Genomic DNA, 288,358 nt, shown 5'->3' with positions numbered 1-288,358 from the left:
TGCATATATTGTTTCAAACCAGATTTGACACCAGTAGGTGTTCACCAGGGTCTAGCAATCACAGAGGTCGGTGAAAGTGTCTGCTCAATGGCGCAGATTAAGGGCACTCTAGAACCAAGGTTAGGTGACACAGGAGGGTGATTCAAGATACACAGGTGGTGTGACAGCAGCGCAAGACTGTCATCTTATCCTGGGTAGGAGGTTCCGTACCACCAACCTGAAGCGTGCCATGTGACAAAACCAGTAAATATGTTTAAGGATGGCATAGATGCCAGTCAGGAGTGGTTTGTCAAAGGTATTAAACCCATTGGATAATGGCAAGTACAGGAAGACTCCCTGCTTAAGTCCCATATTCCATGGCGGGATAGTCACCAATTGGCACTGGGAAAATTGGATTCTATTAGTTCGTTGGTAATATACACACAACTCCGTTGTCACGTGGGGTATGTAGTCCCACTCGGAAGTGTAGAATGCACAATAACTGCACATGGCATTAGTTTGAGTGTGACAGGTGCAACAATTTGATCCCTGCCTAAGTAAACAGGAAATTCTTAGGGTCAGATGCACAACATACAACTGTTTCAATCCAGCCTCACGGAAGGAAGTCTGTTAGCAGAGGTGTAGAACGGGACGTCTTGCGCCAGGGTGCGGTCGTTGTATGGGCGACACAGCAGATAGTCTGCTGTCAGACGAGGGGGCTTGCGGGCTAGGAGGCCAGGCAATGTAGCAGAAACATGCTAAGGACCCCCCCCCCACTAGACTGCCTGAGATTGTGAGTGCAGTGGGATTTTGCAATGGTACAGGTATTTTCCCACCCATACAGGGGCAGGGTGCATTGCAGTAACCTGTGTAGAGCGGGGGGCAAGACCTATGGAGCATCAAGGCTGGTTAGAAGGTATGTGGGTTCTGTGATCGAGCTTTAGTTAAGCAAGCCTGGTAGGTGGCGTAAGTTGTCACCCCATAGGGTTGCGGTGTCTACGGTAGCGTGCGCTATGCGAACAGCTTGTTCGCCATGGTTTAGTAACCGCAAAGGTTTGTGCACATGTCTGGTCAACCCCAACAAAGTAGGTGCACTCTGCTCCCAGGGCAGGTTGCGGGCTGCTGCAGTGATGCATGACATGCCCCGTCCTCATAGCCAGAGTATATAGGCTGGTTTTTGAAGCGGTCTTCCTAGCAAGTGTGCTGCTGTCCATAATTGGGGAAACAAGCGTTAGGGAGCTCAAAATGCTAGAAGGGCTGCAACTACTGGTTGCAGGAGGTGGGAGCCACATCAGCTTGCAGGGTGACGCCACATCAGCTTGCAGGGTGACATAGCAATGTTTAAGAGAGCTCCCTCCTGGGAAGCCATCACCGTCTTGCAGGGCAAGTGAGGCACTGGTACATCCCGAGAGAAGGATAACCCGCTCCATGCGCATGTCGCGGAGTAAGGGGCTTTGGCTTCAGCAGGCATGGGCTACGCCTGTCTTGGCACGGGGCCAAGTCTAATGAAGCAGTGGAGCATTCTCGAAAAGGGTGAATAGTGCTATGCGCAAGTTCAGACTTAAGAGGTTTTGGGTTTATCAGACATGAGCTGATCCAAATGAAGGTGAGGCTATTTTGATGCTGATGAGGTTCACTTGTCACAGGTTGTAAGGGACCTGATCCTCTTGGACATGCAGGAGAGACTGGAAGAAGCCGGTTGCAAGCGAGTTAAGTGCTGTTTGGTGGTGGGGGGCTCAGTAGGCGACGGGTGCCGCCTCCAGAACTGTGGCGGAGTTCCAGGGCGATCTGGAAGCAGTCTGGGTACAGAAGGATACCTCTGCAAGAGCACAATAAGGGTGCCAGATCAAATTCCAGGAGCCTCAGGGAAGGGCCCTGGAACAATGACGTTGGCGCCCCGTTAGTCCTTCGTGCGGTTGTGGGTCTGAACAACCGGGGGCTTGCCTTGCTATGCTCCGCCCTGAAAGGGGCGTGAGTAATAAGGATCAATGTGTCACGTGATCAAGTAAGGGGATCACCCCTATAAGGGTAGCGCTGATTGGGTTTCCACAGTGCTTGGCTCATCAGGTGTGGTACAAAAGTGGGGTGGTGATGGACTGAGCATCTGAATCAATCAAACACTCATACCCAGTCAAAAGATCTGGGTTTAATCCATCACCATTCTTTAGCCCACTCTGCCACCCCAGTTCAGACATGGCTATATGCAAATCAGTCTGACCCTGTGCCTCATGGGAACAGTCCAGCCCGAACTGCCAAGCCATGTCTTCCCTGGACCGGAAACAAGCTTCCGAGGACCGGTTTTTGGTATTCCAGCCGTCTTCAGCCCGGCTTGCTTGAATCCAGTGGCAAAGTGAGCAAGGGACTCACCTCTGAGCATACCCTGCCACACTTATGGCGGCCAAAAGCGGCACAAAAGGGGGGTGGTGATGGACTGAGCATCTGAATCAATCAAACACTCACACCCAGTCAAAAGATCTGGGTTTAATCCATCACCGTTCTTTAGCCCACTCTACCCCAGTTCAGACATGGCTATATGCAAATCAGTCTGACCCTGTGCGTCATGGGAACAGTCCAGCCGGAACTGCCAAGCCATGTCTTCCCTGGACCGGAAACAAGCTTCCGAGGACCAGTTTCTGGTATTCCATCAGGTGGGCAGGGTAGCATAGGTTAGTACGGCTACCTCCCCTTGGATCGCCCATAAGATAACCCACCATAATTTGCATACTGTTATATGTAATAAACATGCAGCCATATTTTCTCCAAACAAAAAATTTGTGTGGTGTATTTATTTATGAATGCCTTTTCTATGTTGGTGCGGGTGGGGATCATCCTGGGCCGATAATGGAACTATGCGCCGGCCCGCGGCCCCCTCAGGGGGCCACCTCAGAGGGCAGCCACCCTTAGTTCCATTTTAGGCACCTCCCCATTCGCTTCTGGGACTCCAGCAGGAGTCCCCTTACAGGGTGCGCTGGACACGTCATGTCCAGCGCGCCGGGGGATGGGGAGGGGTACTTAGGCCTCCCCCGCCATTGTTGGGCCTCTTTGCTGCCCGACGCGCCGTCTCCCACCCTACCGCGTACCCGGCTTGGGGCAGGCAAGGGAAGTTATAGGATGTTGTAATGTTTTCTTTGTTGTTGCAGGCGGAGTTACAGGGCGATCTGGAAGCAGTCTGGATACAGAAGGATACCTCTGCAAGAGCACAGTAAGGGTGCCAGAGCCAAATCCCAGGAGCCCCAGTCGAGGGTCCTGGAACAATGACTTTGGCAACCCGTTAGTCCTTCGGGCGGATGTGGGCCTGAACAACCGGGGGCTTGCCTTGCTACGCTCCTCCCTGAAAGGGGCGTGAGTAATAGGGGACCAATGTGTCACGTGATCCAATAAGGGGATAACCCCTATAAGGGTAGCGCTGATTGGGTTTCCACAGTGCTTGGCTTATCAGGCGGGCAGGGTAGCATAGGTTAGTACGGCTACCTGCCCTTGGATCGCCCGTAAGATAACCCACCATAATTTGCATACTTTTGTATGTAATAAACCTACAGCCATATTTTCTCCAAACAAAAAAGTTGTCTGGTGTATTTATTTATGCAAGCCTTTTCTATGTTGGTGCGGGTGGGGATCATCCTGCGCCGATAATGGAACTATGTATGTAGTCGATAGGGGCGTTGCTACAGGCTACTGTGATGTTGGGTGTTCATATGTTCATGCTACATTACGTGTAGGGGCAAGGGGGCATGCAGATTCATGTGATGGGTTTTCATAGATTGATGTTGGTGCTGTGTGTAGGGATAAAAGAAGGCCTGTTTGCATTTTTGTTTTCACACATTGTACTGCCATATTCTTCCTGATTGCCCAGAACTCAGTGGAATGTAGGCATCCAGTTCGTTCACCTCTCAAATCATTTTTGATCGCATGTCTGTGCGGCTATAAGGCTTATAAGGTCCCAAAGGCGAGACCTATTGGCTATGCCAATGCTTGTTTAGAAAGGGAGTGTTAGGAGTCAGTTCTTCCTGTCAGAGGATCCCCTATCAGCAGAAAGGTATAGTGACTACAGTGTCCCACCCATGTTCCCACAAACCGTAGACACATACAAAAGGAGATATTTGAATATGTATGGTTATTTATCAGGCATTTTTCATTTACAAATCATATGTATCTCAATGATGATAATTATGATAATTTGAGAAGTCATTACAAAAATCAGAGCAATTGCCAGAAAAGACCCAAACATATTTCATCATACACCCCTACTCTGATAGTCTAATCCATACCTAATTTGCATATATATATATATACTTCTAGCTATATTATTATTTGTCTGTAGTGGATTATGGTATACTAACTAAATTCTACTATGCTAAATCATACCGGTTTCTTTGCATAACTGTTGAAGCTGTTAGATCTGTAGCAGGATATCGGCGCTAGCATTCTTTTATACTTCAGTTTCCAATCCTTCCCAATGGAGACGGGAGGGGGCACAAGCATGCAGCTCTGATCTTGATACTTTGAAACACTGACAATGTCCCTTTTCCAGAAGTGTACAGAAAACAAGCACATGTAATTATTTCTGGTTCCTTTCAACTCAGACCTATGCAAGGCAGGGTGGCTTTGTGGCTGTAATCATACACTCAGCAGATTTCAAAGTGTGGAGTGTTCCCAGCTCTCTTTAAACTTACTAATTCCAAAAGGCAGTTCTGAATAAAATATGGTGATCAAGCACACATGTGCTATAATTACCCCAGTTTGTTAGCTGTTAGATGTATGACTATCTGGTCACAAAATTCTGGTCGCAAATTGCGACCAGTAAAGACTTTTATGAACTATCCTATGTACTTATAGGTTGGTTTTTAAAAAGACAACTTGTAGTAGGTCACAACCAAACCTGCTTCAAGTTTAATAATGAGGTAGGTCGCAAATTGTGACTGACTATAACTGGAGGTCATTACATGGATGGTGGCCTGCTGTGGTCAGCAGACCACTGTGTCTGTGATTGCCTTTCATTAGATAAACGTTTTTTTTAAATACAGCCACTTTTCACTGTAGGGAAAAGGACTGCATTTAAAAAGCAAAGCTGACTTCTTTTTTTTACATTCAAAACGGGGAACGGGTCTCTAGGAGACCCCTTCCCTTTTGCAAATGCAGTTCTACCTAACCCCCTTTGGGGTGTTGGTAAAGTAACAATAAAGTTCTTGTTTCGTTAGATACATGTATTTGGAAGGGACGCCTTCAGCACACCCCAGATACCGAATTTGTATCCATTTGCAATCCTATTTTAGGAGTTGGAAACACTTTTCCAACTCCTAAAAACGGGATTAATCCATAAGAAAAAGCATTTAAACGGTCGCAAACAGCCAGTTGGAGCACTGACGGCCATTAAAAAGCGTAGTAAATCTGGATCTAAGCTTGTCACATGCATACTCTAAGGAATTAGTGCATTCCTGTTGTAATTCAATCTGGCTTGGCTTGTATGCAACATTATATCAGGAAAGCCCTGCCACTCAGCACTTACCTCTACCTCATCTGATTGGATGCTCACATTAGCGGCATATCAGGTATAAGGGGACCCAAGGGCTGCTTTGATGGCACTTGTCTTGGTCACACATCTCCTGTAGTTCCCAGAGGCACAGGCTGCATGGCTTCTTTTTGGCTTCAGTGCCACATACAACCTGTGGTAAAGCACTGACATTGGGCTGTAAGGCACTGGATTGCCATTTTGGCAGCAGCCCTTAGGCTTGAATGGCCTCCGAGTTTTCAACCAAGGGCCAGGACAGTAGAGCAGTGTCACGGAAACAGTCGGTTGTCAAAGAAATCTGTGCTCACACCAATTTGAAATCTGAAAATATGTATTAAAAAAAAAGAATAAAAGTCTGAATCACAGAACCGGGTAAAAATGGGATCCCCAGGCCCCGCGCGTGCATAAAGCTAAAGCACGCAAGTAGAGAATGAAAATGTATATGTTTTAATACATAACGCTCCAATGGCTATCATGTGATGAGAACTGAAACAAAATAACTGCAGAGATGTAGAACTGTTATGTGATTGTCTGTGCTGCATCCCAAGGAGAAAAGGAGAGGATCGACATCCCTATTTGTAGAGGGATGGGGACTCCTCTGGATGTAGGTGACTTGAGGCAGTGTCAAGCATGCAGAGAGTCTGTATAGAGAAGTACAAATGGCCTCCATTCCCGCTTCTCCTTCCGTAAACCTATCTGATTCAGCACTGCAGTGGACACTGCTTGTTCAGCACTGGTTCACAAGTTCACGCCTGGGCCTCCATCAAGGTCATTCAGCCCGACAGTGGTGCAAGGCCATGCTGTCAATACACTGCTATATAATAAATCTCAGTTAAAGTTAAAAATAACATGAAATAGTTTGGGAAATTCGTGCATGACCGACCATTCCAATTACTTTGGACATTTAATAGCTGTGTCCTGCACAGGTCCATTGAAACTAAAAATACAACCGTGCTAATACGCTGCGGCGTAGCATGAGTTGCGAGCGCCCGGGGTAAGGCAAGTATCCTTCCACTTTTCTTTTAAAAATTTGCATGCCTAAAAATGCCCCTAAGTATTCTGCGCCCAGGACAACCGCCCCTGTGGCCCCGCCCAAGCTACACCAATACGTCTGGTACTGTTCCACAAAAAGTTCAATCGCACTGCTGAGAGCTGCTAATACAGACTTTACACTGATATCAGCACTGCTGAGAAGGTGCTGTTCTACTTAAAGTATAGCAGAGAGTTGCTGATACTGTTCCGTTAATGGGCCAATAGTCATAGAAATAAGTGCTGATACTGTTCCATTAATATTTTAGCAGTCTTGCATTGCAGTGTTGTCCTATTAATGGTCTGTCAGTCACACAGAGAAGTGCTGCCACAGTTCAAACTTAGAGCACCGCTGACACTGTCCCAATAATGATCTGGCCGGCAAACAAGCTTGCTGAAACTGTCCTAATAATCACCTGGAAGACACAGATGGAAATGCTTTTGATCTGGCAGCCACGGAAAGAATTGTTGCTACTGTGCCACTACATTTATGATAATCCTGAGGAGAAAAACGGACTCTGTCCCCTTAAAGATGTTGACAGTCCTGCAAAGAAGTGCAGGTACTGCCCAACACTGATATAGTGAGTCAGCGGGACGTTGATGCGGATTCATTTTATTGTTCATTCCCTGTATGGCAGCAATAGTGAAAAGAGTTGCAGGACTAAAAACATATGTGTGCGTTGTAACATAGCTATAATTCGGCCTTTGTCCTGATACATGTGGCAGGCCATAGGCTTGGGTTGACCACTCAAAGATCTTGGTATTCCTTCTCTGGACAAGAGCTTCTGGGCAAAGGACAGTGTTAAATGCACAGCTCGGAAGCGGGAAAAGACTGATTCAGCAGTTTTGGTTGTGGCGGGCAAGTCATTCCTCTCAATGGATCAAGTTTGCCTTTTTCTTTTGATCAGTTTTATTTAGCAATTGATGAAGCATTTGAGTCTGTAGTCCTCAACCCACTGAAAATTCGGTTTACTAACACACATCCAGCTAACTGCATTTTTCCTTTCTGAGCCGAGCTTCAGGTAGAACCGTTATATAGTAGCTCTAAGGATGCTCGGAATTGCCAACATTTTTTGCAGGGAGCAGTTTTCTGACAAAACTTCTCCAGTTCCTTGTTGTCAGCTTCTTAGTAACTTTGAGCAGTCTATGGCTGAAGGTTTTTCCTGTCTGTTATGCATAATTTCCTACAGTAGTTCCCAGTTTATGCGACCAAAGCTTATTTCTTTCAGTCTAAGATGACTAACATTCGTGTATCAGTTCAGTCACATGGTGTGGACTCGAAGGTACTGGATCAGGCTTTACCATCTTCCTACTTTTGTGATTTCCTCTCTATAACTTTAGGTCTTTTTTTCCTGCCTATTTAATTGGATTCTGGCTCGTTTCGCGGTTTGGATTCTTGGCACTGCTTTGTTACATATTAATAACTAATCTTTTCAGGAAGGTGAGAGTTCTGATAGCTCCGATGTTTCTCATGCATTAAATGAGGGAATCCTAAGTATCACCAATCCATCGACTTTTACCTGATCTGCCTGCTTCTAGAATCTACTAATATGATGGAGACGGTGGTTGTCTGGCAGTAACATGGCTTCTTTAAGAATAGAGGCAGCATAGATGACAAGGCAAGATTTAACCCCATCGTGGGGGCCGATCTCTTGACTTTACTGCATTAGATGATTTTATGCTCGTGACAGATGGCCACCATGTCTCCAACCTGATTCTTTTAGACATGTCAATGAACAGTTTGGTTAATTATTTCCCGTGCGGCGTAGTGAGCGATTCAGTTCTTGACTAGATAGACTCAAGTTGTGACCCTTTTCACCCTATTAAATGTACCCCTTGAATACTTAGTGGTGATGGCCACTGTTGGTGACAGATTAGATTGAGGCAAAGACATTAACTTCACATCTCAAAGAATTTGCTTCATGATGCATTACAGATGACCCAGAATGCATCAGACAGTTTCCTGCCATTGCACACAATTTTAGCCATGTCTCTCCGTTGTTGGAGGCCAGCAATGGTTCCCCATTGCAGAACATATTAATTTGTGAGTGCATTGCGTTGTGCACAAGTCTCTGCCTTACATCCCAATTTATGCTTCACCCTGGCTCTTGCACTCTAGGGCTGTTTGCTAAAGTGTGATATATATGCCCAGATTTCACAGGTGACAGCTGGATGTCCAATTCCTCACCATCCTGGAATTTTGGTTTTTTGAACTTAGCACCACTTTTAACCATGTGGCTTTTGGAAAGAGAATGAAAAAGTAACCTTCTCTAACAATCATTAATCTGGTGGGTACCTGTCTGATACGGGGCATATGGGACGTGGAGTGTCTGAATGCTTTAAAAGTGTCCAAGTAGGTCAAGTACAGCCGTATACTTTTAGTGGGTTAGGTACAGCATTTCTCAATAAAACCATATTGAGAAGTATTAGTAATAGGCCACCAAAATTGCAGCGGCTATGCTTAGAAGTGTTGGTAATGTAGTATGAAAAGTACCAAACATGATGAAATGAACCATTGTTAACAGAGGGGGATATGATGGGTCATTGCTGTTTATTTCACATAGGCGATCTATTAGCTGCCCTGCCTCATAACACTTACACATCCTCTTGTTAATGCTTCTCTCCTCCCGGAACAAATAATTCTAGAGTCATTACAAGTCCATTTCTGGTTTGATGCTCAAATCACAAAAGCGAACAGCTTCTCATGCCTTTGCACATTCGAACAGGCCATGTCTTCTGTCATGAGCTGTGTGATTCTATGCAACACCCTTCCAACTGCTGCTTAACAGCCCTGACGGATGCGTTGCTGCCTCTTTCTGATACCCGATTATTCTGGGCAATTTCCCTGTTCATTTCACTGTATATATAAAGTCTGTTTTCTAATTACGTGGTATTGCTTTCCAATAATGAGACACTAAACATTATGGGCATGGGGAGGGATCTGAAAACTCTGGGAGGATTGGCTCATATTTATGGAACACCTGCAGACCAGAATGTCTTGAACCATGGGTTGGGGCTGGCCGGGATGCCATTTTCTTTGGGAAAGTTACATGGCCCCGTTTGAGCTACAGGGAAGGCTGTGCATGTCCTGGCACGAGCTTGGGCAGGGCTTATCCGCATGCACTGTTGCTGGTTATTTGCCCGTGGGAGGGGGAGGTTAGGATTTGTTCCTTTGTACATTTCTATATGTGTTTTACAGCATTGAATGGTTAGCCAGGTACTGCATGGCAGGGGGCTGGGGGGCGCTGCAGCGGACTACCACCATGACAGTGGGGACTAAGTTTATGAACTGGAATGTAAGGGGGCTCGGCACATGCACGAAGCGCTACAGGGTTCTCACATTTCTTAGGAGATACCGCGTATCCGTGGCATGCCTCCAGGAATGCACCTAGACTACGCCGGTGCACAGAGCCTGACCAGGAAATGGAGGGGGCAGATCTTTCATTCCTCATACTCCACATTTGCGAGGGGAGTGCTTGTGTGGGTGGCATCAAAGACTCCGTTTTCATTGACCCACATGGAGGCTGATGTTAATGGAAGATACATTTCGCTTAGAGCTAAGATAGAGGGGCGAGACATAGTCATATTGAACATTTAAGCGCCTAATATAGATGATCCCGATTTCTACCAATCCTTTCAGGAGGTGTTGACGTCAGCATTTCGCATTCCAATCCTTTGGGTGGGAGACTTTAATTGTGTTCTGGATCCAGAGCTGGATAGACACCTTACACGTTGGGGTACAAAGCCTAGAATGACGGAGAAACTCCGGGAGATAATAGGAAACTTAGGCACTCAGGACATACGGAGAATCAAACACCCCACCCAAAAGCTATACACTTGTTTCTCCCCAACACACAACACATTTAGTAGACTCAATAAAGTCCTGCTTCCAACCCCAGACTCTGATCTAGATATGGAGGTAACCCATCAGGCCGTTTTCTATCCGATCACTCACCGGTTGCCTGTGTGGTCCATTGGAGACTTCCTGAGGATCTCCCAAGGGTGTGGCGACTGCAGTCAGACATACTTGAGGACGCAGTTGGTAGGCAGCATGTAGAGGGGGAACTGGGGACGTATATGGCAATTAATTGGGAAGGAGCGGATGTAACCAAAGCTACAAAGTGGGAGGCTTAGAATGCAGTGGTGAAGGGAGCTTGCCTCAGCCTGACCCCTGGGGTCAGTCGCCAATTACAGCGAGAATTAGAGGTAGAGGGTCGGCCTTAACCAAGGTTCAGACCTAGAGCCGTGGGGCTTCCGATGACACGACACGTGAATGGGAACTTCGGAAACGCGTTCGCGACATATGGAACAGATTTGACAAATACACACTGACTCAGTACCCACAGCGCCTACACAGGGAGGGAGACAAGTCGGGACGTCTGCTGGCTTGGATCCTCCGTAGAGAACACACCCGGCCCCAATGGCAGCGCTGTGAGGTCCCAGTGGCGAAATGGTACACTCCAGAGCTGCTATCCTGCAGGAACTGCAGCGCCATCTGCAGATTGTGAGCACCGCGGATCCAGTGATTAAAGCAGACTCCTATGCTTTATACTTGCAAAACACGCATCTAACACTGTTCCTCACACAAGCCAAGGAAGAACTTGAGGCTCCCCTTGCAGTGGAAGAGATGCAGACCGCCCTACATATGCTCCCGACCTCTAAAACACAGGGGGGCGCTGGATTTCCCCCTAAATTTTATAGGGCCTAGTCTAGCATGCTAACTCAGCCACTCTTACAAGTATGTCAGAAGGCCTTTGATAAAGGGGCCCTCCTTCCTACCATGAGGGAGGATGAAATAGCCATGATTCCATATCGGGCGGGGATAGTTCCGAACCCTCTTCTTATTGCCCTAGCACCATGCTCAACACTGACGCGAAAATACTAAGTAAGCTCCTTGCTTCCTGTTTGGGCCCCCAGATGCCACGCCTCGTCTATGAGGATCAATTCGGCTTCATTCCAGGCCGTAACACTGCAATGAACCTGCGTTCTTTAAAGCCTGTCATGCCGGAAGTGAAACATCGGGATGAGGAGATGGTGCTTGTATCGATAGACCTATCTAAGGTGTTTGATACCGTTGACTGGGGGTATCTTTTTCAGGTTCTCCAGACTGTAGGGTTCGGGCCCGGTTTTGCCATTGGGTCAAAATACTGTACAAAGAGCCCAGGGTGCGGGTTAGATTGGGAGGGGCATGCTCTGAGGAATGGACACTGGGACGGGGAACCCATCAGGGGTGCCCGCTCTCGCCCCTCCTCTTTGCCTAGGCTATTGAGCCACTGGCGAGCCGAATTAGAGCTGAGATGGAACAATGGGGTATCTGAGGGGGGAACACGACTCACATCGTCTCTCTATATGCGGATGACTCTCTTTTTTATCTGACACACACATGATATGAGGAGGGGGGACTTGAGGCTCCTCGCTTTAAGTTATATTACTTTGCGGCCCAGCTCCAGCACACGGCCCGCTGGATGGGAGAAGGAGACAACTGGGAAAAGCGGCTATTAGCTGGACGTGTAGACCCGGATGACCTAACGGTGCATTGATGAAGGGAAGGGCAGCCGATGGGGATTTACTGCACCTGGTGCGTCACACTGCGGCTATTTGGCAGAAATTTGTAGAGAAGGATATGAGACATACGCCTTTCCACAGAGAGCTACCCATCTGGATATTGGCCCCGCTTAGGGACATGAACACTCATATGTCTTTTCAGGCCTGGAGGGAGGGCGGCATGTGAGGTTCTCGAGGGTCTATATCCCAATTAGACGTTCTTAAAATTTGAGCAAGCATGTGAGAGTTTTACACTTGGGCAGGGTCCCTTCCTTCAATACAGCTATGGGCGCAGGTCGTGGAAAGGGTACGAACGAGCACGGGTCTACCCATCTGAGAAGAACCAATCCAATGATTGTTTGCCCTTGTATGCAAACCTAAAAAACGAAAAATAGCGTACAAACTGTTACAGCTCATGGTGGTTCTGGTGGATGGAACAAAGAGGCCTGGATATCCCCACATAGATACAAGATGTTAGGGAATGGGCCCTAGCCAAAGAAACCCACATGAAGTTAACTCGCAAAGATGATAACTTACAGGCAGACCTCATGGAGTGACGCCAATTGTGTGGTGCGACCCTCAACCCAGGAGGGAAAGAAGGTGATCAGAGTGATTCAACATCATACGGAGGGTAAGACCGAGATGGAGCGGACTCGGGGGATTAAGTGTAATGAATGCCCCCTGTTATTTACAGTGCACTAAAGTGATGTACATAATGTGTTTCTCATGGTTGACTATAATACAGCTCAATCTGAAACGTTGCCCTGTTTGCTTCTGGGGTCATGCACAAGATGCCAATGTACTATTGTATGCTGTAATGTTGGTTGTTAAAATAAGCAAAAAGCACAATAATAAAAAGTTTTTAAAAATAAAGTCTGTTTTCTGCCTTTGCAATTTTCTGTCCAATTTACTGCCCACTAACAAACCCTCCCTCCCAGCTATTTGCCTACATTTTCTTACAACTGCTAGCCTTTTGTGGAATGTCAGAATATTTTAATTTGCTATGTTTTTTTGATACCCCAAGAATTCTGAATTGGCCTATAATTTTGGAATTCTGTTAGATAATATATGAACTGTTTAGAATGTGGTTAGGTTGGGTCACAGGACTAAATAAAAATATCTATCTTGTTTCTACCCACCGACCAGTGCACTTTATTTATTAGGTGCAATAAATAGTGTCTATTCTGTGAGTTATAAGACATTATGAACCAAAATCTTTGAGGCACGATAAACACCCCACACTTTTCCCCTGCTAAATTTCGGCAGGCTTTACCTATCTAAATTTAATGAAGGGGTAGGCATCTAACACACCTAGTGATCACTGGGGGCCAGGAGCAGCTGGTGTTGGGGAAAAGAGGCGAGCGGGAGACAAATATAAATATTTTTTAAAAGAACGTACCTGCCGCCCACCAGCATTGCATCACACTCTTTTGCTCCCCCGCTTTAGTCAGGCACAAGCTCCCAGCCTGCCCTGCAGTCAATCCTGGAGCTAATCTCATGCATAAGAGCAGTTTCAGGATTGGCCTGAGCGCCAATGAATTGCGCTCCAGGACAGACTTGGAGCCTGTGCCTTCTCTCTCCAACCCCATCAATGCAGCTGGGGTTGGAGAGAGCGTCGCTGTGCATGTGAGTTTGGCCAGCCTCATATGGCCGGCCAAATCCACATGCTCAGTGAAGTCAGTGCCCACCACTCCCCCTCTAGCCTGTCACCACCCTGGCCCGCCCCCAAGAATCAGCCCAAGAAAAATAAAATGATAATAAAACAGGTTTTAAATCCGCTTTATTATCGTTTTGACTTTTTTTTAAGTGCTGGCAGGGTGGTGGTGGGGTGGGGGGGGGGGGGTGGGCTCTCCTCTGCCATAGTGAAGGAGCCGCCCTGCTGGGGATGCTTAAATACTATCCAACTCAGAATTCTGACCCCTGTACAAATAGGAATTAGCGCAGGGGTCGGAAAACCCAGACCCACTCATAATCAGGGTCTTTGTCTGGTCTATATTAACACCTTAGCTGCGGCTGGAATTCCGCGCCGGTGCTGGGAGCCGTCATGAGCACCGAAGGGGTTAAAGCACATTCATCAAACCAGTAGTCTCCCCATTATTACAGCTTTCCTCAATCAATCTGAACCAGCATCACCTCTTTCAATGGATATGCAGAATAATTTAAACAGCATTTTGCCTGAGGGATGTCCTCCAGGTCTTTTGAACTGGTTTCATTGCTTAATTTGTGCATTGTCTGATGAAACAATGTCAACATAAATATGGGCAAAAAAATATTGAGTACACAAATGTCGACTTAACATACTTTGCATTGTAAGTCAAAAAGATCAACAAGAAAAACAGAGAAGACTGCAATAGAATGAAAAAATAGGTAAATATATCAAATGTTATATATTAAAGACTACATAACTTTAAACATGTATTAACTTTCAAAATATTACGATTGAAAAAATATACACATTATATATGAATATGACCTTTATTGTACAGAACTTTAAAAAGCCATTGCAACTTATACAATATAAAATACGACACAATACTAAAACCAATATAAAAACCAGTAAACACAGTACAATAGTTCATAGTTGTAGGGCAGTTCATCTTGAGGCTTCCCAAATATATGAGGCAGCTCCTCCATAAATTATTTGAATGTCCAATTTATAGCACAAGGCAAGGGATAGTTTATACTGGAAAATGTTCAAAAGAACTGAAGAGCAGCAGTAGGTGCCTTTGCGTAAGGACAGAGATTTATGAAAAATATCATGAGGAAAAGTCTGTTCACTCTCTTCAGCAGCACACGGAAGATTTAGAAAACAGGAACAGGAGGAACAATCTTCGTATTTACGGATTACCTGAATCCCTGGAGAGTGATGATCCCGTAACTTTTTTCACTTCCTTTCTCCCAAAACAGTTGGATATGCCTCCTTCTACTTCTCTTAGCATCCAAAGAGCTCACAGACTTGGTTCCCGGTCATCTACTTCATCGAAACCACGTGGAGTCATTATCCTATCCTTGAAATATACTGACTTACTATCTGTCCTTTCTGCAGCGAGAACCAAGCGCCAAATCTCCTGGAACGGTCAGAGAGTATTTATTTCTCAGGATGTCTCCAATGTTACTGCAAATCAAAGAAAATAATTCTTGACTCTTCGTGCTCCTTTGAGATCGCTTGGCGGCAGATACGGTTTGTTTCACCCATGCACTTTCAAGGTTACTCATAAGAATCGTACTTGGACTTTTTTGGATTCAAACGAGCTTAAGAATTTCATTCATATTCAGTCTAACAGCAGCATGGATACCTCTACTCCTCCTACTGGCTGATCGAGATTGATGTTTGCATCTGTATTGCTTCTTTTATCTGTTCGCAGTTGTCCTGTTAACGTTTCTTATCAAATTTAGTATAAGACATTTTTGAATGTTTTGTTATATATGTCTATTTGCTGTTTCTATTGTATTGCTTTTTCCTAATGATGTTTTGGTCTTTTTCTTATTTGTCTTCAGATATCCTGACGCATTGTTTGTATCACTTGATCCCTTACATTGAACGGCTCCTATCCCTTGACTCCCTATTTGTATCCCGGTGCGGTTAGACTTCTGTTCTTCGGGTGGTTCCTCTCCTCTTTATGAGTGCCATCACTACCCCATCTCTCCTTTTGTTTTTCCCCTTCAGGTATGTTTCCTTCAGTCATCCTTTGGATATGTACTGTCTTTTCTTTCTCTTAATTTTTTTTCCCCTTGTTCTTTACCCTCCATTTGCTATTCTTCAATCATTTACTTTTCCTGATGTTGTTTGCATTTCTCTTTTCGGCTTTACACTGTGTTTATCCTTTATTACACTTTTTGATGTTATTATATTTTTCTTGTTTGCAAATTTAGAGTTATCTCGTGGAATATAAAAGGTTTTGTTAACCCCATTAAGCGGCAGAGAGTACTTTCTCATGTATCCTCCTATACCCCTGATATTGTTCTTTTACAGGAGACTCACCTTAAAGATCTTAAATCTCTTAAGTTAAAAAGAAGTTGGGTGGGTACTGTCCTATTTTCTCCCTCTTCCAATAAACGAAATGGAGTTGCTATTCTAATACATAAAAAATTGAAATGTAGGGTATTATTAGAAGAAAAAGATTCAGATGGACAATGGATTTTGGTTAAGTTATTGAATAATTCTGTATCTCTAACTGCATTTAATATCTATGGTCCTACTCAACCTAATTGTTTGTTTTGGCCTTTAATCACAAGCAAGTGTATGCAACACAAGGATGATCTCTTTCTTCTAGGAGGGGATTGCAATCAGATTATAGATCCTTTCCTAGATCGCAAATCCTCTGTACGTTTCATCCCCCACAAACCCCACAAGCAATTTTGAATACTATACTTCAAATACATTATTCTTGGAGACTCACGCATCCAGACACTTTGGACTATTCCTTTTTCTCACACCCTCATGCATCTTCCTCTAGATTAGATTGAATATTTTTACTCTCTCCTTCTTGTGTATTTCAATATTGTTTTACAGTTTCTCTTTATTATGATGTTATACATATCTCATACAGTTTTTGGTTATCACGTGTATTATGTTTTCCTTTGCCGCTCCCCTTTATAGCGTTGTTTTGTTGCAATATATTTCCCCCTATTCCCTCCCTCTTCTCTCTGCATTCCCCACTTCAAAATACCATAAAATGCTTTTAGTTCCCTAACTTGACATTAGCAATATTGTAACTCTTATTTGACTTTTATGATTTATGTTCACCTTGCTGATGTCCATTGTTATCATTATTATTCTGAATAAAACTTTTCAAACACAAAAAAGATATTCAAAACAATAACAAATAACAAAATAAAAATAAACAAAAATATTACAAAGAGATAAAAAATGACATTTAACTTTTATAATTAAAACAAAAAATAAAAAAATCAGATAAAAAATACTACTTGGAGTGTTTAAATCCACCACTCCCACCCCAACCTAATTAACAGTAGAGTGAGTGTTGGAGGGTTCCAGTTTACTATTGCCACTGATTTTGACAACAGTAGGGAAAGTGTAGGATATTGGAAGGGTCAGGTTTACTATTTCCACTTCAGTCTTAGCTACTTGAGGAAAGTACTGGACTTTGTAGGGGTCAACTTTACTATTGGCATGTCTACATTTCTTAAATAAAACATTTCACTTCAGAAAAAAATGAAAATGCTTAAAATATATTTAAAGTAATAAATACATTCATTAAATCTAAAACATATAAATGTAATACAAATTATTTTTATATAATAAATAAAATAAACATTCTTGAAAAACATATTTACAATATTTTCAATTAAACACTTCCCACCATAGTACCTTAAAATGAACACTGAAAAATAATTAAAAGTAATGGAAAATGTAAATGATTTAATTATTATTACAATACAATAAACACAATTAAAAAATAAAATGCAATAACAATGAATTATAATTAAATATTACATTAATCAACCAGTTAATTAACAAAAATAAATCAACAAATTAAAATAATGTACATCATTTTCAATGATATAATTAAATTAGATAAAAAAGTGAATTATACATCAAAAATACTATTTGTCATATTAAAAACCATTCCCCTCTATTTGACTACAAACCAAACCACCCACAACTAAATGAAAATGTGTAATTCAATTGAAAAAAAATTACATTTTATATAAACTATTACAAAATATAGTAAAACATATCAAACACAATTATTACAATACTAATAATGTATAATACTAAAATAACAGTTATCAAATAAATTTAATTGATATATGCAATCATATAAAAAATATGAGATACAACTTTATATTTTTACCTTTTATATTCTACCCCACAACATTCTTTTTTTGGGCGGGGGGAGAATCTTATTATTACTGTTGCATCCTATTTATTTATTTTATAGGTTTTATAGAGCACTAGCTAGACCCTAAGGCATCAGAGAACTATACAGAATCGAGAGCAAGGCAATAATCCTGTCACTGAGCATGTGACGCGCAACAATCTTAGATTCAAGTACACACAAAATATATACACAGGAAAAAATTGTTAGGCAATGCAGGTGGAATACACAAAATATATACACTGAAAATGGTTAGGGCATGAGGGTGAGGACCAGAGATTGAACGACCCACTTGAAATCATCTGAGGGAAAGAATGATTTGATTTCTTTTAGGTGTTTTAGTGTGTAAAGCGCTCCTTTGACTGAGTTTTTAATGTGAACCTTCATTGACACGTTTTTTGTCCAGGGTGAAGCCTAAGGATTTAGCCGAGATGGATAGAGTGAGAGAACAATTTAGAGCCTTCAGGTCACCGATCCAGTCTTGGGAGGTGGTTACTTTTGTGGAGAACAGAATACCTTCTGTTTTGATTGGTTTTAATTTTAGATGGTTGGAGTTAAACCAAGATTGTATCTTACTCAGTGTCTTACTCAATGTGACGTTGAGATGTAGGATGTCTGTGGGTGATTTGATTTTGTAGTAGAGTTGAGTGTCTTCTGCATAGAGGTGATATTTGATCCCTGCTTGTTTCAGGATGGTAGTAAGGGGTTCCATGAAGAGATTGAAAAGTGAAGGGGAGAGAACTGAGCCCTGGGGGACACCAAGAGTGACAGGTGTGGGTTTCGAGAGACAAGACTTGATTCTTATTTATTGTGACTGGTGTTGTAGGTAAGATGTTAACCATTTTAAAACTGTGCCATTGATACCGGATCGGATCATGAGTGATTCTAGTAAGGCAGGGTATTAATAGAATCAAAAGACACTGATAAGTCAAGTAGAATACGTAGGCATGCATCTCCTACGTCTAAGGATCTATTGATGTCATCTGCAATATTGAGCATGGCAGCTTCTGTGCTACAGCCTTTCTTGAACCCTGATGGAAGGATTCAAGTAGGTTGGATTCCCCTATATGCAGATTGCGTAGTTGTAAGATGCATTTTTCCACAGTTTTGGCTAGGAACAGGAGGTTGGAGAGAGGTCTATGGTTGTTGAGATCATTTGGGTTTGCCCTGGGATTTTTGAGAATGTGTGTGATTTGACCTAGTTGGAGGAAATCTGGTATACAACCTGAGGCAAGAGAAGTATTGATGATTTGTTTCCAACATGGGGCAATGATGTGGTTTAGGTTCTGTACTATTTTTGCAGGGAGGGAGTCTTTGATGGGAGAAGTGGGCTTTAATTTCACAATAATATTGAAGAATTCTAGTTCTGACATGGGTTTGAAGTCCAACCAATTGGCGCTGTTTTTCAATTGGGTGTTAAAAAGGTTGCAGTTTTTTCCATTTTGGGCCATTTGATCATTGATATGATCAGGTGGTGGGACAACCATGGGGTGGGGGGGGGGGCTTCAGAGAGGATAGTTAGTAGGGGAGGAAGGGTTGAGACTTGAAGGAAGGAGTGCTCAGTTTTAGCAATTTTGTCCATGAAGAAGCTGGCAATTTTTTTACATTGTTCATTAGAGGCTAATATTTCGTGTGGGGAGGAAGACGTAGTTTGTCTTTGGACAATGTTATAGAGTTCCCTGGGCCTCTTCTTTGCATTGTCAAGTTGGGTGCAAAAGAAGGAGACTTTTTTCTGAAAATGACCTTCTTGTATGCCAACCGTGCCGTTCTGAGTAGATGTAATGATGAGGGGTTTTGTCTCCATGTCCTTTCTGCTTGACTGAGGTGTCTTCTTTCATTGTTAAGGTCTGAGTTAAACCAAGATTTAGATTGGATTGATTTTAGTTGTTTTAATTTGAGCAGTGCAACTTGGTGAGAACTTCTGTTACAGCAGTGTAGAAGTGGGCAGTGAGATCATTTACGTTATGAGTGGGAAGGAGACGTAGTTGTTCATGAATCTTGGCATCTAGATCCGTAATTGGGACTTGCTTGAGGTTTCTGGTCCACTGCTTAGGTTTATTTGTTAAGTCTGAGTTTGGTTTGAGGATGGTATCAATATTGAACAGTATAAGATGGTGGTCTGACCAGTCAATTGGTAAGATGGCACTGAGGACCAGTTCATTATTGGTCATAATCGCGTCTAGTGCAGCGCCTTTGATGTGGGTTGGTACATTGCAGAGTTGTTTTAAGTCGTTCATTTCAAGAAGGTTTATGAGGGGCCTGACTGTGGAGTCTTCTGCGTTGTTCCAATGAATGTTAAAGTCGCCCAAAAACATGTCCTCTGTGTCAGTTAAGGAGAACCGAGTTAGTAGGTCAGATAACTCTTCTGCAAAGAGGGTGGGATCACCAGGATGGTGGTAGGTGGTGTGTAGTTTGATAGGCGGGGAGCCTTTATCTTTAAGTTCAACGCTGAGGTATTCAAAAGTCGAGTATTCTGCGTTATTTAATATGGAAAGATGAATTTCAGCTTTGTGGATTTTGGCTGGACCTCCACCTGTTCTTTCAAGTCTGTCATATCTAATGATGGAGTAACCAAGAGGTGTAAGCAGGTCAAGTATGGTGGGAGAGTGGTCATTGAGCCAAGCATCTCTGATATCAATTGCCTCACCGAGTAAGGTTTCAGCGATATCTGTAGTGTGTTGTACAGCCGATCTACAGTTGACGAGCATGCAAGATAAAGGGCAGGGATTATCCTTAGCAGATTGTAGAGTCTGAATGATGGTGAATTGAGCAGGAGGTCTGGGTGAATTCATAATTACAGGGGTTCTATTTATGCCCTCTATTACTGAGATTGTGGAGAGAGTATTGTGAACCATGGTCTGGGTCTTGGGGAGGTAAGATTCGCTGAGAGCATCCACTTCCTGTGCGGATAAGGGGCAGTAAGAATGATGGGGCATGTAGGCCAGCTTGCACAGTGAAGTGGAGGGCTAGGGGATGCATTGAAAGGTTGTCAGAGAACCTGTGTGCCTGTGTGTGGAGACAGTTTCTGACTCTTGTAAGTGAGAGAGCTGGTAAGGATGGCCTGATATGAGCGATCCTGTCTAAGATGCGCTAAGTCAGCTGCAAGAGAGTCGAGTTTAAGCTCCATTCGGTTCAGAATCTGTGTGAGAGTGTTATAGGAGCATCCTGCATTGAGAATGGGGTGACAAGCAGCAAGTCCTGCTTAAGAGGGAGCAGAGATTGCTACGCTATGGGGGTGACCTGTGCTGTTAGGACAAGGATTGAAGACAGTCTGGGTGAGATGCATAAGGTTTACCTTGGAGGGGGGTGCATCAGCTGAGAATTTAGGTGATGATGACCTAAGGTTGGGGCCTGTATCACTAGGCTTGCAGTGGACATCATATGGATTAGTTACAGTGAGCTTGTAGGTAAGGGTGGGAGCAGGTGAAGACCTTCCGGTGGGCAATTGCTGCAGTGAGTGTTGGAGGGGGTGTCAAGGTTGCTGGTATTGTCCGGGGGTGTCCCAGAGTTGGATACATTGAAAGTGGGAGGATACGTGGCCAGACCTGTGTGTAGCCGATCAGAGAGCGCTAAGCTATAGGGGATGAACGGTGTCAATGGGCCTCAAATTGTCAATAGTCTGTGCAAGCAGAGTAGGGTTATCATTAGAAGGAAGCGGGACATCTGCATCTCACCACAGATGGACCACAGTCTATACGCTCCCTGTCTTCAGGCCCGAGGTAACTCTGCGTGTGGTCTATTCACCACACAGCCCTAAAGACAAGGATGGTTCTCCTCACACCGTCGGCCCCAGAATCTCTGGAATGGTGCCAATTTGGTCTTGTGGGTGTATAATATTCGTAGCTGGTCCTCCAACCACCGGTAAATCATGGATTATGATGGACTGTGAGGGATAATGTAACTGGCTGCTGCAGAGCTAGATCAGTGTGCAGCCATCTTGGCTGACGTTTGGACACACCTCTGCCCCACGATATTCTTGACATCACAATATTTTTGACACAATACTTGTGTTTTGCAATATTTTTTGCAGGACATTTTGTCAGAATACCAGTTTGTGCTGGTAGTTGGCACCAGCATTCATTTTTAGGGACTAATTCTAATGTTTCATTATTAGACGTTGACCCAGAGAGAGAATGGAAGAAAAGGGAGAAAGAATAATTAAAGACTAGATCGGAAACCAGTGACAAGGGAGGAAGGCACAGATGAAAAAGAACCTGTAAGAGTGACAAGAGAGAGAGAGATAGAGGGAATGCAAGTGTGGGGTGGTTGAAGAGAGGCACAAGGTGGAATCAAGACAAGGCAGTCTTGTAGTTTGCATCCCTGTCTTCAGGTAGCACCAGTTGTGAGCTTGGAAGAAAAAACACGGGCCCGCACTTATTTAACAAATTAAACACAATACATTTTATTTTAACAATAGGGTCTGCATGGTACATACCTATGTCTCTTTGTGAGTAGCTTTCTATGATGACTGTGTAATGCATACATTATTACTATGGTTACACTATTCCAGTTAGGCATATGTTTAGTTCAACAAACTGGCTGAGAGCTAATATGGCTGCCGAGTAGGAGCCCTATCAAGGAGCTCCCTGGTTGGGGTTTACCAAACGGTAACTTTACCACTGTTTACCTGCACATCTGACCTCCATCCGACGCCTATCACATTACATAGCAACGGATTTTCAATAGACTCATCTCCGAAAAGATCCTTACTGCAGAGGCGATATCAGAGGATCCAACGTGCCCTCTCCTCGTCCTTCTCGCCCATCTTCACCGACTGCCGTGCCGTCGAGCCGGATTTAGGGTGAGCTCCAGAATGCTGAGATCTTCTATTGCCTCGAACAGCAGTGTCGGGACACCCTTGGTTGAGCCAGTGAAACGGGGATGTGGCCCTTCTCATGCCGACTGGAGTGGGGATGTTCTCTGCGACACTGACGCTTATTCCCTGTCCTGGCGCCTCCTAACCAGCGCCGAGCCTGCCTCACTGCTCCCCTCCTGGACTAGTCAAGCCTGACTATGAATGAACTAGGGTTGGGGCGACCTCCTGACTTTTGAGATTTCTGCATTGCCGCTATTAAGACCGGTCCCCCTCACTCCTGGTACTGGCCGTTCAAACAGTGACGGGGTGCCACCCCGGCCTTTTGAAACCAAGGACGTACCTCCAGGATCTACGGACAGCTTCATCCCGATATTCCAGGTATCAAGTTCCTCACACTGGACTGGAGTGTCTTGAAGTCCTCACCCCTCCACTCTAACCCAGAATCCGAGGTGACCTCCTGCCAGCTAGACCTGCGGAATCTTCTGGCCTAAGTTTCCAAGCTGTGGTCTCTCTCCGGGTTCCCTCTACGAGCAGCTGCTAAAGCTCCTTCCTCCCAACGTGACCTCCTGGACCCGTGGCTGTTTCGCCCTTCCTGCCTGTCAGGTCGTCTGTGGAGCTCGCCCACCCCCAGCACAACACATTGGGTGAGGTTGACCGGCAGTCTCAACTCCCGTTGGGAACCGATACTCCCCTCCCTTGACTGCCTCCTCTGCTGCTGGCTTGGGGTGCGCAGCCGACGCCTTCCCAGGACCCCCACTGATGCTACTGATCTTTGGCCGGGCCTCCCTGCGGCCCCCTGATCTGCCAAGCTTGGTAACCTCTCTGGCTGCAATCTGAAACCAAAACCGCTTCCACCGGACCTCCCGCGGTCTCTACCTCCTGATTGTCCGCTGGTTCCTCTGGTCCCGTTTGGCCCCAGTCTGCTTTGTGGCCATTTTGTGGAGGGGCCTGCTTCCCGAGATGGCGAGATGACCTAAGATGGCAGTGGAAGGATAGAGTATTGCCCAATGTTGCGCCATAAGATTGCATGCAACGTGCCTGCCTTTGGCTTTCTCGCGATTAAGCGCCCCCTGCCAGGCTCACCTGGAATGGCGGATCACTGGCCCCTCATGTGAGACTGAACATCCAGGCAATGGACCAGACCCTCGGCCCACTGATGCGGCTCTGAGCCCCCGCCCTCGCTGTGTGCATCGAGACTCAAGGACGCCATAGTGCCCACTGGGGGACCTGACACCTGCTCCCACCTCGCCAATCCTCCACCAAACTTTCTGTAAGCCTCCTTTCACTGGAAGCTCACTGGGCTGGACTCACGCCATTTAACCTAACCTGAAGACAGCATCAATCCCACTAATAATCCGGACCTGTGGGCTAAACAGGAACGCTGATACATCCTTGCCACCAAGACTACCAGCCTATGCTAATATCTTTGCAATATATACTGTCATTTCTTCTGATCACTGCCTAACCACTCCCATAGTGTTGCTACAGACTTCCTAATGATGGTTTGGGCCCTTCATGCTCTTTGTATTGTTGCTCATTGTGGTTTTACCCCTATTGCTCTCTATTTGTGGCCACCATCCCAACTAGTTTTTCACTATATCCTCAATGTCTCTTTCTGTCCCTCTCTGAATTTACCATTTCTCCCCCTCTTTGCTCTGATCCCTCTTCCTTCCCCTACTCCTACCTATTACTACACTCGTCCAGGTTCTCCAAAATGTGTAAAGACTGATTTACCACCTAACACATGACCTCTACTTATGGCTTCTCCTCCTTTCAACTCTAGCCTCTCACTCCTTTTCCATAAAGCGGCCCCCCTCCCCCCTTGTAGTTCCTACTCTACTCATTCACTTTAACCCTGCCACTATTCTGACCCCCACATCTCCCAACGCCTTGCACCAAGTCTTACACCCTCCCACTTTTCCCCCACCCCTAGCCTCCTCAATCCAACCACCATGCCACCCCTCACACACACCCTCACTACAGCAGAATTCAGAATCAATCCACAGGACTCATCCATTACTAGACATGGCCCGAACTCTTGGTCCATCCTCCACCCACCCAATCTCTCCAAAAACGCTAAAAGAAACTTCAAACACAAACTGCTTATTGGTCACCATGAAACCCTATTTGTTGATAACTACCGTAGTTTCTCCTCCATAATAAAAACAAACTAATTTTTTTACTCCAAACGCCCCTCGAAATGGAAGAACATTATTCTCCACCACCTCCCCATCACTAAATCATGTAAAGTCCCATATGGCTTTAAATTGTCCACCTCCCCCTCCTATACTTTCCCCAGCAAAATAGACATCTCCATCTTCAAATCAGGTAACATCCTAATCCAAGCCTCAGAAAATCACCTCACCATCTTTGAGCAACACTTCAGCACATTGTCTTACCTACTATCCACCCCACCTCCTAACACTGCAACCTCCTAAACGACTGACGCCTCCTCACCCTCCCCTTCCTTGCCTCCAATCTCTCTCCTTATAGGCATCAATACTACGTGTGATGACTCTCTAATCCAATCCTCCAATCTCCCCCCCTCGCTGGCAACCCCCCTCATCTGTACACCTCACCAGCATGCCCAATCTCCCAAACCCTTTCTCTCTCTAATGACCCCCCTCCCACCACTAGACACACTCCCCTCCCTCACTCCCGCCTTCCAGCACTCTCCTCCCGACTCTCCTATTATTCAACCACCTGTACCAATTTTACCTTCTTCAAACTGCATTCCCCCCAGACAAGATGTTATTAGCCAGGATGTTATTTCCCCTCGCCCGTCAAGATCTCTCACCACCTCAGAACACGGACAATAACTTTATGCCCTCCCCTCCCGACGATGTGGACTCCCCCTTGTCCAACAACCTGGGAAGGCCTCCCCATCGCCCCCAAGACCTCCCAACCCATAGACTCCACAGACTGCTCTTCCTGGAAAATTCAAAGGCTAATCTAACATCGAAAGCTATCTTCTGACCCGATCGTCTGAACTCTCCCAGCTCAGAAAAGATCTTTCCTTGTTGTCTAAACTCTCTCAACTGAGGAAAGATTTTAACTCTCTCTCCTCTGAAATCCTCCTAAACCGGGCGGATTCCCCAAATGTAGATGCACAAAGCACCTCAAATCTTCAGCAATGGAGAACCTTCCCTTGTTGAACTGTTCCCATCGACCCCCCTGTGCCTCAAGCCATCTCTCCCCTTCAGACCTCCTCGACCTTTGTAACTCCTACCTCCCTAAATATCCAATTAACCCTCCCACCCCGACTCTACCATCCCTGTGATCCTGGGGACAAGCAGAATCCCTTATTCCCCCGTCTCCCCTAGACCCCAACTCAACTCACCACTATCCATACGTGCCCCCCACCCATAAACAACCCGAAACCCCTCACATGCATGCTGGTCAACTGCCGCTCAGCTGCCCAGCATGCAACGGAAATAGCTGAAACCATTCTCAGCGAAGACATTGACATTGCCTTCCTGACGGAAACTCAAGACCCAAGCTATACCTATCCTTGACCTACTCATCCCTTCCAGTTACTCCTTACTCAGGAAAGATACACCTGAGAGAATTTGAGGTGGTCTAGCTATCATCTTCAAAAACGAACTTCAACTCTCGCTTGTCAAGAACTCCGACCCTACCATCTTTGAATACCTCAGTGCAGAACTCAAAATCCAGGGCACGCCACCCATTCGCCTACACAATATCTATCATCCTCCTGGTGAATCCCTCCCCTTCGCAGAGGAACTTTCCGGCCTACTCACCCAGTGCTCTCTTTCAAACTCTAAAAACTCTTCCTTGGAGATTTTAACCTCCACTGGAATGATATCAAAGAGCCTGCTAGTAACCTCCTCATGAATCCTCTGGAGATTAGTGACTTTAAACAAATGTGTCACTCTCCAATCCACACTTCTCTTAATGCCATCAGAACAAATAATGATTTAACCTCCCTCTCCTACATCGTCCCCATCGACTGGTCAGACCATCACCTCAACCTCTTCTCGATCACCATCAAGCCATCAAACATAAGAAATTGACCAGAAATCTTCATCTTGTCCCCCCTGGCGAACTTCAAATAAAATTCAAAGCCCAATTCCTTCTCACCACCTCTCTCAAAATGTGGACGCCTCCACCGAAAATTACAACAAATCAGTTACCGAGGTCCTAGACCAAGTGGCTCTCAAGATGGAAGCCAGGTGAGGAGCTCCTGCCTGGAGCTCCTCCGACTGGGAACTGACTCTGGCACTTGCCCCGGGTCCCTCTCCCTCTCCTACCTCCTATTCCACAGTGGATCTTGTGCCTGCACTCCAGTGCCTTCCTCTCCCCCTAAAGTTCTCTGCCTGGCCTGTTATACTGCCTCTGAGTGTCCAGAGGGAGCGCCCATGGAGCCTTTGCCATCATGGCCGCTGGCTCGGCGGTGAAGCCTCACTACTGGGGAGTTTGAGTGGGCGACTCTTCCCCCTCTGGTTGCCACCCTCCTCTGGGATTTGTCCTCTTGGTCCGCGCACTCTGGGTGCCATCAAGTTTGATGGGCCGATGGTGAATGCAGAAATGACGACGCCGATGGATTCCCAGGTTGCGAGATCCGACGACCTGATATGGCTGAGTGGGTCATTCTAAAAATAGAGGGATCTAGTGGCTTGTTGGAGCCCCTGATTGTTTTGACGAGGATTGGATTTGTGAGTTTATGGCTGGCCACACACTCGACGAGGTACTTGCACCTATTTCACATCTTTTTGGGGGCTTTTGTGGTGCGTGTTTCGGGAGTGCTGCCTGATTCTATAATAGCCGCCACACGCATTACGCTGAGCTTCTTTTACAAGCCCCGCGCCTCGATTGTATGCCAGCAAAGTGGTGACCAAGCGTAAAAAGTGTTGGTTGTGGGTGAGGAAAAGGGATTTCAACGGGGTTAGCTGTGGACTCGTGTAGACCCCCAAAGGAGCTGTGCCTGACTCTAAAATGGCAGCAAATTTAGACGAAGCGATTGGCTTTATCTACTCAATCTGCTTTAGCATCTTCGTAAGAGCGCGAGTATTGAGGGGAGCATCACCTGCATTTCATGAAGTGCGCTCATTGTGTACACTGCATAGCATCGTTTTTTTGTCCTCACGCTGAGCTTATAAGGCGCCAGTTCAAGGGCCTCCCCCCCAGACTCGACCTCTCATTCTGCCCTCTGCGGACCCTGCCCGGAATGACCCGCGACGCCTTCACTTCGTCTACTGCTCTCCCCCCCTCCCCAGTTCAAAGATGGCTGCCTAAGTGGTCCCTTTCGACCTGTACTACTACTCGGGGACTAAATCTGGACTTCGAACCAAACTGGAGTCATAGCCTCCTTCTGGCCTACCCTTCTAGTCACTGAACCTGCGAACGTCCGTGGAGACCTTACTTTTTGTCCGAAGACGGTGGAGCTACATGATAGCTGTAGAGGAGATGGGCTGCGGACTTCACCTCTGCCTTCACCTACCCACCCGGACTTTGGGCAGACTCTCCATCGCCTCCCCGTTGTTCTCTCCCTCCCACCCCTTGACCATATCCATCCACCTCTACTCTCCTTTTACCCCGTTTGCTTCGCTCTTTTGTTTTCCCACAGAGACCTAACGTTCTGGCCGTTGCTTGGTGGAGCTACCTGATGGCTAAAGAGGAGATGGGCTTTGGACTTCCCCCTCTGCAGTCACCTACCCAGCGGTCTTCGGGCAGATATTCCTTTGTCTCCCTATCCTATCTTTCCCTACCCCACCTTCCCTGACCCCTTACCCTTCTTCGCATCCATGCTCTTGAAATTTTTTCTAACAACTGATGTTACCCGATTTTAATGTACTGTGTAATTTTGTGGAATCTTATGTAAAGCGCTCTGATAGCTTCGGGTCTAGCCAGCGCTATATAAAACTCTTTAAATAAAGTGGCCCCTCCCAAAATGAAAGCCCAAAGAAACATACCTTCCAAATCCTGGTTCAACTCGGATCTCAATAATGAAAGACACTCTCTTAGACAGTCTGAAAGGACCTGGAGGCAGTACCCATCCCCCTCCCACCTAGCCCTCCTCCGATCCGCTAGGTCCAATTACAAACAACACATCCTCAATGAAAAGGCCTCCTTCTTCCGCATGCAACTTGATACGGCCAAAAATAGACCCAGAGAAATACTCAGCATCGTCAAAAATCAAACATCCTCTGCCCCTCAAAAGCTGATGGCCACAAATGTGAAATGTGAAGAAATTGCTAATTTCTTCTCTGATAAAATCACTAAAATAGATCAATCCTTCCTCTTAAGCCCTTCTCCACCAATTCACTACTTCCTTATGGCATTTCTCCTGAATTTAATCTTCCCCAGGTCCCTTCTCGTCCCTCATTCGTTTCCCTCCCACCTGAGCCCAACTCCTTTACCCCCCAGCAACTAAACAACAATGCCACCTGGCATAATTTTCACCCTGTCACAGAACACGAAGTCTATAATATCATCTTTAAGCTTAAACCATCCTCTCACACCCAAGACCGCATGCCTTCTAAACTTGTCCAAGACCTTAAGCATATCATCGCCCCACTCTGGACCACCATTATAAAATCATCTCTGACCTCAGGGTGTGTTCCCGCCTCACCCCAATTGGGTCAAATCACACCCATACCCAAAAACCCCAACGCAGATCCCAACGACCCCAATAACCTCCGTCCTTTCTCTAACCTCCTTCTTCTCTTCAAAGCCCTTGAAAAATGCACCCAATTGGATAATCACAAACACTTTTGACTTATTTGACCCGCTGCAATCCGGCTTCAGAAAAGGATGCAGCACAGAATCGGCCATACTCAACGTAGGGGACGATATTCATCACTCACTTGACAATGGCGAAGCTTGCCTACTCATTCTCCTTGACCTTTACGCTGCTTTCGATACTTTTAACCACACTGCATTACTTAACACTCTTAAAGCCCGTTCTGGCCTCAATGGCCATGTCCTCAGCTAGTTCACCTCCTTTCTCCAACATAGAACCCAACAAATCAAAATCGAGAACTGCCTTTCTAACCCCACTCCTATCCCCCTTGGTGTCCCACAGGGATCCATTATCTCCCCTGCTCTCTTTAACCTATTCATGGAACCTCTCACCCTCATTCTCAAACAAGCTGGAATCAACTACCACCTATATGCTGACGATGCTCAACTCTACTATAAGATTAAATCCCACTCTGATGTGCTACACCTCAATGACACCCTAACAAATATGCAATCGTGGTTCCACTATAATCATCTCAAACTCAACCCTAAAAAAACGGAAATCATTCTCTTCTCCTCTAAAAACAACCCACTCCCCATACAAAACTGAATATCTGACCTTAATGCCCTCAACTGCTCTCTCACCAACTCCAATTCAGTTAAATCTCTAGGCATCACTATTAACAATAATCTTTCCTTTACCGACTACATAAAAACCACAGCCAAAGGAGCACTCTTCACTCTCTGTCAACTGAAAAAAATCAAAACCTTCATCCCGATAGATGACTTAAAAACTGTTGTCCAATCGCTGGTCCTGTCAAGAATAGACTATGGTGCTATCCTCGCTGGAACTCCCAAAGTCCATCTTGCACCACTCAAATCTGTACTGAACCTAGCTGCTAGATTTATCTCTGACTATAAACATTTCGACCACATCTCCCCTGCACTTAAAACCCTTATCTTCCCATGAGCTGGGAAAGAAGAGGTGTGTGCCCACATCTTTTTAGGTAGAAATAAACAAGCCCACATCATCGGGTGTGATAGAACCGGCAGATAAGAGAATATACAGGCTAGCTGCAGCGAGCTGGAGGCCAGGGAGGTATGGCACAGGCTGGCCCAAAGATATTGTTCAGATTTCCCAATATTTATCTGTGACATATCGACACGCATTTGTCAATATTATTAACTGTAGTAGAGGCCCTGAAGAAGATGGATATTAATTATTAGATCCATCGAAACGTACGTCGGCCAAGAGTGTTTGAAACCCCAGAATTCAGCACAGTACAAGAGGAAGGCAATTACCACCTCTTGATCTGTTCATCTGTGTCTGATACGTGGTTCAGGGGGTTTGTTTGATTGATGAGGTGAGAATGTGGTATGACTGTGGAACCTTTATTGAATGGGACATGTTTGAAGAGGATTGCATTTGTTGTATGTGACTCACTAAGTGTAAACATTTATATATAGATGTAAAGAATAATGATCATGTAGTGTAGTTCCTATATTCCCAAAAGGCTCTGCGCATTGGAATAATATACCCTGCAGCTTAGACGTAGGACTGAAGTCGACTAGGTCTCTGCCGAATATATTAGACTTAATTGTGAGTGCCAGCTAGCTCAGAGGCCACTAGAAACTTTCTCGAATAAACAAGAAGGGATTAGCTTCTGACAACCATATAACATGACAACTTTGTTTCACCATAATGAAACGTATCTCTAGAGTCGCGCAAACAATAGACGGCTATTTCACTCAGTCAGATGTGCATGCCTCGTTTCACCAGAGTTGCTTAGAAATAGAGAGACGGGCGTTTTCAATAAAAGTATTTATTGAACAGTCTTATTTCTTAAGCATAAGAAATACACTGCTACAATTGAAATGCTAGTTAAGAAGTACACTGCATATAATACGAATAGTATTATAAAATAGTACTGTAAAAGCATTATATGGTTTCTGAGCCATATACATAAAATACATAGAATGCATAAAATACATACAGTGATAAAAAATAGTGGCTAAACGTACTCAACTGGTGCTTCTAACGTATGCCTACCCCACTGTACTTAACCTAAGCCTAGTACGAGGGAGGTGTAAGTGAGGAGTAACTTAAGTTTTAGTATTTCTCTGCCAAGAATCTGTTCAAAAATTCTCTAGGGATCTAATCAGCTCCGTACCTTGGTTTTAGAATGATCGAGGTCTTGTATCTCTCTCTCGGGACTCGATCTCCCAGCAACCCGCAAGGGTAGCCTGGAAACACTGGAGCTGGATTTCTCGGCAGGAGAAAAGACAGCGTCTTTTCAGTGTGTCAGTTAGAGGGTCGACTTTCTTCAGCACTTGCATCAGCAGGGCGTCGGGCAAGTAGTTAGTCGATCTTCTCCAGAACCACTGTGTGTTTGACTGGGCAAATGTAGGCATATTTATACCCCTGAAGGTGCCGAGTCTGCCGTAAGATTGGACATAATATCGTCACTAGTGCCTTAGTTCCTTGAAAACTCCTGGATTTCTTGGATAAATCAGTATTCAAGCAGGGGGAGGTTCCTGACTGCAGAGGGCGGGTTTTACCACGAAATATATGTGGATTCTTGGAGTTTAGTGGAAGTAGCCGTGCCCGATTAGGGCTGCGCCGGCTATAACTAAATAAGGCAATGATTCTTTATGCCTATATATGGACTGGATGGTTTATACCTATATATGGGCATGAATCGGGAAAAGTTACACTAGGGTCCTAGATTCCCACATAACACCCACTCCACGAATGTTAAGTTCAATAATACATAAGCACTGAACATATTTCAAAGCAAAGTGTTTACAATCCCACCCCAAAATACAAAAATGCATTTGCGAATATGCTTGTTTGCATGAAGGGAGTATACATCATGTAAAAATCATAGGCATCATGAAATCAAATATAAACTATGAGCATATATCTTCACATTATATAAAATGAAAGTACAGTCAATAATCGATACCTGAGATCAATCCCATAGCATAATTGTCTAACTATCTTTGTAATCGAGGTTGAAGCCAAATATTGTTCATTAGGAAGTACAAACATGAAATCCTGTTCTCTAAGAATAGTTCTACTTTAAGCAGATTACTCTGTGCCAAAGTTCTATTTTGAAAAAAGTTCAAATTAGTTGAATCTTTTGAAAAAATGAAGGCCGAATTACAGATTTCAGGGAACGCTATATGAAATAATCAAAAACTATTCTCAGGAGAGTCAGTAGAGTCGGGAGAAAACATCATATTGTCAAGGCTCGCAAAGAAACCATCCACTGTATTAGGTGAAAGTGGAACGACATCAGTCAGCAGATCAAAAGGGCAGAAGTGGGGATCATTGCGGTCAGAGTTTGATGCGTTAGCAATGTCCGTAGTAGATGGCACCTGTATGCCTGTAACTCCTCGCATCTCACCTCCAGTTAGACTTGCTGGTGAGACCTCAATGAATGCCGTCATCAGAATAGGCAGCCATTGGGGGTAACACGATGCATGAGCCGTTACAGGACCTAGCAAAGCGTCGACATCCGATGGCAGTACTGATGGAAGTGTAAGACAAATGTCCAACACGCATTCCTGTCTGCAAAGCAGGCATCGAAGAACAGGTAAGATGCAATCTTGCCAGATTGGTCTGAACGAAAGAAACCAGGTCGGGTTCAGATCTCTTAAACGAGCCAAGCCAAGAATCTGTGAAATCCTTTCACAATATCTCATTGCAAGGAGGCATTGTTCCATGGTAGTTTTGGTGTTGCTGGTGACTGGACTTGCCATATCGGAGCAGAAGGAATAAAAATAGAATTCCTGCTACTAGTCCCAAGATGAGAGGCAGGCCGCCGAACACAGAGTGCACGAAATTAGGAAAAATGCTGAGGATTGCTTCAAATGATGTTAACAGTCCCGAAAAAATTGTCTTAAATAAATGTGCAATGCCATTGGTATCAGACATGTTTAAGATTTGGCTTAACATTTCTGGGAAATGCACTGGGCAGTTTGTTGATAATAATGCATGTATCTCTGCAGAAGACCTTGCTACTTGCACAGCATACGTTTCTCTAGACGAGGACAGTGGCACATTTTTTTGTAAAAGAATGGCTTTCATTCTGCTTAAAGTATCAATTTGTATAGAAGAAATATTCAGTGAAGGCCATAAAGCCGTCTCCCTTTCTGTCTCTGTTTTTGGATACAATACTTGCATACAACAAGTGACCGTGGACGACACAGTTACGAGATCACTTTTTACTGGCAACATGCCACAACAGCTGTGATCATTCAACATAACGTAACTGCCATTGGATATCTGCCTGAAAACCGGTATTATCGTAGGAGAGGGTGAAGCGTGCAGGTGGCATGAAAGGTTATTTGCAGAACCATCACAAGCTCCATGCAAATTAACTTCATCGCACAGAAGTGTACCACTTAGTGACTTTTTGCAATTATTGCCATTTAGGAAAACTTCATGTCCCCTATTCCTACACTTGTGTGTATATGGTAAAACCCAGGTCGACTTAATGTATTCTTTACCCAACCTTTCATACAGGCCCGCTGGTATATGCTATAGACAATACTGAAACTGGAATGTCGTGACTGAAATTGAAATGGAGCCATGAATTATCCACTCAATCACAGGCTTCTCAGAAACTGTTAATTGTAATCTTTCGAGTTTTTCAATGCTCAGCACCGTATAGTCTGCTCCTCTTTGTGCCAAAGAGATTTGTTTATCTGTAAGGTTAAATACAGCAAACAATGACGTTGTATTGATAGGATGCCATGGCACATAGCCAGAATGCAGATTTTGCAACGCCCGGCCTAACAGCATGATAGAATGCAATTGAGACTGACCATGTTGTAACTTTAGTAAGTCTTCTTCTATGATGTCTATAGCAGATGACACAATGCTGTCCATAGAATATATTCTGGAGGACAGAGTCGTTAACCCATTGTCCACTACAGAAAGTGCTTTCTCCAAATTAATACGATCAATTTCCCGTATTTTTTCTGCAGTTTCTATTCGCGTCACTTTCCAAGCTTCGTTGTAAGCCGCATATATACCGGCGTATATGAAACATTTTTGCCATGGCTTGTGAGGTCCCATTAAGAAATCTTGCAAATCATTGCTTTCTTTAAGTAAAGACAAGTGTTGTTTTATTTCTGGAAGTGTAGATTTCTGAAGCCATTCAAGGCCAAGCTTCCCTACACTATAAGTAGTTACCATCCCTGGAAGTTATCTCTGGGAATATCTTGGATCTGGCCTATTCCATTTGAATCCTTGTGATTTGTTCAGGAATCTTTCATGACAGTTATTAGTGTCTGTTTGCCAGATTAGCCACTTTTTCCAGTTAGGATCAGTTCTGTTCTGTTTTAATATATAAGTTACATCTACCTCCTCATCCGAATCGTTATTACTGTCAGGTGCAGGTTTTGGTAAAGACGGTTTATTTAAATCTTTTATCTTAGCTATGCCAAGACAAGAGGTTTGTCGAACAGTGTCATTCAAAAACAAAATTTGTTCTGGTATAATGCAAGCTCTGAATAGTGCTTCTAAACCTTGTACCTGCCAATCTTTCGTGCCCCAGACAGTTTTTGTCTCTATGTTGTCTTTCCAGTAGTCAAACCCTAAAGTAGGCAGTTGAGCATAACATTTTGCAGAATACATTTGTTTAGTATTGGTCAACATTGTTTTCATACCTGTGTTATTTATATTTTTAAAATAAAACATTTCTGGATTTGTAACATTAAACCCTGTGAAGTATGGAAATTTTTCAAAAAATTTCTCGAACTGCCTTTTGGCGGTGTTGGACAATGTTCCCATTGATTGTAATAAAACACATTTCTAGGGCTGCAGATCTGTGCAAATAATGATGACCATAATGATTAAAACAATACACTTGTTCATAATCCGATGACCCTTCTAAGTAGTCATGTTCTGTAAATTTAGCTGATAATTCCAAACTTTTCATCATGTTGTTAATAGTCTCAAAGTCCCTATCATCAGAAAATTCACTGGGTGCGGAAGCTTCAGAAGCTCAACCGGACCATAGATGCCATAATCAGTTCTGTCCCATGCTATACCACCAGGTATTGGAACAGCTGTGATGTTCACTGCTGACGGTCCTCTTTTTTCACAATGAGATGATTTGTAAGGTTTCAGGACCAAGTTGATTTTCTTACTTGCTGTGTCCATAGTACTGTATTTTCCATCAATAATTCTTCCCAAGCTCAATACCAGCAAGAGCCAGAGCAGGAGGAAAAGTACACCCAACCCAATCCAAAATTCCACCCATGGTGAAACCAGATATGTTTTTTCTAGTAGATGAAGGAGTTCTGTTACTTTTTCCTTGAGAGTTTTGTTTGCTGGCTCATCTTCAGGTTCACTGGGATCCTCAGAAAAGTTATCGAAGTTGATAAAGTAGCCAGAAGCAGTTCTGTCATTTGTTGGGATTGCATCAGGATTACTTGAAATCACTGGAGCTGTCTCTTTCTTTGTCATATTTGTATACTCAGATGGTACATCATTGTTCAGAGGTGTTTCTTGACACACCGTTATTTGGGTTTCCAGAGGTACAAGTTCCATGGCTTTGTTGTACAGTCCTTCTTTTTTTAATGTTGGTTTATCAAAAGTGATAAGACTTTCAGTGTGAACCTCTTGGATTGTTGCAAGGTTTGGTCGTCTGCTACTTCTCGGGAGACCACTGGGCCTACTACTTATTATTGGCCACATGATTGTGGTTTGACCAGGTTGATAGATACAACTCTGTTCTCCCTTTTACCAGCAAGGGGCAGTAGTACTACTTATCTTGTTCCTTGGACGGCCAAAATAGGTACTGCTTTTCTGTAAGAAGGCCCAAATTCCTTCTTCACCGCAATTTTCTCCCTGACCAGATCCCCAATCTTTGGAATCCAGACAGGCCTTGCTGGGACAGGTGTTTTTTCTTCCGTGGGCGTTTGCTTCTGTATGGTATTACTCAGACTTCTTCTTGTTTCATTTAAGTCCTGTAAAACAGTCAAACGATCTTTGACATCAAAGGGTTTTTGTTTCACCACTGAAGTCTGACTATTGAGGTCTTCGATTATCATTCTAGTACCAAACATTAATTCATACGGAGTGACTCCACCCAGAGAATTTCTTGGCAGATTATTAAGACTATGTTGGACACTTGTTAGATGTTTGACCCACCCATCACCCGAACCTAATACCTTAGCTGTTATGGATTGCTTTATGTCACGGTTTTTTCTTTCCACTACCGCATTACCCTCAGGATGGAAGGGACTAGAATACCGCAATGCAATGCCCAAGCTAGCCATGGCCTCCTTGTAAGCTTGAGAGCTAAATGCAGGACCCTGGTCAGAATGTAGCGTGCCAATTGCGTATGTGCCGATAAAGACTCGCGAATCCTTTATAACAGTTCTGGCGTCAGCCAAGCGCTGGGGCCACATCCAAATAAATCTTGTGCAGGAGTCCACTGCGACCATGATATATTTATAGCTACCATACCTTTGTAAGGGACTGCAGTGGTCCAGGTAAACACACGCTAGTGGTTTATCTGAAATCAGGAGGGGCGTCTCTGCAGGACGTTTCACTGTTGACACTTTTATTTTCTGGCAAATTTCACATTCTAGAACATAGTTTCTAGTTCGTTTCCTCATGCGTGGCCACCAATATCTTTGTTTTAATAACGACACTGTGGCGGAAATACCTGCGTGTGAAGATGCCAGTACCTCATGTGCTGCTAAGATCAGTCCTAACCTATGTTCCATGTTTGGAATTGCCCTATTCTCCACTCCAGGGATTCGACTAAAAGGAACATTATTCGCATCAGTCATATATGAGTACTTTATTGGAAAGCCTTTCGGGAGTGTCTTACCACTGTCTTTAACTGAAGCACTGACAGCTTGCATTATTTTGCTGTCTATTTTTGTTCTTGACCGAGTAATCGCAGCTACGGAAGCCATTTGCACAGCTGCCTTTGCGGCTTCATCAGCCAATGAATTCCCTGCAATGTGAACGCCATCACGCTGATGACTCAGTGTATAAATCACATGAGTCTTTTGTAGTTTTTTCTGTAAAAGAACTACAAAATCGTTTTATGCTTAATTGTGCAACCTTTCGCGTCTTTGAGACCATTTTGAACTCAGTTCTGTAGATACTCATTGTAAGATTGAACGCAGTAATATGAATCGCACACTATTAGTGTGGGGAATTCGCGATCAGTATTTTCAAGCGCCATCTTGAAAGCCTGTAGTCCAGCTCGCTGAGCTGTACAGTCTCCGAGTGATTGAGTTTTTGTGAACATAGGTCTAAATTTACCTTCGCGACAACGACCTTTAACGATCGCGCATGCAGCACTATAGGCTTGTTTACCCCCAATTGCGGGCTGTGCTGATCAGTCTGTATATATTATACATCTGTAATGTTCTAGAGGCAGAATTTCAGTTGGCATAGGACATTCGTATTCGTATTGTAGGAATTCTTGTGTCTTTAAATTAGGGTCAAAAACATATTCAACGTCTGTCGCAGCAAGAGAATTAACCCATTGTATCCTTCTTGGATGTAAAGCCTTAGCATTACGAATGCTTGCCTTTGTTACTGCCTCTAAGGCAGGTACAGGTGTAACGATCAATATGCGTTTACCCTGCGCCAGAGTTCTTTCTTTTGCTACTGCAGTTTGAACTGTTGTCAGAATTTTTTCTGTTGAAGTGAACTTCATTTCTGCTTGTGTGTACAAGTGTGATTTGAATGCAATTGGTACCTTTTCTCCTTCATTAAAGGTCAGGTATGTGAATCCGCATCTCCCTGCGATGACCCGGATCACGAGATTGCGCACATTATTGCGTGTATCTAATTTTGTTTTAGTTAACATGTCTGTTTGTACTGAACGTAAAATTTCTGTATGTGTTTGAGTCCAATTAGTTTGTTTGAAATCAGGTTTGATTAGTTCGTAGAGTGGTTTAACCCTTTCTGCGTAGTTTAGAACATAAGTTCTGTCAAAATTCAGGAAACCTAGAATTGACTGTATGTTTTTCAGCATTTTTGGAGGTTGGAGCAGCGCACATTTCTCTAGGAAGTTTGCTGCCAGGCTTTTGCCTTCACTTGATAACTCGTATCCCAAGAATAAGACGTTGAGGTGGGCAATTCGTGATTTCTTAAAATTGAATTAGTACCCTTCAGAAGCAAACCCAAGTATTATGGTGTTTACTCTTTTCAAGTGCCTGTCCAAATCGTCATCTGTAAGATAGATGTCATCGACATATGATAATGCCTCATCATCATACATTTGTAGTATTTCTTCTACTCTGGCTTAAAATAACCCCGGACTATTCTTAAATCCTTGGGTAGTTGGCAAAATTGCCGTTGTGACCCCAAGATTGAGAAAGCGGTAAATGCCTGCTTTCTGGTGCAATGTTTTGACAGAGAAACCCATTTGAAATGTCTAATGTGGTTTTATATTTTTTGCGCACAATGTTATTCATTAGTGCTTTACTATGTGAATTTTGTACTGCAAATGTTTTGCAACAAGAGTTCAGGTGTCTGTAATCCAAAACTAGACAATATGTATTGTCTGGTTTGGAGACAGGGAACAAAGGATTGTTCATAGATGAAGTGCATGTTTCAATCACCCCTTGATATTCAAGTTGATCTAAGATCTCCCTGACTTGTTTTTTAGCTTCTTGCTTGACTGGATACTGCCTTTGAGCAATAGGTTGATTTTTTAACTGGATTTTGTGATGAGGAGAGTCCACATCCCATCTTACATGATTTTTATATAATGCAGGGGCTTGGGCCACTGCCCATTTCCTGGCATATGTATATTTTTTATGAATTGGAATTTGATTTGAGAAGGCTGGCATAATTATCTCTTCGCCGTGTGGGCACTCCCTAACAACTGCAGGTGGCCAGTCTTTTTCAGCTAGAAGTATGTCATAACCCTTGGAAAGCTTGTCCCAGAAGAGAGCTTTTATTTTTCTAGTTATGTCCCTCTCCATCCGGAGTCTTACTTCTTATAACTTGTGGGGTACACTAACCCTGGTGTCTGCGTCCAGATGATCCTTCAGGATCCTGCGAACTATGGTTACTTCTGCTGCGCTGTCTAGCATTGTCTGAGCCCATTCCCCGTTCTTGAGTTGTCTCCTCAGAATCCTCGGCATGTCTGACCTTTATGCTTGCTACCTTCTTTTTCGAAAATTGAGCTTTTTTACTTTGGTGAACGGGTTCTTTGTCTTTGGACTTGACGCGTTCTTCTTTGTTTTCTGATCCTCCTCTTCTTTCCGATTTCTGCGAGGAAGTCTGAAAAGATCGAGAGGGACGTGTGTCATTATCTTGATATCTATCAGGTTTTCTTAAAGTATCCCTATTTCTAAGGTTTTATCTTTTTTCAGAGGGTTCCCATTGGGGAGATCTACCTCCTCGTTGAGATCTTCCTCTGGACTGAGAGTGTTTCTCTTTAGGAGGTGTCTGTTTAGTGTTCTCCTACTTCTTTTTAGGAGTAGTGAGATTATTTTTACTAAAAGTTTTTTCTGGATTCTCTGTTAGTTGTGGTTTTAGTGGTTTCCCACCCAAACTATCTCTACCTAGTTCTTCATAGGATTTTTCAATAAGTCTGGCAAGCTCATAAGATTGTTCAGTAATGTCTGTTTCTTTTAATTTCTGGCGGATTGCCACGGATGCTGCTTCTCCTCTAATGTTGGCTAATAGTATAGCCGAGACCTGTTTGAAATCTTTCAGTAATTTCATACCTAGATTTAAGGCCCGTTCTGAACCGTATTCATTTTGAATCTGTCTTAGAACGTCTGGTATTACCACCATGGACGGAACACCATGTGTTTTAGTGTAGATTGAAGCAAAGACTGTACCCCAAGTGTCACAGTCCTCTATGTGTGGTGCAATCCCCATAGGTAAACAGATTGTCAGAATCCTGTGTTTCTCATGAGGTGTGCTATCAGGAAATACTGCCTCTATTTGAGTAATTTTTTGAGCTAACCAGAACGGAATCTGTTCTCGTTTCGCTGGTAGTTTACCAATGACTGACTGTATAGCCTGTGGTGTGATTTTATTTGTGTTCCCCTGGTGAGTGGTGTGCTGTGGAATTCTTACAGCTGGTTGGACTGTTAATGTCCGCATGACACATTGAACCAATTGTCTATGTATTTTAATTAATTGTTTTAGCTGAGCTAATAATTCTACATCTAACATCCTTTCAATGTCTGGATGAGGTGTATAGCTGGCTAGTACCCGCCATGTAGCTCCTGGTCTACCTAGTAGACCGAGCTTGGTAGTGTGATTTTAATGTTTTAGGGCGCCTTTAAACCAGAGCTGATGCTCTTGGTAAGTTAATGAAATTTCAATGTCCTCGAAAGGAACGTATTCCTCTGTGTTGGACTCCTGCCCAACCCACACACTGCAGGAATGAGGAATAGTCCAGTCCCCTTCCCCGACTCACCAGCCACTCACTGAATGATACACATGAGTAAGCTGCTGACCCAGAAAAGAGGGTGGAAATCAAAAGGCAACCAAACCTTCCACCCTTGTAACGTGCCTTAAAAAGGAACACCCGCCTCCTTCTTCTGCACCTGCAAAAAGGGGAACACAAAGTACACCCTACGGTAATTATTCAGTCCCCAGTCCTTCTTCTGCTACATAAGACCATTATCCAAGCATATCATGTCACATACACTTACCGGAAGATTGAGCAGGCTTAGCTTCAAGGAGTTTGTCAGTCACTGTTAACCTAAGATAACTTCTCTTAGGCGTCTTACTTAATAGACTGTACGTTTCAGTAAGGGTGTATGGTTTGGTCAATTGAGGGATATGCAGGGTAAAAAACACACCACTTGTACAGGCATGTAAAAAACCCCTGTCTAACGGGTACTTTGAAATGGGGCTAGGAATCGGCGGGGACGCGTTTTCTCATCCGCTCGGTCTTACTCGAGAGTAAACAAACCCAGCCGGGTTTGTCTCGCGGAATGGACGAAAACGTCACTTCCGCGTATAATGAGGCGGACGGGTAGCGCTCTAGCAACAAAATATCGCGTCTCCGCGCTCACGCAACCGTGTAATTCACCGCGTCTCCGAATCGGGAGAGCAGCGAAACGGGCAACTAACAAACAGGGGCCCCTGAATGTTGTCGTAGTTGCACCAAACGGTCCAAGCCTAGAAAAAGGGAGGGGGGCGGGAAACTAAACCTAAAGGACACTAACTGACTTCTAACTATAAGGAGACCTCGCTAAGGAAAGGGGCGGGCAGGTAAGGGGAATACTACAAACAAGGTACTAGGACAAGGAATGAAGCAAGGATAAGGGAATAAAGTGAAATAAACTGGAAAATCTTCAAGTCTTTACACGAGCCCGTGAAAAGACAGCAGCAGTCAACAGGAAACACAGGAGCCAGGATGCAGGAACCCACAGGTAGCAATAACAAGCATTGACATAAGGGTAGGACTCCTTTTTATACTACCGGTGTGTCATGTGATGGTTTTGGGCATGGTCAGCAAAGGAGGACTGGGGACCAGGACCTAACACTCTGGAGGTTTCTCTGCTTTGTAGTAGTGGAACTCTTGTGTTCCCGCATTTGCTGCTGGAAACTGAATCCATGAATAGAATACCTCTGTCTGCCGATATTCATGTGCCTCTATGACAAAGATTACTCTGCCACCTTTTGATGATACTCCATTATTTATGAGTATGTAAGTTATACTTTTTCCTACATTTACCGGGAGCAGTATAGCATCCGTGTCATTTTCTATGATAGCAGCGTCATCTAAAGCTGCTTGAGCTGCTGCTGCAGCTCTCTCTAATTCGGTATCACTAGCTGGCATTTTAGTCGGCTTAGAGTTTGCAGAATAAGTTTCAAGGAAACAAGGATTAGGTGCACAATATTTTGGAACACTGCATCCTTCAACATTGAACAACCCAAAAACTAATACATAGGATTTCTCGCCCTACTCAGTTCTGGCGGATATTATCCTTTCACCCACTCTAGACGTCTTTTGGAGTTTTTACGGGAAAAAGGTGTCTGTGTGAAAAGCACGACTGAGTTACTCTAGTATCTAGCGTTAAATTATCGCCTTACCAAACATTGGGCGCCATGTAGTGTAGTTCCTATATTCCCAATAGGCTCTGCGCATTGGAATAATATACCCTGCAGCTTAGACGTAGGACTGAAGTTGACTAGGTCTCTGCCGAATATATTAGACTTAATTGTGAGTGCCAGCTAGCTCGGAGGTCACTAGAAACTTTCTCGAATAAACAAGAAGGGATTAGCTTCTGACAGCCATATAACATGACAACTTTGTTTCCCCAGAATGAAACGTATCTCTAGAGTCACGGAAACAATAGACGGCTATTTCACTCAGTCAGATGTGCATGCTTCGTTTCACCAATGTTGCTTAGAAATAGAGAGACGGGCATTTTCAATAAAAGTATTTATTGAACAGTCTTATTTCTTAAGCATAAGAAATGCACTGCTACAATTGAAATGCTAGTTAAGAAGTACACTGCATATAATATGAATAGTATTATAAAATAGTACTGTAAAATCATTATATGGTTTCTGAGCCATATACATAAAATACATAGAATGCATAAAATACATACAGTGATCAAAATAGTGGCTAAAAGTACTCAACTGGTGCTTCTAACGTATGCCTACCACAGTGTACCTAACCTAAGCCTAGTACGAGGGAGGAGTAAGTGAGGAGTAGTATAAGTTTTAGTATTTCTCTGCCAAGAATCTGTTCAAGAATTCTCTAGGGATCTAATCAGCTCCGTACCTTGGTTTTAGAATGATAGAGGTCTTGTATCTCTCTCTCGGGACTCAATCTCCCAGCAACCCGCAAGGGTAGCCTGGAAACACTGGAGCTGGATTTCTCGGCAGGAGAAAAGACAGCGTCTTTTCAGTGCGTCAGTTGGAGGGTCGGCTTCCTTCAGCACTTGCATTAGCAGGGCGTCGGGCAAGTAGTTAGTCGATCTGCTCCGGAACCACCGTGTGTTTGGGCAAATGTAGGCATATTTATACCCCTGAAGGTGCAGAGTCTGACGTAAGATTGGACATAATATCGTCACTAGTGCCTTAGTTCCTTGAAACCTCCCGGATTTCTTGGATAAATCAGTATTCAAGCAGGGGAAGGTTCCTGACTGCTGAGGGCTGGTTTTACCACAAAATCAATGTGGATTCTCGGAGTTTAGTGGAAGTAGCCTTGCCGTATTAGGGCTGCGCCGGCTATAACTAAATAAGGCAATGATTCTTTATGTCTATATACGGACTGGATGGTTTATACCTAAATATGGGCATGAATCGGGAAAAGTTACACTAGGGTCCTAGATTCCCACATAACAATCATTAGGATGAGATGACAAGATAGAATGGTTTGATTACACCTACTGAGAACTGTATAACTATGCAATAATGTATTTGAAAATATTTATATAAATAATGTCATGTTGAAAGAGATATAAATGTATTTCTTTTTTTGTAACTAATATATATAAATAAAACTTTATTAATAAAAAAAGGAACAAAAGAATTGAAATGTGTTGAGAGAATTTTTGCTTTCAGCCCTCGACTCTCAAAGTAACAGTGAGAGTATACTAGTAAAGTAATAAAGGTCAGGTGGGAGATTGTCCTTGCGACTATATTTAGTTTTGTGTTTTCCCCTTGCTCCCAGACCTTCTTTTTATAAGGGGGTGCCTTTTTTCCTAATATTCACACACAAAGCCCTTCAGCAAAACACCCCACGTTACCACTCAAACAAGCTCCACAAAGCGGGCTGCACTCGACCAACAAGGAGCACCAACTCCCTCATTCTTATCCCCCTCTGCTAAAAAAGAAATGAACACAAGTTCGCTCCTTCTCTGGAAACGCTCCATCCGTATGGAACTCCCTGCCTAAAGAACCACGCTGCAACCCCTCCTACATAAAAAAAAAAAATCAAATGGTTTCTCCTCAACAAATACTGGGGTCAATAATACCCTCCTCTGACACTGTATCCTACTCTGCGCCCCACCAGGCTCCCCCCTTGCCATCCAACTCTCTCACCCCCTCACTCTCCCTCCTAACTACCCTCCCTCACACAACTGCCTTCCCTCCCCCTAGCAACCCCTCCTCGCCCCCACCTTTACCTATGACATCTAACCTACCGCACGGTTTCCCCCTACTCTCCCATCCCCCACTCCCCTAATCTACCACCACTCTAATCTCCCACTCTCCTTATCCCCCTACTTTATCTCACCCTGCCCACCTCCACGCACCCACCCGAACCTAACTACTCGCCACCCACGTGAGCTTATTATTTGACCTTTGTAAATAACATTTATATTTATCTGCCTTCCTTATATTGGCTCTTATTGCAATGCTTTTGACCAAATGTATTGATTATTGTACCTCCTCATACTTCTGTAAATCGCTCAGATACCCCTGGGTCTAGCCAGCGCTATATAAAACCTTTTAAATAAATAAATAAACAAGGTTGAACCGAGCACGACCCTTGTCTACCAGCTACATTTGTCCTGGTCGCAGCTATTGATGCAAATGTCTGAACGTAATTATTATAACTGCAACTTGATGTAACCTTCTATCATGCTACTGTTATAAAGTGCACTGATGCCTTGGGGCCATGTCCACGCTATATAAAATTGCAAACACAAAAAAAGGTTCTATGTGTGTAATGTAGAGGATTGTTGAAAGGAACATGGGCTAAAACAATCCCACAGACGATTACATCCTCCACTGAAATACACTCTACCTCTCTGCTCACCTCATTCAAGACAGTTTGAAGGGTCCATTATGGTTGCTGAATCTTAATTATCAACTACACAAAATCCTTTCATTCTCATAAACTCTACCACTGTAAATATGTATATGCGAGGCATTTGTTTCTATTCTCAGGTCTGTTAAACATTCATTACCAAACAATCACATACATTTCTCCTCTGTAAGTTTTCATCATGACTTATAACTCATGTTGTGCCATGTAACTGCTGCAATGTGCAGAATTTCATGTGGAAATGCTTTATTGTTGCGATTTAAAAAAAAATTATAATAAAGTAATGCAAACCTACAATGGGTACAGCGAAAACCTCTAGTGTGTTTTTTTAGCCAAATATTGTGTATATTCAACAGCTGAACATCTACATGTTTATGCGTCCATGTTTATGCTACCTCCTAAATATAGAAACATCCAACCCAGTACTCACTGGAAGATGCGTGTATCTCTAACCTGTCCCTGGAGTCCTCCGGAAGGGAGTCCGTTGGCACTACCAGTCACTTCACTACTGTAGCCTGCAATACACTTTAGCCTCTTTGATGCTTCTTCATAGGGACCATCGCAACAGGATCTTTCATGAAAGGGGCCCCTTTTAGTCAGCTCTTCCCAGGTGCGAATGCCGTGCACTCATTGGCTCGAAATCTAATATCACTAAGGGGAGGAATCTAAGGTTCTTTCTAAAGGTTGTGTGGAACAGTGTGTGGTATCTACCCCATCCAGTAAACACCAATACCTCTGGGGGCGCGGAGGCATATACTGGGTGTGGTAAACATCTCCTTTTTCAAGTTTACAACTTGAAAATGAGTCATAACATGAAGGTTTGATATGTAGCAGATCGTAATCTGCATGGTTAGCCTAGTTCCAGGGCCTTCCACCACAATAAACTTCAGCAGGTTTGACCTGCCAAAACATGTCAGAAGAAACAGTGAGGGTGCGAGAATGATCACACAGCTTGCAATTCTGATTCCTTAAAATGATGGCCTATAAGCTAGGGCCCATGTTTGGTCCTGAATAAAAGGATACCAAGGCCCCCATTGTGGAAAGCAGCCTGATATAGTTTACTTTTCCTCTTAAAGATGCTCACATGGTCCAGTGTGTTGTTTCTGCACAAATGGTCCCGGTTAACCCCCCACATTACACACTTTTTAGAGGATAAAGATGGAGTTTAAATCACTGACTTTCAAAGTATACATCAACATGAGACTACCAAACAAATACTACCTACAACCCACAGCCTGCCCACGATTTACACACAACATACATCCACATGGTGCAATGTATGCATCCTCATTTTGCCAATGACTTAAATACACCTACGATGCGACACCTGCTACCCATAGCCTAACCTGTGATTTATACACAAACACCACATGACGCGTGCAACTCTCAATCTGCCCACATATTGCTCAGTTTGACATGAAAAAACCCAAAAACTAGCCTGTTCAAGACTTGCAGTATAAAATCAGCACATCCAAAACTGGATATGAGGTGAAGATACACATGAAACCAGTCAGTGGCTTAGACTGACTTAACAGTAAGAACAAACGTCACGGGAGCCCCAGAAAAGCATTAGAAATACGTCCATGCACTTCCCCAGCATGCATTACACTAAGACACTATAGACACAGACGGCAGACACAAGATACACAGCATACAAGACAGGACATGACAGTGCACTCGTCTATAACAATAAACAAATACCTGTGTGGCTTTGTTTGCCCAAAATCCATAAAATCTTAGCTAGCCACAGGTAGTCCTATAGTTGCATCCGTCAACTCCTCGTAATAATCTTTTTCGTAAAACATTATTCTTTTGAACTTATGACGGGGATCAAATAGACACACCTGAGCAAAAAAATGGGCGCTTGTTTTTAAAGTAGAGGATTTAAATGAAGTTCTGACACAATCAATGTTATTCTTAGGTTATGTTAGGATATTGTTTGTTTTGTCACCATTTTATAGGGAAGATCCCTGTACCAAGGACAGTTAGTATTGTCTATCTACTCAACATGAGTGTACACTATTCTGGAAATATTACTACAATGTGCCAGAAAAAAAACCCTTTCTCTTCACAGTGAGGTGTGTGTTCTCTAATGTCTTGCTGTCCACAACAAACCACTGTTTGTATCTAAAAACCTAGAGTTTCAGGGTAGCAATCAACTCAACATGTCCAACGATGTCTGCCCTCAATCAGACAGTACATCCACCCACAATTAAACAGATGAAATAATGAAAAAATGTGTGGTGGAAAGGAAGGCACCTCACGGGCGAACAACCCTCGGGGAACTTGGCAGATGTTACCAATTCTATGCCCCTTTCTCATCATTGGTTGCCATTCAAATTCCAAAAGAAATGAGTGTACAAAACACAGAAAATGTACAACACAAAAGCAAAGATGCGTGCAAAGAGGTGCTAGACAGAAAGCTTACAACAATAGCTCAATGGTGTGACCAACATATAAGAGTGATATAAAATCATCAGACACACTCACTATATATCTTTATTATTCGTATTAGTGTGTACTGGTGAATTAAAACGGCTGGTAGCTTAATAGTGCATACCACTACCTGATACCGACATGTTTCACTGCCCCAATGCTTTTGGCAGATTCATCAGGGTATTAATACTCGGTCACTGCACCGATTTTGGACATCTCTTTTTGGACACCTGAATCAGCCCTGTCCTCTCATACCGGCTGATCAAGCACCGTCCACCTTTTTTTTCCCGTGTCGATTAATGCATCAATCGTACACATTTGTAGCCAGGACCTTAAATCATCCCAGGAAGTTAGTTCCTGGGATGATTTAAGGTCCTTGTACATCCAACAAGGACAGAGACTGTCAGTTGATTCCTTCGTGTTCTACTGCAACTTTCCATAGTGTTCTAAAGAACAACTAGAGCGCTAACAGCCCTACTTATTACAAAGGTATGGCACACCTGAAGCCATCTTGATTGGAATAAAGTGGTAACTCTTAAACATTTAATTTAAAAAGGAACAAAATGAGGGGGTATATTTTGCCATAGAAAGTATGATTAGTGCTGCAGAAAGAAAAATTAGGGCACATTTTGAGTGACTTCTCAAATCCTCTTCTATTTCATTAAAACATTCTGACATGCAGTCTCCTAAGATGGCCACCAGAGACAAAAGAGCCCAAATGTAGCGCAAATATCACCCAGATGTAGCCCAAGTATAGCCCAATGACAGAATGTCCCAGAGTGTTCTAAAGAACAACTAGAGCGCTAACAGTCTTACTTATGACAAAAGTATGGCACACCAGAAGCCATCTTGATTGGAATGAAGTGGTAAGTCTGAAAACATTTAATATAAAAAGGAACCAAATGAGGGGGTTCATTTTGCCATAGAAAGTATGATTAGTGCTTCAGAAAGAAACATGCACTTTGAATACCAGCAGCAGATTTCCCTGGTGAGCAGTAGCTTTACTACAGTGATCTAATGAGCAACTAGAGTGCTAACATTCAGAATTTATGGCAAATGTGTTGCACATCTGAATGCCTTCTTGATGGAACCAAAGTAAACAAGCATTGAAAATGCAATAGATCTCGCCCTCGTTTAAGTTAAAGCCATTCTGTTTGTAATGAGGTGGCTTTTTAGCTTTGCTTTTATTAGTGTTTTTCAAACTTTCATGTAAATAACATGCATATGTATGCATATATGTATATGTATGCATGCATATATATTTGTATTTATATCGATATGCAGATTATATATGTTTATGTATGTATGTATGTATATATATATATATATACACATACATATATATAAATGCATATGCATATATATGCATATATATGTGTGTATGTGTGCGTGTAGAGAGAGGTAGAGAGGCAGAGGTAGAGAGGTAGAGACTAGTAGAGAGAGAAGTAGAGAGAGGTAGAGTGGGTAATAGAGAGTAGAGAGTGAGTAGTAGAGTGAATAGTAGAGTGAGTAGTAGAGAGTGAGTAGTAAAGAGTGAGTAGTAGAGAGTAAGTAGTAGAGTGAGTAGTAGAGAGTAGTAGAGAGTAGTAGAGAGTGAGTAGTAGAGAGTGAGTGGCAGAGAGAGAATAGTAGAGAGTGAGTAGTAGAGAGTGAGTAGTAGAGAGTAGTAGAGAGTGAGTAGTAGAGAGTGAGTAGTAGAGTGAGTAGTAAAGAGTGAGTAGTAGAGAGTGAGTAGTAGAGAGTAGAGAGAAGTAGAGTGAGTAGTAGAGAGTAGTAGATAGTGAGTAGTAGGGAGTGAGTAGTAGAGCGAGATTTATAGAGAATGAGTAGTAGAGAGTGAGTATTAGAGAGTAGTGGAGTAGTAGAGAGTGAGTAGTAGAGAGTGGTGGAGAATATTCCAAAGTTTGGCACAACACCACTTGCACAACAAGTCCAATCAAATCATATCACTTAGAGTCCTTATTGAAGCGCTGAATCTTGGTGTATATTGAAATGCTTTTATTTTCCTTAAGTTTATGTACCACAGCCAGCCGACGCGTTTCGTTCTGTACAACAGAACTTCTTCAGGACGTTCTTAATTATTTCCTTCAAGTTATGTCGGGATCCTGTTGTCATATAACTAGATATTTCTTCCAAATGTTAGACGAGTCATAAGTACATTCTTATTCAAAGTGACTAGGCATCAATTTTACCCACACAATTCGGGCAGACTTGAGTAATTTATAGCATCCTCAAAGTCAGTCTTTCAAAAATTCCAAAGTATAGGACATAATAATCCAAATCCAAATGTTTCTCAAGAAAAGTCATTTTCAATCGTTCGGAATATCAGCGTTTAGGCAGATATGACCCACGAACACGGTTTATGACTTTTCTTGAGAAACATTTGGATTTGGATTATCATGTCCTATACTTTGGAATTTTTTAAAGACTGACTTTGAGGATGCTATAAATTACTCAAGTCCATGGATGCTGCTGGGAACGCCCCTAGCAACACCCATTGCACGCCCCTTTAACGCAGGACACTGCGATAAAGGGTACTTATATTTATCAGGCAGAATTACACCACAAAAAGAGGCTTAGTCCTGCCTGATAAATATCACTCAGTCTTCTGCGCCACGGGAACGTCACAAAAAGTGACGTTCCGGAGGCGCAAGGGGCTCGTAAATAAGGCCCCATAGGTTTCACACTTGTTATAGTTAGGAATTAGCATTTAAAAAACCTTTGAAATTCAGTGAAAAAACCATAGGTTTCACACCAGTTATAGTTAGCTGGACATTTTACTCACACAAAACCATTGAAATTCCCCCATTATAGTTAGTTGTACTCACTATAACTCGCACGCCCGCAATCCACTGCTGATGATGTCACATATTACATCATTCATGACATGGTCAGTGACATCACTGATGACATCTCAAATGACATCACCGATGACATCATCCAGTGAATGTGGTTTGCTTTGATATTTAAATATGTATTATAAATACATTACTTTGCATTGAAGAATTAGTGGATATATAAATATAAATGTGTGGATGGTGGATTTAGTAACAGTGCCATTGATTGTTTCCTTGACTAATTTGTAGAGTCTCACTATATATATTGTGTAGTTGCTAAACTGTGTGAAAGTCTTTATTGCTTTGTCTTAATTGCTATGTTACAGACTATATTTGTTATTGGTTTCTTAACTGAGTATTTGTACGGGTAAATGAATGTCTATGTGATTTGGTGGGGGGGTGTGATTGCCAAAACATGTGTGAATAGTTCATTCAGTAGGTATATGAGGTTAAGACTACATGTTATAACAGTTGTTTCAGTGAGTGTATATGTTTATGGGTGTGGTGGTGATGAAATATTTCTCTCAATGGTACATCTCCATTAAACTTGAGAAAAAGGTAGTGTATGTGACAGTTATATCTAATTAAGTGTGCCTAAGACCTAGTGATTGTATGAGCCACTATATGGATAACTGTATACTTGTAATAGTGATTTTATAACACACTAAGTGTGAGTTACTATCTATATAAATAGATGAAGTGGTGTTTGTATAAGTGTGTAGGTGAGTAAATGTAAGTATAATCAATTTTTTACATAAGTCAGAAGGATGTCTTTATAAGTGAATACAGTGTGTGCTGGTGTGTAATGTTGAAATAGGGGTATAAGTATATTTGATAGTGTTCTGTTGATTATTCACTGCATATAACACTGAATCTATAGGTAAGTGATTAGATGTGTGTATAGTTCTATGAATAACTGAGTGGGTGTTTAGAAATTTCTATTGGTGTGTCAATGGTTTCAAATATGGCACTTTCTATTTTACAGTGAGTGATGAAAGATTATACTGGTGTGTGATAAGGTGTATTTGATTGTCACGTGGATGATGTCATCAGCGATGTCATTTGAGATGTCATCAGTGATGTCACTGACCATGTCATGAATGATGTAATATGTGACATTGATGGAGCAAGGATGCGCACGTTACGCGACTTGCTTGAATTCAAAACCCTTGCATAACGTTTAACGTAATAACCAACTTGTTTCGTTTATTAATCTTGCACTTTTACACTACACGCGGGTGTCCCAGAGACGCTTGCCTATGTGTTTACTAATCCTAACTAAGCTTGCCGTTAATATGGTCGCTGCTATGCGGGATTCCAGTCTGCGCATGCGTCGGTCATACCCATGTGATGTGACGCACTCGTAGTTCTGGAGGGATTTTTCGCACATGCGCAGTACTGCTAAATATGGCCGCTTTGTTCTAACATGCTCTTCGCTTGCCACCGCTGCTTTTGCTCAGATGTTTCGTTATATATTATATAGATATTATAAAGTAAGGGGTGTAGTGAAGCCAATCATGGTATACAGTGTATTCATTCTTTCCTGTGTTTCTAAATTGTTTTCGCTTACTTTTCATGTAACATTCTCCGGGGGCCTGGGAGAGAGGTGCTACTCCATCTTGGAAGCCCAAGTGTCACCAATCACGTGATGGGGGACAAGAGAGTCTTGCAGCAGTGGAACTCAGCCAGCTGGCTGCCGAAGCTGAGATGCTCCTGGGAATCGACCTGCGCCCCAGCGAGAAGACTCAAATGCATACCTACACTTGTAACATTGTAATATTTGTACTCTGTACGCTATTGTTTCTGTATTCCTATGCCATGGGAACTGGAATGTAAGGGGTGGGTTTAAGAAATTGAATATTAATTATGGGAACACCAAATTCTAGGTGGTGACAATGACCTAACCACCTCTCTTGTCCAATCCGAAGTTGGGGATCCTTTCACTTGCAACATTGGTGGGTGGTCTACTGACCCGAAAACAGTATAACTGGCCTAGGTTTAGCTAGAGAAATTGTCCAACTTGTCCGAGTAGCTGACCTGTCACTGACCCTACGAACTCTATAGGTGATTGATACAGAGAGCTGCGGAGCACTTTGTCCGTAATTTCCACAAACCTAGTCTGGGGTGGAGAAACCTTTAAGTGCTGGCGGAGCACTTTGCTGGGAAATTCGAAAACCCAATTGGGGTTATTGGCAGATTCCTTGCAGAGAGGGCGTAGCGCAGGCGTTGCATCCGAAGCTGCAGGTGTTGGTCGTACCCTTAGAAGAGCCCAGTCCTGATCCATATCCCGGGGTGATCCTGTCCTGACTGTCCATGAGCTGTACCTGCTCGTCTGCTGGCATTCCAAATCCTTGAGGGTCCTTTCACGCCTTTCCTAACTGACCCGTGGCCAGGGTTAGTCCTCATTCTGTCCTAGGTAAATATAAATATATGTGGGTGTTTGTTTATCTATATCTTTCTCTCCTATTTTCCTTAATAAAGCAATCTTGCCTATGTGAATTATCTCTGACATTTTAACTCTAATGAAAGTATTTTTTTAGCTTGTTCCTTATCTTCCACTTACCCTTACTCAAACACTGAATTGTTTGCATATTTAGTATATTCCACTGTTACCCTCCCTATAGAAATTGGATGCATATTAAGTATCGTTTTTCTAAATCTTTCAGTATATTTCAATTGGCATTGAGTAGAATGTTCCCTTGTTCTTACCCAACCTTTAGTAACGTAATACAAATCTGTTAGATTAAATCAGCGTGTTCCTTTTTTTTTCCCCTCTCCTTTATATTATTGAATGTTAGATGATCCTCACATTAATTCATAGTAATACTATTTTTCTAATCTTGGTCATAGATGTTTTGATCTGTGTAAATTTCATTCTCATGGCATACGAAGACTTTTGATAATTTAGATAAAGCTTTTAAAACTTCTTGCGTTTGTGGTTATTACACGGTATAAACAAAATAAATGTATATGGTATTGGAGTTATCTGCTTGAATCTCAATCTTAGCTCCTGGTCCATTGTGATCATAGGTACCTGTTTTCGAGGATTGGTAAGTCAGGTACACGGAAATATACAGAAAGGAAAATCCCGAATTACTGATACCGGTGTGTAGGTTACCTGATTTATGGAAATAGTGATAAACATGTATTGGGCCCAGTAGTGTATATTTGATAAAGAAGGATCGGGTGACCTGCGCGCTCTATCAGTAATTTTCTGGTAGCAAGATGATGGTTAGGACTAGTTGAGACAGGTAGATAGGTTAATTGTTGATAAACCGTGAAAATTTAAAATGTGCTGCTAAAAATAATTTTTCCCTTAAGATCGATCGACTACAAAATAATTGGTTTGAAATGTTATGAAATGTTTAAATTGTTTTTATGAAATGCTGCTATATTAAATGTTTATTAACAAATTGTTAGTGATTGTTATATGTTGTCTGGAAATTCCCCGGGGATAGAATAGCGGGTGGTGAGTAGAATCCACTCCGCAGAGAGGTCACTGGCTGTGAGGAAAATTAGTGCATGGTTAGGCAGAACTGGAAGCGCTAATTAGGGTTTTCTGAATGAACAGTTGAATAAATGGTAGCAACGAGTCCGCTAATGAAACTTCAGGTGTGATATTACCTAGTAAGGGTCACACGAGGAAGGAGTAATAGGTTCATCGGAGCTTGAATGATAGCAAAGGAGTTCACTGGTGAAACTTTAGACTTAGTATATATCCCGGAAAGAGTGGATGAGTCAAAAGAAGTAACAGGTTCTCTAATGCTTGTATGAAGGGTAGGCAGAAGGGTCTATCCGTAGTGTAAGAAAAGTAGACAGAAGAGGTTTACTTGCAGTGAAACAAAGCGTTCTTTATAGACACTCGAGTACAGTGGCGAATGTTATACGTTGTTAACTAAATTGAGCACTTGCACTTTAAGAAAAATTCAAAGTTTCCATTACCTTGTGAAGGAGGGAGTCGGTCGCGAAGCTGCGCTGATGTCACTCCGTGCCGCGCTGGTATTGGTTGAAACAGCGGGCGTGTAACGAAGCTGGTATTGTAAAGGAGGGGTGAGTGCCGGAGCGTGAGACCGCGTCTCGCGAAAAAAGCCGCGCACCCATTGGTCGAGAATATTTGTAATCCCTGTGTTGAATGGTTATTGAAAAGTTATAAGACGCGCTAGCATTGGAAGGGGATTTGTAAACAAAAAGACGTAGTTAAACCACAGAACTTCTGGTTACGCAGTCTATGTGGTATCCTGAATTCTTACCTGATCCACAACATTTAGGTTTTCGCAAGGATCAGATGCTAAGAGGCAGACCTTACAATATGTACGGGAGCAAGAGGAAAATGTCATTTGCTGACAAAAACAAAAATTATTTCAAGAAAGACAAGCCCATTAAAACTAGAGAAGGTGTAATCATTCCACCACCTAATACCCCCGCATCATTTATGATGTTTGATAAAGGTTATCATACCTGCGTATGGTTGGAGAATTGGGTAAAGTATACCCAGTAAGATGGAATCTTAGCATTTCCCCTAGATGGTACCTTTATTAGTAGAATTCTGTTTAATTTGAGGACCCGAATGAATGACTTACATCCCAGACCAAGATTGACTTAATATGAGGCTTTAGAAGAATGGGAGATTGAGGCTTTAGAGCGAGACAGACCCAGAATGGATAAAGGAGTGAGCAAATGGTACCCAAAATTGCAGCGAGAAGCCAAAGAGAAAAAAATGAAACAGTGGAGACAGAATATGATGGTTGAGGGACTATTTCCGGTATTTGGGGTAGACGAACCTGTAGGAGGAAAAAGAACAGAGAAAACCCGACACTTAATGGCTATGGGTGATTCAGAAGATGAATACCTGGAGGATTTATTTATGAAAAATCCACCCCCTTATGATGAGGATTCAAGGTCTTTGAGCTCGAAAAACCCGTTCTTCAGACGTCCTAGAAGCAGAAGGGCCAGTGAAACAGATACAGTAGGACTAGGTAATAAGCAAACTAGTAAAGACGGATTTTGTAGACCTGATACCACTGTCCCAAATTATAAGCCATTTGGTGAGGAAAGATCAGCCATGACAGTCCCAACTGCCCCGAGTCTGTATCCTCCTTTAGTTCCGCAAGTATTAAATGACACTTCCAGTGACAGGGTTTTACACGAACGAGAAAAGGAAGCCTTAATTAAACAGCGAAATGAACTACCCTCTTTAATATCTTCACCGCGGATCTGGACAATAGCATTGCGGAGATTGAAAGCGACCCCCCCCCAAGCTAGCTCAGCACAAAATAAGGAGTATTGCAGTACGCCAATGATATCGTTCTGTGCAGCCAGACCCCCTTGGGATTACAACGCTCCATCACAAGGCTGTATGAATTTACCCGTACGCACGGGCTGCAACTTAATTACAAAAAAACTAAAATCGTCTGCTTTGCATCACGGCCAGGGCGGCAAAAATTCAAATGGCACATTGAGGGAAATATGATAGAACAAAGCCCCTCTTACAAGTACCTGGGAGTACTGGTCGACGCAAGATGGACTTTAAAAGATCAACTACTGCACAGAAAAGCTCAGGCCAATAAACTACGCTTTGCTTTAAATCTACTAAAAACAAAACTGAATTGTCCTTCCAATTTACATCTGTTGAAGGTGATCGCAGCAAAATTTTTGCCATCGATCACGTACGGCTCAGAACTATTCAGAGGCAAAGACGCAAACTTCCTGAATCTCCAACAGTCAGTGCTGTTCAAACACATCTTCCAAATTCCGAAGTTCGCCACACAAGCGCAAGTACGCCTTGAATTTGGGCTATTAAATCAGCACCAAGCCAGACAAGCGGCAATAGTAAAAATGTGCTGGAAATTAAGAGCAGCTCAAGAGGACACGCTGATGGGTCTCTGCTGGACTGAAACAAATAAACAAACAAAAGGAAAAGACGCATGGATAACAAAACTTGAAGAAGGTCTGTCAAAACTTAATATGCAAGAGGCCTGGAACATCGGTCACACCTTTGCGACCTTCAAAAAATCAGCCAATGGTGCGGCAAAACTAGAATCCTGGATCACTGACAAAGCTGCACTAGCAAAGAAAAAACACGGCTGGATGGTATTTGAAACATATGAGAGGTGTGCTCCGCAACCATACTTAGTTAACCACATTACACCATCTACACAACAGATGCTCCTACGAGTACGGCTGGGAACTTACATCTCAAAAGACCAGACCCCTGCATGGAAGCAAACGTGGCCAACACCACTCTGCAGACTCTGTGGTCATGCAGAAGAAACTTTGATTCATCTTCTGTGCATTTGCCCAACCCTCAAAACCCTGAGACGTTACTATCTCTTGCATATATTCCGCTCATTTCAAGTTAGAACATGTCGGCCGGCAGTTATGCTATCACTGAACAGCCAGCAGCTGCAGACAGCCTGTAGGGCCAGCAGATTTCTTCAGAAGGCGAGCCTCCTAATAATGCAAACTGAAAAAATTGTATAAAATCAAAGGATTAAGGATTACAAAAGACGCTGATCTCTACCTTATATAGATTTCTCATGGATGCTGCCCATGAACCTAAAATGCCAGGGCAAAGATGATGGGAACAAGAACTTGGGTGAGAAAAGATGTCCAAGGAATGGAGAAGGTTGTTTGACAGAGCCCACACTTTTGCTTCATAAATAAGATATTGACCTGCTCGAATCGCACCTAGGGAAAAAATGTCAAAAGGAGCCCCTCAACCAGTGACAAATGTTGGAGGGGGTGTGAACCTACAGAATCTTACATCTATGGCATGGTCCAAGGCTGGAGAGATATTGGGATGAGATCATAGGAGAATTAAATAGAGGATTCTAAACAAGGTTTCCAAGAGACCCCAGTGTTCTATTATTGGATGCATGTTTCCTTCAAAAAGATCACCAAAATCACTAGAGGCAAGCAACTGGCCATGGTGATGGTGGCTGGAATACAATCCATCCCCACTCTTTCCACATGGTTAGCTACATTATGGGACACTCTGGCACAGGAGAAGATAGCCTTAGCAACAGAGAACAATCTAAAACCATATGGGGTGGATTGAAAGCTATTTGTACAAATCCTAACCCATGAATTCCAAGAGCTTTCCAGAACCGATACCTTTTTCAATTAGATTCAACCCAGAGGAATTATCCCAGCTATTGCCAAGATAAGCACCATAGTGCCACGACTTCGACTTTCAAACAAGGTTACCTCTCATAAACTATATGACAAAAATGCAACCCTCAGCAGCCAATGCATTATTGACAACACAATCATGGAAGAGGCAATGATTGGTAGGCTGGGGTTGGGCACAATTGAAATGTGCTGTTTTATATCTGTATCTCTATTACATGCTCCTCGCTGACCAGAGGGTTGTATGTGATGGTGTGTTTTATATACAAAATAAAAAATAGTTGAACATAGAATCAGATGGTATTTCTTTTCCTGTGCAGCAGGCTGGGACAACCTTATAGCTCTGGGCAGATTCTCTCCTTCAAAATGTCAGACGATCTAGTAAGCTGGGCCTTGATCTTCCAGGCACATTCAATCACTTTTCCAAGAAGGTACAGTCCAGCTCCTCTCAGAGGCAAGTAAGAGTTCAGCAGCAAGGTAGCTCCGCAGACGTCTTTGCCTTATGCCTAGCCCACAGAGAGAGGGGAAAATGTGCCAGAGTTCCACCCCTGGTTTTTGTGGTATCTTTCCAACTGTATGGGTGCACACATCCTCTGTGAGAAATCAAATACAGAACAAAGTGCTTGCAGAAGAGGTAGTACTTATTCTTCTCAGGTGGCAAATACTGGACAATCAGGGAGGCTGCACCTTTCAAATGTCTTGTTGGGCCACCAATCTGAGAGGGGCAGGTTCCTAGGGTGACATCCCCGTGGAGTGGGCATGCTGCTCTGAATGGGTTTGGCTGGCACAAGTTGCTGTGGAAGGGCTTCTGTCTGGCGGGCTAACTGTAAGATATGTGCTAGCTACCTACCAAATGCATCAGGGATATCTAGTCCCAGGGAGGGGACATGATATTGTTCAGAAAAACAAATGCCAGCCCTGTGCAATAGCTATCACCATATTCAGGAGAACACAAATGTGGAAACCAATGGACTTCAGATACACAGAATAGTAAAAAGAACCCAACATCCCCTTCATAGTACCACCAATGGATCTGCCAGTTTGTAAAGTTTGTTGTCAGGCGCTAATGCAAAGAGCATCCAGAAATTATACTAAAGCAGGACATCATAGCTGTCCAAAGCCATGCAGAGAACTTCTGTCAGAAAAGCATGTAGTGCTGTGGTTTATTACTGGACAGACAGAACCTTAATGCCTTAACAGTTTACACATTTGTGTGGGTCAGTCTAACCCTGGCAACTTGCAACCAGGCAGTTGTTGTACATCTCAGGCTTCAATCATTTGAGTACTAGGCTGCAGACCTATCCAATGTACTAAGCAGAGAATGTTTTTCTACTTGGTTTAAGCATTGGACTCTAAATGAAACCCGGCCAGAGATCTCAGAAGACTTTCATTACTATTGCATCTGACGTTTCTGGACTTCGGCTATCCTTATGCTTGGAAATCAGATTATGTGGTCCTCTTTTAGCACATAGCATATTGCACTGAATTTGCTTTGTTTTCTGGGGAACTACAGGACTTTGTCAGGGATCCTCCTCCTCTGGTGGTCAGTCTCTTGCTAAGGATTCGAATGGCCATATGTCATTCAGGGAAACCTTTGTGTTATGTGAGGAACATTGGAATGCTTTGAGGGTAGGACAGACCACAGAATTATCAGAATTCCAGCCTGGAAAACACCCCTGAGGGGAACACACTCCCTTTTTAGGTCTCGTTCGAGACCTATTGCTATGAAGTTGGGCCTCAAGGGACATTGAACTGGCCACGAGCGCAGATTGCACATCGTGGACGCGCACGTCCAGCCCCCCCCCAGCCGTTCACATCTTTCTCCACATTCACAGCCTCTCACAATCACGCGAGCGATCACGCGCGCGCGCACACACACACACACACACACTGCATACACACACGCCCACACACACATGCAGGCACACACACACGCAGGCACACACACACACACACACACACACACACACACACACACACACACACACACACACACACAGACACACACACACACACACACACACACACACACACACACACACACACACACACACACACACACACACACACACACACACACACACACACACACACACACACACACACACACACACACACACACACACACACACACACACACACACACACACACACACACACACACACACACACACACACACACACACACACACACACACACACACACACACACACACACTCCCCACCACTTACTGGGCTCTTTTGTCGTTGGCTCCTTCATTCCGTCACATCACCGGATTTCTCTCCTCCTGCTGTCTCCCGGGAACGCCAGCACTCCCGGGATCCCTGCTTTCTTCTGGGCTCTCCACTACCCACACCCCTCTGCCTCCAAGGTGCCCGCTCCGGACGAGCTACATCACCGCGAGCCTGGCTCAGAGGCGGGGCATCTCCCGGAACCTCGCAGGTTCAAAAGAACTTTCCTGCCTATCAAAGCGGAGCCCGCCTGCGTTCGTAATATACGCGCGCGTGCTTGTTGCTGTGCGTTGAATTGGAAGGAGGCTTCCAGAAGAGTTTTTTCGAGGGGGTGGAGACATTTGGCAGCGGAGCTGTGGCCTTAAACTGGTTTTGCATTGCGCCGTGTTTTGGGCTGTTAAACGTCCATCTACGACAATTTGTACATGCATGGATTTGAAGATTCGGAGGCAGTAAGCAATAAGCAATTTCTGAGATTAGATTTTCTGTGGATCTTTTGTGCGGGTGTAACGGAGGGGGGGGGGGGAGCTAAAAGAGAGAGAGCATTGTTGAACGTAGCCGTCTGATGAGGAATGCAGTTCAGGCACCAGCGCTAATCAGCCAATAATAGCATAATATCGTGTCCGGATTAAAATGAAGCGTGGGCCTTTCCATGTAAGACCGTCCGTGCACCCCATCGTTTACGGCATACATGCTGCACTTCCGTTCTCATGAGGTGCACGCTCAACGTGCAAGTAGTTTATAGCTGATAGCTGACCTGTATTTAATATTCATCAAATCCTCGGTGCCTGTATTCACAATTACATTTTCTTAGCTTACGCAGGATGTGGTACACTAAAAAACCCATGCATGAATAGTGTTGTGTGCACAAATGATGTATAAACCCATGCATGTATAGTGCTGTGTGTTAAAATGATGTGTATCCCATGCATGCATTGAGCGGTGTGCTTAAATGATCTAATGTAAACAATGGTTCTCTGTTGAGTAGATAACTGCAAGTTTGGGGCAGAATCGGGTATTCGCCTTAAGTAGGACACATGTTTTTGAGCATGGTTTTTAAAATACTGCATTCGAGAATGTCGAGTAAACTGCATACAACCACATGCACCTTAGGGGCAACAATGTATGTATTGCAGTGCTTGTGAAATGGTTTAAAAGGAACCTTTCAACCCCCTCAGTAGTGCGATAAGTGCGCTGGGAGCAGGACGCGGAGAGAGCTGGTGCCACCCTGCCCCTTTATTCGGCACTTTACATAACATGGAGGTGATGCCACCTGAACTACCCAGTGAGGTGTGTTCACTGGGCAGTAGTGAACACACCTCACTGGGCAACGCCGGCTCGTTCCTAATGCCAGGGAGCCCGAGTTAATGCCATCTGTACCGCTCTTAAATTAAAGGCCATTACAGTGCAGCACATCTGCTTATTTGTATGTCAGTACAGACGTGAAACTAGCGGGGTGGGCACAGGCGCTGTGCCACCTACAACTGGCAGCGTGCACACAACAGGCACCAACTTTGATACTGACATAGGAGCTTGTGTGGTTGGCACTCTATGGCCCCGCTGCATCTTACGTGTGGGGTTATATAAATTGGGTGCACGTGGGAATAGGGGAGCCTGCACCAAGCGGTGGGTGCAGCGTGAGGCGGCCCTGGTGCGGAGCGGGTGGAAGGATGCTGGTGCCTGTGGCGGAATCGGCGCGAGCGCTCACGTGTCGTTTCAAGTGCAGAATTTCAACCAGCCCCCTCGTTTCTTTAGTCAGTGGTAAAGGGAGGGAAGGAGAAGCAATGGGGTGGGAGTGGGCGGGGGTGGAGTGGGAGGGGGGTGGGGGGCGAGGCTGACGTTTTGAGATCCCCAGGTTGGGATTCAAGGCCCTGCCAAGGTCCGTATATTGAAGGCGGGCAAACTCCATGTACATGGGGGGGTCATTCTAAATAAGGGAGGTGGATCGAGTCTCACGAGAACTGTGTAACAACCGCAACCCCAGTAGGAACGAGCTTGTTCAGGATTGTAATCATTATTCTAGAAGGATAGTTGATTTAAATAAACTATTAATAAACATTAGAGGAATATTTTCTCTCCTTTCGAGCTTGTATTTTTTCCCAGCCATGACTTTTTCACTTAACACAGACTATTTTATATGCTAAACGTAAATAGAATTCTTAGAATAGCATTGTAAGACTTTGGCTATCGCAAACTAAAGCAGAATTCGGCTGTGAATAATTGCCATGAGGATAAGAGTTACTCTAATGTAACGTTTAGCACAAAGTCCCGAAATTATCCACCAATAGGCCACTGAATTAGTCAGGCTTGTTGCCAAGTGTTTTTTGTATAGTCTGGTGGTGTAACTGGTTTAGTTTCCTGTTTCTTCTCAGTGTTGTATGTAGTTGACAATTTGTCTATTATGGAGGTTGCTGATAAAATATGCTTTCAAGTTACATTTTTTTAGCAGAATAGTGAAAGTCGTAAAACAGAAGTGTTTTGGGGAGAGACCTCAGTAGAAACATAGATTCACTCGAGGAAAGGCAAACCCTTACTAACATTTGTATCCCTTCGGGGATACCAAGGGAAATCCCTCGTTCTTTAAAAGCGCACTCCTAGAATGAGCCAGCAGAATCTGCAGCGCTGACCGAAGGGGAAAGAGTTGGGAGTTTCATTAGGAATATAGCATTATTTTCATTCAGAAGTGAAATTAGTAAATGTAAATAAGTTCCTTGCTAGTAGTGGATGCAACGTAGTATATCAATCACATTGCAAACCATATAGAAAAGTAGAAACACTAGTAATGCAAAAAAATCAGTAAGCTTAAGGCCTCTATTTAAAATTAAAATAGTATACTCAAATTAATTAGCATATTTGCCAGGCTCGATGTGTCCGACTGATCCTATTTCCTTATTTTACTTTCTGTGATCATTTGAACGTAGCTGCTGATAGTTAAAAAAATAAATTAAAAAAAGACTGTTGCTGCTGCTCCTTCCGTAGTGCATTTGACCTATGGATTTTTGAGGAAAGCCATGTTAAACTCACTAGGAGTACATTATTGTGAACACCCTACTTACTTTTAAAATATGAGGAGTTCAAGCTGAGCATTGAGCCGAAAGGAAGCTGCCTAATAAAAGCTTTAAATAGTGTAGTCCTGGACAAAGGAGGAGCTTAAATATACATGCTTCTTTCTTCAAGAGGGCATGAGGTTGGGTAGTTAAACTCTAAATAATATATTCTTTTTATATATATATCCTATTTCCATCCTCTCTTTGTAGAGTTAGAGATCAGAAAACGGGAGGATGAGTACAGATGTTCAAGTAAGTAGCCTCTCCGGATGTCCTCTTTTGAAGCGCCCCTGTCCTTTGGTGGTGGTAGGCACACTTAGTTTTGAATCAAAACAGAATGCATGAAGGACTGGTAATGTGTAGGCACATCTGCAAGCAGCGGTAGCAAAGTATAAAACAGTAACTCATTTACAGAAATGGCCTTGGCGCCAGTGATCTAATAATGCAAATGAAAGTCAGTAAACTGAAGAGTAAAAATGTACGGTTTGAAAATAGCCAGGAATCCACCTGACTGTTCTTCTGAACTACTGTAAAATGTGTACGTTTTCTTGACAATTCTAAAAACTGCCTCAGTGACAGAATAAAAACACGGAGAACACACATTGTATTGAGAAGTCGAGTAGATATAGTGTGTATATTATGACTATCTACACAACTCTCAATCAGCTACTTCCACCTAGCAGTGTTTGCATGGGAACACTCCACAGAGAAATTACTGTAGGAAGTTTAAAGTCTAGCGGTTTTTGGCGTTCATGGTCAGGTCTTGAAGACCCCGAGGTGGAGAGAGGAATTTTATTCTGGTTTCCGTGTTTAGCGTCTGAAAACTGGTCGCCTGAATCTTGCATTACAGTTTGTTCAAGGCCACTTCCCTTTGTTGGTTTCGCCTGGGCGATACTGAGCCAACATATATCAGTCCTATAGAAACAACGACTATATAACCTATTGGTAGATGGAAATGACATTGTAAACCCGGGGTAAAAGTATTACAATTGTGTAAATTGTTTTCACGTTTGCATGACGATCCTGGTCAACCGGGTTTGCAGGTGTGAGTACTTAAGAAAACCAGTTAAAGGAATTTAGCAGTTGCAGTTTTTTATATTCTGTGGCATTTTTTTTATTATTGTTATAGGAGATATGTTTGTCGAGCATGACACAAGAAAATCTTACCACTGCCCACAAAAGCAGAGTTAAATGTTTTGGTACTTAGGGGAATTTGACTATTTTATGATAGCTATGTTGATACACACACTTTTTGAAGTGATCTACATGCCCCTCATAGGATACAAGTTCCATCAGGGCTAACTCTACTTTTCAATTTTTGGAGCTGGTGATGTGAGCATAATTGCTTTGGATAATTACAACTTATTCCAGTGCTGTAGTACTACAGAGTGCCACACTATTGTTAACAAAACGAGTTAATAATTTTAGAATATGTGTTCGCTGTAATTAGTATGAAATCTATAACACCTCAGTTGAAAACCTAGAAATCTGAGGTTTATGACAGTTTCACTGAACAGCAGGCCCATCTAGTTTGGCTACTGCATCACAAACTTGTTTTAAATAGTTAGTTACTTGCCAGGTTTTCCAAAAGATGGGGCTGCACTAATAGATTTGGTTTTGTAAATGTAGGTAAAGCACTTAAAAAGACTGGTTTACACAGACCTTCAATACAGCGAACAATGTGCTGTTTTATTGGTTCTTTTATTGTATGATTTTGCATGTTGCTGTCATCCTACCGTAATTCTATTGTATTTTTTAATTACCGTATATTTACTTCACAATTGCTGTTTTTTTGGTGTATGTTCATTTAGTAATCGTTAGTAATTTACCCTACTGCACTTGTACCCATTGATATGTTCTCTTGAAATTTAGCTGCTGTCAAACTCTCAGGATGTTGTTTCTTAGAACAAAGTGTGTGCATGTAGAAAACCTCTCACTTCATTCATGGCCGATTTTCTTCTGACCCCTACGCATATATTTAGCTCTTTATATTTACCTAATCGTTATCTAGCTTACTGTATACCTCCTCCGCTCCCCCCCCCCCCTTCCGCTGGTTTTTTAGCAGCGATTTTGCCTGCACCTGTTTTATCAGTTTTCCTGTACACAACAGATTAGAAGGAAAAGACAAAACCGAAGATGTACTAAAGCATGACCAGATAAAACTCTATTTGTCCTGGCAGCGTCTGGTGCTTAATTGATATGTCTGCTGCTGGTTGAAGTGGCCACCTTTAAGGAGTAGAAGAGAAAATATGCTTTTTCGGTGCTTTTCTGCTTTGAAAAGCTTGTGCTGCAGGGTGGTGGGCTGTATTCCTGGGATCATCATGAAAACCCTTATTGTTAAATAGGAGGAAATAAAATCATTTGCAGGCAAATTACAGAGGAAAGGAGTGGGCTCAGGGAGATCTCGACCTTTTTAGGTCTTGCCTAGGTAGCGCGCATGCGCAATCTCTCAAGACATGCTGTATCTACTGTATGGGTATTCTTTCACTTCCCCGGCCTTCAGTTGACATGGCATGTCAGAGCGTGTGGTTTAAATGCCTCTTGAGTACAGAGCCGCTACTATTCTACTGGGCCTCTATGCTGAAATCAGAAACGTGTGGGAAACTTGCGGCCGACCATCTGCACCTGCCCCCAATCCTGCAATTGTCTAGGGATGCGGGCTGCCCATGAAGCAATAGCCTGTCCCAAGCAGAGCAAGAGTTACTAGAACATACGAGGAAATACCAGCTGCCTTCAGCCATGAGCTGTGCAACTGTTATATACCAGGTTTATGGTCCATCCCAGCCATATTTTGCACCAGCCTAATGCCCATACCACCAGGTATGCAAATCCCCTTTCTTTATGCATAGATGCCAACATTTGATGAGTTTAACTTCTCATTTGCATTAACCTTCATTTGAGAGCTTGAATCGATAGTAGTAATCCCCAAAAAGGCAAAGCTTTCCACACAGTTCCAGGCCACACTTTTCAACACCACACATTTCCAATCCATACCACATAATTCAACACAAAACCAGATAATTCAACTCAACAACACAATGTCACAACACACCACATACATCCAATCCACAACACACAATTCCACTACATGCCACAAAATTAAACAGCACACTACATAATTGAACTCCACTACATACCACTCCACAAAATACCATTCCACTTAATTACACTACATAACACACAATCGCAGTCCACATAATTCCAGTACAATTAATACCATGTAATTACCAGCCACATAATTCCACATCACACCATGCCACATAATTCCACTACACAAATCCAATCCACTTCTATCACTCCACAACACGCAATTCCAAGCCACACAATTCCACAAATAACTAATCCAACCCACATAATTCCACAGCACATACATACACTCCATAACACATGGGTAAAAATAAAACATTGCCATTTGCAATGCCAAATGCTCTAACACAAACAAATGTGAGACCGATTGCATTGAAAATGCTTGTTAAGGATAGATATTAATATAAATTGCTCCCCTACCAACAAAAACCTCCTCAAGATGGTCAGACTCACTGTGAACACAATAGGTGAGACTATATACACTTTTTACATGGCTGGTTTTAGCTCACGCCATCTTCACCAAGACTCATGCACAAGCCACAAGTTGTGAATGTGGCAGAAAAGAGAACACAGAATATATCTGAAAAGAAATTACTCTTTATTCTTGGGCAGACATGGTTTGCAGAGTTACTGCCAGGCTGTGCGGAGTTGGACTACGTTGTCTGGAAATAGGAAGATGTCCCAATAATCCAGTTCTTCCAGAAGGTTGGTAGTGATGGGATTGCGTCAACCACACGGCAGGTGCAGCTGTAAATGTGAATGTCTCAGTTCCAAACTACCCAAGGGGAACCCTGCATCTAGGACAGTCCGCCTCAGGCTCCATGCCTGCTGACCGCTCTCTGCGACAGTTTTTCTCAGGGTGTCTTTGTATATCCGTGTGCCACTATTATAAAGGGTTACATTAGTGTTTCTCACAGGAGTGCAAGGTGGCATCAATGTCAGTGTGTAACTCAACCTATGTATACATCTATATCCTTAATAGTTTTGGTGGTTCTCCTCTGGTGTTGATAAGTGGTTTGTGCTGTTTTTGTTTTCACTATGTGCCAAAAGGATCTCTGGCTGTTTATTTTGTCATGTTGCACTACATAAACACACTTACACTTATGTGCACCAGTTGTGCGACTCACCAAGTAATATCTCTCTGTGTGGAACTGTGTGCTTTTGAGTCTGACAAGGTGTGTCTGTGTCCCAGAGCTTGTCATTCAATCAATGAGTTTATCTGTATGCTTAGCTGTACGCTCTTCTAGGATCTCTAGGACACGTCTGTGGTTGGGCGACTTGCAAGAAAACATGAGGTGCTTGTTTTTCTAACTACAACTGTGCTTCCATGGATGCCATGTAGCTACTTTCATTTTATTATGTCCTGTTCTCATCATATCTGTGAACACAGTTTTTATGAGTAACATTGATACTCAAAAAAGCCATGGTTGAGTTCTTGGGTTCCGTTGTAGGTGCCTGTGAAAGAAGCCATAGGTGCTGACGGCAGAGGGGAGGGACCTACAGCGTGAAGGGCTTAGTAGCAGCACATGGGCTCACGGTGCAGGCTCAAATCTTAAAAGTCCTGGCTAAATACAATTTGGAGCCAGTTTTGGGATACTAACTTCAAGCTACCATATTGTATTTTCTATTATTCAGTCCGAAAACCGGGTTGTTGTTAGACTTTTAAAGCGTACGCAAGCTCTTACTCAAACATCACCGTAGTCTGCTGATAAATCAACAAACTGGTCTGCAATGTATCAATGACTATTCACTTCTATACCTTGGTATATGTTGCACCATATTGTTAGGTAAAAGCAGTTTTATTACCTAGTTTATAGTGGACCTGTCAGCCGCTTGATGTGAAATTGTGGGTCAGAAAACATCCCATTGAGCTGCAACAATTATGTCAGAAGATCAGATGCATTTTAAGAGTTGTACCTGATACAGGGTCAAATCAAGTGGTGTAACTTGCTGTGGCTCCAGATCACAACATCAAGGCAGGGGGGGGGGGGTCAGAGCAAAGTGTTCCTGAGTCAGGCATGCATGTGAGTGTGTCCCCTATGCTGAATCACTCTATAAAACAAGCTTAGACAAAGTCAGTAGGTCTTGCATTGGCTGCCAGCCTTTTTACTTTACCAATGTTTGTTTAGTAATGTTTTTGTAACATGTTATTGTTGGGGTACTGAAGGCCCCAGCCAGTATATCAAAAAAAAAAAAAAGGAAAAATATTTTTTGAATGCAAAACCCAGAAAGTAGTTCCTGGCACCAAAGAGGATTTCTTTGTATGAGAATGCGCTACTTGTAAAAGAGCAAAGTGTCGTCACTCACAATGAAGTGAACCAGTGACTGAAGTGGACGGACCCATTATCTGTATAAAGTAGTAGTTGGAAGAAAAATGCAAATGCCACAACAGCTGACCAAAGGATGAAGAGGGCTAGCTGAAAACACCTATCAGTGAGAACATTGCACATATATAATTTTACTAAAATCAAAAAGGTATCGGTGAACGCCAGGCCCAAAAATAAAATTGTTACAGATTAAAAAAAGAAAAAAACGCCAGTGAGTTATACCTCAAAGGAGATAGGTAAGGGATGCCCTCACACAAGGACCACAGGACGAAGACCAAAGGCTTGTCTCTAGTACCAATAACATGGCACAGACTGATCAGGGATCATACAGTTGTCAGGGAAGCCAGTACTCCACTGCTGTAGTTTTGTCTTCTCCAGTCTCACGGGTGCTATGTTTTTCCTGCCGTCACATAGGAACACACTCAGAGCGGGAGTTATACAGTCTATAGATATGTAGTTTAAATTTCATATGTAATAACTACCTATGGTTCCAAATTGCGTTTTTTCTGTTGTCTAGTTTCATGAAAAAATGGTGAATAATACGCTTGGATATGGAAGTGCTCACACTGTGTTATAGAAGAAATGAGTGAGTAAATAAAATGGTCGGGAGGCACAATTTCGTTATATATGTATTATCTAATACTCCATCTAGGAATATTGTGTGGCCTGGTCACTAGGTAACACTGGTCACATTTGCCTCACTGGGTTTGTGTGAGTGCACTTATCCAGAGTAATCTTTTCTTTAGAAAAGTGAATTTGTGAATGGATAGGTCTATAAAAAATTTTACCAAATGTAATCAAGTTTGTGTTTTTAAGTTAGTGTCAGCTAGAGAGTGTAACAATATCATACGTTTAAATCTCCTTTTATTTTCTATCCGTGTCTGTTTGTATAATATCTCAGTGAACCTTACTGACAGTTCTTGTGTTCCTATGTTTCGATGTGCTTGGAAATGGTTGGTCTGTGCAATTTCAACTTAAAGTTCCTTTGTGTGAGTATGTTTACCTCTATTGCAGCTATTTGTGTTAGATTATTATGTATCAGTGTTTTTGACTTCAATGTTATGAGTGTTCACATGTGTGAGTCTTTGAGTTAATGTACTTTATTGTAGTTGGGAGTTTGTGAGGCTGTGGTGTTTTTCTGGTGGCTTAGAGAGTGCTTCTTATGGCATGTTCAGAGGTAGGAATATAGAGTGGTTTGGCATAGAGTGCAATTGAGTGTGTGTTGTGAAATTCTGTCGTTTGCAGTGTGTTTTTGTTTCTCTGGATGCATTAGTGACTTTGGTCCTGATTTATAACTTAGCACATGGTTTACTCCGTCACAAATATACCATCCCCCGAAAACATTAATCCCATTATATCCTATTGCCCTTTGTCTTAGTATTAAGCATGTGTTACTATAGGTTTCTTCTTAAGAGTATTTTTTACTGTTAAAACAAGTATCTGTATTTTCCCCTGTATACGCACAGCTTTGTGTATGCACATATGCTCGTCACTGAGTTTTTTTTAGATCCGGTTTAACAGCAAAGTGTGTAAGACATATTCCTGCCATTTCTTTAAAATAAATTATGTATACATTGACTGGGTTTTGGTTCCACCCAGATGACCATTAGTCTTACGCTTGTGCTACTGGCTCTCTAGAGTGCTGCATTGAGATACATGAAGTTCTATTTTACATCCGAAAAATACTCTCAACCATCACCCATTCAATTATTTACCTCAATTAATTGTTTTTAACTGCAGCAGACTTGTTTTAGTGTTTTTGTCAAGTGTGTGACATTACCACCACTACATTTACTACCATGACTACTAATACCACCACCAGCTTTACCCTACCAACATTACAGCCATCACCATTATTATCACCACTATTACCACAATTATTATCACCATCACTAACACATTATTTGTGTATGCCTGTTTGCATGCTTTACTGCCTCTTTTTGGCTTTGCTGATGCTTGTTTGTTGGTGTTTGTACTCCTTTTATTGTAGAAGTGTTTCTCTGGTTTGTCTTTATGCCTGTGAGTGTGTCTATTTCCATTGATGTGTGTCTATGGGTATGTGTTTGTGGGTGCTGGGGAGTTTGAACAGCCAGTAAGTATTTTTTTCTGGGCTGCTTGACACCCGGCGATCTTCAGTAGAGCGCACCCAGTCTTATGTCCGGGTTCCTCCACTCCCTTGGTGTTATTTAGACCCCTTTGAGTACAGAGTGCTTTATCAAGTTCCAGGGGGCCCAGCTACAAATCCGCTGTTAAAAAGTCCTGTCTGGAATCCCTCAGAGTCCTCAGCGTCCTAGCACCTTCACGAGACCACTGGCTGATGATCCCAGTCCACGCTTGCGGCTCTCCAACCAGCCACCGTCACTCCTGGGCTGATGCTATCCAGGAGGCCCCTCTGTCTTTCTCTTCCTGGTGGGGGTGATTTCTGGTACAGTACTCGTATGCTCCAGGTGTAGACCCTCAGATCAGCTTCCCGGGCATGTACGGCCGTCCCCAGAGTGTGAGGTCGTCAAACTGACAGATGGCAAAGCTCTGCAAGAGAAATGCGTACGGCAGGTGAGTTACAGCAATGCGATAGCTCGGGTACAGATGAAGGGGCACTGCTGCATGGGATCTGATAGTAAGGGGCACAGAATGAAGTGGGTAAGTGTCTGAAGGAAGGTGCACTGTCCAGACTCTAATCCTAGAGGGCAAAGAATGAAGTGGGTGAGTGTCTGAAGGAGGGGCACTGCCCAAACTCTACTCCTAGAGGGCACTGAATGAAGTGGACGAGTGTCTGAAGGAGGGGACACTGTCCAGACTCTACTTCTAGAGGGCACAGAATGAAGTCTGAAGGAGGGGCCCTGCCCGACGCTAATCCTAGAGGGCAAAGAATGAAGTGGGTGAGTGACTGAGGGAGAGAGCAATGTCCAAACTCTACTCCTAGTGGGCACAGAATGAAGTGGGTGAGTGTCTGAACGAGGGGCACTGCCCAGACTCTAATCCTAGAGGGCAAATAATGAAGTGGGTGACAGTATGAAGGAGGGGCACTGCCCACACTCGAATCCTAGAGGGCACAGAATGAAGTGGGCGAGTGTCTGAAGGAGGGTACACTGTTCAGACTCTACTACTAGAAGGCACAGAAATAAGTGGGTGACTGTCTGAAGGAGGGGCACTGCCCTGACTCTAATCCTAGAGGGCAAAGAAGGAAGTGGGTGAGTGTCTGAAGGAGAGGGGAATGTCCAAACTCTACTCCTAGTGGGCACAGAATGAAGTGGGTGAGTGTCTGAACGAGGGGCAATGCCCAGACTCTAATCCTAGAGGGCAAAGAATGAAGTGGGTGACCGTATGAAGTAGGGGCACTGCCCACACTAGAATCCTAGTGGGTACAGAATAAAGCAGGTGACTGTTTGAAGGAGGGATCACTGCCCAGACGCTACAACTAGAGGGCAGAGGAGGAAGTGAGTGACTGTCTGAAGGGGGGGCACTGGCCAGGCACCGCTACTAGGGGGATTGGACTGAAGCAGTAATCATGGGCTCGACCCTGATATGTGGTGGAAAGGTTGGCTCTTTCGGTTGCCTAGGCACAAGGGCATACAATAAAGGGAAATAAATGACCTGATGTCAGATAATTGACAATTAAGGGCAGGCACTACCATGCTCTGATATCAGGCTAAGATAATTAGTCTGTTACTAACAATACTCTGATAACAAGGTGCAGCAATTAAAAGGATTGCCATTCCCATGCAAAGACATCTGGAAGTACTGAACAAATGTGATGGAATCGCCACGCTGCTCCCACAAAGCACGGAATAAAGTGTCTGGCAAAGAATATTCTTTGTCAGAGAGCAAAGAAAGACGCCACCAGCAATTCACGTGCACAGATGCTAGAACACATGGGTTGGAGAGGTGGGCACTTCTGAGACTCAAACCATGGGGGATACGAAATATGGAACAGATACTTCCAACTAGCAGATACCATGGAGCAAAGGATGAAAAGAGTGCTAGTACGCTGCATGCTCTAGCAGTTGAAAACATGATGCCCATGCCATAAAAGAGCAGAAGGGTTGGTGGTACCATTCTCTAACACTATAGGGGCGATCGGGTGCATATTGAAGCTCTGACCCTGCCCACAGTCTGATGCGAGGGTGAATGAATGAAAGGGACAGCATGGCCATCAATCATTAACTCGGGCAAACAATGTTGCTTTCACTGTCCTCACCACGTGGCACAGTAAAAAGGACCAGGCAGTGTCACAGAATTAAGGGTATGACATTATCAGTGGCCTAACGCCATTATTACAAAATTAGGCTCTACCACTCTCCATCTTCAGATAGTAGGGCCCACAGAAAGAAGGATTTGGTACAATTCATAACTCGATGCCAGTGGCCACAAATTAGAGGGGCTTTGTACAGCCTTTCTTGTGACACTCAAATTTTTGAGTTTTGCAAAAGCCTCTCACCAGGCGACTTGAATCAGCGAGGTCCTGTGGGGTCTCACCCTCCATGTTGGGTAACAGACGGTCTGCCCCAGCCTGGCACAACATGTTCCAGATGCTTATATTAAGCCTGCCTGCTGCAAGATGCAGTGGGGTGCAGCCATTGTACATGATGGGGTCCACCTCAGCCCCGTGATCCAGGAGAACGGCGACCAGGTTGGCATCACCCATTTCTACAGCCAGGTGGAGCGCAGTTCGACCACACGTTCGGTCCTGGGGTAAAGACAAGAGACGTTAGCAAGAAGATGGGGGGAAAATAGTGCCCCTTTCCTTCTTATCACCCGAAGGAGCCCATTATATTCCCATTAACTTCAAGATCCTTTTCTCCTTCTCAACCTCCCTGGAGAGGCTCTCCTTCTGATCAAACACTAAGAGGCACTTTACCTCCCCATAACCCTTGAACCTTTCTCCTTCCCATCATCCTCTTTGATTACTCCCCTTTCCATCATCAGCAAGATTACTCTCTGCTCCCTACCAACCTTTGTAAAGCAGATCATTTAAATCTCTCCGGATATGACTCTGCCAATAGGAATGAAAAATAACAACCTAGGACATTTAGCGATGCAGATCACATGTAAATTGGACACGATCTTTTATATCGTGTCCAATTTACATGTGATCTGCATCGCTAAATGTCCTAGGTTGTTATTTTTCATTCTTGTATATTTCCCTGGCCTAGGAATTGTAAGATTCATTAATTCAGGGGGTCCTTGATACATATACATATGACTCTGCCAATCACAATTCGAAAAAATCTCCATCATCACCATCTTTTCTGGATATACCTTTCTCTTTCCCACTCTCTCCTGAGAAAACTCTCTTTTACCTCACATACTGAGAGGCCTCTGCGGGAAACATCCTGTACGACGCAACATTTACCACGCAGTGCCTTTACAACGCAGGTTTTTCAACGCAAGTCATTACAACGAATTGTGCTGGGGGGGCTGTAGGGTAGGTAATAGTTTAATTTACTATGCAACACCTTCCCTACTATCCACGGGGACTGGAGTTGGAATAGTAAATTAAACTATTCACTATCCAGCACCCCCCAACGCAAGTCATTGTAACTACTTGCGTTGAAAAACCTGCGTTGTAAAGGCATGTGTGGTAAAGCATGCGTTGTAACATCGTACATCCTCCATCTGCTGTGTATGGCATCTATTTCAATCCTCGCAACAAAAAAACAATCGCATCTACCCAGCACACATATACATCTCGCCACTCCCCACTGTTCTCTTAGAGATTAACTCTTAAGAGACTTTCACAGTTTACATTGTTCACTTTTCCCACGTATAGACACCCTGCTTTTCTCAAAATCACCATGATTTCAGCAGCACTCTTAACTCCCTCAGCCCGACCAGCAGGTGTCACTGTAAAAGTGTTGACTGCAGCCCCGGTACCAGGCATAACTGTAACAGCAACGTTACATGCTTTGTTCAGCAGGTGTCACTTTAACACCAGCACCCCTAGCTACATCCAGCAGGTCTAGTTGTTTAAAGAGTATATCACTCCCCACAGCATATGTCACTGTGATAACAATATTACCATACTATAACAGATGAATACCCAGTTGTAGCCACTAGTCATCATTATAAGAGCAGTACTCCTAGTTAGGTAACCCGGTATCACTGTATAAGCACGCAACAGTAGCACAGCAATCACTGGCCGACAGATGTCGCTGCCAGAGCAGCATGTGGCTCGCCATCGACAGGGCGTATTATTTCAGAACCCCTTTCAGCCCTGGCCATCACATGTAAATACACCATTAGTGTCTCTTCCGCTTTTTTTTTTACTAACAAAGTCCTGTCTCACCTGGGCGTTGATGTCAGCCCCCAGGGCGAGCAAGTACTGCAGGATTCCCCAGTGCTGGTGCAGAACTGCCTGGTGCAAGCATGTCAGGCCTGAAAAACAAAACAAGTTATTTAGAACCTCCTCAGTCACCAATGATCAAAACTTGGCATAAGCGTTAAGGGGAGGAGTAGAAGGGAAATATCCCAGTCTGTAACAGCTACCCTTCTGAGATTCACAACCTGGAGCACTCCCTTCCATCCTGGAGGTCAGTGGAACACACTTCCACCATATTTTTAAATGTCTTCACAGTGTGGCAAAGATATGCTCTTTAATAATAATCAACATCCTATATAGAGTTGGAAGAATTCTATAAAGTTGTTCGCCAATCAGAGAATCTGAATCACTATTTAAATAAAAATGTAATACCCACTGATATCTGTGAATTGGCGATGTGGGTTGGGCAGCAATAGTGTCTGGGTAGAAAATAATTGCTATATGTATGTAATATCCTCATCGTGTGAAGTAACAAAGGACCCCCTGATAACGGATTGAATTCCTGGGTCAGGGCATAGAACAAATGTGAAAAAAAAGTACCCAGGCAAATTTCCTGAACCAACTGACACATGAAGAAATAAATCAGTACATAGTTAAAGAAAGATACTGCACCATTGCATGTACATATAAAGATACAAATTTAATAACATGATATTGAATAAAATTGATTCTTAATTATACAAAAAAAGATAAAAAAGATTAGTGGCATATAACAATATGCATATCTTCAATCAGATGAATAGTTCATTGGGTATAAAAGACAGATGGTTTCCTGTTTTTTGTCGACGCGTTTCGACACTGATGTGCCTTCCTCAGGACTGTACCATCACACTGTAAAAAGATTTTAAAATTGATTTTACAAATATTGTATTACTATGTACATAGCAATTAGTGCCTAGATTTTTCTAACATGTGCTCATAGTTGGTTTTTTCCATCATTGATAATACCGACTTTTAACATATCCTAAACAATTTAATACATCTGCCCAAAAGACGAGTACAGTGCGTTAAAAAAGGACTCATTATAACAAATGTTATCTAACTAAAGACACCATACTGGTCATTTATATCTATTCATAGTATCGTGTATATAGCCAGTGTCACACTCTAAACAGCAAGAACAGATAAAGAAAGAAAGAAGGAAAACGATGCACAAATGGCATAGATATATGGCTTACTAAGATAGAGAGAGCATGGAAGGTCTAGATATATGGCCCCTTTCAGATATGAAGATAAGGACCTAACTTTAGGTGTTGCACACTATTCTATATAGAGAATGTTATTTCTGACAAGTTGATATATGGTGTAGCAATATATAGCATTGCTATGAGGGTGAGGTTGCACTGTATTTCACCTATTTTCTTATTGCTATTCTATTTTGGACATAGTTGTGGCATTTATAATTTAAGAGAAGAGCTTACCTATTATAAGCAAGCGAACATATTTGATGCGATGAAAACAGTACTCAAAATGCCATCTAGGTCAGTATGCGGATTGATGGAGAACCTGCATAGTAAAAACATTATTGCTTTAATGTGCGTTTTTTGATTGAGCCAGTTTAGGTAGGGGATCTTCTAATTGCAGGAGCATTTACCTGATTATTAACCGGTGCTTAGACTTGATAGAATACTTAGAAAAATAGCTCGAATAATTTCATTCATATACTGGGCTGCTTCTATTCGCCTCGCTGGGACAAACAAAAATGGTCTGATTACTTGCATGGTAATGATATTTTGTTCTAATACGAAGGTGGAATACATAGTAGACGGCAATATTCTTTCATGAAAACAGCCATTTTTTCGCTTCCTGCCCCTCTATTTATGTATATGTTTTTTACCTAGCTGGGACAAACAAGAATGGTCTGATTTTTGGCACAATAATAATGTTTTGTGCCAATAAAAAGGGTGAAGTAAATAGTAGGTAGCAATATTCTTTGATAAAGACAACCATTTTTTGCTTCCCTGCCCTATATTTATATGTTTGCTTATTTAGGTAAGCTATTCTATTCTCTATGCTGCTTATTACTAAATACTTGTAAACGTGTGTATCTACATATCGATATCACGCTTATTTTCTCTATTAAATTTGTATCGCTCTGAGTTCTGTATTAGTCTTACCCCGTATTTGCAGGTGGTTCTCATGCGCTTTGATTTCTAAGCCGTGTGTATAATTACACTGTATGTCTGGTTATTGGTCGCGCATCTGTAATGAGTTTGAAGTGAACATTAACCATCGGCTCTTACATATGTAGTGCGCTTTAACATAACGAGCATGACTGTCATATTTACCTATTAGTGGTTCGATATACTTTGCTGGCGACTTCCGATAGTAATGTTTAGGTAATAGTTTCAGAGGTTAAAGCAGTGTGGCGGTTCTTATCGTCTACAAAAATAAGACAGCATTCAATGTGTCCTGTTAATCATGATATTACTCTAACGTTATAACTAAATAGTTTTAAAGGCTTCATTTAGATTTTCGTAACCATTTATTTACCAGAAAAAGGGTTTTCACCATCACAATCCCGTTTCGGTAATTACTGCTAGATGTCACACAGGTCGGGCAGTCTGAAACATAACATGTTGACACTAGCGTTATTTATTGTCTATTTTCCAATATCAAGCGCATGTGGCGACATCTGCACTACATTAGGAAGGGGGCTAGGTTTACTCTTACCTGCGTTATTACTCGCTTGCACGGACCGTGCACCACGGCGTTTTCACGTTTTCTGTCACTTCGGCAAAGAGTTTGTTTTGCCGATTTCTATTGGTCTTTATACCGTGCCAGTCTATTGGTCTTTTTACGTACCACTGCGTTTTTAAAGGGAAAGGGCCTATATTTACTGGTTTTGTCAATATATTGTGCTTGCCCAATGTATCACCTTACCGTTTATTTCATAATTGTATCCTTGGTTAAATTGTATTCCAATTTGTAATTTAAATTTGCCTCGTTTTTTAAATTCATACAATTATAAGAACTTGAAACTAACATTACTATCGGAAGTCGCCAGCAAAGTATATCGAACCACTAATAGGTAAATATGACAGTCATGCTCGTTATGTTAAAGCGCACTACATATGTAAGAGCCGATGGTTAATGTTCACTTCAAACTCATTACAGATGCGCGACCAATAACCAGACATACAGTGTAATTATACACACGGCTTAGAAATCAAAGCGCATGAGAACCACCTGCAAATACGGGGTAAGACTAATACAGAACTCAGAGCGATACAAATTTAATAGAGAAAATAAGCGTGATATCGATATGTAGATACACATGTTTACAAGTATTTAGTAATAAGCAGCATAGAGAATAGAATAGCTTACCTAAATAAGCAAACATATAAATATAGGGCAGGGAAGCAAAAAATGGTTGTCTTTATCAAAGAATATTGCTACCTACTATTTACTTCACCCTTTTTATTGGCACAAAACATTATTATTGTGCCAAAAATCAGACCATTCTTGTTTGTCCCAGCAAGGTAAAAAACATATACATAAATAGAGGGGCAGGAAGCGAAAAAATGGCTGTTTTCATGAAAGAATATTGCCGTCTACTATGTATTCCACCTTCGTATTAGAACAAAATATCATTACCATGCAAGTAATCAGACCATTTTTGTTTGTCCCAGCGAGGCGAATAGAAGCAGCCCAGTATATGAATGAAATTATTCGAGCTATTTTTCTAAGTATTCTATCAAGTCTAAGCACCGGTTAATAATCAGGTAAATGCTCCTGCAATTAGAAGATCCCCTACCTAAACTGGCTCAATCAAAAAACGCACATTAAAGCAATAATGTTTTTACTATGCAGGTTCTCCATCAATCCGCATACTGACCTAGATGGCATTTTGATTACTGTTTTCATCGCATCAAATATGTTCGCTTGCTTATAATAGGTAAGCTCTTCTCTTAAATTATAAATGCCACAACTATGTCCAAAATAGAATAGCAATAAGAAAATAGGTGAAATACAGTGCAACCTCACCCTCATAGCAATGCTATATATTGCTACACCATATATCAACTTGTCAGAAATAACATTCTCTATATAGAATAGTGTGCAACACCTAAAGTTAGGTCCTTATCTTCATATCTGAAAGGGGCCATATATCTAGACCTTCCATGCTCTCTCTATCTTAGTAAGCCATATATCTATGCCATTTGTGCATCGTTTTCCTTCTTTCTTTCTTTCTTTATCTGTTCTTACTGTTTAGAGTGTGACATTGGCTATATACACGATACTATGAATAGATATAAATGACCAGTATGGTGTCTTTAGTTAGATAACATTTGTTATAATGAGTCCTTTTTTAACGCACTGTACTCGTCTTTTGGGCAGATGTATTAAATTGTTTAGGATATGTTAAAAGTCGGTATTATCAATGATGGAAAAAACCAACTATGAGCACATGTTAGAAAAATCTAGGCACTAATTGCTATGTACATAGTAATACAATATTTGTAAAATCAATTTTAAAATCTTTTTACAGTGTGATGGTACAGTCCTGAGGAAGGCACATAAGTGTCGAAACGCGTCGACAAAAAACAGGAAACCATCTGTCTTTTATACCCAATGAACTATTCATCTGATTGAAGATATGCATATTGTTATATGCCACTAATCTTTTTTATCTTTTTTTGTATAATTAAGAATCAATTTTATTCAATATCATGTTATTAAATTTGTATCTTTATATGTACATGCAATGGTGCAGTATCTTTCTTTAAATATGTACTGATTTATTTCTTCATGTGTCAGTTGGTTCAGGAAATTTGCCTGGGTACTTTTTTCTCACATTTGTAATATCCTCATCTACAGGAAAGGATCTTTTTTATAGTCATATGGTTAGAATTGAATACTAAGCAGTAACCAAACAGAAAGCAGGAAAAATCAGGATTTTAATAGCTAATAAAAAACATTAAATGGTTGCATTCCTTTCAGGGAGATCAGAATTTAAGGAAAAACTATTTTAGAAGGCATGTTTGGATTTCCATGTGGCTGTCCTGCAGATCTAAATTATGTAAATGTTTCCAAAAAGCACTGCTACTATAGCCCTAATCCTGTTAGAATAAGGTTTCTTGGTAAAGAACTATGTGACATTTTGTTACAAAATCAACTCGGATCTTGTATGCTTACCTAATAATTGCCATATATTATGTGCTCTGCGAGGCACAATGTCACCATGAGTCTCTATGGTCTTTTTACATATTCACGTAAGTGTGGAGCACTAGCATGAGACATAGGGTCAGGAACATGCAAAAACATGACAAATTGCTCAGCAGGCTATCAATTAGCCGAAAAAGATAATCATTCATGAACTCCGTTTAGAAATAAAAATAACTAAGGGCTACCCGATAACCCTTTATTTTGGGTGTCCCTGCTATGGTTAAAAAGTAAATATGAAGATGCTTTTGGGTATAAATCGCCATCCATCTTTATTGTTGTCAACATGTTTCAGCCGTTTCCCAGAGTCCTCTATGGATACCCAGCTTTCATTAGGACAAAGTTTACCCCAAACCTTTTCTTACTGTCCTATCCCAATTAGTCGAGTGTACTCATAGGAATTAGGAAGAATTTTTATATTTAAGGCATGAATGATTACTTAGCATGGAACACACAGGCACCTGCCAGAGCCTGCAAATCACATAAAAACACGCTTAGTGTAATCAACACTCCAAAAATGACCTTCAACACCTTGTTGTGTCTCTTTCAAACAAAGAGGAGTCAGGTAATGCAGTCAGTACAAACAAACAATCACACCACACAGTGCCTGTAAAATAACAAAGAGGGTGGCACACAGATACTTAAAAAAAGTATAAAATAGCGATAATCTTTCGTTCTAAGTATGTCTCACTCTACGTTTATAGAGATAAAATCTTTCAGGCATGGGCAGTTATATGCCTCTGTTGTCGCACACTGTGAAGTAAATAAGGGAAGAAATAGATTTGTCAGGTGTTTTATCATATGGGAAATGTGTCTCTGTCCCTCCATACACCTCAAAACACTTCAATTTACTTCATCAAGGGTGCTGTGTCCTCTTACCAGCTACATCGGTCGTACCGATTCCGCGAGGTGGGGGTTTGAGTTTTTTAAGATCAGCTTCAGATCCATCTGGTAGATTGGCTATTACAGAGTGTCAATGAACAAGTGGGAAAAAATGTACTGTCTCTTCAATCTATGGCAACGTCACAGATGATCCAACACTGTTACAGTTCCTATCTAACAAATTAGCACACTGGCCTGTTCCTATGATCATGTGTGGGGATATTAACATCAATCTCCCACCAATTTGGCTTTCGGAACTAACATTTAAATATTAAGGCCAGAAACCTAGAACATATAAGGCCTTGGTGGAACTCTGTCATGTTCACCGGCTGGTAGATTGTTGGGAGATGAAAACACCGCAAAACCATGGATATACTTTTTTTTCCCACCCCTATCGCAAACTGGCTGGATTGGATTATATGTTCATCTCCAATGTAATTCTATCCAAATGCTCTATAAATAGGCTGCCGAGGGTTTTTTCAGACCATAATCCTCTGCTTATGAGTTTTGATATTGACATTATTAAATCTGATCGCAGTAACTGGACCTTTGAAAGAGCTCTGCTAGCCAACGATAAATATTGTACTCATATGGATCAATGGATCCCAGAATTTTTAGGTTTCAACATGGGTAGCGCCCCGCTAGAGGTGGTATGGGACTCATTAAAGGCAGGGATAAGGGGGGAAACCCTCAGATTTTCTATCCAAAATAACAAAAAAGCCAAACAAAACTTAAAAGATCTAGAGGAGAATTTGGCCAGGAAAGAAGAAGATCTAATTAGACTACTTCAAGGGGGGAACAACATTGAAGAGGCAATTAGAGATGTAGCGATAGCAAAAAACTTAATATCTGAAATATTCACTCGTAAAGCAATCCTCAAAGCTACAGCAAATAGGGAAAAAATCTATGAATGGAGTGAACAGGTAGGGCACCAATTAACTATTAGTGTAAGAGAACAAAATTCTAAAAATATGATCAAAGCTATAAGAGACCCTGTTCTCGGCCTAACTCATGATACAAACGATATTAGGGATGCCTTTAGGAGATATTATGCAGAGCTTTATTCTGAAACAGATATTAAACAAGATAAAATCGATGAGTATCTCATTTCGGAAATAAGGACCTGCCTATCCAAGGCAGATGAGGGAATTCTCGCTGAAACTCCAGACTGGATAGAAATTTTACTATCCATATGCAGTCTTCCATCTGGCAAGGCATCAGGGCTAGACGGTATTCCTGTGGAATTTTATGTCAGATTCAGTAGCTCACTCAAAGACATCCTAACCCAGTTGTTTACCCAGGTCTTCATGAATGGAAATCCTCCGGCTTCTTGGGCATGTGCAAAAATTATAGTTTTCCCACAAAAAAATAAAGATCCGACAGAACTAGGCACATACCGTCCTATTACCCTAATTAACAACGATTCTAAAATATATTCCAAACTGTTAGCAAGCAGATTGGCACCTTTAATTCATAAAATTTTATCCGCTAGACAACAGGGGTTCATCCCTGGAAGATCAACCACAGATCACGTCCAGAGGGTGATAACTCTCTTTGACATTGCCGAGGTAGCAGGAGACCCTATGGGTCTAATTTTGTTAGATGCTGAAAAAGCATTCGACAGGGTCTCCTGGCAATATTTATGGTCGGTCATGGCAAAGAGTGGGATCGGGGATCATTTTATTCAAGCAGTACAGAAAATGTATATCGCTCCCGAAGCGGTCGTTGTGATCAATGGGGTCACCTCGGACATCATCAAAGTGACTAGAGGTACAAGACAAGGGTGTCCTTGTTCTCCCCTACTCTTCGCCATGTACATCGATCCCTTTATCGCAAAGCTAGAAATGAATCCGTCCATACTACCCATTAAGACATCGAATGATGAAATTAAAACTCTAGCCTTCGCAGATGATATTGCGATTGTTACATCTGATCCAATTACAACAGCTAGGATAATGGAGGAAGAAGCTAAAAGGTTCGGGGAGATTTCGGGATACAAATTAAATCAAACTAAAACCCAGATTGTAATAAATAATAACATCAGTGTGGACGATGCAAGAGTTACTGATAATGCATTATATCTCGGCGTTAATATTACATCCGATCTGAATAAACTAGTGACCCTGAACCTAGACCCTTTAGTGAAACAGACAAATAAAACCTTATCGAGACTTCACAACCTGCATTTAACAATAATCGGAAGATGCAATCTCATTAAAATGGTTTTTCTGCCCAAATTTTTGTACTTCTTCCGGGCAATCTGTCTTAACTTTGACCTATCACTTTTTAATGAAATAGATAATATGCTATCTCGCTTCGTTTGGGGCTATGGAAAAACACGAAGAGCCTATAAACATATCACACACTCAAGGGATAGAGGTGGCCTAGTCCTCCCTAATTTCAAATTCTATTGGTGGGCTACAACCATCAAATACAGTAGTTTACTGTTAATCCCCAAACAAGACTCAACGTCCACTTGTCCGGCTCCAACTCCACAGGAACTAATCTTGGGTAATAACGCCAATAACCACCTTTGGAAACTACCCTATGAATGCCATCTAAAAAAAGAACGATTTAAAACACTCAAGGATATTTACACAGTTTGGAACATGGTTCGGAAACATCTGGCGATAGGCAGGTTTTCATTTTATACTCCGATAGAAAACAATACCAATCTGCCTGAAATTTTTTTGGATTCCTGTATGCGGCGATGGGTTAGTTTAGAAATCTCGCAACTCGGCTCATTTTACGATTCCACTGGTTTTTGTTCATTTGAATCGTTAAAAAATAAATATGGACTGAATTCGCATGATTTTTTAAAGTTTTTACAATCAAGAGACTTTATTCTCAAAAAGGGGGGACCCAATGGTTGCTTTAAGAAAATCCCCACAGTTAACACTGTGGTCAGCTCGGCCAGGGTAAAAATTGGAGACATTTATAAAGACCTAATTGCTGTACTACCAGACGATGGTGATAAACATGCAAATAATTAGCAAAATAGGATCAATATTACAGAGGATCTAGCCCACAAAGCACTCGAACTATCCAGCTCTATTCTAATGTCCACCAAGCTACAAGCTCAGTTCTACAGTTCAGTTCTTGGCTTTACAATCAGTAATTTGTTATTACAAGCAGTAATTTGTTATGTTTCTGTTCTTTACATCTTTCTTTCTCAGCTACGGGTCAGAAAGCGCTGGGACACTCCTTGGAGTAGCCGTGCGCTATATAAGTTACCCCATTAACATAACATTAACATACAAAACTTTTTTCGACCTTTATTATACACCCGAAAAAATTTCAAAATGGGGGGAGGGGAAGGGGACTCTCTGCCCCAGATGCAATAGACCTAAAGCCGATCTGATACATATGCTGGCTACATGTCATACTTTAGATAATATTAAACGAGAAATCTCCAACTTCCTATCTGAAATATTTGAAGTCAATATAGAGATCAGCACAGCAGAAATCATGTTAGGGGTAGATTGAGTTACCAGACCTATTGCCATGCAGGAACTCATATATATTGCTATGGCAGTCTTAATAATCTGTTTGACTTCCGCATGGCTGGATCAATATCCACCCACATTTCAACAGTGGCGGATGCTACATATAATCTTGAAATTGCCATTTATAGCCGGAAAGGTATCAAGAAAAAAATAAAGGGGTGAAAAATGTGGGACCCAGTTAGATTATGGCTAGTGAGCCCAGCATAGATCAATAATGTAACCGAGATGTATTGAGTTCTTTAGGAATGTAACAATGTGTTTTTTTTTTTACATATTCTTCTTATTCTTTGAAGCCTGTATTTTCCTATTTTTCTTTATAATTTTTTATTCTTTAACTGCTAATTTTCAAATTTCAAATTGTTACCTGTACCGGGAGGAGGGGTTTGAGGGGGGGGAGGGCGGGGTAAAAAAAAAAAAAAAAGAAATGTGTACTACAGTTTAATGTTTCATTTTGCTTGTTCTATTATGATTATCTATACTACTATTATAAAGTAAGAACTGGGAACCTTTGAGGCGGGTAAACTCGGGAACCACAGCGCCAATCCAAACACCCAATACATCATTGGAATTGGCAGGGTGTGCAGAGTGACATAGGCTATATACCCCAAAAAAATATACCTTCTTTAAAAAATATACTTACAAAAAAAAGTAGTCCCTTCGAAGTAGCGCCGGCCGTGTGCACTAATGTGCTGACATCATCAGGAGTGCGGGGAGGAGTGGTGAACAGCTTGAAGTTTTGCAGACTGGAGCGGGCTGGAAGGAGCGGTAAAATGGAGGATAGCGGGGAGGAGCGGTGAACAGCGGTGACTGGAGCGGCTGAGGTACGTCAAACGGAGGAGCGGTAAACTTTGGGGGAGGACCGGTAAAATTTGTCGGACTGTAAGCCTCATTGCCTTTGCAGACTGGAGCGGGCTGGGAGGAGCGGTAAACTGGAGCGGTGGACAGGATAGCGGGGAGGAGAGGTGAACAGCGGTGACTGGAGCGGGCTTTAATCCTCATTGCCACCGAACGCCCGCGGTGGGCTGAGGAGGTGCTTAGGGGCCCTTGGATTGTGGAGCGCGGGGAGGAAAGTTAAACTTTGGAGCGCAGGGAGGAGCACTACGCTGTAAGCCTGATTGCTCCCGGACAACGTCGGGGCGGGCTGCTAGTATATTTATAATCTACTAAAGAAATCAATCAATGTATTTACAGGTAAACTGCAGCGTGTACCCTGAATTATGTTGTGCTTCATTGCTGGCAGAGGATATGAACATATCGAATTGTCCCGATAAGCAATACATAGACATGCTTTGTCAACTTTCCTAATTTTCAAAGCCAATCAATGATATACTCCTCATCCCTAAATTGTTGTGAAGCGCATCTGCATGCAGTGGTGCATGTGGGAATCGATACATGCAGGCAGCCATCCTTACTAAAGGTTTTTATTCCAGAGGCCTTGGTAGAAACCTGCATCCACTGATATAAACTCTGCCAAGGATCACCTCTAGGAAAGCTCCAGGAGGTCACTGTACATTGCTAGAAACTATGGTGCAAAGCATCAATCCATCATTTTCACTATAATGGCAGCCGCGCCACTTCCTTTAGACACGACTCGTCTGAGGAAAGGTGCGCGGCCGACATTAAAGTGTAAATGCAGCCTGGGGGGAATCCCATACGCCAAACTCGTAATCAGGCCCTTAGCCTTTCTTTACAGTGGTATTTTCAAAGAACAAGGGAAACCCAAAAGGAATGCCACTAGGGTCCTTGGGCAGTAGTATATTTTACAGAACAGAGGACCCTAGTAATTAGAGATCAAAGGAATGATAGACATATACTGGATAGTATATATGACTTCTGTCCAGCCGGACAGAGTTTTTTATTTTTCAATTTTTCAGGTTAAGAGTGTAAGTATAATATTTATACAAAAGTGGGCACAACCTGTGACCCACAAAGGACAAGACAAAACATATGACAAAACAATTATGTAAAAGCCTTCGCCGGTAAGATTACACTGGGAATTAAAATATTGGAGCTGTGCTCGTGTTCTCGGCGATTCGAAAATCCATAACAGGATTATAGTTCGGGCATTGCTTGATAGCAGGACAGGTGGGTTCTGGCGGGGAAGCGATCCCCGGCGAAGGCGATGTGAGTAATCTCTCACACGCGGGTACATTTTGACAGATAGCTTTTGGCTCTCACAGCTATTAACCACGCATGAAAGTCCGAGTACCCCCAGGAATGCTATTATGCACAGTTAAGGGGTAATGAAATTGTAAAAAACTCTCAAGACAAACTTGACACACCAGTTTTTGTCCTGATGATGATGCATGTATTTAGGAATTGCATCGAAACGCCGTCGACCTTATTGCACCATATATTTGTTTGAATTTACGTATTTTGTAAAACAATGGGTTGCTATGATTTAATTCCAGTCTGTAAAACGGATTAATAGTACAGACCGCTTTTGTGCGCTTTTACATAATTGTTTTGTCATATGTTTTGTCTTGTCCTTTGTGGGTCACAGGTTGTGCCCACTTTTGTATAAATATTATACTTACACTCTTAACCTGAAAAATTGAAAAATAAAAAACTCTGTCCGGCTGGACAGAAGTCATATATACTATCCAGTATATGTCTATCATTTCTTTACAGTGGTGGCCATTTTGGTCAGCTAGTGCTTTCATACAGAGGTCCAAGGTTCAGGCCTATGGGGCCTACTTCTATCACACAGCAGGGTTTCATTGCACAACATGAGCACTGAAGGCAAGCCAGTTTGCATCTGTTCTAGCCTAGACTGCGGACAGGCTTTTCTGCTTGTTACCTGTTTAACCAGTGGTGGCTCCTCTGCTATGGCGGAAGAGCATGACCCCATTGCTTTTAAGAAGTGCGAAGAAGAAACTTAACCAGTCATGCTCACTATCCCCATTCTCTATGCAGGCCTCATTACAGCCTGCTTGAAGAACAAGCCCAGGCCCCCATTCCCTGGTTTAGCGTCAAACCAGGATGCTCAAAACCAATCACAACACTGCACTGCAACGTTGTGATTGGTCAGGTGAGCCTGGGTGCTTACCAATTACTACGCTGCATTGCAGCATTGTGATTGCTCAGTGGGGTCTGCTTCCTGTTCCTTGAGTTCCACAAGGAGAGCAGGAGCAGGGACGCGAGACCTGGTGCAAAGGTAAGTTTACTTTTGTTGTAATGTTTTATTTTTATATTCATAACCCTCTTGCTTGACCGGGACGCCCCGGCCCGCCACCCGAGAGCTATGCCGGCCACCACTGTGTTTTACACATGGTAAAACCATTTCCTCATTATAGCTGTGAGCATGTTTATATTTTATTCTCACCACTTATGCTTTGGGGCAAGATACTAGGCAACATCTAGCCGAGCTAGGACTTTATCTGAAGGAAACACCTTTCCTTATTTCCGACTCCACTCTATTTTAAATCTCATTTACATGTAGGTTTTATCCATGCCTGCTTGAATTTGTCTATGCAAAACCATGTCGTCATTCATGATCTGATAGTTGAGTTGAATTTCTACATTTTATGCATCACATAGACATGGCTTCACAATGGGTTACCTCAAATTTTAAATGAAATGATACCTTTAAATTTCTCACAGACCACAGAAATTGGGCAGTGACCTGGCATTTATTTACAAAAGCACATTAAATATACTAAATTGTTTCTTAACATCCGCCCCTTCAACACACATTGAGGTCCAGACGCAATAGACCTACTAGCACCCTTACTCTTAGACATCGACGTTACATCATCTAATATAATCGTGCTAAGAGATTTGAATTCACTTTAAAAGTCAATTGCATCCACTCAGGTATATATTTAATGAGCTTTGGGACTCTTCAAAACCAGAGTAGAATTATCTCCAACCCACGTTCACATTTTATGGGGCATGTACTAGATATAACTTGTTTAAGTTCTTGTTTATTTATTTATCTCTCCTGTCCTTCCCATCCCCCAGATGGATCATTTTCTTATTTCTTTTATTCGTAGACTTCAAGCGAAGCATAAATGGATTGTTGGTCAGACTTGACAACCAAAGCCACATACCTGGAGTGACTTCAGCAGAAGCTCCAGACCTTCATCTCCCTGCTGAATTTGAGGACACTGAGGCTGATCCTCTGATCAAGCTGGATGTTTATTACCACTAGCTTAGCTCTGCTTTGTATTCAAGGACTCCTATTAAAGGAGAGCTAAAACGCCTTGTGTGTCCGTATTTGGTACACTAGGAGACTTGGGGATCATCATGACCTATGCGGCATGGAACATGGTTAGCAATATATTTAAAATCTCATCATTAAATCAGCACAGCTGAAACTGAACTATATTTACACGCGAACAATACCCAAAACTAAAACACATTTGCATTCTTGGTGTATTATTTCTGTTCCAAACGTGTCTGCAGTATTTTTTTTAATATTAGAAAATCAAGAGACTCGCCGCTGTATCTATTTTACAGAGGCCTAAGATGCTAAATGTCACTTAATAGTTGGTCACTTAATATTGTGTACATTTATATAATGTGTTCTCAAAGAATTTTGTGGAAGTGGCAGTAATTATGTCACGATGATTTCATGTTTTAGCTGATAGATATGATAGAAACTATGTCACAGTATTTTTATTACGAGAATGTAATTACTTTTAGTAATGATTTTTATCAACCATACAAATAAAGGGAATTGAATCGAACACTTCATTAACAATAGATGTGCTGTTACAGACTGTATGCCCCTACATGGACCTTCCTATCAGAACCCTCATTCACATGGGACACATTCCGATAATAGCAGCTAAGCATAACAGTATGTTCTGTTTTCTGGCAAGCACTTACTTTCTGAAACTTGTGAGTGAGAGTAAATCTACTGACTCAGAGTTTTTAAAGATCTGCTATAGGTTGGAACCCGTTGCTAATGCTTCTCTATGTTATGGAAAGGTACCTGAGCACCTTAACGTTGTGTGCTTTTGTAACACTGCTACTGTAAAAAAAAAAAACATCGTTGTATCCTGTCAGCCTATCAAATTACTGCCTAATTTCACAGTTGGCTTATATTACAAAATTGTTGGAAAAAACTTTTCATTAATTATTGGCTTTTTTTTAAACCAACAACCTACTACTGCATCCTGTGTAAGTAGGCTTTGGGCCATGCGGTAATACAGAAACAGTGGCCGTCTCTGTGCTTGATAACTTATGCCGACGTGCCCACAATTACATTCCTGCAGCACTGAAGTTGCTGGCTCTATCAGCAGCCTAGAATAATGTAAACTCCTTGATTCTTTTATATAGTTTCAAGGATCTCGGTGTTGAAGATCATGCATGTGAATGGCTCTGTAACTTTCTTCACAGGTTATTTCCATAACCCCTCTCAGGCGTGCATGTTCCCCTGTCCTACTTGGACATACAATGCATCGTCGCCTTCATGCCAAACATTCAGGGGACAAAGGTTCGTGGTGCATAAAGGCAGCAGTTTATTACAAAACATGGATTATACATCTTGCAACTTACTGGTTGGCCATTTGCGACCCACGTTTGCTCATTACATATTACATTTATCCCTCTGAATATCGTCCACTGGTTTTACCTCCATTTCTGGCTGATAGCACTCCTCTGCATGATGGCTTTTTTGCAGGTGTCTCGGGTTCTGTGGGTTCTAGGTTTACCCTGCTACCGACCTTGTTGGCGGCCATCAGACCCAGCCCGGGCTGCAAGGGCTGTTCCACTTCTCTGGACCCTTGCTGGCCTCTCGCCTGCTCTCCATGTCCCTGCCATGTGGCATCCCAAGGACAATGTCTGAGCAGCTCTTCTATTCTGACTGACATTGTGTGCTGTCAGCTGCTCCCCCATTTCCCTGCCATGAGGCATCCCAAGGACACTCTCTGAGGAGCTCTTCTACCTAGATTACTATCTTCTCTGGTTCCACTTTTTTGCCACCTCTGCCACCCTGCCATCAGTTTACCGATCAGTGAAAGCTCCCCCTTCTGCCTGTTCAGAAGAAACCCAGCTGTTCCAGGACCCCAACTCTGTTAAGTACTAACATGTAGCTGGCCACCACCGTCAAGTGTACCCCATCTTCTAAGTGGTAATGTGAGGTTGATCAGCCCATGCTGCATTAAACCCCAGTCGTTGGCCCTACATATCTTTGCCATGGCGATATTCAATTTTACAAAAACAACAGTTGATGGACAGAATGCAGAACAATGTCATACATTCACCCCAGTACAGAGATCTGGGCCTAAATCCATCGCTTTTTTTGCACTCCACACCATCCCAGCTCAGACATGGCCATATGCAAATCAGCCTTGACCCTGTGCCTCAAGGGAACAGATGGCTGATAGCCAGAAACTGGTCCTAGGATGCTTGATTCCGGTCCAGGAAAGACATGGCTTGGCAGTTCGGGCTGGACTGTTCCCATGAAGCACAGCGTCAAGGCTGATTTGCATATGGCCATGTCTGAACTGGGGTGGTGTGGAGTTCAAAGAAACAATGGATTTAGGCCCAGATCTCTGTACTGGGGTGAATGTATGACATTGTTCTGCATTCTGTCCATCAACTGTTGTTTTTGCATTTGTCACCCCGAGTGGGATGGGTATGCTCAGACGTGAGTCCCATGCTCTGTAGACTGGAGACTGGAGTCAAGCTATCCTGGCTGAAGATGGCTGATAGCCATAAACCGGTACTAGGATGCTTGTTTCCGGTCCAGGAAAGACATGGCTTGGCAGTTTTTGCTGGACTGTTCCCATGAGGCACAAGGTCAAGGCTGATTTGCATATGGCCATGTCTGATCTGGGGTGGTGTGGAGTGCAAAAAACGATGGATTTAGGCCCAGATCTCTGTACTGGGGTGAATGTATGACATTGTTCTGCATTCTGTCCATCAACTGTTGTTTTTGCGATATTCAATTTTACGCCTTGACCTGTCGACTACCACCTGGTCATCTGCCCCTCTCCATACCCTGCAGGCTATTAACTCAGACTATATTCTGCTGGGCCGCTAGCCCCGCTGTCATTGCCCCTAGCAACTCTCTCCTCCCCATGCTTGCCCGATCGCTTCCCTCTAAGTGACTAACCTTGGCGTCCGGCACTTTGCCAAGTAGCAGTGTCTCCTGCACAGCGGGGAGCAACTACTCCCCTCTCCTGCCTGAACACCCCAACGGTGTCACCACCGTGTTCTGTAGGGAGATCCCCCTGAAATCTTTCTGCGCCACCGCCCACTGTTTCGCCCATGTGCTGTAGGAATGTACCAGGAACAACGCCTCGGGCTGACCCCCCCATTGGACCCGCTGGGAGACAGACATAGTTCAGATCCTGGCGGGCGGATGTATACTTTGAAAGAGCCCGACGCCCACAGGCCAAGTTTCTTAATCTGCTCGGCATTGAGCCCCAAATGGGCTGTGGTGGTTGCCGCCCCTATGCGACCTGAGTGCAACCCAAACCCTCAGGGAGGGAGCCCAGCCTTTTCCAAGGCCCTCCTCATTACCACTGTGGATTTAAAGCAGCTGAGGTATGACCGATCCCTGTGTGCGAACACTGGCCAAGAGGTTTCCTTGTCACATATACTCCTGCATGAGGCTTAGTGGGCAGCACACCCTGTCCTCTACGCAGTCGATCCTTGTGTGCTTCCCTCTGCCCTCCAGGACTGTCTTTGACGGTCTTAGGTACACTATCAGGTACCTGTTCCTCCATATATGTCCTCTGTGTATAAACATGCTGTACACAGTGTCCCCATTGGCTGTAGCCCCCAGTTCGCTGATCCTCTGAGCCCGGACGAAAGCTGGGGCAAAAGCTGCTCTGTGCAACACCATCTTGTGGTGCCCTGCACATATCCCTGGTACTGGTAGTGTGCCCATTACTCCTAACCGAGGCCCTGGGTTGCAGCCGACCCCAGCCTTTCATTGCTGTCCCACAGTAAAATTACTGCGTTGTGTCCTAATTGCCCCACAATAATCAATCATATGCGTGCGTTTATCAGTGTATAAGTAACGTTACATAAGACGTATGACTACAAGGTAGTAGTCAAAAGCCATCCGTGATGATAGGCAGTATAGTTTCAGAAGACATTAACTCAGAGGTTAAATGTAACACCATGGTTAGGGGTTCTCCTACCCATAAGAATATATATCCAACTGAACCCTTTTGCAACATTAGAAGAACAAATGCTCTCTTTTGTATGGCGTTATTGCTGTTTTACAGCTTGCAGTGTTGCCAAATACTTTACACATTGCTCCTAAGTTAAGCCTAACTTCTTTGTGCCAAGCTACCTGAGGGTTAACCAAAGTTTCATTTCTTATCGAAGACCTGACCTCACATCCCCTAGCAAGATTCATGGGCCTTACCAACATGTTATGGTTATTCTTTTGGTTTTTACTGGACTTCAGCGCACTGTGCGCAGCACACAGCTGTGTTTTGCGCATCAATACAAAATGTCATCACATAGCTTATACGAGATCCCTTTAACCTTCTCAGGGACAAGGAACTGGGAAGAAAGAAGCTGAGACTAAAGAAGTAACTAACCAAGGCAGCTTAGTGATTTGAGCACCCCCTTAGCCTCTCTTCCGAAGACCATGGGCGTAAATTCAACCACAGCTAACTATGCACAATCATCTCTGCGGGCTTTGCGGTTTGTGAGCGGTACACCATAATTGGTCAATAGTATTAATTGGAAGCAAGGGTTCATGTAGGAAGGCCAAAGCTCTGTAGTCCGGTATCTTTTGGCTGCTACAGACGAGGCTCCAGTCTGTTTTTGCACCATTTTGCCAACACAGAGTGGATGCAGCCTTGAAATAGACATGCTGCATAAGAGATTTATGATATTTTGGTAAACTGCACCCCCTTTCACTCCTTCTGTGCGCAGCGCATGCCAGGCATGTTATACTGATGCACTACTAGTCTTGTTACTATTATTTTATTAGTTTTTTAAACCTTGTTCCTCTGGGGTACCGTAACTTGATTTGACATGCCTGCCAGTCATGCCAGTTTAAATCATTGATCTATGCATCCCTCAGTTTGGTAGCTAGCTTCACCGGTTGGAGCGAGAAAAACGAGCCCAAGAGATTATATATCAGGATATTAAATGTCGCCCCATCCCTATTTATAGCTCTGGGGTGTTGCCAATCTTAAATGTCACCTTGTAGCGGTGTGATGGTTGGTAGCTGTGTGGGCACAACAATTGACAGTGGCTATAGGTGGTGCACGCTGTGCTGGCCTCTTGGCAAGCGCCCTGGCCCTTTCCCTTCACATGAGTCTAGGGTGTCCGTGCACCTTAAACCGCGCACATTCTTACCCTGAGACAATCGACTTGTGTTTAAAACATTGCATAGGTAATGTTACCCAAGACAGGCGACACCAAAGTATCGTAGTTACAAGCCATCCATCCTGCCGGCCAGTATAGTTTCAGGGTAATTGCTCTAAAGAAGCAGTAGCTCATAACAACAAGCATTTTCAAAGCAATAGGTCTCGCATTTACTTAAGCTATTGGCATTGTAAATGACAATGTCTTACATTTTAAAAACCAAAACATAAATACAAGTAATTGTCTTTACAATGCCAATAGCTAAAACTCACGTAAATACGAGACCTATTGCATTGCAAATGCTTGTTATTAATATGTAATTGCAAGTAAGCCTGCAGCTTACGTGGCGAGACTGCTTAATGGTACATGCACTACGCCATGTTTTCTCTTTCCCTGGAGTACATTTTTAAATACTTAGAAAAGATGTACTTGTGACACCTGGAAAAACAGAAGGCGGCCCTACATTCAGTTTTAACCCCAGACCTTGAACACATTTTTGGAAAAGTCTGCAGAGCCTCGATGGCACAGCAGGTTCTTCAATCATCCCAGTGATATGTCCCTCTTGCAGCCCTGCCCTAGTAGCATGCAGGGGTGCCTCTGAGGTGTCTGCATTCTTTTACATTATAAATGGAATGGAGGAGCTGCCGCACAGAAGAAGCCCTTCAAAATCAACATTATAAACATGTTTTTACACAGAGATGCCAATAAGGAAGCATGCAAACACCTACAAGGAAGCTACTCTGACCTGAAGGAGCCAGTGAGCGGCCCAGAACCAGGAAAGCCTCACAGTTTTAGTGAGGCATAGCCAGGTGAGCATTGGTCTGACTGAGCCAAGGGTCACTCTATACTGGGATCAGTCATAACCACGGAAAGTGAGCTTTGTATGCACTTGTCGTTCACAATCTGCTCTCTGCACTTTCATTCTCACACTCACAGGCCGTTGTCGCTGAAACTCAAAGGGCTGGGTGGTCAAAACTGTCTAATCAAATGTTTGTCTAGCCCTCTGTGGTGTTTTCCACATTAAAATAAATAGGATGCAGTATAAAGAAGACACGCTGGATTTTATTAAACCTCATCCACAACCTGCCTGAAGTCAACTGACACGTTGGAATCTCACAATTACAATTTTAAAAGGAACTCTACGTAAGTACATTCTCAGTTCTCTTATTACTATTTGCATGAAACCAATGCTTTGAGAAACACATTATCACACCCTCCAAAACCAGCTCTTAATGCCCTGGCATAACAATTGAGTGTAGCACTGTCTGAACACATGCAGGTCATCAGAGATCATTTCCTGTGCAAGGCGCGCTTCGCATCTGTCCGTGCAGGCCACATGTTTCTGTATTCCGCACCACAGCCATCGAATTCTGTTCGTACTGCCTGGCAATGCGGATTCACTCCTGGTATGGGACAGCTTGTGGAAACCCTGTCATCAGCAGCATGGTGGCCCCACACGTGCGTGGCTCTCTCGGTGCAAACCACAACAGCTGGACAGGTCTGTCTTCATCACCGAATGACTTCTGTGTCACATTGTCCTCAAGTGACTATGGCGGAGGCACTGTCTTTTAACACAGTGTGGGTTAAGTTAATCTATTCTCCATCCGCCTGCTGGTCCGGCTGGAAATATACCAGTTTCAGCTCTATTTTTTTTTACAAAACCCATAATAAATATAGTGCCCTGGATTTTTTTGATTGTTCCGTGTGGCATGATCGGAATAGATTTGTGTCTTGGAGCAAACACGGCATTATGGACGGCACAGAATTCTTTACATATGGTCGCCAGGGGTAAAAATACAAATAACCACCCTGTGAATGACCCAATATTGGAAGAGATGCAAGCAGCCTAAGCAGTACAGATGAGGTATGCACCAACACTAAATGATGAACTGTGACCCTGCTGCCCGTTCAGAGAAGCAGAGCGAAGAGGGCGATGAAATCCAAGGGCGCGCTGAAGGGCTGCTTTTCCACAAGAAAAGACCTGGCCTTAGGACTAGCTCGGTGAGGCCCACGCGCTCACCTCAGGAGCCTGGTGTGGCTTATAAAAGTGTGAACGGCACACAAGCACGGGGTGGCGGGAAAGCATGGGAGGGGTTGGGGCATGGTGAAATACTCCACCTGCCTTAACGCTTCAGGCTGCTGTTTGTCTGACCATCGCACGTTAAAACAAGGCATAGTCTGCAGCCAAGGTGTATTTAGATCTTCGTAGTTTCTCTCTGAGGCTTACAGTCTGATCTTTTATGTAGTTGATATTTATAGAGCACACCATCTGCCATTAACAGAGCCTCATAGCGCTGCTGCTGTTCAGAGATGCTTCAGCATACAAGCGTGGGGTTTCCATTACAGACGGGGATCTGAGAATCCAAGTCACCTGTGAAGTTTTTGTGCTCTGGTCCAACTTTGTTTCAGTAGCGGTGTCATGTTCCATGAGCTGTGTAGCCAACGGGGGGAGGGAAAGTGAAAGTGCGCGATGCGCGCACTGTGCCGCCGGTTTCTCTGCTGAAGGGAGACAGAGGAGGCACGCGCGGACATCCGATGTGCACGCGTACGGAGTGCACATCTGTCCGCACGTGCCACCTCCTGTCTCCCTTCCAGCACCAAAGCGGCAGCAATAGTCTCGCTAGCGAAACAGCGCATGCGCTGCGTTCGTAGCGAGGCCTAAAAACGTAGCATCATGGTTGGGTATTCTCTCGATCATAGGAGATGAATCCTATCACATTGACCCTCCTTTGCAATTTTAAGCCACGGCCTGTGTAGATCAAAATACTCTAAACCATACATGCAGTTGCATTCAGCTCTTTGGCGACAGGTAAAAGATCGCTGCTCTGAGACTTCAACCTATAACTGCGAGACACACCGAGGATCCTCCTGAAAAAACAACAGCCCACTGACCTATTTATCTTTGCAATTCGCCTTCGCAGTGGGCATAGTAACCATCTGCACTGCCTGCGATGAGCTAAAACAACCTTCAAAATTCGGGTCTACCTCCAGCATAGCTGCCAAGGTTTCAGATTGCTATGTGTGACACTTTCATAAATTCAGTGTAAATATGAGTGACATTTCAACGACTATGAGTGACACTCGCCAGCAAGTTTACCTAGACTGAATAAATGCTACAAATAACCAAGTGTTAACTGTATCCAATCCCGGTGTGGAGCGCATTTACTACCTGCCTGTGCATTAGCTAGTACTGTGCACAACATGAAAATAGCCTAGCATTTAGAGTTTGAGCCTCTGCCTCGAGCCTGCACTCAGCAATGCTACAAAGTGTGCTGATGTCCTATTCATCAGTGGCTATCCTTCAGTATGTGAATGACCAATCATGACTCTACCTGAAACTATCCACGTCACATGATTATCAAATTATTGTCAACTTATTATAAACGTATTGTCTTACCATCATCAAGGTATGCATGTCACTTGGCTGCTGATGAAACCCTGAACATCTTCAGAGGCGGTAGACTAGGCTCCGATAACTAACTAGTTCTGGCCTTGCGCTTTTGGGTTTTCCATTGCAGGCAGCAACTTTGGTGTGCAAGGCTGGCTGTAGGCAGGCAGGCTCAGGCCGCAAGCCACCGTTGGACGGGGCAATTCGGTTTGTGGGCCCGAGAGATGAGGCCTGGACTCCGATGGGGCAGGGTTAGAGATGGGAAAGTTCACCCCATCACTGCCTGAGCAGCCATGTATGGACTTTGGGTGGGACACTCCTACCTTGGTCAAACCACAAAAGGTTTCTGAAGTCGCTCCTCGTGTGCTCTGGGGAGCCTGAGAAATCCCTAAAGGATTTCAAAACTTAAGAACCTGGAGACATGGCTAGCAGCCGTTGAGAATGGCCGCTGCTTGAGTAAGCTCCCGCTTTCCAGCCATCTATCCTGCTCTATCCTGTGCCATCCACGAGGTAAACTACACTATGACGGCCGTGATTCGTTCCCGGCCCCCCTAGAGAAATTCGGAGACATCAGCGGAGTGTGGGCTGGCTCGTATCGTTCTGTATGATGCCTCGACCTGAGTGGTAATGGCGGCTCCCTAGCGCAGAGTGGAGGACAGGGTAGCCTCCCCGGCAGGAAGTTGAGCGCTCCGAGGGGAATCGAGGGAGGCCCCTTACGCTGGGGGTGGATCGGCAGAGCCTCCGATAGCGACTGAGGAAAGCAACGACCTACACCGAGGCCTGTGGCGAAGATTCCTGGTGGGTGCCGCGACTAACAGAGGCCCGGCTTCAGGGCCTGGAACTCCTGCTGCGCCGCAACAGTCGAGAACCTAAGTATCGTGAGGACCTGACTAGGCGGCTCGAACGCCTTGGCTGCCGCGACCGAGGATGGAGGCCCACTGGAGAGAAAGAGCGGCGAGGCCCACCTGGCGCCAGACTGGTTGCAGCAGGCTTAAATTGAGGCCCTGGCTTACGGCCTAGACGGGAGAAATATACTGGCGTGGGCGCTAGAGCAGGGGCACTAACTGTTGAGGCGATTATCGTGATAGTGAACACGGGGCGCCCAGAAACGACGGGTGAGTGGAATCCGGTGATGAACTACCGGCTGGCGACCCTAAGTGAGCACAGTTCGGCAACCCTGCCGCGCACGAGGCCTTGTGAGCCAGCTGAAGTGGTGGAGGAGGGGCATCCATGACTGATTCCTAGGCCTGAGCGCACAGTTGAGGTCCTGACTGGATGGCCCTCTGCCCAGCTATTCTGACTTGAGTGGGCCTTATAGAAGTGACCTAACGTATGGAGTAGGCAAACAGCGCTACGCAGCAGTCTCTCTGGGGCAGACGCCGGGAGTAAAAGCCCGGACAAGAGGCGGAAGCTGATGGCAACGAGGGGCGCCTGAGGCCGGAGGTGATTAGCCCTGACGACCCCCTACAACCGTACTGCACATGCGCAGTGGGTCACTGCTATCTCCTGCGGGGTCACAATACTGGTAACGCATGTACTGTATGACAGATTTTGAAATGGGGCGCAGTGACTCCTGAAACTTCCCCAACTGATCACGGACAGGTTGGTGCTGTGGGAGCTGAAACTGGGGGCCAGAGGGGCGCTCCGAACCCGGGTTGGGCTGTCGGAAAGAAGCGCTGACAGCTCCAGCCTGTAGGGGATGTTGTAATAGAGTGACACAAAACAAGTGTGGAGACACCTCCTGAAGAGAGCTGGCGCTGGACAATACACCATACCGACGAAAGTTGCGACGAGTGTAGACTGGATAATCTGTGTTTTTGGGCCATGGTAGTCAGACGATGACTCCAGAAGGGATACACACAAACTTAGCCACTCTCACCAATGATTTGCGGCTAATCTTCCTGTGCTGCCCCGTGTGCTCACCTGGTGGGTCATTTACTAGCGCATATCCATGGCGTCAGGAGGGAAGGGACCTAAGGCGAATGCCGAAAAGCAGCTGGACAAATTTGCATGGTCCAAAGCGGGAGAAAAAGGTGATTCGTAGCAGGCGGAGAAAGATGGAGAAGCTGCTGCCTCTAAACAAGGACCGGAACCAACCCTACACAATGTCATGGTGGCTATTAACGGAGTACGTGCTTCAGTGGACTCGGCCACGGTGGAGGTCTCTCTAATCAGGGCAGACTTCCAGGAGATGGTTGAGAAAGTCAAGGAGCTCAAGATAGTCACCGGCGCCCTACAGACAGACAAGTCGGAACTTCAAACGCAGATGCTCAAAATGCAGAAGCAGCAGGAGAGGATGTCTTAGCAGCTCGATGATTATGAAGGCCGGGTCCACCTTAATAACATCCGTATCTTAGGGGTTCCGGAAAGACCGAAGGGGCCGGCTGCAGACTTATATGTAGAGGACCTCATCACGAAGCACCTAAAGCCTAAGACTCTGTCCAGCTACTTTTCCATTGAAAGAGCCCACAGAGTACCAGGAGACAGGCCGAAACCGGGAGCACCACCGAGGCCCCTTATTGCTCGAATGTTCAATTATCGAGATAGGGACATTATCCTGCAGACAGCGAGATCCAATCCCCCGCTGAAAATAGATAACTACGAGGTGGCTTTCTTTCCTGATTTCACGGCCAAGGTCCAAGCCAAACATTGCAGCTTTCAGGCGGTGTAGAGGGAACTGTGAGACCGGGAGGTGAAGTACCCGGTGCTCTTTCCTGCCAGGCTGAGGGTGGAGTCGGGTGGCAAATCGTGTTTTTTTGAATCACCAGAGGCATTCTGGGACTGGATGGAAGGATGGAGCACAGTGGGAAGTCAAAGACGAGATTGCTCTGGAAGGACTAGCCAACACAGAGGTATCCGTGTGGACACTGCACAGAATGGCCCAGCGGAGAAAGACGGTCATTCGACGGAGCAGGAGTGATGACCCTTGGCTTTACTTATCTGGAGCCGGCGCCCAACTGAAAGCGCAAGTAGGGGGGAAATGGGTTAGGGGTTGTTATACCCATCAGTGCGAGACTTACAAAAGGGAACTTAATGCAAGGTTTAGGACTTATGGGTTTAAATAATGTGATCTGAATGGGACAAGACAATACGAACAGTGGATGGCTAAAATACAAGTTAATTGTGAGGTGTGCAGGCAGGGATGGGAGTTGAACACCCGTGCATTTTCAGCATTTCAGGGGCGTAGAGAGGCACTCTGCCATGTTTGGGAGTTGGTAGTTCTAAATCCACGGGCATGGGGGCAGGGAGGGGGGAGGAGGTTGCGGGTTTAGGTGTAGAGGGGTGTTTGACGGTGCATTGTTCTATGGACAGGGGTGAAGGGAGAGGGTAGGGAGCCAGAGGGTCTGAAATTTGGGGATGTTTCTTTTCTGACTGTTTTATTGGTAGGCACTGTGATACTGTGATTCGACAGCGTAACATAGCCATATTGAAAACTGGACAGCAAATGTTCAGTGAGCAGGTTCAAGCTTTTTCCCAATTTGCGATAATCCGAGTACTGGTAAATTGTGTAAGCATGGCTTTGGGGGGGAGGGGGGGGGGGGGGGGGGGGAATAGGGATCGAACACTCTCAATAATGACCTGGAATGTCAATGGTGTCGGCGATAACATTAAACAAGGGATAGTGCAACAGTACCTAAAAAGACATTACCCTGAAGTGGTCTTGCTGCAAGAAACACATCTCGTGGGCCAGAAATCCAAGGCCCTCACTAGGTGGGGATACAAACTTCTAGTACATCCAGACTACACCACGTGCTCAAGGGGGACGGCCGTATTGGTAAAGAAAAGTACGCCCCTTACTGTTCATAAGACATGGGCGGATACGAGGGGCGCTTCGCAGGGGCAGAGGCCCAGTGGGATGGAAGAGACATCAACATACTCTCAGTGTATTTACTGCCCGCTCTGGGCAAGGCGGCACTGGAGGACCTGGGACGTAGGCTGGCGGGACTCCAAGAGGGAACACTAAACATGGAGGGAGACTACAACATGACATTAGATGACACTATTGATCGCCACCCACCGAAGTCTAGAGAGGTCTAATGACCTTATGGCTGATTTTGCTGGGGCACTGGGTTTAACAGATGTAGGTTGGGCGCTTCAACCGACTGGCAAATTATTCACGTATTTCTCTAATGTCCACCGTAGTTAATAACATATTGATTACTTCCTCACACACCTGTCCTCGATAGGTAACTGCGCCCAGTATAAAGTTCTACCCAGAGGCATATCGGACCATTCCCCAGTCTGGATGGAATATACGCACTGGAAACGACAGGCGCGCACCACTATTGTTCTTAACCCATGGCTCCTGCACATACCGGATATCAGGGAAGAAATTTGCACACAGAGAACTATTTTACTGAAAATGTGGGCTCGGTCGACTCTGCACAAATAATCTGGGAAGCATACAAGGTGTTTCTTAAGGGGCAAGCTCTGTCATTAAAGATGGGATATATCACCAAAAAACGTGAACTCCTGGTCAAGGTGGAGTCTGACCTCCTCAAGCTGGAGCGGGAGCATTTCCAAGATCCCTCATCAGACACGAGCCATAGACTTCTACTGAAGCAAGATGAGTACAGGATAAAAACCAGGGAACATATGGTGGCTAAATACCGTGCCACCCAGCACAGACTCTATGAACTAGGGGATAGGGCTGGCAGGACACTGGCGTGGTTAGAAAGACGAGAGCAGGGATCCAGATGGGTCCAGAAACTGACTACACCGGGGGTGAAACAGTGGTACATCCACAAGAAATAGCGGAGAAGTTTGCTGATCACTTTGAACAGGTGTACTCCCCCTCTACACACTACACGGCTGAGGACTCCCGTCACCTCCTCCGAGACAGTGACGTGCTGGGCCTCTCGGATGTGGAACGGGAGACCCTGGAGGCAGACTTTTCGAACAAACAAATAAGCAAGGCCTTGGGACAGATTAAGTCTGGGAAGGCGATGGGGCCTAATGGCTTTCCAGTAGAGTTTCTGAAGGCCACTGCCTCACTGATTTGCCACACTTGAGAGCCATGTATGAAGAGAGCCTAGAAGGGGGTAGGCTACGAGTAGATCAGCGACTAGCCAACATTGTAGTCATCCACAAGCAGGGTAAACCAGCAGATAATTGTGGTTCCTATAGGCCAATCTCGCTGATTAACGTGGAAGCAAAGGTGTTGACAAAAGTCCTGGCGAATAGATTGGTGACAGTTATTACATCACTGGTCCACCCGGACCTATCTGGATTTATGCCAGGTAGGAATACAGCCCTCAATATACGGCGACTGCACAATGTGATGGCTCGTAGGAAATATCTTGAAGAGGACGTGGCGGTGCTATCTCTCGACGCCTCAATGGCATTCGATTCCATTGAATGGCAGTATCTGTTCGAGATCCTAGAAAAGGTGAGATTAGGCCCTAAATTCATAGCATGGGTAAATCTTCTATGTACTGGTGTGTTGGGACAGGTGAGGGTTAACATCTATACATCCCGCACATTCGAGTTACGAAGAGGTACTAGGCAGGGATGCCCGCTTCCCCCACTGATATTCTCTCTTATGCTGAAGCCTCTTGAGGCCTGGGTGCGCAGGGACGTGATGGTGCAAGGGTTGCGCTGGGCGGCTGGCGTGGAAGATCGTATATCCTTGTATGAAGATGACATACTGTTGTATCTAGCTTTCCCGTACAAATCGATCAGAGTAGTGCTAGCCATATTCACGAATTTTGGCAAATATTCTGGATACGCGATCAACTGGCACAAGTCCGTACTGTTCATGTTGAGTGGCCAAGTCCCCCGACTTCCGGCACACTGCACTATAGCGGTGGCGACGGAGGGGTTTCGCTATTTGGGGATCTTTGTCACATCAGACCCAGATTGTTTTTAGAGCTCCAATCTGGCCCCCCTTTGGTCAGGTTACTAGCAGATGTGAAGCACTGGAGGTCTCTGCCTTTATCACTGGTGGGGCGCGCAGCACTCTTTAAGGTGCCTGCCCTCCCTCGCTTTCTTTATATACAACATAACTATCCACACAGAGTCCCAGTCTTCTATTTTAGAGAAGTTGAAGGTGAGATTCGAACGCTGCTGTGGGATGGGAAATTGACAAAAGGCTGGTACGACGGATGAGGTTCCGTGACAATTGTAAGTGGTGTTTTCGACTCGCACGAATATGGTCGAGTCTGGTATCTACGAACCGCAAATGACGAGTTTAGTAAGTGTGCGCAGTTTCGTTGTGCTAACTTAAACCGTTCGTTTGTTACGTGGGTTTTTCATCTGTACCCACGGGTTCCATCTTAGATACAGCATCCATTTTGTCTCTTGCCCTCAAGTAGCCAGCGAACGGACGTTGTCCGCTTCGCGACCCTGGGGCTCCCAAGATATTTGCGGAAGACACATGTCCTTTGTAAGTGTCTTTATGATGAGGGGGATGATACTGTAAGGCAGATGGCCCCGCTTGAGGCTCATCTCGCCGTGCCGGTTTATTGTCTCAGCCGTGCATCTCATTAGGCACGTCCCTTTGATGCCTGTAGCTCGTGTTTCCCGATACCTCCCCTTTTACACCCTTTCCAATCTCCCCACTGTTTCCATCTTCCTCCACACCTGTTCTTGTTCCTTCTTCGATCTGTTTTACTGCTGATTGGAATGTATTAATGGTGGGAAGATGGGTTTTTACAGTTGGGAACCACCAAATGTTTCCGCACTTATATTCCGGACCTTGTATGTATCAAAGTGACCAAAGCGACCCCTCTCGGGGATAATTGTGGGAACTGGGTCGTAAACCTTTGTGTACCATGTAAACCTATGGGAAAATCGTGTATAAAAGGAGCGATCCACAGAACCAATTTGAAGCAGTCTCCCCGAACTACACTCGTTGTACTTCCTGTGACTTCTGTGTTTCCCTGCAGTAAATAAACCTTGAATCTTTGACGCCGAAGGAAGTGTCCCGTGTCTCTGTCATTCGTACGCCGGAGCAGGTTACCCACGAAGGTTTCAGGTGTTGTCCCCTGGCACCGCTGGGTCTTAAAGAACCCAGTCCTTCAGTTGGCGCCCAACGTGGGGCTGCATCAGTGGTACCGGTCCAAGCCCGACGATCGTGAGGAACTTCGTGTGAAATCTCCGAGGGAAGGTGCACTCCGCTTCATCGATCCTGTTGTCGAAACAAGTGGCCCGAAGACTTTTCCCGTGAAGATTCCCGCCTCCTGACGGCTGCGACGGACTGCTGCCCTGACTGTAGACCTGTTTTGGCGCCTGGCGTAGACCTTGGTGGAGCGAGACAATTGACGGGCCTTCCTGGTGACGCCATCGATCTTTGAGTTAAGTATTTGTGGGTCGCTCCCAGAGTTCTTGGTTGTGGTTGCTTAGTGGTTGCATGGTTCCATTGCATTTGTGGTTCTTGGTACTTTGTTGTGTTGTTTGACGACTGCAGCCGCCAAAACCGAGGGTTTTTGCTTTTTGCAGGGACTTGGTAAATCCCGTAACCCTTGACGTTTGTGAAACTCGGCTAGTGTGCAAGATGCCTGGTCGCAGTACTTTGTTTAGTTGTTTCAGACGTTGTGGTGCGGATTCCCGACTGGAGGACTCGTGTCCGATACCTCCGGTTGGAACTCCGACTTATGAACTGTACAGCAAACACGGGCTAGGCCCGATTACTTTTAATGATTATTGGATTTGCTATACTAAGAAGGACGGTGTCCTTAGTTGGCCACCTCATGGTAGCTTTGAGACCCCGATCTTAGATAACCTAGAGGCTAAATTGTTCGAGAAAAAGTCAAGGCCGGCCATGTTTGACGCCTTTCCGTTGTGGCGTAAAGAAGCCCGACAGAAAGAAATCAGACAGACTAAACGAAATCAAAGAGATGGTGTTGCTGCCATTGTGAAGAAAGCAGAGCAATTTCAGCGTGACAAGGAGGTTAAGGAAAAGGAAGTGTTTGATAGGCTACAGCGTATGACTATAGATAAATGCTATCCTGCTTTGCCTACGGAGTCGGAAAAGAAGGAAGAAATAGTTCAGGATCCCTTAATGTCTTATCTTATGAAGTCGCCACCTCCGTATGTACAGGGTGCCGCGGTTCCTGTGGCCCCCCTGTACCTGTTCTCCCACCTATTCTTCCTCCGCCTATTCCTCAACCTGCACCCGTTCTTCCGACTGTTCCTGCTCCTTTGCCTGTTGCTATCCCTACTGCTCCTCCGCTTCCACATACTCCTGCTCCCGCTACTGCTCCTGCTCTGTTAACTCCTGCTGTTGCTTCTGTCTCTACTCCTTCGCTTGTTAGTCCTGTGTGTTATACTTCTCCCTCTACTCGTAGTCGTACTTCTCCTCTTGCGGCTAGCTTCTTTCATTCTCTCGGACCTGTTCTTGGGTCCGCTGGTTCAGATGGTCCTCAGAGACGTAGCCAGCTTCCTGGTAACAGGGAACGTGCTTCGCTATATAATATGGCGATGGGTTGGATGACACATCCTCTTAGAAATCCACCACGTAGTGTACTTGATACGTTTTGCCAATTCAATGAACCGACACAAAGATTCGTGTTCGAAGAAATGTGTAAGGTCCTTCGTGATCAGATATCGGCTGATGCACCTGACGAGGTGCTGACCGCTTTGTCTGATTTACAGCTTCAATTCTCGAATGGACTGATAGTGGATACCAACGTTCGACGTGCTGTTGAGCGGTTGCTATCTTTCCGTCCCACTCCTATACCTCAAGCCCTGTTTGTTGAAGATGTTGAAAGACAGCCAGATGAGTCTGGTCAATTTCCCATGCGTGAAGTTCCACCAGTGTGGATGCCAGGCGACGCTACTGCTGCTCCACCGATCTTGCCGCATTTCCAGAGAGTATGGATACATCTCCCATGGAAACGATCAGAAGTGTTGCAGGTGAAACAATCCTTGCCGGACCCTCGCAAAAATCCTGCAGGGTATTATAAAGAATTATCGCAGCTCGTAGACGCTACGGTAATGAATCTAGCCGATATTGACATGCTGTTCGGTAATGTTGTACCGCAACCGGTATGGGCTAAGATTCGGCACGAAGATCACGCGAACGAATTAGGTGGCGATTGGGCTGCTCTTACTGCGGCCGATACGCGACAAGTTGGTGGGGCTAAGCCTGAACAGCTCATTACTGCTCTCCCTCGGAGAATAATTACGCTAATGAAAACTCTTATGCCAGCTATGAGGGTGAATTGGGACAAATTGTCAGCTTGTAGACAGAAGAAGGACGAGAGTGTCTCCGACTTCTTTACGAGATTCGAGGAGGCATTCATTGATCATAGTGGTCAGGATATGAGCACTGAGGGTGGTCAACGGTTGTTTGTGGACAAATTTGTCTCCAACTTATTGCCTGATTTGAGCAATAAATTGAAAAACTCTGAAAGTGCGTGGGCCGTTTCTACCTCGGCTCAGATATTGGCTACGGCACAGTATTATGAGAACAGAGAAAAAGAAGAGAACGACCGCGCCGATAAGAAGACGAAAGAACTTAAAACTAAAGTGTTGTTACAGCAGGCCTATCCCCCGCGTTCGAATCAGAATGCTTTGCAACAAAATAGATCGCAGCCACAATCGAATCGATCACAATCCCGAAATGACTCCTCTTCCCAAAGATCTTCGTTGGGGTACAATCAATGTGCCTATTGTAGACAGGAGGGTCATTTAAAATTCAATTGTCCTGCTCTAAACGATCGTAATAACGGTAATTCATCTAGAGGAGGTCGTGGTGGTTCACAGCAGACATCACGCGGTAGGGGTCGTGGTGCTCAGAAAGACCGTTCAGATAACTCATCAAATTCCGATAATTGTTTTGATCAACGTGGATCATCGCAAGGACGATCTGCTCAGTACAATGTAGACGATTATTACGTCGATCAGGGAACTGACGACAGTAATTACTAGGACAGCCATAGACAAGGAGAGGGAGTGGTATCAGTTCCGGTTGATCAGAGAGGGCCTTACGTCGCAGTTGCTACATCGGGCGTCGTTGAGCCTTTTCTGTTGGACACTGGTGCAGCGAAAAGTTCCATTATGCATTCGAAACTCCCTGGCGCACCTTTGTCTGGCTTAACAAATGTTTCCGTTGGATTCTCTGGCGCCCCTGTTAGCAATCCAGTTTCGCGCCCTTTGCCCCTTACAATTGGGCCTCGTGAGCTAGAAGCTCCGTTGATTTTGACTACGGGTTGTGGTGAAAATCTTTTGGGTCTGGATTTGCTAAAACGTTTGTATGCAACCCTGTATTGTTCTCCTGTGGGTGTAAAGCTTACTTTAGGAGAGAGGGTTGTCTCTCCTATGTACTTGTCTCTCGATAAGCTTCCACCGGAATTGAGTTCTCTTCCTGCATCTTTGTGGGCAACAGGTCCCAATGACGTGGGCCTGCTTGACATCTCCCCTTATGTTGTTCAGTTGAAATCTAATGTACGGTTGCCACGTATTCCCCAGTATCGTATCTCTCTTGATGGTGAACGAGCATTGTTAGCGATCATTTATGATTTGATCGAGAAAGACGTAATTGAAGAAACACGGGGAAACGTGTGCAACAGTCCTGTACTGCCCATTCTAAAACGTACTGATCCTTCGAAACCACCTGTTTATCGTTTTGTTATCGATTTACGGGAGGTGAATAAAATTGTGATTCCTCAATTCCCTGTTGTGCCTGACATCACGGCGTTACTGACTCTGATTCCAGCTTCTGCATCGTGGTTTTCGGTGATCGATTTGAAGAATGCGTTCTTCAGCATTCCCATTGCAGAAGAGAGCAGAGACCTTTTCGGTTTCTCTCTTGGTGGACGCAGCTTCCGGTTCAAACGCGCTCCTCAGGGCTACTGTGAAAGTCCATCGATTTACAGTCAAGCCTTGAAGGGTCAACTGGATGCGTTCATGTTGCCGGCTGGTGCGGCCTTAATCCAATATGTCGACGACTTATTGGTAGCTGCAGATACTCAGGACATTTGCAAAATTGCTACGGTGTCGTTGCTGCAACATCTCTGCGATTTACATCACAAGGTGTCACCTTCTAAACTCCAATATTGTTGTCAAGAAGTCACCTATCTAGGTCACTTATTGTCAAAGGAGGGAAGACGGTTGACCCCAGAGAGAATTGCAGCGATTGAGCGAATGGCTGTGCCAACAACCCAAAGAGATGTGCGTGCCTTTCTAGGTATCACGTCGTACTGCAGGCAATGGATTCCAAATTTTTCATTGCTAGCGAAACCATTGGTAGCTCTCACGTGCAAGGATGTTTCAACTCCTTTACCATGGACGGAAGAATGTCAGAAAAGTTTTTCTGAATTGCGTGATTCATTGTGTTCGGCTCCTGTGTTAGGTACTCCTGACTACAGTAAGCCGTTTACATTATATGTTCACGAGAGGGAAGGTTGTGCTTTAAGTGTCTTAACGCAACCTTTTGGTGGTAAGCAACGTCCATGTGCATATTTTTCCTCGACCTTGGACCCGGTAGCTAGAGCATTGCCGAGTTGTTTGAGAGCAACAGCGGCAGCTGCGGTGTCCATCCGACAATCAGCAGGATTGGTCATGGATAATATGCTTACGGTGATGGTTCCGCATGCAGTCGACACTCTTTTGAATCGTACAAAAACTCAGCACTTGACGAGTGCGAGATTGTCTGGGTACGAATTGACGCTGTTGGCAAGCCACATTCAGATAAAACGTTGTAATGTCCTGAACCCGGCGACTTTGTTACCAATTAGCTCAGAGTCAGATGAAATAGCAGCCCATGACTGTTATTTGAGAACGGAAGAGGAAACAAAAGGTCGAGTGGACCTTAAAAACACTCCTTTGGAAGATCCAGATGGAACGCTGTATGTGGATGGTTCATGTTTTAAACTGCCAAATGGCGATGTGACTACTGCGTATGCTGTTGTAACGTTGAATACTGTTGTTGAGGCTGCAAGATTAAATCAGAATTCTGCCCAAGCTGCAGAACTGATCGCCCTCACTAGAGCGTGTGTGTTAGCAAAAGGGAAACGTGTGAATGTGTTTACCGACAGCCAATATGCTTTTGGCGTCGCCCATAGCTTTGGACGGTTGTGGAGAGAAAGAGGTTTTATGACATCGCATGGTACGAAGATTCAGCATGGTCAGCTTGTGAATGATCTTTTAGAGGCACTTACGTTGCCTAAGCAAGTAGCGATTGTTAAATGTAGTGCGCATCGTAAGGTGACGGATGATGTTGGTCGTGGTAATGCGTTTGCGGATGAGACTGCTAAGGAGACTGCCCGGAACCTTAGTACTCGAATGTATGTGACGAGTTCGGTTAGGTGGCCTACCGAATCGAGTATGTGTGAGGACACTATAGAGAGTGTGAAAGCAATTCAGAATGAGGCCACTGAGACTGAAAAGACGAAGTGGAAAGAAAGTATGGGAAAGTTGGATGCAAATGGTTGTTGGGTTGATTTGTCGGAACATAAGAGATGGATGTTACCGGATGCGTATGTGCTGGCTGTTGTGACAATGGCACATGGGTTAGCACATATTAGCGTGAAAGGTATTTGTAGGTTGTTGTCTCCTGTGTGGAAGAATGATGGTATCACGAAATGTGCTGAACGATTGGTTAAGAATTGTATGGTATGTATGTTGTACAATCCTGGTAAGGGAACCCCAACTCCTCCTGGTAGTTTTGCTCCCCCTTCATGTCCCTTTGAGGTGATCCAACTAGACTTCATCCATATGGAGAGATGCAATAACTTGAAGTACGTTTTAGTTGTGGTTTGCGCATTCTCCCGATGGATTGAAGCCTATCCCCTCAAGGACAACACTGCTTTGTCCACTGCGAAAATCCTACTGAAGGAATATTTTCCTCGGTATGGAATGCCTCGGATTGTATGGTCGGATAACGGAAGTGAGTTTGTGGGGAGTGTGATGAAGAGTGTATGTAAGGGCCTTGGAATTAATCAAAAATTCCACAGCGCCAATCATCCCCAGTCAGCTGGTTTGGTTGAAGGGTACAATGGCACCCTTAAACTGAAGTTAGCAAAGATTCAGGCTACGACTGGTCTCTCGTGGCCTGACGCTTTACCCTTAGCATTACTGTCAACCAGGGCAACCGTACACTCCCGAGTAGGGCTCAGTCCCTATGAAATAGTGTTCGGTCGTCCTGCAAATGTTTGGGGGGTCCCTAGGCCGGGTGTGTTCTGTGATCTTGAGTACCCAATGTTGATTGATTATCTTCATGACTTGACTGCTAAACTGAGGTTAATTCACCAACAGGTTTACGAAGCATTGCCGACGCAGACGGAGGGTCCAGGCCACCAGCTCCAGCCCGGAGACTGGGTGGTGACGCCCAATTTTATGCGCAAGAAGAATTTGGAGCCCAGATTCACTGGACCCTACCAGGTCCTCCTTGCCACGAGAACTGCTGTTCGTCTAGAGGGTCGGAAAAACTGGGTGCATGCCACCCATACGAAAAAAGTCCCTATTCCGTTGCCGGCAGACTCGTGGGTGAGGAGAGGCATTGCATCAACTGAAACCGAAGGATTGCCGGCGTTTGTACCTTTCAGCGACGCACAACCTGTCGGAGAATCCTCAGTGCAGCAGAAAGACACTGTTGAACATTTGTCATCTAAAGACTCAAGACCAGAACATTCAACTGATCAACAGGACGCTGTCTCTTCAACGGATCCTTTGTTTGAAGAACAGACACGTCCTGGGAAAACCCGATACTTTTTGCGATCCAGCACTAAAGACTAATAAAAGATCCTGTTTTGTCCCTTGACAATTGCATTATCCCGTTTTCCACGATCAGTTTTGAACACCCGTACCATTGTAATTATTCTTGTATATATACATTGAGTTTCGTTCCTCATATTTTTGCTTCCACAGCTGAGAAACATTTTGCATACACATAATTGTGAATAAAGGCCGTAGGGCCGCGCTTGTACTTCCTTCTGGTTAGTAGGTCTTAACACTAGGTTAAAGACCGTCGGTTCCTGGGAACTCCTAGGGATTGACTACTGCTACACAGAACGAAGTGCGTCAAGAAACGTTGCGGACGGTCGTAGGGGATGGCATTTTCAAAGCTGATGGACTTGGAAGAAGCTCAGGCGCAAAGGTTCAAGTTGCAACAACTTAGTCGTACCAAATGTTTTATGTTTCAAATTTTCGTATTGCTTTTGACTGTTTCTGCATTATTGGCGGGTGGGGTGTATTACATGATGTCTTGTTTCTTATCTCCTGCCATACCTACTCCTACCCCTGACCCTAAACTTACCACCGTTGCATCTCCCCATTCTTTTCATATCTTACCCGAACACGAGCAGGCTAGACGTGCAGAATTCCGCAACAATTCCTTTATTCAGCTCCTTCACCAGCACCAGTTAGTGGTTAACACTACTAATTGTTGGGTGTGTGGGTTGATGCCACATACCACGGATAAGGGAATTCCATATCTGGTGTTACCGTATAGTTCCCAAGGGTCTGCTCGAGCATTTCAAACAATGTTTCGAAGCGCACTAGATTCTCACCCCAGTCGAGAGCCACGTTCTCCCTACCTTGGCCCTGGCTCGTACTATAAGCCTTTGTCTATAGCGATAGAAGACTTAGATAGAGATATCTATGAGCCGTCGCTCATTCCAGTGGAAGAGGTACAAGCCTATAGGGTCCTGAGTAAGGTCGAGTACAGTGCGCTCACGAGTGATAAACAGCTTAAAAGCTCGCCTCCGATATGGGTCGTACCCCACATTGGTAATTTTTGTTTAATGGGTCGTGGCCGAAGATCGAAAGCCCGACTTGGAGAGAGTGCTTGCACTGAAAATTACATGCTGCCGATGATCTCGTCCCCTGTGTTTCTAGCTGCCAAGGGTACCTACTTTGTCTGTCATGATCGTGCGTATGCATGGTTGCCCTCTGACTTTATGGGCTCATGCTTTATCGCAAACTTGTTGCCTCCGACGTTCACTGTAGATGCAGATTATCACAAGACTAGAGTTGTGAGAGGCGTAATTAGCGAAGAGGATACTGCCGGTCAAGAGGCAGGAGACTTTTTCAAGGGTTTCCTCCCGTTTTGGGGACCTATGGTTAATAGTAGGAACCTGAGACAGTTGACTCGAGTGGTAGAATCGACAGCTAATATTACTGCCAGTGCCCTTGGTAATCTCACCACAGAACTTCAGGCGGATAGACTTATGACGTTACAAAACCGTATGGTTTTAGACGTGATCTTAGCAGATCGAGGTGGGGTATGTAAGGTGATCCATTCGAGCTGCTGTATTTTCATTCCTGATAACGCTCCGACTGTCTATCAAGCCATCTCAAAGTTGCATAAGATCTCTGAATCCATACACGTGGATGTAGGGGATTGGACGCTACTTGGGTGGTTTTGGGGCCTGATGTCGACCTGGGGTTGGAAGATTCTGATGATTATCGGAGTTGTTGTGGCGTTCCTGTTCACGTGTTGCCTTTGTGTGCAGTGCGGTCCTGCCTTATGTGGCCTCTGTGCTACAGCGTGTATGAGACAGCCGCCTGTTACCAATGGAACTCGGTTGGACAGAGCTATGCTACAGCAACATCTAGATGGTCTGATGAATATCGAGTATGATTCCGACTAGTGCTTGCCTACATGAGGGCAAAAGGAGCGTCTGAGGTTCTGTGACAATTGTAAGTGGTGTTTTCGACTCGCACGAATATGGTCGAGTCTGGTATCTACGAACCGCAAATGACGAGTTTAGTAAGTGTGCGCAGTTTCGTTGTGCTAACTTAAACCGTTCGTTTGTTACGTGGGTTTTTCATCTGTACCCACGGGTTCCATCTTAGATACGGCATCCATTTTGTCTCTTGCCCTCAAGTAGCCAGCGAACGGACGTTGTCCGCTTCGCGACCCTGGGGCTCCCAAGATATTTGCGGAAGACACATGTCCTTTGTAAGTGTCTTTATGATGAGGGGGATGATACTGTAAGGCAGATGGCCCCGCTTGAGGCTCATCTCGCCGTGCCGGTTTATTGTCTCAGCCGTGCATCTCATTAGGCACGTCCCTTTGATGCCTGTAGCTCGTGTTTCCCGATACCTCCCCTTTTACACCCTTTCCAATCTCCCCACTGTTTCCATCTTCCTCCACACCTGTTCTTGTTCCTTCTTCGATCTGTTTTACTGCTGATTGGAATGTATTAATGGTGGGAAGATGGGTTTTTACAGTTGGGAACCACCAAATGTTTCCGCACTTATATTCCGGACCTTGTATGTATCAAAGTGACCAAAGCGACCCCTCTCGGGGATAATTGTGGGAACTGGGTCGTAAACCTTTGTGTACCATGTAAACCTATGGGAAAATCGTGTATAAAAGGAGCGATCCACAGAACCAATTTGAAGCAGTCTCCCCGAACTACACTCGTTGTACTTCCTGTGACTTCTGTGTTTCCCTGCAGTAAATAAACCTTGAATCTTTGACGCCGAAGGAAGTGTCCCGTGTCTCTGTCATTCGTACGCCGGAGCAGGTTACCCACGAAGGTTTCAGGTGTTGTCCCCTGGCACCGCTGGGTCTTAAAGAACCCAGTCCTTCACGGAGGCATAGCACTCCCTGACCTACGGCGCTACTACTGGGCCGCACAATTGGTGACAGTTAACCACTGGATATATTACCCTTCGGATGACCCAGCATATAATCTGAATCGTTACCAAACTGACCGCTCCAGATATCTGGGGGCCCTGTACACTACTGATATGAAAAATAGGGGGAGGTTCTTCGGACCTACCCAACATACATTAGAAATTTGGCGTATAGTTAATTCCCGGTTGGGGTGGATGGGCGTCCTCTCGCAGGCTACACCGCTGTGGTTCACCCAGAAGCTTGACATGCTGTGCTATCAGCCCAGGTTTGATAAGTGGGCCCTCATTGGAATCTCAGTGGTGAAAGACCTGGTTAAGAAGGGAGCAATACTTACATTCGGTGACCTTCAGAGGCAATATCATCTGGCGCACTGAGAAATATACAGGTATTTGGGGATTCGACATGCAGTGCAGGCGGCGTTCCCATCTCTCAAAGATATACCACAATCGTCACCACTGGAAGACCGTTTACTAGAAGGGCCCCTCAGTTCAAAGGCAAAGTCTCTAACTTATAAGAAGTTGAGTAATATCCTACCGGACACTTTCCAAAGCTCAGGGAGCGGTGGCAAGACTTAGGTCCTATAGATGATGAGGACTGGCAACCGGCTTTTATATCCCCTCGAGAGGCGGCGATCACACAGAAATTCAGGCTGATTCAGCTTAGGATACTCCACTGATCATACCTCACAGGGAAAGTTTTGGCGAGAATAGGAGCTAGACCGGACGACCTTTGTATGAAGGGGTGTGGACAACAGGCTACATTTTATCATACCTTTTGGAGTTGCCCAAAGATACGTGCCCTATGGGAGGGAGCCTCAGACCACATGCAAACAGCCTTAGGAAAGGACATAGTATTAAAACCACAATTGGGACTGTTGAACATATGGGAGGCAACTGATCTCACGGAAGTTGAACAGCAATTTACAACAGTGGGGTACACGTTGGTGAAACACGAGCTGGCTAGGGGATGGAGGAGTGAGCCCACCACTCGTCACCCTGTGGGCTACAGAAATGGATAGATGCATGCTGGCAGAGAACGAGGTTTTTCTGGCTCAGGGGTGCCCCAAGAAATGGGATAGGAAGTGGTCACATGGGAATAAATATAGAGTGGATCCCTGTGTGTCACCCACTGTTGAAATGGAGATGCATAGACAAGCGGGACGTGAGAGAAATGTTTAATATACAATGAGAATTAAAGTCTGCTCGATTATTATGTTGACTATCTTGAACATGTCGTCCAATCATGTATGTATGATATGATTGAAACCAATAAACAAATTATAAAAAAAAAAAAAACTTCAGAACCTCTGCATAGAGCTGGAAGCTCACTCAGAGCAGGGCTGGCAAAAATATCCAAGCCAGCCCTGCCCCTTCCCTTCTTTTGCTCTCTATCTTTCCATCCATCCATTCTCTGACTCTTCCCTCTCTCTTCTGCCTCTGATCGCTTATGTTTCTGTCTAGCCACACACACACACACACTCCCTCCCTCTCACTTTGATCTGTTTTCCCTCTCAGCTCTCTCCCCCTCTTTCCCTCTGTCTCCAAAAGCCCCTGCTGTGTGAGCGGCTGTTAACCTAGAGGAGCGGGAGACCGGCACAAGCTGCGGTTCAGGACCGTCAGAGCCTGGCCTCTGGTAGCTGGCCTGCCATAGACGTTCCCTTTATGTGTGTGGCGTCATTGTAATCATCCTTTAAGTGTCAGATTTAGTAGCAAACAGCATTTCCTAGGCAGTCCTACTAGGCTAGGGTAAGTCAGTGTGAAAGTTAAAAAAAAAAATCGATAAACCTTAATACAGCTTAAAAACTTATTTAGACATTCAAGAAAAATTAAGAAGTTGAATATTGAAATGGTACTTAACAGAGCAGTATATTTAATGTGCACATCTATTAAAAAAAAACACACACACACATCCTCGTAGAATGTACCCCATTATTCACCTCTCCATGCGTGTGGTGGTGGATTTCATTTCCATTTCTCTGGTTATGCAAAACGTGGCTCGCGCTTCTGTGAAAAATATTATCCTCAGAGCCATCAGCACCGCATGACGTTTTGGTGGAAAAATCGGACATTTCAAGTGCTATTTACGTTTTGTATAGATGGCTTTCTTCCGCCACAGACAACTCGTTGAAACAATTCACAAACACCTCCTGATCTCCAGGGGCTGATGGCACAACAAACAATTCATAAACGAGCCCTGCGCCGCGCGTTGAACTTGGAAGAGGTCGGAATGCAAACCCGGGAGCACAGATAATTTGAAACTGTGTATTGCCAGGAAGTACTCTTATTTTACGCCCCTCTCTAACTCCGGACCAGGGCTAGGCACACACTTACTTGACAAGAAATTGCAACCTGCGAAAAGCAGCTGCATTTCACGCGATACCAGCCGCCCAGCTCGCCTCTTCCTGTTGTGTCTGGCCGACCGCATCAGGCTCGTTTGGGCCGGCTGGCTCACCTCAGCGAACCACTCTGGTCGCCGCAGTTTGCCCAGGTGTTTTAAGTGACCCTGCCAGCTGCCGCCACCCGGGCCATGGTGGGATAGGCTGGGGCGAGCGCGCGTGATGCAGCGGGCTGCGGAATTTATTACAGCGCCGGATGTGACCTCATCAAGACCAGCCTGGAGCCATTCTGAGTTCAGCTCCTTCCAATGGACTCGCGAAAGTGAAAGAAATTGCTATCCTACTGCGCGGCCAGCAAATCAATACAGTTTACATTGTATCAAGTGGGCAACGCAGAGCCCAGCCCCCAAGAAGTCTCCTGTGCAGCGCCGGCTGCCTGCCTGTGCCACTGACACTATATTTACAGTGCTTGATAGGCACAGGCCCTTATATGCGTGACTTCACATTTCAGTGCGGTGATGCGGACCACCTCACTGAAATGCGTTAGCATCACACCTGATGTGTGATACTTGGCAGGGCTGCTCCAGGAAGAACGTTAATCACCGGCGTTCTGACTGCTACACCTGTGTAGAGAATTCACACATGGTTTGGATCTGGGGATGCAGATAATGGTAGATGCTAGTTTGGAGTCTGTAAGGGCAAACCACATGGACCCCGGTCCATCTTGGGCATTCCCACATTGTTTAGAACACCCCCTACATGAACGCTGGTCCCTTAGTGTGTCTCCACTATGTGTACGCTTTGCCTACCAGGACTTAGGGGTTATCTGATTCTAGCTTGCCTATAGCATGCATGGTTGCAATATAGTATCTTGGGCATTTTACACACGTAAAATTTAATTGAGCTGGGGCCTGAACCTGTAGTTAGCGTGTTTCACAACCCTTCCTGCTACCGATCTGCAATACAAAGATTCACCCCTAAGCACTCCAATTGAGTAATGTTCTGTCCAATAGAAATGAGAAAGTCTTGCATGTTTTCTGAATTCCAGTTCTTTATTCAGGTATCCCGTGTCCGATACTTAGGAGAATAAAGGGGCATATTATCAAGGGGGTTTATCTCCGCTTTTTTGGCTTTAAAAGCCAAGAAAGGGGAGATAAAATTATCTCCCTATTACCTAGCTGTCGCTAACACCAGTTAGCGACAGCTAGTAGGAGATAACGACCATCTTGGGCCCCACTTTGCATGTCAGTGATATTTATCACTAATGACATGCAAAGTGGGCATGCCAAGATGTTAGCGACTGGAAACAGTCGCTAACATCGCTATCTCCTATTACCAACTATTGGAGATATTCGCGCTAAGAGTGAATATCTCCAAAAGCTAACACCTGCCCCTGAGCAGTTCTTAGCCATGTTATCCAATGGTAGGTGGATAACATGGCTAAGAGCATTAGCTCTGTAATGCATGAATATCGCTGACTTTTCAGCGATATTCATGCATTTCGGCCGATTTTTATCGCTTAGGAGATAAACCTTGATAATAGCAGGGTTCCTAAGCGATAAAAATTGCCGAAGCTCGGCGATAAAAATATCGCCGCTAAACCAACATAGCGATAATTATCGCTAGTTGTTGGTAATATGCCCCAAAGTTTCCAAAACACAGCTTGATGTGGTAGTGCAATCAGACAATTACAGCCAACATGTGTTTCGTCTTGTGTCGTAGCACACTTGTGACTTCTTCAGGGCTGATTCCGTTGCCAGCTCAAAAAACAATTCAATCCGGATAATACGCTGTAATTAGGAAAATGTAATCCTTGTGGCTCGCTCTCCCAAGCCTAGCAGATAAGTATTGAATTCTCTGCAGTCCTGAAATTAATATAATGATGCAAAAAGTCTTCCAAATACTTAAATGTGTAATAACGCAGCACCAAGTATGTGTCCAGATGCTGTATAAGTTTGATTGTGGAAGTATAAGTTAAAGAGATGAAATATAAACTGAGGGAGAGAAGATCATGAGTCCATGGCCTGAAAGGGTTACCCTGTACTGGAATTTCCTTCGTCTGTCGTACACTTGGTGCTGCGTTGGACCATATGGTGTGGGGACAAGGACTCTTGTGGTAGAGTTCACACTGTGAGTGAGAGTATCTTATACCATAGTCAAGTGTGTGAGCATCTCTTTTTAAAACTGTACCAACATTTGGGTAGGCAGGATCAATTATGTTCTACAGCCATGAACTTTGCAAAAGAGGCTCCAAGTACATTTGGCTTTGCATTACATATCTGACGGCTAGGATATCTCCCTAGATACAGTTGCTCATAAACGATCTGTGGAATTTAAAGTGTGTGTGTGTGTGTGTAGGATCTACTGTAAATCTCATTTCATTTGTAAACTGTAAATTAGTAATAATTTGTGGGTTTTTAATTAAATAGTTATATCTTTGATAAATACCTGTTGAATTCTGGCTAGATACTGAATATTTCCCGAAAAGTTTTTCTCAGAGTTCAGATGCACATCGAAGTGTTTCAGAGCAGTTGTTCAGGATAGTGTTACTCAGATATCAGAGGGTGCGGCATGTAATTTCACTGTGGCTGCCTAAGCTTGTTACATAAAGCATATAATATCAAATATCATCTTTAAAATGTAAATTGCACCCAAAAGGCAGAAACCTATCTCAAATTGAATAGGATGGCAAGTAATCCTTAACCCGCTCTCTAGCTAAAAGCCAACACTTAGTATTAGTTCCAAAACATCTTTGTGCAATGCCCTATGTGTAATGCCTGGCAGGAGTGCGTTCCTATACCTTTCCAGTTCCAGAGGCTCAGTGCAAGTAGAGTCGGAGGCACAGAGCTGGCCGATGGAAAGACTGAGGTCTCGGGCAGGGTGGGTGCCAGTGTTAACGCTTGCAAGCAGTCCAGGAAGCCATGCTGGCAGGCCAGGTGAAATGGAGTGTTGCCATGCCGGTCCTGCTGCGCTGTGTCGGCTCCCTTCAATACTAGCGCTCGGACAACAGTCACTTGGTGTAGGTACACGGCCAGGTGCAATGGGGTCTGTAGGGGAGAAAGGGAGATATTTAGGTTAAATCGTAATTCTTGTATGGCAGAACTAGTCTCACCAAGGCTTTCTGAAAATAATGGATTGACACTGGCTTACAAAAACATGGATCATATGGTTCAGATTAATCTTGCTGATTAAGAGGTTATTGGGGTGGCGGTGTGCCACTGTCTTAAGTACTATTATGAAAGACAAGGGAACCCTCTAGGTAAGCAAGGACCTGGGGTATCAATTACGTGGAAAACAACGATCTTTGACAAGGAAAAATACCAATTGCAATAATTATAGGCCACAATATGCACTATAATGAACAGGAAGTCCAGCCGGACTTCAAAATGTAATTTGATACTTAAGTAAGGTAAATCAAACAGCACAAACAATAAAGCAGTGGGACACAGTCCTGTATCCACAGTACTGAACAAACAATAGACAATACATTCAACTAGGGATTATCAGGCATTTAGGAAGAACAGGAGCAAAGGGGTCATTTAACAATCGATTTGCTTCACATATGCGGAAAACACATGAATTTTAGGCACATAATAGTGAACTTAGTGCTTGAACCACATATTATGTCGACGGCGTTTCGATCCAGTTAAAAATAGTGGATCATCATCAGGACATTCATTGCTTGCCTGAATTAAAAGCCTGTATTGACAGGAAGGAAGGGAACATATAAAATATAATTAGCCAGCTGTAATTACTCTTAGAACAATTCCAACACGTTACCATACCATGCTTGGAAGTGCTGAGGCTCATTCATGTGAGAAGGTGTCAGGCAGCCAGTGACAGGCAGCTTCATGACCTTGTTCTATGGTGATAATAACGTGCCTATAGTCATATTCAGGCGTATCACAACCAAGAAACAATTCTTAACGGTGCCTATAACATGCCAACGAGGTAAGGGATGTGACTGGTGAAGGCGCTAAGCAAGCCAAGCTTGCGTGCAAAGATATGAGGCGTGCAGGAGGCATTCCGTGAATTGAGTGAGCTATTAGTATGAAGTTGCGCCTATGGGAAGGGATTAGTTACCTAGGAGCGGTAACTACCTCAATTGCACCCCACAGATTAGAGAGTGGTCGGGCTTCCAATTGCGGAGCCTGGGAGGGCTGCAGGGCGGCTGGTGGTAGGTATAGTCGTACTGTGTCTATAAGGAAGGACACCACAATGAGCCTGGGCTTGTATTATAATTGGCAGGGAGTCAAGGGGACATAGATTAAGTGCTTACCTTGCGGTGTAACAGGGAGCTACTGAACAGGAGGAATTAATCACAGTGCGTGGGGCTGGCGGTAGAGGCCGTATGTAGCCTACGGGATGTCTGGAAGAAGCAAGGGCTAATGAATGTTGGATTGCCAACCTGCAGTTGGAACTGAAGATTCTGCTTAGGAGGGGGGCTTACCTCACAGATAGTTGCCAGAAATCACGACCGGTAAGGGAACGATGCTGAATTAATACAAGCAGGGGGCATCGTCCTCGTGATTCAGGAGGTCAGGGATGCAGACCAACAGGTGTCTAAGGAAGGAGATAAGTGTGCATAAACCTCCGTGCACAGTGGGAAATTGGTTCAGCGATGTGTGCCGTCTCGACAGAGGAGGCAGCTTACCTAATTACCCAAGGACCGCGACAGCTAGAGGAAGAAGCTGAATTAGCGCAGACGAGGGGTGATAGTCTGGGCGTGCTCAGAGGTAATGATTACGGCGGCCATATTGGAGAAGGGAGGTGACACAATTTGGCGGCCATGTTGGCGGGGGCAGCCAACATAATTTGGCAGACATCTTGGAACAATCTTGTAGTCGGGGCAGCCACCAATTAGTGGCATACATGTGGAACGGTCATAACAATGCATTGTTATGACCGTTCTGAGCACGCCCAGACTCAGGCGCTCTACGGCGCGATTGTGCACCGAGACGTCTCTGGAAGTTCTACTGCGAACTTCAGGTAAGCGTTACCCCCTCATTCCTCCTATATTACATCGCTATTACATGGCGTTATATATATCCCTCACAGCAGCCCTTTTACTCCATAGGAGCCTTCATTAAGGCCACCGCGCTGAATCACGAGGACGATGCCCCCTGCTTTTATTAATTCAGCATCGTTCCCTTACCGGTCGTGATTTCTGGCAACTATCTGTGAGGTAAGCCCCCCTCCTAAGCAGAATCTTCAGTTCCAACTGCAGGTTGGCAATCCAACATTCATTAGCCCTTGCTTCTTCCAGACATCCCATAGGCTACATACGGCCTCTACCGCCAGCCCCACGCGCTGTGATTAATTCCTCCCGTTCAGTAGCTCCCTGTTACACCGCGAGGTAAGCACTTAATCTATGTCCCCTTGACTTCCTGCCAATTATAATACAAGCCCAGGCTCATTGTGGTGTCCTTCCTTATAGGCACAGTACGACTATACCTACCACCAGCCGCCCTGCAGCCCTCCCAGGCTCCGCAATTGGAAGCCCGACCACTCTCTAATCTGTGGGGTGCAATTGAGGTAGTTACCGCTACTAGGTAACTTATCCCTTCCCATAGGCGCAACTTCATACTAATAGCTCACTCAATTCACGGAATGCCTCCTGCACGCCTTATATCTTTGCACGCAAGCTTGGCTTGCTTAGCGCCTTCACCAGTCACATCCCTTACCTCGTTGGCATGTTATAGGCACCGTTAAGAATTGTTTCTTGGTTGTGATACGCCTGAATATGACTATAGGCACGTTATTATCACCATACAACAAGGTCATGAAGCTGCCTGTCACTGGCTGCCTGACACCTTCTCACATGAATGAGCCTCAGCACTTCCAAGCATGGTATGGTAACGTTTTGGAATTGTTCTAAGAGTAATTACAGCTGGCTAATTATATGTTATATGTTCCCTTCCTTCCTGTCAATACAGGCTTTTAATTCAGGCAAGCAATGAATGTCCTGATGATGATCCACTATTTTTAACTGGATCGAAACGCCGTCGACATAATATGTGGTTCAAGCACTAAGTTCACTATTATGTGCCTAAAATTCATGTGTTTTCCGCATATGTGAAGCAAATCGATTGTTAAATGACCCCTTTGCTCCTGTTCTTCCTAAATGCCTGATAATCCCTAGTTGAATGTATTGTCTATTGTTTGTTCAGTACTGTGGATACAGGACTGTGTCCCACTGCTTTATTGTTTGTGCTGTTTGATTTACCTTACTTAAGTATCGAATTAAATTTTGAAGTCTGGCTGGACTTCCTGTTCATTATAGTGCATATTGTGGCCTATAATTATTGCAATTGGTATTTTTCCTTGTCAAGGACCGTTGTTTTCCACGTCACTGTCTTAAGTACAGCCCAACACAGTTTGCAATTGTATGAAGTAATGTTAACTACACAGAGAACCACATGGCAGAAATATTTGTAGAGATATTGGTTCCAACTTTGTGAGACTGCCGATGTGATGCATTGCCACAGATAAAGGCTGGAAACGTACATTCATCTAAGCCATGTGAGGTACTTTTACTCACTGAATCTCCCATTATCTATCTGCACAGGAAGTGACATCACTTCCTGCATTCCCCCTACTTCACAGCATCCCATAGCCCTGGCATTCCCATTTAGGGTGGACACACACAAGTGTATTAGCCGTTTGGGCATGTTATGGCCAGGAAGGGCAATGGGCAAGACCCCTGTTCCACCCAAATGTAAGAAGTGAGATAAAAACAAGTGAAAAGTTTTTGAAAAATGTAAATTATTGTTGTCAGTTTATAAGTTAATGTTTTAATTGATCGTTTATAAATTAACTGATTGTTATATTATTTATGATTTTTAATTGGATAGTCTATTTATTTTATTATATTGTGTTAATTCATTTTGTTCTCAATTGTAAATTTAATTGTTTAATTTAAAATGTATTCTTCATTACTAATGTCTTTTTTAACCCTTTAAGTGCTGCGAACGTCCAACGGTCGTCACGTGCACTACCTCGCTAGTGCTGCGCACGACCGTTGGACGTCCGAATCCCGTTAGCGCGATCGAACGTCCGCACTGGGGCGGAATGTTCGACGCGCTAAACGGGTTAAAATTAATTTTAAGTTTGTTGGTGTTCATTTTTTAGAGTAGTAGGGGGGGAAGTGTTTAAAAAAATGTTTTTGTTTGTAATACTAAATCCGATCCTTTCAAAGCCCATAATATTCCCTTCTGTTACTTAGACTGGTGTAGGAATAGTAAATCTAACCCCTTCAACGTCCAAGAGTTTCCATACTTTTGCTTATGTTGGAGTGGGAATAGTAAATCTTTTTTATAAAGTTTATTTTCATGTTTTCTACAATATTTTTTTTTAAAGAAGTGAGATGCATATAAAGGACCACATGTAGCATTCCTCACATTATATTTGTTTAGGACTAACACAATAAAGATATAGAGAGGGTCTCAAAATACATGGGGCAGACCACAGGTCTGACGATTCAAATGAGTCCATTATCACTAGAAGATAAAATCAAGTTTTTTCAACTCGCCCTGAGATATATAGACTGTTTCACTACATTGATTTAATCACGTTGAGCTATATGCAAACCGGAAAATAGCAAGTCAGAGCATCAAAGCAATTTTATAACATACCTCGACTGTTAATCAGAAACCATCAATTGATAGGCAGAATTTTACATTCTAGATATACCCACAGCAGATCCCAAATGTCTCCTGGTTTACTTTGTATGGGTTGCAGCTGACGAAAGCAATCAGCTGCGTCCTTGCAGTATACTGTGTTTCGTACCCAGGCTTCTGTCTTAGGCAAGAGATCCTTTAGCCAAGTCATTGCTACCCTACACTCTGCTAATAGTATAGCAGTTAGCCTCCTGAAATGGGGAAATCTGCAACATACCCTAGAGCAGTCTTTCCCAAACTGTGGGTTGCGAGCCACTTGTGGGTTAAGAACTGATTTCTGGTGGGTTGCAAAAATTCCAATCAATAAATAAAATGCCATTAGATTCTGTATCTGTACTCAAAATGAAGCACTTTTCTTTGGAATTCTGAGGTGTGAGGGAAACAAAGATTTTAGTAGGGTCAAACCAAATCAAGACACTTTACTTGATGATGCACAAATGATAAATATTCACTGAAGCTAGATTTCTGTACATTGTGCACACAAATTATAATCGTTTTATCACAGTAAAACTGTACGTATGTGCAAATGTAGTGGTCATTTCAATGAAAAATGTGCTGTATGTAAATGACAGTATGCTACCACACAATGCTTTTGTTAGATTAAAAAATTGCCGGCGTCATGTCCATTAAAACTAGGTAGGTCGTGAAAGTTTGTCATTTAAAAACATGGTTCCGGGTTCTAAAATGTTTGGGAAGCAGTGCTCTAGAGTGCAGTCAACGGGGTCCAATCCTGGTGGAAGCCTTTGACACCTTTAATGATTACTCTTACCTAGCTCCAAAAGGAGGTTATGGAGGGGGGGTTATTACCAGGCCAGATGCATAAATCCTGCCCCATCTGAGGTGCATTGCCAAAAGCTTGTATTGTATGCATACTTACATTTATTCAAAGAGACTGAGGTCTGATACATTACATTTACGCATTTTAAGTGCAAAAGTTTAAGCCATTGATTCACTGAAGTCAATTTGATTGAACAGCAATGTTTCCAGAACTTCTTCTCTAAGGGTATGCCTAGATGCAATTCCCAAGGTCAACCTCATCAGAATCAGAACAGAGTTTGTATAGTTTAGAAACCCTTCTCTGCTGTTTTCAGACAATCTCACATGTGTTAATGGGTTGTATTATGGTGGCACTGAAGGGAATGTGTGAATACCACCTGTGCTACATGTCAGATCCTGAAGCACGTGCAATTATGTAATGGTTTGAACATTGTATGTGATCTGAACTCGTCTAATATTAAAAACTCACCACTGGTTGATAAATGTTCCATTTGGCTATTCTTTCTTTGAGAGAGGGAGGTCTCCATGGAGGGCTCCAGCGTGGGTGGAAGCTGTGGGTTATTTGCCTTTGAAGTGAAAGGGGAGTATACCTTAGCATGTCCTGATTTATTAGTAAAAGACTACCATGCCTAATGGGTACAGAGGACTCTGTGGATTTCAGATGTGGGCCTTGGCTCTGCAACATTAAAACTGTTTTAAAAGAACCTAGGGGTGTGGCTGATAATTCTCTATTTTTAAATGTGTCAAATGAGAATATGTAATAGCCAGCATACAGCAAAAATGGCCTGAGCAGCTAGATAGTTCTGTTCAAAATCATGGGCACCCGTTAAGTGCCCTAGTACGACTGTTTCACGTTATTCTTGGCTCTTTCTTGGCCCATATTAGTCCAGTCAGAAGGGATTGAAGACTACTAAATAACTCCAAGCTCACTGGGAATGGAATATTTATAAACAAACATAAAAATGTAGGCAGGGCAACAATTTTATAATCACTATCCTTCTAGCCATATGCAATGGTATTTAAATCCATTTTTCCATTTGGGATTGCAGTTTGTCTAGTACTAGACCATACTTGTCTCAGACCAGCATGTCTTCATCTTGCTGTAGCTGTATTCCTAAATATTTAATTGAAGAAGGGGCACCATCTTGAGGTATATTAGAGACTAGGTGTGACGGTACACTGGCTAAGTGTAAAAAGTTCTGTTTTAACCCAACTGATTGTAAGCCCAGAGAACCCGCCAACCCCAAATATCTCATATATTAAAGGAGTCCGGTCAAAGGAGTCAGATTGGCAAAGGGATTTTGATTAAAGAGTAACATATCACCAGCGTGAAATGAAAGTAACAAGATATAGTAAATCTGACCTCAATACTTTCCCTACAGTCGCTAATATTAGAGTGAAATAGTGAATCGGAGTACAAAACTTTTCGTACTATCACTTACAATTGTTAATATTTATTTAACATTTTTTTATTTTACATTTTTTAAGTTATATATATAAAAATAATTTTTGAGTGATTTGGGATAAAAATGTGAATGCATTTTTTAATATAATTTGCTATGTGTGTTTGATATATATTTTTAATTCTGCTCATTGTTATTATTGTTACTTTTAACGTTTAATTTTTTAAGTGTATATTTTTATTGGTTAGGTTCATATTTTAAAAATATTTTTATTCACTTCATTATTTTAAACTTTAACACCTACATTTAATTTAATACAATGTTTTATATAACAAATTCAACATGCTTACGTTTGTTTTAACAATATTTTGGACCACAATATTTTTGGTTCTAGATTTTTGTAGTTTACATACAAAGGACCCGATTCTGATCTCTTAAGGAAGGAGTCCGAATCGTGTACGGAATTGTCTAAACCGTTACAGAACCCTTGTTCCCGACCGAATCATCTCCAATTCCGAACGACCAAGTACAATGCGAATATTGCATCCTCTTTGACCGAATCATTTACGAACCCGATCCAGTCTGTACGACTCATGTGGAGACGATTCGTACAGCTCTATGGTCTCTGTTTACGAGCGAGCAAGTAGGATGAACGATTCGACAGCCTGCACGATATGGTATGTCCGGATCGAAAAGGTTGCTGGAATCATCCTTTGGGGGCCCATAGAAGGCCCCCGTCACCTGGAGCCCTCCAAATCGGACCCTTGGGTCCCCCCGATCCAAGCATGCACAGTGTTTGCCACAGGGTGGACGTTTTTCACCAACCACCCCTTTTTTCTATTGGAGCCTGTTAAAACGTCCAGTATACAGGCTCCCATAGAGTTCAATGGGAGTCCGAGCGAACCAAGTCCGTAAGCATGCAGCTGCATCGTACTTGCTCGGTCGGACTCCAGCACTCTAAATCGTACAGAAAGCAATCCAGATCCGTATCGGTTGGGATGCTTTCCTTACGAGATAGGAATCGGGCCCAAAGTATGTAGGCATAATAATTAGTTTCCTGATATTTTTTTGGGATATATAGATATTGCAATACTTTTCTTTCCAATATTTTGTCATACAATTCCTAGTACACATCCCATTAACTACCACAAACCCTTATACTACAGAACTTGCATTCCAACTCATGAATGCCTGCTTTGCACTACTGCTCACACAAGACATAGCAGACCGCATCACCTATCACAAGCTTAATGTCCTCTTGATCACAGAAAAATAGTTCATCCTTGCACAAACTAGACATTCTTCCCACTGGCTGCAGCATCCATCATGTGGAATACACACATACACTTGGAGGCCTAGATGTCATCCGTACGTCCTCCTGGTCCTGCACCCTAGGCAAGCAAGTAGCACTCAACTTTGTGAAGCTGCTGACATGCCATTTCCCACCCTGTGCAACTCAGACTGCCACCTTATATCCAATCTACATCCTTCAGAGCAGAAATAAGACTTCCTTGATCAGATTTCCTCACCACATTATCCATCCGATTTTCTCACACCACATTCTGGGGTGCCTTCATCCTCCTAGACATGACAAATAAAAAAGAAAAAAAAACCAATAGACCTCTTCTACCTCATTAAAAAAACTCAACATGGTACAGCACATCACACAACCAACACAATTCAAAGGCCACACCCTTCACTGTGCCTTCTTAACATCACCTTGAACAAGGGGGGGGTTTACCCAATAAAGTCACTAGGGACCTGGGCGCTGTATGATACAGAATGAGGGGTCCCAGTGAGAAAGTATCAAAACTACATACCAAATTCCTGTTATTTTCCAAGAACAAACAAAAAAACAGTACAAACCAGTCTCAATGACATGCAGGTTGATGGCCTAACCCCATCGCTGCAGGGGTTATTCCCCCGCTGTGCTGGGGGGGAGGGGAGCGTGCACAGCGCCCTCATGCTCATGACGAGCTCAGCTCGTCATGAGCTACGGCGCTCCGGTGCTCATGACGAGCTCAGCTCGTCATAGGTTTATTGACTCCTGTGGAACGCTCAGCACAGCAGGGGAATTCTCCTCGCACCTGAGCGTTCCACGGGCCATGACGAGCTGAGCTTGTCATGAGCACCGGAGCGCCGGGGCTCATGACGAGCTCAGCTCGTCATGAGCGTCGAAGGTGTTAAAATCCCAACTTGCACCCTACGCCACAACACTTGCACTCACCTAGGACCCTCAAGTGGCACACTATTAAATAAAAAAAGATGTCCTAATACCTCTCTTTAATAAGAAAGTGAAACTGTTTCTTTCAGAAAGTGACTTCAAAACTGCCATTCAAATCCTTGTACTCTTGCATCTGGATAGTGGTAACGCCCTGTTACACGGCTTTGCAGACCCCACACTGGTACCACTTAAGGATATCCTAGAATAAAGCAGGTCTCACTCGTGGCCTAAAGAAATATGGCCATGTGACCCCCCCTCCCCACACCTGATTGAGCTCCACTGGACAGCCTGCACCAACTGCATCATTTATCTTGTACACAAGCTCACCATCTCCGGTGTCTCCCTGCACACCCAAAGCCAAGAAACGATCAGAGTCAGAAGAGTAATAAAGAAAAGAAAAACAAAGCAGCTGTCCTTATCTATGCTTCCACGATCTGTAATAACATTCAGGTATCCATTAGGTACACCCAAAGGCTGTTCTAATTTAGGAAAGTGTTGAATATTCACCTTTTTACAGACCTACATAACAATGCATTAATTATCCACAGCCAACCTACCTCTCCTACCACTTGCTGACTTTCTGCTTGTCGTTGACCCTGTACAGCACTTTGCTGTTTTTTGTCATGGTTCATGCTACAGAAATACCATACACATGCATACATACATAGACTAACACTGGACACCCCTCTCCTAGGTGAAGGAGAGGAGGGAAAGGAATACAACATGACGCTGTTGGAAGCCACTTCACAATCATTCAATACTGGGTAAGATATGCTGGCTTCAGCAAGACAGATATGTTCAACCCCCAATGGCCTGCAGATCCTTTTGGAGAGCTTTCAACGGTTTTGCACTACTAGAGGGCTGACTATCAACACACTGAAAACAAAGAGCAAAGTTCCTGACACTAAATCCATAAGAACTTTTAGAAGCCCTCCATCGTTGAATCGTGTGCCATTCATTAGAGAGGGTCACTACCTTTGACTATCTAGGCATTCGGATTTCCGATACCATGAACTAGATACCACATACGCAGAAAATGCTTTTGTCCCAAAAAAGGGTGGTGGGGTCAATACTAAAAGAACATCACTCTTCATCGAGCAAGCCAATTGCCCCCGCCCTCACAACCTATAAGGCCAAAGCAGTAAGTTCGGCTCTTTACGGTGCCGAACTGTGGAGTTTTTCCAATATAGACCAAATCTCTAAATCGGAAAACAAATTCCTAAAATATTTAATGATGCTCCCTCAGAGGACACCCACCAAGCCTCTACTGTACGATCTAGGGTGCCATTCGCTCAGAGACACAGCAAGACTTCGCCCACTCTTGCTGTGACATGGACGGGTGGCACAAGGTCCTTTGGCTTAAAAGCACAAAAAAACTTCAGTACGATCTTGATCTTAAAGAAGCGTGGTTAAACAGAACCTCTCCATCGAAGGCAGAAGTCAAGAGGGCGTACTGGCGGTGGATTACTAAAAACGATCTGCTTCATCCTAAAATAGGTAGGCTAACAGAAGAGTTTATGCAGCATAAGCATTCCATTTGTTTCGAATCCTACCTTGATACCATACAAAAACCACACGACAGAGCCCTGTACTTTGAGTTCAGGATAGGCACACTTCTCATTAGAGAGCTGACTGCTCAGTGGAAGCCCCCTTATCAAACTTCAGCTTTCTGTCCATGTTGTGAGGCAACCATTGAGTCGATTGCGCACTTTATGATTGCCTGTCCTGCATACAAAGTGCCAAGGAGGCGCTGGTTGAAACCAATATGCAAAGAGTTGGGCACTGGTGGCCACCAAGCCGCATTGCGCATTTTAAGATCTGATACTCGGGATCTTTATGCCTGTGGACTAGCAAAGTATATTAAATGGGCATGGAGCATTAGAGCTAGAAATCTGAAGGTTAATTCTTGAAGTTTAAAACCCATAAGTGATCCTTGTGCCCCATAATTTGCACTTTTCTCCTGCACTTTTACATAATTGCCGAGGCAACTCTTTTAATTATTCAACGTTGACCATTTTTATTGAATCATCGTATTTGAATGATTTTTTGTACATGGTATACCTTTTAAAATGTGTGTATTATAGTCTATTTGTATATCTTTTATACTGGACTGCATAGCTTTCAAGATATTTTTTATTGAAATAAAGCTTATGAAATGAAATGAAATAAGACAAGTCTTGGACCAAATGCAGAAAGGATGTGAAATACTATAAATGCAAACGCAGTACAAAACCTTGCAATCTAAGAATTCAAAAAATGTCCTTTCCAGTGCAAAAAAAAATAATCAATGAATATGGACCTGGACGTCTCTTAGTGGTCACAGTAGGAACCCCTGTCTTGCTCCCTGCAACCCCTGGCAGTGCCCCCTGCTACCCCTTGCTTCACATAAGCAGCCAGAAAGATTTCAGTAAGCAATATTTGTTTTCCGTAAAGAAAACGTGCAGTACAGCTTGTCTTTACATTCCGTAATAAAGACTTAGGGGGTCATTAGGATGGTGGGCGGACTTAGTCTGCCCGCCATCCTATCGGTCTTTGGGACTGCCCGCCATAAGGGCGGGGTCCCGTGGGGGGCATTAGGATGCGCCCACCACTGTGGCGGGTGCATCCTGCATGTTTAGCATTGTGGCGGGCGGGGCTCTCAGCACCGCCCGCCACAATGCCAAACATGCACGAATGCATTTGCATTAACAAAGCGGCAGGCACCGCGCAGTGCCTGCCGCTTTGTTAATGCAAATGCAAGGGGGTACCACAGGTACCCCCCCTGTGCACCCCCCACCTCTCCTTCACCCTGGGGGCCCGCAGGCGGCCCCCGAAGTGAAGACCGCATAACGATGCCGCCACGGAAAGGCATCTATCCTGGGCCATCCTAATATGGTTGGCGGTGTCAAATAGATACCGCCGCCATGTTAGACCTTGTCTGCCCCGGTCGCAAGGAGACCGGGGCGGAAAAGCGGCGGACGGTCTTTCCGTCCGCCGCGGTCAACCCCGCCATACTAATATGGCCGGAGGGCATTTAGCTGAGGATGGCGGGCGGATTGCCCCCGCCAGCCTGGTGGGGGCAATCCGCCCGCCATCCTAATGGGCCTCCAAATCTTTTTTTCACTGTCCCTCTGTTATATGAAGGGATATATTTATGGCTTTCCTTTGTATGCATTTAGGACTTGCTTTGCTTACATTTTTGCCAGCTTTAGGACAGTGCAGCATGTGCCATCGACTGACTGGCAAGCTCAAGGGGGTGCCCTTTACATGACAGGCTTATAGAGGTAAGAGAAGCCTGGCATTTTCAGGGCATAATAACAATGGCCTGATAACTCAGGTGCTTAATGCACTTGAGGGAGAGATGTATGATTTTTCTAGTCCCAGTGACTCATGATAAAAGTAGCAGCGAGGGTTAATGTTCCCACTACAAAGCAGAAGTGTAACAGGCAGATTTCAAATTTGTATTTAATGTGGCTAGCTCAGTGGGCTTTGAACTGCATCAAAGCACTTCATGCAAACTGCCTACAAGGCATAGATTTAGAACCTTATTGTTTCTTTCTTCAATCTTTCATTATTCTAAGGTTCTTAAAAAAGGGCTAATTAAGGGGATGTAATACAATTGTATAAGTGTGACACCCCCAGTCATTGCATTGTGTTATGTTTCACATCCAAAGTTTATGGGGCAGAACTACTAACACTCTGCGAATGGTTTGCATCACAAAAGTATTGCAAACGTGTGTTGTTTCAGGTTTACTTTCCAGCACAAATCCTAAGTTGCGTTGGTAAGTAGCCCTGAAGTAACACTATGCACTGCTTTATGTCAAGGAGGCATACCATGGATGTTTCCATGTACCTATCCATGGGTTTTGACACTACTTTCGGTCTATTGACTATCGTTGAAAAGGATTTTCATCAATCATGCTCCTCAAGGCAGGTGCAAAGCTGAAGAAAAGACGAGAAGCCCTGCAGTGCAGACCTTTAGGAAATTACTGTGAGTACTCGGTTTTTAAGCCTGACCCTTTCGGTCGTATTTTGGCAACATTTCTAGAGCTTTGTTGGTGGAAGAATAGCTCAGCAGGCTGAATTCTGTCTAGGTAATAAGGTATGTAGCCGTAATTGCAAACTATCTACAGCTCACTCATCATAATACTATAATTAAATCAACAGACGGCAATTTGGTTTGTGGTGTGTGCTGTGTAGACGATGTACATGATTAGTGTATATAAAACTGCACTAATATTAATGGGGGTATGTGTTATATACATTCCAATAGTATTTAGTGTATATCAAACCTCTTTATCATAATTATCGGAACATTTTGTATGTCTGTGTTACACAAATCAGCGATCAAACCACGATTTCCTGGGCACATACATAGTTGTTAAGGGCAGAACGCACTGGATTCATCAAGTGGTGAGACCGGAGGGCCTTTTAACCCATGAGCAGACTGGTTGTCAGTTGGAGGAAATCCTGCACCCATGCGCCTATGTGGATGCAATTGGGCACGTGATGCTATAATAACTGTTCCTGAGCAAATGATGAGTGTGCAAGGCCATTTGAGGTTGTAATTGGGAATGAGGCAGCAGTACTGCTGGCCAAAGGTTGCCTTGCACTTCTATCCTATTTACACCTTTGCCGTAACATGGCAGCACTCTATTAGGTAATATGGCATGGGTAGATCATTTTCTCGCCCTTTATGACTGTATGCTCTGAGCCCACGTCCCATTGTTTTCAAGGGGATGATCGACTCACTATCACAAGGAAAGAAGTAAGAGATGCAATTTCATCCCTGTCCTCGGGGCAAGGCCCCGGGCGCGTGTGGGGTTCCAGGTGGCCTACTGAAATCTTTAGTTGAAATATGGGCTCCTATTCTTACTATATACATTAATGCAGCTATTTGGGGACCCTTACCAGATGCCTGACGACAGTCAGTAATAGTTCCAGTATAAAAAACAAGCATTTGCAATGCAATAGGTCTCGCATTTAACAAGTTTGAGCTATTGACAATGTAAATGACAATGCTTTTTATTTATGTTTTAAAAGCCAGAACATAAATAAAAGGCATTGTCATTTGCGACGCTAAAAGCTTAAACTTTTGAAAATGCGAGACCTATTGCATTGCAAATGCTTGTAGGTAACTGCCAGCAATAGAAAACTAGGAAGAGTGTATGTATGAAGGATGCTACTGAACACGATGGATGGATGGTCTATGAAGAGCGTATGTATGAATGATGCTACTGGATAATATGGATGGATGGTCTATGAAGAGCATATGTATTAATGTTAATGATACTACTGAACATGATGGATGGATGGATGGATGGTGTATGAAGAGCGTATGTATGAATTATGCTACTGAACAATATAGGAAGATGGATGGATGAATGGATGGAAGGAGCAGATGATTTAAGAGGGTAGAGATTTGTTGACAAAGTGGCAGATACTAGAGAGAAAGAGAACAAAGGAGGAAAGCAGACAGCTGGTTTCAGAGACAGATGGTCGGAGAGTGTTGTACACTAAGAGACAAACTAATGAATAGTCAGGTGGGTGGTAAAAAAGGAGTTGTATGTGTAACTAATCATCCTGCATCAAGTGAAAGATGTGTAACTCGGAGCAGCCAGGGCTGTCTGGCAGCACCGCCCCAAAGCCAGGTGTGTGGCGAGCATGCCCTGTGCGTGTCCACACAGCACAAGGAGCCCTGCAGTAAAACAGACCAGAGTAAACACGAGGCACACGCAGAGCAATAATGTCCCCCCAACCTCCACCCCTCTTCCCACACACACGCACAAGCACAGAGGGACCTCCAGACTGCCAACTGATGGACGACTGCAACATCCTGCTTTAGGGGATGCAGGGTACAAAAACTAACTCCACCCCTGATTCACACACTAATGAGGCAAAACATTAATTACTGGATTGATAGCGAACATGTTGGGGAAGTCATGTTTTTGAATATCAAATCGAATACGCGCAGGTATTGATTCGCGGACCATAGGATTGTGTGTGTTTGATGAACACCATTCCAGTTCGTGCGCTGCCTTTGGGCTACTTTTTGTAGTATTACTTTCCAGATGAGCACCACCTGGCACTGACGATGTCCTCTTAAATGAATGCCTCTAATAAGCACTGAATTCTCATGATGTACGATAACTCATTCTTCGTAGCATTTTGAATCCGCAGAAAACGAGCTTCGACCTCTCTGACAGATTCAACATCTCCAGGGTACCTGCTTAATTTGAGCCGGTGTTTGCAGATCGGACCCACTCTTATTTTTCCTCATCAGACGTTGATCAAGAGAAAGAGACACACAGCAGTTGGAAAGGAGGGCGAGAAACACAGAAAATTGTTAGAAAGGAACAAAGCAGAACCTGCACTGGCCCGGTTCTAGAAGGGGGGCAAAGAGGGCCAGGCCCCCCAATAAAACTCCCTGACCCACCCAATACCCTTTCAAAAGTGGAAATATTGTTTGTGGGGTTTTAATGCTTCACATGGGCCACAGCCCCTCTGTAAGCTTAACTTTCATGGTGACAAGTATTTCTTCGGGCGCCTGTGAAAACGTAAAGACCAGTGTAAAATCAGCAAGGATTTAAGGTGATGCTATCATATCCCTCTCCAAAGCACATATAAATAGCAGGATAGCCTGAGATATTCCCTCTCTAACACCAGAGACTGCAAACTCACACCACAAGGTACTTACATTATTAGAAAGAAAGAATCTGAAAAAGTTGAATACATAACAAGAAAAGGGAAAAGGTGCACACGTTTAAAAACACACCTTGTGAGTAGTATTGTTACTCAAATTGATCATGCGTCAGAAAGGACTCCAATTTAACAATAACCCGGAAGATCTCTTTCAGTGTGATGTATGCGCTCACGATGCGGGTGGAATCATAGTTTAGCCAATATAATGTACTGCTTGCGTGGGACTACGGCCAGGATAAGAAGTTGACCACCAATTCCCCTTCTTTTCTTCTGGGTTGTTTTCCTGAGAAATATTTTTTTATGTATCTGTGGGACTCAATGGGAATTGGTTAGATTCTGATTAAAAGCACGAAGAACTGAATGAGTAATTTATTGGCGCTATAGATAAGATGAACTACATCACCGTCAAGCTTCCTGGTCTTTGGAGAAACTTGGATAGTGGACGGCTTCATCTCTGAATTTATGGTGGGTGAGAATGGGAAGGCTCTGCACGGCCTCTCGGGGAAAAAGCATCCGAAGGGCTAGCAAGAAAGGTAACACCAATGGTGCCCGCACACCACAAAGGAGCGGGGGCGAGGGAGCATGTTGTCTGTGCCGCGCTGATGGGCGTAACAGACACCAACGGGACTGGGCGGAGCAAAGGCAGGACATGCCCCTGCCTTTGCCCAATTGCGTGCTGGATTTTTAGAAAAAAAAACACGCAAAAGCCAATTGAAGCCGCCGAAAGCTGAAGCACACAAGCGTGTAGTCAGCTTTCAAAACCCCTACATGAGGTCTTGCGCTGCATGAGCAATGCTGCGCACTGCAACGCTAGGCACGAGACCTAAAAAGGAGACAGAATTGATCCAGCCTGGTACAGGCCGATTTCTCTTGTAGAAGTGGAGGTTAAAATAATAGGGAGCATCACCCTGGAGACAATGATCAGCTGGGCCAATGCGAATAATAATTTATCTCACCTTTAATATGGGTTAAGACCCAGAAGGGGTACAGTGGAGCAAAACTTGAATTTGTATTGATTGATCCCCAAATAGAGAGTGGCTAGGAGGGGAGTGTACACCTGGCCTTCATGGACCTCAGCTCAGCCTTTGATAAGGGTAATTGTGATAGGCTTTGGGGCAGAGCTGGGGTCCTTGGGGTTCAAACCAGCTTTTGTTAATTTTATGAGAGACATCTATGCAGACCTGACAGGGGTAGTCAGATATTGAATTGATGGAGACTGCACCCAGCCTTTTACTTAAAAAGATGTGTGCGACAGTGATGTGTCCATGCTCTATTTTTATTCATCATGTATATTAATCGTTTGGAGGAGGTGTTTTTCCAATGGCAGTTTAGATGTCCCCAGAGTTAATGGCAGGCCATCCCCATGCCTTTATAGGTTGATAATGCTGTTTTAATTACTTGTACAGCTCGAAGTCCTCAGCAGCTTTTAGATTTATTCATCTCTTTCATTGTCAATTTGGACCTGCCCACACATTTAAAAAATCTCATTTTATGTGATTGGACCTAAGAAAATGAAAAAAACTAGACTTTTAGCCTAGGGTCAGACCCTGGGCAGTGTTGAAAACTTCTCCTATTTGTGGATTTTATTAAAAAGTCTCAGGTGGCAATATGAAATTTAAAAAACGTAGGCTGCCTCAAAAGAGCTATTTCTGGCATGAATACCTTTGCCAGTTGCCTTGGGCATAGGCCTATAAAAGTAATGTTGGATGTATACAAGGCCAAATGTATCCCCATGGCAACATTTGGAAGCGAGATTTGGGGCTATGCCTCCATTGAAAATATTCAGGTTATGGAATATAGGTTCTTGAGGGGTCTTATAGCTGTTGGTCAGAGTACTCCGAACGAAATTGTACATGATGAATTAGGCATGAAATGTATTTCTGATGTTATTCGTTCACGCCTGCTGTTACTCTGGTGTTCGTTTGGTGCAAGGAGGAGTGGGAACAAAATAGATCAATCAAATGGGACTGTTTATCCCTGGACTATGCACTTCAGATTCCATGGCTTCAGTATATTAGGTTGACTTTCAACAATTTTGGAAGACCGGGCCTTTTATCAGAGCCTGGTGGAATTAGTAAAAAATATATTGCGTGTGTTAAACAGGCTTTTTCCCTTAGATCGGATGCAGGTCGGGAGGCTTTAGCCTTTACCAAGCAGTCTATGAGATCATATGTTATGGTCGAATTTGTACAAAGGAATTGAGCCTTACATACTTTTGAAAATGTCCCATCTTCGCAAGCGGCTTCTAACTTACTTTGTTTAGACTTAGCACTTTCCATCAGCTTCTGTTCCGAAGTGGGGGTTGGCATAAACGATCTAATTTGCCTCTATGTACATGTGATAATGTATCTATTTGTGATACCATGTATGTAGTGCTTATCTGCCATAGATTTGTTTCTCTCCGCCATAAGTATATTAGGTCCCTGCTGTTGCCCATGGTTTTTGACAGATTGGACCTGCGTTTTTATATGTATCGCTTTTATCCACACCCAAACTGTGTTTGTATGCATCCTGCTTTTTGATTGGAGTCTTGAGGGCCAGTTCTTCGTATTTTATCCTTGGTATACTTGACTTGATGATTTTTCTTATTTTAAGCTATTTTAAAATGTGTTTTGTTTTTAACTATGTGTGGCTCTTTACTACTTGTATCTTTTAATGTATTTTGGTTCACTAATTTATTGTATACTTATATGATTTTTGCAAAAAATCAAATAACGTTTTGATGATGATGGTGTCATTGTCATGGATTCACATGTAATATTACAATGCCCAGTATTGAGCTTCTCGAAATAGCCTTGTCTGTTGAAGCCCCACAGTACAAGCGCTTGTGGAAAGGGACATAATGCACCCGTTGGCCTGAATGACATCATGGGTTGACACCCAGTTCAACCCTCAATTGTTTCCTTCTGCCTGTTGAGGGGTTAGAAGAAGGGTAAGAAAATTATAGAAAGTTAATTGGATTTTTAAAACCCTGTACATATTGTTCCACTTCTGACTTCATGACCACGGAGACTACTGGTAGCCATGGCAGTGCCAGTGGTACCAAAGAGAAACCTAAAGGTAGCTTTGCTAACCTAGAAGCTCTTAATTGTTTTGTCACCAGCGATGTTGTAACATTTCAGGTGTTTCAGCATCTACTTTACATGTCTGAACTGTCATGTGAATGTTGCTCGATTCCAAATGGCTCCCATTTACCCTTGCCTTCCTGATACATCAGACCTGGTCTCCATTCGGACATAGTCCCAGGTCACCATCAGGCTTCACATGTTTATGAAGATCCCTGCAGTGGTACATCAGTAAATCTTCCCCCTCCACCAAAACGAATTTGAAAAGCTCCTTTGAATGGCCTCCATTACACGTGTACCTGACCAACTGTGAGCAATCCATAGGACTGGCTTGTATGTAGATGAAGGCCTGATTAAATCACCAAGCATCAGTTGTGCTGCACTAATACATGGAATGCTCTCAAGATAGAGGTGCTTAATAGGGATGTATGTCATTACAACGCATGCTTTTTCCACGCATGCCTTTACAACGCAGGTTTTACAACGCAAGTCGTTACAACGACTCACGTTGGGGGGCTCTGGATAGTGAATAGTTTAATTTACTATTCCAACTCCAGTCCCCGTGGATAGTAGGGAAGGTTTTGGATAGTAAATTAAACCATTCCCTATCCTACAGCGCCCTCCAGCGCAAGTCGTTGTAGCGACTTGCGTTGTAATTCCTGCGTTGTAAAGGTACTGCGTGGAAAAGGTTTTGTTGTAAAGGATGTTTCCCCTTAATAGCATAGAGTTACCCTACACAAATGCACATACTGATAGTTATTTCAAATAACGGTTGTCTCTCCCCACATCCTTATGTTATCACTCTCCTTTGGAGGTTCTGTTACTGTCCCCTCAGACCTATGCTTTTTTTTATAATCCCACAAAGTATTTTATATCAGCTTTCAGGACTTTACAATGGCAGCAATAACTTTACCTGTAGGAGGGTGTTGTGGAAGTTCAAAAACTCCGGCGGGGATTGTAGGATGAGATCCAGGGCCACACGCTGCTGCTCATGGATGATACAGAGGCTCAGATACCTGTGGAGAGAGACAAGACAGGCTGAGCGACCAGTGGTGGAGGAGCACAGTCTGGAGGGTTGAGGTATGGGATGTGGAATGGGATGGGAGCTCTTGAACCATTGTGAGTGGGGTTCACAGGAGTAAGGAAACTACTAATGTCCCCACCTAAGCAGTTTTTTGGCTCCAGCCAAAAACAAATGGCCCTGAGGAGGTTCTGAGCTGCCGCACTGCGCAGCGTGGACCCTTCTGAATGTGTTGGTAGCCGAGCTAAAGAATAAGCAAAAATACAATAAGGAAATAGTAAAAATGACCTTGCTGCTGCAGGCTCCATTAAAGTGGATATGGGGAGGGCCCAAGTGATCTAAGGTGATGAGATGGAAAAAAATAGAATTGTAGCTGTTTTGGAAGCGGCAGTAGGGTACAAGTTCGAGTGGGAACAGGAAAGAGAAAATGGTTTGGAAGAAGGACAAGCTTTCTGCTGGCATGCAGCAAGCAAGAGCACAGTTGGGCATGGTAGGAGCGATTATGAACATCTTGCCTACAGGCAGCAGTGCAGACATGATCGTGGGACAACCAGAAGTAAGTTCAGCAAACAAGTCTGAAGGTAGGGTGAAGGCACGAGCTGTAGACAGAACCTGTTGAGACATACAGGCTAGGTCAGAAGACAGAAGAACATGTGAAAAAATAATGGATATGGGAATGAGGGCTGAGCAAGTGGTGCGGGCGAGTGCAAAATACTGCAAGAAGCAAAACACGGGAATCGTCAAATCCTTAAGGGCTCACCAAACGGCCACAACTAAAGAAAAATTGGGAAATTAAACTAGTTGAACATTTTAAAATTGCTAAGCCATAGAAAGAAGGGTGAGGTGTGTTTAGAGGAGCAGAAAAGGGAAGCTAGCACGAAGCATGAGAACGGCAATGACAACAGAGAACTGACTGTGGGTTTTTGGTATATGCCAGGGGGTACTGGGAACACTTCCCAGAAGGCTTTGCTCCAAATGTTTACATATATGGATGTCATCTGAAAGGGACAGGTTACCTTCCATTTGCCAACACAATTACACTAAGATTAAACGTTTTGGACTAGATAGAGCAATGACCGTGGGGCTATTGGAGAGCTCCGTTTGAACCTTCTGCAGGAATGAATGGCATTCGAAGACCCGCAGCCACCGGGCTCAGTCAGCACCATCCTTTCCCTGGTCCCCACCAAGATGGAAACAAGTCCTTCACCTGCTTGAGGGAAAAGACTATGTCAATTCAAGTAAGAATGCAGAATGCAGTAAACGTCGTAGTGGCCAAATGGTTTCCCAGTGCTTTAGGAAGAGGCCAAGAGCGGAGGCAGTGCTTCACATGACGTCAAGAGCTGCAAAATATCCACGGTACTGGGGGCTTCAATCCTATTTTAAATACAAACATATTTGGGTATAGCCAGGATTAGGTCTCAGGGGTGACACATCTTTTGGTGAGGGGGATGCGGTCTGCCCTCCCACCTCAGTGAGCTGCCCGCTTTTGAGGGCCTAATTTTTTTGTAGAGAGCTCCCACTATAAATTAAGGGTGTTTCTAAGCAGTCTAAAAGCTTCCAGATGAGAGACTAAAGGCAGAGGTCTCTTCCCAGGGTCCTGTGACAGTAGGTTGTTAAAAAAGACGTATTCCTGGTGGGTACTCAGGGTCTAATGTAATATTTCATTCCAACTGAATAATAAACAAGTTATTTCCTGTGTACACTCCACCAAACAAGAGTATAGAAAGCAAAAGTACTGGTGTTGCATGCTTTTAAATGTACATTTGTTAAGGGCATATTTTGCTGATTTTGATTATTCTTTGTCCAGTTGTACTATATTGCAAGCAAAGCATTCTACCACACTTGTATTAGGCCCAGTTCTTCATTTGTAAAAAACATAAGTGCCAGGGTCCTCGTCAGGGGACCACCGTAACTTGCGCTACCCATTACCACTGCCAATGACAGTACTTACAGAACCACTAGCCATCACACTTCTACAAGTGTGGCCATCCAGATCGTTAGAGCTCCCCAAAACTATAAGAATGACTTTGGCAGCAGGTTTTAGTTGTTTTGAATGTATATTGAATTAATAAACAACTGTTGTTCTGCTTATCTCTAAATTACACAAACATCGCCACCATGTGGCAGTTGTCATAAGTGCCGGTCTTGACAATTAAGTGCTGGTGCCGAACCTGGAAACCACCAGCTCAAATTAAGCACTGATTAGCCACATCTTTAAGTACGCCACAACTCTTCAAGAGGATTCCTACTTATACCTCTGAGGACACGCAATGTTTTATAACCCCATCCCTATCAAGAGGGATTTCCACATTAACTTTAAGGCACCCAGAAAAAAGCAATAAGTGGAGAATTCGAAAGAGATGAATGAACGATTGGAAGGGCTAACAAAAAAGGATGGCCTATTTACAAATTGAATATTTCATTATCAGGGCAAAAAAAAGGGAGACGATTCATTTTGACCATGACGTGCTTTCCTAGTTGGTGGACCAACCAATATAATGAACTTTGTAGTTTAAGATGGACTGTGCAGTAGTTTGTTCGATTATTGATGGAGACATTGTTTTGGTGGGCGTTAAAGTGATTGCGATAAGGTAGCCAAATATGATATTAAGAAGGAAATCCAGCTGTTCTGTCTCCCATAATTAGCTGAAGGTTCAATAGACAGTTCACCGTTCTTGGGGACAGAACTACACTAAGTGTCGAAACAAAGTTTCTAAAGAAAAGCCAAGCATCTTCTAGGACATTTTGAATGCCAGCAGTCACGCTTAGTTGCACCGGTCAATCGCATAGGCAGGTCAATGCGATGGGCTAATAATCCCTACCTTACTGTCTCAGACAAGACAGCAGCTAATTGGAGTTTGGCAGGAGTTTCTGAATAGCGGCTGGCCCACCAATTAGGGCAGAGGAGCGTCCCCCCCATGCTGTTAGTGCAGTGCGGCAAAAATGAAAATAAAACCGTAATAAAATAAATAACCATTTTATTTTTCACTGCTCCCAGCCCGAGCAGTGTTTGGGGGCGGGGCTGCTACTGACTGAAAGCAGGAGAGTGGTGCTCACTCCAACAGTTTACACTGCGCAAGTCACCTTAGCCGGATGTCTTGCGATGGCCAGCCTGACTTGCACAGTGTAAATCGCCCCACCTAGCTTTCTCAGACAGCTGGGTGAAAAGCAGGCCTCCTTTTCCTGCTGGAGCGTTGCAGCAACCTGCTCCAGCCAATCCTGGCTCTGCTGTCACGCTGCTCCTCTGGAGCATGTGAGCAGCAATAGGATTTTCAGAAGGGGGTTGCCTGAGGCTCCATGAGGTGTGCCTTCAAGCTGACTGCAGAAGAAAGAAGAAAATGCGGAGCCAAACACGGGTAAGTACATTATTTTTTTATTATCCTTTAACCCCCACCCCCGGGTTTGTCTGTTGCCCCTCTAGTCTTGTGGGTCACGGCCCGCTACTATTTTTAAAAAAGGTGGATGGACTGTCCATGTACCTGCAAGGTGACGGCACACGTTGGTCAGTACAGGTATATCTAGATGCATTAAGGTGCACATGCTTTGGTTTGCAGTAAGTGGGCTACAAGTGTTCTGAAGCGCCATCAGCAGAAAGAAAATTATTAAAACTATAGTCTTCATAAACATTTTCATAATTGTGGTGCCCTTCTGCCTCCCCACCTCAGCCCCTATTAACAGAAAGATAATCTTCCCACACTGTCAACCAGATATTATGCTTAGTGAACAGGCAATATGCCAGGAATGAAAATTGCTCTGAATATCAAGGGCGTTTTTATTATCGTGCATGTTGAATAATATAATTTTCAGAATGAATCGTATTAACACAGTAACAGAGGCTGCGTTGTCCATTGCCCGCAGCATAGTTTCCATGGACTGGGATGAAGAATGAAGGAAACAGGTGTGACTAGAATGAAAGAAGCACTGTATACACAAAGTAATGGGTGGAATGCTTGAATTAATTTCAGTCAATGGTAATTACTCGGGCTATATCCCAGTCCATCATTATTTTGCACCGCATGCCACCTCAGTTTGGACCCAGCCACATGCAGAAAGGCAAAGCTTAGTGCTTAATACATCAGTATTCTCAGGAATCCATTTTATACTTACATTGTGTGAGTGATAAGTCAGCCTGAGATTGGCGTGAACTTCCTAGCTTGCATTATGAATTGAAGGATTCCTCCAAAGCATTCCTGATGACCTTTGAAATGGCCCAGACTCTAGGGTGTAGGGCATAGGCGACAGATGGCCTCTTAGAAGAGCAGGTACAATCTTACTCTCTTCCTGATCCATTCTTCTGTAGAAGTGCTACCACTAACAGGTTTTGAGGTAACCGAGCAAGGAAGTCTCTCATCCCATTTCCAGCCCCCCACCCCTTCCTCCTGTAGGGGACAAACGTGGTGGCTTGGTCAGCATGCATTGAAAATTGAGAAAGAAACAAAGAAAGGCCCGTGAGTCAGGCACCGCAAGTTATCTTAATGGTAAATACAGCGGGGGAGGCATATGGTAAAGAATCATCTAAAGACAGGGAGTGGCACTGTGTCGATAGATGAGGCTGATGGATGGAGATGGTATGGGTCAATTTAAGAAGAGATTGTTGGTGGAGACAGGCATCAGAGTGCTTCACTTATGCAGGTGTCTTACGTGACTTGTAATATTGTTTATTTTATATTGAATATAAAGAATTACAAGTACCAGAATACAAAGCAAAATCTGTACTGGGGTGGGCAGCTACTCCTGCATGAACCTAGGATTCTTACAAATTTCAGAAATGCCATCCTCCTGACATAGGACTAAGGAACATCATTGAGATGCGAACTGCCTTAAGTTATGTGCCTTATATAATGCAAACCCTTCCTACACTAACTGGGCTTTTTATTAGTCTGTTCTCAACTATCACAGGCTCAAGTCAAGCACCTGCACAGAGGAGACTCCTGCCTTTTCTACCATATTCTGAATTCAGGCAGTAATCTGGTGGAATAACTGTAAGAAACAATGATTCCACAGATCATTACCACATGTCTTCCCTGGCACAAAAAAGCTGCAAGAGACATAAACAATAATTAATGGGAGGTTTGCTTGTTACTGGGGTACCTACCAGTACTTGCAGTTACCAGAGACTTAGCAACTGTTCGGAGCAGAACAAATGTCTAGTAAGCCAATAAATAGACATTGTTTCCATTCCACACAATTACTGTTCAGGCTCTAATAAGGATTAAGATAGGCGAACTATTTCTTTGCCATGGGCACAAATCATAGAAGTGGCCTGGAGATATCCTAATAAAAACCCAGAAGTATCATGAGAGGGGCCTGAGAGCAGCACTGAGTCAACAGCACTCTGCAGGGTGGCGTTTGCTCAGTACGGTTAAGGACACACAAGTCACAACCTCAAAATTACCTTCAGACGATGCTTTGAGTGGGAAGAAAATGGTGGTAGGACCCTAAATGGGTGTGGCTTGAGAAGTCTTTACACGAGTTGTGGCCTGTGTAATTAACAAGTGAAAGAGCATTCTGTGTTTGACACACTCACATAAGGGGCCTTATTGGACAAAGCATCAAAATCAACAGGGTATTTTATTTAAAAGTATATACCATCTTTCTCGAGGGTCAGAAGCAATAAAAACAACTTAACACAGTAAGTTTAAAAGTAAGTGGCAATACACTGTTATTTAGTCCCTGAATCATAAAAGGGACTTCTGGTGACATTGAGTTGCAGCACTAGCACGTGACAGGCAGGAAAGTGTTTTTTTCTTCAGCCAATGAAGGACAAAAATAGAGGGACTATGCGACCCTGTTAACTTTAATTTATTTTAATTTGCCCCAGCCCTGTCCTGGTAGCCCCAGGCCCACTTAGAGAACTGCTATCACGTAAAATGTAGGGCTGGGGATTGTTTTAATGCTACAAAATATATGAAATTCGCATTGTGTGAATATTGCGAGATTTGGCAGGCATAACATTTCACATACTGTTTGAGTGTAAGAGACTGGTTCACATAGAGATTCTTTCTCTGCAAACTAGTTTCCTACTGGTATGTCATGTGACTTTTGCATGCGACGTACAACATTCCATACAATTATAACACTGGATACAGGCAACTGCATTTTGCAAACATTTGCATAAATTTGCAACATTGTAGTGAATATAATTGCTATATTGCCCAATACTAGTAAAGTGGTGGGACTGGCTGAAGGTGTCACACATGATGTGGTAGCAATGAAGCGGCTATGACACTTTTGTGTGGAGAACAAAGAGATCTCTCCTCAGCAACAAAATAAGAACACCCTTAGTGCCAAATTGAAGATGAGTACTGCTTGGATTACTGTCAAGATGTGATCTTCTTAGAAGTTGCACGGCTCCTCGTTTCCCTGAGAGGTCAGGCCTATCGAAGTCCAAAGATATCAGTTTCAGAAAGACTCCCCTGCCTGGTTGTTAGGAGACACCACTGCACTCTATGATTCCAGGGTGGCATGTCTGTTACGCTATTAATCATACTCACATGTAATAGGTGCAAGTGAATTTATTGTACCTGAGGAGTACATTGGCTAACTAGTAATCACCTCAAGCTTAACCTGCATAAAACTGAATTCCTTATGATTTCCCCCCTGAAAGGCGCTACGAATATCTTGGAGTGGACCAAGTAGATCACGGAGCTAAACTGTACTCCGAGGCTTGTTGATTCAACCAAATCCCTTGGAATTATGCTAGACAAAAACCTGAACATGCTAACACATTAGCCCGATGGCAAAAAACGCCCCTTTCCATTTAAGCTACCTCAGAAAATTTAAACCTTTCATAAACAACTCAGATCTGAACACAGCAGTCCAGGCATTAATCATATCGAGGATCGAGTACGGTTGCACAACTCTAGCTAGTTTATCCAAGATTTCAACAGCACCACTAAAAGCTTGTCTCAACGCGGCCACAAGACTTATAACTGGTTCCAGAAAATTTGACCAAATCACCCCTCACCTGAAAGCGCTCAACTGGCTGCCTTACAAAGAGAGAATACAACGGCCGGGAAAACATGGCGGCCGCCAGCTAGGGCTGGTCGTGTCTCTCAAACGGAGCTCCCTGTAAATCCCAGCAAAGCATACCAGAACCGGCAGGTTCACGTTTCCTTTTATCGCTGTGACCTACATGGCTGTGCTGGATGCGTTCGCGGCTTTCTCCGCCCTGCCGAGTGCCTTTGCTTTGCTTCGCGTGAACCTGGGGAGGAGCTGGGTTTCGTGAGCGGTGGACGCCGGGCGCTGTTGTGTGGCGCAGGTCGGCTTTGTCAGCCCTGAAGTGCCGCTGTTTTGCCGCTGTTTTGCCGCTGGTGCACATTCGGACTTTGACATCTGCTGGTCTCCTCCCGAGGTGGTGGTGCGGTGCGGTGGGTCGGCGGCTCCAGCTTTGGTTTCTGCGGGAGTGCTCGGGGTCGGTGTAGGGAAGCAACGCCTACCTCAGTGGATGTGTGGCTTCAGGGTCCCGCCTTCCGCCTCTCTTCCCTGGTGGGCCGAGGCAGCCGTGGAGCTGCGACGGAGCCACAGAGCGGCGGCTCGAGGGATATTGGGAGGCACTAGTAGCCTGCAATCATCCCAAAAGTGTCCAGCCACATTAAAGGTAACGCGACTGGGTGCTGAACTCCCCCCTCGCACTGACAAAATAAAACAGCGGATACGTCGCCTTAAAATCAAAACTGAGGCTAAGGCAGCAGCAGAGGAGGAAGGAGCAGAAAAAGCAGCAGATCAAGAATTAACCTCAAGTAAGGTGACTGGGCAGGGGTGTAGGGGGGCCAAGGATACGAATAATCCAGCGGATGGGCTAGGTGAGACAAGGGCTCTAGCTATTGATGACACCCACATAGGCACAACTATTGAGCAGGGGCCTGGTTCTACCGAAGTGAAGGAGGGAGCAAATGATGTAGAATGTGGTGCTAATGAGATTACCCTAGGGTCTTCTATTTTTCTCTTCACGGGGAAACATGCTGCCACTACTGCTACAACTGCTACTACCTCCGAATACCTGACTTAAAAGATTTAAAGTTAGGCACCAAACCAAAAACCAGAAACATTAAAAGTAGCGCTGTGAGGCTTACTCCCTTGCTTAGGTCATATTTCAAGGTACTGCCACAGGTCCTAGAAGTCTCTTGTAGAGCAGGGGAGAATAGACCCCAAGGAGAAATAATAAAGATGAGTGGTATAGACAATACCCATGGGGTTGCCTCTTTAAATTCGCCAGTCACAGACTCTGGTGTCCCTGTTGATAATATCTCGGAGGAGATTAGACCTTCAATTCTGCAGGCCGAAGGAAATAATAATGAATCTAGCCCCCCAGTGGGTGGAACCCGGGAAACGCAGGAAACACAGGAAAGGATATCATTGGAAGATCTTCTACATGAGATCAAAAGCGGATTAGATGAATCTAAGCTTAACCAGCAAGAGATAAAAGCGGCGTTTGATGCCCTTGATAAGAGAGTAGACCTGCTTACTGAAAGGACAGAAACTCTCGAAAGCACAGTAGGCGAATTAAAAGCCAAATTGGAATCTGCACAAGAAAAGATATTTTACTTAAGACGTGATGGAAATGCGACAAAAGAAAGAGTGGAATCTTTGGAGAATTACTCACGGAGGAATAATATCAGACTTCTGAAGGTTCCGGAAGGAAAAGAGGGGGGAGAAATGAAAAAATGTATCGCCTCCTTGCTTAAAGAGTCCCTGAACTTGGAGGAATCTGTTGAAGACTTGGAAAGGGATATTCAACGAGCCCATAGAGACCCGTTCCGTTTGAAGCAGGGGAGATCAAAACCGAGGAAGATCCTAGTCAACTTTCTAACCTATTCCATCAAGGAGAAGATATTGAACTTAGCGCTTAAATCTAAAGCTGTAAAAGCCTCAGAATTCACCTATGTAATTAGATCTGACTTGTCGAAAACAACCCTTGATAGACAATGGGAATTAGGCCAGAGAATGGAGAAGTTCAGGGCTCTGGGAGCTACTGTCCAGATGAGGTTTCCTGCCTTCCTGAGGGTTATGTATAATAACAAGATGCACAACATCCATTCCCCTCTGGAGGCAGATGAACTCCTGGCCTCCATTAGTGACCATCAACAGGGAGCCGTTTAAATATCAGAATCTTACAGACAGGAAGATAAGGAGACAGAGATAAAGAGACAAAAAAAAAAAATTAGGTCCCTATATCACCCTATATCTCCCTCCTCATGGGGACAACCTCATCCTTTAACTCTACTGATAGATTAGCATGGTAGAAACACATTTAAGGATATGGAAACAAAATAAATAAATAAATAAATAAAAAATAAAAAGGGGAAAGGGAAATGCACACAGAGGGTGTTTAAAAAAAAAAAATAAGGGAAAAATAAGCAATAACACGGATCGGGGGTGGTGGTTGAAGTTCTTAAAAAAAAAATGAAAAAAAAAGGGAGAAACTGAGAAAACCTCTAAGAGCTTACCACCTCTAAGATTATTACTCTCTGTATCGTTTCACTCATGACGTCTTCCCCTTAAGGGTATCAATCTTGATACTGCCGGATTACTTTTCATAATAACAACATGTAACAGGGCTGGGTGAGGGGGGACTCCTCAGAGAGACAAATCTGGCATTAATGGCCAGGTTAAGTAAGGTGGGGTTTTCCAGGGAGGGGGTAAAACTGCAAAATATCCTCATTTGTCAGACACCGATTTACACTTACAAATCTTATCAAACACATCCCATTTTTGTTTATCCTGCCTTGGGAGTTGTTTTCCTTATATCGACTCAATGAGTAGGTGTAGGAATAAGGATATCAGGAGATGGGAATAAAATTCTTGTCCTGGAATGTCAATGGCCTGCGTATCAAGAGTAGGAAGTATAGAATACTACAATATTTGAGGGACTCTCCAGCGCAGGTCATTGTCATTCAGGAAACACATCTTCTCCAACAAGAAGTGAGGGAAATGTTGAGGAAAATTAGATGGGTAGACTGTTTTATTTGTACCAATCATAATGCGAATATCCGGGGTATCCTTATCATCTTCAAATGGCAAGTTAGAGCACAGATTCTTGCCTATGTGGTAGGTGGTTATATGTCAAAGTAAATCTAGAGGGCAGACTATATAATTTGGTAGGCTATTATGGACCTAATCAGGACGATCCCACATATTTGAACAAAATTCAGAACCACCTCTTAACAACTCACGATCCAATAATTTGGATGGGAGATTTTAATTTAGTACTTAATCCAAAATTGGACAAATCCCCCAATTCAAAGGCATTAACCTATAATAAATCCAGGCAGGCGCTGGGGGCTGTCATGTCAACGCTTGGATTGGCAGATCCATGGAGGGAGAGAGCTGGCGATGCACTAGGCGTATCATATCACAATCATAAATACAATCATAAGTCGAGAATTGATTACGCTCTTTTTAGTTATTCATAAAGAGACCCCCTGAAGGATTTAGTGTACTTGCCCTCACACTTATCAGATCATTCTGCCATGTCTTTTTCCTTACAAATAGCTCAGCAATCCTCTCATACCTCCTGGTCATTTGACCGTAAGATTCTTTTAGAGAAAGAGGAAACTGACCTTCTCATCCAAGAAACAAAATTCTTTATGGACACCAATATAAATACTACTCAGCTAGGTATAGTATGGGAGGCTTATAAAGCAAATTTGCGAGGCCATATAACCAACAGGGCCTCTTATCGAGGGAAACTATACAGGGCAAAGATCGCTAATATTGAAAAGGAAATCGCCCTCCTTGACCAACGTATTGGCTCCGGAAATGGGACTAATACAGAACAGGAACAACGTAATGAATTAAAGGAGAAGCTAGATAGTATTCTTCAAGAGAGGGTTGCATTGAGATGGGCAGCAAGTAAGCTCTCAAACTTTGAATATGGTGAATCCGCGGGTAAGGTCCTCGCATGGAAAATTAAATCTGATCAGGCCAAAAAATACATAAAGCACATCAGCGTAGAGGGGGAGACTCACCAAAGATCTTCTATTAGAGACATCGGAGAAGCATTTCTGGAGTTTTTTCAGCAAATTTATAAGGAGGAGATCTCGGATGACCCGATGTCTAAGCTTAGATGGTTAGAGAAGATTACTCTTCCCACTCTCACCTTGGAACAAAGTGACCGGCTTGATAGATCTATTTCTGAGGAAGAAGTGAGTGACGCTATTAAAAAGGTGAAGCGGGGCAAGGCAGCAGGCCCTGACGGTCTTCCCGGGGAACTACTTCGGGTCTTGGCACCCAAAATAGTCTCAGTGCTTACAAGACTTTTTAATGACATCTTAGCCAACGGTGCTATCCCACCAAAATCATGGGGGGAGGCAACTATTGTCTTGATCCCGAAACCCGGGAAAGATCCGGCCAAATGTGGCTCTTACAGGCCAATTTCGCTTTTAAATAGCGATTATAAGCTCTTTGCGGCTGTGTTGGCGAATAGGTTGGGGCGCGAGGTTGGCTCAATAATACACACTGACCAGAAGGGCTTTATACGGAGTAGACAGCTCTCAGACCTTACGTATGATCTAATTGGGGCAGTGGATATCGCCTCAACGTTCTCCCTTCCTTTGGCCATCATGACCCTCGACGCTACAAAAGCGTTTGATCGAGTAAATTAGGCATATTTAGCTGAGGTCATGAAGACATTTGCAATTGGGCCAAACTTTCAGAGATCAATTGGTCTGTTGTATGCCAATCCCAGTGCAAGCATTTTGGTCAACGGTTCATGTACAAAGCCCTTTCAGATCAGCAGGGGAACAAGACAGGGGTGCCCCCTGTCCCCTCTACTTTTCAACATGTATATTGAACTACTTGCACAATCCTTCAGGGATGATCCAAGAATCTCCTCATTCGAATTCGGTGGTTGGGAAAGAAGGGTAGGGCTTTACGCCGACGATATAGTAATATACACCAGTGATCCAGCAAATGCCTTCCCCATTGTGGTTGAAAAGGCCAAAGAATTTGGAAATATATCGGGCTATGATATCAACGCCGAGAAGACTGAGCTCATGACGTGGAATATTGCTAATCCGGGCGTTGGGGTGGCACCCTCAATCCGCTACCTCAGAGTTAAAATTACGCAAGACATTGACACCCTAGTAAAAGTTAATTTAGATCTGGTCTTCCGAGAATGTAGGGCCTTATTGAAATCCTGGGCGGGTCTTCGATTATCAATTTTTGGGAAAGTCAACATAGTAAAAATGTCTATCCTTCCGAAACTGACTTTTAATTTCAACTCTATTCCCTTGGCTTTTGACTCCAAACAACTTCTTAAGTGCCAGCAAGAAATTAATTCTTTCATTTGGGGCAATAAAGCTACCAGGTTGGCCTGGAAAAAATTAAGGAGGAGGAGGGAAAAAGGTGGGCTGGCCCTCCCAGACTTGCAATATTACTCTTGGGCATTCCAGCTCTCCCACTCAAGAATGCTCCTGAAGTCACCAGATCTCTCTTCAAATGGGAGACTGTTTAAGGCAATGCTGGTAGGGGCAAACCTCCCGCTAGACGGGTCCCTATTTAAGTTTGGAGACCGAAAGTTCTTCAAAAAGGTGAGGCTCAAGACTCTTTTAACACTATTGAAGACATGGGTGCAAATTAAACGCAGAGTGGGGCTGGCATACTTTTCTAATTATGCTCAAATATGGGACTCTCCTGGGCTCCCAGTGTGCCTGCAAGACTCTCTGGCAACCCCCCTAATTACAGCTGGGCTCTGAAGATGGGGTGAATTGATATCTGGAAGCATCTTGATAGAGTGGGAGGAGCTTAGGGCGAAAGTAGGGCCGACTCTGTCAAGATTTAAGTATATACAAATCAGTAGTTGGGCCAGAGAATTAATCAGGAAAGATCCTAATATTGGAAGACTTAGCCCCCTAGAACAACACCTAGTAGAAAAACAGACAGGAGGTAAGGAGGTGGCTCTTTGGTATTGGCCCATATTGGAAGAGATAGACGGGGATTTCAATCTCCCAATGGAGCTATGGGGAAAATAAATTGTGCCATTAGATGAGGACTTGTGGATAAAATCATTTTCCCTTTTGTATAAACTAGTTAAACCCGCCTGGCTTAGACGAAATCATCTGTTTACCCTACATCGGGCGTATCTCTCCCCTTTACGTCTATCTAAATATCAGGACGGGAAATGGTGTAATAAATGCCAACTACCAGCAGCCTCAGATATACATATGTTCTGGGAATGCCCCCACATATCTGTTTTTTGGAAGGAGATTAAAGTCACCTTAGATTCAATTCTCAAGACCAACATTCCTTTACCCTACCACTTGTCATTTTCGGGTTTGATCAGAATATCACTGGGGCAGTGCGGTCCTTTTTATTCTATGCTATCCTGTTGGCAAGACGGCAGATATGCATGCACTGGGCGGATACCATCCCTCCCACACACTCCGCTTGGCTAACTTCACTCTATGAAACATCTAAGGTAGATTTGAAAAGAACTTGTAGAGTCCAGAGCCTCGCATTTTGGAAACTTTTGATAGATTGGAAGTGAAGCTTTCTTCGCCTTTTTTTTGTTTTTTTTTTGTTTCCCCCCCCCCCCCCAAAGATCCGATGATTATGCCCATTTACTCCATGGCTTAGTTTTGTGGTCTGCCCCGACTCCGTTGTCACATACTGGCCTTACAGGTATGAAGTTGCCTAGAGGAGCGTTAATAAGGTGCATTGTATATCCTACCAACTCGTAATAACTTCCGCCTAGCTTGTGTAGCGGCTCAATTTCCAGGGCCTTGCTCCCAATGGCAGTGAGCTGGTCGGGTTGATTTCTTTGCATCTAAGGAACGTGTGTCGGGCAGATGAGGAGTAAAAAAAAAAAAGAGAGAATACAACAAAAAATGGCACGTTTCACTCACAAAACGATACACTATTAAACACCAATGTACCTAGCCCAGAAAATCACACTAGCAGGAGAATACAGAGTTTCCCGGAGTCATGGAGATCTATTACTGAAACCAGCCCTTTTCCGAAAGAAAAAAACTTATGACCAAGCTTTCTCTGGTGCAGCACCAAGAATTTGGAATGCTCTCCCCCCCGAACATTATAAGAATTCCGTCAATTTCTGCTTTAAAAAATAAGGCCAAAATCCTTTTTTATGAGCAAATTCCTTCCATAATTTCAGCAAACTAGACATTATCAGATAACCTTATTTTTCACACACTGGCTACCAGACATCGACCCCTAACCATCATTTTGGACTGGCATATATGAGTGTTATAGCATAAAGGTTTCTCTCTGATACCTTATTTTGGGTCATGTTCGCGCTATATAAAACACCAAATAAATTAAATTATGATAGCCAGCACAGTCTGGGTCCTCCAGGCATCTAGCCACCCGTGGATGAAACCTAAAGTCAACGTACTCAGGATTCCACTCCAACTATTCTAACCCATTACATAAGCCCACAACAAATCTCCCACTTAATAGACAAAAAAAATCATAATTACAATTTGAAAATTATGGAAAGAGAAACGATCTGAATATGACAGGTATTCTATTTAGTATGAACAATATAATCACCTTACCACGCGTGTTGTATCTTGCTAGTTATAGAGCAACTAGTTCCAAGCCCATTATCCCCTTCACAATTAAAGGAATCTGCCACAGCATTAGTTGCATCCTCTGTAGCACCCTGTGTTTCCCAATTGATATCAACCAGTTCACATCTGTCCCCTGATTAAGCAAGGATTCAAGAAAACAAAACTTGCTTAGAGCATTCCTTCAATTCTTTTTCACTAACCATTAAAAGCTGTACAATGAGACGAAATCGAATATATACCAGACACTGACACAAGAAAAGCTTAACGCATGCTTAATTAACGTAGAATAATTGCAACGCGAATAAAACTTGCTTTAACTTGGAAAAATGATTTGCGCATGTGCAAACCTGAATTACGTAAAAGTAACGTGACTAACTTGCGTTAAGAGGGAAAACTCGCACGCATGCGCAAGAAGGACTAACATGTAACCCTGGACGAAGTACTATGCTACACTTGCGTAGTTTGCGAAGTTTGTGTTAGTTCGCACTATGCGAATTGCACGTAGCACAGTGCAAACATGCGTAGCGGTAAGTTTTTGCTTGCTCGCGGTCCTCATCGTCAAGTTGGTGACTGCGAGCAAGCAAAATGACATCCCGGCGAGACTTTTTCCTCGTTCACAATCAGCAACATCAAGTTGCCGATCATGAGCGTGGAAAATAAACCTCCCGGCGAGATTCTCAAAGCGGGGAGGTCAGGTTTCTCATTGCGAGTGGTCGCGTGTGCTCGCAACCGCTCACAATGAGAAACTACCAGTCCGCGTTGAGAAAGCTGCCGCTCGAGTAGAAATCTACTCGAGCGGCAGAAAACGACCACTTGCACTGTGCAAGATGCGGTTTGCACTGATTGCACAGTGCAGACTAGCATCCGGCACTGTGCAATCAGTGCAAACAGCATTTTGTACAGTGCACTACGCAGTAAGTGCAGCTCGCATAGTGCGAAGTGCAGTTCGCGTAGCTACGCATAGCGCTACTACGCCCAGGGTTACTAACATGCAGTCTGAGGCACCGCATGCCCGGCATCTGCTTGCTTGAACTCAAAGGAAAGCTGCTATTGGTAATGCTTTTGCTCAAGGGAATATTAATAACATGGGATAGAGTAGAAGTGGGTGGTGAACAGTGAAACTATATATTTGAGAAATGAATACCTATTTGTGATTCCTTTATTAATAGTGTGCATTTGGGACTACTATCGTACATGACCGAAATGAAAATAGGATAAAATAGAGCAGTGCTTGCTCAGTAAATTCATGATGTGACCGGATGACCGAAAGAGTTGAATGACTGCCAAAGAACAAGGACAGAAGTCGTGAGAAAAGTAAGACATGTATCCCTCTTCATTGGAGCCTGTATTAAATGGTAATAAGTATTGCAACAATACATGTATGAGAATTAACCCTTTAAGTGCGCCCGTCGGCCAAAGGCCGTTGCAAGCTCTACCTCTGTAATGTTGTGCGCGTCCGTAGGCCGGCGCAGCCCCGCCCACTCAATGGAACGCCCACACTGCGGCGGAATTGCCGCCGCGGTTAAGGCGTTAAAGTAGTGAATGAGCTAAAGGGAGGGTTTTGCAGAACAAAAAGAACAATAATAAAAAAGAATATGTCAGCATGGTGTAATGAAAACTCCCCAAGCCCCGTCTAATCATATTCCGTACTTCATCAATATTTGCAACTATTGAAGGTGGGATGTTAAGAAATAAAGACTATAACTAGAGTGACTTAAGTTAGACATCATCAATGCTGAGAGAACGCAAGAGGCGAGAGCTGCCAGAAGCAAAGAAGAGAGAGCAGACTGGGAAGATGCAGATCCAAATGACAGCTTGATTAGATCCGAAGATTCTGGAAGAACATCGAGGAGGGAGAGAATGTAAGAGAGGGATGAGCCCTGGTGCGTCGGGTTTATAGAGAAGTCTAGTAAGTATCTGTCCTGTCCTGATCCTGTCCTATAGTCCTGGTCTCCTGACCCTAATTCAGGAGACCCTTACCAGTCCTTTGGCCAGAGGGGTGGTTTTCAGTATTTCATTAGGTAATTATCGTTCTGTCTCAAATTTGCATAATTCTTTGCAAATATATTTCATTATATGTCCTTTTGTCTCTACATCTATCCACTCTTTTTGCCTTTAATTTTGTTGAATGAATCCTGTGTTAATGAATGTTCTTGCCAAATGAATTTTTCTCTCCCATGCTAAGAATGATGGAGTTTGCACTGTGAATCTGTAGTGTAAGCGATCAATTTATGACTGAAATCTTATATAAAGCTTATGAATCTTTCCCAGAGTCTGTGGTTATTTCACTGAGATCTGTGGATTAGTTAAATAGTTGTTAATATCACCATCAACTAACTCAACTAATGGTCCATCGACCAGAGGAAAGAGTGTTGATTTGTGAAGATTAGTTAGGCATTGAAGGGTTGATTTAAACTGAATTCTGGTTACAGGGAATTAACTAATCAGAACTTAATTGAATTATAAAAACCTTGATTCCCAGCGGATTTGGCCAGGGAGTGTGATATGGGCCCCATTGAAATACTTGGTTTGGTGAATAGTTCAACCTTGGCCTTCCGCTGGATCACCCCTACTCCACAGCCTCAACCGTTTCATCATTTAACCATCTGATATAATCTCAGTTGCCCTTATTATTATAGTTCATCCAAGTATCATTTAGTCCAACAGCTACCCTGTTGAGGTTTCATACCATACCATCTCTCAATCTTACAGAATTTTCTAAAATGATCACTGCTTCCTCAGGGTCAGAAAATTGACGCTCATGCACACCCAACCATGATCCTTGATTTTTGTAGGCTTGACACTGTGTTTTGAGTTGGATGGAACTTTACACTCATCTCTTCCAAGGACCACTGTTCCACACATTCGCAGAACAAATAACCAGGATTGTACTTTGAACTTGGTTTACTCCCTCTGATAGTCACAAACAGATTTAGACATGTAGCCTCATTAATTGTGACATAACAAACTGGTCTGCCTATCTGGGTAATACAGTCCTCAATGCTACTATTGGCAGATTGAATGGTTTTTGCTTTATTCCTAGTTTTTTTAAATAACACTTTGCCTTATTAGACATGAATTGTGCCCGATTGCCACTCAAAATAGTCACTGGAATACATTAAGAAACAAAGGTTTCATTTGAAAACTCCAAAATGGAATACTGATCCGTTTGAACCACTTTAGCTACTGGCCATCTTGAAAACAAATAAATCAGCACAATAATATATTTTTTGGGGACATCTACTGGACCCATGATATCAACTGTAACACACTCCCATAGATACTTTGAAATGGGAGGTCTTAAAGTGTGCTGTGACTTATTCACCATAGAACAATTCTTGCACTCTCTTACAAACCTTTCAACTGTCAGATCAACCCCAGACCACAACATTTGTTTACTGCAGCTTTTGTTCTAACTATGCCAACACGGCCCTCATGACAAAATACTATGACCATGGTACTTAATCCATCTGCGGGAATACGTCTGCCACCTCTGAGAACCATACCATTATCTATGGTTAGCTCTGATCTTACCTCACAAAGGTTCTATCTAATAACCCCAATAAATGCCTCTTTATTAGTTCAGTTATCAATAATAATAACTTAACCTTCTGTAACACTGTATCTTTCTTGTATTCTACTTCCAACTCATCATTCTTTATAGATGATGTGCCACGGTTGTGTGTTAAGGCCACTGAAAACCCATTCTACACTTCATCTTCACATTACTCCACGTGGACCAGCATCCTAGATTTTAAAAAAAAACAGCTAACAAATTATCCTTTTCTGGTGTGTCAATTATTTTGTAGACAAAACTGTGTATATGCATATAAATGTTTTCAATTCTGGATAAGGTGTTAAGTGTACCTTCAGTTGATATACGTTTGACCTGTGGTTTATGGATGATACAGGGTTTACCCGATATAAATGACCTGAAATTATCCAACACCCATCTATAAACTAAGGCCTCTTGCTCAATGATCAGGTATTTCTCCTCAGAAGGAGACAGTGATGATCTTGAAACATAAGCAATCACGTTCTTTCCCATTTTAACCATCTGAGTTGAAACTGCCCTTAGATATTTGCTGCTTGCAAGAGTGTTAATGATACCATCAACACCAGGATCAAAACTTTTTAAAGCAGAAGCATTAGCAATCGCAGTTTTAAATAGTTTGAAAATCCTTCATGCTATCAGGTGACCAATCAAATGCATTCTTATTTTTAAGTAACTGCCTGATAATGTATGTTCTCTCTGCTAAATTTGGAATATAATATACATAACATCCTGCCAGTTCCAAAAATGACCAAATGTCAGCCTTGTTAATGGGTCTGGTTGCATCATCAATCACACGCACCAGGGTGGGTTTAGGTCTAACTCATCAATAATATAACCACGGTAAGCAACATTATTCTCTACAAATGTCATTTAGAAAATTCCACTATTAGTCCTTTCTCCTTCAGTATATTTTAAGCTTTCATCAAACTGTAATCACACTCAGTTATATCTCTCCTCAAAGAGTCACGCTGTAAAAAAATGTAATACCGCTTTCTTTGAAAACATAGGATGCTGGAAAACAGCATCTGCCAAAGCCTGATAGCATTTGGTTAAACTTAAACCAGCTGAAAGGGGTAATAAACAATGTAAGTTTCATAAACTCTGGGGACAGAAAGACTTGGTGGTAAGCAGATGACAGTTTAATGGTTGAAAAACACCTTACACCATTGAAACATGGTATCACCTTATTTTTTTTTTGTTGGAAGAAACAATCTGTTGATAATCATATTATATTTTAAATGGAGTAAATCTACACACAATCCTTTTTTTGCCTTTGCTGCATCGAGCTACAACCAATGGAGAAATCCAATTTCTAGTTTCAATTGGTTCTATTACATCCAATGGTACTAATTACTCTAGTTCCTTTGAAACCTTATCTCTGATCTTAACAGGAACTTTTCAGAACTTGTGTAGTTTTTTTTATTGCATTACCCATAAGCATTATTTTGTGTTCAAAAGCTTTGAGGTTGCCCAGTGTGCTGCTAAACTCTGTGGGAAATCTTTGTAACATTTGGTTTCTAACTGCTAACCCATTGTCAACATCCAACACCTGCTCCTTACAACTGGGATCCAAAACAATATGTAACTTAATTAGATCGAACCACCCAACACCGCTGGTCCTTTTTTTGCAATGTATAACTTCCCACAGGAATGTCTGTTCTTGAACTTGAATGCGAACCATCTGAATCCCTACAGGTCTATTCTTTCACCACTGTATCCTCAGGATGTGTGTCTGATTTTATTGATGATTCCTCATAACATTTCCACAAACTGAGACCTACACACACATCTCTTCATTAATAATAGTATTTGGAGAACTAGTCTGCAAAAATCTTCAATTGTACACCCTGATAGCCATCGAAAACTCTGGTTTGTTTGTAGTTCAGAAAACACACTTTCCACTCCACTTATAATATGGGCTCTGTACCAGATGGCTAACATGCATGCACTGAACTGATGCTAAAACACGGTGTACTCATATTGTGGCTTGATGGAATTGTCCAGTGTACAGTTTTCAGCACAAAGCCGGACTAGTTCACTGCCCGCTCGCACTTTACTACTTTGAAATATGAGAAAACTCTACGGTAGAGGAAAATATCCAATATTTCTTTTGAGTAAAACTGTAGGCATTGCACGCACTTTACTTTGAAATATGAGAAAATTCTACAGCAGATGAAAATATCCAAAATTTCTTTTGAGTAAAACTGTAGGCATTGCACAATTTAAACTGAGAGTAATACACCAAGGTAATGACAAATATGAAATAGAATTCCACGTTATCCAAAAGGAACTTGCACGTTTTGACTGCTGTAACTATAATTCAAAATTGCTGTAACTATAATTCAAAATTGCATTGCCACTACAATCCTGTAATGGCCAACTGCAAGAATTATATTGATGCAGTTGCCAATGATCTTGACAACAAAGTATGCCAATACCGTGTGATCTTTTCCTTGTCATCTGATCACTTTGCCCAAAACAAAGATGGATGACATGCAAGGCATGTTACGTGACGTCACGCGATACTGTCAACAATGTTTTCTGTGCAAAGGGTTGAATGCACACGCGAGGTCTCGCAGACGAAGGGTCGCGCATCCTTAATTATATGAAGTGTGAATCGAGGTTTCTAAGTTAAACTACACAGTTCCACCTGCAGCAAAGAGGGCGCTTTGATTGAAAGCTTCACATTCCGTTGACCAAACGGTCATACTTTGATAGCAATGATTGACAGGTATCTTCTCCTGACCACAGGTAATAACCCAATATTGTCCTATAATCCTCTTCCTCAATGCGATCAGCAGATTATAATCCAATGGAAGTTAATTTAATTTAGTGCCCCTTGCACCATGCCCATTTGATAAAAATGCCTGAACAAATCTTCCCTGCGCAATCAAAGGTTCCTCCTCAGGTGTGCTTGTCACCACTTGTTATGTTATTTAGCACACTGACACGTAGCAGATTCAAGCAAGTTTATTGTACCAGGGGTCGTTACAACAATCAGCTCAACCCATGTCCTCCCAGCATCTGTCAACACTTGAATTGAATCTAGAGTCAACATTGTAAAGACTCCATTCAAACTATTCCAACGCATGACATAAGCCCACAACAATGTACACGAATGAAACTGACTAGGCCACGCCCCAGTGACTGAAACAATAGCTCTGAGTTATGTTACTGCAGTTTGGAAGTCAGGCAAGAATTTCCTCACTGCATGCAAAGAGTGCACTGTGGGAGGCAGCTTGTGCGGCTGAAGTGACGAATACAACAGCGGAGTGGGAGCACTGCAGATTTCACAGGCTCACACTCTACCAACCTCTATGGGCCCACTCACTTTAAAAGAGAACACAGCTGCAGAGTGGTCCAATGTCAGATGCAAAATCACTGTGCATGCTTTGATTTTTAGAACATTCTGAAGTAAAACTACAAAACTCAGAATGCAAAGTGTTTTGGGTTTTTAAAAGATAACCTTACTGAAGGTCTCATATGATGTTAGGGTTGCTGACAGATTTTTATCACACCTTCATGGCGGGAACAGCCGCATAGACAGTAAGGTTAGCACAGGGAAATTAAGTGATTTGTCTAGAATCACAGGAGGTTGAGGCAACGCTGGGACTGGGAAGACTACAGTTTTGACAGTCAAGTCACATCTCCTCCTGACATGTAGGCATGAGCGAAGGAGCTGGGGGTGGGATAAAACACCCTCTCACGCACATTTTGAGGTGAAGTGGATGCAGGGGACAATATCCGCCCTAGATTTTAAGTGGAAAGATATGTGCACTTCCTCTGTGAAGCCAAGCTGCATATCAGCTAGGGCTCCTTGAAGCACTGTAACCTGAGGAGCATTATCCAGGGGGAGGAGGGGCAGGGGGTGGGAGCATGGATGGAGGGAGGATCCGAGACCTCTTTGTTTAGCTAATTATTCAATGGCAGTCATTAAGCTCCCCTTTATTTTTTTTGTCATGACAGACAGCAAATGGGTAGGCTGGAGCTGATATTTTATGTTACTGTTATTTCTGCGTCAGCTAACTGGAGAAAAAATGATTTTAACAGAGGCTTAACACCCCAATGACCACTATTAAATAGTTAGCAAATCAAAGAGGTCCGGGTGCCCCTACGGAGTCTGCTCTAGCAGAATGATTGCAGGCAGGCATGTTCTGTCACTATGATTGAGCTTTAGTGTCTGTCAAAACATTCCACATGGAAAAACACACCTTTTAAAAAAATATTTCTTTATTGATAATATGCAGAACAATGCAACAGTGTCACATGAACATCAGATAGAGCTATGTTCTAGCAAATGAAAACAGACCATTTATCTAATATTGGAGCAGACACAAAACACCATGACTCCTCTCTCTCTACAAAGCAATTCCAACCACCAAGACACCGAAAGATCTCTCACACTGCTGGACATCCACGCCCAGGGCTCCTCTAGAGCAGCCGCTCAGCGGTACCTGCATCAGGTCTACATCTGATTCGGTCTCTGTGACTGGGATCAACATTTCCTGTAACATCTCAGCCCATTTAAAACAGTCTCCCTCCAATTTATTATCAGTCCTGACCTTTTACATCCAGCGTTCTTCGGCCAGCGCCCATTTACCCATATCCCTGCTCCAGTGCCAGTAGTAAGTCCCAGAGAGGACATCCATCAGATAGTTATGCTTCTATTAGCTAACACAAGCTCCAACAATGTAAATTATAGTAAACCCGGCTCCCATTCAGGCTTGGTATCAGATTAAGCATAAAATGCTGCACCAGCTTGTCTATATGTATGTCGGTCACCTCCCTGAGTCGGCGGACAACCATGCTCCAGTAATCCAACAGGTCTGGATACCCCCACGCCATGTGCATGAAGTCTGCAGCAGCCCCTGCACACCAGGGGCAATCACTTCATCTCGTTTTATATGTCCCACTCAAACTCTTATGCGAAAGGTACGCTCAGTGTAGGACATACAAATGCGTCAGCTTGAATTGCGTATTACGATAAATTCCCCTCACTATGGCACGCGCCTTCATCCAGGTGCTATCTGTGAGGGAGTCCCCTAGATCTTCAATGTCAACTGCACCTAGCCAGCAACTGGACTGCAGGTCGAACTCACTGCAGCACTCCATATAATCATGTGATTAGCCTCCGGGTGACTCCGCCATTGAGCAAGACCTCCAGCGTGAGAGCGGGCTGCGGGGTCTCCGGGGAAGCCGGGCCAGATTTCTCAGGCTATTTTTGTACGTTGAGCAAAATGTACAAATTGTCCAGGTCCAACCCCAAGCACCTCTCTTGCCTCCCCAAACGCCATACACTGTTCCCCCGAGTAGAGGTCCCCTGCGTTTCAGAACCACCACCAATACACGCCGTTATGGACATGGCCTCCTTAATTTGAAAGAAGGGCCTCACCCACCACAGTGGTAGGCGCATAGAAAACGGGACCAGGTGTAGGACTCGACGGACCGCCAACTCCCATGTGTGTGCCATCTGCCGTACTATGTATGTGTGCCTTGTATTCGCCTGGGCTCCTGCCATGAGGCAAAGGGGCAGTTTAGCTTCTCCCACTGTGCCTGTCAGTAGTCTTTTCTCCTCGTTAGGGCCTTCAGCGCACCAGTGTGTGGCATGTTGTAACTGAGACACCATGTAGTATAATTCTATTTCCGGCAGTCCAAGCCCCCCTTTTTCCATATTTAATTTAAGGACCCGGAACACTCCCCTACGGATTTTGCCAGCCCAAACCAGAGCCCCCAGAGGGCTGTCCAACGTCTTCCATGTTGAGCACGCAACGGGAAACTGCGTGTTCTGCAGCACAAAGAGACAGCAGGGCAGGAATACCATTTTGGCAAGCACCACCCTACTAGCGACTGATAATGGTTATTTACTCCAGCAAGCTACTGAGGTCTCTAGGCCGGCCAGGAATCTGCCCATATTGCATCTATATTGTCACTTGGCAGCACGTGCCACCTGTATACCGAGGTAGTGGAACCATTTGGTTTCCCAGCGCAGGCCCAAGTCAGGGAGGGGACCCCTAGGATCCCCAGTCCAACTCACAAAAGGGGAAACCAGGGACTTACCCACGTTCACGCTAAGTCTGGTTTTGAAAGGTACATCAAAGCGTGATCTATGTATAGGGACACTGTATGCTCGGTATCTCCCACCTGTATCCCCCCGACCCTAAGCTCAGACCGCAGATATTGCGCCAATGGTTCAATAGCCAGAGCGAACAGCAGATGGGAAAGGGGGCATCCCTGTCTAGTTCCCAGCTGTACCTCAATCTTGTCAGAGACCATCTATCTAGATTAGACCTTCGCTGATCGCGCAGATTACAGCAGAGATATCCACGTGAGCATTTGCACCCTCAACAGGGCATGAGAAAGCACCATCCTCAGGTATCCCCAATTGACTGTGTCGAAGACCTTCTCTATGTCTAATTCTACCACCACCATATAAGTCTATGAGTCACACACAGAATGCATGACATGCGTGAGCTTACAGATGTTCATAAGGGTGCTTTTCTGGGGGATAAACTTTATGTACAAGCAATCCCTCGCAATCTATTGGCGAGAATCTTAGAGAGGACCTTCGCGTCTATATTAATCATGGACAGCAGCCGGTGTGAGCTTGGGTTCTCCAGCTGATGTCCCGGCTTGGGGAGCATAAAAGCACACCCTTAAATCTTACGACTATGTAGACGTATGTACTGTCAGTTTTATTTAGGTGCAATAAGTGTATTTATTAATCTATATTCTAATACCAATTCAATAACATAAATTGAATACTTGAACATAAAGCACTGACCGTTTACATTAAATGGGAGAAAGAAGAATATAACCCTACAGTCTCTTGCTGTACAATATGCGGTCAGGGGCTCAAATCCTAGTTTCCCCTGTTGACCAAAGTGTGTGATCCACTGCCCATTGCTTTACTTGACTATGTATCATTTTCCTTAATCATCCAGTTTGTGAGTACATTGAAGTAATTCGGTACAGTGGTCTGTTTTCTGCAAAAATCTCACTTATATATGGTTAATATAAAATAATCTTGCTTAACATTTAATAACAATAAATAGAGAAGATGACAAATGACATTTTGGGTAACTTGTAGCAACGTTGTCAGTGCATGTGGGTATGTCTGAATGTTTCATTTTTTTTTTAAATGACTAAAAATTACTACAAATGACATACGGTGATCAGCCACACTTTATAAATCCTGATTGATTGGTTTACTGATTGACACATGCCGCTCAATTCAGTGATAGGCACTTAATCGCCACACTGACAAATGTAGAAACATATATTTTTCATTTTATAGTTTTTATCATATTTTTTCATGACATCTGTTGCCTGATTTACATCAGTTGGGGGCTTGGTTTGTGATGTGCCTCTTGGTAACAAACCATACCTCTAGCACTTCCCCTGCTGTCCGTGTCCCTCCCAGAAATGTAGTGTCTCCTACGCTCTTGCGTGCAGAGTCATAATTGCGGTCATGTTTGTGTAGGTGGGCTGAAATGTAGTGCATTCATAGTAGAAATCTGAATTGGAAATGTTTATGCCTATAGTTTAAAGAGATGATCGCAATTTGAGCACAGCATGAGCACCAACATTTATCGCTCAAAGTTGTGTCCAAGTTCCTTTCTCATGCGGTATGACTTTGTCCTAAGTCTACAAATTCGCCATAGCCTGACCAGAGTTATACTGGCCCTGATTAGAAATGTACTGTCCAGGAAAAGGTGGCCCGGTTGAGTGAAGGACCTGTCTTATAGTACCTTCCTAACCAGCCATTGCCCTGTCAATGGAGGTGCAGGGCTGTCTATGAGTGGCATAACAGGGAGGTTAGTAAGTCACCTCCAGCTCGTCTTTATACATGTTGCATGAAAGGACCACGCCATACATCCGGCCTGCCAGGCGTGGTGTTGCCCAGTACCTGCGTGAGTTTGGGCTTCCTCTCTGATAACATGCTGTAACAGTTGATGGGTAGGATACCAAAATACTTCAAATTGTGGTTTTGAAGCAAAGTAAGTGTTTTTCAATGTCCAGGACTACAGATCCACTGCTGTGTATGGGAGCCAGTCGAAAGGCATTGTCCTTGTTGGTAGGCGCGGCAGCTGACCAGAGCACACTATGATCATGGACAGGAAGCACACAGGGGCGAAGTTGAATGTGGGATGGAGCCAGAGAGGAACAAGAGATGAGAAGTCGAAACAGGCCGTGGGGTGGATGGAGGTCCGCGAAAGAGCAGGCTCAGGGCTCACACTTTGGTACCTAACGAGAGATGACCCGCATACCTGGTCCACCTGCTGCCCTTTATCCAGCCGCTGCATAACAGACTCTGCATGGGAGAGTGAGGCTGCACCATGTCAAACCAATTTGGACATCGGCAACAGCAGGTTCCAAAAGAAGGTTCTACTACTGGGACCTTGGATGTTATTAAATAGGTATAAGAATCTGGGGACCACCACCATTTTAACACTGGCAAATTTGCCAGCCATAGACAGAAGCAGAGCAACCCAGTTTGTTCCATGATGGCGGCCTTAGTTATCTTGCAATATCTGCCTTTGTCATGATGAGTGTGAATGTCATGGTAGTATACAGAGTCTGTGTGCTATTGTATTGGGTGCTCCAGCTGGGGTTGCCGTGTGTTGAGGGCAAGTAGGATCATTTCTGATATAGCACAGATGATTTGAATGCCAGAGAATGACCCGAATCTCAAGGATCCCACGTAGGTTGAAGTTTTTTTAAAGAGCATAACACTTTCTGCATAGAGGGAAATCAGGGGTTTTCTGGATAGAAATGCAAGGCCTCTGTGGGAACTGGGCTCCCTCAGCCAACAGACAAGGCGCTCCATGGCTATGGTAAATAACATGATTCAGAAAAGGGGGTGGTGATGAACAGAGTGTCTGAATTAAGCAGACCACTGTTACCCAGTCCAAAGATCAGGGCTTGATCCATCACCGTTTTTTTAGCTCACTGCACCATCCCAGCTCAGAAATTGGCTATATGCAAATTAGTCTGACCCTGGCCCCGTGCATCATGGGAACAGGGCAGACCAAACTACCAAGCCAATTCTTATACTGGGAAGGAAACAAGCTACCGGGGACCGGTTTCTGGCATTTCAGCCGTCTTCGGCCCGGCTTGCTTGAATCCTGATGGTGCAATGAGCAAGGGACTCACATCTGAGTATACCCTTCCACGCTTATGGTGGACAAAAATGATTCAGAAAAGGGGGTGGTGATGAACAGAGTGTCTGAATTAAGCAGACCACTCTTACCCAGTCCAAAGATCAGGGCTTGATCCATCACCGTTTTTTAGCTCACTGCACCATCCCAGCTCAGAAATTGGCTATATGCAAATTAGTCTGACCCTGGCCCAGTGCATCATGGGAACAGGGCAGACCAAACTACCAAGCCAATTCTTATACTGGGAAGGAAACAAGCTACCAGGGACCGGTTTCTGGCATTTCAGCCGTCTTCGGCCCGGCTTGCTTGAATCCTGATGGTGCAATGAGCAAGGGACTCACATCTGAGTATACCCTTCCACGCTTATGGTGGACAAAAATGATTCAGAAAAGGGGGTGGTGATGAACAGAGTGTCTGAATTAAGCAGACCACTCTTACCCAGTCCAAAGATCAGGGCTTGATCCATCACCGTTTTTTAGCTCACTGCACCATCCCAGCTCAGAAATTGCCTATATGCAAATTAGTCTGACCCTGGCCCAGTGCATCATGGGAACAGGGCAGACCAAACTACCAAGCCAATTCTTATACTGGGAAGGAAACAAGCTACCGGGGACCGGTTTCTGGCATTTCAGCCGTCTTCGGCCCGGCTTGCTTGAATCCTGATGGTGCAATGAGCAAGGGACTCACATCTGAGTATACCCTTCCACGCTTATGGTGGACAAAAATGATTCAGAAAAGGGGGTGGTGATGAACAGAGTGTCTGAATTAAGCAGACCACTCTTACCCAGTCCAAAGATCAGGGCTTGATCCATCACCGTTTTTTAGCTCACTGCACCATCCCAGCTCAGAAATTGGCTATATGCAAATTAGTCTGACCCTGGCCCCGTGCATCATGGGAACAGGGCAGACCAAACTACCAAGCCAATTCTTATACTGGGAAGGAAACAAGCTTCCGGGGACCGGTTTCTGGCATTTCAGCTGTCTTCGGCCCGGCTTGCTTGAATCCTGATGGTGCAATGAGCAAGGGACTCACATCTGAGTATACCCTTCCACCCCCTTTTCTGAATCGTTTTTGGCCACTATAGGTGTGGCAGGGTATACTCAGACATGAGTCCCTTTCTCACTGCTCCATCAGGATTCAAACAAGCCGGGCCGAAGACGGCTGAAATGCCAGAAACCGGTCCCCGGTAGCTTGTCTCCTTTCTGGTTAAGAATTGACTTGGTAGTTTAGTCTGCCCTGTTCCCATGATGCACTGGGCCAGGGACAGACTGATTTGCATATAGCCAGGTTCTGAGCTGGGATGGGGCAGTGAGATAAATAACGGTGATGGATCAAGCCCTGATCTTTGGACTGGGTAAGAGTGGTCTGCTTAATTCAGACACTCTGTTCATCACCACCCCCTTTTCTGAATGGTAAATAACATGGCAACAGGGCCGCCCTGGGGTGTCCCCCTGCAGAATGCAAAGTGGTCTGTCTGGTAACAGGTGACCCAGATCATGACTGATGGGGCAGAATATATTTTAATGATGGGACAGAGATAGGTGAAAACACCTTTCTCTTAAGTATTAATCGAAAGGGAGAACAAACTAAATTGAAGGCCTACTTTGCATGTGAATTTACCCCATCTGTGGCAATTATTTTGCAATATTTGCCATTTATTTTGCCAAGGATTCAATTGTATGTATTTATAGGGCTAGCAGTCTTCAGAAGGTGCAAGCTGTCAGGTTTTACCAGGTTTGAATAGAATTGTTAAGGCTGCCTCCTCTGAGAGTACACACGATCTTTAGTGCTTTCCCAAAGACAATCAAGATATTCTTGGTCTGAATGTCCTTATATTCTTTACTGAAACAGCTGTTAGGCTTTTGAGGCGTTGGGTTTGCACTGGTCAGTCAACTGTGCTCACTATTTCTTCTTTGACGAGAGATTCACGCAAGGTAGGATGGCCAGGCGTCCCAAATTTGCCAAGACGGTCATGGTGTTTCCCTATCTGTCTGGGCAGATTTTGACAAATTCGGATCATGTTCCAGTTTTTAGAAAGGATTGACTGAAAATAGTGGGAGGCACATTTTTATTTCTTCCAAACAGGGATGAAGATTAGTCAGTGAGATTCGGGATGTGAATCCCAAATTTCTCAACTAAAAAAAAGGGGGGCTGTAGAGCGAAAGGGTGAGCTGACCAAGGTTCGGGATGGACTGTTCCAATGGGGACTACTGATTTGCCTTAGGTGGGCCTCTTGGGCCAATTTAGAGTTTGGAAGAGAGTTTCTCCATTGCAACGGTGATGGAGTACCCGGCCTTCCAAACTAAAAGTCTGCCTGGCCAATTTTGAGTCAGGTGGACCGCACGTTTTATGCTGACAGAGTAAAATTTACTCTGTCGTTATATCTTCCTTTGATGGCCTGACAGAGTAGGCGCAGTTGGAGGTAAGCCATCCAACCAGCTGCACTACTTAGACTGGACTGTTAGATGGCTTTTTTTTTTACTCTGTCGGTCGAGGGACAGTAAAAAAAGAAAAATGACCCCGACACCCGGAGAAAACTCCCATGCTGTGTGGATAATCCGTTTTTTTAATTTTTCGAAAATGAACTCCTGCTTTGGGAGTTTGTTTTTGAAAAATAAGAAACAATTGGAAAGGTTTGAGGACCAGCCGTCATGTTTGACGGAGCAGTCTGTCAAACGTTTCCTACATTGACAGGACTTGCCATGATGGCGGTTCCTGCCAGTGTATAGAGAAGCTTGCAGAGTTGGTGGACATCCCTAAATTTGGCAGTCAGAGTAAGGGCAGGGTGGCATACATAAAGTCTTATGCCGCCCTGTCTACCTTTACTCCCTCTGCCCAACCCTTAATCAGGCCTTCAGTCTATAGAAGCACAGTGGGCGAGAAACAATGGTTTGGAATGCTGCCCCGAATGACTGCCAGTGGTAAGCCAATTTGAAAGCATTCAGATGTCGTATTGCCAGTAGTATGCCTGGAAACTTGAGACTCGGGCAACTTTCCAAAATTACTAATACCAATGTTTATGAATTCTAAAAAGCAATACATTTGCATTCATTCAAGAAGTACTTCTATTGGTGCAGATATGCTACCTCCTTGTGACACCTGTTGCTAAATATAGCACTATATGCTCTAAATAAGCATGCACTTGTGTGGTGCTGTTTATTACCTGTGAGGTAGGGGAATAACGCAACCCCCTGCAATGCAGGGCACGGCAGCCCTTCTGGGCCTCTACAAACCTTCAGGAGGCCCACATTCAGCCAGCCAAAGGCCAAATTATATCTGTGAGATATGGGACACAAGGGGCCCTCATCACATTCTGTTGGGGGGGTCATTTTGAATTATGCCACTGCTGTGAGAAGTACTATCCAGTGCAAAAGTACATGATAAATGCACTTATTATGTCTCTGGTGGTTGTAACCAGGCTAACATTAGACGTATATGTGACAGCACTATGGTGTGACTGTATCTAGTGTTCTGCCGCAGAACACAGGCCAAAGTTTTACTTGGTCTCTCCCCTTCCCCTTAGCACCACATATGACCCTGCTTCGCTAGGATGTTGTAAAAGCCCCAGGGCATGTGTCGGGGGTACACGTGGGTGGACAGCGTCCACCCACTATTTTCACAGGGGAAACGCCATCCACCCTGCCAAGAATTTGGGCCCCTCTGAATAATGTGCTGAACTCGTCCCGGTGTAATTTCCAAACACCTGGACACTTTCAGCAGCGCCTGCACATTGTCTGCTTTCCATCTGCAACAAGGTGCAGGGGGCGGGGCTTTCTTATTTAAGACTGCTGCTGGGCCCATAAAAAAGGCCGCATTTGAGGGTTCATCCGGCCTCCTTTTGTGAGTCTCTTGGTTGGGAGCAGTCAGGGGCCTCACACCTGATGCAAATGAAGCGGAGGGGAAACAAAGGTTAGCACTTCACACACACTTAAGAAAGGCAGCTTTTCACTTTGTTTTCACTTTATTCAGTTCCTGTTTAGGAGATGTGCATGCACTGTAAGAATGTCAGATGTGTTGGTCCAGGGCTCGAGTTAGGGTACCACGCGGGTGGACGGCGTCCCCCCACTTATTTTACCGGGTGGACGCCGTCCACCCTGCCAAACAGCTGGACTTCACTCTTTGGCCTCTCTGGGACGAGATCGGAGCGCACCTTTCGTGACGTCACTTCCCGTCGTGACGTCACTTCCGGTGACAGCGTCCCCCCACTTCTCTTTTTAGGACTCGTGCCCTGTGTTGGTGCTTCCCAATATTTACACACAGCAAATTGCATTCATATAGAACTTACAACAACTGAGGCGGCGTTGAAATAATTAAAGTACCACTATTTTTTCTTGTATAGCCCTATTCATCCCAATGCAGGGTTACATCAACATGCGCAAATTACAAGTACAATACATTATATAAGTTTGTAAATGAATGTACCTGATGTGTTACATAAAACTGGGGGATTGCAAGGTGTAGAAGTCACATATCATCTTCCATAGGTCACTGTGCTATTATACTCGAAATGCGCTCAAACGTACACATGACAGACCTGCTAAACATATATGTGAAGGCTTTAGATCTGATGCCACTTCCTGTAAAGTCGTGGCTTGTGATGCCACTTTCTATGATGTCAATTCCTGAGATGCCTTGTGTGATGTCATGCACCATGATGTCGCGAGCCGTAATGTCTAACTAGGTTAGTCCCCCCACTTCTTTTTTTAGGACTTGTGCCCTGACAACCCCAATGCCTAACTGTAAAAGGTCTGGACACCTGTTCCAAAGTTTATGGTCTGATCACCTTTTACCGCCATCTTATCAACGGCCACAGCCCAGACTTGGGTTGCTACCACCCACAACAGAGCAAGGTTATTCTGCACAAAAGCCTTTGGAAAGCTCCCAATTTCAAAAATAAAAAACACATTTTTCATATCTATCTAAGATAGATATGAAAAATTTGTTTTTTATTTGTGGGAGACTATCTTTTGGCATCACCAGCTGAGCTTTGGGGTCCGAAATTTTGAAAGGGGTAATAGAGGACCACTAGCCCCAGTATGCAAAGCAAAAACCTTTAGGCTGGAGGTATTCTTGCACAGACCCCAGTGCGCGAGGACTCTGCTAGGGCCTCTCCAGCCCTTTGTAATCAACAGCTGATCTGGTGCTGTAACGTTCTTGCCGGATCAGGGTTACCTTGGGTTGTGCACTGGACTATCAGTATCTGGGAGCATAATGTAATTAATACCTGTGCAGCGCGTCACTCAGTGCTTTGTAGCTTTGGCGTCTGAAGCCAGTATATTTGTTTTTAAAATACATGAGCTGTATTACCATTAAGGGCTATGTAAAAAGCAGGTGTTTCCTTACGTGTCGCCTTCGTCGGTGAGGAAGGTCCAGGGGTTGGCCCCGGGGTCCCGCAGCAGGGTGGCCGGTGCCTCCCCGCTCCTCTTCTCGCCGTCCAGCGAGCAGTCGGAGCGGAAGCTGTCCAGGAAGCCCGAGTCCACGCGCTCCTCGTCCGGGGCCTCCTCCCAGGCCTTGCAGCCCGGACCCTTCCCCTGGGCCGGCGCCGCGGCGCACTGCCCCCCCTCGCCGCAGGTGCAGGGGCCGCCCTGACGTAAGGCCATGGCGCCGTCTGTCCGCCTCGGCGGGGTACAGTGCACTCCCTGACGGGTGCCCGCCGCCCACTGACGCCCTGACCGGACGGACACGCGCTTCGAGGGAAATTCCCGCGCCCGAAGGATGTGTTCCGGCTGAGGCGACAACAAGACAATTCGCCCGCAGGTGACAGCTCGCTGACGGGGAGTGCCCGCTCGCCCCACTGGTTCTGCCGGTGGCGCCGAGTGTTGTTGAGGCTCGGTTTGTTTTCGGCGTGAGCGGGGGGCGTGTTTTATCCGAGTCGCTCGCTCCTTCTCCTTGACAACAGCGCTGCCGCAGCCAGCGACAGCCTTTTGTCTGATGTTAATGTCGCTGTCTTGCGTGCGACCCTTCTGCTCCTAAGAACCCCCTCCTCTGTTACACGCCTCTGCCTACACCGGGCGGGTTAACCTAGGCTGACGAAAGCACCATACGCAGCTCAATTTTCACAATTCCATAAGTGTAAGGTTGCAAGGTGTAGAAGTCACATATCATCTTCCGTAGGTCATTATCCTCGCTGTGCGCTCAAACGTGCACATGACACACCTGCTAAACATATATGTGAGGGCTTTGTATCTGATGACACTTCTTGTGATGACACTTCCTGTGATGACACTTCCTGTAAAGTCGTGGCTTGTGATGCCACTCTAGAGGTTTTTGGGTGCATTGAATATTATGTTATCTTCACTTCATTATAAAACCAGGACTACATGTCCCAGAATAGAAAACATACGCTGCTGACTTCTTGAGCTTATCACTCACACAGCTGGAAAACTTGAGAAGTCCACACATGAAGGAGAATCACCCTAGGCGGCTTTCGGTTTCGGCCACATCTATTTCATCATGCCCCATGATGGGGGTGAAGTGGCGGTCATCGGGAGCAAGTGTTGCACCTCTTTTTCACTTCTTAACTCTGAGATGTGTCTGTTTTGTGTGTGTGTGTGTGTGTGTGTGTGTGTCTATTGCTGTACGTGTGTCTCTGTGAGTTTTTGCACTTTTGCTGCCTGAGCTGTACTTGTTGGTGCATCTGAGGAAAGCTAGTGGTGTTGCTGCCAGCTTTGTATTTGCTCTGTGTGTATGTGCACGAGGAAGAATGCTTAGTTATTACCTCTACTTGTTCCATGTGTAAGAAGCGTGCAGTTCTCTTACAGGCTGTGCCGGTGAATAATTAATCTCTGCTGCCGTCCTACAATTATGTGTATGGTGGAAGCAGGCGCTGCCGTTACCCTTGTCTTTACTGTACCTGCTGTGCATGTTAGTGAAGCATTCATTGCGCTTGCCAGTGTGGCCTGTGTATGTGTGGTGTAAGCATGCCTCACAATCTCCATGCTGCCCGTCTTCTATATCCGCGACGGACATGTATTGCTGTTGCTCCTACCTGCGCTGTACCATTTCTGTTTATGGGAGAAACTTTACACAAATCCGATTTCTGTGTGCTTGAAACGTGCACTGCTAATTTCCATGTTGTGCCTTTTCCCTGTGTGCGAGGGAAGCTTGCACCGCTGTTCTGTTTTTAAATGGCGTTCGAACGTGTAAAAGGAAGCTTGCACTCTTACTCCCTTTGCTCTGCCTGTTCTAGTGAGTCTTGGATAATGGTTGCATCTGCAGTTTCTATGAGTTGTGGAAGTGAAGCTTGCATTGTTTCTGGCTGTTCTGTACATTTTTTTTATTAGCCAGGACAGTTTGTATTGCTGACACCCATGCTGCACCTGTTAAGTGAATAAAGTATGTTTGTAAGGATGCTGCCTGTGCTTTACCTTTACTCTGTGTTAAAGCTTCACTGCTCTTTGCAGTACATTTTGTGTAGGTGCTGGGAAATTGCACTGCCTCTATCTGAGCAATTCATGGTCTGTATATGAGGGAAAATGGCATTGCAGCTTCCCTTGCTTCACCCAATGATGTGTGCATAATGAAACATGCTTGGCTGCTGCCCTTGTTGCACATGTGTAAGATTACACTGCTGCTGCCCATGCTGCACCTGTTCTGCGTGTGAGGGACACTTGGACTACCTGTGTTGCTCCAGTTCTATGGATTCTACACTGCTGCTACCCCTTTTACATGTTCTGTGTACGAGGAATGTGTGCACTGCTGCTGCTTATTGTGCACTAGTTCTGTAAGTGAAGGAAGCATGCACATCCTGTGCTGCCACTTTCTTTGTGTGACGAACTATGCACTGCTGTTGCCCCATTACATGTTCTGTATGTATGAGGGATGTTTGCTCCTCCGCTGCCCATGGTGCACCTGTTCTGCGTGTGAGAGAAGCTTGCACTACTCGTGTTGGCCCTGTTCGGTGAAATCTACACTGCTGCTACCCCTTTTTCATATTCTGTGAATGAGGAACGTGTGCACTACTGCTGCTTATTCTGCACTATTTCTGTAAATGAGGGAAGCTTGCACGACCTGTGCTGTCACTTTCTCAGTGTGATGAACTATGCACTGCTGTTGCCCCCTTTACATGTTCTGTCTATGCAGAACGTGTGCACTGCTACTGCTGCACCAATTCTGTAAGTAAAAGAAGCTTGCACGACCAGTGTTGCCACTTTCTGTGCGTGATGAACTATGCACTGCTGCCGCCCCCTTTACATATTCTGTGTGTGAGAAATGGTGGCCCTTGTGTGCACTAGTTCTGTAAGTGAGGGAATCTTACAGTATCAGTGTTGCCACTTTCTAAGCGTGATGAACTTTGCACTGCTGCCGCCCCCTTTACATGTTCTGTGTGTGAGAAATGGTGGCCCTTATGTGCACTAGTTCTGTAAGTGAGGGAATATTATAGTATCAGTGTTGCCACTTTCTAAGCGTGATGAACTTTGCACTGCTGCCGCCCCCTTTACATGTTCTGTGTGTGAGAAATGGTGGCCCTTATGTGCACTAGTTCTGTAAGTGAGGGAATCTTGTACTGCCTGTGTTGCCACTTTTCACTGTGTGATGAGCCGAGCACCCCTGCTGCACCCTTTACATGTTCTTTTTTTTTTGTTGGTGCAAGACATTTATTGAATACTGTCAAGGTTACACAGCGTCACGCCAACAACCCGGAGGCTGGCCGCTATCGGTGCACATCAACAGGATGATCAGAGACATAATAAAGCTAGTGCATATATCGTTGTGCAGACATCATATCAATATAGTGACAAGTACATTCTCAACATGACCAAATCAGTTTGTCTCGCTTTTTTTCATTTTTGTTAACTGTAACATGTGCGGTATCCCAATGACCAGTGGGAGGGGCTCGTGCGCCAGTCAGGTGGTGGACCTACATCAATGGGTGGTATAATGCTTGCAGGCCACATAACGGGAATCACACCAAGGCTGGAATAATGTGTCACGTCACATGAGGCAACCAGATGAAGTACCGCATCCGAGGCATAGGGCAGTGAGCAGGCGGGGTAGCACTTTTGGAGCATAAGTGGGTCACCGGTAATGATGAGGGGGGGGGGGGGGGGGGGGGGAAGAGGGGGGAAATAAGGATTGCAGCTCCTGAGACCACACTAGTCTAGCTCGATTCTATCCCCCTGGAACAAGGAACAACACAGCAACATCCCAGCATCCCGACATCAATTGCTGGCATCCACTGGAGGGTCCGTTGTTAAGTAACAGTGCAGCGGGGCCCATATGTCAGTAGGCCTGGAAGTGGGCGGCAATAATTTGGAGTACGTATGCAATTGTTCTTGGCAGTACACCATGTCTTGCACCCAATCCTTGAACTTGGGTGCCCTTCCCCTCCCCCACCTACAGGCCACTCTGCGCTTGGCTAATAGCATGGCCAGTGCCACATATTTGCGATGGGCCGCTTGGAGTGGTTCAACATATCCCAGTAGTGCCACCAACGGGGACGGGTCCACCGTCATGTGTATCATTTTGGAGATTGCCTGAAAAACCTGGTCCCAATAGCGGCATACCCCAGCACACCCCCATGCAAGGTGAAGGAAATCAGCCCCCGGAGCCCCACACCTGTCACAAGTGTCAGTAGATCTCAGCTGGAATCTATGCAGACGCGCCGGTGTGTGATACAACCTGTGTAAGAATTTATAATGAATGATCCTATATCTACTGCTAGAAGATATGCACTCAGTTTGTTGTAAGCAGAATTCCCACTGCCTGTCAGTAAGGGTCATGGCCAAATCCTGTTCCCACTTTTTCCTGGCAGGCAAATCTGTGTAGGTCATGGTTGCACGGACCGATTTATATAGTGTGGACACCAGTTTGTTGGGATTATCGTGTAGCAGTAGGTTCTTTAGGGGGAGAAGTACAGGAGGTTCGTGTGGGAAGTCAGGTGTAATGGCTTGAAACCCGTGCCGGAGCCTGATATAGTAAAACATGTCTAGTGGTGTCGGTTGTATGCCTTCATAAAGCTGGTCTTTGGTGCGAAAGGTGCCATCACGGTACAAGTCCCCCCATGTATGAACATGTATTTTCGTCAACAATTTTTGAAAGCCTGCTTCCTGTAAAAGCGGCAGCTGCGGGTGGTAAGTCAAGGGCAATAGTGGGGCATATAGGAATTGCAAATCGAGTCTCAAAGTGATACGGTTCCACGCAGTCACAGTGCTAAGGACCGTGTTTGGGTTCTTATCCCTGCCTTCTACCGGGGAGTACAGCGCACCTTCAATCGGTGTCGGGTGGGCCAACCAATGTTCAGCCGCCAGTTGGGGCATGTATCTCGGTTGTCGAATCCAGAAGTAGGCATAGTGAGCCTGGGCAGCCTGGTAATAAAGTTCGAAATCTGGAACCCCAAAACCACCTTGCGAGTAGGGTCTGATAAGGATCTCCCATTTGAGTCTAGGTGCCTTTCCACCCCATACCAGCTTGAGTAGCTCCGAGCGCAGCAGCCGAAAAAAATAGGCCCCGGGATGAAACGGTATGTTCAGAAAGAGATACAGAAGCTGAGGGAGTATCACCATCTTGACTAGCGAAGCCCTCCCAGCCATGGACAGGGGAAGGGTTATCCATCTGGAAATATTGTCACTGATCTTATCCATCACTGTGTCATAGTTAGCACGAATCAGTGCCTCCCTATCCTTTTCTACATGTATACCCAGGTATTTAAAATCCCCCTCACACCAAGCAAGCGGGAATTCCAGTGGAAACTGATGTGTTGAGGCAGTGAGTGGGAAAATGCATGACTTGTTCCAGTTAATCTGGACGCCAGAGAGAGCTCCGAATCGTATGAATTCTCTAAGTATGGGATGCAGGTTCTCACCTGGGTGGCGAACATAGAGGGTAATATCATCGGCATACATGGAAATGAGTATCTGCCTCTGAAAACATCGCAATGCACTATCTCGATGATGTTGACGTAGTTTAGCTGCGAGGGGTTCTGTGGCTATGGCAAACAGGAGCGGGGAAAGGGGGCAGCCCTGCCTAGTTCCCCTGGAGACAGGGAATTCCGAAGACAATCTCCCATTGATGAGTATTCTGGCCACTGGGCGCGTATATAACAATCTGATCTAGGAGATAAAAATAAGCGGGAAGCCCATCCGCTCGAGTACCTTGAACACATAATCCCACTCGAGCGAGTCAAACGCCTTGGTGGCATCTAAAAAAATGGCTGCCATTGGCAAGTCTTCGGAAACGGAGTCATAGACAGAGAAAAAGGTGCGGAGGTTGTGCGACGTCGCCCTACCAGGGACAAATCAGGCCTGGTCAGGGAGTACCAGATCGGGCAGTAGGAGGCTAATGCGCGCCGCAATTAATTTGGCGAGAATCTTCACGTCGCAATTCAACAAGGATAGGGGTCTATATGAATCGCAGTTAGTTGCGGGCTTCCCCGGCTTGAGTAGAGACGTGATGAGGGCGATTCTCATGGAGGCAGGAAGGTGGCCAACCTCCAGCGCATCTTCATATACTTCGCGCAGTACTGTCGCCATGAAGTCTATGAACGTTTTGTAAAATTCAATAGGGATACCATCCAGCCCGGTGGCTTTACCTGATTTCATATGCATGATAGCCTCCCTGACCTCATCTAGTTCGAACGGGGCACTCAGAAAGGCCCTTTGTGAATCACTCAGCCACCCCAGGACACATCTGCCAGGTAGTCATCCAGCGTCAGTTCGCCTGTCCTGGTGGAGGAGTACAGCGTACTATAGTGCCGTACAAATTCATTCAAGATTTGTGTAGTGTCTCTGAGTACCAGCCCTTCAGCAGTCTCCAATTCCAGTACAACAGTCGGCGAACGCATGAGTTTAACCGTCGCCGCCAAGGCTTTCCCAGGTCTCTCACCCTCCCCATATCGCCTGGCCACCCAGTGTTTGTTCCTGAATTTCACCTCCCGAGAAGCTTCGTCAGAGTACTCCGACAGTTTCTCCTGTATCTCAGCTAGGGTAGTGTTCCCAGGGTTCACTCTGAGGGTCTCCTCTGCGCTTCTGAGGTCAGATTCCAGAGACTTCAATCTATTCAGTATGCTCTTGAGTACCCCCGAGCCTTTTGAAATGCAGAGACCTCGGAGTGTGGCCTTAAAGGCGTCCCATATGGTCTCAACGTCCTGGACAGAATCTTTATTGCGTTTAAAGAATTCTAAACATTCCTCCCGGAGCTCTTCCTGGAATTCCGTGTCCAGCAGCATTGAGGATTGCATACGCCATGCCGTGACCGGGGGGCCCAGTTCAGAGCCGTTCAATGTGATAAGTACGGGGGAGTGGTCGGAATATGTTCTGGGGAGGTGTGTCGCGTGAACCAGTGACGTGTAGAGGTGTGAAGTCAGGAGTATGCAATCAAGTCTTGCCCATGATCTAGCTTGCGCTGTGAAATGCGTACCTTCCCCCCTCGCCCCGCAGTGAGAACGCCAGGCGTCTATGAGATTATTACCATCAATAGTCGCCCAAAGGACCTCCCTCGAACTAGTATAATGGTGGGGGGCGGGGTGCGACCTATCCAAGACGGGATTCAGGGTTGTATTGAAATCGCCCCCCCATATGAGGTGTTGTGGTCCCGTCCCCACTATCGCTGCCCATAAATCAGTAAAGTACTGCGGATCGTCCACGTTAGGCCCATAACAGCAGGCAAGCGTCACAGCCATACGCCCCAACCTGCCCCACATTAAGCAATATCTCCCCTGCGGGTCAGTCTTGGAGCCAGCTAGATGGAAAGGTGTATTCCTCTTGATCAGAATAGCCGTACCCCGTGCATATGAGGAGTATGAGGAGAAGACTGCATGTGAGGCCCATCTCTGTCCAAAGGAGTTCGATCTATGAGGCACGAAGTGCGTTTCCTGTAGGAAAGCAATATGAACTTTATGGCGATCAAGGTAACCCAATATTTGTCTCCTTTTCCGATGATCACCCAGCCCTCTCACGTTCCAAGTGATCACATTCAGGCGTGTGTCCCCCATGTATGCTCTTGTACATATAAAGTAGAGATCAATGTATCCAGCACGGCGTATTTACCATCAGCAAGTAGCAGGCCCCTTTCAAGTCTCGCCTGCCCGGTAGTACCCAGAGGGAACAGGAGTCCCAGCTTAGGGGCAACACCCTTATTATCTGTAACATGTCCTAGCCACGGACATTGCACACACTGCAAAACTGGCCCACCCACCTCCCGGCCACAATCAAGCTGTCCCCCACAGAGACATAGAAGCGATTCTTTGATACCTAATGCACATGTCATGAACTTAACCCAAACAGTTCTCCCAAATCGGCCCCCCTCCCACCTCTCCCCAATGAGTCCCAACAAAAGGACAAGGCGTGCAGAAAGAACAGTAGCATCTAACAACCAACCATGTACGCTTAATCTACCCGGCTCCATTAGAGTGAGCCACATCCTGCCAGCTGCATTCCTACCATGCAAAGTTTCTCGTCCGCCACCCCCCTCCCACTGAAGCTTCCCCAACTCGCCAGCATCCCAGACCCACCCCCCACCCACATATCAACCAAAACAATTGAACATCAAAAGAGATAGAGTCAAGGTCCTTGGGGTACACCCAGTAGGGGTCATCAGAGGTGCACGTTCGACCACCCCCAGTCCTCCCACTCCGTGCAAGCCCACCCTTAGCGTCTCTTTCCGGAGGGGAGAGGGAGTAAGGGGGGTGGGGGCCTGGCATACATTACCACCTGCAGTCCGTCACCCGTCCACGGCACCCCAGGAGCCAGTCGTAACCACTGCACACAGTGATAGCCTCCGCCATGCAGTGAGACAGAGATGACAATCCAGTAGACTGCGAAGTTAAAAACAACACAGAGCCAGTGGTCTTCTATTCAGAACCAGAGTCATGTAGGCCTTCAGCATCCGCAGGTCGCCTACCCCGTTATGGCAAAGTTTTAATATAGTCTTCGACTTGCTGGGGGTTGAGAAAGAAATGTTGCGTGCCTTGGTGGGTTACTCGTAATTTGGCCGGGTACAAAAGGGCATAATCAATGTTCAAGTCTCGAAGCTTCCTCTTAACAGCAAGGAACTTCCGCCGCTGCTCTTGAACCACCGGGGTAAAGTCAGGATATATAGAGAAGGACACGCCATCGTATGTGAGGTTTTGGTTCGCCCGGGCCGCTCGTAGTGCCGCATCGCGGTCTCGATAGTTGAGCAGGCGTGCAATTATGGGTCGTGGCGGGGCGCCAGGCTTGGGCTGGGGTCCAAGCGAGCGATGAGCACGTTCCACAATAAACTGGCTTGAGAGAGCTTCCGCCCCTACTGCTGCTGTAAGTAGCTTTTCAATGTATAGCTCCATCTTCCCCGTGTTGGTCGATTCTGGAATGCCCGTGACGCGGATGTTGTTCCGCCGACTTCTCGCTTCCAACTCCTCATTTTTGGTGGCAATCACCCGCAACACATTGTCCATCCTGGAAAGTCGCGAGGTATGCGCCGCCGTGGTGTCGTCATTCTCGGATATTCGGCGCTCCACTTCTGTAATGCGCTCTTCATGCACATCCATCTTCTGGACTATGCCGTCCATTCTAGCGGATAGCCTGTCCACCTTGTCAACCACAGTGGCAAAGCCCTGGCGCATCTCCTGCAGCATCGTGGCGATGTCCGGGGCCATGGGGGCCGACGTAGAAACCTCCGCGGCCGGGCTTCGGGGTTGCACACTGTCGCCCGTGTGCCGAGTCACCTTCTTCTGCGTTGCAGGTTCAAACTGCAGCTTGGGCTGCCGGTTGTCCGGCTTCCCCATGGCGGCAAGGAGAAAGAATCGTCGCGTCCCAGCGCTATTACCACCTCGGCGGGTGCAGCGTGAGGTGAAGAAGGCCACCCACCGTCGGTGTGGCGCTATTCAGTAGGTTCGTCGCTCCGCACGTGCCCCGAGGTGGAAGGAAAAGTGTGGTAGGCGTCTGCTGTGGAGACCCACGGTGAAGTGAAGCGTGGACTTGGGCAAGTGCCTTTAACCAGGCTCCAGGCGCTTGAGTCGATTGCGCCGCCTCAGGCGCCCCAGCACAGGACAAGATGTAGTGCCCCGAAGCCCACCACAGGAGCACTGGCCCTGGGGAAGCGCCCGCAGTCACAGATGAGGTCCGGAGTTATGGCAGTAACAGGTTTCTTGGCCTTTGCCCATTAAAAAGTGAAAATCAGGCAGTCCAGGGCTCGGGGCACACTGTATGCAGGCAGAAGCAGTCTAATACGGCGCTATGAGAACGCGCCTGACGCAACACTAGACTTGAGGCCGCAGGGACGAAGCAGCGTCATCAGCGCTCAATATCCTCCCCAGGCGCTGCAATCAGCTCATGCACAGTGTCTCTCACCGGTAGTTTCTCGGGTGTCGGTCAACGTCTGCTCCTAATACCAGGACGAGTAGCGCTGCCCGCCTCAGCTCCGCAGGCCTGCTTGCCTCGTGGTGAGCCTCGGGTTTGCGTAGTCTCCGGAGCGGCTGTCGGGCTCCACCGTGGCAGGACGCACCTCGGCCACTGACTCAGCCGGTGCCAACTTCGGAACCAAAGGAGGTAGAGCCTCCAAACTTGCCCCGAGTGTGCAGTGGCGCTTGCTGCCCCTTCGTGGGGATTTTCGGGCGGGTGGGAGCAGGAACAATAGGATCAATGACGGATATTAATGCCAGGCTGCTGGAGCCTCACGGAGGTGCGGCCATTCAGCTCGTGCGCCCTCTAGCGCCCCCATCCTTTACATGTTCTGTATGTATGAGGAAGGTTTGCTCTGCTGCTGCCCATGCTGCACCTCTTCTGCGCATGACTGAAGTGTGTCCCAGGTGCTTTCTGTGAGGAGGGGAGTCCTGCACTGATGCTGCTCGTGTTGCACCCGTTCTCTCTGTGTGTGAGTCAATCAATCAATCAGGAGTTTGTTAAAGCGCAACTACTCACCCATAAGGGTCTCAAGGCGCTAGGGGTGAGGGGGGTGCAGGTTCCATTCCATCAAGGAGGGGGTCTGTCGAAGAGCCAGGTTTTGAGGTTTCTTCGAAGATGGGGAGCGTTGTTGTCGGTCTGAGGTGGAGCGGAAGGGCGTTCCATGCTTTGGCCGCGAGGAAGGAGAAGGAGCGACCTCCCGATCTGGTCTTTCTGGTGCGGGGGACCTCGGCGTAGGAGAGCTGGGCTGATTGTAGGGTCCTTTGGGGTGCGTGGAATTTGAGCCGGCTGTTCAGGTATGCTGGTCGGGTGCCGTGGAGGGCCTTGTGTGCGTGGGTGAGCATCTTAAAGGTGATTCTCGCCTCGACATGAAGCCAGTGGAGCGTGCGCAGGTGCTGGGAGATGTGGCAGTGTTTTAGCAGGTTGAGGACCAGTCTTGCGGCGGCGTTCTGGATGTTCTGTAGCTTGCGGATGAGGTTTTTGTTTATTCCGGCGTAGAGTGCGTTGCCGTAGTCGAGTCTGCTGGTGACCAGGGCGTGAGTGACTGTCTTTCGGTGTTCGAGGGGGATCCATTTGAAGGTCTTATGAAGGAGGCGGAGGGAGTGGAAGGTGGAAGATGAGACAGAGTTGATCTGAGTAAAGCTTGCTGGGCTGCAATTCATGTTACACTTTTTTTAAACTTCTTTTTATTGATAATCAGAGGTTAAAAACATCCACTATCAAAGAAGTTTCAGTTTACATCGTAGGGCATATCCATTCCAGAATATAGAAATAGTATTCACGCTACACCTGCTCTGGGTGTGAAGGATGTTTCATCGCCTTTTGTGTTCTGTGCATGATGTACGTCGCACTTCCTTTGCCTGCAGTCTTCCTTTGAGGAATGCTTGCACTGGAGCTGAACACCATTCCCTTGCTCTTTGTGTATTTGCGTGAAGCTTGCTCTTCTGCTTTTCATGTTGTTCTTGTTCTGGGTGTGAGGGATTATTTGTTTCATTGTTGTTTCTATCCTGCATGTGATGGGAGTTGCACGACTTCTGCTCGTGCTCTTGTTTGTGCGAGGAAAGCTTGCACCGCTGGTGCATATGATTCACTTGTTCTGAGTATGAGGGAAGTCTTTCCTGCTGCTGTTCATGCTGCACCTCTCCTGTTAGAATTCTTTGTTTACCTGGTGCTGCCCGCACTTCCCCTGTGAGTATTGCTTGATTTATATAACAAAAAACTAAGTGTCAGGGCCCTCGCGAGGAGGCCAGTGCAGCTTGCACCACACATTGCCCCTTCTATGCTGCCAATGATAATAAAAACACAGCTACTAGCCAATACACTCTAACAAGTGTGACAATTCAAACTCATACTATTACAGGCCCCCCAAAGGTATACAAATAGCTTGGGTGTCATGTATTAGTCATTGTTAATGTATATTCAATTAGAAAACAGATGTGTTGATCCCTAATTAGGCAGACAGCGCCACCATGTGGCAGACTGTCATAATTGTCGATGCTGACATTTAAGTGCTGTTACTGAGCACCAGAATCCACCTGCTCAAATAAAGAGCTGCCTGTGAGGGAGAGAATTTTACTGCTGCTGCCCTTGCTGCTTTAATTCTGTGTGTGTGTGAGGAAAGCGTTCTCTGCCTCTCTCTATGCCGTACACATACATCGAGTGAGAGGTGTATGAGGGAACCTTGCTGTGTTTTTAATGGTTGTTCTGCTTGTTATGGAAATAATACTGCTCGCGTTCTTCCTGTTCTGTGTGTGAGGAATGCTCGAACCACTGCTGGGCATGATTCCCTTGTTCTGTGCACAAGGGAAGCTTGCACTGCTGCTGTCCATCCTGCGACTTTAGGTGTGTGATTGCGCTTAATCTTGTGCTGCCTGTGCTTCTCCTATGAGGGAGGAAACATTCTGAGCTGCTGCCCATGCTCCACAAGGGCTCTTCGGGTGAGGACAGCCTACTACGCTTCAGTCTATGCTGTACCTGTTCACGTGTGAGACAAGTGTGCCAAGGAAGCTGGCTTTGCTTTTTTGCTATTTCTCTTCTGCAACGATGGAAGTTGTACTACTGTTCATTTTTTTTATCCTGTTCTTTCACTGAAGAATGCTTACTCTGCTGCTCCACACAACCTACTGGTGCTGTATTTGAAGTAAGTTTGAGCTGTTGCTAAATGGAGTTTTCCACTGCATGGCTACATTTTTTCAGCGCAACAATGGAGTTGTTATTTTTCTGGTCTCCTGCAGTAGTGCAGATTGTCTGTTGTTTAAACAAACTAAAGGTTAGATACACCAGCAAACAGGAACCTCCGAACCTGGATAGAACCGAAAATAAACCAAACAAATACAGACCAACCCATAGTATCTCTTCTGACGCTGTGATGAAGCCCTCCATCTGAGGTGCAACTTGGCCATAATGTTGTTAGAGGTAACCAAATTCATCCTGGTCTCACAGCCTTTGATGGAGTTTGAGGTGGGGAAGGTGATTTGGTGATTTGGTGAGCAGGATGCTGGGCTTTTAGTCTGGAGTTTGTCTTCATATTGTGTCTCTAGTTGAAATGTGATGCATTTTAATTGTGTCTATCCTGACCTGCAACATGCACTCATATCCCATTACTGGTCCAGACTCATTCACAGGGCTGCACCTCTAAATTAATTTGCACTATGCACAACAACCCACCGAGACCTCCTTTGAGCTCCCACTCTCTAGTTCAGGCTTCTCCAACGAGTAGCTTGTGAGCTACCAATGGCTCTTCCCTACCTATAAGTAGCTCTCCTGTGATCAACCAAGCCTACTAAATTCAAACCTTTTGTTTCGTTGTACTAATGTATGTATACAAAAAAATCCAAATGTGTATTTGAGACGAAGGTGTATGTATTTTCAGACCTTCTATGCCGAGGTTTAGAGAGTAGTTGCAGAATTAAAAATATATACTTAAAGCTGATATTTGAGCAGGGGACTGCTCCTCCGTAATGGTGGAGGAGCGTCGCCCCACAGCCGCGCTAGCAGATGATAAATAAAACAACACTAACACAGTTATTGTCTTTTTATTTAGGCTGTCTGTCTGAGCCCCGCAATAACTATAGGTCGGGGCAGGGCATGTCAAGGAGGAGGAGTAGAGTACACTCATAAGTGCGCATGTGTGCTTGGCCGGACGTCCTAGAACAGCCAAACACACATGCTCACTTAGGTTTCTCCAACCCAGCTGTGTTACACAGCAGGTTTGGAGAAAAGGCACAGGCTCCAGTGCACTGTCCGAGCGGCAAACATGGCCACCCAGACCAATCCTGGTGTTGCTCTCACGAGAGCAGTGTCTGGATTGGGTGTGGAGCCTGTGCCCTCAGGGAACATCCCCTTCCAGCCCAACGGCGACGAGAGGAGCAGCAAGGCGGCCCTCGGCAGAAGCGGAGTGGCAGGTAAGTCTTTTTTATTTTTTTTATTTTATAATATTTCAACCCCCCACCTCCCATGGCCATCCTACTACATAAGAAATGCGTCAGCCCCCACTGCATTTGAGTAATAGTTCATACAGCATTAAGGAGCTCTATTACTAACAGTATAATCTTGGTTGCTGGGGCTTTGCAGTTATAGCTGCTATGTATTACCCATGTAGATGCCCTTCTACATTGAAAAGTCCTGTTTTGCATTGCTGCAAGCAACCATGCCTGATGAGTTGCAGTGCTAACATTACGTATCTTGCAAATACTGGCCTCTATTGGACTCTCATCTGATGCAGTCACTACCACAAGACTAATAATACTAGTAGCTCCGGGTGATTTTTACTGAACATAAGTAGCTCTTATTAAAGCAAAGGTTGGAGACCTCTGCTTTAGTTTGACCAGTAATTAAATTGAGTCGGATGGTTTCCTTGTGCTCAGCGCCGGCACTTCATTGTCAACACCAGTCTGCCACATGTAGCCGCTGTTAAAAATGATTATTGACTGCCGCCCCGGGCTTTTTTTTTTATAACTTTGGGGGCCTAGAGTAGGCTGAATTGTCACAATTTGATGAATGTGATGATTAGTAATCGTGTTGGTACTGCCATTGGTAGCGCTGGTAGGGCAATGTATGGTGCAAGCTGCAGGGACTCCTAACGAAAGCTCTGGCACTTCTTTCTTTTACAAATTAAGCACTGAGTTTGACTCTCAAAATGCACCGATTTTACCATTATCATAACATTTGCGTAGCTGTTACAATGCACACATAGCCTACCCTGCCCTACAACAAGCACCGCTATCCCACTCCTGAGGTCCATAAGGGTCTCCGCACAATGAAGCTTTATAGTGACCTGCACCATGCCCTGGTAGCCCAGCACCAACAGCATAAAAGAGACTAACTAAGGGAGATGAGAGACTGGCATAACGATCTGCGTGTGTGACATGTACATCAAGATAGTTACACATAAATATTGTTCCCAGAAATATCGTCTCATGCACGTTAATAATAGAATGACACATTTCGACAATATTTTTCTGAACTATGTTTGTGATGCAAAATTTATGTCAGACAATGTTTCTGTGGATATGTGCACATACAACCCGTAGGTGTGTCTGCAATTCTGGCTCCACTGTGAGTAGGAGGAGCTTGGAGGGTTATGGACATGCTGCAGAGATTTATGTGTAACTTGGAGGTTGAGGGTTCCTATTCCAGTAAATAAGCAGGTCAAGTTTATATAAATGTCAAAATATAAGAGCATACGCTGAAGGTGGCCATTTCCAATAGTAGTAAGTTAGGGCAGGCAGTTAATCCCCTCATTGGCGTGAAATAGGTTAATTCGTTTCTTTACCTTGCAGGTACATGTTCTCTTTAAAACAGCATGGCCGAGGAAACCAGAAGTGCCTGCTGCAGTAATGTAAGATGTCTGAAGGTCTGGGATTCCAGTCTCTAAAACTAGAAATGGAAGATTTTTTTAGGGGAAGGGGAAAGGGTTGTGGTTGCTGCGGTATGAGGAAGAGAAGCCATTAGGCTACACAGGTGAAATTTACAAAAGGTAAAGTGAAATATTCCAAATAATTATTTCCATGTTACGTTTACTCAGAAGTGTGGGCACCTTGTACCAACTCAAGTTGTTGTTACAGCTATTCCACCGTGGAAGAACAGATATATTTGTTTGTTTTGCGTATACTGTAACATGATAAGATGCCTATCTATCCTCAAAAACCTTTGCACTTGTAAATATCAGGTATCATTTCAGGTGTGTAAAGTGAATATCTCTAACTCTGGGTTTAATGCTGTCTCTCAATATCTAAATGCTGATTGGTGAGTGTAGGAAGCTGGCTCTGTATATACTACACCAAAGTAAGGTATACTGTGCAAAAAGTCCAGTGGAACCGCAAAGGTAGACACAGGTAAAAGTAGATAATACCTTACTCTCTATTGGTGGTTGTGTGGGCGAGCAGTAAGGCTTTATCACAGGGTAGTGCTAAGCCTTTATTGTACACACTCAGGCAAGAAATGATGTCACACACTCAAAGACTGAACTCTGACCAATTTTTTTGTATATGAAACAATTATTTAGTTGTATTTTTATTTTCCAGAACCAAGCCATGCCTGGTACTGGTAAGTATATTAATACTTTGTGAGGTTAATGCAGTGAAATATAATTAGAATGCAGTTGGATGCAATTGTATCGGTTACAGGTAAATCATTTGTTTATAAAACCATTTGAATTACTTTTCAGTTATTTTTCTTACATAGCGAGGCATCTCTAGACACCACGCTGGTACATTTCCTAAGAGAAAGGAAAAGAAGGTATTGCGTTTTGCAATATAATTACAGTTTTGCTTTTTTACCCACAAACAACAGCAACAGGGATACGTGTCCAGGAGTAAGGTTTGGTCAGATGGGCACTGGAATTGCACCAGCAGTGGCACAGGGGTGACCAGGTGCGGAGAGCAGGGACCGTGCGTTTACCAATGGGCTAAGTAAGGTCATGGGTCTGGAACTGTAGACCAGCAGGCCACCAGGTTAATTGAACAAAAGCTCCTTGGGTCAAGGTCAGCACTGTAGGGCCCAATGGTCAACACAAGAACTACACCGCCAACAGCACAGAGGCGTCCGGGTATAGGATGGGGTCGTCGGGATTCCCAAGGTTTGTCAGTGGAGGCCGTCGGTCTTGGTCTATGCTGCATATTCGGTCGAGTGTTCTAAGGAGTCAGTGATCGGCTGATGAGACGAATAGGGTCTTTGGGAGTTGACGTCTGGTGTCCACACTATACGCAGACGGAGTCGGGCAAATTGGTCTTCCTGGACTGCTTTAGTTTAGAGAGTCGGTTGGGGTGTCACCTTCGGTCGCAGTTGGAGGGGACCTCCCAGATCACGGCTGCAGGCTTGGATTAGAAGCTTATAGATGTTCAGGAGTCACTGGGATCCAGGCTAGGATTGCTGGGGGACCTCCTTTAGGTATGGGGCAACTTGGCTCAGGCTCGGGGCGCTGGGAGCTGAGCTGTGGTGACTCAAGGAGTTGGACGGAGTCAGAGTCGGTTGGTTTTGAGCAAGTCCGGTGCTCACCGGAGACACAAGTCTTTGTGGTTGCGAAGGCAGTGCAGGTTCTCTGGGTGTTTGAGGGCTACTAGCTGCAGGGCACACCGAGGTTCTGCTGGAGGAGTTTGAGGTCAGGATGGCTAGTAGGGCTGGGGCCAAGCCAGTTGGTGTCCTCCTCTTCTTCTCTCGGTGTGGCTCTTCGGCCCTTCTTCTTCATGTTTCTTCTTGTCGGCTCTGGTCTGAGGAGGCAAGGTTCGTGGGTGCCCGTAAATACTAAATTTAGGGGCGTTTCAGTTATGTACTGGTCGGGACCAATGGGTCCCTTCCTTGAGATGGGTACACCCCCTATTATGCCACCCTCCAGTGGGATGGGGGCATAAGCCTCACTCTGGTTGGCTGGGTCCCCCCATCTTCAAGATGGCGGGGCCTTAGAGTTGTGCTTCACCTCTCCTCCCCCACCTGAGGGGTGGTGTTGGTAAAGGTGGGCACACCTCTCCTCCTAACTTGGTTTTCAGATTATTCTCCTGCCCAAAGTGGGGGTCAGAACATGTGGGGGCCAGTTGCTGGGAGTAGCAAATGGCTGGGAGTAGTTCAAAGGTGGTAAGCCTTTGAAGCTACCCCTTCGTGGACAATGCCCATCCTGGGTAGAGGCCTGGCACCTTGTCCCAGCATGTGCTTTGTTTCAGGCCCCTGAGAACGGCAGGCTCTCCACCCAGGGGTCCAGAAACATGTCTGGTGGTGGCAGCTGGCGGGAAAGCCACTCAGCCAGGACACTAGAGTTAGGTCGTTTTGTCAGGGTGCCTCTCTAAGATGCCCTCTGAGTGCATTTTTAATTAAATCCCTCACTGGCATCAGTATGGGTTTAATGTGCTGAGAAGTTTGGTACTAAACTATCAAGTTTTCAGTAAAGCCATTATGGTGCTGTGGAGTTCGTAATGACAAACTGCCATACCATATACTCTTTATGGCAGTACTGCACTTACAATGTCTAAGAATTGACTTAGGGACTGTAGGGGTACAGGGCTCATGCACCTGTACCCTCACCACTGGTATAGTGCACCCAGCTAGAGAGGTGGCTTACCTATGCCAGGACAGTGGGCTGTAGGCATTGCATACAGGGATGTGTGTTGTGTCGACTCTTCACTTTGTCCTGCACCAAAACACTCTGTCTGCAATGGCAGCGTGTGTGTGTGTAAAGGTACAGGGCCTCTAAGGTTGGCACAAATAGTGCTGCAGTCCTTAGGGGCTTTCCCTGGTCACAGTGCCCTCGGTACCAAAGGTACCTTTTACAAGGGACTTACATGTGGCCAAATAGTTGTCAATTGGGTTTTGCAACATCACATTTTAGGGAAAGAAAATAGGCCCTGGGTACCTGGTTGGCATGAACCCAGGGTACACTTAGTCAAAGTACATCAACATTTAGGCAAAAAGTGGGGTGCAAACATGCAAAAATGGGCACTTTCCTACAGTGAGCCATCATCTTAACCCCTTAGTTGTTGGGCCTTACCCCCTCCAAATGCTTATCTCCTTTTGGCTATTTAGGGTAGTTTGCTCTTAGGGCTCCATAAATGTTTTTTCCACATAAGGTATCCATGCCAAACTTGCACCCTTTTTTACCAACATCCTGAGAATGCTAAAGGTACCCATGGTGTGTTGATTCCCCTGGAGAGGGGAGAGAAAATAGGCAAACTGTAGCTATATTTTGTGATTTTTGACAGAATGTGGAGGGGTCGGCTAAGAGTGGAGGTCATCTGATCGGGCAGTTTGTGTGGATCAGTGCGAATATACCTGAGTCCCAGGGGAGGTGACGTTTCCCAGCCCTGGTGTGGGGATAGAGCTTGTGTACTGTGATATGCCTCATGTCATTGATAGTGGCCCGTGGGCACAGGTAGCCGCCAAGAAGAACAAAACCCATGAGGCCGAGCATGGCCAGAAACAAAAAACAAGCAGGAGGCAACAGTCACCCCTTCCCCCAACACCCCCTACCCTACACTTCTGAAATTGAAGCATCTGTCGCCCTGAAAAAGGAATACATCAAATCAAAAAGGCAAATCTAAAAGCTAAGCTGAAACGAATAGCGGAGCATGGTTGTGGCAGAGATGGACCCCTCCATGTTGACGGATATGCTAATGTTGACAGCCGCAAGAAAAATAGATTAAGAAGCAATACATAGATCCCAGTCCGCTGAGTCCAGGAGGTCAGACCTCGTCGTCCTCCCCAGATCCCTGTAGAGCAGGGCTTCTGGACAAGTCAAAATCAGATATGGTGGGCAGCAGTGTTTTGGAAGGGTCTGGGATCTGGCTCAGGTCAATCAAGGATCCAGTCAGGCTGAGAGTCCCAGAAATCCGAGGCAGATCAGAGGTGGTGGGCGGTTGGGACACTGCTTCCGGTAAATGTGAGGCCCTGCTGCGGCAGTCACTCTTCTTGCGGGACCGAGTATGGCGCGGCTGCAGCTTGGGAAGGTTTGGCGGAGGCCGCATGGGCTCACGCCGCACGGGGAGAGTCAGGACAAGTCCGGAGAGGGCGCTCCTCCGTAAGCCAGGTCCAGGCCGCTTGAGGGGTATCAAAGAAAATTGTCTTATCTTGAAAAACAACTCTGAGCCGGGCCAGGAAGAGGAGACCGTACTTGAGACCCAGGTTCCGGAGCTTCTGCTTGACGTCATCATAAGTTTGTCGTTGGGCCTGCACCTCTCTGGTATAGTCCGGAAAGAGCATGATCTTGTTGTTTTGGTAAGATATTGGACTGTGTACTCTTGCCGCCCTGAGGATAGCATCCCTATCACGGAAGTTAAGGACCCTCATGATAATGGGCCGGGCGGAGTTCCAGGCGGGGGCGGGGAGCCAAGGAGTGATGGGCACGCTCAACTGTGAACCACGGAGAGAAGTACCCTGTTCGACCCCTTTGGGAAATCCTATAAGGCGCAACTTGTTCCTCCTTGACCTGTTTTCGGCATCCTCCGCCCATCAATGGAGCTGCGAGGTCTGAGTTTGAAGACGGGCCACCTGAGTCTTGAGCTGGCCTATGTCATCCTCGGCCGTGGAGATGCGCGCCACCGCCTCGGAGATCTGGGCTGTAGCATTGCACAGGTCCTGATGACTTAGGGCCATGTCCACCCTCACCTCGCCAATCTATTCTCCACTGAGGTCTGCGAGGAACCTATTGCCTCGAGGATAGTGGAGAGATCCCCCTCGGCAGGGCCAGGGGTGTTTGACAACCCCCTCCATCATCCTGATCGTTGGTGGTGTATTTGTCCATTTTTGTCTGGGTCTGTGGGGCAGTCGTCATTGGGCCACGGTCCCTGCCCATCGTTATCGAAGATGGGAGCTCCGCTACTGAATGGGCAGGGGTAGGTAGTCCACAATCCTAGAGAGGGAGAGAGCCGACACCCAGGCCGTCAATACTTGGGCCCGGGCGTCAAAGCCAATCCTCCCTGGTGCCCCCGAGCCGCAGGGGCCAGCCAGCACGAGTCCGCAAGGGCCGGCTCCGCTCAGTGGAGGCAGCTGAGGGCAAATAGCGAGCTACAAACACCAGGGTACAGGCAGGTCCAGGTGGGCGAGGAGTGATGGTGGAGGCCCACCCTGATGGCCCCGCGCCACCCGACAACGATGGCCGAGAGCAACCACACAGTTGTGAAGAGTGTGCCGGACCAGTGGAGGAGGCCGAGGGGGAGAAGAGAAGGAGCCTGCACTGCCATGATCCCACCGCCGGTGGGGGTCCGGAACAGGGCAGAGCGGCCAGACAGGTCCACCACATCCTGGAGTGGTGTGGCTCCCTGGTTAGAGGCGGCAGACCCGGAAGCAGGAGTTGGCCCGGGACCAGGGTTCAATTCCCGACCAGGGTCAGCGGACTCGATAATTCTCGCCTCGGTGCCTACTCTAACCAGGGGTCCCACTCGGCAACTCTGGGCATAGGCTTGCCTAATCTCCACAACGGCCCCATCAACGCCGGGGATGCCTGGCTCCACCTTGGGGACTCCCAGTAGGGACCATCCCACAGGGAAAGCAAGGATGGGTTCCCCAGCGGTATACCGCGCCAGGATACTCCGGTAGTAATTGTGCGCGTTACAAAACAGCATATAACATAACATATAACATAACATAACATCCGCACAGAGCGTCACCCTCAAGAGGGCATCCCCATAAGCTATGTGCAGCGTGGGGAGAAGATGAAGTAATCGAAGGAGGTAGGTGAGCGGGGGCAGGAGCAAGTAGCGCCACTCCACCTCGCCACCCGATACGGTAGCCGGTCCCCAGCCTCCAACGCCACCCACTGATGCTCCGTTGGTGAAGACCATGAGGGAGCCCCCTAACCCCCAGAAGTCAGCAACCTTTGGGGGCAAAGAGGATGCCACAGCGCCGTACCGGGCCAAGGGGGGCCAAGAGGGTCCAAACCAGGCTGGAGCAGGCGCCCACTAAGCAGGGGTTGGTGTCAGGGAGCTGCCGGGAGCATGAGCCCTCTGATGACTCCAGCGGGCCCCAATGTCCCAGGGCCAAAGCGCAACCCTCAGCAGGCCAGGATGACCTCCCCGCCTCTAGGCCCAGGAGGAGGCAGGGCAGACACTGGCGCTCCGGCAAGAGTTAGGGGGGCACGCCCCCTCACACCGCCACCCAGCAACAGCAGCCGAAATTCATGGGTTCTCCCACACAGGGCGTGCGCTGGTAAGGAGATCCCCCAGGTAGGCACGGGTACGAAAATGGGGGAGAGAGGAAGGCGAGTCCGTGAGGGGGGGGGGGGGGCGGGAGCACCAACATCGCCTCCCCGCACTGCCACCCGGCAGCTGATCCCTGGCCCCCAACCCCCACCGATGGTCCATTGAAGGATGCCACGAGGGAGCTCCCAACAGTCAGCAACCCCAGAGACAGAGACAAACCAGGGAAAGCAGGAGGGCCCAGGCCGAGTTGGGACAGGCCCGGGACCCGCCAGGCAACGTCAGGGAATAAAGTCAGAGCCTCCCCACAGGCCCAGCAGGCCGCAACGCCAAGGGCAGCCTCGGGCCAACCAGGACAGCCCACACATCTCTGGGCCCAGGGACAGGGGTCGTCCCCCGACCTCCACACCACCACCCCACAGCGGTGGCCGAGCTAACGGTCCCCACTCACCAAGCAGATATTGTCAATGGAATCCCAGGCCGGGCCCCCACGAAGGCTGCAGACAAGTGCTGGGTGTAGGATCCAGGTGCCAGTGCGGCTGGGCCGTGTCCGCGCCCGGCCGTCCTCTGGCTCCGTCCACACAGGAGGCGTGCTCCCCACCGCGGCCCCGGGCTCGCGGGCGTCACAGTCAGTCGCTGGCACAAGGCTCGGCCCAGGGGTGAATCACAGGCAATGGGAGGAACAACCGTACCAGAGCGGCTGAGGGGAGCCGGGCGACGGACCGCCAGGGCATAGATGTCAGGCCCTAGGATGATGCGCCGAGGAGGCCACCATCTTGACAATCCGAGGCCTCAGGAGGAAGGGGAACAAAGTGAGGCCGCTGAGGCTCCGATCCGCCCCCAAAATGAATCGGGGCAATGCCGGTGGGTCAGGGAGCCTCAGCAGGTATGTCAGAGGATCCGATGGCAGCTGTATATGGGTGGATGCAAGGCGAATGACGGAGGGGGTCCGGAGCACTCTTAGAGTGCGACCACCATCTTGACGCCTCAGGCCACGAAGTCGCACTTACAACTTACAACACTTTTTCCACTCTTCTGTATGATACTCTACATTACAGCACCTCACTCCTAACACTGGGCTCCACGATTTGTAACAGATTTTTATTCATCTTTTTTTTAAAACATTGACATTTTATGTGAAAAGCAAAGGTTAAAGATTACGTATACGTAGGAAAAAATATTCCCTATACAAACCAAGCTTAAACTACACAAACTTTAATTCCAAAGTTATATATAGTTCTAACTTTCATATACAATTTATACACCACCTTCAAATTATTATAAATAGTGTAACTCATTACATTCTCATCTCAGCTCGCTAACCAGACAACACAAAGACAAAGCAGTTCACATTTCATGCTCATCCAATCCTTACTCTTTGTGAGGAGTGCAAAGTGGTATGGTCAAAAATATGGCAATTATAATTCTGTGGGAAAGTATGCAAAGAAGATAAGCAGCTATCAAACTATCAACAGCACTAAAGGAAAAGAAAATACTTATTTTATATTTATGTGTTTTTTGATTATAATGTTTTTATGTTGTGTGATATGTTTGGATGCACAGAAAACTAAAAAGAGACAGCCAACTACTGGTTACGCAGTGTAATGTCCCATGCGCCAGATTCTAGTTTACATGTGCTAGGCTACACTTTTAATGACATAGTCTATGCATCTTGAAAGGATTCTTGATTATGCTTGTTTGACCGTGCTCCCTCACAGAGACTTCACCATCTTTTCATGCCACTTAAACCACTGGCCACAGACCCTAATGCAAGCTAGGACGATTGGTCCGCCTGTCCCCTGGTTAGATAGTAATATTCAGACCTAACTGCGGTAAAGTGGGGCCCTCAGGCCTCTATTTAGAGATACAATGAGGTGAGTGTGGCAAAGTGATCAAATGCTATTTCCTTTGAACACTGGTGAAGATAGTGGGGACAATTATGGACTTCATATCTGGGTGGGACCTGAGGGGGACCATTGGGAAAGGGAGGCATGCATTTGGGGGTGAGAAAATGTGGTAATGCAAATTAGATTTGAAAAGCTATTATGTGGCTGGTACCCTACGCAGCTGGGAATGGCTTATTGACTTGGGAGATTTTCAGCTTATACACAGAGAGCCTTTCGGGTGGAAAACTTGAACTGGACTAAAGAAATGTTAGAATTAGAAAGGCGGACTGGGTCCGTAGTATGTAGTGTCCTGCTGGACGTGTAGTGAAGCAGAGGTTGAGGTTGCCCTAACACTCACCACACACCCACCCATCACAGGGGTCACCGGTCAGATGACTCTGTCAATAAAAAGGCCTGGGCGCACGGGCTTATGGCAAGTTTTAGTAACCACATCCTAAGTGTTTGTGTCATCATTTAGTTAGTATGTGGAGCTAGGGCCCACAGCTTTACATTGGTGATGAGCAATGTTGGAATGCTTTAGCGAGACACCGTCCCTCCATCCACTCCAGTGCCACCAGCTGAGGGATACCCACCTGGAGGGTGTCTGCTAGGCCACTCTATGGGGGGTGGTAGGCAAACCGAGACACGTGCAGCATTTTGGCGCTGTGGAGCGGTGAAATACCAAGGCTTTAGAAAGAGGCAGCAGGGGGTATGGCTGGCTGGCAAGGTGAGCCACCACATATTAGGGAGGCTCCCAGAATAAGTGAGAGCTGGCAGAGTCCCCGCATCCATGTCCCTGGAAGGAGGAATGGGGGCAGCTCTGGGTGAAACCTGAAGGAGTGTGCCCGCACGTCATGCGGTTTAACAGCGAGACTGTAAACCCAGATCAGCCTCATGCAAATGGCAGTGGCGTAACGAAACTTGAGGGGCCCCCCCTGCAAACTACATGGAGGGGACCCCCTCCCATCCTCCATGCCAGTCTAGAGGTCTCAGGCCAGCGACCCCCAATACTGCAGGGGATGCGGGGCGAATATTACGCCACTGTCACCAATCCAGCAGTTATAAGTAACACTGGATGGTGGAGTTAAAGGTTGGGCTTAGTCTGCCAGCAGGCTATCATAGGTGGTGGTCCATTCATTACAGGGTCCCTGCCATCAGTAGGCCGGGGAAGTTTGCCCAATTTTAGGTGGGTTTCCTGATGCAGACTCCTGTCATGATATACAACATCGGGCCCACTCATCCTACAGTTTTGACAAAAGTGCATCCACTGCTCCTTCTCGTTTCCATTTCAAAACTTTAGACAATGCTTCAATGCAGTATTTCAAAAGCGGATGTAACTACAAAGAGCAAATTTTGATAATACATTTTTATTAGTAGACAATAGCAATCTTAAGAGGCATTGCATAGCTTCATACACACTGTGACCCCAATTGCATCACAGTCTCTCTCTCTCTCTCTCTCTCTCTCTCTCTCTCTCTCTCTCTCTCTCTCTCTCTCTCTCTCTCTCTCTCTCTCTCTCTCTCAGTGAGTCAGTCTCTCTCTCTCAGACAGGCAGTCTCTCTTGCTCTGTAATTCAGTCTCTCTCAGTTAGTCAGTCTCTCTCAGTCAGTCTGTCAGTCAGTCAGTCTGTCAGTCTCTCTCTCTCTCTGTACATCTGTCAGTTAGTCTCTCTCTCTGTAGGTCTCTCTATCGCTCTCTTTCTGTCAGTCTCTCTCTCTCAGTCAGTCAGTCTCTCTCAGTCAGTTTCTCAGCCAGTCAGTCTCTCGGCCAGTCAGTATTCAGTCTCTGAGTCAGTCAGTGTCTACTCTCTCTCCACTCTCTCTCTCTCCATTCTCTCTCTCAACTCTGTCCACTCTATCTCCACTGTCTCTCTCTCCACTCTCTCTCCACTGTCTCTCCACTGTCTCTCTCTCCACTTTCTCTCTCTCTCCACTCTCTCACTCTCTTTCTTTCACTCTCCACTCTCTCTCCACTGTCTCCCTCCACTGTCTCCCTCCACTGTCTCTCTCCACTCTCTCTCTCCCTTCTCTCTCTCCACTCTCTCTCTACTCTCTCTCCGCTACCTCTCCACTTTTTCTCTCTCCACTCTCTCTCTAATTTCTCTCCCTCCACTGTCTCTCTCCCCACTCTCTCTCCACTGTCTCCCTCCACTCTCTCTCTCCACTCTCTCTCCACTGTCTCTCTCTCCACTGTCTCTCTCCACCCTCTTTCTCTACTCTCTCCCACTCTCTCTCCCCTGTCTCTCCCCACTCTCTCTCCACTCTCTCTCTCCACTCTCTCTCTCTCCACTCTCTCTCTCACTCCACTCTCTCTCTCACTCCACTCCCTCTCCACTCTCTCCCACTCTCTCTCACATAGTAGTGTGCGTTTCCTATGGGCGTCCGTAGAAATGTTTCCAGGGGGGGCACATTTTTTACTTCATCACCATCCCCCTTGCACCCTTCTCCCCTCTGCCTTGCACCCATCTCACCCTCCCCCTTGCACCCTTCTCCCCCTCCCCCTTGCACCCATCTCACCCTCCCCGTTGCACCCTTCTCCCCCTTCCACTTGCACCCTTCTCCCCTCTGTCTTGCACCCTTTTCTACCTTGCGCCATTCTCCCCTCTGCCTTGCACCCTTCTCCTCTCTACCTTGCACCATTCTCCTTGCTACCTTGCACCCTTCTCCCCTCTGCCTTGCACCCTTCTCCCCTCCGCCTTGCACCCTTCTCCCTCCGCCTTGCACCCATCTCCTCTCTGCCTTGCACCCATCTCCCCTCCCCATTGCACTCTTTTCCCCTCTGCCTTGCACCCTTCTCGGCCATCCCCTTGCACCCTTCTCCCCTCTGCCTTGCACCCTTCTCCCCTCCCCCTTGCACCCTTCTCCCCTCCCTCTTGCACCCTTCTCCCCTCCCCCTTGCACCCTTCTCTACCTTGCACCCTTCTCCTCTCTACCTTTCACCCTTCACCCCTCTGCCTTACACCCTTCTCCTCTCTGCCTTGCACCCTTCTCCTCTCTTCCTTGCACCCTACTCCCCTCTGCTTTGCACCCTTCTCCCCTCTGTCTTGCACCCTTCTCCTCTCTGCCTTGCACACTTCCCCCCTCCTCCTTTCACCCTTCTCCCCTCTGCCTTGCACCCTTCTCCCCTCCTCCTTGCCCACTTCTAGCCCTCTACCTTGCACCCTTCTCCCTTCTGCCTTGCACCCTTCTCCCCTCTGCCTTGCACCCTTCTCCCCTCTGCCTTGCACCCTTCTCCCCTCCTCCTTGCACCATTCTCCCCTCTGCCTTGCACCCTTCTCCTCTCTACCTTGGTCCTTCTCCTCTCTGCCTTGCACCCTTCTCCTCTCTGCCTTGCACCCTTCTCCTCTCTGCCTTGCATCCTTCTCCCATCTGCCTTGCACCCTTCTCCTCTCTGCCTTGCACCCATCTCCTCTCTACCTTGCACCCTTCTCCCCTCTGCCTTGCACCCTTCTCAGCCCCCCCTTGCCCCCCCTGCAGACGCCCACATGATGCGTTCTAACAAGAGGGCTTACCTGAGGGCACCATTTTGCTGCCTCATCCCTTCTCATATGAGCTTTGTCCTGGAGAATGCTCTCTCTGGGGGGCCCCACTCCCACCCTTGTCAGGGTCCTGAGTAGTGCTCTGTGCTCCCTTCGGCTCTCTGGGGCCCCCACTCCATCCTCTTTTCGGGCCTGGTGCTCTGACTGAAGAGAAACAATGTATGTTGATACTTTGTTTCTCTTCAGTCAGAGGGAGGGGGCGGGGGGGGGGGGGGGGGGGGCTCAGAGCAGGCTGCAGACAGCCTGCACCTGCTTTAGAGGGAGAGAGGCTTGCTGTAGCAGGCCTCTCTCACAGCTGAGGGGCCCCCTTCATTTACTGAAGAGAGTGGGGCCCGCGCACCGCGTGGGCTGTGGGGGCGTTTATTACGCCCCTGGCAAATGGAGGAACAACTCCCGGGCCGACAGCGAAAGACAGGAAAGTGTTCCCCTGTCAGGCCCATCATCACTCACCAGTCCATGTAAAGAAGGGAATGGCTTCTCCTGCTTGGGGAGAGAGGAGCTCCCTGCAGAGTCTGCATGCCGGGAAAGGTGACATGGGCAGAGACTGTTTCTGCGGTGGCAACCATTGAGACCCTGTCATACCGCCCACCCGAGGGGAACAACCATTACAATGCAACTTTTACAACACGTTGCTTTTACATCACATATGTTACAACGCATGCGATGTTACAACGCTTAGCAAAATCTACGCATACCATTACATTGCATGCACTTTTACAATGCATGCGGTGTAATGGCTATCCACGTTGTTGTGAGGAAACTGAGGCTGTTTCCTCACAACGACGTGCACCTCTGACGATGCAGGAATCAGGAACCGGGAGCAGAGACTGCGACGCTGGAACCACGAGGAAAGAGGTAAGGCTGATTGTGCTTGGGGTGGGGGTAGTGGTTTATGGTAGGGTAGTGTAGTAGTGTTTTAGGGTTTAGCGTAGTGTAGGGGTAGGAGTAGTGTGGGTAGTGTTGTAGTGTTGTAGTGTTTTAGGGTTAAGGGTAGTGTAGGGGTGGGAGTAGTGTGGGTAGTGTTGTAGTGTAGTAGTGTTTTAGGGTTTAGGATAGTAAAGGGGTGGGAGTAGTGTGGTTAGTGTTGTAGTGTAGTAGTGTTTTAGAGTTTAGGGTAGTGTAGGGGTGGGAGTAGTGTAATGTGTAGGTGTAGGGGTAGGGTTGACACTTACCTTGCAAACTTTAACCACAAATATAGCTTTACCACGCATGCCTTTGCGTTGTAATGGCATGCGTGGTAAAGGCATACTCGTGGTAAAAGTATGCGATGTAATGGCATGTCGTTGTCATTGACATTGCGTAGTAATACCTGTGTTGTAATGGCACGCCTGATATTAGTATGCGATGTTATGACAACTACGGAATAACAATAGGCACCAAGCACGTAGGTAGGATGGAGCGGACATCCGAGGGACAGATCGGAACCTAAAATACAGAGCATCCATCTCATTGAAAAACCTCTGCTGTTTCTCTCGTCCCCGGAGTGTGGCTGTAAACTTGGCTGGCAGGCTTAGGACCCAAGGACGAGGCCGGCTGTGATGGGCTGCTTGCCTGCTTGCTGCACTGTCCAGAGCCGTGAAAATAGAAACACCTGTAAAAGAGCAGTGCAACATCAGTAGCTGTCCACCAGATGGCGCCATGGGTCAAGAAATACCTATGAAATGAAGGCAAGCAGTCCACACACAGGGAGCCACCAAGGCAACAAGCACCAATGGCAACCTGAAAAATCAGTCAACCAGCGACCACCTACTCACCCTGCCTGCATGCTGACCCCCTTGGCGAGAGCAGGTCTTGACTAGGACCCATCTATTCCAGCAGCTGCATGAGAGCCTAGGCAGGGGCTCCTCTGCAGTCTAGCAGCAGCGTGGACCAACCACAGACTAGGACCATCGCTCCGCCTGGCATGCCTACAGAAGGGCCCATCCTTCTTTGGACTGATGTTCGTGTCCGACTCACACTATGAATACGAGCGGAGATATCCTGTGGCAGCCTGCACAGCGACGGCTCGTGGAGGGAGTTACGGTGGGGCAGGAGGGTGGGGAGGGGGAGGGGCAGGGTGGAGGTTGCTAAAAACCGGCATATGGATAATTGGAGGTAAGTAAACAATTTAATTAATAAAACGAATTTCGTAGTGCGCCTTGCATCGCAAAATGCAATGCAGTGCGAGCTACGAAATTCGTTTTATTAATTAAATTGTTTACTTACCTGCAATTATCCATATGCCGGTTTTTAGCAACCTCCACCCTGCCCCTCCCCCTCCCCACCCTCCTGCCCCACCGTAACTCCCTCCACGAGCCGTCGCTGAGCCTGCATTATCACTCCATGTATTCACTACTGTCCGCCTGATTGACTCTAGAGACTGATGGGATGTAGTATCCAGTTTGTTTTGTTTTTGTTTACACAGTTTGGACCTGTTGTCTTTTCATACGGATTAAAGCAGGATGTAGTACCCTGCTGGACACGTAGTGAAGTATCCCCTCCCCTGAGGCTCCCCTCACACCCACCCCACACCTATCATCACAGGTGTCACCAGTCAGGTGACCCTGTCACTAAAAAGTCCTGGGCACATAGGCTCGTGGCCAGTTCAGTAACAACATCCTGTGACATCATTTAGTTAGTCTGTGGGTCTAGGGCCCATGACTTTACAGCCTAGATTGGTGGTTAATTTAGGGGAGTCCGTGCTAGAAATGTGTGTATTACTCAGTTGTATGGCATAGTTTTGTAAAGTGGTGGCTGCGCGTGCAGCTGTTTATTATAAACACAGTCACATCACAATGAAGCAGCATTTTCTGCATTGTTTTGTGTCTGTTTGTTGGAGCACAGCCAATGCCTCTGGAAACCAGAAGAGCACTTGGTACCTGCCGTGCCGGTTTTGCCCCACACTTTACCTCACTGAACATTGTAACTTCTGAGCAGTACCCCAGGTCCACCTCCATTTTCATTGAAAGTCTGTTTCAACCTGTATTCTATTTGCAGCCTGCAAACAATGCACACAAAGGGAGCCCTCTGTACAAGTCAACAATAGGCCAAAAACATTGGTTTAGGACTCAAACGTTTCCTGTGGAGCCCAGCGCCTTTGAATTCTGAGATTCCTGTATACCAAACTGGCCTGCCATGTCTTGATTCCACCTCATACCTTTTACTTCCACCACCTCACACTTGCTGTCTCTTTATCAGGGCCGGACTGGCCATAGCGGGCACCGGGCAATCCCCCGGTGCGCCGCATGGGTGGGGCCGGTTTTGGGCCCCTGGGGGGCGTTTTTGTTACAGGGCGTTTTTGCAGCAAAGCTGCAAAATCGGCCCTGTAACCAAAATCGGCCAAAAACCAGCACCTCGGCGGCACCTCCAACCCCCCGAGTAGGGAGGGGGGTCGGCCGAGCACTTTGGCAGGGCCGGTTGTGGTTCTCAGTCCGGCCCTGCTCTTTATCTTACTCTTGTAGAATATTTTTCATCTCTGCTTTCTCCCTTTGTCACAGTTTTCCTTTTCTGCCCTTTCTCCTTTCTTAGTGGGGATATCCGCGCCATTCGCTCTTTACCAGGCTCACTCCTCTCCCAGTAAGACACTTACAAATGATTGATGTCCTCTGCGTAGCTTTATTATAATACCACATTCCATTTCCGTTGTGGATGAAACTTCCCACATTTACCATTTATTAAATCCACACATAAATGCTGCGCCCATACATATGCGCCACAGTTTACCATATATATACAAATTGGCATCTCTAGAGGAGTGTTGTACCAGCAGGACATAACACCACCCCATTCCAAGCCACCAGCTACTAGGGTAGAGCCAGAGAGTCCAGGACCACCAGCAGGACGGCCCCCTCTCTCGCCAGCCTAGAGCCGCCAGAACTGCCTCCCCTGCTCCAGGGTTAACCGTTTTCCATCCAAAAGGAGTCCCTCAACCTTTTCTCTTATCAGGGACCCCGCCCCGCCCCTCACAATTGAACTTAGGGATGGGTGGGTGGGCAACTCCTTCTTGGCTGGCCTTCCTGTTCCCAGGCGAAAGACAAAGAGGGCTACTCCCGGGGTGCTGCTCTCCTTTATCCCTTAGGGAGGAGGGTCCTCAGACGCCCACCAAGCGCCTCGTATTCCCGAGGAACCCTCCCCATGACGTCCCAACACAGAATCGAAACCACTAAAGGCCCCCCTCCTCTAGTCGCGGGGGTGGCCTCTCATAGTGGGGATATCCGCGCCATTCGCTCTTTACCAGGCTCACCCCTCTCCCAGTAAGACACTTACAAATGATTGATGTCCTCTGCGTAGCTTTATTATAATACCACATTCCATTTCCGTTGTGGATGAAACTTTCCACATTTACCATTTATTAAATCCACACATAAATGCTGCGCCCATACATATGCGCCACAGTTTACCATATATATACAAATTGGCATCTCTAGAGGAGTGTTGTACCAGCAGGACACAACACCACCCCTTTCCAAGCCACCAGCTACTAGGGTAGAGCCAGAGAGTCCAGGACCACCAGCAGGACGGCCCCCTCCCCCGCCAGCCTAGAGCCGCCAGAACTGCCTCCCCTGCTCCAGGGTTAACCGTTTTCCGTCCAAAAGGAGTCCCTCAACCTTTTCTCTTATCAGGGACCCCGCCACAGGGCAAGGAGCCCCACTGGTGCTCTTGCCCTCCCCCCATACTAACTCCCAGCCACTCTACCAGGGTGTAACTCAATGGCCCCCAGGATAGTTTGCACAAACACCTCCAAACCCACCCTGGTTCGGTGCACTCCCCCTGACCGATACTCATCAGGAGTCAATGTCTGCAGCAGGGTATGTCTAATAACCAGTATCTGTGAACCCTTCAACAACTTTTCCACCTCTCTGTTCATTTTTCTCACTGACGTATTCATTGCTGCTGACGGCACATCACCCCCCCACTCCCTCCGAGTGAGAACCTCTGACCAAATATTTGCTGTGTCCGGCAATGCCCTTCTGCTCCAAGTAAGAAGAGAGAATAATGCCTCCTTGGCTCCTCGTCTGCCCCCCGGGACCATATTCTCAGCCCCGACATGAATAACCAGCATGTCTGGAATAGGCAAACCTGAATTGAGCGCACTCCTCAAAAGAATTGAAACGCCTTCAGCCCGCAGACCCTCCAACCCTAACCAGTTGTGGACCCTTCCCAAGGCCCTCTGCGTCCTGTCCACCCCAGATTCTCCAAACCACGTCCCTGCTCTGCATATGACCGAATCTCCCCACTAGCATACTTGCATCCTCTGGCTTACCACCCCTGCAAGCGAGACCAAAGACAAAATAGAAAGAGAGAAGTGGGTAAATACCAATCTGTTGAGAATACCCCCTACCTATACCAGCTGTGGTCGCACATAGCGCTCGAAACTCGCTGACTTCCACCTGCCCACTCTCTTGATTGCACCCTGTGATAGTCCCAATTCCGCAGCTGTAGTAGCTGCCCCAATACGGAACAAATGTGACGTAAAATGAACTACGTCTTCTCCTAACAATTCCAGAGCCGCTTGCATATACGCGTAAACTGGAATTTTGTCAGCGGTGTACCATCCTCATGCACCAACAGCCTATTGTCCTCACATCCAGGCCTCATCTGCATGAACCTCTCCATCAACATCACCGGGCAATAGCCTGCCCCCTGACTTGCCCTCAGTTGCACCCATACTCCTTTACCCATTGGTTCAGTTTTCGACCGCCGTACCCTGACCTGCAGCAAACCTGCTGCAATCACCACATCCTCAACAGCAATTCCACCCTGTCTGTCCCTCTTGGAGTTTGACACCAGCTCTGATACCCGGAATGCCCCAAAGAACGCTAAGGAATATGCTAGTTGCAGCAATTGTACCTCATAATGCGACCAACATACCTGTGGCAAAACCCCCAAGATATTCACCAACCTTTTGGAATCGATCGGTCTCCTGGTATCCTTTTCCCCTGGAACCAAACGTTCCCATCCCCTCATAGCCCTTCTAACTCTAAGGTTTTTAGTGGGATCCCTCACCCCTTTTATCCCTGCAAAGAAGGCTATCGCTGATAATTGTCTGCGCACCAGAGCCAGAGACCTTCCCTCATCCTTCTGACTAACTATGAAACTGAGCACGCCTTGTGGTGTAAATTCCCCCACACCCCTTTCGCTCTGCAAAACTGCCATGTAAACCTGCCAGTCCCTCTCATACCTACTCTTAGTCTTGGGAGCAACCGACGCTGCTATGAGATCGGGAGCAATGGGGCACCCAGCTTCCACAGGCTTTCCGGGAAGGCTGTCATCTGAGCGTCTGATTGTGGCCATCGCGCTCTGAATTCTGTCAACTTAAAACGAGACAGAGAATCAGCTACTGTGTTAACCACACCTGGCACATGCTTCGCAATGAAATGCACATTACGCCGCAGACACTCCCGCACCAGCACTTTCAGCAAACGGAGCACCCAAGGACATTTGGCCCTTTGGTTGTTCACCGCCAAAACCACTGACATACTGTCAGACCAAAACACGATTTTCTTGTTCTCCAGCAAATCGCCCCATATCTGAAGAGCCACAATAATGGGGAATAACTCCAGAAATGTGATGTTGCGAACCAACCCCCTCTTAAACCATTCTGCTGGCCAATGCTGCATACACCACCTTGCTCCTAACACAGCACCGAACCCAACACTACCTGCTGCATCCGTGTAAAGTTCCAAATCTCTATTGTCCTGCGCTGGTTGTTGCCATATCACTGACCCATTGAAATCCTCCAAAAAATCCCTCCATGTGACAAAGTCATCCTTCATCTCGGTTGACAGCCTAGTGTGGTGGTGCTTTTCCTTCAAACCTGACATCGCCCCGGCAATATTCCTGGAAAAGACCCTGCCCATAGGTATCACTCGCAGTGCAAAATTCAATTGACCCACCAACACCTGTAGCTGATGCAAAGTAACCTTGCGTGCCCTCAAGCATTGATCCAAGGACCCCTGAAACGCTTTAACTTTTTCCTGAGGTAGCCTGCACACTCCTGCAACCGTGTCTATCTCAATACCCAAGAACGTCAACTGGGTTGTTGGTCCTTCTGTTTTCTCCACCGCCAGGGGCACCACCAAGGCCCCCGCCAGTCGCTTAAAACCCACCAGAGCCTCCTGACAATCTGACCCGCCTGCCGTCCCCATAAACAGGAAATCATCCAAGTAATGCACAACCTCTCGCGCGCCCATCACCTCCCGCACTGCCCATTCCAAGAAGCAACTGAATGTCTCGAATACTGCACATGCAATGGAACAACCCATCGGCATACATTGATCCACAAAGAAATTGCCCTCAAAAGTGAAGCCTAGCAACCTAGTGTCCTCCGGGTGGACCGGCAATAGGCGAAAGGCCGACTCAATGTCAGCCTTTGCCATCAGTGCCCCTCCCCCCAGCAGCTGCAATTTCCGAATGGCAGAGTCAAAGGTGGTGTAACGAACTGCACACAATTCTGGATCCAAACCCTCATTGACTGACCCACCTGGCGGACTTGACAAGTTGTGAATGAGACGGTATTTTCCAACCTCTTTTTTGGGAACTCGCCCTAGGGGGGAGCATACCAGATCCGGCCTAGGCATTGCCTCAAAAGGACCTGCCACCCTCCCCAGAACCAACTCCTTCCTAATCTTCTCCCACGTTACTTCTGGATTCCGTAGCACTGACCGTTGGTTGCGGGGAGGAACTGCAGATGGCACTGCAGCCGAGGGAATGTGAAAACCGTACTTAAAACCTTCATACAAAAATTCTGCTTCCGACCCCCTCTCATACCTTGCGAGCAGATGAGTTAATACTGGGATGCTTATGGGCGCGGGCAGTTTCGGAGCTTCACTGAGAGGGGCGAGGTTTTAGTTGAGCGGGAGCTGCAGGGGGAGGACGGGGCTCCTTAGGCTTTCCGCCCTTCTTGAAACACTTGATCTCTGGGTGGCCAAACATCCCACAGAAGGAACACATGTGCCTGAACTTACAAGCCATCCCTCTATTACATTCATTCTTGTTGTATTGCCAGCATGCTTGTTTCTTTTCCCCGGCACCCTTGTCTCCTCAAAACGAATGTGTAGGTTTGCTAGTTGGCACCGCTGAATAAAACTGCCCACGCCAAATATTAATCTCGCGCTGATCCCATGCTATCTCGGGTTTCACCGCCTTCATCTGCCTGAATTTTGTGTCATATTGCAACCATGCCGTACCCTGAAATTCTGAAGCCGCCCCATGAATCAATGCCATGTAACTTATCAACTGTGCCGCCAATGCAGGGAAACGTTCCACCATAATTGCTGCATATATAGCAAACCCAGTCACCCAGTTCTTCAATGACCATTCCACCCAGACCTTCTTCTGTTTCATTTCCCCGTCTTTACCTGATCTGGTTTTCCCTGGAACCACCCCTGCATTAATCAGATCAAACACATCCACATACTCCCCCTTAAAGATCTTCTCCCTTGTATCTGCCGGAACGTGCCAAGTTATACTCGCCGACGGTGTCATTGCCAATGATGCTGAGCCGTATAAAACTGGGCTATGCATAAGGGGAGCATGCGATGATGCCACTGTAGCAGTAGATGGAGTTGGGGACATCGTAACTGGCCCCGCCCCCAAAGCCATTGCGTTGTTCACTGTGCCTTGAGCTGTGGTAGCCATCACCATTGGTGCTTGTACTACTCCCCCTGGCTGAACCCATACCTGAGCCACCCCACCATTTTGTGTTGCCACCACCGGGGCCTGAACTGTTTCCACCAGGGTGCGTGCTGCCGCAACAGTCACAGCCCCCCCCCCCCCTCCGTCGGTGTCCCCCTGGCCACCACTGCATTCTGTGCTGACCCCTCCCTAGGGGACAACCCCCTTTCAGTTGCTTCAGTCGTCGCGCCTACGCTCGCCACCCGCCTTGTGTCCTCGACCACCAGGGGCAGGCCCTCTGCCATCGCCTCACCTGGATCGGTCGTTCGCTGTCCTGAGACCCGCTTGGTCTTCTGCTGCTGCGCGTCCATAAAGCGAATGGGCGTCCGCCGAACCCGTTTTGCCAAAGTGGACTCCTGCTGCCCACTCGCACCCCCATCTTGCGATAGGGTCCTCAGAGCCCAATCGATACCTCCTTTCTTTGCGACCTCCCACAATGCCGCCAACGAACGAAATTCCTCTGTTGATGCAGGGGCCTCCTTGCCCCCCCGTGCCCTCTTGGGCGGCATTGTGCCTACTAAGAAAGAAAATATAATCATTAATGAGTCACACATGCCTGCCCCTTCCATCCGGTATTGCACTGGCGCGCCACCTAGCCTGCGCCACCCCTGCCCTTCTGGACCCATGCACCATACTCGCCCCCAATTGCCTGCGCGCCACCAATCCTCTAAAGGTCCTTTACATAATTTTTGCTGCTGCAATTCTCTGCATTTAACCCAAGGCAATGTATTCAAAAGCTGGAAAAATGCCACCCCGCAATCCCTTTACACAACCCTGCTTGTACATGGCATTCTGGCGCACCGAATGAATATGCTGCTAAATAGGTGCAGGGATCCCCGTGAAATATCCAGACTACCTGTGCGTGCCTGACTGAAATACACTGCATCTAAATGAAAGAAGCAGCCACTGCAATCTAATCCCAAATTCTTTCAACCTGAATACCATTTATAAATACATACCCCATGTCGAATTATCTGTTGTGCAAAGCATAGAGAACTAGCGCCCTGTCTATGCAGCGCCATCAAGCTGCGCCCCTCCGTTTCTTCAGGACGTATCTCCTAGCCCTGAATACTAACCCGGAGCCTTGGCCCATCAATCAACCTGACACCGAGCTCTGGCTCCCCTTCCCATTTCCTCCACATCCCTTTCGTAATACCCTGCAGCCCCAAATCTGCGCTCTGCTGTCCTAAATGCTAATGTGCCATCCCTAATCGGCTTCGAACCCCAGTGTCTCGCAGTGACACATTACTCACCGCATGTTCCCCATGCGCCCGTAATTCCCCATACGTGCATTCTACCTAGGCGTCGCGCCCCATCACAACGCTGCGGTCCTCTCTCCTTACTTTAAACCCTTATTCTTTTATTTTTTTATTTTTTTTATTTCATTTTGCCACTGAGACCATGTCGCCACATCTCTATAGAGACTCGAACCGTGCTGTAACAGGGAGTCCCAGGCCAACGCGCACCGCTGCACGCCACGCGGGTGAAAGGGATCCCCCTCCCTCCGTCTAACTGATATCCCGCCTGCGATATCGCCGCCCAGTACCCCCATGCGCTTACATAATTGCAGACTTATTATACCAAGCAGGCTTCCTCATCCGGCCCGCATGCGTTTCTTTCTCCTTTTATTTATTTTATTAATTTTAATATTAATGGAAACAAAATTAAAAAACCATCCTCATCACCGGGGCCCGAACCCGAGGCTCCCGGCACCATCCACTACTGCCCCAACTCGCTACGCTATGGCCTCTCACCTGTGTCTCGAACAACAAGGCCACCAGGCCCGACACGCAACTCCGCAACTCCTTCTTGGCTGGCCTTCCTGTTCCCAGGCGAAAGACAAAGAGGGCTACTCCCGGGGTGCTGCTCTCCTTTATCCCTTAGGGAGGAGGGACCCTCCCCATGACGTCCCAACACAGAATCGAAACCTATCCACCGAGGCGGGCACGGAATTCCCACTAAAGGCCCCCCTCCTCGAGTCGCGGGGGTGGCCTCTCATTACCTTTATTTCTCTTGCCCAGGGTAATGATCTGATTAGCCCCTGTGTCCATGCCCACTACCTCCAAACAATGCAGACTGTGGTTCACTGCACTTTGTTGCTGAGAAAAGGCTCAAGAGAGTTCTGTACATGCACGGCGAAGTGCTGGGAATAACTAGTCCCCTCTAATATTTCGTTATAAATGCCTAGATGCTCTCCGGCGTGCCTTCATGGGGTGGGTCCAGTACCCCATGTAATATATTAGTTATGCACCTGGAGCCATTTATTCACAACAATGACGATAAAATATTGCTTACTGATACACAGGTCAATGGGGCACCATTTTCCAGTGCTGGGCTTTAATTTAGCAAATGAGTGTATGATGGGAGTTGTAGTCTTAATCCGGTTGAAATGAACTAAAACACCTGAAAAGGTCAATTTCTAAATTGAAAATCTGGATCTAGAAAATTGGCGTCTTAGTGACCTAGATTCATCTGGTAAATCTTTGAGGTAGATTTACCAAAGGTTGCTCAGGCACTCACAAGGCACAATAAATACAATTTTGCACAGTCTTTAAAGCCTTTAAAATGGCTAGTATATGTTTTTGCTCTGTACCAAGTAAGTGCCTGTCAAAATATATCAACCCTGTCCTTAAGTAGCATAAATTATTTGCCATGACAGTTTTCACACTGCATTCTTTGGCCACTCATCAGGCAGCCGCTACTGTTCCACAACTGGGGTAGTTCTGGTATGATGAGGTCTGTCCTACTATGGCTCTGCAAACTAGTCCAAGTACACCTCGGCTGCACTTGACTCAGGGAAGCAAGAGGGAGCAGTCATAGGCTTTAAAAGGAGACAGCGTGGAGAATAGAGACTCATCACTCGAGCAGTTACACAACAGATACAATACATCATTGTCCAGTCGAATGCCTGCCTTATTATTAAAAATTTTAATATCACAGCAAAATGAAATAGTGCACACATCAATGTGGGTTTAGCTACAGGTTCTACAAAATGCAACTACAGGGCCCTATCAAAGTTCTACAGGAAACTCACACCACTGTTTAGAATTCTACCAGCAATGAAAAAGATCATTGTCAACAATCAGGCACAGGTACAGGCTCACAATTGGACTTTGTGAGCACTGGTACCCTTCTGTAACTTCAGTGGCGGCTCGTCTTCTAAGGCGGAGGAGCATTGCCTCACTGCTCTTGGAGCAGTGTAAAAGAAAAGAAGAAAATGTTAATAACAGAAGTTATTTCTGTTATTATCATTTTATTTCTAGTGAAAGCCAGGTTGCTTGTGGCGGGCTTTGCTCCCATGATGTCTGGGAGGATGAGTGGTTGATGCACTCCAAAGTGTGCATGGCTGCTTGGTCGGCCCTTTCTGGCTGGCCAAACAGTCATGAGCTCTTTGCATATTCCCCACCAGGCTGCATTACACAGCCTGGTGGGGAACATGCCCAGCCTCCCATTCCCTGTCTGACCCCCGATCCACCGCGCTTAGACCAATCACAAAGCTGCATTGCAGCATTGTGATTGGCTTAGGGGAGGGAGCCTGTACACTTCCTTGTTCCAGCAGGAGCGATGACTAGGGTCGACTCAGGAGTGTACGGCGGCAAGGAGGGAAGTGTTTAATTTTTGTGTGTATTTTGTATGCCCCTCCACTCGTGTTCCCTGCCAGCTGCTACTGTGTAACTTCAAGGTTCGTTCATATCATATTTTGATCAAAGAAGAGTTCACAATTGAAACTGTAGAACTCTGGAATGTGCAGAATTATCTTTCTGAGTTCAAGAGTAAGTCTCTCAGTTTCTATGCTCAACCTAGTATTACCTGTTCACTTCGATGAGGTCTGGTGGAGGGGTTGGAGGTGCACCCTTCGCCGCCACTCCTTAGTGCCTCAGCCAATGAACACCTGGTCACTGTGCATGGCCCTGCCTCTCAGGTCTTGATTCGGGCTACAACAGTCACTCAGCTTCTGTTGGGGAGTCATCGGGGTTCCCTGCTACATCGGTGTGGTTTGGCCTTGTAGTACTAGCAGAGGTTGAGGGCAGAAGCAGAACACTTCTTTGTGGTCATGTCGTGGTGATATTAGATAGCACAGAATTGTTGGGGGGGGGTGATGCTTTACCTAATTTGCCACATATCCCACGCAGGGAGGCTGGAAGACGCCAACTAGTGCAGGTTGATGCCAGTTACACTACCATAAGTCTGATGTTCTGGGTGCCAAAAAGTCCAGGAAGACAGACAGACTTCTCCTCATGGATAGTCTCTCCTCCTGCAGTGGAAGACATAGTCCTTCCCTCTCCAAGTAGGTGTGAGGCCTCTAGGTACTAGGAAGACCTGGTGATCTACAGCACATTGCACAGACTTTAGGTGTTGTCCCCTCAACCTTAGGAGACTAACTGTTGGACAGACACCAATCCTTGATAACAGTAGCTCTTTGACTACTCTTTGGAGAACTCCCTTCCTTAGTCAAGAAGAACTTGGAAATCAAACAAAGTGGGATGGTTTGGTCCCCACATTTATTTAGATTTTCCATACAGGGATATCAATGCATTGTTTAAAGTCCAGGAACTAGTTTGGGGTGGTTCCTTTTCAACTTAATTTTCTGGCAGTTCATAAAGAGCATTCCTGTGAGGTAGAGGCTCTCACTGCGTTTAATGAGGATGCTGGTACCAAGCATTGAAACCTTTGCACATGGCTGTCACCAGCTTTACTATAACCTTTGCACATTGCTGTCACCAGCTTTGCTAAAGCAGTATTCAGAGAGAGACAAAAGGAGCAGGCTAAGCCTAGAAGCTCCTGTTCCCATAATAACTGACTCTGCTGGCTCATCCCCATTCCTACCATTAACCAATCTGCCGAATTCAGGTGGAGCTGATCAGTAACCCCGTTCTAAATGGTTCACATAAATCCAGCCCTGTCTCCATCCTCTCTGAAACCTCAGAGTCTATTGTTCCTGCCCTCACCTTCTGTAATGCTGAAATTACACTTCTTTGTCTGTCGTACTCTGTATTCCAACTTCCATCTTTTGCTATTTAAAGCAGGGCCAATCCAAAGTGGATCCTGATGGTCTCACAGTCATACTCTTACAATACCAACTCCTGCTACCAGCTACACGTCACACACACCCACATGACATGCACGTGGGATGTCAGTCCTTGGGTTAGTTTGCCACTTATGAGCTGAAGTGTACATGAGTGGGGCTTGTAGACCCAGCACTCTATCTGAATCATGAAAAAATATCTGTTTAGTACTACAATACAAAAACAGTGGTCCTAACGGTTCAGAATGAGCTCACTCCCCAGCTTAGGTTGGTAGGGTTTGAGGAAGGCTCTGGGCACCAGAAGGGGCATTCATATATTGTATTTGTGCCATGGCAGTGGCCCGCATCTGCATAGCATCAGGGTGGCTGAGCTCTGACCCCCCCAATTTTCCCTGAATGGAGGACGCATCTTTAAGCAATGTATAATATGGGGAGGAGTCTGTATGAATATAGCAGCCAAAAGGTGCAAAAATGTGGAGCTCTGATATGGTCTCAACTGTCTGATGGGATAGAGGGCATTGGTTATGGGGACAATTTGGTGGTATAGGAGACCAATCTTAATGATTCTCTAACCCCCCTACCCCACTCTGGTGGATGGTTATATCCGCTGTCACTTTTTTCTTGTTTTTACATCCCTGGTCTATATTTTTTACTGTGTTACCCATGCACTTCACTGTATGCTAAAACTTGAAGTGCCACACTTAATATTCTTGTTGGTAACAACATATAAAAATGTAAGATGTAGTGGACTAAGGTTATCTTCTTTTGTTTTACTTATTTATCATTGTAGTGTAGTTCTTATTTTCCCAATAGGCCCTGCGCATTGGAATAACATAAACAGCAGTGTAGACGTAGAAGTGCGGTCTTCCAGGTCTCTACTGACTATGCTAAACTTAATTGGGTTTGTTACCAACTAGCTCAGAGGTCACTGGAAACTTTTTTGACTGAATAGGAAGTGATCAGCTTCCCTGGCACAGACAAGAAGGGATTCAGTTTTCCAACAACCGCATAAACATGACAACTTTGCTCCTTAGAATAAGAGTCAATCTCTAGAATCGTGTGAAACAATAGACAGTTATTTTTCTCAGTCAGTTGTGCAGATTACTTTCACCAAGATGCAGAGAATAGAGAGACGGGCGTTTTCAATAAAAGGTATTATTTATTGAACAGTCTTTCTTCTCATGCAAGAGAAATGAATTGCCACAATTGCAAGACTTGTTATTATAAAAAGTGCGTACAGTAAAATGAGGATTGCGAAATAATACTGTAAAAGCATTGATATGGTTTCTTAGCCATACAATGGTTAAAATGAATAAAATATATGCATTCATATATACATTTAGCTAACGTACTCAACTGGTGCTTCTAAGTACGCCTACCCCAGTGTACCTGACCTAAGCCTAATACTTGGGAGGGAGTAAGTAAGTAGCAGTTTCAGTTAAGTTGGGTTTGCCAAGGTTTGCTTCAAGAATTCTCTCTAAGGGTTTAGTCAACACCATACCTCTGGAATAGAATGTTGGAGGTCTTGTATCTCCTTTCAGTACTCGATATCCCAGTCACCCGCAAGGGTAGGCTGGAAACGCCGGAGCTGGATTTTCTCGGCAGGAGAAAAGACAGCGTCTTTCTCAGCGTGTCAAGGAGGAGGAGGGGCAGCGTCCGTGGGCTGCTTGCATCTGCTGGGCTCTGCAAGGGACAGCTGTTCTGCTCCTGTGTTCACCACACCATCGCTATCATCAATGTCATCGCATCTGCTTAAGGCAACGTTGGTAATATTTATACCTGAAAGGTGCCTGGTTTGACGTAAGTTTTTGGACATAAGACGTCAATAAAGATGTCACTAGGAAGTGATCGTCCTTTCAGTGCTCATTAGAGTTCTATTACTAATCAAAACATAGCAAGCGGGGCTTTCCCAGGTTGCTGAGTTTTATCTTGTGGAAGAACTCGGAGTGTAATCTAGGAATCTAGATAGTGGCTTCTGCTGTGTCATCTACTGTAATGAGCTGCAGAGGCGAGTTTCAGAAATGTGGCTGAAATATGGCTCTGATCGTTTATGCCATTATATAGGTATGAATGGATTATAGCGGTATAGGGGCATAAGGTCACAGTATAGATCGGGGTCCTAGATTAGAACACGACACCCACTCCACAAATTTATGTCCATCAAATTACTAAAAACTAAAGCAATAAGATGCATGTGGAACATTACCCACCCCAAAATACATATTTGCATTTGAAATGGCGTATTGTGAAATACATGGAAATATAGGTACTGTACGTCTTTAAGCATAGAAATCATTCAAAAATTATAGCATATGTAATCAGTTGAACGATTTTGCGAAAAAATTACACATGAAATATCTCTGTATACAGAAAAGAAGGGCGAGATTATTTCATCACATATAAATGCATTTGCTGTAACATGTGCTAGAGGCTGATGTAAAGTTATTATGTCTCTAGATCTACCTAAAAATAGAAGTTCTGTTCTTTATGAATAGTTCTACTTTAAGCAAAGAATTTGTGCCAGAAAAAGGTAAAGATTTTGAAAAATGGATCAAATAAAAAAAAAAAACTTTTTCATGGTGAACGGGGGAATAGAGTTCTAACTCTTTTCAGTAGTTTTTGTTGATCAAAACTGAAGGCCGAATACAGAGTTCATGGGAATGCTGTGTGTTGGAATGCTTTTCAAAAAGTCATTGTTTCTGTTCAGGGGAGAACATCATATCAGACAGGCTCTCATAGAATTGGTCTACAAAATCAGGTGACAGTTCGACCAAGTTCGATAATGCTGTAACTTGGCAGGTGTGAGAATGATTGCTATCATCAAAGTCTGGATCAGCAATGCTCACAGAAGGTCGTACCTGGGCGATGTTGCTTTTATTTCTCGCTCCACTGTCACCACCTAGTCGTAGCACAGGAGTCTCAACGAATGCCGTCATCAGGATTGGTAGCCGCTGGGGACAACACAATGCGTGAGCCGTTACAGGACTTAGCAAAGTATCGATGTCCATTGGTACTGCTGATGGAAGTGCAAGACAGGTGTCCAACACGCATTCATCTCCGCATAGCATACATCGAAGCACAGGTAAGATGCAGGTCTGCCATATAGGTCTGAATGAAAGAAACCAGGTCATGTTCAGATCTCTCAGCCTGGCCAATCCAAGGACTCTAGGTTTGCGGTCCCGGTAGCGTATTGCTAGGATCGTTTCTTCCATCTCTGCCGGAGTCATGTCTGTGTTTTGGCTTGCCATATCGGAGCAGGAGGGTCAAAAATAAAATGCCTGCTACAAGTCCCAAAATCAGGGGTATGCCGCCAAAGACTGAATGGACAAAATTGGGAATGATTCCCAGAATTGCTTTGAATGGTGTTAACAGTCCCGAAAAAATGGTCTTAAATACGCCTGGGATGCCTATGGCATTTGACATATTTAGAATTTGGCTAAGCATTTCTGTGAAATGCACAGGGCAATTTGTTGATAAAAGGTCATGAATCTCCGATGCTGTCCTTGGAACTTGGAGATCATACGTCTCTTTTGATGACGTGATGGGCACTGTTGTCTGCAAAAGCACAGACTTCATTCTGCTTAAAGTATCAATTCGTATAGAAGAGACATTCAAACGAGGCCATATGGGAGTCTCGGAGTCTCCAGGGCCGTTTGGAAACAATGCTTGCATACAGCATTTGACCATGGATGTTACGCTTACGAGATAGGCTTTCCCTGGCAAAAGGCCACAACAGCTGTGATCCGTTATTAGAATGTAACTCCCGTTTGAGAGTTGCTTAAAGAAAGGCTCTATCTGTGTTGCAGGTGTGACATGTTGGTGGCATGAAAGGTTGTTCGAATTTCCTTCACAGGCCCCGTGTAAATTAATACCCTGGCACAAAAGTATACTGCTTAGTGAATGTTTACAGTTTTCACCACTAAGAAATACATTTTTGTTGCTGTCACTATAGCATGTGTGTGTGTATGGTAATTTCCATGCTGACTTAATGTACCCTTTACCCAAATGTTCATACTGGCCAGTCGGTATGTATTCAAGGCAATTTTTAAATCGGAAAGTTGTTATCGGAATTGTGATAATCCCGTGTATTATCCATTCAATGACAGGACTTTCTGACATTGTCAATGGTAATCTCTCAAGTTTTTCGATGCTCACGATTGTATAGTCTGCTCCTTTCTGTGCCAAGCTGATTTGTTTATCAGTAAGGTTAAAGATGGAAAACAATGACGTTGTGTTGATTAGACGCCATGGCACATAGCCTGAACGAAGATTTTGCAGCGTCCAGCCTAACTGTACAATAGAACGCAAATGTGACTGGCCATGCTGTAACATTAGCAAGTCTTTGTCTATTATATCTATGGCAGATGATACAATACTGTCCAGTGAATATATTCTGGAAGACAGAGTCATTAACCCATTGTCCACAACAGAAAGTGATTTCTCCAAATTAATACGATCAATTTCTCGTATTTTTTCAGCTGTTTCAATTTGTGTTACTTTCCAAGCCTCGTTGTAAGCCACATATATACTGGTCGCTATGAAACGTTTTTGACGCCGTTTGCGAGGTCCCAGAATGAAATCGCGCAAATCAGCACCATCTTTAAGTAAAGATAAATGTTGCTTAATTTCTGCCAGTGTGGATGATTCTAGCCATTCAAGGCACAGCTTCCCTACACTGTATGTTGTTACTATCCCTGGATGTTGTCTCTGGGAGTATCTAGGGTCTGGTCTGGTCATTGTTAACCCCTGTGTTTTGTTCAGGAATCTATCTTGACAGTTATTCGTGTCAGTAGGCCAGATTAACCTCTTTTTCCAATCAGGATGTGTTCTGTTTAGATGTAAAATTTTAGATACGTCTATCTCAATATCTGTAGTTGCATTATCAGGTATTGGTTTTGGTATAGACAGTTTGTTAAGGTCTTTAATCTTAGCTAGGCCAAGACAGGTTGTTTGGTGAATTGTGTCATTTAAGAACATTATTTGTTCTGGGATCATGCAGGCTCAAAATAATGCTTCTAGGCCTTGTACCTGCCAATCTTTTGTACCCCAGATGTTTTTTGTTTCAATGTTATTTTTCCAAAAATCAAAACCAAATGCCATCATTTTTTCATAAAATGCTTCTGAACATATCAATTTAGTGTTTGTCAGCATTGTTTTCAATCCTGTTTTATCCAACAGTTTATAATAAAACGTTTCTGCATTACTTGTGTTAAACCCTGAGAAGTACTGGATTTTCTCATAGAATGTTTTCGAACTGCTTTTAGGTGGAGTAGCACAATGTTCCCATTGGTTATATTTAAAAACATTTCTAGGTTGTGCAGATTTATGCAAGTAATGGTCACCGTAATGTGAGAAGCAGTACATCTGTTCATAATTAGACAAACCTTGTAAATAATCATGCTCTGTAAATCTTGCTGACAACACTAAATCAGACATCATATTATTAATACTTTCAAAATCCCAATCATCAGAAAATGTACTTGGTTTTACAAAGTCACTTAAGGAAACCTTGAACTGATGAGGATATTTCAAGATTTCGACCGGACCATAGATTTCATAGTCAGTTTTGTCCCATACTACCCCCCCCCGGGTATTGGAATGGCTGTGACATTTACTGTTGATAGTTCTCTTTTCTTCACGTGGGATGATCTGTGTGGTTTGAGGACTAAGTTGATGTTCTGACTGGCTGTGTCCATTGAACTGTAATAAACTTTCCTAAAATTAAAACTAAAATTAGGCATAGTAGGAGTATAAGTACCCCTGAGATTATCCAATGTTCAATCAATGGTGCATCCAGATATACTTCTATGATTTGATGAAAGAGTTCAGTTGCTTTTTCTTTAAAAGTCTTTGTTTCTGGCGTCACTTCAGGGTCGTTTTGATCTTCAGAAAAGGTATCGAAGTTGATGAAGTAGCCAGAGGCAGTTCTGTCAATTGTTGGAATTGTTCTTTCAATTTGTCTTTCGGTAGCACATTCTGATGCCACATCATTGTAGACTGGTGTTTCTTGACGAACTGATTCAATCTGTGTTTCAAGTGGCATGAGTTCCATGGCATTATTGCATAGTCCCTCTCTGTGCACTGCAGGTTTGTCAAATGTGATTAGTCTTTCAGTTTGAACCTCTTGGATTGTTGCAAATTTGGGTATTCTGTTGTTTCTCGGGAGTCCACTGGGCCTACTGTTGATTATAGGCCACATGATTGTGGTTTTACCAGGTCGATTGATTCAACTCGGTTCTCCTTTTTACCAGCAAGAGGCGGTAGTACTACTGATCTTGTTCCGTTGATTGCCAAGACAGGTACTGCTTTTCTGTAAGAAGGCCCAAATTCCTTCTTCACCGCTATTTTCTCTCTGACTAGATCCCCAATCTTTGGAATCCAGACAGGTCTTGCTGGGGCTGGTGGTGCCTCTTCAGTGGTAGTTGGCTGTTGCTTTAACTTTATGTTGCTTAAGGATTTTCTTGTTTCATTCAAGTCCTGTAAAACAGCCAAACGATCTTTGATGTCAAAGTCTTTATTCTTATCTTCTACCACTGATACCTGACTATCTAAGTCCTGAATGTGCATTCTAGTTCCGAACAATAGTTCGTATGGGCTGAAACCTTTTAGAGAATTTCTTGGCAAATTGTTAAGACTGAGCTGGACACTTATTAAATGTTTGACCCACCCATCACCCGAACCTAATACCTTCGCTGTTATAGATTGCTTTATGTCCCGTTTTTTCTTTCCACTACACTGTTCCCTTCGGGGTGTGATGGACAAGAGTATCGCAACCCAACGCCCATACTGGCCATGGCCTCCCTATAAGCTCGAGAGCTGAAAGCAGGACCCTGGTCAGAATGGAACATGGCAATTGCGTATGTGCCGATAAAGACTCGCAGATCTTTTACAACAGTTTTGGCGTCAGCCGAGCGCTGGGGCCACATTTTCTAAGTGAAACATAGTCTACAAATATTAATAGGACGCTGGATTTTACATAGACAGCATTACACTACCTACATATCAGGCCATGGCATTACTGCGCTTGACTCATTGCTGCGATCTCTGTTGCAGTCTGGACAGTTCTTCACAAATTTACAGTGGTGCAGACTCATTCCTGGCCACCAGTACTCTGATTTTAATTCAGTCAGAGATTCCTTCATCTTTATGTGCCTTAGACCTTCTCCATATTGTGCGTCTGCTATTAATAACTTTCTCCTGTTCGTGTTTGGAATTACCCTATCCCCCACTCCAGGGATTCGAGCAAAAGGTACGGAGTTTGCATCAATTACGTATGCATAATTGAGTGGATAGTTCACGGGTAGTGCTGCACAGTCGCCTTTTAAAGACGTTTTTACTGCCAGCATGGTTTCCCCGTCTATGTATTTTTCTGAACGCTTTTTTGTGGCTACGGAAGCCGGTTTAGTTGCTTCCGCTGTGGCTGTATTAGCCAATGAATTCCCTGCAACGTGAACGCCATCACGTTGATGACTCAGAGTGTGTATCACGTGAGTCTTTTGTAGTTCTTTCTGTAAAAGAACTACCTGTTTCCAAAGCATTTTATGCTTGATTGTGGCCCCTGTGTCATCTTTGTAATCGTTTTGAATCCAGCTCTGCAACCTATTATTGTAAGAGTTGACGCAAAAATGCGAATCGCACACGATTAGTGTCAGGAATTCACGTTCCGCATTTTTAAGCGCCATCTTTAAAGATCTGATTTCAGCTCTCTGAGCCGAACAGTTTCTCACTGATTCAGTTTTTGTTATTTTCGGTCTGAATTTACCCCACAGCCTGCGACCTTTAACAATTGCGCAGGCTGCATCGTAGGATTTATTTTCTACGTTGTAATGCTGTACGAATCTGTCTGTGTAGATTACACAGGAGTATTGTTGTAGAGGAAGAATTTCGATTGGCAGAGGATATTCTTTTTCATAAGTTAAATCATTCAGTTTTTTCAAGAGCGGGCCGTGATAGAATTTCACGTCTTCCGCAGCAAGAGAATTTACATATTGTATCCATTTCGGATCCAGTGACACTGTAGGCAGGTTTACTGGGCTAAATAGTGCCTCAAAGGCGGATTCCGCTGTGACAACAGTGATCCTTCTGCCTTGTGCTAGTTCTCATTCTTTCGCTATAGCAGTCTGCACTGCTTTCACACTATTTTCTGTGAGACTGAATGTTTTTTCTGCTTGTGTGTACAAGTGAGATTTGTAAGCTATTGGTACCGTTTCTCCCTCATTAGAGGTCAGGTACGTGAATCCGCATCTTCCAGGGATGACTCGGATTACAAGGTTGCGTGTATTGTCACGTGTATGTAATTTTGTTTTTGCTAACATGTCTGTTTGCAGTGATCTCAAAATTTCTGTGTGTTTTTGAGTTCAGTTGATTGGTTTAAAATCAGGTTTAATTAGTTCGTAGAGAGGTTTAACCCTCTCCGCATAATTTAGAATGTAAGTTCTACCGAAATTCAGGAAACCTAGAATTGATTGTAAGTTCTTCAGTGTTTTAGGTGCTTGGAGTACAGCGCACTTCTCTAAGAAGTTGTCCGCTAGGCTTTTTCCTTCACTTGATAATTCGTATCCTAAAAATAATACTATCAGATGGGCAATTCTTGACTTTTTAAAGTTGAATTTGTAACCCTCTGCAGCGAACCCAAGTATTATGGTGTTCACTCTTTTCAAGTGAGTCTCCAAGTCGTCGTCTGTGAGATAGATATCATCTACATAAGATAATGCCTCATCATCATACATTTGGAGTAACTCTGTTACTCTGGCTGAGAATAGTCCTGGGCTGTTCTTGAATCCCTGTGGGAGCCTACAGAAATTTTTCTGAGACCCCATTACTGAGAAAGTGGTCAAGTATCTGCTTTCTGGTGCAATGTTTTGACAAAAGAAACCATTAGATATGTCTAATGTCGTTTTATATTTTTTCCGAACTATGTTATTCATTAGTGCAGCACTATGAGAATTTTGTGCTGCAAATGTTTTGCAACATGAGTTAAGGTGTCTGTAGTCCAAGACTAGACGATATGAATCATTTGGTTTGGAGACAGGAAACAAAGGATTGTTCATTTGAGAGGTGCATGTTTCAATCACCCCCTGGTATTCAAGTTGATCTAAAATCTCCCTGACTTGTTTTTTAGCTTCTTGCTTAATTGGATACTGCCTTTGTGCAGTCGGTTGACTTTTTAACTGGATTTTGTGAGGAGGAGAGTCCTCATCCCATCCTACATGATTCTTGTATAATGCTGGTGCCTGGGCTACTGCCCATTTCCTCGCATATATATATTTAGTGTGAATCGGAATGTGATTCGAGAAGGCAGGCATAATCATTTCTTCGCCATGAGGGCACTCCCTGACAAACTTCGGGGGCCAATCTTTTTCAGCTAACAGGATGTCATAGCCTTTTGAGAGTTTATCCCAAAATAGACCCCTTATTTTCCTACTCTTATCATCCTCTATACGCAGTGTTATTTCGTATATCTTATGAGGTTCGCTAACTCTGGTGTCGGCAGTTTCCACCTGAATGTATTCATTCGTGTCCACTGTCTCCAGATGACTCATCAGGATCTTGCGAGCTATGCTGATTTCTGCTGCACTGTCTAGCATTGTTTGTGCCCACTCCCCGTTTTTCAACTGTGTCCTCAGTATTCTCGGCATGTTCGATTACTCTAATACTGGCTACCTTCTTTCTTGGAAATTGTGATTTTTTTACTTTGAGCAGGTTCCTTGTCTTTGGACTTGGTGTGCTCTCCTGGGTCTGACCGTCCTCTTCTTTCCGATTTCTGCGAAAAAGATCGAGAGGGACGTGTATCAATAATTTGATATCTATCAGGCTTCTTCAAATTATCCCTATTTCTAAGGTTATATCTTTTCTCAGAGGGCTCCCTCTGGGGAGACTGGTGTTCTCGAGTCGGAGTTCTTTCCCTCCGTCGAGGAGACCTTCCTCTGGACTGGAAAACTTTTTCCTTGGGAGTGGATTGTTTATTTCCATCCCAGCTCTTTTTAGGAGTGTTTGAATTATTTTTAATAAATAATTTTTCAGGATTTTCGAGTAGTTGGGGTTTTACTGGTTTCCCACCCAAGCTATCTCTACCTAATTCTTCATAACATTTTTCTATAATTCTGGCAAGCTCAATTGGTTGATCTGTTATATCTGTTTCCTTCAACTTCTGGCGGATCGCCACAGATGCTGCTTCTCCTTTTATATTGGCTAGTAATATAGGCGAGACCTGTTTGAAGTAAGGGTGGGCGTAAAATCCGTTTCGCGGGCGTAAAATCCGCGAATCAGCGGGGACGATCTTTCAGCCAAGCAAGGGTTACAGCAGCAGGTGCAAAAGTTGAACCTAATTTCTTTGTAACCTTTTACAAAAGGGCTACAAACAAATTAACTTAAACTTGGACACCTGCTGCTAATTGCTTCCTGGCGCCTCATTGCCTACTTGCAACTATTCTCTGACCCTGCTCTGACCCTTGAAGCAGGGTCAGAGAATAGTTACAAGTAGGCAACGAGGCACCTGTCCAAGGAATTAAACCTCATCAAGAAGCACTTACAGATATACAAAACAGGAAGAAGGGAGAGGATGGCAAATACACCCATTTTGAGTTGTCAGGAGGGGTTAAACTAAAAGAGACCTTTACAGCGCAATTTTCATATGCATTTTGCTAAAAATAAAAAGCTGTATGTTCTGTAGGGGCAACTCAGGAATCTGGCCCTTCAGAGATCCGGCCTCTCTTTCTTTCTCTCGTTCTCTCTCTCCCTCTCTCTTTCCCTCTCTTTCTCTCTCTTTCTATCTATCTATCTATCTATCTATCTATCTATCTATCTATCTATCTATCTATCTATCTATCTATCTATCTATCTTTCTCTCCCTCTCCCATAAACGACTGCATGGGTAACTTCGCTATGCAAGCGGCTCGCGAAGACGCAAAAATCCCAGCGAACACGCAAAAAACGCAGCGAACACGCAAAAAACCCAGCGAACACGCAAAAAAACAAAAATCCGCAAATTTGCACAAATTCGTGAATTTTGCGGATTGCGAATTCGCAAATCCGCAAATTCGTGGATCGCGAATTCGCAAAATTCGCTCATGCTTAGTTTGAAGTCTTTCAGTAATTTCATACCAAGAATTAAAGCAGGTTCTGGACCGTATTCATTCTGAATCTGTTTTAGCACATCTGGTATTACCGCCATGGACGGAACACTGTGTGTTTTTGTGTAAATGGAAGCAAAGACTGTACCCCAAGTGTCACAGTCCTCCACGTGTGGGGCGACCCCCATTGGAAGGCAGATGGTCAAGATTCTGTGTTTCTCAATAGGGGTAGTATTCGGAAATACTGCCTCTATTTGAGTAATTTTCTGCGCTAACCAGAAAGGAATTTGTTCCCGTTTTATAGGTGTTTTACCAAGACATGATTGTATGTCTTGTGGTGTAATTTTATTTGTGTTCCCCTGATGAGGGGTCAGCTGTGGGACATTAACAGTTGTTTGGACTGTTGCAGTCCGCATTACATATTGGACTAATTGTCTATGTATTTTAATTAATGTTTTCAGCTGTACTAACAGCTCTTCTTTTGACATTTTTGCAATTTCCGGATGTGGTGTGTAGCTGGCTAGAACCGGCCACGTTGCTCCTGGTCTACCTAGTGGACCGAGCCTGGTAATATGATCATTATGTTTTAGGGCGCCTTTAAACCAGAGCAGGTGCTCTTGGTATTTTAATGGGATTTCAATCTCCTCGAAAGGAGCGTACTCATCCGGTGGTTCCCCAATTTTGTAATAGTGGAACTCGTTTGTTGCAGTGTTTGCCGCTGGAAATTTTATTCATGAATAGAATACCTCTGTCTGCCGATATTCGTGTGCCTCTATCATGAAGACGACTGTGCCACCTTGTGTGGTCAGTCCATTTTCTATAAGTTTTAACGTTATAGTTTTTCTTATGTTGACCGGGATGATTATCGCACCCGGTTCATTAATTCCATCGGGACCCTGCTGAGTCGCATTTACTGCAGCATCAACTGTTCCGTTTTCAGTGTCTGACATTTTATTGTCAGAAATGTTTTGCAGAGCAGGTCTCCAAGGAGACAAAGATTAGGTGCACAATATTTTGGAACACTGTATCCTTCAACGTTGAATAAACCAGAGCTTTACATAGGAATCTCTTCCTACTAAGTTCGGGCGGATTTTAACCTTTTACCCACTCCAGACGTCTATTGGAGTATTTACGGGGAAAAGGGTCTTGCGTGAAAAATGCACGACTGAGTTACTCTAACGTCTTGCATTAGTTTTATCGCCTTACCAAACGTTGGGCGCCATGTAGTGTAGTTCCTATTTTCCCAATAGGCCCTGCGCATTGGAATAACATAAACAGCAGTGTAGACGTAGAAGTGCGGTCTTCCAGGTCTCTACTGACTATGCTAAACTTAATTGGGTTTGTTACCAACTAGCTCAGAGGTCACTGGAAACTTTCTTGACTGAATAGGAAGTGATCAGCTTCCCTGGCACAGACAAGAAGGGATTCAGTTTTCCAACAACCGCATAAACATGACAACTTTGCTCCTTAGAATAAGAGTCAATCTCTAGAGTTGTGTGAAACAATAGACAGTTATTTTACTCAGTCAGTTGTGCAGATTACTTTCACCAAGATGCAGAGAATAGAGAGACGGGCGTTTTCAATAAAAAGTATTATTTATTGAACAGTCTTTCTTCTCATGCAAGAGAAATGAATTGCCACAATTGCAAGACTTGTTATTATAAAAAGTGCGTACAGTAAAATGAGGATTGCGAAATAATACTGTAAAAGCATTGATATGGTTTCTTAGCCATACAATGGTTAAAATGAATAAAATATATACATTCATATATACATTTAGCTAACGTACTCAACTGGTGCTTCTAACTACGCCTACCCCAGTGTACCTCACCTAAGCCTAATACTTGGGAGGGAGTAAGTAAGTAGCAGTTTAAGTTAAGTTGGTTTTGCCAAGGTTTGCTTCATGAATTCTCTCTAAGGGTTTAGTCAACACCATACCTCTGGAATAGAATGTTGGAGGTCTTGATCTCCTTTCAGTACTCGATATCCCTGTCACCCGCAAGGGTAGGCTGGAAACGCCGGAGCTGGATTTTCTCGGCAGGAGAAAAGACAGCGTCTTTCTCAGCGCGTCAAGGAGGAGGAGGGGCAGCGTCCGTGGGCTGCTTGCATCTGCTGGGCTCTGCAAGGGACAGCTGTTCTGCTCCTGTGCTCACCACACCATCGCTATCATCGATGTCATCGCATCTGCTTAAGGCAACGTTGGTAATATTTATACCTGAAAGGTGCCTGGTTTGACGTAAGTTTTTGGACATAAGACGTCAATAAAGATGTCACTAGGAAGTGATCGTCCTTTCAGTGCTCATTAGAGTTCTATTACTAATCAAAACATAGCAAGCGGGGCTTTCCCAGGTTGCTGAGTTTTATCTTGTGGAAGAACTCGGAGTGTAATCTAGGAATCTAGATAGTGGCTTCTGCTGTGTCATCTACTGTAATGAGCTGCAGAGGCAAGTTTCAGAAATGTGGCTGAAATATGGCTCTGATCGTTTATGCCATTATAGGGGTATGAATGGTCTATAGCCGTATAGGGGCATAAGGTCACAGTATAGATCGGGCTCCTAGATTAGAACACGACATCATCATATATATTTGCTTCTAATATTACACGGAATGTATGGCAAAGGGGTCCGAATTTATTTCCCTATTGTTCCATCCCTCTCTAGGGTAGGAAATGGCATTTACTAGTTGATATAATTCATATGAAAATCGCAAATATGGTATTAATTGAGAATTAGCTCTTTATTATTACTCACACTCCAGGCACAGCTGATTGCACTGTTATGCATGACCATATCTGAATTACTTTTGTAATAATAGAGACTACGCACTTTATTTTTGTATAATTCATATCATCTATGCTTGCTTCTAATACTACATGAACAGTAAAGTATAGTGGCTTGAATGTGGTATTTACTTGTTTATGTGATTTATATAATCTGATAAATATGGTTACGAATGGGACTATGCACTTTGTCATTACGTACTAATGTGTGACATACTTTTTTGTACCTGCTGTCAATGTTGCAAGAATTGTGAATAATAAATCTTTAGCTCCTAAAAAACATGAAATAATAATTTAAAAAAATTTGATAGCATGACTTTGCACTTGTCCTTTTGCATGGCGTGACTTCACTAAATCAGAAGTTCTACCTTGAGTACGTTCAAGGGATTAAACTACATGTGCGGACCACATATATATATTGCAAGGATAAATATTGTCTGACGTAAATGTCATTTACAAAATTATAGTTCCGTTGGATGTCGATTTCTATTATTAACTCCAATGGGGCGATATTTTTGTAAAATTTATTGAGGAAACTGTATTTATCTCAGGCGATATTCTGACTTTGGTATTCTAGTAACACACCATATACACTGATTTTCAAGCTGTTTTAGTACCTCATTATCAATTTATTGATATAGTGCCAGAATCGACCCCGGAAGGGGTATCTCTGCGCTTCGGACAGGGGGCATAGGCATAGGACTGCCACTACAACTTTTACACAATTAAGCACAAGAAATACCAAAAGAAGTCATTCTTATTAATCTGTCTCACTGCACTTCTAATTGAAATGCTTGGTTTCTCATGCCACATCAAGCACGTCAAGGTGCTTAGATGCCCTTCATGTCATGTGGTGTGAAGCACTGCATCTCTGGTCAATATGAGGTTTGGCTCATCCTCAGAGATAAGAATAAAGAGGCCCTGTTTCTCGTAGAGGTGAAAGGAGTTGCTCCTTCTAGGGAATTGTGAGAGAACCTTGACCTCCGCGAGAGGCAGAGAGCTCTGTTCCTGTGGAACATGAAAGGTTTACTACTTGAGTGGCGTCTGAGGAGTGGCCTTTGAATCAAAAGACCCTGCCTCCTTCGGAGGTGCTATAGCTATGCTATATGCTTCACGGAAGGGATAAACTCAACTCCCCTCCTAATCGCTAAGCGAGATGAAGACCCTGCTCCACCAAAAAGTAATAGGTCCAGTTTCTTATGACAGTCAGAGTGCCAGCTCCTCAAGAAGATTTGAGACCTGTTTGCTCAGGAAGAGGAGAGCCTCCATGCTTCTTCCCGGGTAAAGATAAGAGAAGGTTTTCCTCCTCATGAGTGGAGAAGCCCCATGACTACACAATCAGATAAGTAGTGACTTCAGCCCCAGGGAAGAGACCTTTCCTATTTCTGAGGCATGTGAAAGGCTGATGATCCAGGGGGAAATGATATTCTGCTCCCCTTTTTCAAAGCAGTGAAAGGCCATACCCACCGTCAAAAAAGAGGAGAAACCCTGTTTCTCAATGGAATAAGACTCAATTCTCTATTTCATGGAGGTGAAAGGCGCTGCTTCTTGAGACAGTGGCAAACAGATGAGATGCTCCTCTTTAATGAGGGGAAGTTAATATCAGGGAGTTGAGGTGTCCGCTTCCTCCTTAAGAAGTAACGCTTTTCTGTTACTTTCTTAGGCAGTGACTGTGTGTGTATTTTGGCAACATCCTTCCATGGAATGTGAAGCAGGTTACACTGGCAGGGCCTGAGGATGCCATTGGAATTGGATTCTGGTGATATATTGCAATTATCTCTGACCACTTACCTCCTTACCCAAGGCTCTGCCCTCAACTGCCGGGATTCTCCCCCCAGCTCTGCACTGGACTGCCATACAGACAGCCATGCATTTTTCACTATCCACCCTTTAGAAAGTCTAGAGAGGTCCAAAACCAATTCAAGGGTAGTGATAAACTAGGGTGTGAAGGAAGGAACCATCAAGAAAGAGGCAGGACTTGGGCATTTTGATCATTGGTAGTGAAATTGCATTTCTCCAATTTGTATGTTGATACATTTACAAATGGATGGTTTTTGTATCCCGTCCTGTATTTTTGTCTTTTTAGTCCTCTGATCTCATTGTAATGTAATGTAATGAGGTGCTTATATAGCGCTCTATCACCCAACGGGTATCCTGGCGCTTAAAAACAGAGAAAGTCCCCACCAGGAGTTAATAGGGGCAGCCGAGGTGTGATGCAGGAAGGGAGAAAAAGAGAGGATATCAGAAGGAAAAATTACTCCAGCCTAGGAATAAAAACATTTTCAACTTTTTCCTGAAATCCATAAGACTTTGGACCTGACGTAGATCCAAAGGGAGAGTTTTCCATAGCCGAGAAGCAACGGCAGAGAAGGATCTGCCACCTGTTCTGGACCGCCTGAACCTGACTACATTCATCAGAAATGCAGAATCAGAACGAAGGTTTCTAGTTGGAGAATACCAACTGAATTTTCTTTGCAGGTTCTTAGGGCCCATTCCATGAGCTGCCCTAAAGACAGTGCATAGAGCTTTGAATTTAATTCGCTGGTGGATCGGCAGTCAATGCAAATCTCGCAAGGCTAATGTGATTGAGGTCCCTCGCTGCCTATTTAAAGCGAGTTTCGCTGCAATGGCTTGTATTCTCTACAGCTTCCCGATAAGGGTGTTAGGCGCACCCAGATATAGAGAGTTTCAGTAATCAAGTCTGCTGAGATTTACGCATCTCACAACTTGCGTTCTAGCAGAGTTAGGCAAAAAAGGGAGGATCTTTCTCAGCACTCAGATTAGCGAGAAGCAAGTGCCAACCGTTTTGTTAACCTGAGAATCCAGTTGGAGGTCTTGATCCACCATCACCCCCAGATTGCGTACTGTGCTAGAAGAGGTAATAGGTGCGCCAGTAGGTGACAACTGAAAGATGGGTAAAACAGGCTCAACAGATCTTCTGGAAGAACACAGGATCACTTCCGTTTTAGAGCTGTTAAATTGTAACCAGTTCTTCATAAGCCACTTCGTGGTACTAGTCATACACTCATGAAATCTTTCCAGGGAAATGGAATCATTCCCTTCCAAGGAAAACACGAGCTGGATGTCATCCACATAGTTCACCTCAGACAATTCTCATTTACAGCCCTCAATCGAGCTTCAGCATGGGTCCTCACTGCTCTGGTGATTCATCACAATCCTACTTGCAGTAGACACTGATATTCAGTACTAGCAACTTACAGCTCTGCAAATGGTTGTAATGTAAAGGAGACTTATAATTTAAGCTCCACCCCTATATGTCATCAAAGAAGTAATACTTACTTGCATAAGCATATCTACCTTATTAGTGTAAAGAGAAGAACCAGACATACTGCTGGAGTGTATTCACTGTAGAAAGTAGTTATCCACTTAGGTGTGTGCTCGAATACCTTCATTGTAATGTTACAAATTGTAGCTATCGTTTACATTTATACTTGTTTACTTAGAGTTATAGGGCCAGATGTAGGTAGCCTGTTACCGACCGGTATATGGACAATGAGATGTAGGTCGCCTAAATCCGGAAAAAATTCCGAATCGGTAGATTACCGGCTCGGTAAAGATACCGAATCGGTAATATTTCCGAATCGGTAAAATTACCGAATCGGAAAAAATACAGAGTCGGTAAAAGTTCCGAATCGGTAAAATTACCGATTCGGAAAATGTACCGAGTCGTTAAATGTTCCGAATCGGTAAAATTACCGATTCGGAAATTACGAAATGGAAAATACCACGCCATCGAGATGTAGGTGAGCCTTAAATTACCGAAATGCACCAAAATTCGGTAATTATGAATCGGTATTTAACATGGATTGCAAGCAGGTGGTAATCAGGTGCAGCCTGTAAAAAAGGGCCCCAAAATGCAACACTGGAACGAGAATGGCGTCTTTTTACGTCATAGCAAGACGGCTAAGGCTACAGGCAGCAGGTCAGAGGATATGGAGAAGGGAGGAGCAGGTATATAGGCAAAGGATTACACTCTTCCAATTGACAGAGCCAGAGATACTGCAGAGATACAGACTGCACCCTGAAACCATCATGGACATGATCAGGGACCTGCACCCACTCCTGGACCACCCAAGACCAAGGGCCCATGCCATCCCACCCCATGTCCAGGTGCTCTCTAGCATACACCTCCAAGCGTCTGGGAGCTACCAGAGTGTTGTGGCAGCGGTAGGTGGTGTGTCCCAGAGTTGCCTGTCGCGTTTTTTCAGAAAGTTCCTGGATGCCATGATGCAAAGAATGGATCACTACATCCACTTCCCAGACACTGATGCGGACTTGCTCAGGACCAAGACAGACTTTTACCTCATGACAAACTTCCCACACGTGATTGGCGGCATTGATGGGACCCACATCCCCATTTGCCCCCCAGCTGCCACAGAGCACATATACAGGAAAAGGAAGTCAACACACACAATTAATGTACAAGCAATCTGTGATGCCAAGTACATCATCACCGATATAGTGGCCAGATACCCAGGAAGCACCCACGATTCATATATCTTCCAAAACAGTGGGATCTATACCCGCCTGACAGCGGGTGAATTTGGGGAAGGATACCTGCTAGGTAAAGAAATGGGTGACACTCCCTTGATAGATGAAGCAGACGTATGTCAATGTGTGCATCTGAGTAATGTATCTTTTTTCTTCCACATTAGGGGATAGTGCATATGCACTCCGTTCCTTCGTCCTGACACCCTACCTTAACCCCACAACCCCCATCGGGCCCTTGATCACTCTGCACCAGCTTTCATCAATTCTCTGATTTCCCTCCACACCCCTGCCCGCACTCTCCGTTCATCTTCCTCTGCCCTCCTCACTGTTCCCCGTTTCCACAAAACTCGCACTGGTGGAACTAGATTCTCTGTTCTTGCACCCCGGTTTTGGAATTCCCTCCCTCTCTCCATGCGCTCTATCCCTATCTTTTCACACTTCCGTAAAGCGCTCAAAACTTTTCTGTTTGCCCTGGCCTACCCCCGCTAAACCTCCTGGCCCTGTCTGTTCTGTTCCCTAGAGCTCTCAGCGCCAGGAAGCCGTTTGGCCATCGTGCTCTCTACAAATAATTTCATTCATTCATTAATTCATCCAGAGACGTTACAATGTGGCACATAAATCCACCCGGAATATCATTGAGTGCACCTTTGGCCTCCTGAAGAGCCGGTTCCGCTGCCTCCACAAAAGTGGGGGGGCACGGCAGTACGCACCTGTAACGTGCTGTAAGATAATTGCAACCTGTGCAATGTTGCACAACCTCACAACTAAGAGGGGCACAGAGGTGGAATTGAAGGACTATGAAGACCATGACGATGAGCAGGCACTACCAGCAGCCAACACAGTCGGAGTACCAACACCCACAGATGGAAGACAGAGATGGGCAGAAATCACACACAACTACTTCTGAGTAAGTATCGAGACAAAGCATGTGTTTACGTCAATGCACGTAGTTTATTTAGCACTACGTAGAAAAGACATGAGCCACAAATGTCACATACAAGTGTGCCTGGCACTACTGTGTGTACGGGGGTTACCTCACCCTCACATGTCCAACAGAACATGGCAGACTCACTGCTTGCGCCCATGAACAGCCCAGCGTGATGCATGAGGTTGGCTGAGTTTAAAGTCTGCTGTGCCAGCGCCGGCACTCTGGCGTCTGCTACTCCTCCTTACTTCAGGGACAGGGGTGCTGCCCCTGCTACTAGCTGTATCTGTGTCCCGAGACCTTCTGCTCCTGTGGTGGCTGACTGGTTTGTCAGCAACACTTCCATCGCTGTAGTGACTCTCCCCATCCCCCGTGTGAGGTCAGTACAGCAGTGCACTAGCCCCTCCTGCATCGCAACTGAACGGCGACACATCAGTGAAGTTGCAGTTGCAAGTTGGCGCATGCCGCTTGTCTGCTGGTGCGTACGATGGCTCTCCCTGCGCCTTTGTGCACGGTCCTCACGAAGTTCTTCACAGAGTGTCATCACACACTGAGACATGTCCCTGACTCCATCTGCCATGTCCCTCATGCTGTCTGCCATTGATGCTATTCCCTTGTTCATGTCTGTGAAGTTGGTGTTCAGAATTCGCATCTGCCTGTGTACTGCACTTATCCCTTTTGCCTGCAGGCGCTGAACCTTCACCATTGTGGTCTCAAGGCCTTGGAACACATCCTCATCACGGCCACTGGCGCCTGACTCCCGGACCCTACGACGTCTTGTTCCACCAGCTTTCCTGACAGGAGTGGATGTGTGACCTGGTGCATTTCCTGCCATAGACTGCATTGACTCCTCACACTCCCCTTCCTCATCCGAGGATGTTTGTAGGATCCTATGCGGGGGACCCTCATGCCTCACAGGCCTGAAGATTTCAGACACCTCTGTGTCTGCTGGTGTGTGTGGTTGTTCTGACTCAGGTAGTGGTGAGCCAATGAGCACAGGAGATGCTTCCAGTAGCAGGGTGTCGTCGGCCTCTGGTATGTCTGCTGCTTGTGTGCAGGGTGCTGTAGGTCTTGCACTGCTGGGCCCAGCATCCCTGCCTTCTTGCTCACTGCTATCCCTTTGGGGATGTGTCTTCTCCCTCACCTGCTGTGACTTGCGTGATGTCTCCCCTGTGGACAGACATGGACAGTATCTTACTGGTGCTTTCACCGTGTACATCACTATTAAATTACATTTTCACATCACTATTTTCTGCTCCTCCCATGTGTCTGATTGTATTGTGTGGCATGCCTGACGACATTTCATGTTGACTGCTCATATGGGTATTCTTATGACTACCACTCCCATAATGCATTGCAGGTGCATACTAAGGTCAGTACTGGATTCCCTCTATACATAGCCACATGGGGGGGTGGAACACAGGCAGGGGGTGGGGGATGATGGACATGTTCCTTACCTTTCTTAGCTGCTGCTCGGGCTGAGCTGTCTGCATCACCAATCCCCAGGACGCACTCTGGCTCCAGTGTGGACTCCACAAGCTCTTCCAGGTCCGTGAGTGGAGGTGCCTTGTTCTCCCCTCAACCTGTAGCATTGGCCTCCTTGCTTCTTGCAGCCAGTTTCTTCTTAGTGATGATCCTTAGATCGTACCATCGCTTTTTTAGGCCGTCAACTTCCCTGTTGGTCACTCCTATGGCGTTGATTTTGGTCTGGATCCCCAGCCAGGTGCTCCTCTTGACAGCCTCTGGTACCTGCAGGGACTGCTTTCCAAAGATTTTTGGGTAGTGCTTGACTACCTCCTCCACCAGCACCTAAAGTTCACCAGTGCTAAACTTTATCTTCCTCTTCCTCTCTGCACCTTCCCTCTGAGAGTCTTGGGGCTCCATTTGTTTCTCCTGCAGGGCTCTGCTTCACAACAGCCTGTCTCTGTGTGTCTGCTCTCCTGTGTGATCAGGTACACTGCACCTGCATGGGTGTGGCCACTTCCTGGTTGTGGGGTGGGGTTGATGCACAGGATTGGTCTATTGCTCTGTTGGTTGGCTGAGGGGCGGGATGGAGGCACGTGATTGGTTGATACTTCAACTGCCTGATATTTTGTATCCCCGACTCGGTATTTACCGAATCGGTATTTACCGATTCGGTAAATACCGATTCGGTAGTTTCAATGCATTCCATTGGGCCTCCGGGCCCATAGGATTGCATGTGAGTTACCGATTCGGTATTTGCCGTATCGGTAAATACCGATTCGGTAAATACAGAGACGGGGTTACCGAATTTTACCGAATCGGTATTTTTTACCGAATTTTGACCTACATCTCGTTTCACTTTTCTAAAATACCGATTCGGTAAAAATCGGTATTTTAGAGTCGGTAAAAATGTGTTACCTACATCTGGCCCATAGTGCTTTTACTGAAATCTAATTTCTTATGTACTCATCTATTAATGTTAGCATTTATTCTATAACCGTAGGTTAGTCGTGGGTCACATGACTCGTGGGTGGGGGGCAGATGGGGGGTCCTGCGGGGGGATTAATGTAAAAAAAACCCTACCTCACTGGGTCCTTCGCCGCCTCCACCTCCGCTGCTGGCCAGGTCCCATGTTTTCCTACTGCTTTAGGAGAACAGGAAGCAGGCTTCCTCCCTTTCCTCCCCTGCGCCAATCACAATGCTGCAATGTCAGCATTGTGATTGGTGCGGACAGCGCCCAGCTGGGTGCCTGCAGGGAGGCCAATTTCTCTATGTAGGTGTATGCAGCGTACATTGAGAAAATGTAGAGTGCGCATTGACTGTTTTGGTTGGCCCCAGAGGGCCGACCAACCAATTCAGGGCCCACACAGTGGGCAAGCTACTGCTCCCCTAAGCCCCCAACCAGGCATACTCTCCCACCCGCCCCCAACCAGGCATACCACTCTGCTTCCTTACAGCGAGAAGCAGAAACATAAAATGGTATTTAAAATATCATTTTATGTTTCTGCTTCTCGCACTGCGAGAAAGCAGTGGGGTGACACTCCTCCGCCCTAATGGAGGAGCCGCCCCTGTTGTAGGTGCATGTATAATCATGTATTTACTGTGTGCACTCACTGTTTTATTAAGTTAGCTTAACCAAAGGCTTTAAGCCCCTGATCCCTAACGTTTAACCTTCAACATGAATATTTTGCTTGCGCAGGTACGTTCATATGATTTCATAGCTAGTGAAAGGTATATTGTGTATTAGAGATAGTGAGGCCTGGAGGTGCTACCGAACTAAGAAAAGACTCCTATTCGTGTCGAATCGAAGCAGGGAGACGTCCATGGTCGTCTTGATTTTCAAACCGTGGGATGGGAAAATCAATTGAAGTTGCCAATTTCTACTGTTAGAAGGTTAAAAACGATTGGAATTGATGACATGAAATTCTTTAATGTTCTCTGGGTTTAATTGGTGTTCACACTTAAGTCTTTAGAGCAGATACTTTTTGGACTCTGAGAAGTTTAGACCTCTCTGTTCATATTTCCATTGTGTAGCTTTATGCTATGCCTTGCCTTGATTTAGAGAACTTTTACTGAAGTCTCCACTATGCTGACACCTTCCTGCTTCCCATGATTTAAAAAGGTTTCCCTAGTTTTTTAGTTTAGGACTAGTTTAGGCAACTTTAGATGTATTCATGCATAGGCAGGAGGATTGAAACATACACCGATCATCAAATTCTATTTCTTACCTTATGTATTGCTGAAAATGAATTGCTTGTGTGTTTTATACTACTAAGACTTAATTGTTTTCGACGCATAGTGCTCCATCAATAATATACATGTAAGTGTAATCTTTTATTTGACTTAATGGACCAAACAAACTATTCACATTTCCTAGACCCCGCCCTTCCAACAAACCGGACCATGAATGTACTAAAAATATTTCAGGACTTATTAGAGTTTTCTTTCAGACAGAACCTTTGGGTTTTTCGCAAATGCAAAAGAAAATGTGGCTGAAAAATACACTACTTGACTCACCTTTTCTAAAAAAAAAAATATTACTGGGGTAGAACACCGCCATGAATGTCCCTTTAGGAAGGCTGGTTCGCTCACTTGCTGCAGTTCTACTTTGGTCACTTACTGACAGTGGCAGAGGTAAGAGTTGCAAGTCGGCCGCCACCTCCTCGGAACAATTTTACAAACCTTCACTTTTTACCAAATTAAACTCTTTCAAAACTGGAACACACAGGAAAACCTATAGGAGACCTGCATTTGTTTACAAACGTTCTATGGATACACAACGTCATTTCTGGGCAAAAAATTCTAAGGAACGTCAGTTGACTTTCATCCCATAGGAACACACGACTTCACAATCATTTATTTACCCACCGGTATGTACCATCTGTCATCCCTCTGCAGGGGAACCAACCGTCATGCACCCCGTATTGGGTTGCCTGAGACATATTCGAAGCCAGCGTCACATTTGTCAAGTTGTGGGAGGCCTCTCTGATGTTTAGAGGAACAAACAAACCTGCGGCATAGGGAGTGACCCCAGGTCACTCCCCACGCCGCTCGACTCCTCTGGGACCCGAGTGCTGCCGAGGGTTCGCCGCTGGTGTGCCCTGGGTTTTGTATTCCTTTTCTCCTCACTGTTCATTGTATTCCTTTCCTCACTGCACATTGTTGTTGCTCCTGTAATTTGTATTTATTGTTTATTTTTGGTTTCTTGGCGCTCCTTGTGCGCCACTGCCCCTCTGTGCCCCCCCTGCCCCCGCTTCCCGCCGCTGCTCCCCCGCTGCCTTGCCCCCTTTTTCCTTCCGTACCCCTGCCCGCCCATTGGCCTCCCAGCTGCCCCGCTGCTCCACCCTCCCACTTGGCCTCTTATGGAGGTCGCGCGGCACAGGTGAGCGTGACCTGACCCCAGGTCACTCCCCATGCCGCTCGACTCCTCTGGGACCCGAGTGCTGCCGAGGGTTCGCCGCTGGTGAGCCCCGGGTTTTGTATTCCTTTTCTCCTCACTGTTCATTGTATTCCTTCCCTCACTGCACATTGTTGTTGCTCCTGTATTTTGTATTTATTGTTTATTTTTGGTTTCTTGGCTCTCCTATGCGCCCCTGCTCCTCTGTGCCCCACCCCGCTCCCCGGTGCTGCTCCCCCGCAGTCCGCCCCCTTTTTCCTTCTGTACCCCTGCCTGCCCATTGGCCGCCCCGCTCACGCCTCCCAGCTGATCCTCCCTCCCACTTGGCCTCTTATGGAGGTCGCGCGGCGCAGGTGAGCGTGACCTGACCCCAGGTCACTCCCCATGTCACTCGACTCCTCTGGGACCCGAGTGCTGCCGAGGGTTCGCCGCTGGTGTGCCCCAGGTTTTGTATTCCTTTTCTCCTCACTGTTCATTGTATTCCTTCCCTCACTGCACATTGTTGTTGCTCCTGTATTTTGTATTTATTGTTTATTTTTGGTTTCTTGGCGCTCCCTGTGCGCCCCTGCTCCTCTGTGCCCCCCGCTCTCCGCTTCCCGCCGCTGCTCCCCCGCGGCCCGGCCCCCTTTTTCCTTCTGTACCCCTGCCCGCCCATTGGCCGCCCCGCTCCCGCCTCCCAGCTGCAAAGGCAAACCCGTCTACGCCCGTCCGCGCCTGCACGGTGCCCAGCGCCAGAAGCCCTGGACCCCGCGCCCCCCGCAATGCCAGACTGCACTACGACTCCAGCACCCTCCACGCACTCAACACTGAACGAGACAACCCCTGCTACCAAGCCACCCCGAAGCGCACCCAAGGACCCTTCGCCTGCTGGAACTGCAGATTCACCAGCATCCAGCCCACCGAACCACCAACCAGAGAACACAACCACCTCCGCTGCATCCTCCTCAACACTCGCTCTGCTCGCAGACACGCCATCGAACTCTGGGACCTCCTAGACTCTACCGCCCCGACGTCGCCTTCCTGACGGAGACCTGGCTGACCGGCACCTCAGCACCGGACATCGCCATAGCCATCCCACAGGGCTACAAGATCTCCCGCAGAGACCGCACCAACGGGGTAGGAGGGGGAATCGCCATTATCCACAAAGACACCATCAGAATCTCGACCAACACCGACGAAACCCTCACCTCCACCGAGCACATGCACTTCCAGATCCACACCAACCCCAACACCACCCTCAGAGGAACACTCGTCTACAGACCTCCCGGACCTCGACCACAGTTTAGCGACAGTTTAGCGACACCATCGCCGACCTCGTCGGCACCCACGCCCTCGATTTTTCTAGAACTCTTGGTAATTTTCCTGGGAAGGCCTGTTGTGCATAGTTAAGTGATGGTATTAACTTCGCCCTCAGGGCTCTTTGAATTGCTGTTGTTGTGGAGCTGTGTAAAGTAGCATACAGCTTACCAAGGGCGTAAGTAATGCTTTTCCCTTTGGAGTTCTGGACTTTTTGGTTCCGTCCAGAGGTGTCAGGGATAACACCCGAAGACCCCGGAGTTCTACCTGTCTCGGTGCGCAAATAAACAGAAACACGGGCTTCTCGATGGTGGCGTCAAAGACCAAAGGTTTATTACTGCAGGGACACAGAAGTCACAGAAACTACACACGGGCAGAATCTAGGAGCCTGTTCGAATTGTACAAAGAGGGTTGCTCCTTATATACTAAATATTGGGCTTGAGGCAAATTCTTTACATGTTAGTACATTCCCAAACCTTTGTGTCCTAAACAATAAATATTTTGCGTTGCACAGGAATCGTCAACAATATCTGATGTCAAAACATTACGAACGAGGGGTTCCCACTGTTCCATCATAATCCCATGTCAACTTTTCATTCAAGACCCGGACCGCCTCATCGTAAATTTCGTTACCTCCCCCTAATAAAGGCCCAGAAGGAAAGGAGCAGAGCCAGGTGCAGAAGATAGAAAGGCAGGATAAGAGATGTTTGTGGGTTGTAAATAGGCAAGGCTACCAGCTTCGGCCGCCTAATCATGATCAGGCCAACGAACACGAGAACCAGTATAGCAGGACTGGCCTCGGGCAGAGGAGGCAGCTTCTGTCGAGTCATGCAGCCATGGCGTGTTCTGTTCTAAGGTGCACGTGTCACTAGCAAGGTGAATCTCCGGCTAAAGCTTACGTGTCCTTAGGTGAAAGGGGTCACTGCGTGTCCATTGTCTACGTGAGGGCAAGAAACACAAAATGGCTTCCGTGATCTAAGATGGATGCCATGGGTGGATCAGAAATGTGTTCATAACAGGAGTGCTCTTGCTCGTAGCATAGCGAAAACACCAGGATATGTTAAATGGATCATTTGCGGTTCACTGATACCAAAATTATGTATTTACGACAATGTTGAAAACACGGGTTCAAATCGTCACGGAACCTCATACCCTCCTTTTGCCCTAACGTAGGCAATTACTCTATGTCCGAGTCTATCTCTATGCTCATCAGGTCAGTGACATGTTGCTGCATCATCATTCTTTCTCGCGCCTTTTCTCCAAACGCAGGTGGTTTTCTGAAACATGTTGCAGCACAGAGACTACACAAAGCGGGACCACACTGGATAATCAGGCAGCATGAGAATAGAAATACCAGGATGACACCAATGACCATCAGAACCTTCCATCCCCACGCTGATATCAGAGTCCAAAACCACTCCATGAAGGACCAGTTTCCCTTGTCTACGTGTATAGAGTCGGAAATCTTGTGTAGCTTAGAGATCGCCTCATAGACAGTTGGAGCGTTATTGGGAATAAAAACACAGCAGCTCGATTGGATCATTCTGCATACCCCACCTCGATCTGCAAGTATTACGTCTAGAACCATACGGTTCTGCAACGTTATGAGTCGATCCGCCTGAAGCTCAGCTGTTAAGTTGCTAAGGGCACCAGCAGTTTCGGTAATAGTAGATTCAACTACCCGTGTTAGCTGACGTATATTTCTACTATTGGCCATAGGCCCCCAAAACGGAAGGAAACCTTTGAAAAAGTCTCCAGCTTCCTGACCAGCGGTATCTTCCTTGCTGAAAACACCTCTTGCTACTCTGGTTTTGTGATAGTCTGAGGATGCAGTGTACGTTGGAGGCAACAGTCGAGCAATATAACATGAACCTGAAAAGTCAGCAGGCAGCCATGTATATGCTCTGTCTTGACAGATGAAGTAGGTACCCCTAGCAGTAAGAAAGGCAGGGGAAGAGTTAGACGGAAACACGTAAGTCTCAACGCACTCACTCCTCCCTAGCTGAGCTCTCGGATTTCTCCCATTTCCTTGCAAACAGACCTGACCTCGGTGAGGCACGACCCAGACTGGAGTGGAGCTTTTACGCTTGCTTTCTCCCAAACTAAGGCGATACTCTGTAGAATTCCAACTCAAATATACCCGTAATTCATCTCTAGGGTAAGATGGAGTATTATTGACGTCCTTAATCATGTCAATAATTCCCTGGACTAAAGCTTTGTTGGCAGAGTTGTATTTAGTGGAACGTGGTGGACGCGGAGGATAGGTCTCAAGGGCATAGGCAAAAATGGTCTGAAAGGCCTGAAATGATCCATTATAGCTAAAAGGCAAGACTAGATAGGGAATGCCTTTATCCATAGTGTGGGGTATCAAGCCACACACCCAGCAGTCTGTAGTGTTAACTACCAGTTGGTGTTGGTGCAGAAGCTGTACAAATGTGTTGTTAATGAATTCTGAGCGTCGAGCTTGTTCGTGTTCAGGAAACGAGTGAAAAGAATGCATAGAAGAAACAGTAGAAGTAGCAGGATCAAGGGGAGGTACTGTAGTTATTGACATAAAAATCAAATGCACACCAAAGACGATTCCACCCACCAACGTTATCAAAACAATTAAAAACGTAACTGCACATTGCATTAGAAAGCATTTGCTGTGAAGAATTCTGTACAGTCTATTTCTGCGAACATAAATTACATTTTCTCGTTGCAGCTCAGGAAGCTCCATCTTCTACAATCCGCTCGCGGCCACTGATGATGTGTACGTAGATGAAAATGCCTCTATCAGCCCTGGGAGTTCCCAGAACTAACAGAAAGATCGACCTTGTGTCTGACCCCCGCAGATTCAACTAGGCACACAGCCACGACCCTACGGCTACCCAGACGGCAAGGCAATTTTAAAACAACAAAACAATAGCAAACTTCCTGGCTGGAGGCAATGTACGGTATTCAAATTCAAATGTGAAAAATAGGCAGTTTTCTGCTTTATTTGTCCATATTGCGAGATCGTAAATTGTATCTCAGTTTAGCAGGAGCTGTTTGATCTGGAAACAGTGTATTTTCAGCAGACGTTGCAATGTTCAGGTTCGCAGTTGGCAAATGTTCTTTTGTTGTAGATGGCAAATGTTCAGAGTTCAAAGGAGTAGTTTCAGGAGGAGAGCCAGAGTTCGATGTATCAGTGATTAGTTCTGCATCGCTAAAAGGGAGAAACCTGGGTATTTGTTCTGCTTCAGAGGTACCAATTCCCTTCTTCACCCAGTTGTCGTAAGGAAGTGGCAGGGGCACACGTTTGACGTGTGTCGTGTGTATCCAATTCTTCCGTCCGGCCACACGAATAGCAGTTCTCGTCGCCAATAACACCTGGAAGGGGCCAACGAATCTGGGCTGAAGATTTTTCGTTCTTGCAAAATTTCTAATGACGACTTGATCCCCAGGTTTCAGCTGATGACCTGGACTCTCCGGTGGCTTTGGCAATGCATCGAAAACCTGTTGGTGAATAAGACTCAATTTAGCAGTCAAGTCGAAAAGGTAATCAATTAACATTGGATATTCCAGCTGTCTAAATTCTTTTGGCCTAGGCACCCCCCAAACATTGGCAGGACGACCAAATACAATCTCATAAGGACTAAGCCCTACTCGAGAATGTACAGTCGCTCTTGTGGATAACAGAGCCAAAGGCAGTGCATCTGGCCAGGGCAAACCCGTGGATGCCTGTATTTTAGCAAGTTTTAGTTTGAGGGTGCCATTGTAACCCTCAACTAAACCAGCGGACTGAGGATGGTACGCACTGTGGAACTTTTGTTTAATCCCTAAACCAGCACACACACTCTGCATAACTTTCGCTACGAACTCACTTCCGTTATCTGACCATACAATCCGTGGCATGCCATACCTAGGGAAGTATTCCTTGAGAAGAATTTTGGCAGTGGACAAGGCAGTATTGTCCTTCAGTGGATATGCTTCGATCCATCTGGAGAAAGCACAAACTACCACTAGGACGTATTTTAGATTGTTGCAACGATCCATGTGAATGAAGTCTAACTGGATCACTTCAAAGGGGCAAGAAGGAGGAGCGAAGTGACCAGCAGGTGTGGGGATTCACTTGCCAGGATTATGCATCAGGCATACCATGCAATTTTTCACCACTCTCTCTGCACACTTACTAATCCCATCATTCTTCCAGACTGGAGCCAACATCTTACAAATCCCTTTAGAACTAATATGCGCTGCTCCATGTGCCATCGTTACTACTGCAAGCACATACGCATCAGGCAACATCCAACGCTGTTGTTCCGACAAATCAATCCAACACCCAGTCCAATTTACCCGTACTCTCTTTCCATGCAAGCTTTTCCTCCTCAGTCGCCTCCTTCTGAATTTCTTTCACGCTTTCCACTGTGTCCTCACACATTCCAGACTCAGAAATCCATCTTGCAGACGTAGCAACATACATTCTACTCATCATATTCCTAGCTGTCTGTTTAGCAGTTTCATCAGCAAAAGCATTCACACGACCAACATCATCCGTGATTGCTTTATGAGCACTGCATTTCACAATCGCAACTTCAGTCGGCAAGGTTAGAGATTCCAACAAGTCGTTAACTAGCTGACCATGTTGAATCTTAGTCCCATGGGACGTAATGAAACCTCTCTCTTTCCACAAACGGCCAAAACTATGGGCCACGCCGAACGCGTACTGACTATCTGTGAACACATTCACTCTCTTTCCCTTAGCTAAAACACACGCTCTCGTTAGCGCAATCAATTCCGCAGCTTGGGCAGAATTCTGACTCACTCTTGCAGTCTCCACAATCGTACTCAAAGTCGTTACTGCATAGGCAGCAGTCACATCACCATTCTCCAATTTAAAGCAAGACCCATCAACATACAACGTGCCATCTGGATCTGACAACGGAGTGTCTTTTAAATAAATTCGTCCTTTTGTCTCTTCCTAGGTTCTGAAACAACAATCATGGGGTTCAGAATCACTCGACTCCTGATTAGTCGGCAACAATGTTGCTGGATTCAATACATTGCATCTTTTGATCTGTATATGACTCGCTAGCAGTGTCAGCTCGTAGCCAGATAATCTAGCACTGGTAAGGTGTTGCATCTTGGTTCGATTCATGAGTGTGTCCACAGCATGAGGAACCATGACCACTAGCATGTTATTCATCACCAAACCAGCAGATTGTCGAATGGAAGCTGCAGCTGCTGCTGTAGCTCTCAAACAACTAGGCAACGCTCTAGCTACCGGGTCTAATGTTGATGAAAAATACTCACAAGGGCGTTGTTTATCACCAAATCTCTGTGTCAGAACACTCAACGCGCAACCTTCTCTCTCGTGAACATAGAGCGTGAATGGTTTACTGTAATCGGGTGTACCCAATACAGGAGCTGAACATAGTGCATTTCGTAACTCAGAAAAACTCTCCTGACATTCAGCAGACCATGGCACCGGACTCGGAACATTTTTCCCAGTCAAAGCTACCAACGGTTTTGCTAAAAGAGAAAAATTTGGGATCCACTGCCTACAGTATGAGGTAATACCTAAAAAGGCACGTACTTCTCTCTGTGTGCGGGGAACATTCATCTGCGTAATTGCTTTTATTCTCTCTGGGGTCAACTTCCTTCCCTCCTTTGACAAGAGATGACCTAGGTAGGTCACTTCTTGGCAACAGTATTGCATTTTCGAAGGTGACACCTTGTGATTCAAATTAGACAAATGATGAAATAACGAAATTGTAGCTGCTTTGCAAGTTTCCTTGTCATCGGCAGCCACTAGAAGATCATCTACATACTGCACTAAAGCAGAACCAGAAGGAAGTACAAAGGAATCTAACTGACTTTTTAATGCCTGACTGTAAATGGACGGACTTTCACAATACCCTTGTGGAGCACGTTTAAACCTGAAGCTTCGACCTCCTAAAGTGAAGCCGAAAATATCTCTGCTTTCCTCGGCTATCGGAATGCTGAAAAAGGCATTCTTCAAGTCGATAACTGAAAACCATGTGGCTGTTGCAGGAATCAACGTTAACAATGCAGTGATGTCTGGAACCACAGGAAACTGTGGAATCACAATCTTGTTAACCTCCCTAAGATCTATTACAAACCTATATACTGGAGGCTTTGAAGGATCAGTACGTTTCAGAATTGGCAATACAGGGCTGTTACAGACATTTCCTCTAGTTTCCTCAACCACGCCTTTCTTAATCAAATCTTGCACAATCAATAAAAGTGCACGTTCACCTTCACTAGAGATTTTGTATTGAGGAATTCGTGGAAATTTGACATTTGCTTTCAAAGTGACTACATAAGGTGGAATTTCTAAAAGGCCTACATCGTTAGGACCAGTCGCCCAAAGAGTATCAAGGAGAGAACGCAGCTCTGGCGGCAGTGCATCCATCGACAAGTACATCGGAGAGGTGATTCTTTTACCCAATGTAAGCTGTACTCCTGACGGAGAACAGTACAAAGTCGCATATAGTCGTTTTAACAAGTCTAAACCAAGCAGATTTTCACAAGGACACCGTTTTCCTCGCTGCTGACGCCACTTTGCTGCCTGCCCACGGACCTTCAATTACACCTAGTGGAACCCGCTTCGCGGGTCCCACGTCGCTGGAAGGGGCATCCCGAGGCTGTGCTTTCTCCTCTGCTGCTGGGCGGTGAGTGTGTGACAGGGCTGCGAGCAGCAACCCGGACTCAGTATCCCAGGAGTCCCGGGTTGCCTTGGCCGTTTCCAGCTGGCCTGCTCTCCCTGACCGCCCCGCCCAGCCCCACCTGCTTCAAAAGCGGCAGTGATTTCCCTCTGCCTTGGGACTCACAAGGACGCCGTTTTCCTCGCTGCTGACGCCACTTTGCTGCCTGCCCACGGACCTTCAATTACACCTAGTGGAACCCGCTTCGCGGGTCCCACGTCGCTGGAAGGGGCATCCCGAGGCTGTGCTTTCTCCTCTGCTGCTGGGCGGTGAGTGTGTGACAGGGCTGCGAGCAGCAACCCGGACTCAGTATCCCAGGAGTCCCGGGTTGCCTTGGCCGTTTCCAGCTGGCCTGCTCTCCCTGACCGCCCCGCCCAGCCCCACCTGCTTCAAAAGCGGCAGTGATTTCCCTCTGCCTTGGGACTCACAAGGACGCCGTTTTCCTCGCTGCTGACGCCACTTTGCTGCCTGCCCACGGACCTTCAATTACACCTAGTGGAACCCGCTTCGCGGGTCCCACGTCGCTGGAAGGGGCATCCCGAGGCTGTGCTTTCTCCTCTGCTGCTGGGCGGTGAGTGTGTGACAGGGCTGCGAGCAGCAACCCGGACTCAGTATCCCAGGAGTCCCGGGTTGCCTTGGCCGTTTCCAGCTGGCCTGCTCTCCCTGACCGCCCCGCCCAGCCCCACCTGCTTCAAAAGCGGCAGTGATTTCCCTCTGCCTTGGGACTCACAAGGACGCCGTTTTCCTCGCTGCTGACGCCACTTTGCTGCCTGCCCACGGACCTTCATTTACACCTAGTGGAACCCGCTTCGCGGGTCCCACGTCGCTGGAAGGGGCATCCCGAGGCTGTGCTTTCTCCTCTGCTGCTGGGCGGTGAGTGTGTGACAGGGCTGCGAGCAGCAACCCGGACTCAGTATCCCAGGAGTCCCGGGTTGCCTTGGCCGTTTCCAGCTGGCCTGCTCTCCCTGACCGCCCCGCCCAGCCCCACCTGCAACGGCTCCTCCCCCTTACCTACAGTCAGTACTAACTGAGCCAACTGCCCAGCTGCGCGGGAGCGCGCGGGAGGGCGCCGGGAGAAGCCCGGGACAAGGGCGGGACCGTCTGTGGCCGTCCGGGGCCGAAGGAGGCCGGGCTGGGCCTGACCTCCTTCTTTGTAGTCCGGAGGACATTGTTCATTACAGAATGGATATGGCAACAGAAGAAGAAACCCCGGGTAAAAAATCCAGATTACGTAATGGATCCCTGGAGAATTACTTTCCGAAGAAGAGCGAGGGAGAAAAGGATTCCATTCTAGCAGAGCGCAGGGCAGAGCGGCGTCGTTCTGTGGAGAATATGAAACACAGACCCCTCACTGATAGTCTATTTGAATTGACCCGGGAGGGTGATTCGAATGGCCTAAGTGAGGATAACGTAAGTCAAGATGGAGTCCCCCTACTGTTTCGTGACTTTGTAGCCACTCCTTGTCTGCCCTCGGATAATATTATAATTGTTTCTCCAACCCCTAGTGTTAGCCGGGTGGCTGACACATCTAAATCTAGGAAGCAGAAAGTTAATAATTTTCCTGTAGCCCAGACCCACCGCCCTCCCCCTAGTAAAAAAAGGAGGAAACAAAGGGCGGTATTAGGTAAAGCCAAAACATCGCACGCTGATTTCGGTAAAGGGATAAAAACTCCGATTACAACTGAGACTCCTCCAATAGCAGAGCAGGATCACACACCACAGGTAGCCGTTCCACCGGTTCATTGTCCATCTTTAGCAACCACACTAGATGAGGCTCCTGATAACAACACTAGAGTCACCCCACCTATTACTTCACCACTACTTCCCCCCACAGTGTCAGGGAACCTGGAATTTTTGTTAAGATCTCTCCTCCTACCCATTAATGAGTCTATTAAAAAGGTGGAAATTAGATTAACCATATTGGAAGCCGCCATAACTAGTATGTCTACCCATATCAAAAATAAAGGAAGTGTGGCGGTGCATTCCACACCCCCTCCTACCACACCACAAAGGGAATCTAGAATTCCTCCTACCCCTGCTCTGACTAAGCAAACTCGCCAGCCTCCGGGTGGAGCCGTGCCCCCAACTCATAACACTCCGCCGCCTAAACAACCTAAACAACCTAAAGCACCAGCCACTGAGTTGGGAGCGGGCCCCTCCAAACCATCTTTAAAGGCCTCGACGAGCAACAATCAGAGTGCACACGGGGATGGTGGAAAAAGTAGAATACCTCATAAAAGGGTCCCACAAGTAGAGATTCCCCCAGAAGCTGTGCCCTACGTGGTGATTCTAACGGGGGTCCCGCAGTTAACTGAAAATAAGAAGGAGGGATTTGCCGACCTCAAAAACAAAATTATCCATTGGTTGCGGTTGCACAGGCCGATAGCACCTAACATAGATGGGGACATAGTTCATGTTAGACGGATCAACTGGCTGGGAAGTAGAACTAAAGATACCGAGGGGGACCTAGTGGTGGTCAATTTTAGAGACCCTCGGGCAGCTGATTACATCCTAAATTGGCCACCTGGGAATGGGGAAACCTGTGTTATCCCACGGGCTTTAACATACTTTTACCCCAGGTCAGAAGTTACCAACTCCAAATATTCAAACAGACCAAAATCTTATAGGCCGCCCTTTATACCACCCTACATCAATAATCATCCCCAGTATGGGCATCAGTTCACTAGGGTGCCTGATTTACACTCTGCCTGGTCCATGGTCCCCCATAGACATATGCTGAACCAGGGTTCCAGTATGAACCACCTGAGACCCTTTACCCCGTTGGATACCTACAATCGGTTTTCCCAGCTGTCAGGGCTGGAAGACTGCGATTGAAGTTGGGGGCAAGGGGGGGGGGGAAATGATAATGAACTTCCTGGGGATGAGGTTCCTCGTCCACCTTGGGGTAGCATTGGTACTGAAGAAGTTAGTCTATCTAGAGACCATATGGTGACCATCAATGACATAACTGAGGATTCTAGGTCAGCTGGGCCCGTGACGAGTATGGTTGGTTGCTTCGCAACCCCCATTTCATTGGCCCAGGAGGGGGGGAGCCCTTTGACTAGGGTGGTTAATGAGAGGTTGCCCAAGGTGGGTTACACTTCTATGCCTAGAGGAAGGCGGATAATAAACCTCCTTTCTTGGAATATTGCCGGGCTAAAGAGGAAGTTAGAAATCCCTGAGTGGCACACACTCATTGAGCAGTTTGATGTCTGCCTGTTTCAGGAGTCATGGAGTCTTGTTCCGCTACATAAATCGGGGTATACTACCCACTTTGTGCCCGCAGTAAGTAAGGGAAAGGGCAGACCATCGGGCGGTCTCATAGTTTGGATAAAAATAGATCTGAACTGGGTGGTCACAAGCCATATTGTGGAGTGTAACGATATACTCCACCTTTCGGCAAAAGGAGGGGAGGATGTCGTTAGGCTTGACCTTTTTAATGTTTATGCAAGAGGGACACAGGGTGACTCTCCCTCTTTGACCTTAACAGCCCTGGATTCGGCCTTAGCCAATTGCCCCTGCTCAGCTAAAATTCTTGTGGGGGGTGATTTCAATTGTACATTTGAACCCCTTCTCGGAGACGACCCCTTAGGAATCGAAGAGGAGGATTCAAAATGGTCCATTCCAACTCTTTCCCTACCCCCTGTTAGGAAGTGGTCACCTAGGGCCATACAAATTAATGCACTGACAAGGGACCATAAATTAAGAGCCCTTAATGGTAGGACTATATCTGATCAGTCAGGGGCATTGACCTTTAATAGACTCTCAGGGCCGTCCCGAATCGATTACATCCTAATGGATGTTGGATTTTGGCCGGACCTGATTGATATGGAGGTCGTCCCAAGTCAGGATAGTGACCACAATCCCCTGTGTTGCAAGTTCAATTGGGGTGTTCTGAACGACAGGCGAGCGATTGCCACCTTAAAAACAACTAAAGAAGTTATCCCATTTAATAATAACCGTAAACTGAAATGGGATAAGGCTAAGCTTAATGAGGACGATATGGGAAGTATCAAAGCGATGGTTGAGGGTTTGTCTTCCAACTTAGAAATCTGGGTTGGTGAAAATCGGACCGCCAATCGCCAACACCCCTCCCTTGACTCTGCCTATAAAACCACAATAGATCAAGTTGGCCAATTTTTTATCTCGAAGGGAAAAAGTAATAGGGCTCCTGCTATACCCTCTACTCTTAGCAAATCATGGTATAATGATCATTGTAAGAGCAAAAGGAAAAAATTGACAAATGCTCTGCTTTCGGGGGACCCTTCACTGGTTAGAGCGGCCAGGAAGGATTATCTGAAAGCATTATCATTGGCCAAACGGGAGTGGGAGGAACAGCATTGGCAGGATCTTTCCAATGCTGTGAGTAGTAGGAACCCAAACCTTTTTTGGGAACTGGTCAATAGATCTAGGCAGAGAAAATCGCAACCATTGGCTGATCATATAACTTGCCAGCAATGGTCTACACATTTCTCATCCCTATATGGAGACTCGGAAGAAACAACTAGTCCTGGGGAGAATAGCCTGGGTGAAGGGGATCCCGTAGATGATAATGTCCTTTTATTTTCAACAGGAGAAGTATTGTTGGCAATTAGACACCTAACCCCTAGGAAAGCCGCTGGGCAGGATGGGATCCCTGGGGATCTGTTGATGGCGGAGCCAGAGGCCTGGGCTAAACTAATTGCGATTATAATGAATCTGATCACAAGGGGACACCAGGTTCCAGACTCCTGGAAAGGGGCTGAGGTAGTTACTGTGTACAAGAAGGGGGCTAGAGATGACCCTGCGAACTACAGACCCATCAGTTTGATAGATATAATCCAGAAAGTGGTCGGCAGGGTCATCATTTCAAGAGTTGGCGACTGGATAGAGGAGGCTAGTATCCTCTCCCTCTTACAGGCGGGGTTCAGAAGGAAAGTTGGTACAATGGACCAGGTCTTTCGTCTCTTTGCCATCTATTGGAAGGCGGTTACTATCATGAAGGGCAGTTTGTATATGGCCTTCATCGATCTTAAAACTGCATTCGACCTGGTCCCTCGTACAAAACTTTGGGAAATTCTAGGAGAGATGGGTATCCCCAGTGGTCTTCTGAGCCTAATCGTAAAGCTGCACGAGGGGAACTATGCGAGGGTTAGATGGGGTTCCCAGGGGCAACTTACAGACAGGATCCCAGTGCGGAGAGGAGTACGTCAGGGCTGTGTCATGGCTCCGACCCTCTTCTCCCTATTCGTAAACGGAGTGGTTGACCATCTAAAGGGGGAGGAGTCGGATGCCCCATCCCTGGCGGGGGAGAGAATCCCCACACTTCTCTTCGCTGACGACACCCTATTAATTTCCAAATCCCCGGTGGGCTTACAAAAACTCTTGAATCGGTTTAGCTCCTTCTGCACTACCCGAGGCTTAACTATCAATACATCGAAAACCAAATTGATGGCTTTTGCACCCTCAAAAAGATTTAAAAAGAATTTTGTGCTTAACAACGCCCCCCTCGAGCTGGTCGAGTCTTTTGACTATCTTAGTGTCCGGATTAACAGCCGCATGTCCTGGAAGGATCATCTTTCCAAAATGTTATTAAACCATCGAAGAGTATCCGGGGTGACGCTGAAGGAGATCCGTGAATCAACTAGTAAACCGGTCTCCCCAGCTATGACCATCTATGAGGGTCAGATTCTTCCTGCAGCACTTTATGGCTCCGAACTGTGGGGGTTTGAAGGGGTTTCTGACTTGATGAGAGCGGAAAACAACTTTTTTAGGAAAGTGGTAGCTCTTCCCACTTCCACCCCAATGATCCCTCTAAGATTAGATCTGGGCAGAAAAACAGTAAAGGACTTGGTGTGGCTACGCCCGTTGTTATTCTGGTCCCGATTAAGAAGAACCGAGGAGCTCGCAAAGTACGCAGAAGGGCTGGATGAACTACTACTACTGGACACTTGTAAAAAAATAGGATGGCTAAATAAACTGAAGGAATTGGCTTTCAGCTTGGGTCTAAAAGAGGCATGGGAGTTGCAATCACCACAACCCAAAGATGTTATAAAAAAACTATACTGGGACTGGGTACAGAGTAACGCTACGAGGTCTACGAATTTGGGCACTCTTACTGACCAATTTTTGTCAATTAAGTGTGTGCGTAAATTGGAACCCTTTCTCGACCTAATAACCAAACCATTGGATCGAGCGCTGTACCTAAAATTGCGATATGGGACGCTCCCGGTTCATGACTTTACGGTGAGATGGTTGAATACAGATGCCCGCTCGCGTGCATGCCCGGGCTGTGCGGCCCCTAAGGAATCGGTGGCTCACTTGATTTTCGCCTGCCCAGCTTATAAAGGGGCGCGGAAATTCTGGTTGAAACCCGTCTGTAGGGAATTAGGGCTGAGGTGCCATAGCCAGGCACTACGTGTCCTCTCTACAGATTCTTCATCTGCCAGCATGATCTGTGGGGTGGCTAAATTTTTGGGAAGTGCGTGGATGACACGTTCCTGCTTACTGAAACTACAATTTGGAGGTTCCATTAGCTGAGGACGATTTTACTGCCAGGAAATTGATGAATGCGGTGTCCATGCTTCTACTGTATTTTATAATCTTTTATTGGTATTTGAAATGTCATGTATATGTATTCTTTTATGGTGATAAATTGCCGAATAAAGATATTCAAGATTTTCATTACAACCGGTCGTCAAAATCAAAGGTGCTTTCAATTGACGGGGTCCAACAGAAATAGACAAAGGACCAGATACAGGGTTGTAAACAGGGGCGCCTGAAAAACCTACAGAAACATTTGTTAAGCCAGACAAAGGTGCGCCAGGGAGTTTCTCATGTATGATAGAACTTTTTGCTGCACCAGTATCCAACAGAAACGGTTCAACTACACCTGATGTTGCTACTGCGACATAAGGCCCACTCTGATCTACTGGAATTGATACTACTCCCTCTCTTTGTCCATGGCTGTCCTAGTACTCACTTTGCTGAAATCCTTCATCAGTTTCACAATAGTCTTCAACATGATACTGCTGAGATCTATTTTGTTGAGTAGACTGTCCATTTCGCTGATCAAAATGATTAGAAGGGCGATCATTCGTTTGTGGAGGCATAGCACCTCGTCCTCGACCCCTAGAATTTTGCATGGAACCACCACGACCTCTTTGAGCTGCTGCAGCGTTATTCTGCGCTAAAACAGGACACTCATTCTTATAATGACCTTCTTTTTTACAATACGCACATTGGTTCCACTGATATTGAGGCCTCGGCGAACTATAATCTGTCCTCTGATACGGCCCTTGCAGTATATTAGTCTGATTCGTGCGAGGCGGATATGCTTGCTGTAAAAGAACTTTAGTTTTTAAAGTTTTCGTCTTCTTCTCTGACTTTTCCTTCTCCTCTTTATCCCTATTTTCATAGTTCTGGGCAGTCGCAAGAATTTGCGCAGTCGTAGAGACAGCCCACGCACTCTCGGAATCTTTCAATTTATTACTAAGTTCTGGCAACAAATTGTGTACAAATTTATCCACGAATAGTCTCTGTCCTCCTTCTGTGCTCATATCCTGACCACTGTGATCTACGAAAGTCTCTTCGAACCTTGTGAAAAAGTCGGAAACACTTTCGTTTTTCTTTTGCCTGCATGCGGACAACTTGTCCCAGTTAACACGCAATGCTGGCATCAGAGTCTTCATTAAGTCAATTATTCTACCTGGTAGATTAGCAATTAGAGGTTCGGGTTTGGAACCACCTGTTTGCTGACCATCTGCCGCAATTATAGCTGCCCAATCACCACCTAGAGCAACTGGATGATTCTCTTTACGAATTTTAGCCCAGATTGGTTGCGGAACTACATTCCCAAATAACATGTCAATGTCCGCTAGATTCATCACACAAGCCTCAACTGTCTGTGCTAACTCCTTATAATATCCGGCTGGATTCTTACGCGGATCTGGCAAGGCCTGCTTTACTGCTAATACTTCAGCTCGCTTCCACGGAATGTGTATCCACACTCTCTGGAATTGCGCCGGAGCGGCTGCAATACCAAGGTTTGCATTAGCTTGCACAGCTTCACGCCAAATTGGAGGAACCTCCCTCATTGGATATTGGCGATTCTGCTTAGTACTACGTTTCTCTAACTCTCTAGGTGAATGAAGGGATGGATCATTCCTATAACTTAAAATTAGTTCCATCGCTTCTTTTATATTCTGACCAACTATCGTACCAGCAGCAAACTCTTTCTGAACACTAATTAATTCTTCTAAATTTGATTCAGAGTCATCTTCTTCTAATTCCTCACGTAGAAGGGAGCACATTTCGTCGAACACATATCTTTGTGTTGGTTCATTCCATTGCATGAATGTATCTAATACATCTCTAGTACTATATCTCCTACTCTTCGAAATCCATCTAAGAGCTGTGGAATCTAATATTCCCCTTTCTTCAGTACTGGGAAGCTGACTACGTCTCTGCACAAAGTCAGAAGTAGGAATCTTAATCAGAGTTTTATAGAAGGGAGATAGAATATTCGAGACAGAATCAGTGATTCTCCGACGAACAGAAAGTGGAGTCATAATACTAGCAGAAGCAGAGAATAAAGTAGCAGTTGGGACAGATAGAACAGGAACAGTTGGAGTAGCAGGCAGAGTAGCCTGTGAACTAGCAGGTGTAAGTGATACAGGTATAGGCAAAGAAGCTGGCAACCCTGGAAGAGGGGGTGCCGAAGGAACATTAACATTGACCACAGGAGGTACAGGAGCTTGATTCTGGGGAGCAGGAGCAGGAATACCAGGCTGTCCAGCAACCGGTAAAGGTGGAACCGTAGCACCTTGTGCATACGGTGGGGGTGACCGTAACAAGTAAGACAACAGAGGATCATTTTCGGGGTCCTCTACTATCTTAGCTGTACTCGATGGTAAGGCAGGATAGCACTTGTCTATCGCTAAATTACGCTCTCTGTTGGCCACCTCCATTGCTTTCTCGGATTCGTTGACTTGCAGCTGCTTAGCAGACTGTTCTAAAGTCAACTCTTGCTCTTTCTGTTCTTTCTTCAACTTTTTAATTTCTCTCTGTTTAGATTCTTTTCGCCAATAACGAAGAGAATCAAACATTGCCGGCCGGGCTTTCTTCTTGAACAATTTCGTTTCTAAATTATCAATAACTTGGGGTTCAAAACTACCATGCAGTGGCCAACTAAGGACACCGTCTTTCTCTGTATATCGGACCCATACCTCATTATAAGATATAGGACCCACTACAAACTTACAATATAGATCATAAAGAGGAGTTCCCATCGGAGGAACCAGACATGAGTCTTCCAACCGGGAATCACTGTTGCAACCAAAACACGACAACATACAATTTTTCCGACTTACCATTTTATAACCCGGAACACAGAACGAACAAAAACACAAACAAAAATGTGCACTCGAACCAAGAACTTAGGCCTACCAAAAGCAAACGAATGTATCGATACCCAAACTAAACCACTAGATTATCGTAACTAGAACAACCAGTGATAATCTTACGAAATCAAACCAAACCAAGAACTAAAAGGATTTTATCCAAACAGGAACAACCCTTACGAAGTAACCAACTAGCAACCACTTAATACTTAACTGAGGCACTGAAGACGTCACCAAGGAGAAACCCGTCACGTCTCGCCGTACTAAGGACTGCACCTCGGGTCCAAGACAGGGCGACGGTCAAGGCAACGGACCACTGCAGCCGTCCTGAACGGGAACCCTCGTGGAAGAGAACGTCGGGCCACTTTTGCGATATGCCGGGATCGATGAAGTGGGGCGCCTCCCTCAGGAATCTTCACACGAAGCTTCTCGAACTCTTCAGGCTTTTGGACCGGTACCGAATGACATCGCCCCACGTTGGGCGCCAATTGGAGTTCTGGACTTTTTGGTTCCGTCCAGAGGTGTCAGGGATAACACCCGAAGACCCCGGAGTTCTACCTGTCTCGGTGCGCAAATAAACAGAAACACGGGCTTCTCGATGGTGGCGTCAAAGACCAAAGGTTTATTACTGCAGGGACACAGAAGTCACAGAAACTACACACGGGCAGAATCTAGGAGCCTGTTCGAATTGTACAAAGAGGGTTGCTCCTTATATACTAAATATTGGGCTTGAGGCAAATTCTTTACATGTTAGTACATTCCCAAACCTTTGTGTCCTAAACAATAAATATTTGGCGTTGCACAGGAATCGTCAACAATATCTGATGTCAAAACATTACGAACGAGGGGTTCCCACTGTTCCATCATAATCCCATGTCAACTTTTCATTCAAGACCCGGACCGCCTCATCGTAAATTTCGTTACCTCCCCCTAATAAAGGCCCAGAAGGAAAGGAGCAGAGCCAGGTGCAGGAGATAGAAAGGCAGGATAAGAGATGTTTGTGGGTTGTAAATGGGCAAGGCTACCAGCTTCGGCCGCCTAATCATGATCAGGCCAACGAACACGAGAACCAGTATAGCAGGACTGGCCTCGGGCAGAGGAGGCAGCTTCTTCATGCAGCCATGGCGTGTTCTGTTCTAAGGTGCACGTGTCACTAGCAAGGTGAATCTCCGGCTAAAGCTTACGTGTCCTTAGGTGAAAGGGGTCACTGCATGTCCATTGTCTACGTGAGGGCAAGAAACACAAAATGGCTTCCGTGATCTAAGATGGATGCCATGGGTGGATCAGAAATGTGTTCATAACAGGAGTGCTCTTGCTCGTAGCATAGCGAAAACACCAGGATATGCTAAATGGATCATTTGCGGTTCACTGATACCAAAATTATGTATTTACGACAATGTTGAAAACACGGGTTCAAATCGTCACGGAACCTCACCTTTTACACGTATTTTATCGAGGTGTACTCCTGGGTGCCCTGTCTCACTAAGCCAAACTCCCAAGTAATTGTAATGTTGTGTGCAATCCAAAGGCAGCTGTCCTATACTCCATTTTGCCAGGTTTTTTTTTCGGATAGTGCCCAAAAATTATTAATTTAGATTTTGATGGGTTGACAATCAGTTTGTTCTTGGCGTTGTAATTTGCCATGGCCATAAGTGCTTTTTGTAGGCCAATTTTAGTATGGTCAAGGAGTACCAAGTTGTCGGCATATTGCAGTAGTTGGATCTTGGTGTGACCAATCCTTGGTGTTGCTAATGAGTCTCCTGTCAGGGCTTGGCCCATGTCTGCAGTATATAGATTAAACAACATCGGAGCTAAGACACATCCTTGCTTCTTGATCTTTGGGAAGGGCCAAAATCTGTGGTCGAGTGAGTGGTGGCCTTCTTCTCTTGGCATCTGCCCCACTCCCTCCCCTTCCGCCAGAAATCTTGGAGTATTATTTGACACCTCGCTCTCTATGTCCCTGCAAGTCAACAGGACCGTGGCCACTTGCTGGGGTGTGATCAGGACGCTCAATAAAATCCGCGGATAACTATCCCCCCAGGCCCGTAAACAGGTTGCAGTCGCCCTGGTTGGCTCAAGGTTGGATTACTGCAACTCCCTGTACATGGAAGCCAATAAAGGCCTGATACATCGTCTGCAGATTCTCCAGAATGCTGCAGCAGGCTTTGTTTTGGATCTCCCGAAAGCATCTTCTGCCACCTTAGCCAGGAAGGAGCTTCACTGGCTCCCGGTGCAACACAGAATTGCCTTTAAAATTCTGTGTCTGACCCACAGAGCACTGAAGGATGGTCCTGCTAGTGCTATCAGATCTCTTCTTATGCGCTACGTCCCCACAAGAAACCTCCGATCTGCGGGACTCTGTCAACTGGTTGTTCCTCATTTCAAACTGGCCAGATGGGGCGCCAGAGCTTTTTCCGTGGTGGCTCCGCAGCTGTGGAACTCCATTCCCACAGAAATAAAAACGCTCCCGACCATTGAGTCTTTCAAAAAGGCTCTAAAAACCTACTTTTTTAAGAGGGCCTACCCATGAGTAAATAGGACTTTGTAAGTTTTCTAGTTTCTGCATTTGATTTAGGCGCCTTGACGCCCATTGGGCTAAGTCCGCGCATCTACAAGAACTGTTTCATTCATTCATTCATTGCTTCAGGCCGCGATCAGTGTCGATTTTCTCTGAGGCAGCGGTGCTTGAAAGTTTAATTCTGACCCAAGTTCTTGAGTATAATGATCGAATAGCTTGTAATAAAGGGGGATCAATGTTCCAGCTTGCCAATTTCTGCCAAAGGATGGAACGGTCAACGCCATCAAATGCAGCTGTGTAATCGATGAAGCAAGCAAAAATCGGCAGACATTTTCATGGCACAGCCTTCTGCGCTAGGTATGAGAGTGCTATAATGTTATCCACTGTTGAGGATCCGGGTCTGAACCCTGTTTGATAAAAGGGCAGAAGGCCTTCATTACTGACCCAGTTTGAGAGTTCCACCAGAATGGTACTTGCGTAGGCCTTGCCCTCGATGTCAAGCAGGGCAATCATACGATAGTTTTGAGGGTTGGATTTCGGCCCTTTCTGATGTATTGGGTGCAGTAGCGACCCTCTCCAAGAATCTGGGACACCGCCCATCTGTTGGCATTCGGCGTATAGCGTGGTCAGTTTGTCCGTCCAAAAATATGTGTCTTCCCTGAAGAGGGAACCAGGCAGGCCGTTAAGTCCTGGTGCCCCATTGTGTCTAATATTTTTTAAGATTTTGTTAACTGCCTTTTTTTCAGGGAGAGCCAGCTGGTCCGGAGTTTTTATAGGATGGATGATGTTGGCTCAGTGTCCCTCCTCTTCCGGATCTTTATTCTGTGGAGCTATGCTGCCTTCCTCTTTGTACAATTTTTTCACATGGACTGCCCAGGTGTCAGCATCAAGTGAGTTCTCCCTCTGGTTACCTCATTGATTTAAGGTATTTAGATATTTCCAAAACACTTGTGCCTTACTGGGTCTCAGTAGGTCAAAGATCTTTAGCCATTTCGCCTCAATACAGCCCCTTTTTGCGGCCCAAACTGTCTTCGAGTGGAGTTTTGCTGTTTCTTGAAGTAGCCTTTTAGCCAGTGCTGAGCCCGTTTTCTGGTAAGCCCTTCGTTTAGTTCTTAATTGTTTCGCACTCTCTTTATTGCAGGGATAGGACCAAAGTTATGCAAGTGGTGTGGATGAATTTCATTTATTGATCCTCCTTGAAGTTGTGTAACTAAGTTGCGAGCGGACTGATCCCATTCTTCTATTGCACCCCTGTTGTTATTGCTTTGTTGCCCGTCGGCCCATTCTTTTTTCCATTCCTCAAACTTGTTAATTGGCACAGTGCCCCATTTAATCTGCTCACCAATGTAAACAGTTCAGCTCCATTTGTTGCCCCAACGTGTTGTAACGCATAGTGATTATCTGCTGTAAAATTTAACGTGATTGTTAGTGCGGCATGGTCACTTTCCTTCCGTTGTCCAACTTTGTAGCCTGTCATTAGATTCTGTAGCTGACTGCTTAGTAGAATATAATCAATGGTAGTTTGATTATTGTACGTTGGCGGGCAAAGGGTTCCTGGTGTGTCCCTTATGAGTAGAGAGTGAGCTGATAACAGCTGATAAGAGAGCATTAGGGCATTAAAGAAAGGCCTCTGTAGCCGAAGAGTTATTACTTTGGGCTGACCTAGCCCCAATATTGTGTGTTTTAAAATCCCCAAGTATTATTGATTCCATATGTGCTAATTGTAGGAGAAGATTTTCTATATGGCGTATTAGCTGAGACAGCTTGTCCTTGGCTCCCGGTCTGTGAGGATTATAATAAACATTAATTAAGAGTATTGTAAGTGGGCCCTTGTTTGTTGAAAAGCCTTTCAGGGTGCCTGCCATGAACATGTTTGATGATGTTTTTATTTCTGTGAATTGTATTTTCCGAGATTGCCTGATGTATATGGAAATTAACCCTGGGCGTAGTATGCGTAGTGGGGCTACGCGAAGCTACGCAAAGTGGTCGAGAAACTACGCCCACCCACGCACTTCGTGTAGCCCCACTACGCGCCGCCTGCTCCCCTCCCCATCATACCTAATTTGGGTTACATAGTGTTAGACAAGTAAATAAAAAGCACTTACCTTGTCCGCCGTGTCCCGGGGCTCCCTCTTCTAATCGCTTTTTATTTACTTGTCTAACACTATGTAACCCAAATTAGGTATGTAGGGGAGGGCGGGAGCAAGGCGGGTGGGAGTCAACTTCGCTACGCCCACAGAGTGGGTGTAGTGTTGCCTGCTACGCCTACTTTGCAAAGGGCGAAGTAGGCAACACTACGTCCACTCCGTGGGCGTAGCGAAGTACTTCGCCCAGGGTTAATGGAAATACCTCCAGATGGTCTACCAAATATATTCTCCTTGATGGCTGGTTTACAGTATTCTGCGAATTCTCTTATTGATAATGGTTTAATGGCCCACGTTTCTTGAATGCAAATTATGTCCACTCCTTCTAGGAATGGCAGTGTCGCCGGGTTTTGTACTAGCTTTAAGATCCCTGCTACGTTCCAGGACATAATAGTTGCACTCTGAGTACTAATCGTCGAATTATTATTCTTGGCTGGAGGATCCGTTAGCGGGTGCTGTAAGAATTTCTTGCTTACGAAGAAACTGGAGTTAGGAGTTTGTGCCGCAGTTGGTCCCGTGAAGAATGGACAGTGCTGGTGGCAGTAGATGGGGTAACTCCAGCAATGGAGTCTTTTTTTTTAATGTCCGGTTCCGGAGAGGCCTTTCGTTGCTTCGAATAACAATGTTTCAGGGGCATGGGATATTTCACCGCAGGCCTACTCGTGATCTTTATGCCCCAATCTTCCAGGTGTTTCTTATTTCTTTTTAATGCCCGAGCCATATCGAGATTGGAAAAAAGCAATTCTGTGATTTCGTTGCTCTCACCTGGTCCTGGGGAGAGGAAAGAGACACTTTCAATATCTGTTGTTTTTATGGTTTCTAGACCTGAGATATTGGCGCAAAGTTTTAAAAGATTGCTGCGATTAAGGATGTCCCACTTGCCCTGAGAGACATATTCAGGGTGGAGCAATATTTTCAAGTCGTCGTATGGGATGGAAGACAGGCTGTGTTGTGTCATGGCTTCCTGCGATTTTTGACAAGTTGTGTCATGTAATGGTTTCAGTGCCAAGATGTCGACCTTGCCCTCTGCTTGAGTTATGTTGACAGCCGTCAACTGGTCTTTCCTGTCGGGCTTAGCTGAGGTTGATGAAGCTTCCCTCACTCTATGGGTTACAGTCTTGGTAGAGCCTTGAGGTCCCCTTCGGCCTGGTGATTGGTTGATTGCTTTTAGTGTGTCTCTGGTCGTGCCACATGAACCTTTATCCACCGCATTAGTCAGAAAAGAGCTCCCTAAATTAGATACCTGGGTTCTTTGCGAGACATGCCTGCCGTCCCAAGGTGTCTGTTCTTGTGGGCGGTTAGAGCACACCGACGGCTTTTACTTCACTTGTATCCTTAGTTTTTGGCCGTTGATCCGTGCGCTCATCCGAGCAGTTCCCAAGGGTTAATTCAAGATTAGTTTTACCCAAGTTAGTTGAAATAATAGTATTTTCATTTAAAATATGAGGCTTTGAAGGAGTATTGGTCTCAAAGTTGTTGTCGGTGTGGATCCCAGTCTCTTTATTTTCCGGCAATTACCACTGCCTAATTGAACCATTGGAGATGGAGTTGTTTTTTCTTTGTTTATTCAACTTTTTTAGTTTTTTCTTATTTTTCCGGGAAAGGTTGGCGGGGTCTAGACTTGTTAAGTGCGAGATATTTGAAATGTCTTGTTCTTTAACATTGGCGCAGTTCAAGTCTGTTGCCGTTTCTAGGGTCCTGGATGGGTGCTCTTCCACTATCCTTGTGAGGTCTTGCTGGGGTTCTTTGACGTTGAGTTGAGAATTCTGCAAGTTTTCAATGAGAACGTAATCCTTGTTATTCTGCTGGAGGTGTACAGTATTCCGATGCCTGCTGGTTTCTGATTTAAGATCCTCAATCAGTGTGTTCATTATCTCTGGGAGCTTTTCCAAGATAAGCAACACAGGACTGCAACCACTGTCCTGCTGTTTAGGTGTTGCTGTTGTATTTTCCTGAGCTTGTTGGATCAAAGAATTCAGGTCTTCCTGTTTGGTGTCTATTCCTGAGATCAGACCAGCAACTGTTTGTAGAATGCTTATCTGAACATCCAGTTTGTCCGCATGCATTATTGCAGGATTTACCATTGAAGAAAGAACATCATTAATTAATACAAATTGATGATCTAGTGTGGACAACTGTGGCTCCGTTACCTTTACCACCCCCGTCCTACAGGAATCAAAGGAGTCAAAGGAACATTGTCATTGTCGTGTGCCGTGCTACTTTGATTTGGAGAGTAGGCTACTGTGGCTACGAATGGTTTGGTGTTTGCACTTAGTGCTTGAGCATTAATTGTTCTGACCCCCTTGGTCCCGGTCGGCCCAATTGCCCGAGTCTCTCCATTCTCTCCGTTGGCCAGACCGTCTGTTTGCATGTCGCATGGTCGTGGGGTTGCTAAATTGGGTGGGCTATTTTTAAAGTTATTATTGCTAAGCAGAGTTGGTGCCATAGTTGATTGTGCTCTTGAGCCGCCCAGCACCATGATTATTTTTGGCGATAGTGGAATGGCCAGGTGCCTGGGTGATTGGGATCCTGATGGTGTAAAAGAGACAACTGTGGTTGGGCTAGTTGTGGTGTTAACGTGACCTGCCCCTGAGCCCGCAAAATTTGGCGTTGTGGGAAGCAAAAAGTCCCTTATGTCTCTATTACTGTCAGCTCTAATTGTTTTTTTTTTATTGCTGCGGTTAAGTGAGCTCTTGTTAGGTGTAGACACCTGGGGAATTGCATCCTGTCCTTGTTGAGGGTTAGATTGAGGTTTAGGCGCTAGTGGTGGGTCTGAAGGCAAGTCTCCTGTTTGATCCACCTCCACGAGTCTGTCTTTATGGCTTAACCCCCATTTTGGAGCCCCTCTGCCCAAGGGGTAAAGCATTTTTTCTTTGTGGCGTCTTGCTGACTTGTGAGGGCGAGGCTTCTCTGGGTGTTGTAGAAGATTTGAATTTCTTGTTCTCATGTTTTTTTTTTGTTTTTTTTTGCAGCTACACGATGAAGAAAATGGCCCAGTAACTCCTAGAGTCACACTGTGTACTGGGGTCAGTCCTGGTCGCACTTTAGGGGGGCTCTTGCTCCTGCTGTCCCTCCACTGCACGGAAATCAGGGTCCTACTTGTGCCTCCGGGCTCCGTCCTCCACTCTCCCCCAGAGGTCAGGGCCAGGCCAGGCCAGGCCAGGCTCGGGCAATCCGCAGGGAAGGGGCTGCAAGTAGAGGGAGGGAGGGAGGGTCCCCAGTGACTACTGCTACCCCGTCTTGCTCTCTAACTCACCGCGATGCCTCTCGTTCCAAACTTTTCCTATTCAGCGATTAGGAGAGGCTCCTGACGGTTTTCTGTGCGGCTTTTCCTCTGCCTTTGCTCCTACCGCCGCCTCTGCTCTTTCCGCCGGGGCGATTCAGCAGCACGCCGACCCCCGTCTGGCAACCGGGTCTACAGAAGCGGCAGCAGAAGCGGCGAAATGGCAGAATGGCGGGCGGCAGGCTCCTCTCCTCTCCCCACAGCAACAGCTCCGACTGCACAGCGCGAACTGCAGGCTCTCTGGAAAACCCGGGAGCTGGCAAAGTCGACATATCATTGTAAATATGTTGCATTCCTGTGCTCTGAAAGTGCTGCAGCATAGCGCATACAAAGGGCCTGCGGTGCCGCACTGCGGCACTTTCTTGTAAATCTGCCCCAAAGTCTTTAAGCATAGGACTAGCACAGTGTTGTCCATGCCGAGCTGTAGAATGACAAAAGCCATTTACCACTCCAGGCACAGTATTACAGCTTTGAATTGGTAAAATACCAACCAAGCCAACCTAAAATGATCAAAAGCAACCCCCGTCACAGTGTTTTTCTCTGTTTAGAGCTCTTCAGAGAGGTATAGCTGTGTCAAAACACAAGGGAGCACCCAGTATAAGTCAAAACAATACCATTTCAGGCATAGCGTGATGCATAAAATATGGAAAAAAGAAGCAGAGAACTCTGGGTAGTTCTCAAATTTAGGTGGAAAGCAGCTCCTGTATAGAGCACTCTCAACACCAGGGACACTCTAGATCTCCTCAGTTTAAATTTCTGCTTTTCTATCAAAGTCTTTAAGCATAGGATTAGCACTGTTCCATCCATGCAGAGATAGAAAAAGACAAAGTCTATTGCCATTTCTACAGCAAAGTCTTTAAGCATAGGGCTAGCACAGTGCTGTCCATGCCGAGCTGTAGAATGACAAAAGCCATTTACCACTCCAGGCACAGTATTACAGCTTTGAATTGGTAACATGCCAACCAAGTCAACCTGAAATGAGTAAAAGCAACCCTTGACACCGTGTTTTGCTCTACTTACAGCTCTTCACTGCTGTCCCTGCTCTCCTGCTGCTGCGGTCACAGCTCTCCTGCTGCTGTAACTGCTCTTTTGGTGCTACTGTCACTGCTCTCCTGCTGATGCTGTCATTGCTCTCCTGCTGCTGCTGCTCTCTTGCTGCTGTTGCTGCTATCACTGCTTTTTTGCTCTGCTGTCACTGCTCTCCTGCTGCTGCTGTCTCTGCTCTCTTGCTGCTGCTGCTGCTGTCACTGCTCTCCTGCTGCTGCTGTCACTACTCTCCTGCTGATGTCACTGCTCTTTTGCTGCTGCTGTCACTGCTCTCCTGCTGCTGTCACAGCTCTCCTGCTGATGTCACTGCTCTCATGCTGATGCTGTCACTGCTCTCTTCACACTGTGGCCACTGCTCTCCTGCTGCTCTCCTGCTGTCACCGCTCTCCTGCTCCTGTCACAGGGTTCCTGGTATGCTTCTGCTCCTAGTTAATTGGATTTTGGCTCTGGTTCAGTGAACTTCCATCGGCCGTGTTCGCTCCCAGTTGCTGTGGGGGCTGCATGGGAACAGATTTTCTCTGTAAACCTGCATCGAATTGTGCCTTTGGGATCATCATCTGTCGTTGCTGGAAACAGAGATGTTTTGCCTACCGCTCGGAACTCATAACAATTGGCTATTCCGTTTGGTGGTAGCTTTGAAATATGGCCTGGTTTTAATATCTTAAATTGATTTTAAATTTGGTTTTTATTAGGTTTTACATTTTTTTAAATATTTTTTTTAATCATTGCTTTCTGTGTGGTTTTGCTTTCAAATTGTATGATTGCTTTTTTGAAACTGATTTTTAGAATGATTTTATAATCACCTTTATGTGCATATACTGTGATACTATTTACTGTAGCTTTCTCACTTTTAGATAGCATATTAGTCAACTTATGTCCATGTCATGTCATGTCTCTTAATTTGGCCTGGGAGAAATGCTGCCATTTTTACTATGTAAACATTTCCTAATTCGCCTTCTCTTTCGCACGATTACTTTTGACGCACATTTGCATGAGTGACAACGCACGATTAATTTCTCTGAAACTACTTTTCTTAAAAATTCCACTTAGTAAGAACATTATCAAAACACCTTGAACATCATGTACACGGCCTCAACAACACATTGTGCAAATGTAGTTATTTGTTTTCATCCATGAGGTGAGGTAGCTATCAATAGATCATAAGAATATCAGTCTGACTAAGGTATCGGCTCAGGGAAACAGCCATTACAACGCAGCTGTTTACAAGCAGGGCATTTACCACGCAGCCGTTACCATGAATACACTGTTACCACGGGTAGCCTTCATCATGCATTTTTTTACAACATACGTGGTGAGGACATATGCTGGTTACGGTGTTAAGGGCACCAGCATGGTCAAGGCTATAGGTATTGTTAGAGGAGTAAAGAGATCTTTCCACTTCCTCTTGATGACCTGTGCTGTGCCTCACACACAAGCGTTTCCTCGTTGTTGTCCTGTTATGGTAAGGGAGATCGCTTTTGTAATGGATTTTGGGCTTTAGACTGGGGATGTCATGCATAGGCCTTTACCATACATGCTTTAAACAAAATACATTGTAAAAGCATGCGTGGTAAAGGTTATACGTGGTAAAGGCATTTGCGTTGTAATGCATGCGTGGTAAAGGCATGCATTGCAATGGAAGGCGTTGTTCCATCATACAACCATCGGCTCGATAGCAAGGATGCTTTTTGTTATAAATAAACAATAATTTCCAGGATGGGGCACAGGAACACTTGCTGTCATTGTGAGGTCACTGCACAGTGAAACCTCATGCCCAGCTGCTTGTTGATCCCTCGGTGAGGAGGTATGTCCAACCTGTGACCAGGACAAGGACCTACATTCTTTTGTGTCAGGTAATAGAGGTTGGATCATCCAATCGACAGAACACATATACACACCAGAGGCATCTAGGTTAGAGAACGCATAGTAGGAGTATGCTATATATGCATATATATTGTTTTTAATAGCTGCATATATACATTGGTTTAGTAAGATGGTGGAACTAAACATTCTGTTCACTGTCCTTATACTGTAAATCACTTTCATCTGCTTCTGTCTATTGATCATTGCTGCACATATATTCTATACAAGAATCACAATGGTTCATAAAATATTGAAAAAGGCCCCTCTGTGTATTCCTTGTATATTTCTCTGAGAGAAGGAGAACACAAGTGACTGAGCAAAGGGGTTCTAGATCCATTGCCTGGAACCCTGAGGTGGGGCTCAGGGTTGTCATGTTTTGTGGTTGTCAAAACCATTTGCTACCTCTCTAGGTTTAGGGTTGCATATAGTGGCAATGTGGGCTGGCTGGTCTCTGTGGCGACATACCCTGCGTGGTGCACAGAATCGGTCTTGCACCAACCCTACGTTTATGTTGCCCAACATACGTGCAGTTCCTAGTGGAAAGGGGGAACCACACATCACTATGTGTGCAAAAAATTGGTTTCAAGCAATGTCTAAGCTCAACACACTCTATATTTACCCTTAGGCTCAGAAGGCTCCCTGCTAGAGTCCATAGGTCTCAAAGAAATGAGAACACAAGTAATGATGGGATGTGTGAATGCAGTCTGGGTGGCAGGGAGTTAGTCCCTCTCTTTATGTTCATTTGCACAAAGGCCATTCTATTTGCATAAAGTGGCTAATGGCAATTTTCTGAACCTCTGGAACTAAATGCCCTGCTGGGGCACTTACACTTTGCTACAGCATTGACCAGCCTGTCATCTATTTCGATGTAGCATCATATATAAGGTCTGACTGGATAATGATGGGCTCCGGGAGAAAATAAGGACTACGAATGTGGTAATCTAATTTTTTTACTGCCGAGTAAGTTCCTTCTATTCTTTCACTAATATTACTGTGCAGGTTATTACGTGTATGTTTTTGCACCCTTTATTGATGTGAAATGTTTTATTGTGAAACACCAAAGTGCCTTTTTTTTATAGAATTCGACATTGTTTGGGAAATGTTGAGAACAATAGAAATTTGACCTAGTAATTAAAAAAATAAAAAAAAAAATATATATATATATCATCAATCTAACCTCCTTACAACTCACAGATTCCGAACTTAAAACATTGTCTTTGGGCTTATCTTTTTGTCCGCCTAGAAATTTTAATTATGCGGACACTAGAATTGACTTATTTAAGTTCACAAGAAAACTCAAATTGCAGAAACATTTTTTAAACAATAAGCCCAGGAATCAGGATGTTAGTGCCAGTGATGATAGTACACCATTAGTTGTTCATGATTTGCCACTCGTCCAAGACATGGAAAGCCTAAGACAAGAACAATTTGTGTCTCAACAGACAGAGGTTGACAGTGCTTCCCAATCTGGCAACACGATGGGTAACCTCACAAAATTTAAGCCTAAATCTACATATACTCCACAGATGCTGCACGATAATTTAGATATCTTCCAGGAGGCCGTAGTGAAAGATATTAAGACTCTATATTCACAGACACAGAGGAACAACAATTACAGAGACAACTGTAACAAAAGATACACTGATTTGGTGGCAAAGATTCAAAAAGCTGGCAATGTGATAGTCCGTCAATCGGACAAGGGGGGCAACATTGTTTTGTGGGCAAGGGACTTGTACTTAGAAGAGGCGACCGCCCAGTTGAATGATATCTCCTGTTACAGACACTGTGATCTGGCGGTCATCAAAAATGCCCAAGGTACATTTTATTCATTGCTCATGGGATGGCGTTCATCAGGCCTCATTAGCATGGATGAGCTGAAATATCTAAAAAATGATGTCCCTATCATGCCCGTGCTCTACCTGATCCCCAAGATCCACAAGAACTCGCAGAAACCCCCCGGAAGACCAATCATCTCTGCATGTGGGGGGTTACTAGAGAACACTACAATCTACGTGGACTCATTCTTGCAGGAACATGTGTTAGGATTACCCTCTTATGTCCAAGACTCCAGTGACTTTTTAAGAAAGCTAAGCACTGTTCAGTGGGATCCTTCATACCTGCTTGTAACACTTGATGTCTCTGCCCTATATACTAGCATCATCCATGCGGATGGTCTTAGGGCAGTGGCCTATTACTGTTAGGGTTTAGTCAGCCTTTCCTTTCCTTTCCTCTGTTTTCGTTTCTCTGGTATTCCCCGGTGTCCTCCCTCTGTTTCCCTGTTTTTGGTAGCCCTGCCCCCTTTCCTCTCAAGTTGATAAAGAAACCCCAGCACCTTGTCTCGGTGCTTGGTTTCTAACCCGGTTGGCGTTTTTCCTATGTTCGGAGCCTGGATTGGGATATTTGTCTTTTCACGTGTGCGCATTTAAAGGTGCTCTGCTGCTCAACGCGACCTTCCTGGAGGCGGCGTTTCGCTGGACGAGGCTTCGTATCGGCGGCCCGGCTGGGTGCAACAGCAGACGCCTTCCTGTTCGAGTCTACTTCACGGGACGCGTAAGCGGAGCATTCGTGCAATAATGCGCGATCACGAACTGGTGACAATAATGTGTTTTTTTGCACTTTTGGGCTCGACGGTTTTCCTCTTTTAAGAGGGAGCCACTGAGAATCGGATTTCCGGGTTTAGTGAGTACCCGAGGTACGTTGTTGTGTAAGCGCTGGGACGTGTTTTCTAGGGAGCTTTTATAGCTTCTAAACGTTTCCCTGTGTATGCGCTTTTAGTCTGTGGCCACAGATAGAATGCCTTTTTGGAAATAGTGTAGTTATTTGGAATACACGTTTTTTGTCAGGGGTTTTTTGTGTCAGATGAATGACTTTTTCCCCTTCATTTGAGTAACGTCTGACTATTTGGAGTCAATCATATCTGGATTTGCTGGACTCTCGCTCTCTTTTGGAATTATCAGCTGGACACACAAGTAAGAAGGGAATTGGGGTGTGTTGGGCATTTTTCAGGGTTGAGAATAGGGATGCAGATGAGAGAACACTGGGCATTGAAGTATTGATCTGTTTCTTTTCTGTGTTTTCTTTTCTCTTCTGACTGCAGGTTAAAAGACCATTACCCACTGCTTGCAGGGCTGCCTAGCTGAATCATAGAGAGAGCCTGGACGTTACTCTTTCTTTGGTTTATTATTTTTCCTACCTTCTCCCTTGGCTCGGTTCGCGGTCACGCTGTATAATAGTGCGTGTGGCGATTCGAGTGAGGGCAGAGGGGTGGGGCCATCCTCGCTTCCGTGGTGTGAGCTGGGTTGTGGAAAGATCCAACAGAAAACCAAGCCCACGAAAAAATCACCACCCGAGCGAGAATGGATGAGGATGGACAGGAAGGGGAAGAGAGGGTCCCTACAGTGCAGGAACTAATGGGGGCTGTTAATGCCCTTCAGATTAAAGTACAGGAGTTACAACATGAGAATCAGGGGTTGCGTCAGGAAATGAGTGCGGGGAAGGCTAAGGATCCGGTGTGGGGAATGGGTAAGCCCTCTGTACTACAGCCTGCTACTTTTCATTTTGATAGAAGTGCGAGCGCCAGTAATCCCCCTTTGACGGTCAATGTTACCACTCCCACCCCTGTCCCATTGGCAGTACCTGAGAGATTTACTGGAGATTCCAGTAAATATAGCGTGTTTATGAACCAATGTCATTTACACTTTATGTGTCGTCCTGCTTCATTCCCTAACGACTCGTCAAAAGTGGCGTTTGTTATTTCCTATTTGGCGGGTACTGCAGCGTCTTGGGCGGTGCCATTGGTGGACAATGATGACCCTGTTTTATATAATTATGGGGCCTTTAAAGAACAAATGCGTTGTCTTTTTGCAAAACATGCATTTATGCAAGCAAGTGACTCTGAATTATTGAAACTGAGACAGGGAAAACAGGATTTACTGACCTATGTGTCCACGTTCAATCGGTTAGTATCTGAAACCCATTGGCCTGTGGATAAACGAACGTCTTTGTTCTATCAAGGGTTGTCAGAAGACCTGAAGGATGTGGTCTCACAGGTGGTGAATCCTCCTGAAGATTGCGTTGAATTCATTGATTTAGTGGTGAAGCTGAACCATAGGCTACTAGAAAGGAAAGGGGAGAGATCCCGCTTTCAGATATCCCGAGTGGTTCCTGCAAGAGGCGAGGTGAAGAACCCCAGTGAGGGTCGAGCCACTCCGGAGCCTATGGAAATAGGAGGGGTACGGGGCCCCCTAACTGCTGAAGAGAAGAGTAGAAGACGAACCCAGAACCTGTGTTTTTATTGTGGGCAGGGAGGTCATTATGCCAGAGATTGTTCTGTTAAACCTTCTTCCATGACATCTAGAAAAGTGGTAGCTTGTGTGCAGCCTCCTGCAGAGTTGTTGATGGGTGAGAAACTCAATCTTTCTTATCAGATATCTGGTACGGTCAAGAGAGTCCCTAAACATGTTATGATTACTGTCTGTTTGGTAATCTCCAACAGCCATAGGACTCCTGTTTCAGCTTTATTGGATTCGGGGGCCACGGGCAATTTCATGGATATTAAGTTAGCGGAACAATTGAAGGTGCCCTGGCTTTTGAAGGACCAACCCGAACCTGTGAGGGCGATAGATGGAACAGAGTTGTCCTCTGGTACTATCACTAGACAGACAGAACCCTTGTGTATGATTTGTGATAACGGACATTCTGAATACCTTGGGTTTGATCTAATTGATGCCCCCTCGTTTGGTATTGTGTTGGGGGTTCCTTGGTTGCAGTCTCACAATCCCCGGATTGATTGGTTTCGTAGGACCGTGACCCTTGATTCGGTCTATTGTCTGCAGAGTTGTTACAAAGTCGCCACGGATTGGGTTACTCCCTTATCTTGTGCAGCAAGTGATGGGTTGAGGTGTGACGTGCAAAAGATACCAGAGGCTTATGTAGAGTTTGCCGAGGTGTTTGACAAAGGACGAGCGCGGGACTTGCCTCCCCATCGTTCCTTTGATTGTAGAATTGATTTGATTCCAGGGGCCACTCTTCCCTGTTGTCGCATCTATGCCTTATCAGGGCCAGAAGAACAGCATTTGAAGGAATACATAGACGAGATGTTGACAAAGGGGTTTATTCGTCCATCTTCCTCTCCTGCTTCCTCCGCTATCTTTTTTATTCCCAAACGGGAAGGTGGTCTCCGCGCCTGTGTGGACTATAGGGCACTCAATAAGGGTACTATTAAGAACAAGTATCCCCTTCCCTTGATTCCCGTTTTGCTCGATCAGCTGAGGCATGCAACGGTGTTTACTAAATTGGATCTCCGAGGGGCGTATCATCTCATACGAGTCCGTGAAGGCGACGAGTGGAAAACTGCCTTCCGGACTAAGTTTGGTCTGTATGAGTATGGTGTTATGCCCTTCGGGCTATGTAACGCTCCGGCTGCTTTTCAGTTTTTTATCAACGAGGTGCTGAGGGAATTTCTGGATGTGAGTGTAATAGTATACATTGATGATATTTTGATCTTTTCTACCACTGAGGCGGAACATGAAACTCACGTTCACCAGGTTTTACAGACCTTGAGAGAACATCAGTTGTTTGTGAGACCAGAGAAATGTAGTTTCCATTCTGAAAGAGTGGAGTTTTTGGGTTTTCTTGTGTCTGCTGAGGGCATCCGAATGGATCCGAGGAAGATTGAGGCTATTACCTCGTGGCCATCGCCAAAATGTGTGAAAGATGTGCAGGTGTTGCTTGGATTTGCAAACTTCTATCGGAGGTTTATCTCCCACTTCTCGGAGATAGTGGCCCCCATGACTGTGTTGTTGAGAAAGGGTGTTCCTTTTGTTTGGTCCTATTTGGCTCAAATGTCGTTAGATCAGTTCATTGAACGGTTCACTTCAGCCCCTGTTCTGGTCCATCCTGATCCATCGTTACCCTTTTTTGTTGAAGCGGATGCTCCCTTGGGTGCTGTGGGGGGGGTCTTGTCTCAGCGCAATGCCGAGACGGGGTTTATGCATCCCATAGCCTTCTTTTCAAAGACTCTGTTGCCGGCTGAAAGGAATTACACCGTTGCTGAACGTGAATTGTTGGCCATTAAGCTGTCATTTGAAGAGTGGAGACATCACCTGTGGGGGGCTCGCCATTCCATTACTATTTTCACAGATCACAAGAATCTCGAGTTCTTCAGGTCGGCTCGTGCCCTAACTCCTAGGCAGATGAGGTGGGTTTCATTTTTTAATGAATAGGATTTTATAATCACCTACAGACCTGCAGCTCAGCAATTGAAATCGGATGCCTTGTCCCGTATACATGTGAATCATACAGAGTGGGGGACTGACAGGGACACGGGGTCTTTTATTCCATCTGAAAAGATTGTAGGGAGTGTGTCTCTGGATGGTTTTTTGGTTGAAGTGAAGGATAAGTTGCAGGGACTAGATTTGACTCCTTGGTCTTCCCAGCCTTCCTTTTTATTGAGAGACGGATTGTTGTATCATGATACTCAACTGTTCATACCACCTGCTTTACGGGACACAGTGTTGAAATGGTGTCATTCCTCTGCTTTAGTAGGGCATCCCGGAATCCATAAAACCAGGGAATTCTGTTTACGTTGGTTCTGGTGGGAGTCTGTGACACCTGACGTTCAACAGTTTGTAGCGGCTTGCCCTATATGCGCTGTGAGTAAGTCATCGCACTCCAGTCCGTCTGGTCTATTACTTCCTTTACCGGTACCTCCTGCGCCATGGCATAAAATTAGTATGGACTTTGTTACAGACCTGCCCTTGAAGTCTGGTTGTACGGTGATTCTTGTGGTGGTTGATTCTTTTACGAAGATGGGCCATTTCATCCCCTTATCTAAACTGCCTACTGCAAGGGAAATGGCTTTGGTATTTGTATCATCTATAGTGCGATTACATGGGTTACCGTCAGCCATTGTGTCCGATAGGGGTTCGCAGTTTGTGTCCCGGTTTTGGACTGAGTTATGTGAGGCTTTACAAATGAAGATCTGCCTTTCATCGGCCTATCACCCTCAGTCCGATGGTCAGACAGAGAGGGTAAACCAAACTATGGAACAGTACTTACGTTGCTTGCTGACTACTTTGACTTGTGATTGGGTGGTAGCCCTCCCGCTTGCGGAATTTGCGTACAATAACAGCATTCATTCCGCAGTTGGGATGTCTCCCTTTTACTGTTCCATGGGATTTCATCCAAGGGCTATCCCTATTCAACCTTCTGGTCATGTGCCTGCTGTTGATTCTCTGGGAATAGCTTTGAGCAAGATATGGGGGTTGGCCCAGGAACATCTGGTGCGGGCCAAGGAGGACATGAAGCGGCAGGCTGATAAGCATAGGGTCCCTGCCCCATCCTTTGTAGTGGGGGAGCGAGTGTGGTTGTCAACAAAGAACCTGAGATTGGATGGCCCTAGGAAATTGCAGCCGCGGTTCGTGGGTCCCTTTCCTATAGCTAGGGTTATCAATCCTGTCGCGATGAGGTTGGAGCTGCCTGATGAATATCGCATTCATCCGGTGTTTCATACCTCATTGTTGAAACCCTATAGAGACACCGATCAGACTTTACCTCCTCCCCCTCCTGTAATGGTTGAGGGCGAAGTGGAATTTGAGGTCAACGCTATCCTTGATGCCCGGAGGAGACGGGGGAGGTTGATGTACTTGATTGATTGGAAGGGGTATCCTCCGGAAGAACGCACTTGGGAACCAGCTACTGGGGTACATGCTCCTAGATTGGTTAGACAGTTCCATCTCCGTCATCCATCTAAACCCCGTCCTGTTGGGAGGCCTTTGGGGGGAGGTACTGTTAGGGTTTAGTCAGCCTTTCCTTTCCTTTCCTCTGTTTTCGTTTCTCTGGTATTCCCCGGTGTCCTCCCTCTGTTTCCCTGTTTTTGGTAGCCCCGCCCCCTTTCCTCTCAAGTTGATAAAGAAACCCCAGCACCTTGTCTCGGTGCTTGGTTTCTAACCCGGTTGGCGTTTTTCCTATGTTCGGAGCCTGGATTGGGATATTTGTCTTTTCACGTGTGCGCATTTAAAGGTGCTCTGCTGCTCAACGCGACCTTCCTGGAGGCGGCGTTTCGCTGGACGAGGCTTCGTATCAGCGGCCCAGCTGGGTGCAACATCAGACGCCTTCCCGTTCGAGTCTACTTCACGGGACGCGTAAGCGGAGCATTCGTGCAATAATGCGCGATCACGAACTGGTGACAATAATGTGTTTTTTTGCACTTTTGGGCTCGACGGTTTTCCTCTTTTAAGAGGGAGCCACTGAGAATCGGATTTCCGGGTTTAGTGAGTACCCGAGGTACGTTGTTGTGTAAGCGCTGGGACGTGTTTTCTAGGGAGCTTTTATAGCTTCTAAACGTTTCCCTGTGTATGCGCTTTTAGTCTGTGGCCACAGATAGAATGCCTTTTTGGAAATAGTGTAGTTATTTGGAATACACGTTTTTTGTCAGGGGTTTTTTGTGTCAGATGAATGACTTTTTCCCCTTCATTTGAGTAACGTCTGACTATTTGGAGTCAATCATATCTGGATTTGCTGGACTCTCGCTCTCTTTTGGAATTATCAGCTGGACACACAAGTAAGAAGGGAATTGGGGTGTGTTGGGCATTTTTCAGGGTTGAGAATAGGGATGCAGATGAGAGAACACTGGGCATTGAAGTATTGATCTGTTTCTTTTCTGTGTTTTCTTTTCTCTTCTGACTGCAGGTTAAAAGACCATTACCCACTGCTTGCAGGGCTGCCTAGCTGAATCATAGAGAGAGCCTGGACGTTACTCTTTCTTTGGTTTATTATTTTTCCTACCTTCTCCCTTGGCTCGGTTCGCGGTCACGCTGTATAATAGTGCGTGTGGCGATTCGAGTGAGGGCAGAGGGGTGGGGCCATCCTCACTTCCGTGGTGTGAGCTGGGTTGTGGAAAGATCCAACAATTACTTGGGGTTCCGCCCGATTGTTTTTGCAGAACATAACAAGATGCTGTTATCAATGATAAAATTCTGTTTGAACAATAATTATTTTATGTTTAATAAACAGCATTTCCAACAAGTTAGGGGTGTAGCCATGGGGGCCTGTTTTTCTCCCAGTTACGCCTGCCTTCACACTGGGAGAGGCAGGTCCTCACTGGCGAACACTCTGAAACTTGTAGGAATCACATTGTTCGGTGGTTCAGATACATCGATGATGTATGTATGATCTGGAAAGGAACCACCGAACAGGTCACAGAATTTATCGACAAGTTAAACAAAAACAACTACAACTTGTCATTCACTTTTGATATCAGCAGCTCGCATGCCACCTTTTTGGACATTGCCATCAATATTATCAATGGAGAAATTCAAACATCTCTGTTCAGAAAGCCTACGGCTGGTAATACAGTGTTGCATGCACAAAGCCATCATCCTCCCCATTTGATCCGCAGCATCCCCTACGGGGAAATGCTGCGGATCAGAAGAGCATGCAGCACTGAAGCACAGAATCAGAAAGCCCAGGATGAGTGCAAACATCGATTTCTGGCCCGAGGGTATGACAAAAAGGTGATCCTGGCTGCCATCAGGAAAGCCAATGCAATACCCCGGTCAGAAGCCCTGGTACATAGGGGGACACGTACTACCACCACAGCCCCAACGCAACAACCTACTAGACTCATTTGGGCCTTTAACAACCAGTATGGTGCGCTTAGAAAAATTGTAAATAGGCATTGGGGTCTAGTCAAATGCGATCCCATTATAGGTAAATATATGCCCACAAAACCTGCAATTACCTATAGAAAAGCCTTTTCCTTACATGACGCGCTAGTGAAATCAAGCCCTGAGTTAGTGACTAAACAAGATTGGTTGGCGGGGAGTAAAGGCTTCAGAAAATGTGCTTCATGCAAAGCTTGTATTCAGGGAGTGAACAAGACTGAGTATTACATCCCCTTTTCGGACACCCCTTGTAAAATCAAGAAAAAAATCACATGCAAAAGTGAATTCTGTGTGTATATTCTGGAATGCCCATGTGGTCTTCGTTACGTGGGCAGTTCAAAATTACAGGTGCATAAAAGGGTCCTTCAACACCTACGGGCCATAAAGTCCAACGACCCAGCATATCCAGTTGCTAGGCATTTCAGAGAGAAACATAACAGCAATAGCTCTCTCTTGAAATATTATGCCATAGACACTATTGCACCAATGAGAAGGGGTGGTAACAGGGAAGCAGCGTTGAGAAGATTGGAAACACGCTATATTCTCATGCTAGATAGTAAATTTCCCAATGGGCTGAATGCATCAGAAGACTTGTACACCTGTTTATAATTTTGCTTTCTGCACAGTTTATCTCCATTGATTGGTTCCTCATGGTACTATTTTGTGTCCCATTCAGACATCCCACAATATGGTTTGTGTTCAGTATTTCCAGCTTAACCAGTGGTTTGTCTAGTGATACCCGTACCTTTATGACATCATTGTTTTGTCCAGTGATCCTACTGCTTTAGTCGACAGATCAGATGATATTACACCTTACATTAAGATTATGTTTATAATCGAATTGAGATCTGTTTGCAATTTTTTATCACATTCACTTGCACATTTTTTTACAATTCGGTTATCCAACCAGTATGAATTTACAGTTAGCCAATGATTCATTTGGATTCAAGTGTTTCTCAAATGAGGTTGCCTGTTCTAACGGTGCATGCACTTTAACAATGGCACAGACAAATACGTGCATCTATTGAATTGACATTGTTTTAATAGAGAACTTGCGGGTTAATCCATATATAGATAAAAGCTCAGCAATTCTTGTTGCTGTTTTTCTTAAATCCTTTGCACAAATGTATATAGTATTTGTCAGTTCATGTGTTTATCATAATGTGGTTGATTTTGCCAACGGATTGATCCGGCTATTATATAATCAACTTATGCACATATACACGTGTTAGATACACAGATCAACACCTGTCCAGTGATCTATGAGGGGGATTTATCCCAACACTGTTTTCAAAAAACTCTTAACTACTCTTGTATATTGGTGAAATTGTTACGTGCGCAAATTTTTTGCATTAAGGAAATTTCATAGTATCTTGACTATGTCTATTGCACTATGCACTTTACTCAACTCTGGTTGGTTATCGTTTTTAGCACTAGCACTTTAAATTCTGCCTTTCGACTGCATAGCACCATGTGATCAAGGCCTGTGAGAGGCCGAAACGTTATGCTGCCGTTTGTTGCCAAATAAAAATTTCAACTCACGGAATACCTGGTCCTGCCGTTTTTCTTCCAGGTAGCGTGGCTAAACGATGCTCTGAGTGCCTTGGTGAGGACCCGTTTGGATATATATATATATATATATATATATATATATATATATATATATATATATATATATATATATATATATATATATATATATATATATATATATATATATATATATATATAAATTCTCGAGAAATACCACGAAGTGTGAAGGATTCCCAGAGGTCTAAGGATAATGTTAGCTCCAAGTTTCGATAGCCCACATCCCCTCCTATTGAAGGAGTGGGCTGAAAGCAATTTGGAAGCTTTAATGCGCTTGGTATGTCTGTTGGTGAATTATGCAAAAATAGATCGAGACAAAAATATGGAGGAAATAATGAGGATCAACAACGAATTGAGCAAACCGGAACATCAGAGTAGTTAGGATTACATCAACAAGATCATTAAAGATATGAAAGACAGCCAAAAAAAACAGGAGGAAGTTATAAAAACCAGGAAGGCATTTAAATTTGCCAGTGATAAAAAAGACTACGAACTGGGGCAAATTTTTACGTTTGCTCGGAAGTTCGACAATCTGCGAAAGCAAAAGGGTTTACCAACAAAGCAGCGGCAAATGCAAGAAGAACTGACCTGGCAGCAAGCAAATCCAATATATCTACTTTGGATGTTAGTCTTGCCCCAAGTGAAGCAGAGTCTGATGACAGTAACCCAAGTTCAGAGCTAGGGGATTTGGGCCAACTAACATTGGCGGAGGAGCTGGACTACATCAGAATGGAACGCAAGCAGTCATTACTGCCGTGCAATTCAAACGCCTCAACAAACAAAGGCTAAATGCAAGGAGGCGCGAACTAAGGAAATGCCTCAGGAACAAGGGGAAGGCGGCAACACAATCAATATTTGAAGAAAAACAAACAATAGAGGATAATAGCATTGTTAACCTTACGAACACTGATTTAGACCAAGCAGAGAAACAACTTCTGGCACTGGGTTTGTATTTCTGCCCAGAAAGCAACTTTGGATTTTGTAACACCCGAATAGATGTCTATAAATTCATTAGAAAAATCAAATTAAGGAAATACTTCATGATAAAAAACAACTTGGAGCATGATATTAAAAATAAACTAGAGCGTAACATCAATACAAGTATACAAGGACTGCAAGTTAAAGAAATGTCACCTGTTCAAACCCTTAGTGTTGAACACATCCAGATCGGTAACACACAAGAAAGAGCTGAGGCAGAAGGAATTAACATATATAAGCCTGGGCACAGTCCATTCAAGCCAGTTGTGACCTGTGTTCCCACAATGTCTCATGATGCAATTGACATCTACCATGACCGCATCACAGAAGAGTTTAAGAAGTTACTGCGTAAAACCAAGGCACAACATATTTCACCCAAAGAACAAATGAAACAATATACTGTGTTGATGAATAAGTTGAAAAAGGACAATACCAGTGTCATAAACAAATTGGACAAAGGGGGTAATGTTGTGCTATGGGACAAGAAAGACTACATAAAAGAGGTATATCGACATCTCAATGATGGAGCATGCTATATTAAAATAAATATGGCACAAGTAAGAGCAATACAAAAGAACAACAAAGATGAACTGAGTGTTTGAAGAAAAGAAGGCCTCATTTTAAGAGATGGTTTTGTGTTTCCATACAAGTAAGTTCCAGTATTACCTAACATATATTTTATACCAAAGGTGCATAAAAATAAGTTACCTATGCCTGGAAGACCTATTGTCTCATCGATTAACAGCACCTTTGAGAATACATCCAAATATGTTGACTTTTACCTCCAAGAGTTTTTTATTAGCTTACCAACACACATTAAAGACACCACCGATTTTTTGTTCCAAGTGAGTTACTTAGAGTGGTCAGATGAGTACCTTTTTCTTACCATGGATATTACCGCTTTATATACAGGTATTTCCCATCCAGATGGATTCAGAGCTGTGGAATATTTTTTGGGCAAGAGACCAATCGAAATGTACTGTCATAAACAAATGTTAATCAAAATGATCCATTGGTGTTTATAAAACGTGTTTATGTTTGATAGTGCAGTATTTCAACAACTAAGAGGAGTGGCTATGGGGGCATGTTTCTCCCCCAATTACGCATGTCTTCATGTAGGCTGGTGGGAGGAAAATGTCTTTAGGTCACAACATGCCTCACTGTGGTCTATGCATGTGTCAAATACTGGCGGTATATTGATGATATTTTTGTTGTATGGAACGGGACAAAAGATCAGGCCAACAGATTTGTAGAAATAATTAATTACAATAGTCTCAATTTACATTTCACTGCAAACATAGATACGACAACTGCCAATTTTTTAGACATCACTGTACAAGTAGCACAGGGCAGAATAGAAAATTGCCTATATAGGAAGCCCACTTCGGCCAACACTGTGTTACATGCGGGTAGTTTTCACCCGCAAAACACAATATCGACCATTCCATATGGGGAGTTTCTTCGTATACATAGGGCATGTAGTACATCAGAAGCCCGGGTACATCCCATATGGCGGCCAAAAAAAGACTCGAAGCCAGGGGGTACGAATCCACAAATTTGGATGTGGCTATGAGGAAGGCAAATGTCAAGGATCAAGCAGCCTTACTTGACCCCAATAGGCATGTAGAAACAGCAAGAACAGATCTGAGTGAAATCCAGGGCAGTGATAATATGGAACTGAGACTTATCACAGGCTACAGCAGACAGGCAAAGAGCATAAAAACCATCATTAAAAAGCAATGGACTATTGTCCTGACCGACCAAACTTTGAAAAGTGTCCTCCCGAAACCCCCACTGTTACTTACAGAAGAGCATATTCGATGCGTAATGACCTAGTGAGGAATAGCCCAGAAACAAATAAAACAAAGAATTGTCTGTCCCCAAGAAAGGGCTTCTTCAGGTGCAGTTCATGCAGGGCCTGTAAGTTTGACATCAATACTGCTACATATTTGACACCTTTGTCAGATAGATCTATCACACTCAGAGAACATTACACTTGCAGAACTGATCTAGCAATTTATGTGTTAAAGTGTAGCTGTAATTTAAGCTGCGTAGGTAGCACAAAACTGCAAGTGTATGTTCGTATTTTACAACATATATGTGCAATAGTGAATTTCGACCCAGCCTACCCGGTGGCCAGGCATTTAAAAGCAATTCATAACAACAACTTGAATTGCTTTCAATATTTTGTAATTGATGCAGTGGCGCAAAACAAACGGGGAGGTAATAGGGAAAAAAGGTTGCGCCAGCTCGAATCCAGGTGTATCGTCTAGCTGGACACTAAGACCCCTATGGAGAAGATTTGCATAACTTTCTGTGAGAGATGATAACACCTCAGTGTATAGTATGACTAACATCTGGGAGGCAACGTAGGGGATATTAAAAGGCTGTGACACAATATTATTCCTACATTAACTAAGATATCTAACAACATTGTAAGATCTAAGATTGTATGAGGTAACAATACATTGCCATTAATTCTTTAGTAAGTGTCAGGGGGCTCCCTGGTTACTATCTCCCCTGTAGGCGTGTGGTGTTTACAGCTGTCCTAGGGCTGACTGAAGAGATTATATAGCAAGTATTATTACTTATATTATAGAGATATAACTCTCAGTCGACTAGGAAGATAAGAGGATTAAGAACATTTATGAAAGTATGAGCTGCCGACTTATTACCTGGTTTTTAACTTTTGCACACTTTGCACAGGTATACATATTGCACAATTTTGCACTTTACACACTTTAGAACTTAGATTGGCACTGGCACTTTTTACTACAGAGCTGCTACAGTATTTGTACAAAGACACATGTTTCACCGAATCGCTTTTTTGCACATGATTAATGCATCTTTTGCACAAATCAGCATATTTGCACATATACAAAAAAGCTATTTTTCCTATTAGCGTCCTTTGCTCATATTCATATGATTTTTATAAAAAATATATATTGATTTTATCTATCGTTAATATTGTAATGTGTATATAGTTGATGAACTCAAATTCACATTTTGAACTTTCATTCCTATGGCTATGCACTAAAGAAGACAACGATGTGATGAAACAAAGTAATATGGAAATACATGTGAATATAGTCATAAGCAGTATATAATAAAAAAAGACAAGACTAGAAGACAAAGAACATCAAATTACATCACGCTGGTTGTGCGTTTAGTCTGTTTATTTGTATATAAAATAACTACGTTTGAGCCATGATGAATTTTGAGCATGTTTAACTCTGTATAAACGATTAATGTACGCATAGTATTTTTTCTATGTTTCCCAGAGAAACTCTATTGGAAAAGAAAGTCAAAAAAGACCTAAAAAGACTTGTCTGCGTAACTACATTCTGCCCAGCAGCCAACCCATATAAGAAACTGATCCTATCTAACTGGCATTTACTAAAAGGCCTCCATGAGGATTTCGTGGTACCCCCACTGTTCGCTTACAAAAAAGAAAAGAGTATAGCCAATCACATAATCAGAGCTGCCCTTCCTATAATCAAAGCACCAACTTTGCAAAGCCTATTCGGACTCCCACCAACCAAAGGCCACCACAAGTGCGGGACTTGCACTTGTTGCAATGAAACAATCGAAGAATCTGTTTTCAGTGTCAATAACATCTATTGGAAGCATGAAACATTTACAAATTGCAAAAGCAAAAATGTAGTTTATGCCATTGTCTGCCCGTGCCCTTTGATTTATATTGGGAAAACTACACAGGAAGTCCGAAACAGGATTACCCAGCACAAATCCAGGATCAGGAAAGGAGTTGAAAATGCCCCATTGGTCAACCATTGGACCAGGATGAAACATGATCAAACTGATTTGAAATGGACAGTACTCTCGAAGATTGAGAAAGATCCAAGAGGAGGAGACGTGGACGCGAAATTATCCCAACGGGAGGCTTTACTCATTATGAAATTTAATACGGCCTCCAAAGGCCTGAATGAGATTGCTGAAATCTACAAAAATACCAGTTAAATCCATCTGCTAAAATGGCTCAGCCCATATGCCTCTGGCATTCTTCGAAATTGTAGTTCTCTGTGACCTCCTAAAACTACAAGTCCCACAATGACATGGGGCTATTTAACAGGAAGTTCAATTTCCAACCAGCAGCGATTTTCCACAACTCGCACGTTGGAAACAAGGACAGACGCCTTTTATCTCTCGGTACGTCCCCAGCCTAATGCGTTAGTCTGGTTACTAACCCCCGCGCTAGCGCTTTCCTTAACCGTCACTGACGGCCACCTTCGTTCCTTTCCAGAAAATAGAAGACCGTTCCCCCAGAACGAAGGAGAAGCAGGGAAACACCGGCAAGCTAACAGCCGGACGAAGCGCAGGTAAGAGCCCGCGCAGGAATCATCAGTAGAGTTTGAATGATTCACAGTGAGTGCATGATACTAAAGACAGCACAATTATTTCTTTTTTGATTACAGCTACTGTGAGCATTCTACCCTCTATCTTCTTGACTCGCTGCTTTTTGAATATTGATGATTCTTTGGTTCATTGGCTAAGGTAGGATGTTGCACTCACGGGATTGTTGAGTCTCTCATTTTTTAATCGTTTTTGAATACTCTTCTCTAAGCACCCCTTTATTATTATTTTTGCAGAACCAATTGGTCCTGAGGAGAACCCCCCTAACAAGTGGGGTTCGAAACGCGTCGACCACTCTACCCCCGTATTTGGTCTTTATTTGCTGTGTCAAAGACAGAGCACCTTCGCTAATTTTGTGAGAACGACTTTCCCGGTGTAAATACACTAAAAGACTGTTAAAACTGCATCATCCAAAGGGATTCTCTCCAATTTATTTTTGACCAATACGTGGATCCATTTGTTTCTTTTTTGTTTATTGATCATGCTGTTTTGTGTGTGAATGTTTGTGTATGACTGGACGGCCATGTATGATTGAATGCCTGAAATACTCATGTTTTTCTTCTTGCACTTTTGTATTTATTGTATATATGAAACTGCTGGCTTCTCCTTGCACTTAATAATTGAACAGAAAACAAAGCAAAAAATAATTCCAAGAGAATAAATCTTGATACATTGCTAAAGAAATCAAGCAGGTGGTTTTGCTTTTTTCAAACCCCCAATTTTTCCCCCCCTTTTTGTGTAAATTTTGTCTCAGCATTGGCTCTCGTGTTGTTTTTCTAGTTAACTTTGGCTCAGCCTTGTTGAGTTAGGAGTCAGGACCCTGTGTTGTTGTTTTGACTACCTCATTGTAAGCACCACTTTTCTTTAAAATCCGTTTGATATCTGTTTGTCATGTGATCAAGGACACTGTCTTGTGGCCAAAAAGCGTCAGAGACAGCACCTTTGTATTCACTGCAGTAAATGAATCTGGGACCAGCTTATACTGAGTCTGCGTCCCTGCTTGTGGATATATACACACATATACATACATATATATATATATATATATATATATATATATATATATATATATATATATATATATATATATATATATATATATATTACCTACTGGCGGTCGCCAGTAGGTAGTTATAGTTAGGATTTTTTTCAATGTTAAATCTCAAAATTCTATTTGGAATAACTTTGGCACCGGTTGACGAATCTGCCTGAAAATTTCCTGAAAATGGGCTCGTCGAGCTCCGGTTCTTCCTTGAAAGTTTGGGGGGGATACGTCAAGCGGGGGCCGAGATAAAAGGGGGGTCCCAAAACGCGTTTTCCCCATGTTAATTTCCATAGGGCGGTCGATTTCACTTTTAGCCCGAACGGCTGAATGGATTTCCACCAAACTTGGCAAAATTGTAGGGTCTGGTAGCCCGATGTGCCTTTGCTATGTCTCAAGATATGTGCTGCAGTGGATTTTGAGTAATTTAGGTTCAAAAAAATATATATATCTATAGGCGCTCTCCGGTGCGCGCACCGGAGTGCGCTCCAGGCGCGCCACGCGACTTGCGCGCAGAAAGCTGATTGGCTCTCAGTTGTCTGTAAACATTCTAAACAGTCCGGAGCGGCCGCCATCTTGTGTCTCGGTAGGATCGAGACACGAGAGGTGGGCAAAACAAAGAGGGAAATGACCATAAGGGGGCAGGGTAGACCCCCCCTTGACCCCCTAGGTTTGATGAGGGGGCTATGAAGAGGGCCCCGCGGGGCATTTAAAATATTTTTTTTTTTTCGTTTTGCGCGGGGGAAGCGCCCGGTACGCGCACCAGGTAGCGCACCGGGGAGCGTAAAATGAGGGAAAAAGATGACAGAGTTTTTAAAAAATGAAGTTTTTATTTAGAAATTGGAGGTAGTTCTAAAAAGAACTTTTTTTTTTCTTCTTTTTGTTGTTTTATATTTTTTTTGTGTTTTTTGAACTTTTTGAACTTTTTTTGGCTTTTCAAAACAGTTTTATATTTTTTTTGTATTTTTTTAGGGGGAGAAACAAAAAAAGGGAATTGAAACTGGCTCAACTGGAGCAAAAAAATAAAAAACCCCAAAAATTACTTCTTTTTGGGGCACTTGTGATTATCACCTGCAAGGACGATGAGCTTAACGCTTTTTTCACCATAGGCGATAAGCTTGCCACATGCAGAACAAGTGATTTTAAAATCAGCAAATCTTGGCTGAATGCAAGGCATCATCTCGGATGTTTCTGGTCCCGATGAAGTGGGTTGGTTTGTTTGGGAGGTGGTCCTTGACGACTGGGGGAGGTTACTGGCCAGTTCCCTGAACTCAGCACGAGAGTAGTTGTTTGGGTGCTTTCTGGTCATATGACGAATCATGGTATAGTTACCAAATGAATATTTTTTGTTTGGGTTGCCCCGTGAAAGTTCCTCATATCAGATTAGGCAAGTTACCTTGGGCGCATTCACTTTTTTCTTGCCCTCTGGGATTGAAAAAAACTCCCATACAATGTGTGGCTTGGCTTTGTATGGGGTATTTTCTTCAGGCAGCCATCTTCTCCTCCCCTCCTCCTCTTCCTCTTCCTCCTCCTCCTGTTCTTGACCACCAATATAATCTTGAGGTGGTCCTCTTGGTGGTTGTGGTGGTGGTGGTGGGGCAGATGCACCAGCTGCTGCTGCTACTGAAGCCATTATTAATATCAAAAAGGTACAGAGATGTACAAACAGGTCTTCCTCAGTCAAAGGACAAAGTCAGAATAAGGAAAAAAGGTGGGGTCTTTCATCATTTAGAAAAAAAACTGTCCTGAACCAATGAGAAGTGTTATTTTCAGGTCACAAGACCAGGGGCTTCATCATTATGAAACTAAAACTGTTATGAACCAATGAAAAGTGTTATTTTCAGGTCACATGACCTGACGCGCTTACGCCTCGCACCCCCGGGCGCGCCCGGGGGCGCTTCGGGTCGCGTAGCGTAAGCGCGTCGGATGTTTACGTTGCGCGATCGTATTCGCTCGAGTACTTCCGGGTGCGCTTACGCCATGCGTATCACGCGGACGCGGCTACGCGATACGTCATGATCATGTTTTCGTTCGCGATATTGGTGCTTACGGGACGCTCCTCGGAGCGCGCCCGGGGGCGCTTTATAAAAGTACGCTTTTCGGGGCGCTCCCCGGGAAGCGCACCGGGAGCGCTCCAAAGCAAAAAATAAGAAAAAATAAATAAAAATGGGAAAAATTGTAGGGACTGGTAGCCCTATTCTTAAGTGGTTTTTACGAAAATTAACTTTGATAAAATATATATTGTGCTACATTGGGCTATATATATATATGCCAAAATGCCAAAATGTAACCCAAATGTAGTCCAATGTAGCCCAATGTAGCCCAAAGATGGCCACCAGAGAACAAAAAATGTAAATGTAGCCCAAATTTCAACTAGATGTAGCCCAACTGTAGCCCAATGACAGAATGTACCAGAGTGTTCTAAAGAACAACTAGAGTGCTAACAGTCTTATTTATAAAGTGAGACTTATAGTTAGGAATTAGCATTAAAAAAACCTATGAAATTCACTGAAAAAACCATAGGTTTCACACCAGTTATAGTTAGGAATTAGCATTTAAAAAAGCTATGAAATTCACTGAAAAAACCATAGGTTTCAGACCAGTTATAGTTAGCTGGAAATTTTACTGATATAAAACCATTGAAATTCCCACGTTATAGTTAGTCGGACTCACTATAACTTGCGCGTGCAATGCACTGCTGATGACATCACATATTACATCACTCATGACATGGTCAGTGACATCACTCATGACATCACTGATGACACCATCCTTGTGACACAGTGACAGACCTCCTCTCACTGTAAAGTAACCTTTGAAACACATATTGAAAAATAGAAACTAACATTTTCAAAAAATTGCATATACCCATACCAGTTACAACAACCAATTCAGTAATTTCACCATCTATATACAAATTCACACATTCACCAACAGTTTTATGTATTCACTCATACATATACTCATTCATCATATGTAGTGATACCCCTATTCATTCTGTTACACACCGACAGTCATCAAAAACTTACTCATACATATACTCACACATGCAAATAAACTAATACACATCCATTTATTTGCATATACAACTATACACACATTAGCACATTACTTCTAAGGAAACTTACACATACTTACTCTCTTAAACAATGACTTACAGAAACACATACTTATTTAAACAGGAACTCTTTCAATCTCTCACTCTCACATATACTTATTTATATACATCAATGCTCATATATACAAAATTAAAACATATGTAGTTACTCATAAAGACACTAGTGAGAGAGGCATTCACTCACTAACACACACATATACACACTCATCCACCCATACAGTCCTGCACATATGCTGTCTTCAAAACACATATAAATAATGAGTTTTGCATTCATGCATCTATGTGGTAAGTAACACCCCACCAAATCATACAGACACTCATACTGATACTAAAAAAAATCTAATAACCCATATACACACACATGTAGCTGCTCACCAACCCATGCAGCCACTTGTACACAAAGTAAAACACTGATACATATATTTAAATATTTAAACATTACTCGCTAATATATGTATTCACTAAGATACACTTAATAAGCCAGTTAACCAATCAATTTTTTTTTTTAAAACATCCATTTAGACACTTATTTAAACATTTATTCTTCCATCGACCTTAACATATACATATATAAAATATATTTATTTTTCAGAAAGATACACATTCACTGGACGATGTCATCAGTGATGTCATTTAAGATGTCATCAGTGATGTCATGAGTGATGCCACTGACCATGTCATGAGTGATGTAATATGTGATGTCATCAGCAGTGCATTGCACGCGCAAGTTATAGTGAGTCCGACTAACTATAACGTGGGAATTTCAATGGTTTTATATCAGTAAAATTTCCAGCTAACTATAACCGGTCTGAAACCTATGGTTTTTTCAGTGAATTTCATAGGTTTTTTAAATGCTAATTCCTAACTATAACTGGTGTGAAACCTATGGTTTTTTCAGTGAATATATATATATATATATATATATCCACAATCCCTGACAGCGCAGCGCCTTTCCTCCCAGCAGGCACCAATCAGGAAACGGACCACAAACGGCAAGTAAATATATTCTGTGCTTTATTCCATTTCAGCAGACATGACGAGTTTTGTCCGGGGACGTATTAATGAAAGTGAACTTATTAGATGCAAGTAACCATTCTGAATGTATATAACAATCATTAGATGATCACAACCTCCTATATACAACTAATTGTTAAAATCATTATTTAAACTAAAAGTGATGTTATGTCAATTTTTCTCAATTACATTTGAAGACAGTATATTCAAATTCGAATTTCTGCAAATCCGGTCCTATCCTTTTTGGGGTTACAGTGATTATCACCTTAAAAAGCCACCTACCATGCTTCTGACTTTTCTAAAATATATGTGTCATTATACTTAAAAGAACATGTACAAAATATGCTTTTTTACCAAATTGAGCTTATTGCATTTCCTGATGTTTGAAAAACGTATTTGTTTACATATTTCATTTACTGTAAAACATCTGGAAATTTTACTTTTTCAAAGCAATACATGTGAAACCCATTTAACTTATTTAGAGGTTGGTGGGCAGGATACTCCATCACAACTGCTTCGGAGCATGCCATCCGCCAAACTCTAAATAGGGCCTTAATTGTTATTTTTAAATAGTTATTTTTCTGGGGGGAAACAGATGAAACTTTTGTTTATTTGTAAAAAAAAAAAAATTAAAACTGCTGAATTTAAAAGCATCTTGTAGTAATGGTATATTCCTTTAAGGAATGTGGTGTAAGAATATTGTCTGGGTAAGAGGAGAATCTTGTATATGTAATGTTGGTAACTCTGTTTGCTGTTTAAGAATGTTATGATTCATTCTTCACCTGAGCTTCATTTATGCTGCATCTTTCCTTCGCTACCTCTTCAATTTATTTTTATCAATAACGAATTCTTCTTCTGAATATAAGTGTCTCTGTTACACTTATTTATGCTGCGAAGCTACTACAATTTTTGGCAACGAGGAAGCTCACAATAACTTTCTTGAAGTCGGGATAAGCTCCACAACCTACACAACGAGGACTATGGGAGTAACTGTTAAAGGACCTTCATTTCTGCAACACCGCTTTTGTGAGTACTTTGAATGCAGTATTGGAAGCTGTTTTATCGCATTTTCCACTGTAAGACTGTCTATGGCTGTGGATGCAAATTTAAGCATGTTTCAACTAGACTGCAAGTTCTGCTCGAAAAGCTAAATTAGTCCTGAATGTGTTACAGCACTGGTGATTGCGCATTACTTTGTACTGAATGTGCAATGTAAAGCAGATACTTTGAAAAATTGGGGTGCGGTTGGTGAGCGAGCGCTCCAGCGAGCGGTGGATGCTTACCTTTGAATCTGCATTGGACGCATTCATCCTGAGCTCGAAGAGGAGTTCGCGTCTAGCGCTGCCCCTGTCGTCATCCTTCGCGTGTCATCAAGCACGGAGTTCACGCACAACAAGACACAAGACGTCATCACGCTTAAAACGTCATCACGCTCAAAGGTCATGTACAGTGGCTATTTTTTAGGCTCAGAGTATCGCGTTTCCATAACTACAGGGCAGCCTTTTCATGTGTGTACCTCGAAGCGATTAAAAGCGCATGAAGTCTTCACAGTGCTATTAAGTGAAATGTACTTTTAACAATTCGAAGAAACATAATGCATGCAGCATCAATTTCTTGAGGTTGTGTTTTCAAAGTGGCTAAGCTTTCTCACAACACCATTTTCTTGACTATTTGGGATTTTAACAAGTCTTTACACTCATTGTACGGCAAGACAGTTTCAGACTCAGAAATTTAGGAAACATGTCAACTGAAGCAAATTTCTCAAGATCGAATACTGCGGGGGACAATAGTGCACCAAAGCTTCAAATAAACTCACCAAAGGTGTTTTTATCGGTTCCTGGTGACCCGGTATTGTCATGGTTAGACTGGAAAGAGTATTTTCTGAATTATATACCGAATTTAGAAGATGTTAATGGAATAGTTACTCCAGAGAGAAAGAAAAGAATGCTTTTGTATTCCTTAGGTTCTGAAGGGTTACGCATTTTTAATGATTTGCATACACAGGAAAGATCTGAAGGTGATTTAGATGTTTTAAAATTGCTTTGTTAAACCTTGATGATCACTTTTCTCCTTCAGTGTGTATTGGGGTTACTAGGCATTCTTTCTTTCACAGAAAACAAGAGAAACATAAGTCGGTGGAAGAGAATGTTTCAGCATTGAAAACATTGGCCACTAAATGTAAGTTTGCACAGTTGGAGGAAGAATTAATTCGGAACCAAGTAGTCATGTATGCTAGAAATAAGACTTTGCAAGATAAATTGTGGGTGGAGGGTGATAAGTGTCTTAAGGACATTATTGCCATGGTAAAGAAAGCTGAACTTTCAGAGAGATGTGCCAAAGTTACTCTCTCCCAAGACAAGAAAGGTACAGAAGAAATTGTAGGGAAGTTACT

General features: G+C 45.0%; 1 protein-coding gene across 1 annotated transcript; it reads right to left on the bottom strand.

Moving 5' to 3' along the window:
* Positions 1-66,517: 66,517 nt before the first annotated feature.
* On the bottom strand, positions 66,518-171,617 carry LOC147692056 (NF-kappa-B inhibitor epsilon-like). The gene is made up of 6 exons (XM_086938360.1): positions 171,120-171,617; positions 138,423-138,525; positions 118,481-118,727; positions 74,552-74,640; positions 72,704-72,952; positions 66,518-70,794 (listed from the first exon to the last, which is right to left on the bottom strand). The coding sequence occupies exons 1-6, from the start codon at positions 171,374-171,376 to the stop codon at positions 70,723-70,725; spliced, it is 1,017 nt and encodes a 338-aa protein (XP_086794486.1). The 5' UTR covers positions 171,377-171,617; the 3' UTR covers positions 66,518-70,722.
* Between the last annotated feature and the right edge of the window lie 116,741 nt (positions 171,618-288,358).

Source organism: Lissotriton vulgaris, chromosome 9 (genome assembly GCF_964263255.1).
Source record: "Lissotriton vulgaris chromosome 9, aLisVul1.2, whole genome shotgun sequence".
In the NCBI taxonomy this organism is placed as follows: domain Eukaryota; kingdom Metazoa; phylum Chordata; class Amphibia; order Caudata; family Salamandridae; genus Lissotriton; species Lissotriton vulgaris.
This window is presented reverse-complemented; position numbering and strand designations above follow the sequence as displayed.

What these genes read in the sequence shown, in the direction of transcription:
- LOC147692056 (XM_086938360.1), bottom strand. Translation starts at nt 171,376, where the DNA reads ATGGCCTTACGTCAGGGCGGCCCCTGCACCTGCGGCGAGGGGGGGCAG. An exon ending in TCCACAACACCCTCCTACAG is followed by an intron (nt 118,728 to 138,422) that starts GTAAAGTTATTG and finishes TCTCCCCTACAG; the next exon opens with ACCCCATTGCACCTGGCCGT. An exon ending in GAGCCTCTGGAACTGGAAAG is followed by an intron (nt 74,641 to 118,480) that starts GTATAGGAACGC and finishes TTTGTTTTTCAG; the next exon opens with GCCTGACATGCTTGCACCAG.